The sequence below is a fragment of the Aquarana catesbeiana genome, linkage group LG04, assembly GCF_042186555.1.
Source record: "Aquarana catesbeiana isolate 2022-GZ linkage group LG04, ASM4218655v1, whole genome shotgun sequence".
In the NCBI taxonomy this organism is placed as follows: domain Eukaryota; kingdom Metazoa; phylum Chordata; class Amphibia; order Anura; family Ranidae; genus Aquarana; species Aquarana catesbeiana.
The window spans coordinates 675,956,237-676,244,594 of record NC_133327.1 but is presented as its reverse complement, the minus strand read 5'-3'; the positions used below and the strand labels follow the sequence as shown (position 1 = coordinate 676,244,594).

Here is a 288,358-nt window from a genome sequence, read left to right as displayed (position 1 = left end):
ATTTTCTGATTGTGTGCATTTATTTATTTATTTTATTTCAGGTACTTATATAGCGCTGTCAATTTGTGCAGAATTTTACACATACATTGTACATTCATATCAGTCCCTACCCTCAAGGAGCTTACAATCTAAGGTCTCTAACTCACATTCATACATACTAGGGACAATTTAGACAGGATCCAATTAACCTACCAGCATGTCTTTGGATTGTGGGAGGAAACCGGAGTACCCGGAGGAAACCCACGCAGGCACAGGGAGAACATGCAAACTCCAGGCAGGTAGTGTCGTGGTTGGGATTCGAACCAGCGACCCTTCTTACTGCTAGGCGAGAGTGCTACCCACTACACCACTGTGCACACAAGTCTGTCAGACAAAAGTCCAAAGTACAAACACGCATGCTCGGAAGCAGAAGCGGTCGGTCTTGTAAACTAGCGATCGTAATGGAGAATTAACATTCGTGACGCGGCAAATTATGAAATCTGGAAATGCAGGGCACAATTCTCTTCTTCTTTAATGGGATAATAATGAAGCTGCTTTGCTGGTGATACCGATGGAGTTATGGCAAATGGATTTTCAAAGGCTTTTTTTTTTTCTAGTGACATCAAGAATAATAATATTTATTTATTTATTTATTTTTTATTTGGGCAAGTTACCACAACACCATTATCCCGTAGTCTTTAAGATCAAAGATACAACTATGTTGGTGTCCCTTGTTAATTTTACATTGTATTTTATAAAATGTAACTGCCGACTCCCAAACCGTCATTTGAAGTAAAACACATAGCCAAGTATTATTCTACACAATTTTTTTTTATTGTGCATTAAAAAAAGAAAACAAATAAAATTAGACATGCTATCTGCCAATAGAACTTAAAGTGGAGGGCCACCCTAAAAAAAAAAAAAAAAAATTGCATCAAAAATCTTAAAAAAATGTAAAAAAAAAGTGAAAAAAAAAAAGTTTAACTTACCTGAAACCCTTGTTGCTAGGCAGTCTTCCTAATCTGCCTCTTCCTATTCCGTGGCGTGTCCTGCTCCTCGGTGAGCGGCCCCGTTGTCTTCTGGGAACTGTGTGTGTTCCCAGAAAACCACAGGGCCATTCACAGAGCGCCGCGCCGCTCGCGCGTGCGCAGTAGGAAACTGGCAGTGAAGCCGCAAGGCTCCACTGCCTGTTTCCCTTAGTTAGGATGGCAGCGCCGGCAGGGGGGGGGGGGGGGGGGGGGGGGCAACATCGCGGGCTCGCTGGACAGGTAAGTGTCCTTATTAAAAGTCAGCAGCTACAGTGTTTATAGCTGCTGACTTAAAAAAAAAAAAAAAAACGGCCGGACCTCCTCTTTAACCAAAAAGTGCATTCTATGCATCCAAAAATATAGAAAATATACCAAATCAAATCATTATTATTCAACCAAAAAAATAATGTCAAAGCAATAACTTCAAGGCCAATAATAAATAACACGTTATCTCCTCCGATTCCGCAACATGGCTGGTTGACAAACGGCCGTTCAGAAAGGAACTGAAAAGCGCGAAATGAAAAGCGCGAATCAACACTCACCAGACTTCTACTAACATGAAATTAGAAGAAGAAGCCCAAAGGGTGGCGCTAAAGAGCTGAAAAACCATGTAGTACGTCACTACAATTGTGATTGTTGGCCAACAATTGTGTGACCGTGTGTATGCAAGACAAGTTTGGGCCAACGCCCTTCGGACAAAAGTCCACGGTTTTGTTGGCCAAGTTATACCGCGACAGGTCGGCTTCCCTGGGCGAGCCGTTGTAGCTATACGCTGGCCCTTTAAGACGCTGTAGGAGGCACAGCGTGTCCCCGGAGCCGATGTGGGCGCGATGACCGCCGGGCTCCCGCGATCGCTCGTGACAGAGCAAGAACCGGGATCTGTGTGTGTAAACACACAAATCCCGGTTCTCTCAGGGGAGAGGAGACAAAAATCGTGTGTTCATACTATATATGAACACTGATCGGTCTCCTCCTCTAGTCAGTCCCCTCCCCCCTACAGTTAGAACACACACTGAGGGAACACCGTTAACCCCTTGATCGCCCCCTAGTGTTAACCCCTTCCCTGCCGGTGACATTTACACAGTAATCGGTGCATTTTCATAGCACTGATCGCTGTATAAATGTCACTGGTCCCAAAAATGTGTCAAAATTGTCTGATGTGTCCGCTGCAATATCGCAGTCCCGATACAAATCACAGATCGCCGCCATTACTAGTAAAAAAAAATAATAATAATAAAAATGCCATAAATCTATCCCCTATTTTGTAGACGCTATAACTTGTAGACGCTTATTGTGATTTTTTTTTTTTTTTACTAAAAATATGTAGAAGAATACATATCGGCCTAAACTGAGGAAGAAGATTTTGGGATATTTATTATAGCAAAAAGTAAAAGATATTGTTTTGTTTTTTTTTTTTCAAAATTGTCGGTCTTTTTTTGTTTATAGCACAAAAAACAAAAACCGCAGAGGTGATCAAATACCACCAAAAGAAATCTATTTGTGTGAATAAAAGGACGTCAGTTTTGTTTGGGTACAGTGTCGCACGACCGCGCGATTGTCAGTTAAAGCAACGCAGTGCCGTATCGCGAAAAAAAAATGGCCTGGTCACGAAGGGGGTAAATTCTTCCGGGGCTGAAGTGGTTAAAGTTCATGCGTGTGTGTGTATATGTACTGTACTCTGTATACCAACATCATATACTGTATGCTGTACTGTGCGTATGATATCATATATATATATATATATATATATATATATATATACTATACTCTGTGTATAACAACATTCTATATACTGTACTGTGTCTAATAACATTATATATATATATATATATATATATATATATATATATATATATATACTGTACCTGTATATAACGAGGCTCTGTATATAACAACATACAACACCCAGAACTGAATATAAAATGATATGTACTGTGTATAGCGACATCCCTATATATCAACACCCAGAAATGAATATACAACAATATATTATATACTGTACTGTGTATAACAACATAAAAATAGTACACTCAGAACTGAATATACCAATAAGAACACAGTAGACTGTATATAGCAACACCCAGAATATAAAACAATAGATGTATACTCTGTATAGCAACACTGTGCTCTGTATACTGTATAACAGACTGTATTTTCTATATACCAATCTACTGTATATAACAACACTTGTATATATCAACATTCTATATTACAGCAATGATAACCTGAAAATATGCAGATATACTCTGTATATAACAACACCCTATATACAAAAACATAGTACACTATATATACCAATATATACTGTATAAAACAACATAGTAATCTGTATATAACAACATTTTATATAACAAAACTCAAAACTGAATATATACAGTACCAGACACTGTATATACCAACATACTGTACACTCTGTACACCAACATTCTATTATATAAGAACATAGTATACACTCTATATACCATTATACTTTATATAAGAACATAGTGCCCTCCATATACTGTACCAATATTCTGTACACTCTGTATATAAAACTGTACTCTGTATATAATAACAGCGTTATATACATAGTTATTTATATAGTTAATACAAAAAAATATAATATAAGTCTATGGGTCCAGGCAGAATTTTAATTGAGATGTAGGGGGTTTAGATTTTATGCAGCTTATTTAGATTTATTAATATTATTTTATTCTGTATTTTTATTATTATTTAAATATATATATATATATATAGTTACATAGTTAGTCAGGTTGAAAAAAGACACAAGTCCATCCAGTCCAACCATAAAAAAAAAAAAAAAAACGTACAATCCAATATACCCAATACTATACCCACAGTTGATCCAGAGGAAGGCAAAAAACCCCAGCAGAGCATGCTCCAATTTGCTACAGCAGGGGAAAAAATTCCTTCCTGATCCCAGAGAGGCAATCGGATTTTCCCTGGATCAACTTTACCTATAAATGTCAGTACCCAGTTATATTATGTACATTTAGGAAAGTATCCAGGCCTTTCTTAAAGCAATCTACTGAGCTGGCCAGAACCACCTCTGGAGGGAGTCTATTCCACATTTTCACAGCTCTTACTGTGAAGAAACCTTTCCATATTTGGAGATGAAATCTCTTTTCCTCCAGTCGTAAAGAGTGCCCCCTTGTCCTCTGTGTTGACCGTAAAGTGAATAACTCAACACCAAGTTCACTATATGGACCCCTTATATATTTAAACATGTTGATCATATCCCCCCTTATTCTCCTCTTCTCAAGAGTGAACAAATTCAGTTCCTCTAATCTTTCCTCATAGCTGAGCTCTCCCATGCCTCTTATCAGTTTGGTTGCCCTTCTCTGCACTTTCTCCAGTTCCCCGATATCCTTTTTGAGAACTGGTGTCCAAAACTGAACTGCATATTCCAGATGAGGTTTTACTAATGATTTGAACAGGGGCAAAATGATATCTCTCTCTCTCTGGAGTCCATACCTCTCTTAATACAAGAAAGAACTTTGCTCGCTTTGGAAACCGCAGCTTGGCATTGCATGTTATTATTGAGCTTATGATCTACCAAAACCCCCAGATCCTTCTCCACTACAGATTCCCCCAGTTGTACTCCCCCTAGCATGTATGTATGATGCATATTCTTAGCCCCCAAGTGCATAACTTTACATTTCTCAACATTAAACCTCATCTGCCACATAGTCGCCCAATTAGACAGAGAATTGAGGTCAGCTTGTAAATTGGAGACATCCTGTAAGGACGTTATTCCACTGCATAGCTTGGTGTCATCTGCAAAGACAGAAATGTTACTTTTGATCCCAGATCCAATATCATTTATAAAGATATTAAAGAGTAAGGGTCCCACCACTGAACCTTGGGGTACACCACTGATAACCTTAGACCATTCAGAGTAAGAATCATTAACCACTACTCTCTGAATTCTGTCTTTTAGCCAGTTTTCTATCCATTTACAAACTGATATTTCCAAGCCTGTAGACTTTAACTTACACATGAGCCGTGTGTGCGGAACTGTATCAAACGCTTTTGCAAAATCCAAATAAACCACGTCCACAGCCACCCCTCTGTCCAAGGTTTTACTTACCTCTTCATAAAAAGAAATCAGGTTTGTCTGACAACTTCTGTCTTTCATGAACCCATGCTGTCTGTTGCTTAAAATGTTTTTTTCCAGCAAGAACTCGTCTATGTGGTCTTTTATTAAACGCTCCAGTATCTTCCCGACTATAGAAGTTAAACTAACAGGTCTATAGTTACTTGGTAAAGACTTTGATCCCTTTTTAAATATAGGCACCACGTTCGCCCTGCGCCAATCCAGCGGTACTATTCCCGTCATTAATGAGTCCCTAAAAATTAGATACAATGGCTTTGAAATTACAGAGCTCAATTCTTTTAGGATCCGTGGGTGGATGCCATCAGGTCCAGGTGCTTTATCCACCTATATATATATAAATATAAATATAAATATATATATATATTTATTTATTTAAATAATAATAAAAATACAGAATAAAATAAGATTAATAAATCTAAATAAGCTGCATAAAATCTAAACCCCCTACATCTCAATTAAAATTCTGACAACATGACAAAAAATTTGTTTCATTTCGATTTGTTAATCTAGGTATTTAGTTTTGTAAAATTTAGTTGAATTGTTCAATTCTTACTCAGAATTCGTATTTGGAATTCGTTTTATGTGTTTTTCACATTTTCTTCGAATTTACCATTTTTTTTTTTTTTTTTATTCAAAAAGTTGGAATTGATAATTTTTGATTTGGTCGAATCGAAAACTTTTTGAGGTTTTTTTTTTTTTTCGATTCCGATGCAGCAAAGTGAACACAAAAAAAGAAAAATCTTCATGGAATGATTACTATGACTCTTTAAATCACCTTTGGCTTAACAAAAACAGCAATTATTTCAAAATGTTCAGTTTCATGTTTTAGTCCCAATTTCTGAAATTAGATTTCGTTATTCGGAGCATTTGGTAAAATTTGTTAATATTGTAATTCGGATATATTTGAAACTCCGCATAATGAAAAATTTGTCCGAATATTAAATTGAAAAGGCACATGTCTAATATATAGTTATGTCGTTATATTTTATTATGTAGTTTTATCTGAATGTATTATTTTCTCTGATGTAAGGTGCAGCTAATGTGAAGAATTTAAACTGGCAAATGCTGCCATCTAGTGTCCAAAATGAAGTATGCAAGAGTATGTTTTGTAAATGGGAGGGAAGTTAGCTAGACTGAGGAAAAATTTGAGTTTTTTTTGTTTTCGTTTTATTTGTTTGTTTTTTTTTGTTTTCGTTTTTCGGATCATTTGTTATGATCAAAATTCGTTATTTCGAGTAAATTCAGAAAACTTGGAATTTGTTACATTCTGTTCGTTTAGATGCCGTATTCGTTATTTCTGTAATTTGTAAATTTGTAAAAATTCTAATTCGGTACATTCCATTATACGGTATTCATTATTTAGAAAATTCATGAATTTGGATAAATTCGTGTTTGTTACGCTCACTAACAGGCAGCCAAATTTGAAAGGAAACTCCTATACCTATAATTTTAATAATTTATAACTATTATTATAGTTTTTATTATTTATTAATAAATAATAATAATAATAATAATAATAATAAAAAAAATATAATAATGGTTAATATAATATATAATATAATAATGGTTGTTATGTTCACTAACAACCAAATTTGAAAGGAAATTCCAATACCTACAATTTTAATAGTTTATAACTATTATTATAGTTTTTTTAAATTATTATTATTTATTAATAAATAATAATAATAATAATAATGAAACTATAATAATGGTTAATAATTTGTTACATTCACTAACAGCAAAATTTTAAAGGAAATTACAATACCTAAAATGTAATAGTTTATAACTATTATTATAGTTTTTATTATTATTATTATGATTATTAAGTGTTCTTGCATAGCAAGACCACTTACTGTTATCTCACATATATATTATTAAGTGTTCTTGCATAGCAAGACCACTTACTGTTATCTCACATATATATTATTCTTATTATTATAGCCAAATTTACCACCCTAACTCCTCCCACAGTTTTTACACTACATAGACAAGTAATATACCGAAACGTGCGGATTGTTCCCGAATGGTGTGCTATTACTTTGTGGAACGTTTCGCCGAATGGTTCACGAAATATCGTCGTTTTTGCGGCGAAATTGGTCCCATAGGAATGAATGGGGAAACTAGAGTGGGAGATGACAAAAGCTGGAAAATCAGAACATGATTTCTAAACTGCCACCACTCCCTCATTTTCAAGCCCACCTACACAAATCTTATATCAAAACGTTCAGCTATCCCTGCTGCCACTAAACATGTCCACGGCTAAGCCATAGTCCTGATAGTTTCCACAATATGACCATTTGTTTGCAACTCACGCCGTCCATTGACATTCATTGAAACTACACTCTAGCCCCCTCCAAATTTGAAGGGCAATTTCTAAACTGCGACTGTGCCTTCATTTTTAATATTTCAGAGACATACTATACATCAAAATCTAGGTCTGGGTCTTGTGATTCTCACAATATAAAGATCTTCGCTGTAGGATGTATAGTTTTTAAAATACGGCCATTTGTTTAGAGGTCATTTCAGGAAATTTTAGCCATTAATCAGAGTGTACTGTTAGTGTTTGTTTTGTTGCCATGGTTACCAAAGCTTCTGTTATACACAGGGGGGGAGGTGGCTGGAGCATCTCAGCTGATTACAGAGCCCGGGGGAGGGGACAGACACACCATGTACTGATTTATAATAGAGGAATATGATGGGGCAGTTTTGATGGGGTAATTCTGATGGGGCAGTTTTGATGAAGTAGTATTTGGGAAGCATAAACAGGGCATGAGCGTTGCTAGGAAACAGTGGTTGTAAACACAAGATGCTGAGACACCCCAAATGCATGTGACTTCATCTGCTAGACTTGATAATGCTTGTAGACTCCTCCCACAGTTTTCACACTACAGAGACAAATAATATACCGAAACGAGCGGATTGTTCCCGATTGGTGTGTTATTACTTTGTGGAATGTTTTGCCGAATGGTCCACGAAATGACGTTTTTGCGGCGAAATTGGTCCCATAGGAATGAATGGCGAAATGTTCAAAACTAGAGTGGGAGGTGACAAAAGCTGACAACCCCATGATCAGCCAAAACATTATGACCACCCCATGATCAGCCAAAACATTATGACCGCCCCATGTAAAAAAAAAAATATTTTTGAAAAAAAAAAAATAATTTTTGAAAAAAATAAAAAAAATAATTTTTGAAAAAAAAAAATATTTTTGAAAAAAAAAATATTTTTGAAAAAAAAAAAATTATTTTTGAAAAAAAAAAATTATTTTTGAAAAAAAAAATTATTTTTGAAAAAAAAAAATTACTTTTAAAAAAAAAATTATTTTTGAAAAAAAAAATATATTTGAAAAAAAAAATTATTTTTGAAAAAAAAAATTATTTTTGAAAAAAAAATTACTTTAAAAAAAATAATAATTTCGAAAAAAAAATTATTTTTGAAATAAAAAAATTCATTTTTGAAAAAAAAATGACCTTTAAAAAAAAAATTACTTTTGAAAAAAAAATAATTTTTGAAGAAAAAAAAAATTCATTTTTGAAGAAAAAAAAAATTTTTTGAATAAAAAAAAATCATTTTTGAAAAAAAAATTACTTTTGAAAAAAATGTTCAGCTCTTTCAGCGAATGGAACTTTTTTACTACTATTTATACTTTTTAAAATATTAAGCTTTTTAACACTTTTCACACTTACTCAAGCCACTCTACCCCACCCAGTTACTCCGCCCACTCCAGTTGTAGAGGCAAGAACACTTTCACAATTTCCCCAGAAATTGTACCTTTTCTAGTTAAGTGTTCTTGCATAGCAAGACCACTTACTGTTATCTCACATATATATTATTCTTATTATTATAGCCAAATTTACCACCCTAACTCCTCCCACAGTTTTTACACTACATAGACAAGTAATATACCGAAACGTGCGGATTGTTCCCGAATGGTGTGCTATTACTTTGTGGAACGTTTCGCCGAATGGTTCACGAAATATCGTCGTTTTTGCGGCGAAATTGGTCCCATAGGAATGAATGGGGAACTAGAGTGGGAGATGACAAAAGCTGGAAAATCAGAACATGATTTCTAAACTGCCGCCACTCCCTCATTTTCAAGCCCACCTACACAAATCTTATATCAAAACGTTCAGCTATCCCTGCTGCCACTAAACATGTCCACGGCTAAGCCATAGTCCTGATAGTTTTCACAATATGACCATTTGTTTGCAACTCACGCCGTCCATTGACATTCATTGAAACTACACTCTAGCCCCCTCCAAATTTGAAGGGCAATTTCTAAACTGCGACGTGCCTTCATTTTTAATATTTCAGAGACATACTATACATCAAAATCTAGGTCTGGGTCTTGTGATTCTCATAATATAAAGATCTTCGCTGTAGGATGTATAGTTTTTAAAATACGGCCATTTGTTTAGAGGTCATTTCAGGAAATTTTAGCCATTAATCAGAGTGTACTGTTAGTGTTTGTTTTGTTGCCATGGTTACCAAAGCTTCTGTTATACACAGGGGGGAAGGTGGCTGGAGCATCTCAGCTGATTACAGAGCCCGGGGGAGGGGACAGACACACCATGTACTGATTTATAATAGAGGAATATGATGGGGCAGTTTTGATGGGGTAATTCTGATGGGGCAGTTTTGATGAAGTAGTATTTGGGAAGCATAAACAGGGCCTGAGCGTTGCTAGGAAACAGTGGTTGTAAACACAAGATGCTGAGACACTCCAAATGCATGTGACTTCATCTGCTAGACTTGATAATGCTTGTAGACTCCTCCCACAGTTTTCACACTACAGAGACAAATAATATACCGAAACGAGCGGATTGTTCCCGATTGGTGTGTTATTACTTTGTGGAATGTTTTGCCGAATGGTCCACGAAATGACGTTTTTGCGGCGAAATTGGTCCCATAGGAATGAATGGCTAAATGTTCAAAACTAGAGTGGGAAGTGACAAAAGCCGACAACCCCATGATCAGCCAAAACATTATGACCACCCCATGATCAGCCAAAACATTATGACCGCCCCATGTAAAAAAAAATATTTTTGAAAAAAAAAAATTATTTTTGAAAAAAGTAAAAAAATAATTTTTGAAAAAAAAAAAATCATTTTTGAAAAAAAAAAAATATATTTTTGAAAAAAAAAATATTTTTGAAAAAAAAAAAATTATTTTTGAAAAAAAAAACATTTTTGAAAAAAAAATTACTTTTAAAAAAAATATATATTTGAAAAAAAAAATATTTTTGAAAAAAAAAATTATTTTTGAAAAAAAAAAATTATTTTTGAAAAAAAAATTACTTTAAAAAAAATAATAATTTCGAAAAAAAAATTATTTTTGAAATAAAAAAATTCATTTTTGAAAAAAAAAATTACCTTTGAAAAAAAAAATTACTTTTGAAAAAAAAAATCATTTTTGAAGAAAAAAAAATCATTTTTGATTAAAAAAAATTCATTTTTGAAAAAAAAAATTACTTTTGAAAAAAATGTTCAGCTCTTTCAGCGAATGATGGAACTTTTTTACTACTATTTATACTTTTTAAAATATTAAGCTTTTTAACACTTTTCACAGTTACTCAAGCCACTCCACCCCACCCAGTTACTCCGCCCACTCCAGTTGTAGAGGCAAGAACACTTTCACAATTTCCCCAGAAATTGTACCTTTTCTAGTTATTATTATTATTATTATAGCCAAATTTACCACCCTAACTCCTCCCACAGTTTTTACACTACATAGACAAGTAATATACCGAAACGTGCGGATTGTTCCCGAATGGTGTGCTATTATTTTGTGGAACGTTTCGCCGAATGGTTCACGAAATATCGTCGTTTTAGCGGCGAAATTGGTCCCATAGGAATGAATGGGGAAACTAGAGTGGGAGGTGACAAAAGCTAAAAAATCAGAACATGATTTCTAAACTGCCGCCACTCCCTCATTTTCAAGCCCACCTACACAAATCTTATATCAAAACGTTCAGCTATCCCTGCTGCCACTAAACATGTCCACGGCTAAGCCATAGTCCTGATAGTTTTCACAATATGACCATTTGTTTGCAACTCACGCCGTCCATTGACATTCATTGAAACTACACTCTAGCCCCTTCAAATTTGAAAGGCAATTTCTAAACTGCGACTGTGCCTCCATTTTTAATATTTCAGAGACATACTATACATCAAAATCTAGGTCTGGGTCTTGTGATTCTCACAATATAAAGATCTTCGCTGTAGGGTTTATAGTTTTTGAGAAAAAGCTTTTTGTTTAGAGGTCATTTCAGGAAATTTTAGCCATTAATCAGAGTGTACTGTGTTTGTTTTGTTGCCATGGTTACCAAAGCTTCTGTTATACACAGGGGGGGAGGTGGCTGGAGCATCTCAGCTCTGATTACAGAGCCCGGGGGAGGGGACAGACACACCATGTACTGATTTATAATAGAGGGATATGATGGGGCAGTTTTGATAGGGCAATTCTGATGGGGCAGTTTTAATGGGGCAATTATGATGGGGCAGTTTTGATGGTGGCAATATCATGGGGCAGGTTTGATAGGGCAATTCTGATGGGGCAGTTTTGATGGTGGCAATATGATAGGGCAATTCTGATGGGGCAGTTTTGATGGTGGCAATTTGATGGGGCAGTTTTGATGGGGCAATTCTGATGGGGCAGTTTTGATGGGGCAATTCTGATGGGGCAGTTTTGATGGTGGCAATATGATGGGGCAGTTTTGATGGGACAATTCTGATGGGGCAGTTTTGATGGCAGTTTTTGAAAAAAAAAATTATTTTTGAAAAAAAAAATTTCGTTTAAAAAAAAAAAAAATCATTTTTGAAAAAAATAATTCATTTTTGAAAAAAAAAATCATTTTTGAAAAAAAAATATTTTTGAAAAAAAATCATTTTTGAAAAAAAAAAATTCATTTTTGAAAAAAAATAATTCATTTAAAAAAAAAAAAAAAAAATTTTGAAAAAAATGTTCAGCTCTTTCAGCTAATGATGGGACTTCAACTTTTTTACTACTATTTATACTTTTTAAAATATTAAGCTTTTTAACACTTTTCACAGTTACTCAAGCCACTCCATCCAGTTACTCCGCCCACTCCAGTTGTAGAGGCAAGAACACTTTCGCAATTTCCCCAGAAATTGTACCTTTTCTAGTTCTTATTATTATAGCCAAATTTACCACCCTAACTCCTCCCACAGTTTTTACACTACATAGACAAGTAATATACCGAAACGTGCGGATTGTTCCCGAATGGTGTGCTATTACTTTGTGGAACGTTTCGCCAAATGGTTCACAAAATATCGTCATTTTTGCGGCGAAATTGGTCCCATAGGAATGAATGGGGAAACTAGAGTGGGAGATGACAAAAGCTGAAAAATCAGAACATGATTTCTAAACTGCCGCCACTCCCTCATTTTCAAGCCCACCTACATAAATCTTATATCAAAACGTTCAGCTATCCCTGCTGCCACTAAACATGTCCACGGCTAAGCCATAGTCCTGATAGTTTTCACAATATGACCATTTGTTTGCAACTCACGTCGTCCATTGACATTCATTGAAACTACACTCTAGCCCCCTCCAAATTTGAAGGGCAATTTCTAAACTGCGACCGTGCCTTCAATTTTAATATTTCAGAGACATACTATACATCAAAATCTAGGTCTGGGTCTTGTGATTCTCACAATATAAAGATCTTCGCTGTAGGATGTATAGTTTTTAAAATACGGCCATTTGTTTAGAGGTCATTTCAGGAAATTTTAGCCATTAATCAGAGTGTACTGTTAGTGTTTGTTTTGTTGCCATGGTTACCAAAGCTTCTGTTATACACAGGGGGGGAGGTGGCTGGAGCATCTCAGCTGATTACAGAGCCCGGGGGAGGGGACAGACACACCATGTACTGATTTATAATAGAGGAATATGATGGGGCAGTTTTGATGGGGTAATTCTGATGGGGCAGTTTTGATGAAGTAGTATTTGGGAAGCATAAACAGGGCATGAGCGTTGCTAGGAAACAGTGGTTGTAAACACAAGATGCTGAGACACCCCAAATGCATGTGACTTCATCTGCTAGACTTGATAATGCTTGTAGACTCCTCCCACAGTTTTCACACTACAGAGACAAATAATATACCGAAACGAGCGGATTGTTCCCGATTGGTGTGTTATTACTTTGTGGAATGTTTTGCCGAATGGTCCACGAAATGACGTTTTTGCGGCGAAATTGGTCCCATAGGAATGAATGGCGAAATGTTCAAAACTAGAGTGGGAGGTGACAAAAGCTGACAACCCCATGATCAGCCAAAACATTATGACCACCCCATGATCAGCCAAAACATTATGACCGCCCCATGTAAAAAAAAAAATATTTTTGAAAAAAAAAAAATAATTTTTGAAAAAAATAAAAAAAATAATTTTTGAAAAAAAAAAATATTTTTGAAAAAAAAAAATATTTTTGAAAAAAAAAAAATTATTTTTGAAAAAAAAAAATTATTTTTGAAAAAAAAAATTATTTTTGAAAAAAAAAAATTACTTTTAAAAAAAAAATTATTTTTGAAAAAAAAAATATATTTGAAAAAAAAAATTATTTTTGAAAAAAAAAATTATTTTTGAAAAAAAAATTACTTTAAAAAAAATAATAATTTCGAAAAAAAAATTATTTTTGAAATAAAAAAATTCATTTTTGAAAAAAAAATGACCTTTAAAAAAAAAATTACTTTTGAAAAAAAAATAATTTTTGAAGAAAAAAAAAATTCATTTTTGAAGAAAAAAAAAATTTTTTGAATAAAAAAAAATCATTTTTGAAAAAAAAATTACTTTTGAAAAAAATGTTCAGCTCTTTCAGCGAATGGAACTTTTTTACTACTATTTATACTTTTTAAAATATTAAGCTTTTTAACACTTTTCACACTTACTCAAGCCACTCTACCCCACCCAGTTACTCCGCCCACTCCAGTTGTAGAGGCAAGAACACTTTCACAATTTCCCCAGAAATTGTACCTTTTCTAGTTAAGTGTTCTTGCATAGCAAGACCACTTACTGTTATCTCACATATATATTATTCTTATTATTATAGCCAAATTTACCACCCTAACTCCTCCCACAGTTTTTACACTACATAGACAAGTAATATACCGAAACGTGCGGATTGTTCCCGAATGGTGTGCTATTACTTTGTGGAACGTTTCGCCGAATGGTTCACGAAATATCGTCGTTTTTGCGGCGAAATTGGTCCCATAGGAATGAATGGGGAACTAGAGTGGGAGATGACAAAAGCTGGAAAATCAGAACATGATTTCTAAACTGCCGCCACTCCCTCATTTTCAAGCCCACCTACACAAATCTTATATCAAAACGTTCAGCTATCCCTGCTGCCACTAAACATGTCCACGGCTAAGCCATAGTCCTGATAGTTTTCACAATATGACCATTTGTTTGCAACTCACGCCGTCCATTGACATTCATTGAAACTACACTCTAGCCCCCTCCAAATTTGAAGGGCAATTTCTAAACTGCGACGTGCCTTCATTTTTAATATTTCAGAGACATACTATACATCAAAATCTAGGTCTGGGTCTTGTGATTCTCATAATATAAAGATCTTCGCTGTAGGATGTATAGTTTTTAAAATACGGCCATTTGTTTAGAGGTCATTTCAGGAAATTTTAGCCATTAATCAGAGTGTACTGTTAGTGTTTGTTTTGTTGCCATGGTTACCAAAGCTTCTGTTATACACAGGGGGGAAGGTGGCTGGAGCATCTCAGCTGATTACAGAGCCCGGGGGAGGGGACAGACACACCATGTACTGATTTATAATAGAGGAATATGATGGGGCAGTTTTGATGGGGTAATTCTGATGGGGCAGTTTTGATGAAGTAGTATTTGGGAAGCATAAACAGGGCCTGAGCGTTGCTAGGAAACAGTGGTTGTAAACACAAGATGCTGAGACACTCCAAATGCATGTGACTTCATCTGCTAGACTTGATAATGCTTGTAGACTCCTCCCACAGTTTTCACACTACAGAGACAAATAATATACCGAAGCGAGCGGATTGTTCCCGATTGGTGTGTTATTACTTTGTGGAATGTTTTGCCGAATGGTCCACGAAATGACGTTTTTGCGGCGAAATTGGTCCCATAGGAATGAATGGCGAAATGTTCAAAACTAGAGTGGGAAGTGACAAAAGCTGACAACCCCATGATCAGCCAAAACATTATGACCACCCCATGATCAGCCAAAACATTATGACCGCCCCATGTAAAAAAAAAAAAATTTTTGAAAAAAAAAAAAAATTTTTGAAAAAAAAAAAAATTTTTTGAAAAAAGTAAAAAAATAATTTTTGAAAAAAAAATCATTTTTGAAAAAAAAAAAATATTTTTGAAAAAAAAAAATTATTTTTGAAAAAAAAAAATATTTTTGAAAAAAAAATTTCTTTTAAAAAAAAAATTATTTTTGAAAAAAAAATATATTTGAAAAAAAAAAATATTTTTGAAAAAAAAAAATATTTTTGAAAAAAAAATTACTTTAAAAAAAATAATAATTTCGAAAAAAAAATTATTTTTGAAATAAAAAAATTCATTTTTGAAAAAAAAAATTACCTTTGAAAAAAAAAATTACTTTTGAAAAAAAAAATCATTTTTGAAGAAAAAAAAATCATTTTTGATTAAAAAAATTCATTTTTGAAAAAAAAAATTACTTTTGAAAAAAATGTTCAGCTCTTTCAGCGAATGATGGAACTTTTTTACTACTATTTATACTTTTTAAAATATTAAGCTTTTTAACACTTTTCACAGTTACTCAAGCCACTCCACCCCACCCAGTTACTCCGCCCACTCCAGTTGTAGAGGCAAGAACACTTTCACAATTTCCCCAGAAATTGTACCTTTTCTAGTTAAGTGTTCTTGCATAGCAAGACCACTTACTGTTATCTCACATATATATTATTCTTATTATTATAGCCAAATTTACCACCCTAACTCCTCCCACAGTTTTTACACTACATAGACAAGTAATATACCGAAACGTGCGGATTGTTCCCGAATGGTGTGCTATTACTTTGTGGAACGTTTCGCCGAATGGTTCACGAAATATCGTCATTTTTGCGGCGAAATTGGTCCCATAGGAATGAATGGGGAAACTAGAGTGGGAGATGACAAAAGCTGGAAAATCAGAACATGATTTCTAAACTGCCGCCACTCCCTCATTTTCAAGCCCACCTACACAAATCTTATATCAAAATGTTCAGCTATCCCTGCTGCCACTAAACATGTCCACGGCTAAGCCATAGTCCTGATAGTTTTCACAATATGACCATTTGTTTGCAACTCACGCCGTCCATTGACATTCATTGAAACTACACTCTAGCCCCCTCCAAATTTGAAGGGCAATTTCTAAACTGCGACTGTGCCTTCATTTTTAATATTTCAGAGACATACTATACATCAAAATCTAGGTCTGGGTCTTGTGATTCTCACAATATAAAGATCTTCGCTGTAGGATGTATAGTTTTTAAAATACGGCCATTTGTTTAGAGGTCATTTCAGGAAATTTTAGCCATTAATCAGAGTGTACTGTTAGTGTTTGTTTTGTTGCCATGGTTACCAAAGCTTCTGTTATACACAGGGGGGGAAGGTGGCTGGAGCATCTCAGCTGATTACAGAGCCCGGGGGAGGGGACAGACACACCATGTACTGATTTATAATAGAGGAATATGATGGGGCAGTTTTGATGGGGTAATTCTGATGGGGCAGTTTTGATGGGGTAATTCTGATGGGGCAGTTTTGATGAAGTAGTATTTGGGAAGCATAAACAGGGCCTGAGCGTTGCTAGGAAACAGTGGTTGTAAACACAAGATGCTGAGACACTCCAAATGCATGTGACTTCATCTGCTAGACTTGATAATGCTTGTAGACTCCTCCCACAGTTTTCACACTACAGAGACAAATAATATACCGAAACGAGCGGATTGTTCCCGATTGGTGTGTTATTACTTTGTGGAATGTTTTGCCGAATGGTCCACGAAATGACGTTTTTGCGGCGAAATTGGTCCCATAGGAATGAATGGCTAAATGTTCAAAACTAGAGTGGGAAATGACAAAAGCCGACAACCCCATGATCAGCCAAAACATTATGACCACCCCATGATCAGCCAAAACATTATGACCGCCCCATGTAAAAAAAAATATTTTTGAAAAAAAAAATTATTTTTGAAAAAAGTAAAAAAATAATTTTTGAAAAAAAAAAAATCATTTTTGAAAAAAAAAAAATATATTTTTGAAAAAAAAAATATTTTTGAAAAAAAAAAAATTATTTTTGAAAAAAAAAACATTTTTGAAAAAAAAATTACTTTTAAAAAAAATATATATTTGAAAAAAAAAATATTTTTGAAAAAAAAAATTATTTTTGAAAAAAAAAAATTATTTTTGAAAAAAAAATTACTTTAAAAAAAATAATAATTTCGAAAAAAAAATTATTTTTGAAATAAAAAAATTCATTTTTGAAAAAAAAAATTACCTTTGAAAAAAAAAATTACTTTTGAAAAAAAAAATCATTTTTGAAGAAAAAAAAATCATTTTTGATTAAAAAAAATTCATTTTTGAAAAAAAAAATTACTTTTGAAAAAAATGTTCAGCTCTTTCAGCGAATGATGGAACTTTTTTACTACTATTTATACTTTTTAAAATATTAAGCTTTTTAACACTTTTCACAGTTACTCAAGCCACTCCACCCCACCCAGTTACTCCGCCCACTCCAGTTGTAGAGGCAAGAACACTTTCACAATTTCCCCAGAAATTGTACCTTTTCTAGTTATTATTATTATTATTATAGCCAAATTTACCACCCTAACTCCTCCCACAGTTTTTACACTACATAGACAAGTAATATACCGAAACGTGCGGATTGTTCCCGAATGGTGTGCTATTATTTTGTGGAACGTTTCGCCGAATGGTTCACGAAATATCGTCGTTTTAGCGGCGAAATTGGTCCCATAGGAATGAATGGGGAAACTAGAGTGGGAGGTGACAAAAGCTAAAAAATCAGAACATGATTTCTAAACTGCCGCCACTCCCTCATTTTCAAGCCCACCTACACAAATCTTATATCAAAACGTTCAGCTATCCCTGCTGCCACTAAACATGTCCACGGCTAAGCCATAGTCCTGATAGTTTTCACAATATGACCATTTGTTTGCAACTCACGCCGTCCATTGACATTCATTGAAACTACACTCTAGCCCCTTCAAATTTGAAAGGCAATTTCTAAACTGCGACTGTGCCTCCATTTTTAATATTTCAGAGACATACTATACATCAAAATCTAGGTCTGGGTCTTGTGATTCTCACAATATAAAGATCTTCGCTGTAGGGTTTATAGTTTTTGAGAAAAAGCTTTTTGTTTAGAGGTCATTTCAGGAAATTTTAGCCATTAATCAGAGTGTACTGTGTTTGTTTTGTTGCCATGGTTACCAAAGCTTCTGTTATACACAGGGGGGGAGGTGGCTGGAGCATCTCAGCTCTGATTACAGAGCCCGGGGGAGGGGACAGACACACCATGTACTGATTTATAATAGAGGGATATGATGGGGCAGTTTTGATAGGGCAATTCTGATGGGGCAGTTTTAATGGGGCAATTATGATGGGGCAGTTTTGATGGTGGCAATATCATGGGGCAGGTTTGATAGGGCAATTCTGATGGGGCAGTTTTGATGGTGGCAATATGATAGGGCAATTCTGATGGGGCAGTTTTGATGGTGGCAATTTGATGGGGCAGTTTTGATGGGGCAATTCTGATGGGGCAGTTTTGATGGGGCAATTCTGATGGGGCAGTTTTGATGGTGGCAATATGATGGGGCAGTTTTGATGGGACAATTCTGATGGGGCAGTTTTGATGGCAGTTTTTGAAAAAAAAAATTATTTTTGAAAAAAAAAATTTCGTTTAAAAAAAAAAAAAATCATTTTTGAAAAAAATAATTCATTTTTGAAAAAAAAAATCATTTTTGAAAAAAAAATATTTTTGAAAAAAAATCATTTTTGAAAAAAAAAAATTCATTTTTGAAAAAAAATAATTCATTTAAAAAAAAAAAAAAAAAATTTTGAAAAAAATGTTCAGCTCTTTCAGCTAATGATGGGACTTCAACTTTTTTACTACTATTTATACTTTTTAAAATATTAAGCTTTTTAACACTTTTCACAGTTACTCAAGCCACTCCATCCAGTTACTCCGCCCACTCCAGTTGTAGAGGCAAGAACACTTTCGCAATTTCCCCAGAAATTGTACCTTTTCTAGTTCTTATTATTATAGCCAAATTTACCACCCTAACTCCTCCCACAGTTTTTACACTACATAGACAAGTAATATACCGAAACGTGCGGATTGTTCCCGAATGGTGTGCTATTACTTTGTGGAACGTTTCGCCGAATGGTTCACGAAATATCGTCGTTTTTGCGGCGAAATTGGTCCCATAGGAATGAATGGGGAAACTAGAGTGGGAGATGACAAAAGCTGGAAAATCAGAACATGATTTCTAAACTGCCACCACTCCCTCATTTTCAAGCCCACCTACACAAATCTTATATCAAAACGTTCAGCTATCCCTGCTGCCACTAAACATGTCCACGGCTAAGCCATAGTCCTGATAGTTTCCACAATATGACCATTTGTTTGCAACTCACGCCGTCCATTGACATTCATTGAAACTACACTCTAGCCCCCTCCAAATTTGAAGGGCAATTTCTAAACTGCGACTGTGCCTTCATTTTTAATATTTCAGAGACATACTATACATCAAAATCTAGGTCTGGGTCTTGTGATTCTCACAATATAAAGATCTTCGCTGTAGGATGTATAGTTTTTAAAATACGGCCATTTGTTTAGAGGTCATTTCAGGAAATTTTAGCCATTAATCAGAGTGTACTGTTAGTGTTTGTTTTGTTGCCATGGTTACCAAAGCTTCTGTTATACACAGGGGGGAAGGTGGCTGGAGCATCTCAGCTGATTACAGAGCCCGGGGGAGGGGACAGACACACCATGCACTGATTTATAATAGAGGAATATGATGGGGCAGTTTTGATGGGGTAATTCTGATGGGGCAGTTTTGATGAAGTAGTATTTGGGAAGCATAAACAGGGCATGAGCGTTGCTAGGAAACAGTGGTTGTAAACACAAGATGCTGAGACACCCCAAATGCATGTGACTTCATCTGCTAGACTTGATAATGCTTGTAGACTCCTCCCACAGTTTTCACACTACAGAGACAAATAATATACCGAAACGTGCGGATTGTTCCCGATTGGTGTGTTATTACTTTGTGGAATGTTTTGCCGAATGGTCCACGAAATGACGTTTTTGCGGCGAAATTGGTCCCATAGGAATGAATGGCGAAATGTTCAAAACTAGAGTGGGAAGTGACAAAAGCTGACCACCCCATGATCAGCCAAAACATTATGACCGTCCCATGTAAAAAAAAATATATTTTTGAAAAAAAAAGTAATTTTTGAAAAAAGTAAAAAAATAATTTTTGAAAAAAAAAAATCATTTTTGAAAAAAAAAAATATATATTTTTGAAAAAAAAAATATTTTTGAAAAAAAAAAAAATTATTTTTGAAAAAAAAAAATATTTTTGAAAAAAAAATTACTTTTAAAAAAAAAATTATTTTTGAAAAAAAAATATATTTGAAAAAAAAAATATTTTTGAAAAAAAAAATTATTTTTGAAAAAAAAATTACTTTAAAAAAAATAATAATTTCGAAAAAAAAATTATTTTTGAAATAAAAAAATTCATTTTTGAAAAAAAAAATTACCTTTGAAAAAAAAAATTACTTTTGAAAAAAAAAATCATTTTTGAAGGAAAAAAAATCATTTTTGATTAAAAAAAATTCATTTTTGAAAAAAAAAAATTACTTTTGAAAAAAATGTTCAGCTCTTTCAGCGAATGATGGAACTTTTTTACTACTATTTATACTTTTTAAAATATTAAGCTTTTTAACACTTTTCACAGTTACTCAAGCCACTCCACCCCACCCAGTTACTCCGCCCACTCCAGTTGTAGAGGCAAGAACACTTTCACAATTTCCCCAGAAATTGTACCTTTTCTAGTTATTATTATTATTATTATTAATAAATAATAATAATAAAAAACTATAATGATGGTTAAAAAAAGTAATAATTTAATCATAATAGAAATTATCGGAATGTTTTTTGTTCTTTCGAATTTTCAGATTTTCGTTCTTTCAAATTTTTGGATTTTCGTTCTAATTTTCCGATATTCATTCTTTCGAATTTTCGGATTTTCGCAGTTTGGATTTTCGTTCTTTCGAATTTCGGATTTTCGTGCTTTCAAATTTTCATTCTTTTCAAAAATGTGTTTTTGGGAAAAATTCTTCAAACGATTTTTCGTTAATTTCGGATGTTTCTGAATTAACGAATATGCAGAATTTTTACGAAAAACGAATTTGCACATGTCAGGCCTGTACATAATCGGACTGGGTGGTGCTGCAGCTGACGCTTAAGAAAGCATAAGGTGGATGCAGTGAAGTCATCGGGCATGGGGACATACTCTCGGAGGACCAGGAGAGAGGAGGTTTTGGGCTCATTAGTAGTGTTGGTGTCACGGACCTGTCTACCAAAGCCAAGGAGATCCTACCCCACGGCTGGGTTTACCAAGGAGCGGAGTGAGTATTTTCACACTGGGCACGGTTGAACTGAACCGTGCCTAAGCCCAATGTTCCCACCTCCCTGGTGGTCTTCACTGGGCTATAAGGAAGTGTTTCCAGGCACACTTATGCCGCGTACACACAAGCGGACTTTTCGACCGGACTGGTCCAATGGACTATCCGACGGACTTTCGGCGGACTTCCAATGGGCTTTCCCAACGAACGGACTTGCCTACACACGATCACACCAAAGTCCGACGGATTCGTACGTGATGATGTACACCGGACTAAAATAAGGAAGTTGATAGCCAGTAGCCAATAGCTGCCCTAGCATCAGTTTTCGTCCGTCGGACTAGCATACAGACGAGCGGATTTTTCGATAGGAACTGTGGTCCGGCGGAGTTCCAACGTAAATATTTGAAACATGTTCCAAATCTAAAGTCCATCAGATTTTCTACCGAAAAAGTCCGCTGCAGGTCCGATGAAGCCCACACGTGGTTGAATTGTCCGCCGGATTCGGTCCGTCGGACCAGTCCGGTCGAAAAGTCCGCTCGTGTGTACGCGGCATTACACCATCCCTTCTGCCAACCAGACCATAGTAATCCCTACTTCTGTGCTCAGTAGTCTATGGAGAGTTCTGTGCTCAGGCACAGTTTACACTCATACTGATGAGCAGTGGCGGCTGGTGGTATATTTTTGGGGGGGTGGCAAACAATGTCCCCAACCCGCCCCCCCCTCCGGTCAGTCGGATACGAGTCCCGCACACGAGTCCTGCACTTACCCCACAGGCAGCGCTTGCCTCTGGGCGAAGGGCAGCGGCTTCCACTGCGTCTCATCTTCCTCGCGGCATTAAGGTGGGCCATGCATGTCCTCCCTCCTCCTCCTGCTAGGCCAATGGGCTCGCTTCTCCTTTCGGTCAATCGGGAAACGGGTCTCAGGACATACTTCCTGATTGGCCAGGAGGAGAATTGACTTGACAATAGCGAATATTCATTCGCTATTGTCACATAACTGGGTGGGCTCAGGGCGCAGTGCTGTGCGCCCCAAGGCCACCCTTTTTTGGAGCCTATTAAAGCCTCGGGGTCTAATCACGTGCTTAAAAGAAAAAATAGGAGGACGGAAGCATAGATGGGGGGGGGGGGGGGGGGCGGCGCCCATGCGCCCTGCTGATGTGAACTGTACCAAACCACAAGTGAACTGTGCCACGGATCACCTCTTCCAAGTAGTCCCAGGCAAATTGTACTTAACCATAATGGAACACTCACATTATATAAATGAACCCGGACCAATGAGGTGAACCATGCCCAGGCGCAATTCAAATTTGAATCGCATCGAATTAGAAACCGAATTTTAAATCAAATTCGAAAACAAGAACAGAATTGAAAAGAATAGATTAGAATAAAACAGAACAGAATATGATAGAAAATAAAAGAACAGAATAAAATATAATAGAAAATAAAGGAATACAATATAAAAGATTAGAATAGACTAGAATAGAATAGAAAAGAATAGAATAGAAAATATAATATAATATATTAGAATTTAACCCTGGGTTGTCGGGGTCTGCGGGCAGGGAGACTATCGGAATCTGGAAACCCCTCCCCATGTGAATGAGTACCCCTACCAATTCACCAAAAAAAGCGACAAAAAGTAATAAACACAAGAGACAAGTTTTTGACAATGCCTTTATTAAAAAATTAAAAAAGTGTCCCTCGATGTAAATCCATCGTCAATCACGCCATCCGCCGACACAACAATCAATTTTTTATTTTTTTTAAATCAGTGGGTGATGTGATTGAAAATGGATTTACTTCGAGGGACACTATTTTTTATTTTTTTAATAAAGGATTTGTCAAAAACTTTTCTCTTATGTTTATTACTTTTTGACACTTTTTTAGTGAATGGGTAGGGGTACTATGTACCCAACACTCATACACATGGGGGGGGGGGGTCAGGATCTGGGGTCTTCCAGACTCCGATAAGCCCCCTGCCTGCAGACCCTGACAACCACAGGCCAAGGTTGTCGGGAAGAGGCCCTTTCCCCCATCAACATGGGGACAAGGTGCTTTAGGGCAGGGGGGGCAGAGCCCCCCCTGCCCCAAAGCACCTCCCCCATGTTGAGGACATGTGGCCTGGTATCATTCAGGAGGGCCGTGCTCATTCTCCCCTTCTTTCCTGACCTGCCCTGCCCTGCCAGGCTGCATGCCCAGATAAGGGTCTGGTATTGATTTTGGGGGAGACCCCATGTTGTTTTTTTAAAAGAAATTCTATTGCTAGCAATTTAAATATAATTTCATGCATTTTTTTTCTTTTGAAATGTAATTTTTGCCGCAGCATGTTCTGTACATCCTGGAGATGTGCCACTTTAAAGGCAGACTAAGGGGACCCCCAGGTACGATATTTAAAGGAATTTTTCATTTTTATTTTTTCACTTAAAGTGGGAACCAGGCTATTTAAAAAAAAAAGAAAGAAAAAAAAACACCAAATTAAAAAAAAAAAAAAACAGTGTGGGACACCCCCTCCACAATCCATACCAGACCCTTATCTAAGCATGCAGCCTGGCAGGTCAGGAGGGGCGGGGCACATGCCCTCAACAAATAACCAAAAATGTGTCCGAATTTATATTCAGACCAAAACGAATTGAACATGTCTATTAGTCCATAGGGTTCAATATTAGAGTTCAAGGCTATAGGGTTCAAGGCTGCCCACAAGGTTTAGGAGTGTGTCTATGGGAATGTTTGACCATTCTTCCAGAAGCACATTTGTGAGGTCAGGCACTGATGTTGGACGAAAAGGCCTGGCTCACAGTCTCTGTTCTATATCACCCCAAAGGTGTTCTATCAGGTTGAGGTCAGGACTCTGTGCAGGCCAGTGAAGTTCCTCCACTCCAAACTCACTCTTCCTTTGTCTTTATGGTGTATGGACCTTGCTTTGTGCACTGGTCCAAATCATTTGGTGGAGGGGGGATTATGGTGTGGGGTTGTTTTTTTAGGGGTAGGGCTTGGCACCTTAATTCCAGTGAAGGGAACACTTAAGGCGTCAGCATACCAAGACATTTTGGACAATTTCATGCTCCCAACTTTGTGGGAACAGTTTGGGGATGGCCCCTTCCTGTTCCAACATGACTGCGCACCAGTGCACAAAGCAAGGTCCATAAAGACATGGATGAGCGAGTTTGGGGTGGAGGAACTTGACTGGCCTGCACAGAGACCTGACCTCAACCTGATAGAACACATTTGGGATGAATTAGAGTGGAGACTGCGAGCCAGGCCTTCTCGTCCAACATCAGTGCCTGACCTCACAAACGCTCTTCTGGAAGAATGGTCAAACATTCCAATAGACACACTCCTAAACCTTGTGGACGGCCTTCCCAGAAGAGTTGAAGATATCTGCAAAGGGCGGGCCAACTCAACATTGAACCCTACGGACTAATGCTGGCCATACACTATACGAAAAATTGGCCGCAACCCATTTTCGAAAAACGAACGTTCGGTCATGACCGCAAATGATTGTGCCATCATGTAATGACCGATAAATCATTCAGTGGACATAAACAAATCATTTTTTTGTTAGTTTTTTTACATATACCTAGTGCAGACAGTTCGGGAGGGAAACACATTAACCTTTCAATTTATTGTTCGTTCGGCATAAAATTTCCAACTGTGTCCTTAGTTTTTTTCAGCTCAAAAACATCCCAACGATTATCGATTTTGTGCCCATTAACTGGCCGAAAAAATGAACGAACGGTCTAAATGACCGATTTTCGGCCGATTTTTCGTATAGTGTATGACCAGCAAAAGACTGGGATGCCATTAAAGTTCGTGTGTGTAAAGGCAGGCGTCCCAATACTTTTAACAACAAGGTGTAAATGACTTATTATGATATTGCATATTAAAGCAGAACTTCAGTCATTTTTTATCTTTCCATCTATTAAATCTTCTGCCCTTGTTGTTGTTGTTTTAACTTTGGATAGTAAAACATTTTTTTTCTGCCAGTTATACAGCCCACTTTCTGTTTCTTGTTCTGGTCATTAAGCCTAGGCTTATGACATCATGTACAGCTCTCTCTCTAACTCTCGTTGCCAAGAAGGGAGGGGGGGATGAGTCATAAGAGGGCCAATGAGAGCTGCAGAGCTGGAGGTGTGCCTCTGTGTGTCTGTGTAAATCCAGGAAGTGAACAGGCAGCAGCTTTGGCTGCCCACAGTTAAAATGGCTGCAGCCAGACTCAGTGGAGGGAGATTTCTGCATCATATTTGGCAAGTACAGAATCACAGTATATATAAAATAATATGCAAAGTGGTTGGAGGGAAGCTTCAGAATGGCAAAGATGTTTTTGTTACAAATTATGTGAGCAGACTGCAGGTCCTCTTTAATAACGTATTGTCCTTTTGTCCAGCAGGTGGCGCTCTGATCTCTTTTTCACTTGAGTCCTCAGATTTCCTAGAAGAAGATCATTGTGATTGACTTACCAAAGCAATTGAGACTGTTCACTTAATTAGTAAATTAACTGCGGCTCTTTTTTTTTTTTTTATAAGCGAGTGGGAAGAAAGAGGGTTGGGGGGGGGAGGCGGTTTGCTTACACATAACTAAATGATTTAAATGAACACAGTTTCACCCCATTAACTAACCTAAGAGAGCAGTCTCTTTTCCTTAAAGGGGAACTCCAGTCCTTTTTGTGTGAATTAAAAGTCAGCAGCTACAAAAAAGTGTATCTGCTGACCTTTAACCGCTTCAGCCCCGGAAGATTTTACCCCCTTCCTGACCAGAGCATTTTTTGCGATTCGGCACTGCGTCGCTTTAACTGACAATTGCGCGGTCGTGCGACGTTGCGCCCAAACAAAATTGACGTCCTTTTTTTCACCTAAATAGAGCTTTCTTTTGGTGATATTTGATCACCTCTGCATTTTTTTTCTCTGCGCTATAAACAAAAAAAAGGGGGACAATTTTGAAAAAAAAAAGCACTATTTTTTACTTTTTGCTATAATAAATATCCCCCAAAAATATATAAAAAAACATTTTTTTTTCTCAGTTTAGGCCGATACGTATTCTTCTACATATTTTTGGTAAAAAAAATCGCAATAAGCGTATATTGACTGGTTTGCGCAAAAGTTATAGCGTCTACAAAATGGGGGATAGTTTTATGGCATTTTTATTTATTTTTAAATTTTTTTATTAGTAATGGCGGCAATCTGCGATTTTTATCGTGACTGTGACATTATGGCGGACACATTGGACAATTTTGACACTATTTTGGGACCACTGTCATTTATACAGCGCTAAAAATGCACTGATTACTGTGTAAATGACACTGGCGGGGAAGGGGTTAAACACTAGGGGGCGATCAAGGGGTCAAGTGTGTCCTAGGGAGTGATTCTAACTGTGGGGGGGGATGGACTACCAATCACATGACAGCGATCACCGCTCACGATCACAGGGAGCAGTGATCTCTGTCATGTCACTAGGCAGAATGGGGAAATGCCTTGTTTAGATAGGCATCCCCCCGTTTTACCTCTCCACACCGCAATCACAGGCCGCCGGTGAACATCGAGTTCCCAAGACCCGCGAGCACGCTCCCGCGGCATGCAGCGGGCGTGCCCGAAAGGTGGGATATTTAAAGGGACGTATATAGAAGGCACATGTATAGAAGAAAAAATACACGAATTGGCAACTGAACCAAAGTTGTCCCATAATGGGGCACTGTGGGGGCAGGGGGGGGGGCCTGAGGACAGTAATGAGGTGCTGTGGGGGGGGGGGGGGGAGTTGAGGATAGCAATGGGGAGCTGGGGGGAGCTGTGAGGTCAGTAATGGGGTGCTGTGGGGGTGGGGGGGAGCTGAGGACAGTAATGTTGAGGAACCTGAGGACAGTAATGAGGCACTGTGAGGGGGGCTGAGGACAGTAATGGGTTGCTGTGAGGGGGGGGCTAGGGACAGTAATGGGGTGTTGTGGGGGGGAGTTGAGGATAGCAATGGGGAGCTGGGGGGAGCTGTGAGGTCAGTAATGGGGTGCTGTGGGGGTAGCTGAGGACAGTAATGTTGAGGAACCTGAGGACAGTAATGGGGCACTGTGAGGGGGGCTGAGGACAGTAATGGGTTGCTGTGAGGGGGGCTAGGGACAGTAATGAGGTGCTGTGAGGGGGCTGAGGAAAGTAAAAGTGGGGAACCTAAGGGCAGTAATGGGGTGCTGTGAGGGGGGTGGAGGACAGTAATGGGGCACTGTGAGGGAGGGAGGTGAGCATAGTAATGTGACACTGGGGGGGGGAGGAACCTGAGGGCAGTAATGGGGTGCTGTGAGTGGGGCTGAGAATAGCAATGGGGGTACTTGAGGACAGTAACGGGGTGCTATGAGGGGGGAGGCTGAGGAAAGTAATGGGGCGCTGTGAGGGGGGGCTGAGGACAGTAATGGGGTGCTGTGAGGGGGGGTGGAGGACAGTAATGGGGCACTGTGAGGGGGGGAGGTGATGATAGTAATGTGACGCTGGGGGGGGAAGAACCTGAGGTCAGTAATGGGGCGCTGTGAATGGGGCTGAGAACAAGGGGTGCTGTGAGGGGGGGCTGAGGAAAGTAATGGGGTTCTGCGAGGGGGCTGAGCACAATAAAAGGGGGGAACCCAAGGCCAGAACCTGAGGCGCTTTAAAAAAAAATTTTTGACAATTTCCCTTTACATTTTTTTTTTTATCACTTTTATTCCTATACAAGGAATGTAAACATCCCTTGTAATAGGAATAGGGCATGACAGGTCTTCTTTATGGAGAGATGTGGGGTCTATATGACCCCACATCTCTTCTCTAGACAGAAAAGACCGAGATTAAAAAAATGATCTCAGCCTTTCCAGCCGAGTAAACGGTGTGTGGGTAAATCCGCGCACAGGATACAAGTACAAAAAAATGGATTGAAGAGAGAACGGCTGCCTCTACATGTACAACACCACCTAAGTGGAGTGTACTAGAATGAATGTAAAAGATGATGTAGATGTGGCGCTGTTCTGATTAAAATAGAGAATGTATTGTAATAGAGCTGCTGTGTTGCACCCTCTGCAGTCTTCCAGACCCAGGTGTGGGTGGTAATAAAATAAATACAAAATAACAAAAGAATAGAAAAAATAATGGATTTTCAGTAGAAAGTATCTAATTCAGTGTATGTACACCCCCAGCAGGATTTAATACTTTAAAACCAATATGTAGTTGCGCTATCCTCTAATGGCAACGGAACGCTTCTGTTGACGTCTGATGACGAAATGCGTAGGACGGGGTTTACGACACCTCCAGTCAGCCGGAATTAGGTTTCTGACGGCATCTATTCATTCATGGTTTCATGCTCATATTATCCACACTAAATGTGAGTATATTTCTCATTAAATAAACATACAATTTTAAAACGGTTTTACGCTATGGGCATCCCTTCTCTTCCATATATGATGAACAACTAAAACCTCGCCAACAACACTAAAAGCACAGATCAGGGCTGCCAAGGATTGTTACACAGTGGCAGATACTGTGACCGCGCAGGTCCCCTGTGGGGGTGAGGCTATTTGGTGAGTGCATGCACATTAGGAGCACGAATAAGGAGCACCATCACTAGCTGGCACCTAAATAAGAAATCCTTCTAAAAACATCATTCCTCAGCAAGGACTGGACTTTTTCTAGAGTACAAGTCACTTTGTTAATTTGTACAGTTCATGAGATAGCACTGGACACTTTCTGAGCACTAGTCACTTTTTGTAAATTGCACTTATATTAAGTCATCTCCACTGTTAAAGCGGTAGTAAACCCGCTGACTTTTTTTTTTTTCCCCTACACCTGTAAGGGAAAAGGCATAATGAGCTAGTATGCACCGCATACTAGCTCATTATGAGATACTTACCTTAGAACGAGGCGCCGGCATCTCACCCTGTCCACGCCGAGGGAGCTGACATTTCCTCTCGGCCTGCCTTCCGGGTATCACGGCTCCGGCGCTGTGAGTGGCCGGAGCCGCGATGTCGTCACTCCCGCGTATGCGCGCGGGAGACTTTTTTTCCGGCAAAGTCCGGCGGCTGCCGGGGCTTTCAGCCAAGAATCCCCTGTGCGTATGCGCCGCTGCAGTCAGCGGCTCATTGCGATGGGGAATATCTCCTAAACCGTACAGGTTTAGGAGAGATTTTTTTTACCTACAGGTAAGCCTTATTATAGGCTTACCTGTAAGTAAAAGTTTAAAAAAAAGGTATACAACCGCTTTAAGTATATTTTTATATTTTATATTAATTTTTTGTAGAATGCATATCTATTATTCTTTGGTTAATTTACGATATTTTAATCACACAAGTGGTATTAGCACTAAATTAACTAGGACCCTCTCTTTGGTATTAGCACTTACTCCAGGGTATAGTGATTTACATTTCTTCAAGCACACCCTTTTCTCACTGGTTTGCCAATATCAATCTAGCACAGGGGCAGCCAGAGGGTATAACACGTCCCAAAAATATTTTTTCTATACCAGAACACAACCAGTTTATAACATTAGTAGTTTGTCGGGTTACCCTTCCTGTTTGCCGTTATCATATTCGAAAGGGGGTGCCAGAGGGTGTAACACACCCAGACACATTTTAACAAACTTTAAATATATACACCTTTTATTTCAAGGAGTGTCACATTTGCACAATAGTCTTTATTTTAAATACCAGCACCAGTCCTATACAGAGGATATAGCACCATCACAAAAAAGCCATCATTGGTGTTCCCTTTATGCATATGTATTCCTCTTTCTGAAACTCAGACGTGGACATTAGGGGGTTATATACCTGAATACTATTCACAAGATATCACAATTTGCGGAGGGTGCATGCACGTGGATGCTGATATCTATCCATGTACTCCCCCTTTCTGGTTTTGGATGTAGCCATTAGAGGATAGCATAACTACATATAGGTTTTAAAGTATTACCTCCTGCTGGGGGTGTACATACACTGACTCAGATACTTTCTACTGAAAATCCATTATTTATATATTCATTTAGTCTGGATAATATAAGCATGAAACCATGAATGAATAGATGCCGTCAGAAACCTAATTCCGGCTGACTGGAGGTGTCGTAAACCCCGTCCTACGCATTTCGTCATCAGACGTCAACAGAAGCGTTCCGTTGCCATTAGAGGATAGCGTAACTACATATTGGTTTTAAAGTATTACCTCCTGCTGGGGGTGTACATACACTGACTCAGATACTTTCTACTGAAAATCCATTATTTATATATTCTTTTGTTATTTTGTATTTATTTTATTACCACCCGCACCTGGGTCTGGAAGACTGCAGAGGGTGCAACACAGCAGCTCTATTACAATACATTCTCTGCAGGGCTGGACTGGGACAAAAATTTGGCCCTGGACTTCATCATGAGCGGCCCACTTTAATTGGGAATGTCCCCAACAGCACCCCCCTTACATCAGAGAGTCCCCATCAGAAACCCCCTTCACATCAGAGTCCCCATCAGAAGTCCCCTTCATATCAGAGTCCCCATCAGAAGTCCCCTTCATATCAGAGTCCCCATCAGAAGTCCCCTTCACATCAGAGTCCCCATCAGAAGTCCCCTTCACATCACAGTCCCCATCAGAAGTCCCCTTCACATCAGAGTCCCCGTCAGAAGTCCCCTTCATATCAGAGTCCCCATCAGAAGTCCCCTTCACATCAGAGTCCCCATCAGAAGTCCCCTTCACATCAGAGTCCCCATCAGAAGTCCCCTTCACATCAGAGTCCCCATCAGAAGTCCCTTCACATCAGAGTCCCCATCAGAAGTCCCCTTCACATCAGAGTCCCCATCAGAAGTCCCCTTCACATGAGAGTCCCCATCAGAAGTCCCCTTCACATGAGAGTCCCCATCAGAAGTCCCCCTCACATGAGAGTCCCCATCAGAAGTCCCCTTCACATCAGAGTCCCCATCAGCAGTCCCCTTCACATCAGAGTCCCCATCAGAAGTCCCCTTCACATCAGAGTCCCCACCAACAGTCCCCTTCACATCAGAGTCCCCACCAGCAGTCCCCTTCACATCAGAGAGTCCCCATCAGAAGTCCCTTCACATCAGAGTCCCCATCAGAAGTCCCCTTCACGTCAGAGAGTCCCCATCAGAAGTCCCCTTCACATCAGAGTCCCCATCAGAAGTCCCTTCACATCAGAGTCCCCATCAGAAGTCCCCTTCACGTCAGAGAGTCCCCATCAGAAGTCCCCTTCACATCAGAGTCCCCATCAGAAGTCCCTTCACATCAGAGTCCCCATCAGAAGTCCCCTTCACATCAGAGAGTCCCCATCAGAAGTCCCCTTCACATCAGAGTCCTCATCAGAAGTCCCCTTCACATCAGAGTCCCCATCAGAAGTCCCCTTCACATCAGAGAGTCCCCTTCACGTCAGAGTCCCCACCAGCAGTCCCCTCTACATCAGAGTATCCCCATCAGAAGTCCCCTTCACCTCTCCTCCCCCTCCCACATGTACTCATCGGTTTGAAGGCAGCTTCTAGTTCCTCTCTCCAGTCATGTGATAACAAGTGCTAAGGGGAGAAGGAAAGGAAAGTCTGCCGGCTGTCCATCTCCCCCTGCAGGCTGGAGGGAGCATAACGCCTAATGCTCTCTCCAGCAAGTGACGGAAGCAGCTCCTCCTGACAGGAGTGAAATCGCGATCACTCACTGTCAGAGAGGAGCGGCTCCAGGACAGCACCTGGCTGGCCCACTGAGCCATTGGCCCACCGGGAAACTCCCGGTAGTCCCAATGGCCAGTCCATGCCTGATTCTCTATTTTAATCAGAACAGTGCCACATCTACATCCTCTTTTACATTCTTTCCAGCTGAGTACTCAGCAATGTTAACTTCCACCAGGCCGGACGTGACATCATAGTGTCCGAAGGTCATAGAGAGTGCCGGGGACCATCTGTTCACCAGAAATCTCTATGGCAAACTTCCAGCACCGACGGATTCTTTCTCCGGCTCACTGATCGGCATGGGCGAGCTGGTAGATGCACAGGATTGTTTTTATGGTGCAGGGAATCGCCGGGAGAAAAGAATGATATCTGGATGATGTAGCTGCGGGCATCATTCAGATATCTCCACTCCATGGGCGTAGCATAAGGGGTTGCAGGGGTCATAATCGCAACCCCCACCCCTAGCTCCAGGGGGCCCCTGCAGCCTCCCTGCCATATTATCATACCCTCCACAAAATCCAGCTCTGATCTGCCCTAGGGCCCCACAGCCACGCTCCAGTATTGGGCTTCTACTTTGTCTTCCACTGTCCACACCCCTCTGTTCCCATTGGCTGGGGAGAAGCTGTGAGCCTTTTCCTGAATGGAGAGGAGCATGAGATGAAAACAGCCCACGATGGGGAAGTGTCTGTGCTGTGTGCTGGCAACATGGAATGGAAACAGAGCTCAGCGAGGCAAGAGGAGGAGAGTGCCGTCCTGTAGCCACGATGGGACCGATGTCAATGGTGAGGTCTGACACCGCTCAGTGTCTCCTAGTCAGCAGCTGGGATTCTCTGTACCGCCCCCCCCCCCCCGGGGATGTCTACTTACCCCTCTTCCCTGACAACTGGGGAAAAGACACACCTCCAGGAGGTGACCTTCCCCAACACTGACAGAAAAACCTTCAGAAATTGCTAAAACAAATCTCTTAACACCTCCTCAGAGGGCCCCTGAAGGGCTGCAGGCTCCAGATTTTGTGTCACATGGATTTGCCCTCCCAGATGTAAGTTGCCCCCCCCAAACCCCCTGACCACCCCCTCCACCCTGAATGCTATGCCCAGCTGCTGAGCTCCTTTCCCATTACAGCACTCTATAGTGTTCCTCCTCCGCAGGGCTGAAATCACATTCCTTTACAACACAACCAGTCATCCACGATCTGCACAGGGTGTATCTGCCTACTGCAACTACACTGCCATTCCGACCAGAGAATTTCACAGGTCAGAAGGGTAAAATAAAAGCCAGATACACCCTGTGAAGGCTGACAGACTGTGTGTAAAGGAATGTGATTTCAGCCCTGTGTAGTGTGTGTGTGTGTGTTGGGGGGGGGGGGGGGGGGCTGTATACAGTGCTGGGATGGGAAAGGAGTTCTGCCAAGTGACCTGCCAGGGGTCCCTGTCCTCTGATTCTCCAGCGGTGATCCCTGTCCTCTGATTCTCCAGGGCTGATCCCTGTCCTGTGATTCTCCAGCGGTGACCCCTGTCCTCTGATTCTCCAGCGGTGATCCCTGTCCTCTGATTCTCCAGGGCTGACCCCTGTCCTCTGATTCTCCAGCGGTGATCCCTGTCCTCTGATTCTCCAGGGCTGATCCCTGTCCTCTGATTCTCCAGCTGTGATCCCTGTCCTCTGATTCTCCAGGGCTGATCCCTGTCCTCTGATTCTCCAGCGGTGATCCCTGTCCTCTGATTCTCCAGCGGTGATCCCTGTCCTCTGATTCTCCAGCGGTGACCCCTGTCCTCTGATTCTCCAGCGGTGATCCCTGTCCTCTGATTCTCCAGGGCTGATCCCTGTCCTCTGATTCTCCAGCGGTGATCCCTGTCCTCTGATTCTCCTGGGCTGATCCCTGTCCTCTGATTCTCTAGCTGTGATCCCTGTCCTCTGATTCTCCAGGGCTGATCCCTGTCCTCTGATTCTCCAGCGGTGATCCCTGTCCTCTGATTCTCCAGCGGTGACCCCTGTCCTCTGATTCTCCAGCGGTGATCCCTGTCCTCTGATTCTCCAGCGGTGATCCCTGTCCTCTGATTCTCCAGCGGTGATCCCTGTCCTCTGATTCTCCAGCGGTGATCCCTGTCCTCTGATTCTCCAGCGGTGATTCCTGTCCTCTGATTCTCCAGCGGTGATCCCTGTCCTCTGATTCTCCAGCGGTGATCCCTGTCCTCTGATTCTCCAGCGGTGATCCCTGTCCTCTGATTCTCCAGCGGTGACCCCTGTCCTCTGATTCTCCAGCGGTGATCCCTGTCCTCTGATTCTCCAGCGGTGATCCCTGTCCTCTGATTCTCCAGCGGTGATCCCTGTCCTCTGATTCTCCAGCAGTGATCCCTGTCCTCTGATTCTCCAGCGGTGATCCCTGTCCTCTGATTCTCCAGCGGTGATCCCTGTCCTCTGATTCTCCAGCTGTGATCCCTGTCCTCTGATTCTCCAGCGGTGATCCCTGTCCTCTGATTCTCCAGCAGTGATCCCTGTCCTCTGATTCTCCAGCGGCGATCCCTGTCCTCTGATTCTCCAGCGGCGATCCCTGTCCTCTGATTCTCCAGCGGTGATCCCTGTCCTCTGTCAACTTTTGCATCGGGGCCCACAAGCTTCAAGCTACACCTCTGCTCCACTGAAACCCCAGGATGTCATATGACGTACCCTGGGCGGCAAGTGGTTAAAGCAGAGGCCCTAGAGAATAAATTGGTGGGTTATGGAATTTTTTCATTTCGCTTGGTACTTGCGCTGGGGGTTTTCAAACGCAATCACACTGGAAGAAATACACTCTTTCAAACCTTAATGCTAAAAAAACACAATACACAATATAAAAGATGATGCTACGCCTAGTAAATGGATATTAAACATGTCACGCTTGAAAAAATTGTAATTATTTATTTATTTTTATTTTTACACTGTCGCTTCTTTTTTTTTTTTTTTAATTACTTAACTGACACTCATACTAATTAAAAAAAAATAAAATATCTTGTCTAAAAAAAAAATACAGACCCTGACCTTTGACCTTGTACCCTGGCCTTGACCCAAACACTAACCCTGGCACTGACCTAAATCAAACCTTGATCTAGGTACTTTTTTTTATGTTTATTTTTTTAAAATATTATTTATTTATTTTCTTCACACACTTTTTTTTTCTTTCTATCTCTGCAAGGACAGAGAGCGATACAATGTATATCTCTTGTCCATTCACAGAGACAGAAAACACGAGGGCGGGCTTCACAGTGTCTGAACACTGTGATAGCCAATCAGAGGCTATCACAGGTGACCCGGAATCGGCTTTTCCAATTCCCAATCAATAGCCCGAGCAGCGTGCCCCCAGCACAAAGGGAGATACACTGAGAGTTCCTAGTCCTTAAGGGACTTTTGCATCCTTAATAATCAGAGGCTGTTAGCGGTCAGGAGTGAGATGAATCTGGAGTTGTACATAGGGAGGAAGTTGTCCCTGGTTTTGTTGATATCAAGTTGGGCATCCCATGATTCCCATTCCCCATCCAAGTTATTATCCCTAATAAAACAACAAAAGCCAAGTTCAAAGACGTGCAATTCGTTGAGTTCCGAATTCGTTTTTTTTACGAATTTCGACAAATTCGGAAATATCGAAAAACGGTTTAACAAATTTTTCTGAATATTCATAAATTTGAAAATACGAGAATTCGGAAATTTTGAAAATTCGAAAATTCGAAAATCCGAACATTCGAAAATTCAAAGGAAGAATGAAAATCCAAAAATTTGAAAATCTGAAATAATAACTAACTAATAATAACTTGACTATTACTAACTATTAAATTATAGGTATTGGAATTTCCTTTCAAATTTGGTTGTTAGTGAACATAACAAATACGAATCTATCCGAAGTAACAAATTATCTGAAATAATGAATGCCGTATTTAAACAAATGGAACATAACGAATTAATAATAATACCAATAATATTTTTAAAAATGTATTATTATTACTAATAATTATTAAATTGTTCGGTTCCATTTGTTTAGATGCGACATTTGTTATTTCAGATAATTTGTAACTTTAGATAAATTTGTATTCGTTAATTTCACTAACAGACAAATTTGAAAGGAAATTCCAATACCTATAATTAAATAGTTAGCTATTATTAGTTATGCCGCGTACACACAGTCTGACTTTTCGGCTACAAAAGTCTGACAGCCCGTCCGACAGACTTTCCAGCGGACTTTCTACGGACTTTTGGTGGACTTGCGGCGGTCTTTCTAACGAACGGACTTGCCTACACACGATCACACAAAAGTCCGACGGATTCGTACGTGATGACGTACACCGGACTAAAATAAGGAAGTTGATAGCCAGTAGCCAATAGCTGCCCTAGCGTGGGTTTTTGTCCGTCGGACTAGCATACAGACGAGCGGATTTCTGGGTCCGGCGGAGTTACGACGTAAAGATTTGAAGCATGTTCCAAATCTAAAGTCCGTCAGATTTGCGACTGGAAAAGTCCGCTGAAGGTCCGGTGAAGCCCACACACGATCGGATTGTCCGCCGGATTTGGTCCGTCGGCGTCCGTCGGACCAGTCCGGTCGAAAAGTCCGACCGTGTGTACGCGGCATTAGTTAGTTAATATTTTTGAATTTCCGGATTTCGGATCTTCGAATTTTGGAATTTCTGGATTTTCGAATTTACGAATTTTCAGATTTCGGATTTTTGAATTTACGAATTTCGGATTTTCAGATGTTCAAATTTACGAAGTTTGAATTTCCAAATTTTAGAATTTTCGAATTTCCAAATTTCGGATTTTAGAAATTACGAATTTACAGATTTCGGATTTTCGAATTTTCGAATTTACAAATTTCGATCATAACGAATGACCCAAAAAATGAAAAATAACAAAACAAATACGAAAACAAATGAATTTTTTCGACAGTGCACATGTCTAGTAGGGAATGACAGCACAGCCAGGGCGGCAAGTGCACACCACCTACCCGGAAATACCAACTCACGTACATGTATGTGATTTGGCACAGTGGGGTCACCCTGCCACAGTATAAGTGTGGTGGGCTGTCCTGAAGCGGTTAAACATTTTAATGTTTTACATTAAACCTGCAAAAGGGGCCTGATTGTAGCAAAGCAGAAACACCCATTTGCCATCTGAAAACAGTGTCCATCAGAGAAGGACAGTCTAGTGGTAGCCCACATGGCATGGCCAGTGGCAGGTCTGGGAGGTGTTTTTGCAGCTCTCATTCTGCAGACAGGACTCACTCCACAGATCTCAAAGATAGCCCATCTGCAATCTCCTGGCTGCAGGGAGTGGTGCAGGTGTAGGCTGGGCTTCCCTCCTCTCCTGCCAGCAGCTGCTGCGGGCGCACAGGGGGATGTTTCAGGATGGAGAGCGGGGGAAGGGGCCAGTAAATATGTCATTTACTGGTTCCTTCCATGCCTGAATGAACACAGTGAGTACCAGTCATTCCTGTGTCCATTTGTCACTGAAGCATAGTAAACAGTGTTTACTATGCTTCAGTTTGTGAATGAGCAGGTAGCCTCAGAGCGCTTCCTATTCATTCATCTGTGCAGCTGAGGCTACAGAGAAAGAGACTGAAAAATCTTTGTCCTCAGTCACTTTTCTGCCAGGGGAAGGGAGCCCTGTCAGGTAGGCTGTTATGGGGCCCCATGATTTCTAACAGCAGCCCTGGGTGCAGGTGTGGCTGCTGTGGGGGGTCTGCGAGGCAAGGCAATGCTTTTCAAGGGTATTACTCTTTATCGAGACTTGATTTTTATGGAGGGTGCTATGTGTATACTGTATGAGGGGGACCAGGGAAGGACACAGGAGCCCCGACACAGGAGGGAAGACATAGGAAGGTGGCGGGAGTGGCATGTAGAGGAGCCGATGCCCTTTATTTCCCTCCTGCAGCCACTGAATGTAGGGAGGGAGAGGAGGGTTCAGTGGCTGCATGGAAGGATCAGTTCCCCGACATGCCTCCACCCCTGTCGCCCTCCTATCCAGGCATACGGGGGGGGGGGGGGGGCAATGGCGACCCCATATATATATATATATATATATATATATATATATATATATATATATATATATATATATATATATATACATATATATATATATATACATTGCAGTTTGCAAGTGGTTTACTGGGATTATGGCTGAAGTTATCAGCCAAAACCCCGGTATTGTTATTTACAGCCAGGTTATTCCACCCCTCCCCCCCTCCTACCACTCGCCGGTGTTTCTCAGGCTTACCGTTTCCACCGGTTCACCCGAGAAATGATCCAAAGGTGCCGCCGGATGGCTATCAAAGAGTAGACCTGCTTTGATCCCCTCTATGGCCTTGGAGGACCATAGCGACGTCACTTCCGGTCCAGGCACTAGACCTCCTCTGTAACTCTAAACAGGTAACCTGTAAAGACATTTAAAATGTCGCCTATGGGGATTTTTAAGTACAGTAGTTTGCCACCCATCATTCCACGAGCGTGTGCAAGTTTAAAGCGTGACATGTTAGGTATCTATTTACTCGGCGTAACATCATCGTTCACATTTTACAAAAATGTGGCAGCGGATGGGGGAGACAAATGAGCGGAAGTTCCATTTTTTGGAGGGACTCCGCTTTAAAGTGTATTTTTTTCCCCAAAAACTGCATTTTCAAAACCGCACGTGACATAAAAAATTGCAATGACGGAATGTTTCCCCAATGCTCGGATTTATGCTGGAGATGTAGGGAGGACACTGGTTCTCTTCTCCACATCTTCTGGTCCTGCCGGGTTTTTGCAATCCTATTGAACAGAAGTCCACCGCATCATCCAAAAATTCGCTGACCGGGAGCTCCCAACAGATCCTGTGCTCTTCCTCTTGTATCACCACGATATACCCAGTAAAGCCTACAGGAGATCCATCTTGCCCCTCCTGATCACAGCCACGAAGGGTTGCATCCCGTGGTTTTGGAAGAAGATGCAGCCTCCGCCGATTGCCGCTTGTCTGAAAAGAGTAGCTGAAAAAAATGCGTTGGAAGATTTGGTAGCCACAGAGAAGGGCCTCCAGGAGAAACTTTCTAAAAATGGATTTATTGTCACAAGTTTGTCTATTCTGAGGAATATGCGGAACTAGTCCTGAAAATCGCTGAGAGCTGTGGACTAGATATCTGCAATTCGTTTAGTTCCGAATTTGTTTTTTAACGAATTTTGACAAATTCGTTAAATTCCGAATTTCTGAATTTTTCAATTTCCAAAATTCCCAATTTCCGAATCTGGAATTTCCGAATTTCCGAATTCTCACATTTCCGAATTTCCGAAATTCGTTTAGTTCCGAATTAGTTTTTTAACGAATTTTGAAAAATTCGTTAATTTTGGAATTTCGGAAATTCAAAAATTGGAAATTTTGGAAATTTCGGAAATTCAAAAATTGGAAATTTCAGAAAGTTTAAATTTGGAAATTTTGGAAATTGGAAAATTCTGAATTTTGTAAATTTGGAAATTTTGGAAATTCGAAATTTCGGAATATCAAAATTTCGGAAATTGTAAATTCCGAAATTTGAAATTTCGGAAATTCGAAATTTCGGAAATTCAAAATTCGGAAATTCAAAATTTCAGGAATTCGAAACTTCAGAAATCCGAAATTCGGAAATTCGAAATTGGAAAATTTCGGAAATTTGAAAATTCGGAAATTTGAAAATATGGAAATTCAGAAATTCGAAAATTTGAAAATTCCGAAATTCGGAATTCGAAGATTCAGAAAAGTTGAAAATCTGAATTTTTGGATTTTCTAATTTACGAATTTTCAAATTTATGAATTTACAAAAAAAGCAAAAAAAATGAATGAAACGAAAACAAACAAATTTGTTGTCAGTACACATGTCTTACCGGGGACTAAAAAAAAGTTGACTCCTCTGACCGGGAAGGAGCTTCTCCTTGGATCCTGAGGTTCACAGTCTGAACTTTAGTCTACATATGCAATGACCTGAGTGATGCTGAACTTTTATTCTTGGAATTGTTCCTTGGAATTCGCTACATGGTTGTGGTCTCTGTATTTACCGTGTGTTCTTTTGCAAAATAAAATATTGAAAAAAAAAAAAAAAAGAATTGCAATGATCAGCATTTTATTCCCTAGAGTCTTTGCTAAAAAAAAATATATATAATATTTTGGGGGGTTATAAGTATTTTTTAGCAAAAAGTACTGATTTAAACTTGTAAACAAAAAGTGCCAGAAAAAGCCCAGTCTTCAAGCGATTAACAAGTAATGAATGTGCTAGTGTGCAGTGAATACTAGCACATTATAGCATAAAGCTGCAGGGCCCTGAATAATTTTATTTTTTTGTGCAAAGTTTATTGCCGCTTTAGGTTAAGAATATACTGTGTATTTGAATAGAATTTTTTTTTCTTCACTGTCACTTTAAAGAGGCTATAAACCCTCCATGAATGTCCTTTAGGGAGAAAAATGCCGCCTATCTTGTGGAATTTGTGGAGGTAAGAAAGTTTCCATAATAAGGCTGCTAATATGCGCCCTGCAGCCTCTGTACAGCCTCCCCACCTGCACTGTTTATTCATAACAGGATGAAGGTGCGCTTTTAAAAGAACATATTTTATATTTTTTGCTGGATTTATTTTATTTTTCTTTTTTTTCACAGACTGTCGCTGATCCCACATACATTTCAATGCAACACGGCTATATGTGTACAGTATTTTCACAGGGCATATTTTATCATTTTTATTTATTTATTTATTTTTTTTATTGACTGCAATTTCAGAAACAGTGTAATATTCCCAGGCAATGTGCACAGAAGCTTATTTTTTTTTGCTTTTGGAAAATATACGACAGGATGATTTACACGCAGGGGATTGTGGGAAGCGGGGGGCAAAGCACACATGTCATTAATCCAACAATGCTTGAGTTCTTCGATTTTGCAATGCTGGGGTAGGTTGTCCCGGTTCACACTTGTGCAATTCGGGAAAAACCCTGCGATTCCTGTGCGGGTTTCCTGCATGGCACCTGAATCGCAGGCAGTTCACACTGACGTCTGCGAACCGCTGCGGGTGTCAATGTAAAATCAACCACTTGCCAACCAGCCACCGTCATTATACAGCGGCAGGTCGGCTCGTTCCCGCAAAATCACTATAGCCGTACGTCGGCCCTTTAAACAGCTATAGCAGCCGCGCGTGGGCCCGCTGCACGGCGAGGGGGTTTGATGCACGTGGGTCAGCGGCCGTGATGTCCGCCAGTCACCCTCGATCGCTCCACAGAGAGGCAGAACGGGGATCTGCATACCTCCCAACTTTTTTAAATGGAAATGAAGGACACCTATCGGCAAAAGCATGCAGGCATAGGACACACCCCTTGCCACGCCCCTTAAAGGAGAATTGTACAAAAAAAACAAGAATAGTTAAACCCACAAGAGCTTTTTTTACCACGACTCTTCCTTTATATTAGCTTTTGGAATTTACAAATGCAGCAATTTAGAAATCAGATGATCAGATAGATCAGTACAAAATGAGGGACAAATGAGGAGGAATGAGGGACAGAGGGACATTGCTCCAAATCAGGGACAGTCCCTCGAAATCATGGACAGTTGGGAGCTATGGATCTGTCAATGTAAATAAACAGATCCCTATTCTGTCAGGGGAGTAGAGAGTGATCGTCTGTTCCTAGCAATTAGGAACAGCGATCTCTCTCCTCCTCCAGTCAGTCCCATCCCCCCACGGTTAGAAACACCTCCCAGGGAACACATTTAACCCCTTGATCACTCCCTAGTGTTAACCCCCTTCCCTGCCAGTGCCATTTATACAGTAATCAGTGAATTTTTATAGCATTGATCGCTGTATAAATGTCTGACTTTTGAAAAAAAAAAAATTCGGCAGACTTCCGCTTTAAGCTTGAAGCTCCAAAATGCTGGAGGGGGAAAAAATCAATGATTTTCTATGGAGATGGTTCACATCTCCACTCCAAATTGCCGGAAGCCAAACGCCTGAAGCTCGAACAAGTTCTGGAGCTTTTTTTGTCACTCAAATCGGACAGATTTGGGCATTTTTGGCACGGGTTTTTGCGCGATTTTCTGCTCAAATGAAAAATTTGCCGCCCACAGCGGGACCTGCGGGCACGGTCAGGCTGTAAGCAGCGGGCGCGCGCGTGCCTACTAGCCCTGCCAATTAAAGGGGACGTACAGGTACGCCCATTTGCCCACCGCTGCCATTGTGCCGACGTATATCGGCGTGCAGCGGTCAGCAAGTGGTTAACAGAACTGAGGGAGAGAGGGTTAGGGCCAGGACACCCTCGAGTAGCTGCAATGATAATTGGCAGACTCTGAGACTTCTATAGGTAGACAGCTGTACAGGTGAAGGCCTCCAGTCAGATAACACTTCTGTATAGGTAGGACTGCTGTCTCCTATGGCAACTAATCTTGCAACAGTCAATGAAAGGTAGTTTTACATAACACTTGGTAACACAGAACAGTCCGTTTCTTATCTGAGTATCCCACTTGTAAATCTTCACTCACTGAGCTCCCAGTCTCTCACTAGACTTCCAGATCCCATTCATCACTTGTCAGAGAAGCTCCCGAAACATACTCAGTACCAGGCGCCCTGGGGTGCGACGGTGCGTGCGCGGGTGGGCGCGTGCCTGTGCGCGTCGGCGCGCGCGCACGGCATTTGGCGCCAATCGCCCTATTTAAACTGCTGGTGCACTTTGCTCGGTGCTGTCCGATCTGCAGCTCCCAGTACCCGTGCTTCCTGTTAACCTGTCTGAACGTTTGATCCCCTCGATACCCGGCTTGTCTATTGGATTACTCTCTGCTGTCTGCCTGCATCTGACCCCGGCCTGCCCTTGACCTTGAATCTGCCTGCTCCTTTGTACTACGCTGCCTGCCTGTTGCCAACCCTGTGTGTGACTGGACCTGCCTACCCTGCTCCTGCTCTGCATCTGCCGCCTGTGTTCCAGCTTACCAAGGATCTCCAGTCCACTTGCACCAGGATCCTGGGCCTTACTTCTGCAAGTCACCGCTCTCATACCAGTCTGTGCTCCCGTGCCTCCTGTTCATACTACCAGGGGCCAGGAACAAGATACGTAAGGGAGACCTTCCCCTGCTGTATCGGGCTCGTCGGTCAGGTACGTGGAAGTCTGACATCACTGGATCCCCTGAGCTCTTCTACAGCTATGCCACTGTATACTCCTCAAGCATCACCCCCCGCTATCCTGCTGGGTCCCTGGCTTGGCACTTGCTGAAGCTTTCCCACTTCTTCACCGTCCCCGGTTGGTGAGAAGACTGCTTTGGTACTTGCTCAAGCTCACAGTAGTCTCCGGTTGGAAAGTGGATGGTCCCTTAGTGGCGACAGCTTCCCTTCTACCTCCGAGCACAACTGGTTCCCCGTCCGGCTGAACCTTCTCAACTTGGTTGGACTCCAATCCTGCAGTCCCAACCCTACGCTGCTTCTCCTGCTCCTGAATAGGCCTGAGGCAGCCTAGCAGCCAGGTGTCCCTGGGATAGGCCTCAGGCTTCCAGCCTAACAACCCGGGGTGACATAACACATGTCCACCCAGACAGCCGTCCAGGTGGCACAGAACCCCGATCACCTGGCTCCACCCAAATAAATAGGCTCTCCCAGCAGGCCAAGGGACTAAAGAAACCCCTGACAATTGGCTGAGACACCCCATCCATTCATAATCTGACCTTGCGAAGCCCCTGGCTGTCATTTCAATGTCACCAGCTACAGTGCCACCTAGTGACAGAAGAGAAAAGGTGCAGCAATTCCAGAATTAGAGGGAAATCAATTGATCTTCTAACAATTAGCCAGGAAAACTACCACCTGGCAAACTAAATTTATTAGCAACCCTGCCTAAACACCAGGGTGCTACACGTACATGGAATGTTTTCTTTCCAAGCACTTTGTCTTCTTTGTATTAATAAATATGTGCATTTTAATAGTTGTTGATTCGTCGTTGTATTATTGGTACCTTGAAAGGGTCCAATGCAAAAAAAATAAAAATAAAGTAACAAATGCACATTTTTTTTATTCACCAATATGGGTACATTTATTGTTTTTCTTTTTTGGCAAAAGCTGGACTATTCTATTTTTGTGTTTTTTGTTGTGACTGTATCAAAATTTCAGCCAGTTTTGGAACATGTTCCCCTTTCCTGATGAAGGCTATGCTCCATCGCTAATAAATCACTAGCTCCCTTCGCTTTCCCACATTCCTGTCTGCACAATCATGCTCACACAGCTGCAGGAATAGTCTGCAGGAGCCAGAGCATTGCACTTGCCATCCACTGATCATGGTTGCAATGCATGACAGGCTCCAATGCAAACAAATAACGAAATGCACATTTTTTGCTTAGTCATTATGAATGCATTTATAATTTTTGGGCAGTGAGTCGACTAGCAATAATTCTAGCCCTAGCTCTCCTCTGTAACAGAAACTTCACCTATGGAGATTTTTACTGTAAGTGCAAAAGTTTGTTGCCATTCCTCGAGTGGAAATTTTGAAGCCTGACATGTTAGGTATCAATTTACTCGGCGTAACATGTTTTTTCACATCATAGAAAAATAATAGGGCTAGCTTTACGGTTCTCTTATTTTTTAAATAAAAAAAAGTGATTTTTTTTTCAAGAACACTGCGCAAATACGGTGTGACATAAAGTATTGCAACAATCTCCATTTTATTCTCTAGGGTGTCTGAAAAAAAATATATAATGTTTGGGGGTTCCAAGTAATTTTCTAGTAAAAAAAAAAGATTTTAACTTGTAAAAAACAGGTGTGGAAAATAGGCTCAGTCCTTAAGTGGTTAATGCAAGAGCAACATTACTCTATTTTAACCACTTGCCGACCTCTGCACGCACAATGGCAGCGGTGAGCAAATGGGCGTAACTGTACGTCCCCTTTAATTGGCGGGGCAAGTGGGCGCACGTGCCCACCGTGTACAGCGTGACCGTGCCCGTGGGTCCCGCGGACTCAATGTCCATCGGTGTCCCTTGATCGTGTCATGAAGAGGCAGAACGGGGAGATGCCTATGTAAACAAGGCATTTCCCTGTTCTGCCTAGTGACAGGACAAAGATCACTGCTCCCTGTCATCGGGAGCAGTGATCGCTCTCATGTCAGTGGTAGCCCACCCCCCCCACAGTTAGAATCACTCCCTAGGACACACTTAACCCCTTGATCGCCCCCTAGTATTTAACCCCTTCCCTGCCAGTGTCATTTACACAGTAATTAATGTATTTTTATAGCACTGATCGCTGTATAAATGACAATGGTCCCAAAATAGTGTCCAAAGTGTCCGATGTGTCCGCCATAATGTCGCAGTCACGATAAAAATCGCAGATCGCTGCCATTACTAATAAAAAACAAATAATAATAAAAATACCATAAAACTATCCCCTATTTTGTAGACGCTATATCTTTTGCGCAAACCAATATACGCTTATTGCGATTTTTTTTTTACCAAAAATATGTAGAAGAATACATATCGGCCTAAACTGAGGAAAAAATGTGTTTTTTTATATATTTTTGGGGGATATTTATTATAGCAAAAAGTAAAAAATATTGCTTTTTTTTTCAAACTTGTTGCTTTTTTTGTTTATAGCACAGAAAATAAAAACCGCAGAGGTGATAAAATACCCCCCAAAGAAAGCTCTATTTGTGGGAAAAAAAGGACGTCCATTTTGTTTAGGTGCAACGTCGCAGGACCGCGCAATTGTCAGTTAAAGCGACGCAGTGCTGAATCGCAAAAAGTGCTCTGGTCAGGAAGGGGGTAAAATCTTCCGGGGCTGAATTGGTTAAACATTGCAATTTTCTGCCTATATCCAATTGTCATCCGTTTTTGTGATATGTTTGATGGAGGTATGATTAATGCATGTTTTTTTCATCAATCGGTATGGGTGCATTTTTTTATTTTGCAAAAGGCGGACTAGCCCTTTAATACCAAGGTCAATATCACATACTTTGAAACATTGTATTTTTTGTGTCTATATCCAATTGTCAGACAGTTTTGGGTCATGTTCCCCTCTACTGATGAAGGCAATGCTCCAGCAATAATAAGTCACTAGCAGCTCCCCTGCCTTCCCCACATCCCTGTCTGCACAAGTGCGCCCCCCCCATGACCAAAGGAATAACCTACAAGAGCATTGCAATTGCCACCCACCGATCACAATTGCAATGGTTTGCAGGCTTCAATGCAAAAAAAAAGAATGAATGCACATTTTTTGGTCAATCAGTATGGCTGCATTTATTTTTTTGGCAAAAGGTGGACTATCCCTTTAATGCAAAGATAAATATCACACTATTTTTGAATTTGTGTATTTTTTTGTGGCTATATCTTATTGTTTGATAGTTTTGACCCATCTCTACTGATGAAGGTATCATGAATGCACATTTTTCATCAATCAATATGAGTGTATTTGTTTTGGCAAAAGGTGGACTATCACTTTAATGCAAAGATCAATATCACATCATTTTGAAACATTGTATTTTTTGTGCCCATATACAATTGTCGGACAGTTTTGGGTCATGTTACCCTCTACTGATGAAGGCTCCACCACTAATAGGTCACTAGCAGCTCCCCTCCCTTCCCCACATCCCTGCCTGCACAGGTATGCCCCCCCATGGCCAGAAGGAATAGTCTATACAGGTGCCAGAGCATTGCACTTGCCATCCACTGATCACAGTTGCAATGCTTTGCAGGCTCCAATGCAAGAAAATAATGAATGCACAATATGGGAACATGTATTTTTTTGGAAAAAGGCTGACTATCCCTTTAAGGCCCCTTTCACACGTGCGGACCGTATGTATATTTCATCCATCTGTTTTACGGACATATATGCATCCCTATGGCGATCAGCGATCCCCGCTGAGCAAGCGGATGTTCACGGGTCAGATCAACACGGATCCGCACGTGTGAAAGGGGCCTAATGCACAGGGCAATATTACACTATTTTGAAACATTGTATTTTCTTCTGCTTATATGCAATTGTCTAAAAGTTTTGAGACACGTCCACCTCTACTGATGAAGGTCTAATGAATGCACATTTTTCATCACTCAATATGGGTGCGTTGGTTTTTTTTTTTGGCAATAGGGGGACTATCCCTTTTATATGCCTCTATGGCTGGAGGAATAGTCTACAGGAGCCAGAGCATTGCACTTGCCATCCACCCACCACAGTTGCAATGCTACAAGAAAATAATGAATGCACATCTTTTTGATCTATCAATATGGGTGCATTTATTATTATTATTATTATTATTATTGGCAAAGGGCTGACTATCACTTTAATGCCAAGAGCAATATTACACTGTTTGAAACATTGGAACTTTTGTGCCTATATCCAATTGTTGGACAGTTTTGGGTCATGTTCCCCTCTACTGACGAACCATTACCATCTCCCTTCCCCACATCCCTGCTTGCACAGGTACGCCCCCTATGGCCGGAGGAATAGTCTACAGGAGCCCAGAGCATTGCACTTGCCATCCACCCATCACAGTTGCAATGCTTTGCATGCACCAATACAAGAAAATAACGAATGCACATTTTTTCATTGCCAATCAATATGGGTGCATTGAAAAAAAAATTTGGCCAAAGGTAGACTTTCCCTTTAATACAAAGATCAATATCACAATACTTTGAAATATTGTATTTTTTGTGCCTATATCCAATTGTCGGATAGTTTTGGGATATGTCCAGATCCATTAATGAGGGTATCATAAATGCACATTTTTTCATCAATCAATATTGGTGCAATGATTTTTTTTCGGGGTAAAGGTAAACTATCCCTTTAATGCAAAGATCACTTTGAAATATTGTATTCATTGTGCTTATATCCGATTGTCGGCCAGTTCTGGGTCATGTTCCCTTCTAATGAAGGCTATGCTCCATCACTAATAAGGCACTAGCAGTTCCCCTCCCTTCCCCACATCCCTGCCTGAAAAGATGTGCCTCCTTGGGTGGAAGAATAGTCTTCAGTAGCCAGAGAGTTGCACTTGCCATCCACTGATCACGGCTGCAATTCTTTGCAGGCTCCAATGCAAAAAATAAAATAAAAATCAATATGGGTGCAAAAAGTTAGCTAATTCTGTAATGCAAAGAGGGGGGGGGGCTATCCCTTTTATGCATAGATCAATATCACACTACTTTAAAACATTGTATCTTTTGTGCCTATATCCAATTGTGTTATGCTCCTGTCAGGAGAATAGAGCTTTCAGCCATCAAGATTGTGTTCCTGCGCTCATGCGCGGCGGAACGGCGCTCCAGTGCATGCGCATTCGCGGACCGGCAATCCGGCGCATGCGCAATAGCGCATGCCCCATGTGATACTTGGGCTGGCCTATAAAAGGGACTCTGACACACAGATCAATTGTTGGTTTGTCTTCAGTTTCCTGTGATATCTCTGCTTCCTGTTTTTGTGACCTGATTACCTGTTTTTGACCTGGATTGACCTCGACTACTCTGCTTGTCTCCTGACCCTCGGCTTGCTACTCGGACTTCCGCTCTTCTCCAGTGTTTGACCCTCTGCCTGTGACCCAGATTTGCCTACTTCTCCCTGCCCTTGAGCCTCTGCCTGTATCCTGGACTATCCTTGTGCCTTACTGCCTGATACCTCAGCTTGCTGTGATTATACTTACCCTGTGTGTGTTTGACCCTCAGCTTGGTTCTGGACTTTCTCTTATACCCGTTCCATCAGATCATCCATCTGCCAGTTGCTGCACAGTTACCTCCCTCTACCCAGGACTTCAAGTCAACCACCTCCTGCTTCCTGAGGTAGCCTGTGCCTCTTTGTGCATCCACTCCCCTGTCTCACCTCCAGGGGGCGGACTGCGCTTAGTCGCAAGGGTGAACCGCTCTCGGCATTTCGGCCTCGGTAAGTACTTTCCTGATAGCTCCATTACCTGCTCCCTTCCCTTTCCCACATCCCTGCTTGCACAGGTACGCCCCCTATGGCCGGAGGAATAGTCTACAGGAGCCAGAGCATTGCACTTGCCATAAACCCATCACAGTTGCAATGCTTTGCAGGCTCCAATACTAGAAAATAGCGAATGCACATTTTTTCATCAATCAATATGGGTGCATTGATCATTTTTTTTTGGCCAAAGGTAGACTATCCCTTTAATGCAAAGATCAATATCACACTACTTTGAAATATTGTATTTTTTGTGCCTATATCCAATTGTTGGATAGTTTTGGGATATGTCCAGATCCACTGATGAGGGTATAATAAATGCACATTTTTTCATAAATCAATATGGGTGCGATGTTTATTTTTTGGGATAAAGATAGATTATCCCTTTAATGCAAAGACCACTTTGAAATATTGTATTTATTGTGCTTATATCCAATTGTCGGCCAGTTTTGGGTCATGTTCCCCTCCACTGACGAACCATTACCAGCTCCCTTCCCCACATCCCTGCTTGCACAGGTACGCCCCCCCCATGGCTGGAGGAATAGTCTGCAGGAGCCAGAGCATTGCACTTGCCATCCACCCATCACAGTTACAATGCTTTGCAGGCTCCAATACAAGAAAAAAACAAATGCACATTTTTTCATCAATCAATATGGGTGTATTTATTATTTTTTGGCAAAGGGTTGACTATCACTTTAATGCAAAGAGCAATATTACACTATTTGAAACATTGTATCTTTTGTGCCTGTATCCAATTGTCGCCCAGTTTTGGGTCATGTTCCCCTCTACTGATGAACCATTACCAGCTCCCTTCCCCACATCCCTGCTTGCACAGATACGCCCCCTATGGCCGGAGGAATAGTCTGCTGGAGCCCAGAGCATTGCACTTGCCATCCACCCATCACAGTTGCAATGCTTTGCATGCACCAATACAAGAAAATAACAAATGCATATTTTTTGATCAATCAATATGGGTGCATTGATCATTTTTGGGGGGGCAAAGGTAGACTATCCCTTTAATGCAAAGATCAATATTACACTACTTTGTAATATTGTATTTTTGAGCCTATATCTAATTGTCGGATAGTTTTGGGATCTGTCCAGATCCATTGATGAGGGTATAATAAATGCACATTTTTTCATCAATCAATATGGGTGCAATGATTATTTTTTGGGGGGTAAAGGTAGACTATCCCTTTAATGCAAAGACCACTTTGAAACATTGTATTTCTTGTGCTTCTATCCAATTGTCGGGCAGTTTTGGGTCATGTTCCCCTCCACTGATGATGAATATGCTCCATCATTAATAAGTCCCTAGCAGCTCCCCCCCCCCCCCCCATCCCTTCCTCCAATCCCTGCCTCCACAGGCGCGCCCCCGCGCTCGGGCTGCGCGTCCCCGTGCAATCTCTTCCCCCGTTGTGGGATGGCCGTCGGTCGGGAGCGAGCAGCCTGGGCCGGCACATGCCCGGACCCCGGGGATCAGCGGGAAGATGGCGCAGAGAGCCGAGTGATCGGACGGGCTGGCGGCCGGCGGGATGTCACGGATTTCATGACGGCAGCGGGTACGTGTCCCGGCGGCAGCCGCATCCTCCCTCCACCGGGCTGGACCACAGCATCCTCCCCGCACCGCATCCCGGCCCCGCCGCTTCCATCCCATCCCCATTGTTCTCCTTCTGTGCACCCACCTTCTACACCGCTACCGTCTATGTCTGCCCCATCAGCATGATCCCATGTCATGTGATTTGTTATATCCTCCAAAGGTGAGCCCCTCTGCCCTGCAGCAATCCCCCCACTAACCATGTCTCCATCATATGGCACATTTCCCCCAATATCTGCATTTTACTACTTTTTTTCCACTACCGGTTGGTAATACTGCGCCTAAATCACCGCCGTTCATCTCAACTCTTATCCACCCCATGGGCAGTTGTCTTGTCTATGGCCATGGTGGATATTTCATTGAGAGAAGGCCTATCTAGACTGGACAGGCTCACCATAGGTCACCTTCTTCAGCCCTCTATATGTTGGACAGGTCAACCATAGGTCACCTTCTTCAGCCCTCTCTATACTGAACAGGTCAGCCATGGGTCACCTTGTTCAGCCCTCTCTATGTTGGACAGATCAATCATAGGTCACCTTCTATAGCCCTCTCTATACTGAACAGGTCAGCCATGGGTCACCTTGTTCAGCCCTCTCTATGTTAGACAGATCAATTATAGGTCACCTTCTTCAGCCCTCTCTACACTGAACAGGTCAGCCGTGGGTCACCTTGTTCAGTCCTCTCTATGTTGGACAGATCAATCATAGGTCACCTTCTTCAGCCCTCTCTATACTGAACAGGTCAGCCATGGGTCACCTTGTTCAGCCCTCTCTATGTTAGACAGATCAATTATAGGTCACCTTCTTCAGCCCTCTCTATACTGAACAGGTCAGCCGTGGGTCACCTTGTTCAGCCCTCTCTATGTTGGACGGGTCAACCATGGGTCACCTTCTTCAGCCCTCTATGTAGGACAGGTAAACCATAGGTCACCTTCTTCAGCCCTCTCTACACTGAACAGTCCAACCATGGGTCACCTTCTTCAGCCCTCTCTATGTTGGACAGATCAATCATAGGTCACCTTCTTCAGCCCTCTCTACACTTGGCAGTCCAATTGTGGGTCCCCTTCTTCAGCCCTCTCTATGTTGGACAGATCGACCATAGGTCACCTTCTTCAGCCCTCTCTACACTGGACAGACCAACCGTGGGTCACCTTCTTCAGCCCTCTCTACAATGAACAGGTCAGCTGTAGGTCACCTTGTTCAGCCCTCTCTATGTTGGACAGGTCAACCATGGGTCACCTTCTTCAGCCCTCTCTATGTAGGACAGGTCAACCATAGGTCACCTTCTTCAGATTTGTCTACACTGGATAGTCCAACCGTAGGTCACCTTCTTCAGCCCTTTCTAAACTGGACATGTCAGCCGTGGGTCACCTTGCTCAACCCTCTCTACACTGGACAGTCCCACTGTGGGTCACCTTGTTTAGCCCTCTCTATACTGGTTGGTGCCACTGTGGGTCACATTGTTTAGCCCTCTCTATACTGGTTGATATAAACTCTTATCTACCACATGGGCAATTGTCTTGTCTATGGCCATGGTGGATATTTAATGGAGTGTAGGCCTCTCTATACTGGACAGACTCACTATGAGTCACCTTGTTCAGCCTTCTCTATGCTAGACAGGTCAACCATGAGTTACCTTGTTAAACTCTCTCTACACTGGACAATCCCACCCTGAGTCACCTTTTTCAGCACTTTCTGTGCTGGACAGTTCAACCATGGGTCACCTTGTTCAACCCCCTCTACATTGGACAGTCTCACCTTGGGCCACCTTGTTCAGCCCTTTCTGTGCTGGACTGGTCAACCATAGGTCACTTTGTTCAACCCTCCCTACACTGGACAGTCCCACTGTAGGTCACCATGTTTAGCCCTCTCTATACTGGTTGATATAAACTCTTATCCACCACATGGGCAGTTGTCTTGTCTATGGCCACGATGGATATTTCATGTACAGTAGGTCTTTTTAGATTGGACTGTCCCATCATGAGTCACCTTATTTAGCCTTCCCTATGCTGGTTGATATGAACTCTTACCCAGCACATGGTCAACTGTTTTGTCTATGAACTTGGTGGATATTTTACAGAGAGTAGACTCCTCTATACTGGACTGGTCACCTTGTTCAACCCTCTCTATGCTGGACAGGTCAACCATGGGTCACCTTGTTCAACCCCCTCTGCACTGGACGGTCCCACCGTGTGTAATTGTGTTCAGCCTTCTCTATGCTGAACAGGTCAACCATGGGTCACCTTGTTCAGTCCTTTGTATACTAGATTGTCCCACTATGGGTCACCTTGTTTAGCACTCTCTCTACTGGTTGATATGAACTGTTATGCACCAAATTTGCAGTTGTCTAGTCTATGGCCATGGTGGATATATCATGTAGAGCAGGCCTTCCTCTACTGGATGGCCCCACTGTGGGTCACCTTTTACAGCCTTCCCTATACTAGCCAATCTCACCATGGGTCATCTCTTTTAGCCCTCACTATACTGAACGGTCCCAGCATTGGTTGATATGAACTCTTTTATATCACACAGACAAGTTCTATATATGGCCATGATGGATATTTCATAGAGAGCAGGCCCCTTTATACTGGTTAGACCCACTGTAGGTCAACTTGTTTAGCACTTTGTTTACTAGACAGTCCCACTATTGCCTAATACGAACTCTTATCCACCACAAGGGCCGTTGTCTTGTCTATGGCCATGAGGATACTTTTATGTATGTACAGCAGTCCTCCCTATACTAGGAGGTTCCATTATGGGTCACCTTGTTTGCCTCCCCATATACTGGGCAATCCTACCATGGGTTACCTTGTTGAACCCTCTATACTGGATGGTACCACTATGGCTCACCCTGTTCATCAATCCATTTACTGGACAGTCCCTGTGGCTCACCTTGTCCAGCCCGCTCTATACTGAATGGTCCCAACCCGGGTTACCTTGTTCAGCCCTCTGTATACTGGAAGGTCCCACCACACGTTACCTTGTTCAGCCCGCTTTATACTGGACAGTCTCACCATGGGTCACCTTGTTTGATTCTAAGCCATTCACAGGCCACCCAATTGGTCAGATTTTGGAAATTGAAAATGAAAAAAAAAGGCTTTTATGGGATATCTACAGGAAATTTATATGTTAAACTATTAAGGTTTTTATGAAACCCTACACTTCTGTGGCTCCATGCCCGAAAAAAGATACCAGAGTGACATTAGCCACTCAACTGAATGTCACTAGGGTTCACCATAGGGGGTTGCACACACATACTAACTAGTGCCAATTTAGGATACAATTATACTACAAGCATGTCTTTAGAGATTGGGAAGAAACCCACTGAAGCACAGGTAGGGCATACAAACTCCATGCAGATAGTGTCCTAACCAGGATCCAAGCCAAGGATCCCATTGCTGCAAGGCAGAGTTGCTAACCACCATGCCACCGGGTTGTCAAAAGTCATCCTATAAAGCAAAATACCAACAGGCCAGTTATCATTAGTTAACACAAACCATACAAAGCACCCTTGCCCAATGCATACGGACCTAGTAGAGACATCTTAAAGTGGTTTTGAAACCATATCTCCATGACATTTAGTTTGCTGTAGCACTTTGTATCATAACCAATTGCATTTTTTCCATAAAGTAATATCTTTTTATTTGTTATCTTTTTTTGTTGTTCTTGTATCTCATTGCATCTGATCCAGCCTCTTTCAGGCACTTCCTGTCTACATTCACTGACTACATTGTTGGCTGAACATCGTTGCTCTGGGCTGGCTGTCGGAAAGTGACAACAGTGGAACATGCCTCGTCCTGTGTTGTCACCCTGTTGCTTGTGCCCCTGATAGAGACAACAGGTGACTATGCAGACACATCTGGGACACCTATAGGGACTTGTGACCGGGTGACAATGCAGGACCACACAAGGGAGACAGTAGTCACCCCATAACAGGAAGTTTCTGAACAGGGTCCTTCATTACATGATCACCTGGTACTTTAATGACATTCGCAAAAGTAAAAAAGACTAAAAACAACTCCTGAAAAAATTACATTCATATGTTAAAGCTTAATGTATATGAAATTGTAGTGATTGAGTTTAGATCTGTTGTAAATGTTTCATTCATTTTACATCTTGCTATTTACAGATGGTACATTTAATCCCAAAATGGGAAAAGTCCCCCAAGGTGTTTTTAAGCAGCAAAGTAAGGTAGTTAAAGGAAAAAATGGGTTTAGAAAAATAGATTCTTTATTAGAAAAAATACTAATAAAGGTTAAAATATGAGCTCTGATGGGGGCATACCCATACCAAATACAAAAAGTTGCAAACACAAAAATTATACATAACATTACAAAATGTCTGATGTATAACAATGCCTGACACGTTTCGACCCATACATTTGGGGTACATTTAATCCCTTTTTTTTACAGCAGATGGTTGAAATTTTTAGATGAAATTGTAGTAATTGAGTTTGGATCAGTTGTAAATGTTTCATTCCTTTTACATCTTGCTATTTACAGATGGTACATTTGATCCCAAAATGGGAAAAGTCCCCCTAGGTGTTTTTAAGAAGCAAAGTAATGTAGTTAAAGGAAAAATGGGTTTAGAAAAATAGATTCTTTTTTAGAAAAATTACTGATAAAGGTTAAAATATGAGCTCTGATGGGGGCATACCCATACCAAATACAAAAAGTTGAAAACACAAAAATTATACATAACATTACAAAATGTCTGATGTATAACAATGCCTGACACGTTTCGACCCATACATTTGGGGTACATTTAATCCCTTTTTTTTTTACAGCAGATGGTTGCAATTTTTACTATTGTATAACAATTTCGGGCAGTACAAATGAAATGGACTGTTGCTGAAGGTTTTGCCCCCCCCCCCCCAAAACACAAAAACAAACTCAAAAACTCTACTTATAAGGCAATAAATTAACAGGGCCAGTTGTCAGCTAACTCAAACCTAGTTCAGGTCATTTGAACTTTATTATTAAATCTTAACAATGAATTCTCCTGTTACTCCTATTAACTAATCAACTTTCTGCTATGATGCTGTTTACTCCTGGTTACAAAATTTAACAGAGAAGCTGATTGGTTGCTTTGAGGGAGCTTTTCTTCAGGCACTTTCTATAAATGAGGCAAAATAGCCTCAATGTTGGTGCATTCTGCTTACAAAAGAAGAAACATTCTACTGGTATATTTAGCTGGGACTCACAATTTTTTTATTTTTTCATACTGGTAAATAACTGTGTCGTGTGGATTGGGGTGATCTGAGTTTCGTAAGATAGTAAAACCTTAGATTGCGGGGCATAATTCATTCCAGAAACATGCTTGTATACCAAAGCACTTGTATATCAAAGCAAATTTCCCCATAAGAAATAATGAAAACTCAAATTATTCGTTCCACAATCACTTATTCAAAGATCCATCAGTTTATAGTCCATATAAAAAGATTATAACAATGTGATAGGTTGTGTAACCATAAAATGTCCATCCACTAATGGAAGCCTCCACAAGGGGATTAGAAGCAAAATCCAGCAGGAGCTTCAGGGTATAAAAGAGAAAAGAGGCGCCTCTAAGTGTAGCAATATGTTGCTAAATGTTGTACCTTCATTAACCGCTTCAGCCCCGGAAGATTTTACCCGCTTCCTGACCAGAGCACTTTTTGCGAATCAGCACTGCATCGCTTTAACTGACAATTGCGCGGTCGTGCGACGTTGCACCCAAACAAAATTAATGTCCTTTTTTCTTCACAAATAGAGCTTTCTTTTGGTGGTATTTGATCACCTCTGCAGTTTTTATTTTTTGCGCTATAAACAAAAAAAGCGTCCATTTTGAAAAAAAACGCAATATTTTTAACTTTTTGCTATAATAAATATCCCCAAAAAATATATAAAAATTTTTTTTTTCTCATCAGTTTAGGCCGATATGTATTCTTCTACATATTTTTGGTAAAAAAAAATCACAATAAGCCTATATTGATTGGTTTGCGCAAAAGTTATGGCATCTACAAAATAGGGGATAGTTTTATGGCATTTTTATTATTATTTTTTGTTTTTTTTTACTAGTAATGGCGGCGATCTGCTATTTTTATCGGGACTGCGACTTTGGGCGGACACATCGGACACTTTTGACACTATTTTGGGACCATTGCCATTAATACAGCGATCAGTGCTATAAAAATGCACTGATTACTGTAAAAATGTCACTGGCAGGGAAGAAGTTAACACTAGGGGGCGATCAAGGGGTTAATTGCATTCCCTAGTGTGTGTTCTAACTGAAGGGGGCTGTGTAGGGGAGATGACAGATCGCTGTTCATACTCTGTATGAACAGACGATCAGTCTCTTCTCCCCTCAGAGAACCGGAAACTGTGTGTTTATACACATAGATCCAGGTTCTCTGTGTGTCAGCAGCGATCGCGGGAGTCTGGCGGTGATCATGACCGCCGGGCACTCGCATCAGCTCCGGGGGAGTGCAGCGCAGCGGGCCCGCCCCTAGTGGCCACAGGGCGCAGCAACGTAACATAACGTCGTTTCGCCCAGCCGTGCCATTCTGCCTGCAGTAAAACTGCGGCGGCTGGTCGGCAAGTGGTTAAATGTAACCTTATTGCTACACTTAGAGGCGCCTCTCTTCTCTTTTATACTTAGTTGTGACATGACGCTACTTGTATATCAAGAAATCGCTTGTATATCAAGTAAAAATTCATTAAACAATGTTGCTTCTCTTGCAAAACGCTCTCAAACCGAGTTACTCTCAAACCAAGGTTTTACTGTATTTTAATGCCAACTAATGGCATTGCTATTCTTTTGTTCTCTTGTTTGTAAAAAAAATAGTACACCTTGACCTGTGTTGCACATTGTTATAAAATATAGGAAGATGCATCTGCATTTTTTTACAGCAATTTAAAATTTTCATTTAAATATGTTCATCGGTAGCCAAGCTGCAGCTGTGGCCATGAGCTTGCTTTTAAAGTCCAGGATGTTTTAAAACGGCCTGAGGACATCAAGTGGTTAAAGGGTCAGTCTACCTAAACCTGATATTATAGATTTTTTGGTACACATTGGGCATTTAAAGAGTAACTGCACTTTTTGTTGAGAAAAAAAAACAAAACATTCCCCTCTGGGTGATCGATGTACATTGCAGGGATTGTAACAGGCTTTGTTGCAGATTCCTACTTTTTGTTATTCTGGAGAAAAAGCTGTTTGTTTGTCTGTGTCCATGTGCGAGTGAGTGTGTATGGGGGAGTGGTTTTATATTTATCAATCAGCTGCTGCACCTGCAGGGCTCTAGTGAGGAAAGTGGCAGGGTCTGCAATCCCTTTTGACGTGATTTGCTTTGGGAGTGTCTCACCAAAAAATAAAAGTTTTGTTGCAGGGGATGCAAAGAATCAAATTTGTATCTTAGTGAGGACTTCTGGGAAAATCAGTAAGTCAAATCAAGGCAGGAAATGACATACCTGGGGGGCGTCCTGTACAACATCTGTATACAGAACACCTCCAGATAGCCATATTGCATTCTACAGAGAATTACAGTGGTGCTGATTAAAAAAGAAAGGTAATTTTTAATAACTGTCAATGGCAATATGACTTGTATCGCACTTGTATACGCAATATTTTTTTATTTTATTTGCTCATTTTTTTTTCCACGAAAGTGGAGTTTCCCTTTAAACCATTATTATGTGTCTCAGAAGTTGAACTCAGCTAGTAAGACTACTATAGTTACATTTCCAGGTCTGTAAATGCCGTTTCAGTTACAGGTGGGGCCTATTTCATGTGCTCAAGGTGGCCAGATGCACGTAAAACCCCCAAATTAGGTGGGCAACCGGATCGGGAATTATTGGAGATATAAGAAGTGCGAGTGACCCACCAAGCTCCACCTGTGATTAAAATATCACAAACTGCATAGGGGGTTCTTTACTGTCAGAGCGGTAAGGATGTACAACTCCCTTCCATTAGAGGCACACGGGCGCCGCCCCCCCCCCCATCCATGCGTCCGGCCCCCTGATCTACATGCAGGGCGCCGAACGCATTAATTCCAATCGGGGTTTTTTTTTTTTTGAAGCACGTGATTAGAGCCTGAGGCTCTAATAGGCTTCAAAAAAGGGTGGGCTCGGGACACAGAGCGCTGCGCCTAAAGCCCACCCAGTTGTGTGACAATAGTGAATGAATATTCGCTATTGTCACACTGTTTCTCTTCCAATTAGGAAGCGGGTCGTGAGACCCATCACCCGATTGGCCAAAAGGAGATCTGATCGGATTGGCCACCAGGAGGAGGAGGGAGGAGAGGCAGTGGAAGCGAGGAAGCAGACAAAGAGAACAGCCCGGAGAGAAGCTGACACCGCCCGCCGCCTGGAGCACTGCCCACGAGATGGGGTAAGTGCGGGGCCCCGACTACTGACTGACCAACCCAGTAGGGGGTGCTGCCCATGACCCGGCCAACCGACTGACCTGGGTGGCGATGTGACTAGTGTCTGCCGTCCATGACCCGACCGACCGGGAGGGTGGGTGGCGGCGGGTGGATCATTTTCTGCCCGCACCCCAAAAACCCACCAGCTGCCCCTGCCCCCGACCAGCCCACCCTGTTATCTACTGTATTTAAACCTGTCTAACGTCTATTCTATAACTAAAACGTATTGGGGAATCAACCCAGGAGCTGGGCATTGAGGAGAGCCTAAACCTGATACTTTCACCCAGTGTTTCCCAAACAGGGTTCCTCCTGAGGTTGATAGGAGATCCTTTAGCAGTGAGCAATAGTAGGTTGATCTCCCACCCCACCAATGCAAGGGGCCAGTTTTCCACCTAGCACCAATGTAAGGGGTCACTTCTAAATGAACCACAAATGTTAGAGGACACCACAATTTTTACTGTCTGCCTTGAGCGGGGGGTGGGGGGGTGGGGTTCTAGTCCTGATGCTTTAACCCAGTGTTTCTCAGCCAGGGTTCCGTGCAAACCCAGAGTTCCTCCTGAGGCTGGTAGGGGTTTGGTGAGTAGTGAGCTATGGTGGATTGATCTCCTACTCACCCTGACTACCAATTCAATAGGGCAATTTTTCATTAAACACCAGTATAAGGAGTCACTTCTACACTGACCATAAATGTTAGAAGCTACCACAATTTTTACTGTCTACCATGGAGGAATTTAAATCTGAACTTTGCCCCAGTGTTTCTCAACCAGGGTTCCGTGAAAACCTAGGGTTCCTTCTGAGGTTGCTAGTGGTTTCTTGAAGCATGAGCAATGGTGGACTAATCTGCTACTAACGCTGACCACCAATGGAAGGGAGTAATTTTCTATTAAACACCAGTATAAGGAGTCATTTCTACACTGACCATAAATTTTAGGAGATACCACAATTTTTACTGTCTGCCATGGGGGAATCTAAATCTGAAAATTTAGCCCAGTGTTTCTCAACCAGGGTTCAGTGAAAATCTAGGGTTCCTCTTGAGATTTCTAGAGAGTTCTTGAGCAGTGAGCAATGGTGGATTGATCTCCTACCTGCGCTGACCACCAATGGAAGGGAGCAATTTTCTATTAAACACCAATGTATTCTACACTGAACACAAATGTTAGAGGACATCACCTTTTTTAACAACTGCTTGGGGGGGGGGGGGGGTCTAAATTTGATACTTTAGTCCAGTGTTTCTCAACCAGGGTTCCGTGAAAACCTAGGGTTCCTCCTGAAGTTACTAGTGGTTCCTTGTAGCATGAGCAATAGTGGATAGATCTCCTATCTATGCTGACCACCAATGGAGGGGAGCGATTTTCCACTAAGCACAAATATAAGGGGTCACTTCTACATTAACCACAAATGTTAGAGGACATCACAATTTTTGACTTAAATAACATTTTCTTCAGACAAATACCAGGTACAAACATATATAAGGACATAGATATAAAAGACTTTCCATACTAAGTCTTCCTGTTAATGAGGGCTATGGACATCACAATTTTAACTGTCTGCCCTTGGGAAGTCTAAATCTAATGCTTTAATCCAGTGTTTCTCAACCAGGGTTCCTCCTGAGGTTGCTAGGGGTTCCTTGAGCAGTGACCGATGGTGGATTGATCTCCTAACTACGCTGACCACCAATGGAAGGGACCAATTTTCCACTAAGCACAAATATAAGGGGTCTCTTCTACAATAACCACAAATGTTAGAGGACATCACAATTTTTACTGTCTGCTGTGGGGAAGTCTAAACCTGATGCTTTAACCTTGTGTTTCTCAACCAGGGTTCTGTGAAAACCTAGGGTTCCTCCTGAGATTGCTAGGGATTCCTTGAGCGGTGACTGATGGTGGATTGATCTCCTACCTACGCTGACCACCAATGGAAGGGACCAATTTTCCACTAAGCACAAATATAAGGGGTCACTTCTACAATAACCACAAATGTTAGAGGACATCACAATTTTTACTGTCTGCCGTGGGGGAGTCTAAACCTGATGCTTTAACACTGTGTTTCTCAACCAGGGTTCTGTGAAAACCTAGGTTTCCTCCTGAGGTTGCTAGGGGTTCCTTGAGCAGTGACCGATGGTGGATTGATCTACCTACACTGACCACCAATGCAAAGGGCCAATATTACATTAAACACTAATGTAAGGGGTCCCTTCCACACTGTCTACTTAGAGAATACCGCAGTTTTCAAGGGGGCTGGTAACAGATTTGTAGGGGATTGGTAATATCTCTCTGCTGGGAGTTAAAAAACACTAGGCACACTATTCTTTTGCTTAAAAATTTACTGTAAGCTGTAGGTATAATCTTTTTTTATTTTATTTTTTAGCAGAGGCTCCTCAAGAACCTGAACCCTTTTTTCAAGGATTTTTCAGGGGTGAAAAGTTTAGGAAATTCTGCTTTAGCCTAAATGGAAAAGAACAGGTTTGCTTTAAATGTATTGGTACTTTAATATTACATCAGAAAAATAATTTTGATTTTGTGACTCAACCAGACACTCAGATTTGGTTAAGTATGTTCAAATCACTGTTAGCTTCTGTAGGGTTGCTGTGGGTGACTACAGATCGCTGAAGTGAACAACTGAATTTAACAGTATATTATTGCACAAACGGTGCTTTTTCCATATCATTTCAAAACAGTACAGCTTAGCTGTGTAATTGCTTATCCATATGGCCGCCTTACTAAGTTTGTTGTGCTCCCACATGCTCATATGGATTGTAGGCATCTCTCTAGGCTGCTTTGGATGTGTCCCAGTTGTCTCTAATATCTCCCTTCTCGTTGACAGCTCACAGTTGACTTGTTTCCTTGGTGACTATTAATTTGAACAGATGGCTTCAGATTACTGGGGTCAGGCTCAACAAATCCTGTTTTTGTTCTATGGATCATTCCCTGACAAAAGCACTCTTTGGCATCACGACCTTTGTATTGACAATATATAATCTAGGAATGTGGAATTTCCTTTTTTTTTTCAAATTGCTTGCTGGTATGTTAACTTCACGTCGCCTTTGCATGTAACCTGTTGCTTGTGTTGTTGCTGTATGTGGTAGTCAGATGGCAGGATTCTCATATTAGAAATATGGTGTATATATAGTTACACATCTGTGATCTGTGGTGCCCTGTAGAAAGCATTGGTACATAACAATGGTTAAAATGGTTTGCCCTCAACACGACGTTTTGGGGTTGATTTACTAAAACTGGAGAATGCAAAATCTGATGCAGCTGTGCATGGTAGCCAATCGGCTTCTAACTTCAGCTTGTTCAGTTAGTCTATGATAATAAAACCTGGAAGCTGATTGGTTTCTATGCAGAGCTGCACCAGATTTTGCACTCTCCATATAGAACATAGGTCTTCAAACTTTTCAGTACAAGGGCCACATTGTGTATTTTACAAATATTTTGTGGGCCAAAAAAAATCAGTTTTTGTAAATTAGTGAATAATTTTATTTGGATCTTTTTTTTAAATCCGCATGATATGATTCAGATCAAAAGAGAAAGAACTTTGGCAATAGTTCCCTTAGATCAGGGTCCCCATCAGGGTTCTCCTTGTATGTGGGACCCCATCAGAGTCCACCATACATCAGAGCCCCCCCTTACAACATCAGGGTTCTCATCAGAGTCTCCCTTAGATCAGAGTCTTCCCTTACATCAGGGGTCTCCAAACTTTCTGAACAAAGGGCCAGTTTATTATCCTTCAGACTTTAGGGGGGCTGGACTGGGGACATTGAAAGTAGAAAATATCCTGGTATCAGTGGGAGTAAACAATGCTTTGGTGTCAGTGAGAGGAAATGTGCCCCATCATTGTTGTTATTGGGTGGGAAGAATCATGCCCCATCGTTGGTGTCACTAGAAGGAACTGTGCCCCATTGTTGGTGTCATTGGGAGGAATTGTGCACCAGTGGGGCAAATTATGCCACAATGTTGGTGCCAGAGGATGAAATATTGCTCCAAGGGCCGGATAAAAGCAAACAAAGGGCCGCATCCGGTCCCTGGGTCGCAGTTTGGAGACCACTACTTTACATCATTGTCCACATGAAAGTTTCCCCTTACATCACTATACCCATAGTTCCCCTTACCACTGTAAGGCTTACAGCATCGGTATAGCAGCAGGGCGGGACAAGCACGTCATTGGAACTATGGATGGGCATGGTGACAGGGCAGCAGAGGGGAAGGGGGGATCTGCACTGGGGATGGTTGGGTTGTAGAAGCAGAGACCACAAGCAGCCTCTGCTGACCTGACTACTCAGATCTGTGCACATAGAGGATACGCCACTGACCCTAACTGTGGGCCAGGTAAAATCTTGTAGTGGGATGCAGTTTGGCGATTCCTGATATAGAATGTGTAGGCCAAATGTGTAGGCCATTTGTCTTTAAATAGGGGTCCTCAAGTGGGTCGAACAGAATATTCATTGAGTGTAATACTACAGAAAGCTGTCAGAGATGGCAGACATGTAAGAGGAGATGGTCAAAGACTACCAGCATGCTACAGGAGATGGCTCCATACTGAAAGCATGCTATATAGGCACATCTCAAAATTATTATACTTCAAGCATTTCTTTCGTTTAATTTTGATGATTATGACTTACAGCTAGTGAAAACCCAAAATTCAGAATCTCGAATATTGTAGACTTATGGTGTCACACTCTAATCAGCTAATTCACTCAAAACACCTGTAAAGGGTTCCTGAGCCTTTAAATGGTCTCTCAGTCTGGTTCAGTAGGTTACACAACCATGTGACAGCTGTCCAGAAGACAGTCGTTGACACCCTCCACAAGGAGGGTAAGTCACAAAAGGTCATTGCTAAAGAAACTGGCTGTTCACAGAGTGCTGTATCCAAGCATTTTAATGGAAAATTGAGTGGAAGGAAAAAGTGTGGTGGAAAAAGGTGAACAAGCCACAGGGATAGCAGGCAGCCTTGAGAAGATTGAAAAGCAAAGGCCATTCAAGAATTTGGGGGGAGATTCACAAGGTGTAGACTACGGCTGGTGTCAGTGCTTCAAGAGCCACCACACACAGATGTATCCTGGACATGGGCTACAACTGTTGCATTCCTTTGGTTAAGCCACTCCTGAACCAGAGACAACGTCAGAAGTGTCTTACCTGGGCTAAGGAGAAAAAAGGACTGGACTGTTGCTTAGTGTTCCAAAGTCCTCTTTTCGGATGAAAGTAAATTTTTGAATTTAATTTGGAAATCAAGGTCCCAGAGTCTGGAGGAAGAGTGGAGAGACACATAATCCAAGTTGCATGAGGTCCATTGTGAAGTTTCCACAGTCAGTGATGATCTGGGGAGCCATGTCATCTGCTGGTGTTGGTCCACTGTATTTTATCAGGTCCAAAGTCAGCGCAGCGCTCTAGCAGGAAATTCTAGAGCACTTCATGCTTCCCTCTGCTGACCAGCTTTATGGAGATGCTGATTTCAAGCAGTAGTAAACCGCTGTAAAAAAAACAACAAAAAAACTGCAAGACAATAGCATAATGTGCTAGTATGCAAAAGCTCCCGCAGCGCGCCCAGGCACCGTTGAGGTGGCTGACATGTTCCCTCTGCATTTCTTCCGAGTTCACGGACGATGATGTCACTCTGTTCCTGCATGATCCACTAGACCTTCAGAGCGCATGCGCCACTGATGTCAGCAGCTGCATGCAGGGTGAATATCTCCTAAGCTGTTAAGGTTTAGGAGATATTAATTTTACCTACAAGCAAGCCTTATTATAGGCTTACCTGTAGGTAAAAATCACCAAGCAGGCAATTCAACCGCTTTAATTTTCCAACAGGGCTTGGCATCTGCCCACACTGCCAACAGTACCAATAGCTGATTTATCGATCATGGTATCACTGTGCTTGATTGGCCAGCAAACTCGCCTGACCTAAACCCCATAGAGAATCTGTAGAATCTTGTCAAGAGAAAGATGAGAGACATGAGACCCAAAAATGCAGATGAGCTGAAGGCTGCTATCAAAGCAACCTGGGCTTCCATAACACCTCAGCAGTGCCACAGGCTGATCACCTCCATGCCACGCCGCATTGATGCAGTAATTCATGCAGATGGAGCCCCCCCGACCAAGTATTGAGTGCATACTATACTGTCCATGGACATACTTTTCAGTAAGCCAATATTTCTGTATTAAAAATTCTTTTGTTATTGGTCTTATGTAATCATCTAGATTTCTGAGATACTGAATTTTGGGTTTTCACTAGCTGTGAGCCATAATCGTCAAAATTAAAAGAAAGAAATGCTTGAAATATATCACTCTGTGTGTAATAATTCTAATGTATATAATATAAGAGTTTCACTTTTTGAATTGAATTACTGAAATAAATGTAACTTTTTAATGATATTCTATTTTTTTGAGATGCACCTGTAATGCCCCGTACACACGATCGGATTTTCCGACGGAAAATGTGTGATAGGACCTTGTTGTTGGAAATTCCGACCCTGTGTAGGCTCCATCACACATTTTCCATCGGATTTTCCGACACACAAAGTTGGAGAGCAGGCTATAAAATTTTCCGACAACAAAATCCGTTGTCGGAAATTCCGATTGTGTGTGCACAAATCCGACGGACAAAGTGCCACGCATGCTCAGAATAAATAAATAGATGAAAGCTATTGGCCACTGCCCCGTTTATAGTCCCGACTTACGTGTTTTACGTCACCGCGTTTAGAACGATCGGATTTCCCGACAACTTTGTGTGACCGTGTGTATGCAAGACAAGTTTGAGCCAACATCCGTCAGAAAAAATCCTAGGATTTTGTTGTCGGAATGTCCGAACAAAGTCCGACCGTGTGTACGGGGCATAAGTGTTGCTGGAGACTTGGATATGCTTTAAGTGATATTACACGAGACTACTAGAGGTCACTGCTATTAAAGCCCCTGTACAAGTCATTGCTTCCACATTTGTGCTCCCTACAGCCAACTTCAAAATGGTTTGTGCCACATATGATATTAGTCTCAGCAAGATCCATTATAAATGAAGGGGGGGGGGGAACCCCCCCCCCATTAAAACAGACTGAATGGACAACTGCTAGAACCCAGTCTAAAGAATATATTTTCTTTGCTCTCCTAGGAACCTAGGTAATCAAAGCACATGCTGCAGTCTACAAGTCCCCCCATGTGGGCCACACAATGACTGCTGTAGGCCTGCAGTTTGGTAACCATAGATGTAAACCCTGTGAATTAACTGCCTTAGAGCAGTCAGGTTGAGTGTAAAGTTTGTCCTTAACAGTAGCTGTAAAATCAATGGTGTAAAACCGGACAGGCAACTTAATGTTTGAACGACTAGATGCCCAGCAATCCGTAGGCACTTATCTGCTCTGTGGTGAGACCAGCTATTGCCTTGCTGTTAGGCAAGGAGCTGACAAAAGGTAGTACACTTTATGATGCAGCCAACTTTATGCTCTGATGAAGGACTACAAGGTTGTAGGCTCAGCCATCTGAATTGCAAAGCTTTCTTCCGAAGGCCCATGTCTCGGGGGGCCAATGTGGCCATAATTATATGATTTTTGTGCACCTTTTTTATAAGTTCTGTTGGGCTTCAACTCCACCGAGGCAACCTGCTGCCAATGACAGGGAGAGATGTCTTATGACCCTAAAGATTAATATGGGTCTAATGTGGGTTCAGTTCCGGCCCTCTTTATATTGTGACTATTAACTACTTGCCTACTGAACCATTTTTGATACTTCTCTCATATACAGTGCCTTGAAAAAGTATTCAAATCCCTTGAAATTTTCCAAATTTTGTTATGTTACAACCAAAAACGTAAATGTATTTTAGGATTTTATGTGATAGACATACAGTGCCTTGCAAAAGTATTCACCCCCCTTGGCTTTTTACCTATTTTGTTACATTACAGCCTTTAGTTTAATGTTTTTTTAATCTGAATTATATGTGATAGATCAGAACACAATAGTCTAAGTTGGTGAAGTAAAATTAGAAAAACATATACATAAAACCATTTTTCAGAAATAAAAAAATGATAATTGGCATGTGCGTATGTATTCACCCCCTTTGTTATGAAGCCCATAAAAAGCTCTGGTGCAACCAATTACCTTCAGAAGTCACATAATTAGTGGAATAATGTCCACCTGTGTGCAATCTAAGTGTCACATGATCTGTCATTACATAGACACACCTTTTTGAAAGGCCCCAGAGGCTGCAACACCTAAGCAAGAGGCACCACTAACCAAACACTGCCATGAAGACCAAGGAACTCTCCAAACAAGTAAGGGACAATGTTGTTGAGAAGTACAAGTCAGGGTTAGGTTATAAAAAAATATCCAAATCTTTGATGATCCCTAGGAGCACCATCAAATCTATCATAACCAAATAGAAAGAACATGGCACAACAGCAAACCTGCCCAGAGACGGCCGCACACCAAAACTCACGGACCGGGCAAGGAGGGCATTAATCAGAGAGGCAGCACAGAGACCTAAGGTAACCCTGGAGGAGCTGCAGAGTTGGGCTTTATGGCAGAGTGGTCAGAAGAAAGCCATTACTTTCAGCAAAAAAAAGGCATGTGGGAGACTCCCAAAATGTATAGAGGAAGGTGCTCTGGTCTGATGAGACTAAATTTGAACTGTTTGGCCATCAAAGAAAACGCTATGTCTGGTGCAAACACATCACATCACCTAAAGAACACCATCCCTACTGTGAAACATGGTTGTGACAGCTTCATGCTGTGGGGATGTTTTTCAGCAGTCGGGACTGGGAAACTGGTCAGAGTTGAGGGAAAGATGGATGGTGCTAAATACAGAGATATTCTTGAGCAAAACCTGTAGCACTCTGTGTGTGATTTGAGGCTAGGACGGAGGTTCACCTTCCAGCAGGACAATGACCCCAAACACACTGCTAAAGCAACACTTTAGTGGTTTAAGAGGAAACATGTAAATGTGTTGGAATGGCCTAGTCAAAGCCCAGACCTCAATCCAATAGAAAATCTGTGGTCAGACTTAAAGATTGCTGTTCACAAGCGCAAACCATCCAAATTAAAGGAGCTGGAGCAGTTTTGCAAGGAGGAATGGGCAAAAATCCCTGTGGTAAGATGTGGCAAGCTCATAGAGACTTATCCAAAGCGACTTGGAGCTGTGATAGCCGCAAAAGGTGGCTCTACAAAGTATTGACTTTAGGGGGTGAATAGTTATGCACATTGACTTTTTCTGTTATTTTGTCCTATTTGTTGTTTGCTTCACAATAAAAAAAAAATCTTCAAAGTTGTGGGCATGTTCTGTAAATTAAATGATGAAAATCCTCAAACAATCCTTGTTAATTCCAGGTTGTGAGGCAACAAAACACGAAAAATGCCAAGGGGGGTTAATACTTTTGCAAGACACTGTAACACAAAGTAGCACATAATTGTGAAGTGGAAGGAAAATGATAAATGGTTTTCAACATTTTTTACAAATAAATATTTGAAAAGTGTGGTGTGCATTTGTATTCAGCCCCCTTTACTCTGATGCCCCTAACTAAAATCTAGTGGAACCAATTGCCTTCATAAGTGACCTAGTTAGTAAATAGAGTCCACCTGTGTGTAATTTAATCTCAGTATAAATACAGCTGTTCTGTGAAGCCCTCAGAGTTTTGTTAGAGAACCTTAGTGAACAAACAGCGTTAGGAAGGCCAAGGAACACACCAGACAGGTCAGGGTTAAAGTTGTGGAGAAGTTTACAGCAAGGTTGGGTTATAAAAAAAATATCCCAAGCTTTGAACATCTCACGGAGTTCTGTTTAATCCATCATCTGAAAATGCAAAGAGTATGGCACAACTGCAAATCTACCAAGACATGGCCGTCCACCTAAACTGACTGGCCGGGCAAGGAGAGCATTCATCAGAGAAGCAGCCAAGAGGTCCATGGTAACTCTGGAGGATCTGCAGAGATCCACAGCTCAGGTGGGAGAATCTGTCCAAAGGACAACTATTAGTCGTGCTCTCCACAAATCTGTCCTTTATGGAAGAGTGGCAAGAAGAAAGACATTGTTGAAAGAAAGACATAAAAAGTCCCGTTTGCAGTTTGTGAGAAGCCATGTGGGGGACACAGCAAACATGTGGAAGAAGGTGCTCTGGTCAGATGAGACCAAAATTGAACTTTTTGGCCTAAAAGCAAAACACTATTTGTGGCGGAAAACTAACACTACATCACCCTGAACACACCATCCCCACTGTGAAACATGGTGGCAGCATCATGTGGTGGGGATGCTTTTCCTTCAGCAGGGACAGGGAAGCTGGTCAGAGTTGATGGGAAGATGGATGGAGCCAAATACAGGACAATCTTAGAAGAAAACCTGTTAGAGTCTGCAAAAGACTTGAGACTGGGGCGGAGGTTCACCTTCCAGCAGGACAACGACCCGAAACATAAAGCCAGAGCTACAATGGAATGGTTTAGATCAAAGCATATTCATGTGTTAGAATGGTCCAGTCAAAGTCCAGACCTAAATTCAATTGAGAATTTGTGGCAAGACTTGAAAATTGCTGTTCACAGACGCTCTCCATCCAATCTGACAGAGCTTGAGTTATTTTGCAAAGAAGAATGTGCAAAAATGTCCCTCTCTAGATGTGCAAAGCTGGTAGAGACATCCCCAAAAAGACTTGCAGCTGTAATTGCAGAGAAAGGAGGTTCTACAAAGTATTGACTCCGGGGGCCCAATACAAATGTACCCCCCACACTCTTCACATATTTATTTGTAAAAAATGTTGAAAACCATTTATCATTTTCCTTCCACTTCACAATTATGAGCCACTTTGTGTTGGTCTATTACATAAAATCCCAATAAAATACATTTACGTTTTTGGTGGTAACATGACAAAATGTGGAAAATTTCAAGGGGTATGAATACATATTCAAGGCACAGTATGTAAAAATCAGTGTTTATTTGCTAGAAAATTACTTAGAACTCCCAAAGATTATATATACAGTGTGTATATATTTATATAGATCTATATATATATATATATATATATATATATATATATATATATATATATATATATATATATATATATATATATATATATATATATATATATATATGTTTAGCAGTGACCCTAGAGAAAAAAATGGCGATTATTGCAATTTTATATGCACACGGTATTTGTGCAGCAGTTTTTCAAACGCAATTTTTTTGGAAATAAATACATTTATGTGAATTAAAAAAAAAAAATAGAATATATAACCCAATTTTTTTATAAAATATGAAAGATAATGTTATGCCAAGTAAACAGATACCCAACATGTCATGCTTTAAAATTGTGCACGCCCGTGGAATGGCAGAAAACTTAAAACTCTCCATAGGTGATGCTTTAAAAATTCCTATAGGTTGCCAGTTTAGAGTTGCAGAGGTCTAGTGCTAGAATTTTTGCTCTCGCTCTGACGTTTGCGGTGATACCTCACATGTGCGGTTTGAACACGGTTTACAAATGTGGGCATAACCACTGCTTTTTGTTTTTTCTTACATTTTTATTTTTACACTTTCCCTTTACAACATTTTTTTTTTATCGCTTTTATTCCTATCACAAGGAATGTAAACATCCCTTGTAATTGAAATAAGCAGTGCCAGGTCCTTTTTATGGAGAGATGTGGGGTCCATAAGACCCCACATCTCTTCTCCACAATGTAAAGCATTAGATAACAAAACAAAACATTGATCTAGTGCAGTGATCTCAAAACTGCGGCCTGGGGGCCAGATGTGGCCCCTTCCTTGCTTTTATCTGGCCCTTGGGGTGCTATTTTATTCACTGACACCAATAAAGGAAAAACAATTCCTCCCAAAGACACCAATGATGGGGCACAATTCCTCCCAATGACATTAAACAACGGGACCCAATGACACCAACAATGTGGCCAAATGACAGCAATGATGGGGCACAATTCCTCCCAATGACACCAACAATGGGGCCCAATGACACCAATGATGGGGCACAATTCCTCCCAATGACACCAACAATGGGGGCCCAATGACACCAATGATGGGGCAGAATTCCTCCCAATGACACCAACAATGGGGGCCCAATGACACCAATGATGGGGCACAATTCCTCCCAATGACACCAACAATGGGGCCCAATGACACCATTGATGGGGCCCATTTCCTCCCAATGACAATAATGATGGAGGATTGTTTACTCCCACTGACAGTAGGACATTTTGTACTCCCGATGGCCACAGTCTGGCCCCCCTAACGTCTGAAGGACAGTAAACCGGCCCTTTGTTTAGAAAGTTTGGAGAACCCTGATCTAGTGCTTTAAAAAAAAAATGGCCTTGTTTACATTCTGCCATACGTAAGTGACATCATGACATGCGTCGGTACTCCTAGACCATAGAGATGAGCAGAGACCTCCGCTCATCTCTCCTCCTCCCGCCTCTTCTAAAAGTGATCCAGCCACGAATTTGCCGCTGGGACCACGTTTATTGGTTAGAGAATCAATAAAAGAACAATACCGGGGAGTTATGGTATATTGCAGCAGCCATAACCCTGGTATTCCACTGTCATTTGTCTATGGCCTGGTCGTCAAGTTGTTAAAGACGAAGTATGCAAGTTGAGCCAACTTGAAATACTTTAGTGCATCTGTTTAGAATTTTGATGATGAGTTGTTCCACGGTGCCTGTAGCTACAAAAGTCAACGAGGGCTTGTTTTAAAGCTAATTTACTGTTTGTCGGTAATATGCGCATAGTTGCATACTCGATTATCCATGGCCCGGTCACAAGCTTGCTTTAGGTCTTGAGATGCATATAGGGAACCTAGCCCACCTCCCCGGTGTTTCATTCAGCACAGCTGTACTATAAATGTCAGTTACTTTCCTTGTTCAGTTCATTTCCTAACTAACTACTCTGTAACTGCCCAGGCCTACCTGTAAAGGTGTGCGCCCATCACTGGTAGTGTCAGTAATTGGAAAATCCCTTGGGGTGGCAGAGGAAGGTTACATCCTTCCAAGTGACATGGACCCTCCGGCTCCCATGCAGTCCTGCTCAAACAGCCCTCGTAGCCTGGCCTTCCCCCTGTGTATATATATATATTACCCGGGAAGGAAGACAGGACAAAGAAATCCCGGGAAACCGGTGGTAAGAACTTAAAGGGTTACTAAACCCACAACAGTAAAATCAGTGTGTGTATGCAGTAGAGCTGCACGATTAATCGTTAAGAATCGTTATCGCGATTTTTTCCCCGTTGCGATCTTGACAAAAGTATTTCCAGATTCTTTCTATGCAAAGAATTCTCTCTGCTCTGCTAAAGCGGACAGCCCTCAAAAGAAAGGAAAAAAAACAAAAAAAACGGGCAGTCTGCTAAGAATCACAACATTCTTTAGCAGTGGAACTTAAGTATAAACATTGTAACAATTTGTCCTTTAGATCAAAGGAATAGACTTTGGTGTGTAAATGAGGGAAGTTTAACCACTTAAACACTAAACCTTTTTTCTGACGTTTGTTGGTTTCAAGTTAAAATCATTTTTTTTTTTGCTAGAAAATTACTTCGAACCCCCAAACATTATATATATATATATATATATATATATATATATATATATATATATATATATTATGTATGATATTTTGAAAACATAAAATAAAATAAAGATTATACAAAAAAAAAAAAAAAAAAAATATATATATATATATATATATATATATATATATATTTTTTAGTAGAGACCCTAGAGAATAAAATGGTGGTTATTGCAATATTTTATGTAACACTGTATTTGCGCCGCAGTCTTTCAAATGCAGTTTTTTGGGAAAAAAATTACACTTTAATGAATTAAAAAAAAAAAAATAATAACCAGTAAAGTTAGCCCAATTTTTTTGTATAATGTGAAAGATTTTACGCCGCAAGAATCATGAGAGAATCGTAATCTTTTTATTCTAAGCAAAAAAATCGTGATTCTCATTTTGGGCAGAATCGTGCAGCTCTAATATGCAGTAAGGCATGCTTGTTATACTTACTGTTGAACCTAAGTGGTTTATCTCCTACATTGTGTAAAAAGGCTGTTTGATCCTGTTTTCTCTGATCCTCCCCTTCTTTTACTGTCCCCAATCCATCTTCTGATAGTACAGAGTCTTGGAGGCATTCTGCAAGAGAGGGTTTTTTTTTTGTTTTTTTGGGAGGGTGTATGTGATCAGCACATGGCCAATCAGCACTGTCCAGACAGAGGGTCGGGGGTCTTGCAGCCTTATAGGGCACTCAGAGAAGAATGTAAACTCCTTCTACAAGCTTTAACCAATGCTCGGCCGGACAATGATAGAAGGCACAAGACTGCTATACTGTATACTGCTGATGAGAAAAGGTGTTTAGCAGTTTATGTTTACTAAAATAATTGTATTTCCATGTTCAGTGGGAGACCAGATATAGCGACTGCAAGCTCCTGGGTTTAGTAACACTTTAGGGTTGATTTACTAAAGGCAAATAGACTGTGCACTTTGCAAGTGTAGTTGCCCCAGAGCTTAGTAAATGAGGGGAAGCCATGCTGACTTCCATCATCAATCATGTGCAAGCAAAAATGCAGTTTTTTTTTTTCCTTGCATGCGACTGGGTATTCTGTGCAAAGTGAAGCTTTACCTCATTTACTAAGCTCCGGAGCAAATGCACTTGAAGAGTGCACAGTATATTTGCCTTTAGTAAATCAACCCCATCATTAGCTCTTCCCTAACCTATCCCTAATAGCATGCAATGAAAGGCTTGTGTTGCAGCCATTGCATCGATCTGTAGCGCGGTCAATGAGCAGTTGACTTTTTGTTATGTTTGGGGCTAGCTGCAGAGTTACCGGCTTCAATAGCTACTCATGTTATGCAATGACAAGCCTTGTACAGCAATTCTCTAGCAAGCTACAAATCCCCAGAGAAAAGTTTCAGAGAAGTCTAAAGCTGCTAAAAAAATCTCTTCCACAAAGTTGCTCGTGTTTTACGTGAAAATTTTCAGCATGTAAGGCTGCATTCACACCTGAGCGTAGCATCTTTGAGAGTTTTTCTGACATTTTTTTCCACGCTTTTTTATGCACGATTTTGGCGCGTTTTTATGACAGACTTGTGCGTTTTTTATACATATATATTTGAGCTTTGCCCTTTTTTTTTATTAGCCAATAGAGAAAACTATTATGTGTTGCATCATTTGTTGCTAGGTATTTCCAATTTTTTAGTTTTTCCATTAGATTATATTTCTTTTTTTTAATTATTGTTATTATTATTTATTTATTATTATTATTTTTCGTTACGGTAAGGGTTTAGAGTTAAGGTTAGTTTAGGGTTAGGATTAGGAGTTGGGGTTAGGGTTATTTATTATTATTTTTTTTTGTTAAGGTTAGAGTGTTAATACTGCTACTACTACTACTACTACTACTACATACATTGAATACATTTAAAATAAATATTTAAGCAAAAGCAATTCCCCTAGTGGACTTTAAAGGCACATGTGAAAGGACATATAGAAAAATATAAAGTATATAAATAATAATCTATTCATAACAAAAACATAAAAAAAAATCAATAACGTTATAACAGATAATGAAGGGAATGCGATTCATACAATTGTGCAGCTATAACTATTGATACCAATGTGCTTGCATCCGACGCGTTTCGGAGTTGTTTTAGCCTCCTTCTTCAGGGGTGGCTGTAAGCTTTAGCAAAGGTTTCTAGATTAGAAATATTGTATTTAACAGAGAAATGGTGAGTATGTATACATTTTCTCTGTTAAATACAATATTTATAATCTAGAAACCTTTGCTAAAGCTGACAACCACCCCTGAAGAAGGAGGCTAAAACAACTCTGAAATGTGTCGGGTGCAAGCACATTGGTATCAATAGTTATAGCTGCACAATTGTATGAATCGCATTCCCTTCATTATCTGTTATAACGTTATTGATGTTTTTATGATGTTTTTGTTATGAATAAATTATTATTTATATACTTTATATTTTTCTATATGTCCTTACACATGTGCCTTTAAAGTCCACTAGGGGAATTGCTTTTGCTTAAATTCTTAAATATAGGATGTGGCACAACCTGTAGATGAATAGCCGGTCAACAACCCTCGCTTACATTTAAAATAAATACACAAATAAATAAAAATCATAAATAAATATACACTTAGTAATAATAAATAAATAATTAACCCCTAACCTTTTCCATTAGATTTAGTTTCTATGTTTTATTATTGTTATTACTTTTATTTATTATTATTATTTTTCATTAGGGTAAGGGTTTAGAGTTAAGGTTAGGTTAGGAGTTGGGGTTAGAGTTAGGATTAGGGGTTAGGGTTATTTATTATTATTTTTTTTTTGTTAAGGTTAGGGTGTTAAAACTGCTTCTACTACTACTACTACTACCCACCCACTTGGGTGAAAAGGAATTGCTGCTCGCCCCAAACTTAGTAAATAAAACCCCAAAAGATGCTCCCAAGGGCTTTCAGGCAGCAGAAAATTCAGACTAGATCATGAAGGAATGTAAAAAAGATTTCTATTCAATGCAAAATGACATGGGATATCGATTTCGCTTTAAAAACATATGCTCTGATATGCATGACCTCCCTGATATTGTCTTATGATTTAGATGTCCTCATCCCCCTGAGGAAGATTGGAGCTTGTATTATTGAAACACGGGTTTTTTTTTGCTGAGCGCTCAACACTAAGTTGATACCTTTTACATGTTGTTTTTTGCCAGCACAAATAGGACATCTTTTTAGTTGTGTATATGGAGGTCATACATACCAGAGCATAGGTTTTTAAAACGATATTGATATTATTGATAAAAAAGAGGGTGGAGATCTGAAGGTATACTCTGCAGAGCTCAGTGAGGAGAGCTCTGAGAGCCGATTGGAGGGATGGGACGCCCCTCTTTACACAGCACACTGGAACAAAGCTGAGGCTGTCAATCTGCTGGAGATCCCTCCCCTGTCACTTTTTTATCTCTTGGTGTCAGGAAAACTTGTCAGAAGTGACTCATGCTAAAAGCAGAGGAAGGAGGCAGCAGACAGAAATGACACTTAGTGCTCTGGATTGAGACAAGTACACACTATAGAGGGATATGCTTTGTTCATATTGTATGTCTGGAGTTTTCAACCAATTTAACATCTCTGTTGCTGTCAACTTTTCAGTTGTAGATATAATAATAAAGAAAAGAATAAGGAATGTGGCGTACTTTGCATATTTGGCAAGTATGTCTCCTTACAATGATAGTCAGTGGAAGCCCTTACATTGGTGGTAAGTGGGTGGAGGGCTGCATTAGATTGGTGGTCAATAGATAGAATAGATTAGGGGTCTGTGAAAAAATGCTCCTTACATGATTGGTCAGTGACACTAATGCCTTTCTGTGAGAAGAAGGTCCTCTTACATTGGGGGTCAGTGGCAAGAATGCTCCTTACATTGGTGGTCTGTGAGAAGAATGTCCCCTTAAATTGGCTCTCTGTGAGAAGAAGGTCCTCTTACATTGTAGGTCAGTGGGATAATAATGCTCCATATGTTGATGGTCAGTAGAAAGAATGTCCTTTACATTGGTGGTATGTGGGAAAATTGTCTCATTACATTGGTGGCCTGTGAGAAGAAGGTCCTCTTACATTGGAGGTCAGTGGGAAGAAGGCTCTTTACGTTGGAGGCCAATGGGAAAAATGCCCCTTACACTGGTGGTCTGTGGGAAGAATGTGGCCTTACATTGGTGGTCAGTGAGAAGAATGTGGCCTTACATTGGTGGTCAGTTGGAAGAATGTCCTTTACATTGGTGGTTAGTGAGAAGAATGTTCCTTACATTGGTGATCAGTGGGAAGAATGTAGCCTTACATTGGTGATTTGTGGGAAGAATGCCCCTTACATTGGTGGTCTGGGGAAAAATGTCTCCTTACAAATATCTAAAAAGATCACTGGTATCACTGGTCACTTATCTCAGAGGCAGAATTTACTCCCTGTTCAAGGAACCTCTAACAACCTTTGAAGGATCCTCAGGGCTCCACAGAACCCTGGTTGACAAAGTCTGGTGTAAGAACTAGCCTGCTAGCTCCGAACTTGAAGATGTTAAAGTGATTGTAAACGATTACCTTGTAAAAAATGAAATGTAAAACATTTTTTTATTGATATAAAAAAAACCAAAACATTATAAATACCTTTTTCCCCCTTTTTTATAAATGATCACATTCCCAGCTGCATAAGAGCTGGGGGGAGGAGAAGCAGCAGCACAATGAGCTTCTCAGCGAATGGCTGTGCAGTCGGGGCGTCTCAGGACAAGTGTGATCATTGGGGGAAGCACACTGAGTTCCTAGTATAGCTAGAGAACTGACCATGATGTGCTCTCCTACTTAGGGTGGTCAGTTTTTAATAGGAAAGCAAGGGGACTGACAGGAACACCAGAGATTTCACATGAGGGAAGCAATACAAAGATAGCAGGAGACTTTCTCATACACGTACATGGTACAGCAGGCACATATCAGGAATATGAAGTGTTGGGGTAACTCCTTCCTCCTCTGATACTCTGTTTACATGCTCAACAGCAGTTCAGTACCAGATTTTTTCCTTGCGGGGAGTTGCCATGTAATGAATAGAATACACATATCTTGTTTTTCCTCCTTCTCTTATATATGCATGGAATCCTTCCACACTGTGGGCTCTTGCTGTAATACTGATGAGAGAGGAGGTGAGACATAACCGCCCACCCAGCACAGGAATATCTCCAGAACAAATGTTAACTTTCAAGTGACTCACTTGAGAAATAACTAATGTTAGGAACCCGAAAAAAAAAATAGCTCTGTGTGAAAAAAGCCATGTTTCGTTACAAGATGGAGGAGTCACCGTAAAGAATGTGGAATCAGTCTGGACAAATGGGGACACACCTGCATTCTGTCACTTCCTGACATGCAGGGTGTCACCTGGACAGGAAGTGAAGCAAATCTTTCTCAATTTTACTAAAACATGTTCTGATTGTTGTTTATACCTCTTTTGGAGAGATTTCCCCTCACATTCTGTCCTGTGGTAGGAGACTGTGACAAAATCTCTTTCCGATGTGGACTTAAGGTTAGATGTTTCAATTCTTCTTCTTCTTTATACAAAACTAAAACATTTTTTGCTGGAGTTAAGCTTGAACTTAGCACTGTTATATTATCATGGGACTCCACAGGTGCAATTTCCAATCTAACTATGATCCTGGGGGGGATGGTTAATCCTTTCATAACTTTTGGGTAGGGGAGGGACTGTCAAATAACTACAGAGCTTATTTCTTAAGGACAATAGAGGTTAGATCTCTGCATCAGAGTTTCCAGCTTTTCCCATCTTCAGTGATTGTTATAAGGAGGTCCCAGCCTTTTTGCCTCCAGTGAATATTACAAGGAGGTCTCAGTCTTGGTGCGGTCTAGTGATTGTTACACGTAGGCGCTCGTGTTGGTGCCTCTAGTGACTGTTACAAGGGGGTCCCAATTTTAGTGCCTCAAATCTTGGTTCCTCCAGTGATTGTTACAAGGAGGTCCCATTAATGGTGCCTCCAGTTATTGTTACAAGGTGGTCCTAGTCATGGTGCCTCCTGTGATTGTTGTAAGGAAGTTTAAGTCTTGGTGATTTTTGTGATTATTACAAGGAGGTCCCAATCTTGGTGCCTCCAGTGATTGTTATAAGATGGTCCCAGCGTTGGTGCCTTCAGTGATTGTTACAAGTAGGTGCCAGTCTTGGTGCCTCTAGTTACAATTACATGGGGGTTCCAGTCTTGATGCCTCCACTGATTGTTACAAAGGGATCCGAGGCTTGGTGCCACCAGTGATTGTTACAAAGAGGTGCCAATTTTGGTGCCTCCAGGCATTTTGGTCTCAAGTTTGGTGCCTCCAGTCTTGGTGCCTCCAATAATTGTTACAAGGAGGTTACAGTTTGGTGCCTCCAGTGACTGTTACAAGGGAGTCCCAGTCTTGGTGCCCCCAGTGATTGATATAAGGAGGTTTCAGTATTGGTGGATGCAGTGATCATTATTAGGAGGTCTTAGTCTTGCTTACTCCAGTGATTGTTACAAGGAGGTTCTAGTCTTGGCACCTTCAATAATTGTTATAAGAAGGTTTCAGTTTTGGTGCCTCCAGTGGTTGTTGCAAGGAGATTCTAGACTTGGTGCCTCCAGTGATTGTTACTAGGAGGTTTCAGTCTTGGTGTTTCCAGTTATTGTTATAAGACAGTTCCAGTCTTGGTGTTTCCAGTGATTGTTACAAGTAGGTCCCAGTTTTGTTGCCTGCAGTTATTTCTACAAAGAGGTCCTAGTCTTGGTGCCTCCAGTGATTGTTGCATAAAGGTCCCAGTATTGGTGCCTCCAGTGATTGTTACATAAAGGTCCCAGTCCTGGTGCCTCCAATGATTGTTGCATAGAGGTCTCAGCGTTGGTGCCTCCAATGATTGTTGCATAGAGGTCTCAGCGTTGGTGCCTCCAGTAATTCGTACAAGGAAGTCCTAGTTTTGGTGTCTCCAGTGATTGGTACAAAGAGGTCTAAGTCTTGGTGCCTCCAATGATTAGTACAAGGAAGTCCCCATCTTGGTGCCTCCGGTGACTGCTACAAGGAGATCTCAATCTTGGAGCCCCCAGTAATTGGTGCAAGGAGGTCTTATGCCGCGTACACACGGTCGGACTTTTCACCTGCAAAAGTCCGACGGACGCCGCCGGACCAAGTCCGGCGGACAATCCGACCGTGTGTGGTCTCCATCGGACTTCCGACGGACCGTTTCGGGCGGAAATCCGACGTACTTTAGATTTGAAGCCTGCTTCAAATCTTTACGTCGTACCTCCGCCGGACTCAGTTCCTGACGGAAAGCCCGTTCGTCTGTATGCTAGTCCGAAGGACCAGATACGACGGAGGAGCAGGTTACTGCATCTCGCGCTCGCTGCAATAGGAAAAACTAATTTTCCCATTGCGGCGAGCGCGGGGGGCATCCCAGGCCCTTAGGTCTGGTATGGAACTTTAAGGAGAACCCCCTACGCCGAAAAACCGGCGTGGGGGTCCCCCCAAAATCCATACCAGACCCCGATCCGAGCACGCAGCCCGGCCGGTCAGGAAAGGGAGTGGGGACGAACGAGCGCCCCCCCCCCCCCCTCCTGAACCGTACCAGGCCGCATGCCCTCAACATGGGGGGGTGCTTTGGGGGAGGGGGTGCCTTGCGGTGCCCCCCCCACCACAAAGCACCTTGTCCCCATGTTGATGAGGACAAGGGCCTCTTCCCGACAACCCTGGCCGTTGGTTGTCGGGGTCTGCGGGCGGGGGGCTTATCGGAATCCGGGAGCCCCCTATAATAAGAGGGCCCCCAGATCCCGGCCCCCCCACCCTATGTGAATGAGTATGGGGTACATGGTACCCCTACCCATTCACCTAGGTAAAAAGTGTCAATAATAAAACACAACACAGGTTTTTAAAATAATTTATTAAACAGCTCCGGGGGGGGTCTTCTTCCGTCTTCGGGGGTCCCTCTGGTTCATCTTCTCCCGGCGTCCGGTTGGTTCTTCTCCGCTCTCCGGCCTCTTCTCCCGGTGTCCCAGGTCTTCGGCCGGCCCCTCCGCTGTCTTCAGGTAGCTCTATTGCCAGCGGAGGTCCGGACTTCTTGGCTTCTTGTGTTCTCTTCTCTTCTCTTCCCCCAGATGTTGACACGACGCTCTCTCCGGCTGGACTGGTCTCTGAGGACTGCGTTGTGACTTATATAGGCGGAGACCCCGCCCCCATATGATGTCACAGTCCCTGGGCATGCTGGGACTGTGACGTTTTAGGGGGCGTGGTCGACCCCCATGTTGAGGGCATGCGGCCTGGTACGGTTCAGGAGGGGGGGGGGGGCGCTCGTTCGTCCCCACCCCCTTTCCTGACCGGCCGGGCTGCGTGCTCGGATCGGGGTCTGGTATGGATTTTGGGGGGACCCCCACGCCGGTTTTTCGGCGTAGGGGGTTCCCCTTAAAGTTCCATACCAGACCTAAGGGCCTGCGACGGGGCTCGCAAGGTTTCAATCTCGCCAAAAAAAGCGGCGAGATTGAATTCATTTTCTAGTCCCGTCGTATCCAAGTCACGTTCAAAATGAACGGACTTGTCCGTGTGTGGGAAAGTCCGTTCATTCTGAAAGTCCGGCGGAAGTCCGTCGGGAAGACCGGATTCCGGAAAGTCCGGCCGTGTGTAGGCAAGTCCGGCCGTTCAGAAAGTCCGGCGGTAGTCCGCCGGAAGTCTGGCGGCAAGTGCGTCGGACCTAGCTTTCTAGAAAGTCCGACCGTGTGTATGCGGCATTAGTCTTGGTGCTTGATTTTTTAAATGTATTTGATCCTAATTGGGAAAGAAAAAGGATAATCATAATTTCCTTAACTAGCTTTGCAGCTCTGTGAGTGCAGGGCTTTGGGACTCAAGCAGGCAGGTCTCAATGCTTCTATCCTCCAGAGGAAGATTGCCTTAGGCAAATAGTTCTAAGTATCCCTGAGGCATTGTGATAAACTAACAGCTATGTTGACGTGAAGAAATTAATTATCTCCAATAGAAAATGACACCCCACTAAAAATTGGAAATGAAGCCTTGAAGTGAATACAGGATGTACGAAATACCTGCACAGGCCTTCAAATTTTCCTCAAGCAGTGTGCTACTCTGTCTACTTTTCACTTACAGACAAATCAAGCACCATTTTTACACTCTCCCTGTTCTATGCTGTGCAACCTCCCTCTTTGGGAAGAACATCAACCTGCATGTATCACATAATGACACAATGGTGAATCATTCTTTATTAGTGATCAAGGGCATGTATACTGAAACTGTGGAAGGACTTTGATGTATTGAGTTGAGAATCCCTGGCCTGCAGAATCACACACACACAGGATTAGGTGTTCCTAAATATGGAGGACAGGCGTACATGGAAACTGGGAACAAGCTACATGTCTTAACTGAAAGTACTTAAACACGATCCAGCCAGGCAGGTGATATGTGAAGGAGAGTTGTGGGAAGGAGAACAAGGTGCCAGCCGGCATGACATCTGGTAATGTTTTAATACCAAACCATGCCTATAGTTGGGGAACTCGAATAGTGCAAAAATGCATTAAGGAGGGATTCCCCCCAAAAAAAGGTTGATAGGGTGACCGGTAATTAGGTTTAAGAAATCTACGTCTAACTACCACTCACGCTCTTTGGGTAGTCCTGGTGGGACCCAGAATGTATGTATAGGCCCTGGCCCCCCTATTTACCAAGTTGTTGAGTTCTGAGAGAGATCCCAAGAAGGCAGCTTCTAAACACACTACTGCGCTAGAAGGGGAGTGGATAAACCACCAGTGTACAGTAACCAAAATTGCTGCCTAGTAATAGACTTGAAAGTTAGTAAGGGCCAGGCTTCCCCTCCAGGGTGGGAGATGTAGAATTAACTTCGCCAGTTGAGGAAGGGCGCCATTCCATACGAAGAAGCTCACATAGTGGCCATTCTCCCCTAAAAAGGACCCCGGCACCCAAACAGAACAATTACAGAAGACATTATTACATTTTGGAAGGATCATCATCTTCAGTATATTACTCCCAGGGGAGTGAAATAATAGGATATAAATTGCGGGCAGGAAAGCTAGTTAAGTCCCTGGTCACCTGAATATCCAGATATTGAAATTCATCCACTCAGACCCTGGAGGGTCTACAGGGAACAAAATGGACTTTATTCTGTATACAAGAATAGACTCCAAAGTTATTAAACAGATGTAGAGCTGCTACAAGGCAGGGACCTGCATCATATAAATATAGAGGAGCATAGTCCGCGTAGAGGGACAATTTCTCCTAAAGACCCCGGACTAAGGTGGATTCCCTAATCAAACTTGCCAAAGACTCAAGGGCCAAGGCAAACAGACTGGGTGAAAGGGGGAGCCCTTGACAGGTCCCTCTCTGAAGTTGGAAGGGCTCGGACAGTCTGTTATAGGTATGGACCCTGGCCTGCGGAGCCTGGTAGAAGAGCCTCAGCCACAATAAAAAATTAGGCCCGAAAACCAAACCTCCATTGGACCTCCCAAAGATAGACTCCACTGTGTCAGATGCCTTTTTGGCATCTAGGGAGACAAGGACTCCAGTGCTTCCGTTAGTATGTTGTATTAAAAGATTAAAAAACAGGCGTCTAATGTTCATTTTGGTTCCCTTACCAGGCATAAACCCTGTTTGATCAACCGAAATCAGTGGGCTTCCCAACACGCGAGAAATGGCTGACCCTTTTGAGAAATTGCGCCACACTGAGACGCATATGCTTTGGTGTGTGCAAAAACACACGCATTTGCAGATGCGTGGGAGTGTCATTATGAATGATTGGCACCTATAATTGCCTGCTATACTTGAGGAAGTATAGCAGGCAATAGGTCAGTTGCGGCTCCAGGAAATGGAGAAAAAACCCTGGGGTGGATGGGCTACTTACTGATGCTCGGAACTGTACCCTCCGACGGTGTGTTGTACAGATACAAGTAAAATCCATCTGCATCACTGTGACAGTCTCCTATAGCATATTAGCAGGCTCTGACAGTCACTTGTAATGCATCGGGAATCTGGCAATCTCCCAGAGCTCGGGTAGTACTTAGTTGTGTCGTTCCTTTATCCATTTTGCAGGTGTATAAAAAAAAATTGAACATCTAAGAATGGTTACTGCTTATACATAATCCCGAATAAAGCTTAGCTCCTTTTAAGAAATCTAGGTTAAATTCTGGAGATTATTCTAAAAATGTAAAGGTAATCGGGGGTTACAAGGGTCAATTACAATTTTATGCAAAATATTAATACAGACTGCTCAGATAAATTACTTTAAAAAAAAAAATCTGATGTTTAATGAAGATATCAACATTTATAAAGGTGTTTGTGTTATGCCCTTCCCTTAAATGTGGTAGATATGGGACATGTCTCTTTTGGAACCTCTTCTATTAGCTTATTGGGTACTATAGTCCATGACCAACCCCTAGCAATTTGAAATGATTTCCAGTGGCTGTTGATCTGGCCATATAGTGCTATAAATATAAACTTTCAATATGTACACTTGACCTGATATTCTTTATAGGGAATGTATAGTGTTTTTGTATGTCTGTTTTTTTATCTCTTTTTTATTATTTAGCCACTTGCCGACCAGGCGCCGTCATTAAACAGCGGCAGGTCGGCTTGTACTGCACTATATTAAGTTTGCCTTATACCACCTTTTATCTCCTGCTGGTTGCAGATATGGAAGTAATGGCCCATCGCATCCCGCACTGAAATACAGCACCCCAACAACATATTTAGGGGTACCATTGAATTTCATTGTCCAAGACCTCAACATTGACTTTGCTGAGCTAGAAAATTGTATACTGCAGACAGCCTTGAGGCTCTGCCGTCTGAGGTAGTCTGCCTGTCAGTTGTCTACATCTAGACCAGCGGTAGGCAACCTTTTGAGCACAGTGTGCCGAAAAATGTTTTCAAAGAAATTGAGCGTGCCGATTTTATAACAAAAAAATGTCAAGTTCACACTTCACAAATCACGAAAAGGATTTTTTTATAAAAGTAAATGCTGTAAACTACTTTAGTAGTGAGAAATTAACATCCTGCACTCTCAGGCCTCAGATCAGCCCCAATTCCTGCAACTCCACACTTTGGATCACTGTACCCCCTGCAGATCTGTTTCACCACTGTACCCCCTGCTAATCTGCCCCACCACTGTATATCTGCCCCACCACTGTACCTCCATGCAAATCTGCTCCACCACTGAACCATCTTGTCATCTGTCCTAACACTGAACTTATCTGCTCATCTGCCCCACCACTGGAACCCTCTTTCTCATCCGCCCCAAGACTGTACCTCCTGCACATCTGTCCCACCTCTGTTCCCCCTGCTCATCTGCCCCACCAATACACCTCCTTTCACATCTGGCCCACTGCTCTACCCCCTGCTCTTCTGTCCCACTGCTGAACCCCCTTCTCATCTCTTCCACCGCTATACCCTCCTGCTCATCTATGATATGCGTAATATGCATAGTGGTGAGAAGAAGCAGAGATGAGACACATCTACCTGTCCTGGCTCACTCATCCTGCTGATCCACCTCTCACATCCAGCCCACATGCTTGTATAGAATGTATGTGATGTCTGTGATGTATGGGATGTATGTGATGTCTGTGATGTATGGGATGTATGTGATGTCACATACAAGCATCTGGAATGGATGTGCAATAATGAGCTCAGGTCAGGGGCATTTTCTGAAAGCAGTGGGCCTGTGTGCAGGATCATAATTTGGGCCCTCCGCAGCAGAGAAAAAGTGGTTGAGTGTGGTTTTCATTGCACTGAATACTGGCTGTGGCTTAAAGGGACACAGGAATAGGTGGAATGTTGATCAGGAGGCGAGATTCCTTTGGTGACCAAGTTCCCTGGGCTGACGAAGGTGTCAGGGACTCCTTGGCAGCCCTTTAGGCTGGCATCCATTGCTAGGATCTTCCATGACAGTGGGAGGAAGAATTTCTCCAATTCCTGGAGATGGTTTCCTGAGCTATCAGGGCAGAGATAACGTGTTTGGATTGTCTAGAGCCGCCTCTCTCAATTTTTTTAGACCAGAGTAACCCTTGAAATAATTTTTAGGTGTTGGGGAAACTCTTACTAAAATCAATTCATTGGTAGTCAGTGAAAAAAAATTGCCTTACATTGATGGTTAGTAAAAAGAATGCAACCCTTACAGTAGTGGTCAGAATTCAACCCCTATGGACTGCTAAAATGTACTTGGCTCAATGCAACGTGGTCTACCAAGTGGCGCTGACCCTGAGATTATGCAGGAACCATCAAATGAGAAGTCAATCAGCCAGAGCTGAAGGAACTCCTAGCACCCTCTGTAGGAACTCTAGGCTTCCACAAAACCCTGATTGAGAAAGACTGGTCTACAGAATGAACTAATTTGTCCCACAATGACAGAAAGTTGCATTTTAGGAGTATGGATTAGAACTGAGCAAGTGGCACTGCCACCAAGGAGGCAATTAAAGCCCAGAACCCTCACACAGAATTGTAGAGTTGGATGGCTCTGGGAGGAGGGTCATAAGTTTGTCTTTGGTAAGAAAAACTCTGGTTTGAGCTGTGTCAGGGATGAGACCCGGGAATTCCAAGCAATGTGTCAGTGAAATGACTTCAATATGTTAGTGTGGGTTGTGCCACCTTTTATCTCCTGCAGTGTGCAGATTTCAAGGTGGTACTAACAAAAGGCCCATTGCATCCCACCCCGGAATGCGGGACCTTGACCTATTTAGAGATGCTGTTGAATTGCATTGTCCTAATTGTCAGCATTGACTTTGCTGAACTAGAAAGTTTTATACAACAGATGGCCTTGAGGCCCCTTGTAGCGATGGATTTTCTAGCATTTTCTGCAGTGTGGCTACTGGTGATACCTAGTGTACATATTTCAACCTGGCACTTCTACTGACAGATTTTCTTTCAAATTCAGAGCATAGCCACCTTGGCCTGTGGCACCAATGACCTATATGGCCACTGCCTGCTGAAGCCTAGACCACGCAATCCAGGCCTGGTTATAATTCTTACAGCTGAAAGCTTTGCAGGTGCACAGAAATAGCTGCCCATTATCGCAAGAGGGGAACATGTGAATAAACATGTTTTGTAGCTCCGAGAATTTTCCTTGTGAATCTTCAGGGAGTTGGGCCTAACAGACGCAGGGGACATCCTATGGCAGCAACATATAAATAGACGGGAAGTATATAAATACATACAAAAGCGCTTTAAGTACTCGCTATCTGCCAGACTCTTCATTTCGTAGTTTCTATAACAGGGCTCCCGGATCCATTTCAGACTTTATCTCTTGGTACTTCAGAGCTTGTAAGTGTCAGCTTGTATTTTGGAGCGTACTTGAGAAGGCCTGGCCTAGATTAACCAGACAGTGGAAACGAGATTTGAAATTGAGCTATTTAAGACATAAAGAGATTTTTGCTGGGGAGATTTTCCTTTGTTATGTGTCACACTGATAAGTTATCTTCATACTAATTATTCACATACGTGTGGGTGTCAAATAAAGTGCATGGTGCTCATTCCTTATGCACATAGAGAGACTATGCCACAGATGCCGGGATCCAAAGGATTTATGAAGTTAAATGGCTGAGATATAGTCAGAGAGAAATGGTAGAGATATAGTCTGCGATAATGCGGGAGATAAAGACGGAGATAAATGGCAGAGATATAGTCGGAGATAATGGGGGAGATATAGTTGGAGAGAAATGGTAGAGATATAGTTGGAGATAACAAGGGAGATAATGTCAGAGATAAATGGCAGAGATATAGTCGGAGATAATGGGGGAGATAAAGTTGGAGAGAAATGGTAGAGATATAGTCGGAGATAATGGGGGAGATAAAGTTGGAGAGAAATGGTAGAGATATAGTCGGAGAGAAAAGATAGAGATATAGTCAGAGAGAAATGGTAGAGATATAGTCGGCGATAATGGGGGAGATAAAGACGTAGATAAATGGCAGAGATATAGTCTGAGATAATGGGGGAGATATAGTTGGAGAGAAATGGTAGAGATATAGTTGGAGATAACAAGGGAGATAATGTCGGAGATAAATGGCACAGATATAGTCGGAGATAATGGGGGAGATATAATTGGAGAGAAATGGTAGAGATATAGTCGGCGATAATGGGGGAGATATAGTTGGAGAGAAATGGTAGAGATATAGTCAGAGATAACGGGGGAGATAATGTCGGAGATAAATGGCAGAGATATAGTCGGAGATAAGCGGTGGAGATGTAGTCGGAGACAGGCCCAGATTGGGACAAAAAATAGGCCCAGGGATTTTAGACTGGGCAGCCTATTTTTTTTTTTTGTGTTTAAACCAAATTACAAACAATGACAACTATCAGTTTTCTCTATGTCTTTTAGTTTATATATATATATAGATATATATCTATAGATATATAGATATATATCTATAGATATATATCTATATATATATATACACACGGCTTTTTTTCAGGGGGGAACTTGGTGGAACTCAGTTCCACCACCTCTGGCTCAGACCCTTTGGTGTCTGCTCACCGCAATCACTTGTAAACTCAGAAGTACGGTTTCTGTGTTTACAAGTGACAGCTCTGCACTCTGTGTGTAACCCCCCTGAACCCTGCACTCTGTATGTAATGCAATCCTGGTATTTAATGCCCCTTTAAGACCCTCCTACTGTTTGTGAAATTTCACTGACCACACCCACTATTTGATGTGATTTGGAGGGTGTGTGTAGGGGGAGGGGTTTTGGGGGGGGTCGTGGTTGAGTTCCAGCACCTATTGTTTGAGGAAAAAAGCGCTGTATATACATACACTCACCGGCCACTTTATTAGATACACCTTGCTAGTACCGGGTTGGACCCCCTTTTGCCTTCAGAACTGCCTCCTTTCTTCATGGCATAGACTCAACAAGGCTTTGGAAACATTCCTCAGAAATTTTGCTCCATATTGACATGACAGCATCACGCAGTTGCTGCAGATTTGTCAGCTGCACATCCATGATGTGAATCTCCCGTTCCACCAAATCCCAAAGGTGTCTATTGGATTGAGATGTGGTGAGTGTGGAGGCCATTGGAGTACAGGGACCTCGTTGTCCAGTGGTGAGATGATTGGAGCTTTGTGACATGGTGCATTATCCTGCTGGAAGGAACCATCAGAAGATGGGGACACTGTAGTCATAAAGGGATGGACATGGTCAGCAATAATACTCAGGTAGGCCGTGGGGTATAAACGATGCTCAATTGGTTCTAAGGGGTCCAAAGTGTGCCAAGAAAATAACCCCCCCACACCATTACACCACCACCACCAGCCTGAACCGGTGATACAAGGCAGGATGGATCCATGCTTTTATGTTGTTTAGACCAAATTCTGACCCCACCATCTGAATGTTGCAGCTGAAATCGAGACTCATCAGACCAGACAACGTTTTTCTCCTTATGTCCAATTTTGGTGATCCTGTGTGAATTGTAGCTTCAGTTTCCTGTTCTTAGTTGACAGGAGTGACACCCGGTGTGGTCTTCTGCTGCTGTAGCCCAACTGCTTCAAGGTTTGATGTGTTGTGCGTTCAGAGATGGTATTCTGCATTGGATGTAACGAATGGTTATTTAAGTTACTGTTGTCTTTCTATCATCTCGAACCAGTCTGCCCATTCTCCTCTGACCTCTGACATCAACAAGGCATTTTCATCCACAGAACTGCCGCTCACTGAATGTTTTATCTTTTCTGAAACATTCTCTGTAAACCCGAGAGATGGTTGTGTGTGAAAATCCCAGTAGATCAGAACAGTTTTTGAAATACTCAGACCAGCCCGTCTGTCACCAACAACCATGCCACGTTCAAAGTCACTTAATAGCCAGTCCGTGCCTGGTCAGAGATGAATGGAAGAAATACAGTCTGACTCTGCAAATCATTGTGCTGGGTCATACACAGGCAGAATCAAGTTCACAAAATTGCCTCTTGAATTCCTGTTTTTTCTTCTTTTTTGGTTAAAACCCAATGGGGATTTTACTTTGAAATACTGTGCCACAACTGCATGTCAGGCCTCACCTGGCATTTAGCCCTGGTGCATGAGGCTCCAAATTTTAGCTGTGGCTGGAGGGCACAGGTGCGCCATCCAGCTCTGCTGACAGCTGCTGAGCCTGGATGGTGCACCCAGCGATACAAACGTTTAGGGCAGTATGTGTCCAGGGATGAACGCTTGGAACACAGACTGCTGGGTGCATACTGCCCTAAACGTTCAACCCCCTAAACGAGCCTCAGCACCTGTCATCCTCTCCTCATTAAACGTAGACATCAGAGCTAGGGCTGATCCTAGGGGTGCCATGATGGTTCCTGTTGCTCCTTCTGCACCCACTTCAAGAAGACACATATCTGACCGACTACACCAAGTGTGGGGAGGTGTAGCATGATGCGGTGGCAGTAAACACTCGGATACCAGATACAATAACAGAACTGTATTGCAGTAAAGTCCAAGTAAACACAACTGCCCGGTGGGGAGACAACCCCGAAGAGGAGCTCTCCAAAGATGTTGCAGGGAACAGGGTAGAGGCAGGTCTTGAATGTTCCAACAGCGTCTGTCTGAAGAGATAGAATGCGGTCTGGCCGGTCTGCGCCCAAATGGGGAAGGCTTCCATGAAGTATAGCATGTCCCTGTTCTTTCTCTACTTGTCAGGAACCTCTCCCTACTGCTATTACTGTCCCTGTCAGATGGGTGACCTGTCCCTACACTAGGCACACGAGGAATGCGCACCAAGCCTGGAAGCCAGGGCCTTGACTAGGCTCTGCCTGACCCAAGATGGCTGCCAGAGTCACATGGGGCAGCACCATCCAACTGGATAGCTTCCCCAGTGACCCAGGAAACCATAAAGGAACCATGTTCCTCTTGACTTACCCTCCAACTGCAATGTCGAGGGCCACCTACAGTGGAGAAAAAAGACTGCACCTGCCTACAGACAGACTGCTGGTAGCGGGGGTTGGATGGTGCCCCTGTGCCCTCCAGCAGAAGATAAATGCTGGAACCTTATGCTCCGTGTACACCAGGCCTTAAGAGTTTCGCACACATTTGTGGCGCAGCCCTATTGTCCTCAGTGGGCACTTTGGCAAGTTAAATGCCTCCCAAATGCGACACGCCAACTTAAATTTCATTGTGGCCAATGTGAATGGGTTTCAGTGTCTGCCATGTAAATTTGTAAGTAGGCAGTCCTTGCCACCCGTGTGGTCTAAAAAGTTAGCCTTTTTTTTTTGGAAAGAGTAATGGAGAGCTAAAATGTTATGCCTTTTTTTTAAATTTCAGTTTGTAATTCCATTGGGGAGAATTTCACTTGTATCCTGTCCCTGTGACACCAAGACCTGGCATCCGGGTGGAGTTGACATTTAGGACAAGAAAGGACATACAGCAATAAAAACATTGCTAGAAATTTTTACAATTGCTCTCTGTACTAAAAAATAGTTTTTTGTCTGTGTCCCCTTCGGAGATTGGTTTCTTTCCTCAAAAGGAAGTCCCTCCTCTTTCTGATGAGGCCTTTGTCAAGAAGTGGATTGCTTCCAAATGGGGAACCTAGGGATAACCTGCCGTAAAAGTGATTGCCAAACCTTACCTTTACTAAGTGAAGTGACTGGTCTCAGATGATACACAGAGATTAAACAAATCCTCCTACATAAGTACCTGTTTTTCTGCAGTATTCTTTTCTCTACATCTGTTCAAAGTACATAATTTATAAAGCTTGTCTGAGATTTTAGAAAAAAGGGGGCGGAGAGCTGAAATTACACTCTGCAAAGCAGAGCGCGGAGAGCTCAGAGAACTGATTGGAAGGGAAGGGATCCCCCCCCTTCACACAATAACACACAGGAACCGAGCTGAGGTTGTCAATCACCGGCTGTGTGCTGGAGGTCCCTCCACTGTCAGCTTTTTTTCTCTTGGTGTCAGGAAAACTTGTCTAAAGGAATTAGTGCTGATAGCAGAGGAATGAAACAACAGACAAAAATGACACTTAGTGATCTGGATTGAGACAAGTACACACTATAAAGGGATATGCTTTGTTCATTTTATGTCTGAGGTTTACAAACACTTTAAAAGGTTAGTTAATCTTTACCAAAAAACTGTCTATGCAGGTAAGGGGCGGCTGTAGATAGAAACACACTTTGCAGATTTGACTAAATTTGGATAATTTCCTTGCTATAGGTGTAGGCCATTTACATACCTCCCGAAGCCTGGCCCGAAAAACTCCTAGAGAGGGCATCATCCCATCCTGCCTTGTTGTTAGGATGTTGATACGTTTGCGGATGGGTATTTTATACACAGTTACATTGATCCAGCTTGGACTAATGTATTTATGTAAATACCATACCTGGCCAATGCCCCTGGAAGCTGAAAACCACTGAAGTAGACACCGCTACTGCACCACAACTGCAGTGATCTGCACTTGGTTTGGTCCGGCGCTGAGCAGCTGGCCTACTGCATTCTGAACACAGGAGATCGGCCACTTGGCATGGGTGCCATTCAGAGAATGCTTTGCATTTTCTGAATTACTGCAAAGCATGCCCTGATTGGATGAGACGGACAGCGTGACGTCACCACTCAGCCTCTCCACCTCATCGATCAGAGAACGTTTTGCATTCATTCAGAAATTGCGAAGAATTCTCCAAATGGCACAAATGTCAAGCGACCAACATCCTGAGTTCACAATGCTACAGGACTAATTGTGTCTATAGGTGTTCTTTTAGGAACCTGATATCTGAAGGGTGTGTTTCCAAGTAGTCATGGCTGAAAGGTGCTCAATATTCCATATGATTGTTTGATTGGGGGCTCTTTGAGGGGGTATGCCTATATATCAAGAATAATGTACAAGTGAATGTGAGAGATGACATCACTAAGGGAGCTAGGGAGGAGGTGGAATCCTTATGGGTAGAGCTCCAAAGGGATGAAGCTAAGGGGAAAATAATACTGGGAGTATGCTATAGGCCCCCTAACCTGAGGGAGGAGGGGGAGACAGATCAGCAGCAAGGATGGGAAGTGTTATCATAATGGGGGATTTTAATTATCCAGACATAGACTGGGCGGAGGGAACCAGGCATTCGTCTAAGGCTCGCCAGTTCCTAAATGTCTTGCAGGACAATTTCATGGTTCAGATGGTAGACGCACCAACTATAAATAGTGCTGGATCTACTGATTACCAACAATACAGACCTGATCACGGATGTGGAAATACGGGGGGAAATTTAGGAGACAGCGATCACAGGTCAATTGGCTTCAGTATAAATAACACAAATAGGAAACAAAGACACTGAATTTCACTGAATTTCAAAAGAGCCAACTTCCCTAAACTACGAACCTTGCTAGAAGGTATGAATTGGGATAAAATTTTAGGAACAAAGAACACAGAGGAGAGATGGGTTTGCTTTAAGAGCATATTAAATAAGGGCATTAGCCAATGCATCCCATTGGGTAATGGATTTAAAATAGCGAACAAAAGTCCTGGATGGCTTAACTCCAATGTAAAAATGTATATAAAAGCAAAGGAGAAGGCCTTCAAAAAATACAAGGTTGAGGGATCATCATCAGCATGCAGACTTTATAAAGAATGCAACAAGAAATGTAAGGGTGTAATTAGGGCGGCTAAGATAGAACACGAAAGACACATAGCAAAGGAGAGCAAAAAAAAATCCCAAGAAATTCTTTAACCACTTCCCGCCCGCCCTATAGCGGATTGACGTCCGGGAAGTGGTTGTGTTATCCTGACTGGACGTCATATGACGTCCAGCAGGATAACATGCCGCAGCGCGCCCCCGGGGGCGCGCATCGCGGCGATCGGTGGAGCGGTGTGTCAGTCTGACACACCGCTACACTGATCTTGGTAAAAAGCCTACGGCGGAGGCTCTTTACCACGTGATCAGCCGTGTCCAATCACGGCTGATCACGCTGTCAATAGGAAGAGCCGTTGATCGGCTCTTCCTCACTCGCGTCTGACAGACGCGAGTAGAGGAGAGTCGATCGGCGGTTCTCCTGGCAGGGGGGGTCTGCGCTGATTGTTTATCAGCGCAGCCCCCCCTCAGATCACCCCACTGGACTACCAGGGATGCCACTAGGACCACCAGGGAAGGGGCAACGTGGATGGCCAGGTATGTACCCCATGGCCATCCACATGTGCCCAATCTGTGCCAATCAGTGCCCACAAATGGGCACTGATTGGCACTATTATGTCCATGATATGCCCAGATCTGCCCAGCAATGCTCTATCAGTGCCACCTGTCATTGCCCATCTGTGCCACCTGTCATTGCCCATCTGTGCCACCTGTCATTGCCCATCAGTGCCACCTGTCAGTGCCCATCAGTGCCCACCTATCAGTGCCCATCAGTGCCACACATCAGTGCCACACATACGTACCCATCAGTACCACCCATATATACCAATCAATGCCACCTACGAGTGCCCATCAGTGCCGCCTATGTGTGCCCATCGGTGCCACCTATGAGTGCCCATCAGTGCCGCATACCAGTGCCACCTATCAGTGCCCATCAGTGCCACCTATCAGTGCCCATCAGTGCCGCCTATCAGTGCCCATCATCAGTGCCCGTTAGTGCCACCTCATCAGTGCCACCTCATTGGTGCCACCTCATCGGTGCCCATCAGTGCCGCCGTATCAGTGCCCATCTGTGCCGCCGTATCAGTGCCCATTATTGAAGGAGAAAGCGTACTTATTTACAAAAAAATTTAACAGAAACAAAGAAAAACTTGTTTTTTTCGAAATTTTCGGTCTTTTTTTATTTGTTGCGCAAAAAATAAAAACCGCAGAGGTGATCAAATACCACCAAAAGAAAGCTCTATTTGTGGGAACAAAATGATAAAAAATTTGTTTGGGTACAGTGTAGCATGACCGCGCAATTGTCAGTCAAATTGCAACAGCGCTGAAAGGTGAAAATTGGGCTGGGCGGGAAGGTGTCTAAGTGCCCGGTATTGAAGTGGTTAAGTATGTAAACAGTAAAAAAGGGAGGACAGACCATATTGGCCCCATAAAGAATTATGAAGGACATCTGGTTAAAAGGGATGGGGAGATGGCGAAGGTATTGAATTTATTCTTCTCCTAAGTCTTCAGAAGGGAATCGGGGGGCTTCAGTAACTAAAACTGCAGCGTTTATCCTTATGACACATCACAGGAAGCACCTCCATGGTTAACAGAGGACAGAATTAAAATTAGACTTGGGAAACTTAACATTAATAAATCACCGGGACCAGATGGCTTGCATCCAAGGGTACTTAGGGAACTTGGTCAAGTAATTGCCAGACCATTGTTCCTCATTTTTACTGACAGTCTACTGACTGGAATGGTACCAGCTTATTGGAGAATGGCTAATGTAGCACCAATATTTAAAAAGGGCCCAAAATACATCCCTGGGAATTACAGACAAGTTAGCCTAACATCAATAGTATGCAAGCTCTTGGAGGGGATGATAAGGGACTATATACAAGATTTTAGTAATGAGAACGGTATCATTAGCAGTAATCAGCATGGATTTATGAAGAATCGTTCTTGCTAAACCAATCTATTAACCTTCTATGAGGAGGTGAGTTGCCATCTAGATAAAGGAAGGCCCGTAGATGTGGTGTATCTGGATTTTGCAAAAGCATTAGATAAGCACCTGAACGACCACAACATGCAGGGATATACAATGTAATACTGACATATAGTCACACACATAGGTTGGGCTTGATGGACTTGTGTCTTTTTTCAACCTCACCTACTATGTAACTATGTAACCTGTTGAATATTGTTACAATGGTTTATACTGTATCTAAATGGGGGTAAAACAAAATTAAGTGAGCTTCCAGTAAAACTCAGTTGTCTAGTTTACAACTTCATTTTAATTGTGCTTATAGGTGTTCTATTAGGAACTGGATATACAGCATGAAGGGTGTGCGTTGAAGTAGACATGGCTGGAAGGTGTCTAATATTCATTTTGGTTGTTTGATTGGAAGCTCTTTGAAAAATATGTTGGATACTGTGATTTATATCCAAATTGGTAAACTTCTGATGAACCTCAGTTGTCTAGTTTACGTGTTCATATTAGTTGTGCCTATAGGTGTTCTATTAGGAGCTTGATAAGTGAAGGGTGTGTTTCTAAGTACACATGGCTGGAAAGTGGCTAACATTCCGTGTGGTAGTTTGTTTGGAACCTCAGTGAAAAACTTGTTGAATATTGTGGCAATTGTTTATATCCAAACCGGTAAAACAAAATTAGGTACACTTCTTGAGAACATCAGTTGTCTAGTTTACGTGTTCATTTTAATTGTGCCTATAGATGTTCTGTTAGGAATCTGATAAATGAAGGGTGTGTTTCTAAGTACACATGGCTGGAATATGTCCAACATTCCTCGTGGTTGTTTGTTTGGAACCTTTGTGAAAAACCTGTTGAATATTGTCACAATGGTTTATATCCAAACCTTTAAAACTAATTTAAGTAGACTTCTGGTGAACGTCAGTTGTCTAGTTTATGTCTTCATTTTAATTGTGCTTATGAGTGTTCTATTAGGATCCTGATATATGAAGGGTGTGTTTCCAAGTAGACATTACTGGAAGGTGTCCAATATTTCCCCATGGTTGTTTGTTTGGAAGCTCTTTGCAAAAAAACTGCTGAATATTGTAACAATGGTTTATATCAAAAATCGGTAAAACAAAATTAAGTAGACTTCCAATGAACTTCAGTTGTCTAGTTTACAGCTTCATTTTAAACTCCCTTTGTCCCGTTGGGGAGATTTACCTCACTTCCTCTCCCACAGCCAAAACAGGAAGTGAGAGGAAATCCCTGCAAATTAAGAGACCCCCTTAGCGACTCCTAGGATACCTTGTCCAAATCATTTGGTGGAGGGGAATTATGGTGTTTTTTTTAGGGGTTGGGCTTGGTCCCTTGTTCCAGTGAAGGGAACTCTTAAGGTGTCAGCATACCAAGACGTTATGGACGATTTCATGCTTCCAACTTTGTGGGAACAGTTTGGGATGGCCCCTTCCTGTTCCAATAAGGCTGCACACCAGTGCACAAAGCAAGGTCCTTAAAGACATGGATGAGCGAGTTTGGGGTGGAGGAACTTTACTGGCCTGCACAGGCTCCTGACCTCAGCTTGATAGAACACCTTTGGGATGAATTAGAGCAGAGGCCTTCTCGTCCACATCAGTGCCTGACCTCACAAATGCGCTTCTGGAAAAATAGTCAAACATTCCCAAAGACACACTCCTAAACCTTGTGGACGGCCTTCCCAGAAGAGTTGAAGCTGTTATAGCTGCAAAGGGTGGGCCAACTCAATATTGAACCCTATGGACTAAGACTGGGAGGCCATTAAAGTTCATGTGCGTGTAAAAGCAGGCGTCCCAATACTTTTGGTAATATTGTGTAGCTGGAAGGTGTCCAATACCCCCCACCCCCCGTGGTTGTTTGATTGGAAGCTCTTTGTGAACCTGCTGAATATTGTTAGAATGGTTCATGTCCAAATGGGGGTAAAACAAAATGAGGTGGGACTTCTGGTGAAACTCAGTTGTCTTGTTTACGACTAAATTTTAATTGTGCCTATAATTGCTCCATTAGGAACCTGATATATGAAGGGCATGTTTCCAAGTAGACATGGCTGGAAGGTGTCCAATATTCCCCTGTGGCTGTTTGATTGTAAGCTCTTTGAAAAATCTGCTGAATATTGTGACAATGGTTTATATCAAAAATCGGAAAAAACGACTTCTGATGAAACTCAGTTGTCTAGTTTATGCCTTCAGTTTAATTGTGCCCTATAGGGGTTCTGTTAGGAACCTGATATATTATGAAGGGTGTGTTTCCAAGTAGACATGGCTGGAAGGTGTCCAATATTCTCCCGTTTGGTTGTTTGATTGGAAGCTTTTTGAAAAAAACCTGCTGAACGTTGTTGCAATGCTTTATATCCAAATGGGGGAAAATGAAATTAAGTGGACTTCTGGTGAAACTCATTTGTCTAGTTTACGGCTTAATTTCAATTTGTGCTTAAAGGTGTTCTACTAGGAAATGCGTTTCCAAGAAGACATGGTTGGAAGGTGTCCAATATTCCCCCGTGGATGTTTGATTGGAATGCCGGTTATTTCTACACACTCCTGCGTGACAGGGGATGGGCTGCTTGATAACAGCACCACCGAAGCGTTGTCCCAGAGGCAGCTGACTGGGGATGGAATGTAACAATGATCCAGTTACAACTTCCAGTCATTTAATGGACAAGGCTTCTCGTCATTGACTCTGAATGGCTCTGCTGGCGTGTGCACTTTTACTGAAATCCACATAAGCTGGTAGCTGACTGTTCACTAAAACCCAACCAGGGGCCGACCGATGAGTTCAACCTTGCTTGGATCATCTGAGGGACCCCAGGCCATTGTTATCTATGTAGGGAAGGACTGTTTATAACACCGAGGCTTGACCAACACGATGATTCACCTGAATGGTAAGTGTTATTCCCATTAGTAAATGTTTTTCCATTTTTAAGTGATGTTCATTAAATCGGACTATCAATTGGGAGGAAAGGAACATTTGTAAGTTTGTAAAGTATATTTTCTAAATGTGAGTGCTTTTACTGCACTAATTGATTCAGTGGTATTACTGATATGAGATGCCAGCTGTAGGAGTTCCCGAAATAGCACATATCAAAAATAAATGAAGTACGTCTGATATAGAGATGGACGATGTGGAAACTGCACTAAGGATGCATTCATCCATGACAATGTTATATATATAATGTAGTAGGTGTGGCAGGTGATATTTAGCAAGTTGATGGAAATAGTTTCATGGTAGGTCCTTTGTAGACAGTTTAATAATCACAAGCATTACTTTAGATCAGGGGCCTCCAAACTGTGACCAGGGGGGGGGGGGGGGGGCGCTACAAGATTTTATCCTGCCCCCCCGCTAGGGTCAGTCTTATATCCTCAATGTGCACTGAATGAGGGTTAAGATCAGCAGAGGCTGCCTATGGTCTCTGCTTCTGATCAAAGGGGTGCTCTAATGGGGACTGTGATGTAAGGGGGACTCTGATGTAGAGGGCCACTCTGATGGTGACCATGTTGTAAGGGGGGACTCTGATGGGGAATTTGATGTAAGGAGGGACTCTAAATTAAATGGGCTCTCTGATGGGGACCCTGATGTAAGGGGGACTCTGTTCGAGAACCTGATGTAAGGAGGGACTCTGATAAGAAACCTGATGTAATAGGGCACTCTGATGGGGACCCTGATGTAAGGGGGGGGGGACTCTGATGGAAAACCTATTGTAAGAGGGGGACTCTGTTGAGGACTGTGATTTAAGGTTGACTCTGATTTAAAGGGCTCTTTGAATGAGACCCTTATGTAAGAGGGACTCTAATGGGGACTGTTATAAAGGGGAACTCTGATGTAAGGGGGTGCTTTAATGGGTCCCTGATGTAGGGGGGAACATGATGTAAGGTGGGACTCTTATGGGTAACCCAATGTAAGTGGGACTCTGATCAGGAGCCTTATTTTAGGGGGGACGCTGATAGGGAACCTGATATAATGGGGCACACTATTGGGAAACCTAATGTAAGGCGAGGGAGGGGGGCTCTGATCAGGAACCTGATGTAATGGGGGGCACTTTGATGGGGATCCTGATGTAAGGGGGATTCTGATGGGAAACCTAATGTAAGGGGGGCTCTGATGGAGTACCTGATGTAATGGGGTCACTCCAATGGGGATTCTGATGTAGGGGTGGGGGTCTCTTATGGGTAATCCAATGTAAGGGGTACCCTGATCAGGAACCTGATGTAATGGGGGTACTCTGATGGGGATGCTGATGTAAGGGGGGACTGTGATGGGAAACCTAATGTAAGAGGGGACTCTGATGAGGAACTTGATGTAAGGGGGGACTCTAATGGGGAGCCTGATGTAAGGGGGGCTCTAATTGGGACTGTTATAAAGGGGGGCTCTGATGTAAGGGGGTGCTCTGATGGGTCCCTGATGTAGGGGGGAAATCTGATGGGGAACCTGATGTAAGGGGGACTCTGATTTAGAACCTGATGTAATGGGGTCACTCTGATGGGGAACCTGATGTAAGGGGGGACTTTTATGGGTAACCCAATGTAAGGGGGACTCTGATCAGGAACCTGATGTAAGGGGGGACTCTGATGGGAAACCTAATGTAAGGGGGGCTCTGATCAGGAACCTGATGTAATGGGGGGCACTCTGATGGGAAACCTAATGTAAGAGGGGACACTGATGGGGAACTTGATGTAAGGGGGGGGGGGGGAATATAATGGGGGCTGCTATGTATGGGGGACTCTGATGTAAGGGGGCAATCTGATGGAGGGGCTCTGATCAGGAACTTGATCTAATGGGAGGGTCTGATGGGGACTATTGAATATGAATACTTGTAAATATATAATGTGACTCTCATACTTTAAAGTTTGGATTAAAAGAGAAGTAACCCCTTACTGAATGACTTTAAGTTTGTTACAATAGTGCACTCTGGGGATAAGTTCATGTTTGACCCAAAACCAACCTCTTAAAGAGGGAGTCCACCTAAACCGCCAAAAAAAAAAAAAAAATATTAAAAGCCAGCAGCTACAAATACTGCAGCTGCTGACTTTTAATACATGGCCACTTACCTGTCCCAGGGTCCAGCGATGTCGGCAGGGGACGCCGAGAACCCGCTTGGTTCTCGGCAGCTGCCGCCGCCATCCTAGGTGAGGGAATCAGGAAGTGAAGCGTTGCGGCTTCACTTCCCGGTTCCCTACTGCGCATGCGCGAGTCGCGCTGCGCATCGTAACTGGTCCCTGCTATCTCCTGGGAGCTGTGTGTTTCCCAGGAGACAGCGCAGAGGGACAGGAAGAGGCATAGACTCCCATGGGAGTCTATGCCGGAAGTGGGTGCAAATACCTGTCTTAGACAGGTATCTGCACCCCCTCCCCCTGAAAGGTGCCAAATGTGACACCGGAGGGGTGGAGGGTTCCGAAAAGCGGAAGTTCCATTTTTGTGTGGAACTCCGCTTTAACAGTTTGGTGAACGGGCAAACAAACTTGCCACATTGGCCAGTGGCCATGTTGGCCAATTCACTCACCCCAACCCTAGGCTGATGTTAGCACTTCTGCTGCTAAATTGCATCACAGATCCCTGGCCCTATTCTGTTTGTCTTCAGGAGGCGGGGCTCCAGGGTGATGTCATTGACCAAATATGGTCATGGGCATTGATGGCTATCTCAGGAAGTTGGAGGTGTTCTTTATTGAACTTGGAGGTTTTCTAACTTTTCAGAAACCCTGCTCTTAAAGGGGATTTACAAACATTTACATTTTTTAAAATCTGTATAGGCTTAAAAGAGGTAAGTTAGAACAGTCCTAAAATTTTCAACTCGCATTTTGAGAGTGGAAAATGAGGGCTGGCGAGCACGGGCTGCCTCGGAGCTGGGGGGACGAGCACCGCCGGCAGGCGGGGTTGAATAGGAGCCGTTCTTCCAGCGATCGCCGAGGGGAAGAGAAAGGAGAGCAGGCAGCCAGATCATAAGAGCGCGAGGAACATCGCTGTAACAGCTTTCATTAGAATTGCCGAGTTTCCCTGCACTCGCTGTCACATACAGCCCCACCTGGCCCGGGTACTTTGATAGACAGGGATCAGGTTCCTGTTCAATGCCAGGATGTGTGACGTGTATCAAAGTACCCGGGCCAGGAGGCAGGGCTGTATGTGATGGGGAGGGGTGGGAACACTCGGCAATTAAAATGAAAGCTGTTACAGCGATGTTCCTCGGAGCCGGTGTCTTGTCGATTAGTGCCTCCCGTCGAATAATGCATCCACTACGTCACACCAGCTGATTCCCCTATCAGCTGGCATGACGTAAGACTGCACATGCGCAGTTCGTCGGATGCATTTTCCGACGGGAGTCACAGAACACAGTGGAGAGGCACAGTGCAGGAGAGGCTAGAGGAGATACTTTGAGCTCCGATTCCCGGGGACCCACTTGGTGAAAACCCACCAAACTTGGCACACTTTTAGGGAACACCGCTGGCTGTATGTGGTAGAAATTTTGGGTCCAGGGAACCGAACGGCAGCCGGTACCGACTCCCGAAAGTGAGCCGCTTGCTTCATTTTTCCGCTGGCAGAAAGAAAACAGTGTAGGAGTGTAGGAGAGGCTCGGGAGATATTTTGAGCTCCTGTATCCGGGGACCCGCTCCATGAAAACCCACCAAACTTGGCACACTTATAGGGAAGACCCATGTCTGCAGGTGGAAAAAATTTCGGGTCCAGGAAACTAAAGGGCAGCCGGTACCCAATCCCCAAAGTGGGCCACTCGCTTCATTTTTCCGCCTGGGGGAAAAAATGGGCGAATTTGAGCTCCGGTTTCTGGGGACCCACTGGGTCAAATCCCACCAAATTTGGCACACTTATAGTGGAGAGCCATGACTAAAAAATTCCAGCTCCAGGCAACCAAAGGAAAGCCAGTACCGACTCCCCAAAGTAGGCCCCTCACTTAACATGGGAGTCTATGGGGAAACCAGGCAAAATTGTGACGGATTTCACTTATCGCTCAACCATTCGACGACCGAATGGCCTAGCGACACCAAACTTGCACCCCTTTTTCACAAATATCACAGCTATACCTCATAAAAATGTGGAGGTTCGGGGACCTTTTACCGGGGATTTACCGGGGCAACAATGTTGACCGTCTACCCCCACACCAAACTGGGGCCCGGTACCCCAACCGGAACCCTCCAGTTACCGGAAAATGCCACTTTGAAACGGTGTAGCTCGGACCCGGTTCACCGTGGAAGGCTCCGGTAGGTCTCATTTGAATATTTCAGGCCTTTTCTACAGAATGGCATCCACTTTCGAGGACCACTGGACCCCTCACAAAACACCGGCAAAGACGTGCATGGCGCTCTCTGGTTCTATGGGTCTTAAAAATACACAGACACCGGGAGGCTGTGGGGATGCTTTTTAGGTACTCACTGGCCAAGTTTGGGGTCCAGGGAACGTTTGGCGGGCCGGTGGCACCCCAAAAGGTCGACCGGTAGAAACCGCACATTTTACATTGTAGTCTATGGGAAACTCAGTCAACTTGGGGGGCTTATATTTCCTCGGCTGTTGGGGTTAGGAACACCAAACTTGGCACACTTGTAGGGGAGACGATGCACTACATGTGGTCCACATTGGGGTTCCTAGACCCTACGGTTGGCCCGTAACCATCTCCCAAAGACGGCACCCCTAGGGCGGTAAAACCAGTTCTGCTACTCAGAAAATTCAGATTTAGGTTCTGGCGTCTATCGGTCGGATGACTTTGAGGGCTCATATCTCCAGAACCCAAAATTTGGTGTGCTGGCTCATGGGATCTAGATCTACAACATATCCAAAAATTGGACTCCTAGCTCAAACGGTTCAGAAGATGACTTTCCTGCAGCCCAAAAAATGCTTGAGTTTGAAAGTTAGGTCGACACAAAGCATGCATGGTGGTTTTCAGAAAAGTCATTTCGGGCACCTTTCGTTCCAGAGATCTCAAATTTGGCCTGCAGCTAGGGGGCCTCTATGAACCCCCAACTACCAAGTTTGAAGTTCCTGTGACCTACGGTTCCGGAGATATGGACCTGTAAAGCGAAAAGTTCAGACTGGCCATGGGGCACCAAGGGATCGGTTCCGATCTCGCTGCCTCCTCGGCCTTGGTGGGCACCATGGGTCGGTCCCCTTTGGAAGACCATATCGACCTGCCAAATTTGGGGTCTCTAGCTCAAAGTATGGGGGAGATATGGACTTCCAAAGGGGACCGACCCATGGTGCCACCAAGGCCGAGGGGGCAGCGAGATCGGAAACGGTCCCTTGGTGCCCCATGGCCGGTCTGAACTTTTCGCTTTACCGGCCCATATCTCTGGAACCGTAGGTCACAGGAACTTCAAACTTTGTAGTTGGGGGTTCATAGAGGCCCCCTAGCTGCAGGCCAAATTTGAGGTTTCTGGAACAAAAGGTGCCCGAAATGACTTTTCTGAAAACCACCATGCATGCTTGGTGTCGACCTAACTTTCAAACTCAAGCATTTTTTGGGCTCCAGGAAAGTCATCTTCCTAACCGTTTGAGCTAGGAGTCCAATTTTTGGATATGTTGCAGATCTAGATCCCATGAGTCGGCACACCAAATTTGGGGTTCCGGAGATAGGAGTCCTCAAAGTCATCAGACCGCTAGAGGCCATAACCTAACTCCGAATTTTCTGGGTAGCAGAACCGGTTTTGCCGCCTTAGGGGTGCCAACTTTGGGAGACGGTTACGGGCCAACCATAGGGTCTAGGAACCCCAAATTTGGATCACATATAGTGCATCGTCTCCCCTAGAAGTGTGCCAAGATTAGTGTTCCTAACCCCAACATCTGAGGAAATAGCCCCCCAGGTTGACCGAGTTTCCCATAGACTCAAATGTTAAATGTGCGGTTTCTACCGGTTGACCCTTTGGGGTGCCAACGGCCCGCCAAACATTCCCTGGACCCCAAACTTGGCCAGTGAGTACCCGAAGAGCAGCCTCCCAGTGTCGGTGTATTTTTAAGACCCATAGAACCAGAGAGCGGCACGCACGTCTTTGCCGGTGTTGTGTGAGGGGGCCACCAGTCCTCTAAAGTCGTGAGGGGTGCCATACCGTGGAAAAGGCTTGAAATATTATAATGAGACCCCCCTGAGCTTTCTAGGGTTAACCGGATCCGAGCTTAACCGTTTCAAATTACCATTTTCCAGTTACTGTAAGGTTCCGGTTGGGGTACTGGGCCCCGGGTTGGTGTGGGGGTACCCTTTAGAATGCTTCTACATCACCCCTAAGTTTTGTAATTTTGTGACCCATGATCAGGGAGCACCGGTACTGTGAATATGGTCAACATTTTGGCCCCGGTAAATCCCCGGTAAAAGGTCCCCGAACCTCAAAATTTTTATGAGGTGCAGCTGTGCTATCTGGGAAGAAGGGGTGCAAGTTTAGTGTCACTAGCCCATTCGGTCCTCGAATGGTTGAGCGATAAGTGACATTCGCCACAATTTGGCCTGATTTTCCCATAGATTCCCATGTTAAGCGAGGGGCCTAATTTGGGGAGTCGGTACCGGCCTGCCTTTGGTTCCCTGTACCCGAAATTTCTTCCACGTGTAGCCATGGCTCCCCCCTACAAGTGTGCCAAGTTTGGTGTGATTTGACTTGGTGAGTCCCCGGAAACTGGAGCTCAAAGTCACCCCAATATCGGCAGTTTTTCCCCTAGGAGGCAAAGTGAAGCGAGGGGTGCCGTCTTTGGGAGATGGTTACGGGCCAACCGTAGCGTCTAGGAACCCCAAATTTGGATCACATGTAGAGCATTGTCTCCCCTACACGTGTGTTAAGTTCTTAACCCCAACACCTGAGGAAATATTAGCCCCCCAATTTGACTGAGTTTCCCATAGACTCCAATGTTAAACGTGCGTTTTCTACCAGTTGACCTTTTGGGGTGTCACCGGCCCGCCAAACGTTCCCTGGACCCCAAACTTGGCCAGTGAGTACCTGAAGAGCATCCCCACAGACTCCTGGTGTCGTTGTATTTTTACGACCCATAGAACCAGAGGGCGCTGCGCACGTGTTTGCCGGTGTTTTGTGAGGGGTCCACTGGTCCCCTAAAGTGGAAGGGGGTGCCATTTCGTAGAAAAGGCCTGAAATATTCAAATGAGACCTACCGGAGCCTTTCCTGGTGAACCGGGTCCAAGCTACACCATTTCAAAGTGCCATTTTCCGGTTACTGGAAGGTTCTGGTTGGGGTACCGGGCCCCGTTTGGGTGTGGGGGTACCCATAGAGTGTCTCTACTTCACCCCCAAGCTTTGTGATTTTGTGACCCATGGTCAGGGAGCACCGGTACCGTGAAGATGGTCAACATTGTGGCCCCGGTAAATCCCCGGTAAAAGGTCCCCGAACCTCAACATTTTTATGAGGTGCAGCTGCGCTATCTGGGAAGAAGGGGTGCAAGTTTAGTGTCGCTAGGCCATTCGGTCATCGAATGGTTCAGCGATAAGTCAAATCCGCCACAATTTGGCCTGGTTTTCCCATAGACTCCCATGTTAAGTGAGGGGCCTATTTTGGGGAGTCGGTAGCGGCCTTCCTTCGTTTCCCTGTACCCGAAATTGCTTGCACTTGTAGTCATGGCTCTCTCCTACAAGTGTGCCAAGTTTAGTGTGATTTGACTCAGTGGGTCCTCGGAAACCGGAGCTCAAAGTTGCCCCAATATCGGCAGTTTTTCCCCTAGGCTGCAAAGTGAAGCGAGGTGTGCTGTCTTTGGGAGATGGTTACGGGCCAACTGTAGGATCTAGGAACCCCAAATTTGAATCACAAATAGTGCATCGTCTTCCCTACAAGTGTGCCAAGATTGGTGTTCCTAACCCCAACAGTCAAGGAAATATTAGCCCCCCAATTTGACTGAGTTTCCCATAGACTCCAATGTTAAATGTGCGTTTTCTACCGGTTGACCTTTTGGGGTGTCAGCAGCCCGCCAAATGTTCCCTGGACCCCAAACTTGGCCAGTAAGTACCTGAAGAGCATCCCCACAGACTCCTGGTGTCGCTGTATTTTTACGACCCATAGAACCAGAGAGCGCCACGCACGTTTTTGCCGGTGTTTTGTGAGGGGTCCACTGGTCCCCTAAAGTGGAAGGGGGTGCCATTCCGTAGAAAAGGCCTGAAATATTTAAATGAGACCTACCGGAGCCTTTCCCGGTGAACCGGGTCCAAGCTACACCATTTCAAAGTGCCATTTTCCGGTTACCGGAAGGTTCTGGTTGGGGTACCGGGCCCCGTTTGGGTGTGGGGGTACCCATAGAGTGTCTCTACTTCACCCCCAAGCTTTGTGATTTTGTGACCCATGGTCAGGGAGCACCGGTACCGTGAAGATGGTCAACATTGTGGCCCCGGTAAATCCCCGGTAAAAGGTCCCCGAACCTCAACATTTTTATGAGGTGCAGCTGCGCTATCTGGGAAGAAGGGGTGCAAGTTTAGTGTCACTAGGCCATTCGGTCATCGAATGGTTCAGCGATAAGTCAAATCCGCCACAATTTGGCCTGGTTTTCCCATAGACTCCCATGTTAAGTGAGGGGCCTATTTTGGGGAGTCGGTAGCGGCCTTCCTTCGTTTCCCTGTACCCGAAATTGCTTGCACTTGTAGTCATGGCTCTCTCCTACAAGTGTGCCAAGTTTAGTGTGATTTGACTCAGTGGGTCCTCGGAAACCGGAGCTCAAAGTTGCCCCAATATCGGCAGTTTTTCCCCTAGGCTGCAAAGTGAAGCGAGGTGTGCTGTCTTTGGGAGACGGTTACGGGCCAACTGTAGGATCTAGGAACCCCAAATTTGAATCACAAATAGTGCATCGTCTTCCCTACAAGTGTGTCAAGATTGGTGTTCCTAACCCCAACACCTAAGGAAATATTAGCCCCCCAATTTGACTGAGTTTCCCATAGACTCCAATGTTAAATGTGCGTTTTCTACCGGTTGACCTTTTGGGGTGTCAGCGGCCCGCCAAACGTTCCCTGGACCCCAAACTTGGCCAGGAGGTACCTGAAGAGCATCCCCACAGACTCCTGGTGTCGCTGTATTTTTACGACCCATAGAACCAGAGAGCGCCGCGCACGTTTTTGCCGGTGTTTTGTGAGGGGTCCACTGGTCCCCTAAAGTGGAAGGGGGTGCCATTCCGTAGAAAAGGCCTGAAATATTCAAATGAGACCTACCGGAGCCTTTCCCGGTGAACCGGGTCCAAGCTACACCATTTCAAAGTGCCATTTGCCGGTTACCGGAAGGTTCCTGTTGGGGTACTGGATCCCGGTTCGGTGTGGGGGTACCCATAGAGTGTCTCTACTTCACCCCCAAGCTTTGTGATTTTGTGACCCATGGTCAGGGAGCACCGGTACCGTGAAAACGGTCAACATTGTGGCCCCGGTAAAAGGTCCCCGAACCTCAAAATTTTTATGAGGTGCAGCTGCGCTATCTGGGAAGAAGGGGTGCAAGTTTAGTGTCGCTAGCCCATTCGGTCATCGAATGGTTGAGCGATAAGTGAAATTCACACAACACAGGCAAAGACAAAGACAGGCCCCCTCACACAACACAGGCAAAGACGTGCGCTGCGCTCTCCGTTTCTATGGGTCTTAAAAATACACTGACACCGGGAGGCTGTGGTGATACTCTTCAGGTACTCACTGGCCAAGTTTGGGGTCCAGGGAACGTTTGGCGGGCCGCTGACACCCCAAAAGGTCAACCGGTAGAAAACGCACATTTTACATTGGAGTCTATGGGAAACTCAGTCAAATTGGGGGGCTAATATTTCCTTGACTGTTGGGGTTAGGAACACCAATCTTGGCAGACTTGTAGGGAAGACGATGCACTATTTGTGATTCAAATTTGGGGTTCCTAGATCCTATAGTTGGCCCGTAACCATCTCCCAAAGACAGCACACCTCGCTTCACTTTGCAGCCTAGGGGAAAAACTGCCGATATTGGGGCAACTTTGAGCTCCGGTTTCCGAGGACCCACTGAGTCAAATCACACTAAACTTGGCACACTTGTAGGAGAGAGCCATGACTACAAGTGCAAGCAATTTCGGGTACAGGGAAATGAAGGAAGGCCGCTACTGACTCCCCAAATTAGGCCCCTCACTTAACATGGGAGTCTATGGGAAAACCAGGCCAAATTGTGGCGGATTTGACTCATCGCTGAACCATTCGATGACCGAATGGCCTAGCAACACTAAACTTGCACCCCTTCTTCCCAGATAGCGCAGCTGCACCTCATAAAAATGTTGAGGTTCGGGGACCTTTTACCGGGGATTTACCGGGGCCACAATGTTGACCATCTTCACGGTACCGGTGCTCCTTGACCATGGGTCACAAAATCACAAAGCTTGGGGGTGAAGTAGAGACACTCTATGGGTACCCCCACACCCAAACAGGGCCCGGTACCCCAACCAGAACCTTCCGGTAACCGGAAAATGGCACTTTGAAATGGTGTAGCTTGGACCCGGTTCACCGGGAAAGGCTCCGGTAGGTCTCATTTGAATATTTCAGGCCTTTTCTATGGAATGGCACCCCCTTCCACTTTAGGGGACCAGTGGACCCCTCACAAAACACCGGCAAAAACGTGCGCGGCGCTCTCTGGTTATATGGGTCGTAAAAATACAGCGACACCAGGAGTCTGTGGGGATGCTCTTCAGGTACTCACTGGCCAAGTTTGGGGTCCAGGGAATGTTTGGCGGGCCGCTGACACCCCAAAAGGTCAACCGGTAGAAAACGCACATTTTACATTGGAGTCTATGGGAAACTCAGTCAAATTGGGGGGCTAATATTTCCTTGACTGTTGGGGTTAGGAACACCAATCTTGGCACACTTGTAGGGAAGACGATGCACTATTTGTGATTCAAATTTGGGGTTCCTAGATCCTACAGTTGGCCCGTAACCATCTCCCAAAGACAGCACACCTCGCTTCACTTTGCAGCCTAGGGGAAAAACTGCCGATATTGGGGCAACTTTGAGCTCAGGTTTCCGAGGACCCACTGAGTCAAATCACACTAAACTTGGCACACTTGTAGGAGAGAGCCATGACTACAAGTGCAAGCAATTTCGGGTACAGGGAAACGAAGAAAGACCGCTACCGACTCCCCAAAATAGGCCCCTCACTTAACATGGGAGTCTATGGGAAAACCAGGCCAAATTGTGGCGGATTTGACTTATCGCTGAACCATTCGATGACCGAATGGCCTAGCGACACTAAACTTGCACCCCTTCTTCCCAGATAGCGCAGCTGCACCTCATAAAAATGTTGAGGTTCGGGGACCTTTTACTGGGGATTTACCGGGGCCACAATATTGACCATCTTCACGGTACCGGTGCTCCCTGACCATGGGTCACAAAATCACAAAGCTTGGGGGTGAAGTAGAGACACTCTATGGGTACCCCCACACCCAAACGGGGCCCGGTACCCCAAACAGAACCTTCCGGTAACCGGAAAATGGCACTTTGAAATGATGTAGCTTGGACCCGGTTCACCGGGAAAGGCTCTGGTAGGTCTCATTTGAATATTTCAGGCCTTTTCTACGAAATGGCACCCCCTTCCACTTTAGGGGACCAGTGGACCCCTCACAAAACACCGGCAAACACGTGCGCGGCGCTCTCTGGTTCTATGGGTCGTAAAAATACAGTGACACCAGGAGTCTGTGGGGATGCTCTTCAGGTACTCACTGGCCAAGTTTGGGGTCCAGGGAACGTTTGGCGGGCCGGTGACACCCCAAAAGGTCAACCGGTAGAAAACGCACGTTTAACATTGAAGTCTATGGAAACTCAGTCAAATTGGGGGGCTAATATTTCCTCAGGTGTTGGGGTTAAGAACTTAACACACGTGTAGGGGAGACAATGCTCTACATGTGATCCAAATTTGGGGTTCCTAGACGCTACGGTTGGCCCGTAACCATCTCCCAAAGACGGCACCCCTCGCTTCACTTTGCCTCCTAGGGGAAAAACTGCCGATATTGGGGTGACTTTGAGCTCCGGTTTCCGGGGACTCACCAAGTCAAATCACACCAAACTTGGCCCACTTGTAGGGGGGAGCCATGGCTACACGTGGAAGAAATTTCGGGTACAGGGAACCAAAGGCAGGCCGGTACCGACTCCCCAAATTAGGCCCCTCGCTTAACATGGGAATCTATGGGAAAATCAGGCCAAATTGTGGCGAATGTCACTTATCGCTCAACCATTCGAGGACCGAATGGGCTAGTGACACTAAACTTGCACCCCTTCTTCCCAGATAGCACAGCTGCACCTCATAAAAATTTTGAGGTTCGGGGACCTTTTACCGGGGATTTACCGGGGCCAAAATGTTGACCATATTCACAGTACAGGTGCTCCCTGACCATGGGTCACAAAATTACAAAACTTAGGGGTGATGTAGAAGCATTCTAAAGGGTACCCCCACACCAACCCGGGGCCCAGTACCCCAACCGGAACCTTACAGTAACTGGAAAATGGTAATTTGAAACGGTTAAGCTCGGATCCGGTTAACCCCAGAAAGCTCAGGGGGGTCTCATTATAATATTTCAAGCCTTTTCCACGGTATGGCACCCCTCACGACTTTAGAGGACTGGTGGCCCCCTCACACAACACCGGCAAAGACGTGCGTGCCGCTCTCTGGTTCTATGGGTCTTAAAAATACACCGACACTGGGAGGCTGCTCTTCGGGTACTCACTGGCCAAGTTTGGGGTCCAGGGAATGTTTGGCTTGCCGTTGGCACCCCAAAGGGTCAACCGGTAGAAACCGCACGTTTAACATTGGAGTCTATGGGAAACTCGGTCAACATGGGGGGCTATTTCCTCAGATGTTGGGGTTAGGAACACTAATCTTGGCACACTTCTAGGGGAGACGATGCACTATATGTGATCCAAATTTGGGGTTCCTAGACCCTACGGTTGGCCCGTAACCGTCTCCCGAAGTTGGCACCCCTAGGGCGGTAAAACCGGTTCTGCTACCCAGAAAATTCGGAGTTAGGTTATGGCCTCTAGCGGTCTGATGACTTTGAGGACTCCTATCTCCGGAACCCCAAATTTGGTGTGCCGACTCATGGGATCTAGATCTACAACATATCCAAAAATTGGACTCCTAGCTCAAACGGTTAGGAAGATGACTTTCCTGGAGCCCAAAAAATGCTTGAGTTTGAAAGTTAGGTCGACACCAAGCATGCATGGTGGTTTTCAGAAAAGTCATTTCGGGCACCTTTTGTTCCAGAAACCTCAAATTTGGCCTGCAGCTAGGGGGCCTCTATGAACCCCCAACTACAAAGTTTGAAGTTCCTGTGACCTACGGTTCCAGAGATATGGGCCGGTAAAGCGAAAAGTTCAGACCGGCCATGGGGCACCAAGGGACCGTTTCCGATCTCGCTGCCCCCTCGGCCTTGGTGGCACCATGGGTCGGTCCCCTTTGGAAGTCCATATCTCCCCCATACTTTGAGCTAGAGACCCCAAATTTGGCAGGTCGATATGGTCTTCCAAAGGGGACCGACCCATGGTGCCCACCAAGGCCGAGGGGGCAGTGAGATCGGAACCGATCCCTTGGTGCCCCATGGCCAGTCTGAACTTTTCGCTTTACAGGTCCATATCTCCGGAACCGTAGGTCACAGGAACTTCAAACTTGGTAGTTGGGGGTTCATAGAGGCTCCCTAGCTGCAGACCAAATTTGAGGTCTCTGGAACGAAAGGTGCCCGAAATGACTTTTCTGAAAACCACCATGCATGCTTTGTGTCGACCTAACTTTCAAACTCAAGCATTTTTTGGGCTGCAGGAAAGTCATCTTCTGAACCGTTTGAGCTAGGAGTCCAATTTTTGGATATGTTGTAGATCTAGATCCCATGAGCCAGCACACCAAATTTTGGGTTCTGGAGATATGAGCCCTCAAAGTCATCCGACCGATAGACGCCAGAACCTAAATCTGAATTTTCTGAGTAGCAGAACTGGTTTTACCGCCCTAGGGGTGCCGTCTTTGGGAGATGGTTACGGGCCAACCGTAGGGTCTAGGAACCCCAATGTGGACCACATGTAGTGCATCGTCTCCCCTACAAGTGTGCCAAGTTTGGTGTTCCTAACCCCAACAGCCGAGGAAATATAAGCCCCCCAAGTTGACTGAGTTTCCCATAGACTACAATGTAAAATGTGCGGTTTCTACCGGTTGACCTTTTGGGGTGCCACCGGCCCGCCAAACGTTCCCTGGACCCCAAACTTGGCCAGTGAGTACCTAAAAAGCATCCCCACAGCCTCCCGGTGTCTGTGTATTTTTAAGACCCATAGAACCGGAGAGCGCCATGCACGTCTTTGCCGGTGTTTTGTGAGGGGTCCACTGGTCCTCAAAAGTGGATGCCATTCTGTAGAAAAGGCCTGAAATATTCAAATGAGACCTACCGGCGCCTTCCACGGTGAGCTACACTGTTTCAAAGTGGCATTTTCCGGTAACTGGAGGGTTCCGGTTGGGGTACCGGACCCCGGTTTGGTGTGGGGGTAGACGGTCAACAATAAATCCCCGGTAAAAGGTCCCCGAACCTCCACATTTTTATGAGGTATAGCTGTGATATTTGTGAAAAAGGGGTGCAAGTTTGGTGTCGCTAGGCCATTCGGTCGTCGAATGGTTGAGCGATAAGTGAAATCCGTCACAATTTTGCCTGGTTTCCCCATAGACTCCCATGTTAAGTGAGGGGCCTACTTTGGGGAGTCGGTACTGGCTTTCCTTTGGTTCCCTGGAGCTGAAATTTTTTGGACGTATAGCTCTCCACTATAAGTGTGCCAAATTTGGTGGGATTTGACCCAGTGGGTCCCCAGAAACCGGAGCTCAAAGTCGCCCATTTTTTTCCCCCAGGCGGAAAAATGAAGCGAGTGGCCCACTTTGGGGATTCGGTACTGGCTGCCCTTTAGTTTCCTGGACCCAAAATTTTTTCCACCTGCAGACATGGGTCTTCCCTATAAGTGTGCCAAGTTTGGTGGGTTTTCATGGAGCGGGTCCCCGGATACAGGAGCTCAAAATATCTCCCGAGCCTCTCCTACACTCCTACACTGTTTTCTCTTTCTGCCAGCGGAAAAATGAAGCAAGCGGCTCACTTTCGGGAGTCGGTACCGGCTGCCGTTCGGTTCCCTGGACCCAAAATTTCTACCACATACAGCCAGCGGTGTTCCCTAAAAGTGTGCCAAGTTTGGTGGGTTTTCATTAAGGGGGTCCCCGGGAATCAGAGCTCAAAGTATCTCCTCTAGCCTCTCCTACACTGCCTCTCCACTGTGTTCTGTGACTCCCGTCGGAAAATGCATCCGACGAACTGCGCATGTGCAGTCTTACATCATGCCAGCTGATAGGGGAATCAGCTGGTGTGACGTAGTGGATGCATTATTCGACGGGAGGCACTAATCGACAAGACACCGGCAATCCTCTTCCTCTCCCCTCTTCACCTGCACAGGTAGGCTGCATTGATGAGCACAGGTTGGCTGCATTGTTGGGCACAGGTAGGCTGTGTTGTTAGGCACAGGTAGGCTGCATTGATGGGCACAGGTAGGCTGCATTGATGGACATAGGTAGGCTGCATTGTTAGGCACAGGTAGGCTGCATTGATGAGCACTGGTTGGCTGCATTGTTGGGCACAGGTAGGCTGCATTGATGGACACGGGTAGGCTGCGTTGTTAGGCACATGTAGGCTGCATTGTTAGGCACAGGTAGGCTGCATTGATGAACAATGGTAGGCTGCATTGATGGACACAGGTAGGCTGCATTGTTGGGCACAGGTAGGCTGTATTGATGGACAGGGGTAGGCTGCATTGATGGACACAGGTAGGCTGCATTGTTGGGCACAGGTAGGCGGCATTGATGGACACAGGTAGGCTGCGTTGTTAGGCACAGGTAGGCTGCATTGATGGACACAGGTAGGCTGCGTTGTTAGGCACATGTAGGCTGCATTGTTAGGCACAGGTAGGCTGCATTGATGAGCACAGGTTGGCTGCATTGTTGGGCACAGGTAGGCTGTGTTGTTAGGCACATGTAGGCTGCATTGTTAGGCACAGGTAGGCTGCATTGATGAGCACAGGTTGGCTGCATTGTTGGGCACAGGTAGGCTGCATTGATGAACACAGGTGGGCTGCATTGATGGGCACAGGTAGGCTGCATTGTTGGGCACAGGTAGGCTGCATTGTTGGGCACAGGTAGGCTGCATTGATGGACACGGGTAGGCTGCCTTGTTAGGCACATGTAGGCTGCATTGATGAACAATGGTAGGCTGCATTGATGGACACAGGTAGGCTGCATTGTTGGGCACAGGTAGGCTGCATTGATGGACACAGGTAGGCTGCATTGATGGACACAGGTAGGCTGCATTGTTAGGCACAGGTAGGCTGCATTGATGAGCACAGGTTGGCTGCATTGTTGGGCACAGGTAGGCTGTGTTGTTAGGCACATGTAGGCTGCATTTTTAGGCACAGGTAGGCTGCATTGTTGGGCACAGGTAGGCTGCGCTGTTAGGCACATGTAGGCTGCATTGTTGGGCACAGGTAGGCTGCGTTGATAAACACAGGTAGGCTGCATTGTTGGGCACAGGTTGGCTGCATTGTTGGGCACAGGTTGGCTGCATTGTTGGGCACAGGTTGGCTGCATTGATGGACACAGGTAGGCTGTATTGATGGGCACAGGTAGGCTGCATTGATGGGCACAGGTAGGCTGCATTGATGGGCACAGGTAGGCTGCATTGATGGGCACAGGTAGGCTGCATTGATGGACACAGGTAGGCTGCATTGATGAGCACAGGTAGGCTTCATTGTTAGGCACATGTAGGCTGCATTGTTAGGCACAGCTAGGCTGCTTTGATGAGCAAGGTATGCTGCATTGATGGACACAGGTAGGCTGCATTGATGGACACAGGTAGGCTGCATTGATGAACACAGGTAGGCTGCATTGTTAGGCATATGTAGGCTGCATTGTTAGGCACAGGTAGGCTGCATTGTTGGGCACAGGTAGGCTGCATTGATGGACACGGGTAGGCTGCGTTGTTAGGCACATGTAGGCTGCATTGTTAGGCACAGGTAGGCTGCATTGATGAACAATGGTAGGCTGCATTGATGGACACAGGTAGGCTGCATTGTTGGGCACAGGTAGGCTGCATTGATGGACACAGGTAGGCTGCATTGATGGACACAGGTAGGCTGCATTGTTGGGCACAGGTAGGCTGCATTGATGGACACAGGTAGGCTGCATTGTTAGGCACAGGTAGGCTGCATTGATGAGCACAGGTTGGCTGCATTGTTGGGCACAGGTAGGCTGTGTTGTTAGGCACATGTAGGCTGCATTTTTAGGCACAGGTAGGCTGCATTGTTGGGCACAGGTAGGCTGCGTTGTTAGGCACATGTAGGCTGCATTGTTGGGCACAGGTAGGCTGCGTTGATAAACACAGGTAGGCTGCATTGTTGGGCACAGGTTGGCTGCATTGTTGGGCACAGGTTGGCTGCATTGATGGACACAGGTAGGCTGTATTGATGGGCACAGGTAGGCTGCATTGATGGGCACAGGTAGGCTGCATTGATGGGCACAGGTAGGCTGCATTGATGGGCACAGGTAGGCTGCATTGATGGACACAGGTAGGCTGCATTGATGAGCACAGGTAGGCTTCATTGTTAGGCACATGTAGGCTGCATTGTTAGGCACAGCTAGGCTGCTTTGATGAGCAAGGTATGCTGCATTGATGGACACAGGTAGGCTGCATTGATGGACACAGGTAGGCTGCATTGATGAACACAGGTAGGCTGCATTGTTAGGCACATGTAGGCTGCATTGTTAGACACAGGTAGGCTGCATTGTTGGGCACAGGTAGGCTGCATTGTTGGGCACAGGTAGGCTGCATTGATGGGCACAGGTAGGCTGCATTGATGGGCACAGTTAGGCTGCATTGATGGGCACAGGTAGGCTGCATTGATGGACACAGGTAGGCTGCATTGATGAGCACAGGTAGGCTTCATTTTTAGGCACATGTAGGCTGCATTGTTAGGCACAGCTAGGCTGCTTTGATGAGCAAGGTATACTGCATTGATGGACACAGGTAGGTTGCATTGATAGGCACAGGTAGGCTGCATTGATGGGCACAGGTAGGCTGCATTGATGGACACAGCTAGGCTGCATTGATGAGCACAGGTAGGCTTCATTGTTAGGTACAGCTAGGCTGCTTTGATGAGCAAGGTATACTGCATTGATGGACACAGGTAGGCTGCATTGATGAGCACAGGTTGGCTGCATTGTTGGGCACAGGTAGGCTGCATTGATGGACACAGGTAGGCTGCATTGATGAACACAGGTAGGCTGCATTGATGAACACAGGCAGGCTGCATTGTTAGGCACATGTAGGCTGCATTGTTAGGCACAGGTAGGCTGCATTGATGAACACAGGTAGGCTGCATTGTTGGGCACAGGTAGGCTGCATTGATGAGCACAGGTAGGCTGCATTGTTGGGCACAGGTAGGCCGCATTGATGGACACAGGTAGGCTGCATTGATGAACATAGGAAGGCTGCATTGATGAACATAGGAAGGCTGCATTGATAGGCACATGTAGGCTGCATTGTTGGGCACAGGTAGGCTGCGTTGATGAACACAGGTAGGCTGCATTGATGGACACAGGTATGCTGCATTGATTAACACAGGTATGCTGCATTGATGAACACAGGTAGGCTGCATTGATGGGCACAGGTGAGGCTGCATTGATGGGCACAGGTAGGCTGCCCTGATGGGCACTGATAAAGTTGTTGTTGTTAATGTTTATTTTTGTAACTTAATGCTGCATAAAACATTAAGTGTCATTTCATGAGATAAATTATGAGGGCGTGTTTAGGGGCGGGGCAGGGTAGGGGTTGGGTGGAGCAACTGGTGGTGAGTAACCCTTAAGGCCTGGCTAGTAGCTCAGGACTTGAAATTTTGAGCCCTGAGCTAGAACATAAAATATTACTTGCTTGTATTTATTAGTTTGCTATAGATTGTAATTTTATAAGAATACCATCCTTTATAATTAGACCAAAGCTTCACCAAGGATTTGTCCGAATTAGGGTTGCACCGATACCCTTTTTTTATCGGCAAGTATGATGACTTTCAGTCAAGTACTCACCAATACCAATACTTTACAATGCGAAATGAATGAGCTGCAAGGAATCGCATGCGAATTGAACAGGAATGCAGTGCGATTCCTGTCTGAATCGCATGCGTTTCCCGCACTGCTCCTGCTTGAACCCAGGCTTGTCATAGTGATTTCAGCCTGGGTTCGCACAGGAGAGGTGCTGGAAGCCGCATGCCATTCGGACAGGAATCGCACCGCATTCCTGTTCAAATTTCATCCAATTCTTTGCAGTGCGATTTGAGCCCATTCATTTTGTATGGGTGCAAATTGCACCTCAAAGTATCGGTTTTCAGGTATCGGAGCATTTTCACGAGTACTCGTGAAAATACTCAGTATCGGCATCCATGTATCCCTAGACCGAATGACTTATTAAAGTGATATTAAACCTACACCCAAAAATGGAACATATTACAGCTTACCAATCATTAGATGTGGCGGCTGCTTTAGTTTTCTTTTCTTTTGGCTTTTTTCCCTCTGTTTTCACCTGGTGATCTGGCCAGTAACACACCTCCTGTATTAGTGAGACACAACTCTGGATTAGGGATGAGCCCGACATCGGGTGTTCGCCTGTTTGCCGAATAGCGAACAATTTGGGGTTTTCGCGGCATATTCGAAAACAGCGGAACACCCTTTAAAAGTCTATGGGAGAAATCAAAAGTGCTAATTTTAAAGGCTTATATGCATGGTATTGTCATAAAAAGTGTTTGGGGACCCGGGTCCTGCCCCAGGGGACATGGATCAATGCAAAAAGAAGCTTTAAAAATGGCAGTTTTTTCGGGAGCAGTGATTTTAATAATGCTTAAAGTGAAACAATAAAAGTAAAATATTCCTTTAAATTTCGTACCTGGGGGTGACTATAGTATGCCTGTAGTGTGGCGCATTTTTCCCCTGTTTAGAACAGTCCGAGAGCAAAATGACGTTTCTAAAGGAAAAAAAGTCATTTAAAACTACTCGCGTCTATAATGAATTGTCGGTCCCGGCAATACACATAAAAGTTCATTAATAAAAACGGCATGTGAATTCCCCACAGGGGAACCCTGAACCATAATTAAAAAAAAAAAAAATGCGTGGGGGTCCCCTCAGATTCCATACCAGGCCCTTCAGGTCTGGTATGGATATTAAGGGGAACCCCGCGCCAAAATTTAAAAAAAATGGCATTGTGTGGCCCCGCCCTCAGTTATAAAAGAGCTGTCACCTGAGAGGCCGGTCATTACGGTGGGTGCCTCCCATGGAGGCAGATCGTAGGCGGCGTGCGCCTTTTTTTTTTTTTTCGGTCCGTCGGAGCGAGAGAAGAAGACGACTTCGTGGGACAGCTTTATTTTTTTAATAAAGGACTTGTCCTAAGCCGTGTCTTGTGTTTTTTTTTACCATTTTCACACTTTTTTGTGAAATTGTAGGGGTACCCCGTTACCATTTTACACGGGGGGGCGGGATTTGGGGGTCCCCTTGTTAAAGGGGGCTTCCAGATTCCGATAAGCCCCCTGCCCGCAGAACCCCACAACCACCGGGCAAGGGTTGTGGGGATGAGGCCCTTGTCCCCATCAACATGGGAACAAGGTGCTTTGGGGGGCTACCCCAAAGCACCTTCCCAATGTTGAGGGCATGTGGCCTGGTATGGTTCAGGAGGGGGGGGGCGCTCTCTTTTCCTGTGGCCTGCCAGGTTGCGTGCTCGGATAAGGGTCTGGTATGGATTTTTGGGGGGACCCCACGCCATTTTTTTTTTAAATTTTGGCGCGGGGTTCCCCTTAAAATCCATACCAGACCTGAAGGGCCTGGTATGGAATTTGGGGGGACCCCCATGCATTTTTACATAGTTACATAGTATATTGCAATTACATAGTTAGTAAGGTTGAATAAAGACACCAGTCCATCCTGAGTGAGCACCCACAATTGTCCCCATCCCCGCACATTGCGTCCCATCAAGATGCCCATCCACTATATTATTATTTTTTATATATTTAAGGTACCCATGTAGTGCCATCAATCTACGCAGCGCTCCACACACCACACCCACACCGGTCCCCACCCCCAAGGGGTCTGCAATCCAAAGGTCCCCAACTCACACCCATACACCAAGAGCCAATTTTTTTTTGGCAGAAGACAATAAACCAAAGAGGATGTCTTTGGAGTGTGGGAGGAAACCGGAGTAGCCAGATGAAACCCACGCAGGCACAGGGAGAACATGCAAACTCCAGGATTCGAACCAGCGACACTATTGCTGCGAGGCGAGAGTGCTAACCACTACACCAATGTGCTGCCCGTATGCAACATTCGTTATTTCGGATAATTCTTAACTTCAGATAAATTTTTGTTCGTTCCGTTCAGTAACAGCCAAATTTGAAAGGAAATTCCAATACCTATAATTTAATAGTTTACAACTATTATTATAATTTTATCATTATTATTATTTATTTTTATTAATTAATAATAATAATAAAAAAACTATAATAATGGTTAATAAATGTAATATTTTAATTATAAAATAAATTATCCAAATGTTTTTTGTTCTTTCGGATTTTTAAATTTTTAGATTTACATTTCTTATTTTCGGATTTTCATTCTTTATGATTTTTGGAACTTTTGGATTTTCATTTTCGGATTTTCAAATTCTGGATTTTTGTTCTTTCTAGTTTTCGGATATTTGAATTTCAGATTTTTTTCTTTCGAATTATTACGAATTATCGAAATAACGAATGCCGCATCTAAACGGATGGAATGTAAAAAAAATTGGATTTATCTGAAGTTCCTAATTTATTCGAAATAACGAATTTTGATCATAATGAATGATCTGAAAAAGGGAAACGAAAAAAAATGAATATAACGAAAACAAAAAGAGAACAAATTTTTCGGCAGTGCACATCTCTATCTATCTATCTATCTATCTATCTATCTATCTATCTATCTATCTATCTATCTATCTATCTATCTATCTATCTATCTATCTATCTATCTATCTATCTATCTATCTATCTATCTATCTATCTATCTATCGTATCTACTCGAGTATAAGTCGAGTTTTTCAGCACATTTATACTTGAGTCAAGCACTTTTCTGTAGCAAAAAAATTTCATTTTCCGAACCGACTTTGGGGCCCCGTATCTCAGGGCCACTTGGTGCTAGGAACCCCAAATTTGGTATGAAAACCCCGTGGAAATGGTCCCACAACATATCCAAAGCTGGGGTTCCTAGCACCAAGTGGCCCCGAGATACGGGGCCCCAATGCCGGTTCAGAAAATGTCATTCTCTGCTGCAGAAAAGTGCTTGACATTTTCTAAACCGATTTTTGGGGCCCCCTATCTCGGGGTCACTTGGTAATAGAAACCCCAGCTTTGGATATTTTATGGTGCTAGTTCCACTGGGTTTGCACACCAAATTTGGGGCTCCTATCACTAAGTGGCCCCGAGATACGGGGCCCCAAATTTGGTCAACTGTGTCCATCTGCAGCAATGTCATTTCGGGACCCTTTGGGTTCAGAGACCCCAAATTTTGGCTGCAGCTAGGGGGCATCTAGAAAACCTTAACTACCAAGTTTGAAGTGGGCACAGTGAGGCTGCAAAGGGGCATTGTTGACCCTCTTTTCCACTTACAGAAGCTGCGCATTTCTCACCCTCGTCTTATACTCGGGATAATAAGTTTTTCCCATTTTTTTGTGGTAAATTAGGGCCTCGACTTATACTCGAGTATATACGGTATCTATCTATCTATCTATCTATCTATCTATCTATCTATCTATCTATCTATCTATCTATCTATCTATCTATTTCATAATAAAAATAAATAAATGGAAGCTGATTATTTTAATCACCCCTGTCAGTGTTAAATGATTTGTCTCATTCATTAAAACTGATACATTCTGCTGGAGAGCTTCAGCTTTTGAAAAACAACTAACTTGCTGTCTGGATCACCAGATTAAAATAGAACAAAGAAAGCCTAAAAAGGAAACTAATGCAGCCATCACATCTAAGAATTTTTAAGCTGCAATATAATAAATGTTTGCTTGTGGGATTAATACGGCTTTAAGTAAAGAGGACGTCTCACTGTTTGGCCTTTTAGGTGTCGGAACCTACAGAGGAAAAGGCTGGAAATGGAGAAAAGCACTTAAAGGTTCACCATAGCGATGTGATGTTTAATGGCTGCCTGGGTTTGCGTGTTTACTAAAGCCTGACGTATTAAATATACATGAATGATATATGAAAATAAATATTTCATTTTGGTGAGAACAATGTAACTTCCAAAGAGTAATTGGAAATTTTACAGGGTTGACTTCACATTTTTTCACGGTGAATAACTTTACATGTATATAACGCAGATGTGATGGCTATATGTTAAATAAATGATTTATTGCCACATATTCCATCGGGATACATGCAAAGTTCCACAATGTAAGAATCACTCATTTAAAAAAAAAAAAAAAACTTGTGCTCTAATTTTGCTTTAAATAAGTTTTTGAAAGTTCATGAACATGTTTTATCCTTGTCACTTTTGAAATGGGAAAATGTATGATAATTATTTTATAGGTCAACCACTTAAGGATCAAGCCTGTTTCTGAGATTTGTTGTTTACAAGTTAAAATCAGTATTTTTTGCTAGAAAATGACTTAGGACCCCCCAAACAATATATATATATATATATATATATTTTTTTTTAGCAAAGACTCTGGAGAATAAAATGGTGGTTGTTGCAATATTTTATGTCACGCGCTATTTGCCGCCTTTCAGATGCAATTTTTTCAAAAAAAATGCAGAGTAAATAGATAACATGTTACGCTTTATCCACTTCAGCCCCGGAAGGATTTCCTGACCAAAGCACTTTATGCGATATGGCACTGCGTCACTTTAACTGACAATTGCGCGGTCGTGCGACGTTGCACCCAAACAAAAATGACATCCTTTTTTCCCCACAAATAGAGCTTTCTTTTGGTGGTATTTGATCACCTCTGCGTTTTTATTTTTTGCGCTATAAACAAAAAAAGAGCGACAATTTTGACAAAAAAAGCAATATTTTTTACTTTTTGCTATAATAAATATCCCCCCAAAAAATATAAAAAAAAACAAATGTCTTCCTCAGTTTAGGTCGATATGTATTGTTCTACATATTTTTGGTAAAAAAAATCGCAATAAGTGTATATTGATTGGTTTGCGCAAAAGTTAAAGGCGTCTAAAAAATAGGAAATAGATTTATGGCATTTTTATTATTATTTTTTTTTTTTTTAATTAGCAATTGCGGCGATCTGCGATTTTTATTGTGACTGCGACATTGCGGTGGACAGTTTGGACACTTTTGACACTATTTTGGGACCATTGTCATTTATACAGCCATCAGTGCTATAAAAATCCACTGATTACTGTATAAATGTCGCTGGCAGGGAAGGAGTTAAACACTAGGGGGCGATCAAGGGGTTAAATGTGTTCCCTATGTGTGTTCTAACTGTAGGGAGGCATAAGCATCTCTCCGTTCTGCCGCTCCGCGTCACGATCGTGGGACACCGGCGAAAAATCGAGTCCGAGGGACCCGTGAGCACGCCCACTAGCCCGCGATTTAAAGGGTACGTACAGGTACACCCATTTGCGCAGCCGTGCCATTGTGCCGACGTACTTAGTCGTGCGCTGGTCAGCAAGCATTTAAAATTGTGCACTCGTGGAATGGCGACAAACTACGGTACTTAATAATCTCGAAGTTTGGGGTAGAACACCTTTGGGATGAATGTTGGAACAGGAAGGGGTCATCCCCAAACTGTTCCCACAAAGTTGGGAGCGTGAAATTGTCCAAAATGTCTTGGTGTGCTGACGCCTTAATAGTTCCCTTCACTGGAACTAAGGGGCCAAGCCCAACCCCTGAAAAACAACCCCTACATCCTAATCCCCCCCCCCTCCACCAAATGATTTGGACCAGTGCACAAAGCAAGGTCCATAAAGACTTGAGCAAGTTTGGAGTGGAGGAACTTGACTGGCCTGCACAGAGTCCTGACCTCAACCTGATAGAACACCTTTGGGATGAATTAGAGCAGAGACTGTGAGCCAGGCCTTCTCGTCCAACATCAGTGCCTGACCTCACAAATGCGCTTCTGGAAGAATGGTCAAACATTACCATAGACACACTCCTAAACCTTGTGGACAGCCTTCCCAGAAGAGTTGAAGCTGTTATAGCTGCAAAGGGTGGGCAAACTCAGTATTGAACCCTACGGACTAAAACTGGGATGCCATTAAAGTTCATGTGTGTGTAAAGGCAGGCGTCCCAATACTTAAGACAATATAGTGTATGTGCTTGCAGGGACTTTCATTCAAAGGGGTGTGTCAGAGATTGTTCTTGGGGTTGAGACATGGAGCTGAAAATCTTAAATGATCAAGTGGCTTTTTGGGGAAGACACGATTGTATAGACTGTTGATTGATTCAGAAGAGAAAAACACACTCTTAAAGAGGAAGTAAACTTTCTCACTCTGATGCTTCTTTTCATTTAGTCCATTATAATAACTAATTATCAAACTATAGCCACTGTAATCCAGCCCAAATCGCAAATTACTTACTGTTTAAAGAAACTTTAAAAAACTTGTTTCCAGGACAGCGCCATCTTAAGTATTGTTTTCAGAATCCAAAGTAGGGTGTATTTCCGCCATTACATTGAGCACTTCCTGTACTGTTAACCAAGCCTCCTTCTCAATCCAGTGTTTCTATGGCAACCCTGCTTTACTGCTCATAGCTGACTTGTTTTATTTCATAGTATTTACTTGTGCCGATTATCTAGTGTTTGCCTATGTCAGCCTTATCAGCTTCAGCTGATAAGACTGCAGTAATGCTGTCCGATGCCTTTTTTTCCACTCCATGTGCTGTCACATGGTCACATGGGGAGTAGTAGGAAGCTCTGAGTTTTTATGCAGTCTCGTGGGTTTTCAGTGTTGTGCCGTAGGAAGTCCTGATAATAGACAGACAAGCACACAGAGTGTGCCGTAAATCAGGGGAGATATGGACATGCTCAGTGACGTCATTCTAAAGAACAAAAAGGATTACAACAATACTATGCAAGTAAGGAGATATCTACAAGCAGTGTTCATTAGGGTTTTTAATGCTGATTCACATGGGACAAAGCTGTGGGGGAGTTTTTACAACCACTTTAAGCCTCGTACACACGATCGGATTGTTGGCCAACAAAACCGTGGACTTTTGTCTGAAGGGAGTTGGCCCAAAATTGTCTTGCATACAATTGTTGGCCAACAAATACGGACGAAGTGACGTACTACGTTGTTTTTCAGCTCTTTAGCGCCACCCTTTGGGCTCCTTCTGCTAATTTGGTGTTAGTAGAAGTTTGGTGAGTGTTGATTTGCGATTTTCATTTTGCACTTTTCATCTTGTGCTTTGCAGTTCGTTTCTGAACGGCCGTTCGTCAACCAGACATGTTGCGGAATCGGAGGAGATAATGTGTTATTTATTATTGGCCTTGGAGTTATTGCTTTGACCCAAGTCCAGTCCAGGAACAGGAGGAATAGGATTTCTTGGACCAAAAATTGGTTGCTTTATTAATTGTGACCAATTATGTCATATGCCTTTGCTGCTGGAGCTCCAGGAGAATAATCCGGATGATTTTCGGAATTATCTCCGGATGACGGGCCCCTGCTTTCACCAACTCTTGGCATTGTTGACCCCCTATAATAAAAAGCAGGAAACATGCATGAGGCTTTTTTTAAATTTTTTGGTAGAATAATGATTTGATTTGGTATATTTTCTATATTTTTGGATGTATAGAATGCACTTTTTGGTTAAGTTCTATTGGCAGATAGCATGTCTAATTTTATTTGTTTTCTTTTTTTTAATGCACAATAAAAAAAATAGGTAGAATAATACTTGACTATGTGTTTTACTTCAAATGACAGTTTGAGAGTCGGCAGTTACAATAAAAAAAATACAAAGTAAAATTAACAAGGGACACCAACATAGTTGTATCTTTGATCTTAAAAACTACGGGATAATGGTGTTGTGGTAACTTGCACAAATAAAATAAAAAAAAAAAAAAAGCATAATAATATTATTCTTGATATCACTAGAAAAAAAAGCCTTTGAAAAATCTTTTGCAATAACTCCATCAGTATCACCAGCAAAGCAGCTTCATTATTATCCCATTAAAGAAGAGAATTGTGCGCTGCGTTTCCAGATTTCATAATTTTCCACGTCACGAATATTAATTCTCCATTACGAACGCTAGTTTACAAGACCGACCGCTTCTGGCTCGTCCTTGCTCCTGTGTTTGTACTTTGGACTTTTGTCAGACGGACTTGTGTACACACGCTCGGAAAATCCGACAACACACATTTGTCCGCAGAAAATTTTAAAACCTGCTATCCAACATTTGTCCACGGAAAGTCCGACAACAATTGTCCGATGGAGCGTACAAACGGTCGGATTTACCGGCAACAGCCTGTCATCGAACATTTCCCATCGGACAAGGCTTTACGCTCTCCTGGTAAGGCCCTCCAGCTTTCTTTTACACAGGCTGCCAACAAGAAGTCGGCGCTGTGCTTTCTCATTGGAACGTTTAGAATGCATTGTAGAGCATCATGGGTACTCCCAGGAGAGGATTGACCCATCAGCATATCTGATGAGGAAATCCACACACACACAGAAAGAACATGCATTGCTGCCCATTAGATCACCAGGAGAGCCAGGCTTTTAGAATAGGATAAGTCAGCAAATAGCAGCTCGCTTATTTATTTTAGCATAGGTAGGCAAAAGTGGTGAAACTAACAAAAAAAACATTGTTTGGATCTCCCCCCCTATAAGAGTAGGCCCTATGTTCACAAGTAGGCCCTGTGTTCACAAGTAAGGATGAGCCGAACACCGCTCGGTTCGGTTCGCACCAGAACTTGCGAACAGACCAAAACTTTGCAAGAACGTTAGAACCCCATTGAAGTCTATGGGACTCGAACGTTCGAAATCAAAAGTGCTAATTTTAAAGGCTAATTTGCATGGTATTGTCCTAAAAATGGTTTGGGGACCTGGGTCCTGCCCTAGGGGACATGGATCAATGCAAAAAAAAGTTTTAAAAACTGACGTTTTTTCGGGAGCAGTGATTTTAATAATGCTTAAAGTCAAACAATAAAAGTGTAATATTCCTTTAAATTTCGTACCTGGGGGGTGTCTATAGTATGCCTGTAAAGGGGCACATGTTTCCCGTGTTTAGAACAGTCTGACAGCAAAATGACATTTCAAAGGAAAAAAGTCATTTAAAACTACTCGCGGCTATTAATGAATTGCCGGTCCGACAATACACATAGAAGTTCATTGATAAGAACAGCATGGGAATTCCCCACAGGGGAACCCGGAACCAAAATTAAAAAAAAAAAATGACGTGGGGGGTCCCCCTAAATTCAATATCAGGCCCTTCAGGTCTGGTATGGACTTTAAGGGGAACCCCGCGCCAAAATTTAAAAAAAAATTGGTGTGGGGTCTCCCCAAAAATCCATACCAGACCATTATCCGAGCACGCAACCTGGAAGGCCGCAGGAAAAGAGGGGGGACGAGAGAGCGCCCCCTCCTAAACCGTACCAGGCCACATGCCCTCAACATTGGGAGGGTGCTTTGGGGTCCCCCCTAAAGCACCTTGTCCCCATGTTGATGAGGAAGAGGGCCTCATCCCCACCACCCTTGGCCGGTGGTTGTGGGGGTCTGCGGGCGGGGGGCTTATCAGAATCTGGAAGCCCCCTTTAACAAGGGGACCCCCAGATCCCGGCCCTCCCCCTGTGTGAAATGGTAAGGAGGTACTTTTTTAGTACCCCTACCATTTCACAAAAAAAGTGTCAAAAATGTTAAAAATGACAAGAGACAGTTTTTGACAATTCCTTAATTTAAATGCTTCTTCTTTCTTCTAACTTCTTTCTTCCTTCATCCTTCAGTTCCTTCCTCCATCTTCTTCTTCTTCTGGTTCTTCCTCCGGTGTTCTCGTCCAGCATCTTCCTCCACGGCGTCTCCTTCTCTTTATCTTTATCTTCCTCCATCTTCTTCTTCTTCTTCTGGTTCTTCTGGTTCTTCCTCCGGTGTTCTCTTCCGGCATCTTCCTCAGCGGTGCCTTCTTCACTTCATCTTCTTTTCTCGGGCCGCTCCGCATCCACGATTGGATGGGAGGCTCCCGCTGTGTGACGCTTCTCCTCTTCTGACGGTTCTTAAATAACGGAGGGCGGGTGGCCCCGCCCCCCTCTGACGTCACGGGGAATGCCACAGGGAAGTCCCCGTGCGTCAGAGGGGGGCGGGGTCACTGGGTGGCCCTGCCCTTCATTATTTAAGAACCATCAGAAGAGGAGAAGCGTCACACAGCGGGAGCCTCCCTCCATGCCATCATGGATGCAGAGCGGCCCGGAGAAGAAGATGAAGAAAAGAAGATAAAGAGAAGGAGACGCCGCGGAGGAAGATGCTGGACGAGAACACCGGAGGAAGAACCAGAAGAACCAGAAGAAGAAGATGGAGGAAGAAACCGAAGGATGAAGGAAGAAAGAAGATGGAAAGAAGAAGCAAAGTGAACCTTTGTCGCATTTACTACTACTAAAGCAACTGCACATTGCAAGGTGCACAGTCTATTTGCCTTTAGTCAGGGCTTTTTTTCTCAGAGAATAAGTGCAGGAACTCAACCATGCCCGACATACACACATACCTGGCAAATGGCATCAAATAGTGCATACAACCCCTCCCTCCACTGCCCTCATCTTCTCCCCCCTCCTTAAAAGCTCCACCATCTGTCATATTTCTTACCTTTGTTGCAATGTTAAGCTGAAGCACCTATCAGGCTGTAGTACCTCCCAGCATACTATACCTCCTATACTACTATACCTCCCATACTACTATACCTCCCATACTGCTATACTATACTACAGTAACTTGCAAGGGAGATCATGCAGTAGGAGCATCAACAACAGGTCACCAGGGAAAAAATGGAGACCACAGAGGGTGCAGCCTACCACGCACCCTCTCCTGCCCATGATTGAACTGAACCCTGGGCACCTGTTCTGTATCTCCCTTGTGCCTGTCCGGCACTCAGTGGGATCTGCGCAGGAGATCTGACCTGTGGGAGCTACTGGCAGATAAACTATCACTTGTAAACGCAGAAGCTGGACTTCAGTGTTACCAAGTGATAGTGGTGAGCAGGGAGCAGAAGACCTGAGCCAGAGGTGGTAGAACTGAGTTCCCCCTAGTTCCTGCTGAAAAAAAGCCCTGCCTTTAGTAAATCAACCCCTAAAGTGGACTTCATTTGTCTCTATATATAAGCCATCAACAACCACTGATGTAAGTTATTACATGTAACTTGTATCTGAACATTCAAAGAAAATGAAGTGTGTATTTCTCATGGGTAGTAGTAAGGAATATGTTCTTCATGATAAATAAATTATATTTGCCATCAGAGTCCAAGCCCTTGTTTTTACCAGTTTTAAGTGTAAAAGAAAGAGCGGAAAGCAAAAAAGTTGGTAGCGGGTAGTAAATATAGAGGAGGGGCGACAGAATGAAAGGAAAATATGTAGGTGGAAGGAGAAGAAGCAGAGGGAAGGGGAACGAAGCAGTTACGTTTATGGTATGCTTATGCTATGGTCTTAAATTCTGAAGAATCCATGAATACCAACTATGGCGTCCATCTATTCATGATCATTCATGCCAAGGTCTTAAAGTTTGGAGAATCAATGCATACTTACCATGGTGTCTAGCTATTTATGAACACTCATGCCAGGGTCTTAAGGTCTGGAGAATTTATGATGAATACCAGCTATGGTGTCCATCTATTCATGAACATTCTTGCCAGGGTCTTAAAGTCTGGAGTATCCTATAATACCAGCCATAGTGTTCATCTATTTGTGAATATTCATGCCAAGGTCTTAAAGTCTGGAGAATCAATGAATACCAACTATGGCGTCCATCTATTCATGATCATTCATGCCAAGGTCTTAACGTTTGGAGAATCCATGAATACCAACCATGGTGTTTAGCTATTCATGAACACTAATGCCAGTGTCTTAAAGTCTGGAGAATCCATGAATACCAACCAATAGTGTCTATTTATGCATAAACATTCAGGCCAGGGTCTTAAGGTCTGGAGAATTAATGAATACCAGTCATGGTGTCTATCTATCCATGAACATTCATGCCAGGGTCTTACATTTTGGAGAATTCATTAATACCAATGATAGAGTTTTATCTTTTCAGAAACATTCATGCTAGGGTGTTAAAATCTGGAGAATCCAAGAATACCAACCATGGTGTCTATCTATTCATTAACATTCATGCCAGGGTCTTAAAGTCTGTAAAATCCACAAATACCAAGTATGGTGTCCATCTATACATGAAAGAATCATAAATGTCATGATACTGGGCTATTAACTGTTCCATTCTTATAGCATAGCTCCGCCATCCAAAGAAACGCAAGACCCGTTCTGGGTCAATTTGAGTGTAGAAAGTCAAATATGGGTGTAAATCTCAACACGAGTTTCAGTGCATAGGGTTGTATACAAAATACCTTCTCACAAAATGCATACCTAGAATGCACCCAAAACACATTGTGATGCATGGAAGAGGCATTTAAAAATGTATGAAAAAGTTTTTTTTTTTTTTCCCAAGCATGTATTTTGAACATTTTCTATATATTCTCCGAATGCAGCTAACTATTTTCCAAAGTTGGCCTTGCCTTTGCTCAAAAAGTGACAGACATCTGACTTCTAACAAAGAAACGTCCCATACCAACTACAATTTAATGCTGGAACAATATTTTATCTGGTTCCCTTTAACCCAAACAGTTACAACTGTTTACATTTCCTTTATTGACCAATACGATTTTTGGAGGGTGCATCTCTTTACTAATAACTGTGTGTGCTTCCATCTCAGATGTCAGTAGAACATGAACTGCCCAAGTGAACATTAGCTTGTGATCAGTTGTCTTCCTTCAGAAAAATTAAGCGGTGTTTATTTGTAGTACCTTGGTAAAAAATAAACCTCCTATTTTTTCTTTAGGTTTAACCGGATTGCCCAAAATGTTTGGGAAAAAGAAGAAAAAAATTGAAATATCAGGGCCTTCTAACTTTGAACACAGGGTTCACACGGGATTCGATCACAAGGAGCAAAAGTTCATAGGCCTTCCTCAACAATGGCAAAGTTTGCTGGCAGACACAGCCAATAGGCCTAAGCCTATGGTGGATCCATCATGTATCACACCGATACAACTTGCGCCCATGAAGGTAAGAAAATCCATTTCCATAGTGATCCTCATGTATATGTCTAACATTTTTTTTTTTTTTCATTTTGTGTTAATTATTATATCTAAGATATTTCAGGAGTAAAGCCGCGTACACACGAGCGGAATGTCCTACAGAAAAAAGTCCGATGGAAGCTTTTCATCGTATATACCGATCGTGTGTAGGCCTCATCTGACTTTTTTTTTCGAAAATTCTGACGAACCTAGAAATGGAACATGTTCTAAATATTTCCGACGGACCCAATTCCTATCGGGAAAACTGATCGTCTGTATGCTGGTCCGACGGACCAAAAAAGACGCATGCAAGTACGAGACAGAAGCTATTGGCTACTGGCTATTGAACTTCCTTTTTCTAGTCCCGTCGTAAGTGTTGTAGGTCACTGCGTTCTGGACGGTCGGACTTTGGTCGGACTTTGAGTTGACCGTGTGTAGGCAAGACCGCTTGAATGGGATTACGTCGGAGTTCCGTCGGAGAAACCGTCGGAGTTTATTACGACGGCAAAACCGGTCATGTGTATGCGGCATAATTCCTTTTTGAGTTGGGTGGGGCAGATGTTTACTGTTGTCCAAGACCTACCTTCACTACCTGGAGCAGACTGGCCAAATTTGGCTGTACTGCTGTTTTCACTAGCTTGTATTTCTATGAAGAAACCAGCACAGAGCACAGGGACAACACATAGTACCAACTAGCTACAAATCCATCCACCATCTGACCCTTATCGGGACACAGGCAGGGAGTGCATGGTTGATGGTGATACCGTATTAAAGCTCAAAATAAGAAGGCGCCAACACTCAACCAAAAAAAAAAAAAAAAAAATCATGCTTTTAATGAGGCCATATCCCAGTTGTGATAACAAAAAAGCAAAGGAAAGCAAAGAAAAGGCATAGTACTTTTTATTATCACTGCTGCAATATAACCACATTAAAACCATAACTTTTATTGGTTGAGTGCTGGCTTTTTCATCTTTTTTAAGCATATAGTAACAGACACCCTAGTCCTTACAGACAGCATTTTTAAAGCATTGCCTGTTTTTTTTTTCTGATGTCTACAACCCCAGCAAAGAGATTTCCACCCGCCATGGCTGTGATAGTAATTCTGGCTTTGCACATGCCAATTGTCAGGCAAGTTCAGCCACTTTGTACCAACTGGATCAAGGTTACTCACCACCAATGGTTTCAGCTGTATCAACCATGAGGTTTATTGGTTGAATGTTGGCGTTTGCTTGGTTTGAGCATCGAGTACCATACACCTTAATGTCGTCCATTATACAAAGCATTTTTCAGACAATGGCTGTTTTTTTTTTTTATGTCTGCAGCACCAACAAAGAAATTTCCACCGGTTATGTCTGAGGTAGTAATTTTAGTCATGCACATGCCCAATTTTCAGCCACGTTCAGACACTTTTTTCCAGCTTGATACCAAAGATCAAGGTTACCTACAACTGATGGTTCATTTGTTTCAACCATGAGGTTTATTGGTTGAGTGCCGACTTTTTCTTTATTTGAGCATGTAGTACCAGACATCCTAATGCCATACTTTACATGCAGAATTTTTCAGACACTGGCTGTTTTTTTCTGATGTCTGCAATCCCAGAAGAAATAAATCAACAGGTTATGGCTGTGATGGTAACTTTGGCCATGCACGTGCTAATGTTCATCCACTTTGAACCAGCTTGATATCAAAGATTATCAGATCCAGGTTACCCACCACCAATGGTTTCAACATTGAGTCTTGATTTGGGCATTTAGTAACAGACATCCTAATGTTTTTATGCTACACATAGAACTTTTCAAGCCTTGGTTGTTATTTTTATTGTCTGCAACCCCAGCAGAGAGATATCTACTAGTCATGGCTGTGATAGTAGTTCTGGCCATGCACATGACAACTTTCAGGCAGGTTCAGACACTTTTTAAACTAGCTTAATACCAAAGACTACAGCTGGCCATACACCATTAGAATATTATTCAAAAGTTTTTGTTCTCTGAAAGATCATGCAATTCTTATATGGGGTAGTGATCAAACCGATGTTCGTTTTTGACCGTAGTGACAAGAAAATTCAAAGGAGCTGGATGGAAACAATTTCTCAAACAATGAGACCTGTTTACTATGTCTGGAATTCCATTCAAATAGCAGATCTAGGCAGAATGTTAAGGGATTTAGAATAAAATTACCGTATTTATTGGCGTATAACACGCACCCTAATTTTAAGAGGGAAGTTTTTAGGAAAAAAACTTTGCACAGCACACGGCCCCCTGCACAGCACATGGACCCCTTGCACAGCACACGGAACCCCCTGCACAGCACACGGAACCCCTGCACAGCACACGGACCCCCTGCACAGCACACGGACCCCTTGCACACCACACGGACCCCCTGCACAGCACACGGCTCCCTGCACAGCACACGGACCTCCTGCACAGCACACGGCCCCCTGCACAGCACATGGACCCCCTGCACAGCACACGGAACCCCCTGCACAGCACACGGACCCCCTGCACAGCACACGGACCCCCTGCACAGCACACGGACCCCTTGCACACCACACGGACCCCTTGCACAGCACACGGACCCCCTGCACAGCACACGGACCCCCTGCACAGCACACGGCTCCCTGCACAGCACACGGACCTCCTGCACAGCACACGGCCCCCTTCACAGCACATGGACCCCTTGCACAGCACACGGAACCCCCTGCACAGCACACGGACCTCCTGCACAGCACACGGCTCCCTGCACAGCACACGGAACCCCCTGCACAGCACACGGGCTCTCTGCACAGCACACGGACTCCCTGCACAGCACACGGACCCCCTGCACATTACGCAGCCCCCTTTCCCTGCACAGTACAGTGACTTCTTTCATTATAAAGCCCCCCTGCACTCCCAGGAGACCCCCAGTCTCCTGGCAGAGCGCTGCCAGCATACTTTAAAGTTGAGAAAACATCACTGCCAGCCCCTTCTCATACACCGCTCCTCCTATGTGACCCTCATTGTAAATCATTGCTTACAGCCCTTTCTCATACAACGTTCCCCCTGTGTCACTCTCAATGTAAACGGAAGCCTGTAATACCTCAATTAACGCCGCTTTCTCCTGGACCTGGTCATGTGACTCTCCTCTGCAATTTAACTGATGGTCACGTGGCCGCTCTCCTCCTCCAATCAAAAGCTATAATCAAGGAAGAGGCAGAGCGGGAGGAGGAGAGCGGCCAGAACGAGCGGCGTAACTTGAGGTATTACAGGCTTCCATTTACATTGAGAGTGACACAGGAGGAACGTTGTATGAGAAAGGGCCTTCAGTAATGTTTTCTTAACTCTGTAAGTATGGCAGCTTTAAAGTAGGCCCCCATGTTAAAATAATAAAAAAAATATCAGCGTATAACACGCAGGCAGGGTTTAAGCTCTGTTTTCAGGGGAAAAAAGTGTGTGTTATACACCGATAAATACAGTATTTGACTTAATGATGGGAATAATTCGTTATTTTTCTTCAAACATTCACACAGAAATCTAACCATGTATAGCCAGCTTATTAGTTTAATCAAAGTTACATACCACCAATGGTTTCAGCTGTACCAAGGTTTCAGCCGAGGCTGGTTTTCTCCAACAATTCTGTCACATCCATAACCAGTAAAGATCTCCTAGCCCGAGTCATGGGCATCATGACAATTTTTTCTACAAAGGTATGAAGAAAAATCTAACCATGGATGGCCAGCTTATTAGTTGGATCAAGGTTGCCTACCGCCAATGTTTTTAGCTGTATCAAGTTTTCAGTGGAGGTTAGCTTTCTCCAATATTACTGTCACATCCATAACCAGTAAAGATCTTCTAGCTGGAATCACGGACGTCATGACAATTTGCCTAGGAACATATAAACAAAAATCTAAGCATGTATGGCCAGCTTATTAGTTGGATCAAGGTTGCCTACCACCAATGGTTTTAGCTGTTTCAAGGTTTCAGCTGAGATTCGTTTTCTCCAATATTACTGTCACATCCATAACCAGTAAAGATCTCCCGGCTGGGGTCACTGACATCATGACATCAAAGTGACGTCTCAGTTTTGTTATGTATATACGTACCAAAATTAAGACACACCTTTAAAAAAATGTACTGTAGATTGTGAAAATGACATTTCAAAGGTGCTGATGTGGTGGCATTAGCGGATACATTTGTTAACGTTATTCCGAAGTATTCATTCTGGACAATTTCCATTATGGGCCATTGGGCCACATTCTTGTTGCTGAGTGTTGCTGCATGTTTGCTTGTCCTGTCCTTCCCATTCCTGTATTTTCTGCTGTCAGTGCATCTCAGTGATGAACTGTAGAACCTTCATTTCAAACCATATTTGTGCCGGTGTTAATTTAGAACCTCCATATATATGCAATGCGAGAGATTCACTAAGGACTATATCGTAGAGCCAACAAGTACATGGTCTCTTATACAGCATAGCCAGTGCACTGTGATTTTGAGATACTGTATTGACTTGAACGCAGTGGATTGATAGCATCAAGACAAAACTGGTAAAATTAAAGTATTTTTTAGAGATCATTCATGTAGAACTGTTATTGTAATAATAACGTGAAAGTATTTTTTTATGTCATATTTTTTACTTTTAATTCACTGTATTAAAGTGCCGTATTTACATGGTACCTTACTTTACAGCGCCTGAAACCTGACACAGGACATTTGGCCGTGGGGCTTTCAGCGCCGAGAACAAATGTGAATTTTACTGTAAGCACTCACGTCCCCATAACTGTCTCATATCCCTAATGCTGGCTGTACACTTATAGAATTTCGGCCGTTTGCAGACTGAACGATTATTCGTTGGTCGAAAGTGAATTGTCCACTAACTGATAGAATCAACTTGTTTACATGATCGTTTCCATGATGGTAGTGATCGTTCGATAACAATAAAAACATATATAAATTATACAAGACAGAATATTCTTTTTGTTTCGATTATAACATACATGTATACACTTTAGTTGAAACGGTAAAAGTTTTTGCTTCGGATCCATCGACATCAGCTGGGCCCACGATCAGAATCGTCGGTAAAGTTGGGTCCACTAACGGCACGAATGTAGATAGATTTTTCTGACAACTACCAGTGTTGGCCGAAATTCTATACGTGTATGACCAGCTTTACATCTACTGTTACCTTATCTCTTTACCTTTGCCGTAACATTTACCCATCTCCTAAAATGAACTCCTACCCTGTTCCCTAACACCAATGTATATTTACCCAAAACTTTTCTTTTTAGTTTTAGAATGAATGGGGAAAGACTAGAACAAGGTAGCCAACAAGTTTGGGGGCCAAACAATGCCTTCATCAGGGTTGAAATGACCATGGCACTGCGTGATTCTTTAACAGATGGTTTTAGAATGAATGGGGAAAGGCTTGGACCCCTGTCAGGTTTTACAGCTATCTGGGGCTCTGTTAGAGAGATTTCCCTTCACTTCCTGTTCTGGGTGCAATGTTTTAGTTTAAATCTGCTACAGCAGTGGTTCTCAACCTGGGGGTCGGGACCCCCTTGGGGGTCAAATGAAGATTTGCCAGGGGTCACCGAATCCTGGGCTGTTCCTGTAGCCCACACCGCTCTCCCAGCGTTTTTACGGTCACCCAACAGGGCTGTCCCTGGAGACCGCAGCCACCCACTCAGCCTCTTCGCAGCTGCCCATTCAGTTCATGGCATGGCTGGGGGACAGAGACTAGAGGTCAGCTGACTGGTGAGGAATGTGAAGTGGGAGGAGCTGGAGGAGACCCAGCTCCTGATTTCGGCATAGGTGTCACTGCTACGAGACACCACAAAGTTCAGAGACACAGTAAGTAACACTACCTGTGATTATAGTTGCCATTAAAAGTCCCCACTACAGTTCTCAGATCAGCAGATGACCTTGATCAAGAGCACCTAAGTTGGCTGATCAGAACTCCCCCCAGCACTTGCCACTGATCCCACCCCCCACCAGTGCTGCCACTCATCCCAACTCCCCGTCAGCACTGCCACTCATCCCATTCCCCCCACCAAGGAGTAAGAGAAGAAATAAAAATAGAGAATACATGGAAGGGAGCGAAAAAAGAAGGGGAGGAACAAAGAAAAAAGGAGAGAAAGGATAAGAGAAAAAGAAAAATGGCTAGAGAGAGGGATGGGGGGGGGGGGGGGGACAAGAAATTAGGAAAGAGAGAGATAAAAGGGAAAGGAAAAAGAACAAAGAGAAAGAGTGGTACATCCTAAAATGTACCATAAGGGGTTTTAATACTGTACGAGTGGAAGGAACTCAGGGAGAGCTAAATGTCTGTGGGTTAGGGGTGCAAATTAATTGTCTTGCCTTGGGTGCTGACACTCCACGCTACGAAAATAATTTTAATGTTGAGGGTCCCCACAACTTGGGAAATTTTATCAAGGGGTCACGGCACTAGGAAGGTTGAGAACCACTGTGCTACAGGGAAACAGACAACATCAAAAAGCACAAGAGGAAGTAGGTATTAGGCCTGGACTCAAAACTTAATTATGTCCATCAAGGAGCAATGCTTGGGCTGAGAAAGTAGGTGTTATGCTTGGACTCAAAACTTCATTATGTCTATCAATGAGCAATGCTTGGGCTAACAAGTAGATGTGAGGCTTGGATTCAAAACTTCATTGCATTCATCAAGGAGCAATGCTTGGGATAAAGAAGTAGGTATTAGGCTTGGACTCAGAACTTCATTCCATCCATCAAGGGGCAATGCTTGGGATAAGGAAGTATGTATTAGGCTTTGACTCAAAACGTAATTCCATCTATCAAGGATCAGTGTTTGGGCTAATGAAGTAGGTATTAGGCACTGGACTCAAAACTTAATTCCGTCCATGAAGGAGCAATGCTTGGGCTGAGAAAGTAGGTGTGAGGCTTGGATTACAAACGTCATTATGTCTATCAACGAGCAATGTATGGGCTGAGGAAGTAGGTGTGAGGCTTGGATTCCAAACTTCATTCCATCCACCAAGGAGCAATGCTTTGGATAAAGAAGTAGGTATTGGGCTTGGATTCAAAACTTCATTCCATCCATCAAGGATTAGTGCTTGGGATAAAGAAGTAAGGTATAAGGCTTGGACTGAAAACTACATTCCATCCATCAAGGGGCAATGCTTGGAATAAAGAAGTAGGTATTAGGCTTGGACTCAAAACTTCATTCTGTCCATCAAGGGGCAATGCTCGGGCTTGATGGCCAGACCTCAGCAGCTCTAACACAAAGCGGGATGATGGCCATCACTGAGAATTTCAGGTGAAATTGTCCAAAAAAAAAAAAGAGGGCCAGACATTCATGGTAACATTCCATATTAATTGCTGAAAAAATTGAGATGCAACCAATGCATTTCAGTGGCCAAACAATACCTTCATCTGGGGTTAAATGACCATGGCACTGCATGATTCTTTCACAGATATTTTAAAAATATATAAGCAAAAGCTGGAATCCCTGTGAGGTTTTATAGCTATCTGGGGCTCCGTTAGAGAGATTTCCCCTCATGTCCTGCTCTGGGGGCAATGTTTTAGGGAAAATCTGTAACAGGGAAACAGGCAGCAATAAAAAGCTCAAGAGGAAGTGGGTATGAGGTGCTGGAATCAAAACTTTATAGTGTCTGTCAGGGAATAGTGCTTGGGCTTGATGACCAGACCACGGCAGCTCTAACACAACGTGGAGTAATGACCTCCACTGAGAAATCCAGGTGAAATTAACAAAAAAAAAAAAAAAAGGTCATCTTAGGAGTCCATAATCATTTATTGCTGACAAAATTGAGAGATATTCAACTCGTTTCAGTGGGCCAAACAATCTCCCTTTATCTGACTTTTTTGTTCTGATTGATGCCATCTCTAAACATAGGACTTTTTAGCTGGGGTTCTTCAACCAACCTTGTCATTGCTCATTTCAGCCCTGCTGAAGGGGAAAATGCCCCCAAAATGCATTGGATACTATTTCTCTTTCATTCGTGTCAACTTTGTCGGCAATAATTGAATATGGGCTCTTAAGAGAACCATCCAGTGCTCCTTTTTTCAGATTTCAGATTTGTTCTACTTGGGAACAATCTTTTTTTCACCAGGCCGGAAGTAAAGGAATTTCTACATTGGAGCCTCCAACAACAGGAAGATTTCCCCTTTATTCCTGTTCTGTTCTGGTGACAAATCAAACTTTGGGATTTTCTTTCACTTCCACTAATGGTGATAATGGTCACCAGGTGAATCCCCCATACCGGGGACACTGGCAGCAGTAAAAACCTGATCGGTCTTTCAATTCCTTCTCCACTCTATCCAAAACTACAAAAAAAAAAAAAAAAAGATTTGGCTATAGATAAATTTTAACCTGACCCTGAAAACTACTGAATAAAAGTCAACTAACCTTGAACCCCTGAAATAAAACCCCCGCATCAATACTAATGCTAAAAATTAACCTTCAACAGTTAACCGAACCCTAACTTGAACCCTCCCCATCCTTAACCTGTAAACATAACTCCTAACTCTAACTAAATGGATCTTGTTAACCTCAAAACCCTTAAACTATCTGTACGATTAGCTATAGTGCTAAAATTGTAATCGTTTTCTGATGTTTTAGGCTATTTTCTGCTGTAGGGGGTCGGTTTCATACATTTACTTTTTTTTTTTACACATGATTCATACTTTACACATTTTTCCAACAGGATTCCAGTGGAAAATATGTGAATTCTGAGTGAAATTTGTGTGAACTGTGAGTGAAAACATATATAACTAGACTCCTTTTAGTGTAGACATTAAAGCATCTACATCAGTGGCGCCTGATGGTGTTTTCCTTTGAGGGGGTGGCAAACAAGGGCAAACAAGCACCCCTTTCTCCCCTGGGCGGTACTGGCAGTACACCCCCCCGTACACCCCCCCCGGCCCAAAGCTTGGGATTGAAAGACATCCAGCCCAGCACTCCCCGCCCGGCCTGCGGAGCGAGACTGACAGACATTGCCCCCACCCCGCCTACGCAGTCTAGGGCTGGGGCATCCTCTCCTCCTCTGTGGGCAGCGGCTCTGGTGTACGCTCCTCCCACGGCCTCTTTCGTCTCCTCTCTGTTCCTCCAAGGCTAGGCATCCAATAGGATTGCCTGACGCTTTGGCCAATCGGGAAACGGGTCTTTAAGGCCTGCCTACTGATTGGCGGAGAGGAACTTTAGTGTGAAAATAGCGAAAAATTCATTCCCTATTGTCACACAATTGGGTGGGATCGGGGCGCATTCTCATAAAAGTTCCTTCCATAAAAGTCCTTTGCCATTAATAAATTGCCCTATCATAGTAAATGGCTAACTTCAGGCCTCTTTTACATCATATTGAATAAAGGTTGATCACAGCTGGTATAGCATTTCTGCGCTTAAAGAAGAACTCTCACTTCAATTTTTTCCATTGTTCAGTTTCCCAGAGGACAAAATACAAAGCACTTTGTCCCATGTTCCTATGTGCTTTGTAAGCCTGGCTACGAAAAGGTGCCCCCCTTTAGCTGTACGCCCAACATAGCTAGCAAGGAGATGGCTGCTTGATAACCAGCGCTTCTCTCAGCTCAGCTTCTGGATTGTTCACTTTGTTGCCAGTCAAGCCCTGATGAAGTGGGCACTTAGACCCCCGAAACGCGTTGGATACCTTTTTTGAATCGTACCTCTGACCTTTAATGGGATAAAGTTGTATCTGGACCTCCTAGCAGTGGTGTGGCGCTTCAATTTCAACCCTTTTTACAACAGCAGGTAGTTTGACGGGCTGCTGAAGAAAGACAGCTGTTTTCACATAGGTCGCAATGGCCTTTATCTGAATAAAGTAATCTGAATATTTAATTACTGTATGAAGGCAAACAAAAGAAGACACTTTTTTTTGTATATGTGCTGCGCACACAATTTCACTTGGGCTTTAAAGAAACAAATTCCCAGACTGCATTGAGGCTACACCTGCAATGTCGGGGTTACTTGCTTGTGTATTATAGGGTAGAGAAAAAGCACTTTTACTTATCTGATCCTCCGATCCCTTGGCAGACAGTGCTCCCCTATGCTCCAGCAGTGGACTGTCCCTCTGCATCTTCATGTCCAATTTGAGTCTTGATGAGGCCAGGACCTTGAACTGCGAGAGCAGGGGTCTCCAAACGTTCTAAACAAAGGGCCGGTTTATTGTCCTTCAGACTTTAGGAGGACCGGACTGTGGCCAGCTGGAGCGGAAATTTTCACGGCATCACTGGGAGTATACATTGCCACATTTGGTACTAGGGGGAGGAATAGTGGTTTGTATCATAGGGAGGAGTAGTGCCCCATTATTGGTATCAGTGGAAAAAATTGTGCCCCATTGTTGGTGTCAGATGGCAGAATAGTGCCCCAATTCAGTGGGTGGAATAGTGCCCCAAGGGCTGGATAAAGGCAAGCAAAGGGCCACATCCAGCCCCTGGGCCACAGTTAGGAGACCACTGTGCAAGAGCATGATGAAGAAGACGCTGTGAGGACCAACCTAGCAGCATGGAGGAGCAGAGGATCTGGTAAATAAATCTACTTTTCCATGCCCCCTGGGATAGCAGGCGTGTGCGCACGTGCCCGCTGCACTCCGGGGGTGCCAATGCTCGTGGCTGATGGTCGCGATGACCGCCGGCCACGAGCAATCGTGACCAGGAGACACAGAACAGGGACGAGTTCTGACAGGAGTGACAGATCGTGTGTTCCTATTAGCTAGGAACCACGATCCGTCACTTCCTCTAGTCAGTCCCCTCCCCCTACAGTTAGAATCACCTCCCAGGGAACACAGTTAACCCCTTGATCGCCCCCTAGTGTTAACCCCTTCCCTGCCAGTGACATTTTTACAGTAATCAGTGCATTTTTATAGCACTGATCGCTGTATAAATGCCAATGGTCCCAAAAATGTGTCAAAATTGTCTGATGTGTCCGCCATAATGTCGCAGTCATGCTAAAAATCACAGATCGCCGCCATTACTAGTAAAAAAAAATAATAAAAATGCTATAAATCTATCCCCTGTTTTGTAGACGCTATAACTTTTGCGCAAACCAATCAATGTACGCTTATTGCGATTTTTTTTTTTTTACCAAAAATATGTAGAAGAATACATATCGGCCTAAACTGAGAAAAAATTTTCTTTTTAAAAAAAAAAATGGGGATATTTATTATAGCAAAAAGTACAAAATATCGGGGTTGATTTACTAAGGGCAAATCCACTTCGCACTACAAGTGCACTTGGAAGTGCAGTCGCCGTAGTTCTGAGGGGAAGATCTGAAATGGGGTGGAAGCCCTGCTGGTTTTATCATCCAATCATGTACAAGCTAAAATGCTGTTTTTTATTTTCCTTGCATGTCCCCCTCAGATCTACAGCGACTGCACTTCCAAGTGCACTTTCAGTGCAAAGTGGATTTGCCTTTAGTAAATAACCCCCATTGTGTTTTTTTATTTTTTACAAAATTGTCGCAATTTTTTTGTTTATAGCGCAAAAAATAAAAACTGCAGAGGCGATCAAATACCACCAAAAGAAAGCTCTATTTGTGGGGAAAAAAAGATGTCATTTTTCGTTTGGGTGCAACGACCGCGCAATTGTCAGTTAAAGCGACGCAGTGCCGAATCGCAAAAAGCGCTCTGGTCAGGAAGGGGGTAAATTCTTCCGGGGCTGAAGTGGTTAAGATGTACATTTTATTGGCTCGTTTTTACTCAGCCCAACATGTTGAATGGAGGACAGACTGGTGTAAATGACCATTGCAAATTGCAAACCTTGGTTATGCTTCTGTTGAATATTTGTGCACAGACAACCGAAAAAAAAAAAAGGGGTAGAAAGGTGCTTACTATTTTTTTTTTTAAATATATTACTGCTTAGCGAATCTCTCCAGATACATGTCTCCATGTACCCAGTAATGTATTTCTACCGTTCTGCAGTGGCGTTGCTAGGGGGTGGCTTTTGAGGCTATAGCCCCGAATCTGGGCCCCATAGCCCCGAGTCTCTGCAGGGGTCCCCAAGGGGGGGGGCTCCCTGGAGACCCTGATGTAAGTGGGGGGATCTCTGGGGACCCTGATGCAAGGGGAGGCTCTCTGGGACTCTGATTTTAAGGGGGAGGCTCTCTGGGGACCCTGATGCAAGGGGAGGCTCTCTGGGACTCTGATTTTAAGGGGGAGGCTCTCTGGGCACCCTAATGTAAGTGGGGGTCTCTCTTGGGACCCTGATGTAAGGTGGTCTCTCTGGGGACCCTGATGTAAGGGGGGCTCTCTGGGGACCCTGATGTAAGGGGGGGCTCTCTGGGGACCCTGATGTAAGGGGGGGGCTCTCTGGGGACCCTGATGTAAGGGGGGGCTCTCTGGGGACCCTGATGTAAGGGGGGGCTCTCTGGGGACCCTGATGTAAGGAGGGGCTCTCTGGGGACCCTGATGTAAGGGGGGGCTCTCTGGGGACCCTGATGTAAAGGGGGGCTCTCTGGGGAACCTGATGTAAGGGGGGGCTCTCTGGGGACCCTGATGTAAGGAGGGGCTCTCTGGGGAACCTGATGTAAGGGGGGTCTCTCTGGGGACCCTGATGTAAGGAGGGGCTCTCTGGGGACCCTGATGTAAAGGGGGGCTCTCTGGGGAACCTGATGTAAGGGGGGGCTCTCTGGGGAACCTGATGTAAGGGGGGGCTCTCTGGGGACCCTGATGTAAGGAGGGGCTCTCTGGGGACCCTGATGTAAGGAGGGGCTCTCTGGGGACCCTGATGTAAGGAGGGGCTCTCTGGGGACCCTGATGTAAAGGGGGGCTCTCTGGGGACCCTGATGTAAGGGGGGGCTCTCTGGGGGTATATACACACATGTATATTACTGTATATACATGTGTATGCCCACCCAAGCGTATGACTTTCTTTACTACTCTGCTATGGGCTCTAGCCCCAGATCTTTTGTAGACCTAGCAACGCCCCTGCCGTTCTGTATCAAACATTTTACACTCCGTATTTCTAGAGGTGCTGCATTCTTCAAATCATTTTCTGCAAGTAAAGATACGCTATTTATGTAGATAATCCATGTAGAGTATGAACTCGGATAATGACTCTCCATTCACTATCGTAATTTGTTAGGACAGTGTTCCGTCCCCCCCTTTCAGTTTTCTTATTTCTTCTCGAATCGTTTGTGGGGATGCAGTCTTTAACATCTTTTGATCATCTAAACATGAACATAGTAAGAACATCATATATACACATTTTCTTCACCGTCCATGCTGATGTGTGTATAATCTTTTCACCTTCAGAGCCCCATTAAACTGGAACGAGAAGCTTCAGCCAAGGTAGGCAACACATCTGTGTCATATGAGACAAAAATGTGTAATATTAAAAAAGGGGAGGTATCTTTTTAATTTTTTTTTTTTCAAGATTTTTTTGGGAGCGTACCAGTGTCCTGGTTATGTCTATCAAAATTAATATGAAAAGTTTTATTCCACTGAAAGCTGAAATGTCTGTAGCTGAAGGGATTTGGTGAATTGCAGCACATAAGTGGTTTTAGAGAAGACTCCTCATCAGCCACAGTCAGATAAGAGCCGACCTCTGCATCTTAATTTTCTCCGTTGTTAAAGAGGGGGGTTTCAACTAAAATGTGGTGTGAAAGGCGGTGGCTGCATTAAAGAAGATCTATCAATACGCTTTTTTATTTTACTGTTCTGTCCCCTATGGGGCAAAGTACATGTAGTGCTGTGTCCCGTGTTTCATGAACGAGACGCTTTTCCAAGACAAGCAACAGCAAGAGGAATGGAGAGGCTGACAAGTCCCCTCTCCCTCTGCATTCATTTTTTCCATTGATTGTCTTGGGAAAGCAAGGGAGAGGGGACATGTCAGGTTCTGCATTCCTCTTGCCATTGCATCTATTGAGAAAGCAGAGGGAGAGGGGATGTGTCACATTCCTGAGATAAGCAATGCCAAGAGAAATGCAGAGCTGGACAAGTCCCCTCTCCCTCTGCATCCATCTTGCCGGGAAAGCAAGGGATATGTCAGGTTCTGCATTCCTCTTGCCGTTGCATCTCTTGGTAATGCAGAGGGAGAGGGGACGTGTCACATTCCTGAGACAAACAATGGCAAGGGAAATGCAGAGCTTGACAAGTCCCATCTCCCTTTGCATTCCTATTGCCCTTGCTTGTCTTGGGAAAGCAAAGGAGAGGGGACATGTCAGGTTCTGCATTTCTCCTGCTGTTGCATCTTTTGAGAATGCAGAGGGAGAGGGGATGTGTCACATTCCTGAGATAAGCAATGCCAAGAGAAATGCAGAGGATGACAAGTCCCCCCTGCCTCTGCATCCATCTTGCTGTTGTTTGTCTTGAGAAAGCAAGGCAGGGGGGACATGTCAGGTTATACATTCCTCTTGCCGTTGCAGCTCTTGGGTATGCAGAGGGAGAAGGGATGTGTCACATTCCTGAGACAAGCATTGGCAAGGGAAATGCAGAGGCTAACAAGTCCCCTCTGCCTCTGCATCCATCTTGCTGGGAAAGCAAGGGACATGTCAGGTTCTGCATTCCTCTTGCCGTTGCATCTCTTGGGAATGCAGAGGGAGAGGGGACGTGTCACATTCCTGAGATAAGCAATTGCAAGAGAAATTCAGAGGCTGACAAGTCCCCTCTCCCTCTGCATTCATCCTGCCATTGCTTGTCTTGGGAAAGCAAGGGAGAGGGGACATGTCAGGTTCTACATTCCTCTTGCCGTTTCATCTCTCTGGAAAGCAGAGGGAGAAGGAATGTGTCATATTCCTGAGATATGCAACGGCAAGAGAGATGCAGAGCCTGACAAGTCCCCTCTCCCTATGCATTCCTCTTGCCATTGCTTGTCTCAGGATAGCAGAGCAGAGGGAACATGTTAGGCTCTGCATTTCTTTTGCTGTTACTTGTCTCAGGAAAGCAAGGGGATGTGTCAAGCAATGGCAAAGAAGATTGCAAAGCCTGACACGTCACCTCTAAAGATCCATAGAAAGTACAGGCCGGCAACTCGACAGCTTCTCCACAGAAAATATTTATTTGAGCATTACAGCAATAACATCATCCAAAAATGTTGACGCGTTTCAGCCTTAGGCCCTCATCATACTTTTGATGAAGCCTAAAGCTGAAACACGTCAGGATTTTTGGATGATGTTATTGCTGTAATGCTCAAATAAATATTTTCTATGGAGAAGCTGTCGAGTTGCCGGCCTGTACTTTCTATGGATCTTTTGTGAGCTTAATTAGCCAGAGCACCGACTACTCTACACACCAACTATACTATATAGCGGTAGAGCTTGGGTGAGTTTTTCTCTTGACACGTCCCCTCTCCTTCTGCTTTCCTGAGACAAGCAATGGCAAGAGGAATGCAGAAGAGACAAGCTAAAGCTATGAATCAGCCATCACCTTTATAGCTGTTGTCAGATCGATTACGACAAATGGGGAGGGGGGCAGATCGGATTTAATAACTACGGTTAAAAAGCACAAAGAAACGTAAGACAAAGTAATACATGTACTTTGTACCATAGGAGACTGATAATATAATTATAAGGATAGATCTTCGATCACTTGTGAGGGCAGAAGATGTCTCCTCTTCAACCACAGGGGTTAATAAATTAAAATCTTATCTGATTATTAATAGGGTTAGCTGAATTACATAGCTCTAAATGCATTATATGGACAACAGTCTGTAGACACTTGACCTTTTGTGGACATTTGGCACTTTATCATACCAAAATCGCATTCATTAAAATAGAGTTGTCCTCCACAATGGGGCTACAGTAGCCCCCACTATTTTAGGAATGAGTTCTGCATGATATTGGAACATATTTTGGGAATTTGTGCCCTTTTAGCCAAAAGAGTGTTTGTGAGGTCAGGTTAGATAAGAAAACCTGACTCTTACGTCTGATATTATATTAAGAACTAGACACACACTTTCAGTCTCCTGAGGAAGCAGCAATATATTCTTACCAAACTTTGAAAAATACTGAATTTTTATTAATCTGAAAGCTGACATTATGGAATAAATGACAGGATGTGGTAATTGTGGAATGGACATTGTTGCTATGAGATTTGGATGTATATGTCGACCTTATACGTTTTAAGAGTAACCTTTTAATCACATATTCAATATATTGATTTTATAATAAAACATTTGTATTGGTACATGTACATGGAAAAAGTACAGTGTTTGTGTATTTTCTTTGAGTTCTGACTCTCAATCATCGTTCCAAATTCATCACATAGGAGGTTCAGTAGGGTTGAGCTCAGGGCTCTGTGTAGGCCACTCCAGTCCCACCTCCCAGAGGCCACTCCTCAAATGTCTTTATGTATCTGAGTTTGATCACGCGAATGTAAAATTTGGAGAAGTGTCCACGTACTTTTGGTCATATAGTGCATATCTGTGTCTACAATTAAATACGTTTTCTAATTTTCTTTCTTTTCACTTTCTGCTTGATGTTTTTTTATGTTGCAAAAGATTTCTTTGGCTTACAGGACCATAAGCAACACACTGTAAGCAGCAAACTAGGGTTTTTCATTATTTCGCTTGTGAATTACAGTGAAGGATGACAGGGTGTGGTGAGACATGCAAACCTAAAAAAAAAGTTTTAGTGAATGATATATTACTGAAGCCAAAGGATCATTTTAGCAACCAGGCATTTACAACATAGAAGAAAATCAGCATTGTCTGTCTATATATTTCTAATTTTTCAGGTTTCCTTTAAATTCTACGAAGAACAGCTTAGCCATTTAAAGGATTTAGGGAACGTAATGCTTCTATGGAGAATTTTTTAATTATTATTTTATTTATGAAACAGGAAACAGCATATCAAAAACAAGACAAACTTATAATGGTATCTGCCATGAGCACATAGGGACCAAAGTACAAGAAATACAGTACATCTTTGTTCGTAGGTTATAAACAAAGCGCCAATAAAGCAAGCTACAGTATCCAGTATGTGGTGCCGCCATAAGTTAGATGTCATTATGTTTGGTCCAAGATATCCCGGGGAGTCAAGAAGGGTATGTCTACTCTGGGTTGTTTTCTCTTTTGGAAGGTGTAAAGGGAAATGGGGTAAAGGTGGGAATTCAGGTAAGAAATGGTGGGTGGGAATAGAAGACATGGGCAGAAGGGGAAGAGGGAGTAAAAGAGGATGGGGAGAGATGAGGAAGAATCAGACCAGAGGAGGAAAGGGGGATAGCATGAGCGGAGCTCTCAGGTGAACACCAAGGGGTATCCAAGTGGACATGGGTCTCTATGCAAAAGAATCTTGCCCTTCTCTCAAAATGTAAACTCAATTAAGGAGAACCAAGTATTTCTGTAGGTTTTATGTTAATTTTTGGGCCATCTTGCATGCCACTATATTCGGTAATGATTTTTTTCTTTTACCTTGTGTTTTCATATTTTTGTCAAACCCCTGTAAATATCATTATGTTTGGTTCAAGATATCCCTGGACGTCAAGAAGGGCACGTCTATTCTGGGTTGTTTTCTCTGTTGGAGGGCATAATGGGAAATGGGGTAAATGTGTGAATTCAGGTAAGAAAGGGTAGGTGGGAAAAGAAGACATGGGCAGAAGGGGAAGAAGGAGTAAAGAATGGTGGGAAGAGGGAAGGAAGGATGAGACCAGTGGAGGAAAGGAGGTTTACATGGGGGTAGCTCTCAGATGAACACCAAGGGGTATCCAAGTGGTCATGGGTTTCCATGCAGAAAAACCTTAACCTCCTCTGAAAACATAAACTCAGTCCAGTAGAACCAAGTGTTTTGGTAGGTTTCATTTTTTTCATTTTTATTGTGGGAAGAAAAGATAAGATATTCTATCAGCTTATCATTTACTCAATGGAGCCACATGGTTATTGTAGGAGGGAAGGGGGCTCTCCATTTTAGAGAAATGCAAGACTTGGCTACATTCAGGAGGTGCCAGAGTATGGATTTTTTTATGTTTTTACCAGAAAGGAAGAAAGGTGTAATAGGAATGCTGGGATATCCAGGGATGGTGAAGCCTGTAAATTTGAGATTTTTTTCTGACTCAGAATTAGCTCAGTTTTGGACAAGACCAGAAGACGTAGAAATTGAGTCTATGTCAGATTTGCAATGCCAACATAGGTCAGTTACCTTGGGGTAGAATTTATGGAGAATTGATGGAGTTCTGTAAATTCTGGATAAGACTTTAAAATTAGGTTCTTGGAAGTTGATGGTATGTAGAGAACTTCAGTGAGAAGCGTAAAATCCTTTGATGCTTAGGTGGTGTGAAAGTCAATTGCAGGTCTTCTCCCCACTGCTTTATGGTCAGCCTTTGGTTGCAAGAGATACTGTATGTATAGGATAGAGAGGGAGCGTCTTAGGGGCCTGTATCCATGCCAAATGCTTTAAAGCCTGTAAGGAGATGTGAAACCACCCTAGAAAGTGGTAAAGACAAAAGGAAATGCCTAACTCGCAGCACTTGCCAAAGAGTCAAATGGAAGGGATCTGCAGAGGATGTAAGGGCTACAACAGAGGACGATTGTCCCGAAAAGGTGAAAAAAAAAATGATGTTGTTTAAAAGTAAAGTGCAGGAAGGACATTTATTGTACCCGGACTACCGTGAATCAGAAATAAAGGGGAATGGGGTGGGGAAAGGCCAAAAGTCAGGAAAGCTTGGGCACAAATCTGAAAGGTGGGTCCTATAGTAGAATTAGACTTTACTTGTGGGAATTTAGTTGGAAGTTAGAAAAGGACTGTTCAAGAGAGATACTTTGCTTGATGTCCTCATGTCTCAAAATATTCATAATTTCCCTTTGGGTAATAATTTGTTTTTGGGATTAACAAAATATTCTGAATCTGTTTATTGATCCACATGAACTCTGAAAAAATAGTGTTAACCCTACATAAGTAAGAGAGAGGAAGGAGGATGGGTAAAGTTGGGAATAAGTAGAGAAATTTCGGTAGCATGACCATCTTGAGGATGTTACATCAGCCAAACCATGAAAATATCCCATTTCTGAAGCAGTAAATAGACTCTGAGGAGGAGAGGTGGGATGTTCCAAGAAATGATCTCCTTTGAGTTTGCCAGAATTTGGATACCCAGGTATTTGTTTTAGCTGAAGTGGCCCACCTGGATTGAAGGGTATCTTTCAGAGTGTAGACTCGACGGAGGTAATGCCCATCACCTTAGACTTTTAGAAATGTTCAGGTCAGACAGCTTCCCATATTCAAACTATTTTAAAGTTGGGGGGGAGGGGGGGTAGTGAGAAAACAAGGTCATCAGCCTTACACTCTTTGGGAATGACTGGAGTGTGGGCCCTCAAGGAACCTTGGGTGAATTTAGAATTTAGTAAAATATCCTGAAACTTTAATGTGAAGAAAGAGACTACCATGTGGCTGAAGGCTTTGATGTGAAGAAGGAGACTACCATATGGTTGGAGACTTAATGTCAATTAACAGAATATATGTGGTTGGAGACTTTAATATGAAGAGAGTACCATGTGACTGGAGGCTTTAATGTGAAGAAAGAGACTACCGTGTGGATGGAGACTAATGTGACGAAAGACTACCATGTGGTTGGAGACTTTTATTGGAAGGAAGAGAATACCCTGTGGTTGGAGACTAATGTAAAGAAAGAGACTACCATGTGGCTGGAGACTTTGATGTGAAGAAGGAGACTACCATGTGGTTGGAGAATTTAATGTGAAGAAAGAGAGTAACATGTGGTTGAAGACTTTAGTATGAAGAGAGTACCATGTGGTTGGAGACTTTAAAATGAAGAAAGACTACCATGTGGTGGGAGACTTTAATGTAAAGAAAGAAACTACCATGTGGTTGGAGATGAATGTGAAGAAAGACTACCATGTGGTTGGAAACTTTAAAGTGAAGAAAGAGACTACCATGTGGCTGAAGGCTTTGATGTGAAGAAGGAGACTACCATATGGTTGGAGACTTTAATGTGAATTAACAGAATACCATGTGGTTGGAGACTTTAATATGAAGAGAGTACCATGCGGCTAGAGACTTTTTTGTGAAGAAAGAGAGTACCATGTGGCTGGAGACTTTTATGTGAAGAAAGATACTACTATGTGGCTGGAGGCTTTAATGTGAAGAAAGAGACTACCGTATGGATAGAGACTAATGTGAAGAAAGACTACCTTGTGGTTGGAGACTTTAATGTGAAGGAAGAGAATACCATGTGGTTGGAGACTAATGTGAAGAAAAAGACTACCATGTGGCTGGAGGCTTTATTATGAAGAACGAGAGTACCATATGGTTGGAGACTAGTGTGAAGAAAGAGAGTACCATGGAGTTTGGAGACTTTAGTATGAAGAAAGAGAGTACCATGTGGTTTGAGACTTTAATGTGAAGAAAGGGAATACCATGTGGCTGGAGGCTTTAGTGTGAAGAAAGAGACTACAATGTGGTTGGAGACTTTAATGTGAAGGAGACTACCATGTGGTTGGAGACTTTAATGTAAAGAGAGTACCATGTGGCTGGAGGTTTTAATATGAAGAAAGAGACTACCATGTGGATGGAGGCTTTAATGTGAAGTGCGTGCACTCTCAGCACAGAGCCCATGGACCTATGTGTGGGTGTTAAAGCCCACCTTTCATGCCTGCTAACATATGCGTTATATGGGAGGCAACAGTTTAAAAACCTTCAGAAGTCCTATTTAGAGAACTTCAGGGATCTGTAAGCCTGCAATTCCTTTTCGTTTCCACTAAGTGTTAGTCTTATGAAAGCCTCCTCCAATACCGCTCATCCACTCCACTGCCCTCTGCCTGGTGCCTGATAAACAGGTGAGAAACCAGGATCACAAGTTTGAGACAATATGATACTCCCATTGTAATGATTGTGTTTGGTTTGATATATTGAGGGATTCATTAAACAGCAAGGCCAACCCAACAGCTGACTTTTTATTACTTTTATACAGAGAAGGGTTTCTCAACCTTATAAAGACCAGGGCTGGTAAATTATTCTAAATCCTTCCATGCCCCAACAGTGAAGGAATCAAGTTTATACTCAGAAATAAAAGTGGGATTTAGGACACTGTTGGATGTTGGGGGTACTACGGAGAGCTGGAGGCTCTGCAGCAGGCTGGGGGGCACTATGGGAGGCCGGGGGGGGGGGGGGGCACTGTGGAACACTGTTGGAGTTTAGGAGCACTATGGTGTGCTAGAGTCTCTGCAGCAGGTTAGGAGACACTATGGGAGACCGCTGGGTGGGCACTGTGGGACACTGTTGGATGTTGGGGGCTCTGTGGAGGGCTGGAGGTTCTGCAGCAGGCTGGAGGGCACTGTGGTAGGTTGAGGGGGCGCTGTGGGACACTGTTGGAGTTTGGGGGCACTATGGAGGGCTGGGGACTCTGCAGCGGGCTGGAGAGCACTATAGGAGGCTGGGAGGCACTGTGGAGGCTGGTGGCTGAGGACACCTGGGGGCACTGTGGGTCACTATGGGAGGTTGGAGGGCACTCTTGGAGCCTGGAGGCATTTTCGGAAGTTGTACTTTATTAAAGTATTTATTTTTTTGTCTATTTTTCTTGATTTGTTGTGTTAAAAAAAAAGTGGTTTGTTTATATGTTTTTATAAGGTAATAGAATATCGCTTATGCAATATTTCATGTCTATTAATTTCAGCCAGCAGGTGGCAGGCTCTAATCAAGAGCACCAGTTCTGGAGGCTCAAAAAACAGCCTTTTGTTGTTAAATAGACCTAAATTGCAGGGAGATCAGATTACACGCACTGGACAAAAACTACAGCTGGCCATACACTGCTCAGATTTTGTCCGATTCCTGCGAAATCAGCTAATTGTAAAGACCCTGTCAGCACCCCACCCCCTCCCAACAAAAGTCAATTGGGTTCTAACAAAGGAACTGGTCTGAAAATTCTTGGCCAAACAGCACTTGTATCCAATCAGAGGCAAGCATTGTTCAGGTATTCAGCAGCTGATGAATACAATTGCCCACAACTGACATTCCTCTATCCATACTCTATAGCAGGGATCCTCAAACTACAGCCCTCCAGCTGTTGCAGAACTACACATCCCATGAGGCATTGTAAAACTCTGACATTCACAGACATGACTAGGCATGATGGGAATTGTAGTTCCTGAACAGCTGGAGGGCCGCAGTTTGAAGACCCCTGCTCTATAGCATGGATTGGGGAAGTGATGGCTTTCTCTTATTCAGTCAAGGCGTGCATGACTAGCTTTACAGAAGAGGGACATGCGCCATCTCCTGGCCTCTCCTGACATACATTGTTTGCATTACATGTAGCCATTGATTTAATAAAGAATGAGTATAGCCATTTGCCCCATATTCTGTGCAAATGGGGCAAAAAAAAGTATATAAATAGGCTATATCCTGTGCTGTTCAAATGTGAATCATTGATTTAAAACAAAAAAGTGCAGGTGCAAAAAAAACAAATGTAAAAAAAATATTTCCTGTGCTGTTCAAACATAAAGCATTGATTTAAAATGGAAAATTCCCAATTCGTCCACAAGATGGAGCTAAGCAGCAGAGGAATTTCCTATTACACCTTCACTCCATCTAGTGGCCAAATGTGGTATTTTCCATTTTAAATCGATTCACATTAGAACTGTACAGGATATAACCTATTTCCATTTCTTTTTTTGACCCCCCAGAACGAATGTACATGCACTTTCACTGGGTGAATCGCTATGCAAATTCTTTAAACAACACGTTAAAGTAGTAAATAAAAAAACTATTATGCATGAAAAAAGAATAAAATTTCTTTACAATAAATGCAAAGCATTCACAGATGTTTTATAAATGGAGGAAATGCAAAGTGAACGATCTGCTATCATTTGTGTACTATACCATATTTGGCTATTAGATGGAGTTATGTATTATAGGGCACTTCTCTGAAACTCAGCGCCATCTAATGGCCAAATGTTGTATTTTCCATATACACTTTTATGATTTATATTCGAAAGCACAGGATATAGCCTATTTAGACTTTTTTTTGTAGTCACATTCACACAGAAAAAATGCATGTGCACTTTCACTGGGCAATTTCTTTATAAATCAACTTCTTAAAGCGCCAAATAAAAAAAACTATGATGCATGCAAAATTTAAAAAGACGTATTTTCAATTAATGAAGAGAGTTCTTTGAATGAAGGAGGTGCGAAAGAACGCCACATACTCCCCTCCTTTAATCTCAGATGTTTTATAAATGGAGGAGGTGCTGAGTGAACAATTTATTATTTGTGTACTATACCACATTTGGCCACTAGATGGAGGTATTATAGGACACTCCTGATAATTGCTCTATCTAGTGGCCAAATTGGGTATTTTTCCATTTTTTGATGAATGATTTAAATTCAAAAAGCACAGGATATATTTTTTATTTTTTTATACCACATTTGCACAAAATGAATGTACATACACTTTCATTGAGCAAATTCTTTATAAATCAACCCCTTAAAGTAGGAAATAAAAAATAAATAAAAAACCTATGATGCATGCAAAATAAATAAAACTTATGAATGCAAAGTATTCTTGGAATGGAGGAGGTGCGGATGAATGTCATAATCTCCCCTCCTCCAATCCCAGATGTTTTATAAATGGAGGAGGTGCCAAGTGAATGATCTGCTATCATTTGTGTACTATACCACATTTGGCCACTAGATGGAAGTATTATAGGACACTCCTCTGATAATTGCTCCATCTAGTGGCCAAATCGGGTATTTCCCATTTTTTAAATTAATGGTTTAAATAAGAAAAGCACAGGCTATAGCCTATTTAAATTTTTTTAGCCACATTCGCAAAGAACGAATGTACATGCACTTTCACTGAGTAGATTCTTTATAAATCATCCCCTTAACGTAGCAAATGAAAAAAACAAAACAAAAACTATGATGCATGCAAAATAAATAAAACTTATGAATGCAAAGTATTCTTTGAATAGAGGAGGTGCGGATGAATGTCATAATCTCCCCGCCGCCAATCCCAGATGTTTGATAAATGGAGGAGGTGCAGCGTGAACGATCTATTATTTGTGTACTATACCACATTTGGCCACTAGATGGAGGTAAGTATTATAATACACTCCTCTGATACCTAGCTCCACCTAGTGGCTTCATCTATTGGTCAAATTGGGTATTTTCCATTTTAAATCAATGCTTACAATAGGACACTCCTCTTATACTTAACTCCATCTTGTGGCCAAATTGGGTATTTTCCATTTTTTTAATTAATGTGTGTACTATACCAAATTTGGCCACTAGATGGAGTTAAGTATTATAGAACACTCCTCTGATACTTAACTCCCATCTACTGGCCAAATTTGGTATTTTCCATTTTTTAATTAACAATTACAATTCAAACAGCACAGGATATAGCATATTTACATTTATTTTTTTAGCCACATTCGCACAGAACAAATGTACGTACACTTTCGCTGAGCAAATTCTCCATCCCCTTAAAGTAGCAAATAATTAAAAAAAAAACTATGATGCATGCAAAATAAATAAAACTTATGAATGCAAAGTATTCTTTGAATGGAGGAGGTGCGGATGAACGTCACAATCTCCTCTCCTCCAATCACATATGTTTTATAAATGGAGGCGGTGCAAACAATCTACTATCATCTGTGTACCATACCACATTTGGCCACTAGATGAAGGTAAGTATTATAGTACACTCCTCTGATACCTAGCTCCACCTAGTGGCCAAATTAGGTATTTTCCATTTTAAATCAATGCTTCTTGTAGAACACGCCTCTGATAATTGCTCCACCTAGTGGCCAAATTAGGTATTTTCCATTTTAAATCAATGCTTCTTGTAGAACACGCCTCTGATAATTGCTCCACCTAGTGGCCAAATTGGGTATTTTCAATTTTAAATCAATGCTTATTCTACAACACGCCTCGGATAATTGCGCCACCTAGTGGCCAAATTGGGTATTCATTTTTCAGCTTTTTAACTGATGATTTAAATTCGAACAGCACAGGATATAGCCTATTTACATTTGTATTTCTAGCCACATTCGCACAGAACAAATGTACATGCACTTTCACTGGGCACATTCTTTATAAATCAACCCCTTAAAGTAGCAAATTAAAAAAAAAAAAACTATGATGCATGCAAAATAAATAAAACTTATGAGTATTTTTTGAATAGAGGAGGTGCGGATGAATAACACAACCCCCGCCCCCTCCAAGATGTTATATAAATGGAGAAGGTGCAGAGTGAACGATCGCCTACCGTGTTTCCCCGAAAATAAGACCTACCCTGAAAATAAGACCTACTGGGATATTTGGGGAGGGCTGCAAAATAAGCCCTACCACGAAAATAAGCCCTAGTTTAAAATCCGCTCTATGTATCCTCTAATATAAAAGGTGTTTCTATAATCTAATTTAGTCAGATTCCTTCTTATAGCGCCGCTCGGCGCTCAGCTGACCTCCGCTGCTCTCCCCTTCTCTTCTCCTGGCTGTCAGCGGGGGATCTCGGCCCCCCTCCCTCTGCATTGCTCGGAGCGGGGAAGACAGCCCAGGCAAGTCATGAAAGTGCCGAGTGGCGCTATAAGAAGGTACGTGAATCAATTTGATTACAGAAACGTACTCCTTTTACATACAGCTAGCATTTTACAACCACTTTTACTATTATTCACACTGGGGATTCCTGACAGGCAGGGAGGGAGAGGGGGAGAGAAGATAGCACATTAAATGGGAAGCCCTACCCCGAAAATAAGCCCTACCGTGTTTTTGGTGGCCAAAATTAATATAAGACCCGGGCTTATTTTTGGGGAAACGCAGTATCATCTGTGTACTATGCCATATTTGGCCACTAGATGGAGGTAAGTATTATAGTATTATAGTGCACTCCTTTAAAACTTAAAGAACTGCAGTCTGCTCACATGATTTGTAATAAAAACATCTTTGCCATTCTGAAGCTTCCCTCCAACCACTTTGCATATTATTTTATATATACTGAGATTCTATACTTGCCAAATATGCTGCAGAAATCCCTCTCCGCTAAGTCTGGCTGCAGCCATTTTAACTGTGGGCAGCTGAAGCTGCTGCCTGTTCACTTCCTGGATTTACACAGAGGCACACCTCCAGCTCTGCAGCTCTTATTGGCCCTCTTATGACTCTTCCCCCCCTCCCTTCCTGGCAAACTCTCACGAGAGTGAGAGAGAGAGAGAGCTGTGCATGATGTCATAAACCTAGGCTAATGACCAGACAAGAAACCGGAAGTGGGCTGTATAAGGGATTTACTGGCAGAAAAAAATATTTACTATCCAAAGTTAAAATAACAACAACAAGGGCAGAAGATTTAATAGATGGAAAGTTGAAAAAAATGACTGAACGTCCGCTTTAACTCCATATAGTGGCCAAATACAGGCCTTTGATACTTAAAGCGATAGTAAACCAAGTAAAAAAAAAAACCCTGCAAGACAAAAGCATAATGTGCTAGTATGCATTGCATACTAGCACATTATGAAATAACTCACCTTAGAACGAAGCCCTCTCAGCAGCACCCCGCTCATCGCTGAGAGGGCTGACATCTTCACCTGCCCCTTCTTTCCGGGATCATGGGCTCCGGTGCTGTGAGTGGCAGAAGCCACGATGACGTCTCTCCTGTGCATGCACGCGGGAACCCTTGGTTCTGACAAGAAGCTCTGAAGTTCCGGCACGGTAAGCCGGACCTTCAGAGTGCATGTGCCGTTGACATCAGCGGCTGCATGCAGCCGTGAAGGTTTAGGAGATATTCATTTTATCTATAGGTAAGCCTCATTGTATATATATATATATATATATACCCAATTTGGCCACTAGATGGAGCAATTATTAAAGGAGTGTCCTATAATAAGCATTGATTTCAAATGGAAAATACCTAATTTGGTCACTAGATGAAATGAAAGCGATTTGTGATGTTATTTATTTATTTATTTATTTATATATATAGATATATATATATATATCTATATATATACATTTAAAAATAGTTATTTAATTTCATCTAGTGACCAAATTGGGTATATTCCATTTGAAATCAATGCTTATTATAGGACACTCATTTGATAATTGCTCCATCTAGTGGCCAACTTGGGTATTTTTCCATGTTTTAATTAATGATTTAATGTCGAACAGCACAGGCTATAGCCTATTTATTTTTTTAGCCACATTCACACAGAACGAATGTACGTGCACTTTCACAGGACAAATTCTTTTATAAATCAACCCCTTTTAAAGTTGCAAATAAAAATAAAAAAAAACTATGATGCATGCAAAATAAATAAGACTTATGAATGCAAAGTATTCTTTGAATGGAGGAGGTGCAGATGAATGTCATAATCTCCCCTCCGCCAATTCACAGATGTTTTATAAATGGAGGAGGTGCAGAGTGAATGGCCTGCTGTCACCTGTATACTATACAATATTTGGCCACTAGATGGCGGTCCGTATTATAGTACACTCCTCTGATACTTAGCTCCATCTAATGGTCAGATTGGATATTTTTCCCCATTTTAAATCAATGCTTTACAATTGAACAGCACATCAAATTGCTTCTTTGAATTCGTTTTTTTTTTTTTTTTTTTTCACATGGAATTTTCTGTAATTTAGGACATTCCTCTGTTACTTAGCTCCATCTAGTAGCCAAATGCTGCAATTTCCATTTTAAATCAATGATTTACGTTCAAGCACGGGATATATTTTTGCACAGGACAACTGTACATGCACTTTCATGGAATGTAAATTCTTTATAAATCAATGACTTTTTTTTTTTTAAAAGAAAAAAAGGTGTTCTGTGAACACAGGAGGCGCTGACAAGCATCACAATCTCCCCTTCTCCAATCACAGATATTTTATAAATGGAGGAGGAGCCGAGTGAACGATCTCCCATCATCTATGTATATTACCACATTTGGCCACTAGATGGAGCGAAGTATTATAGGACACACCTCTTATACTTGACCCCATCCAGTGGCTAAATTTGGTATTTTCTGGCTTAAATCAATGATTTACATTCAAACAGCACAGGATATAGCCTATTTACATTCGTTTTTGCCCCGTTTGCACAGAACAAATGTTCATGCACTTTCATGAGACAAATGGCTGTGCAAATTCTTTATAAATCAATGACTTCTTTTTTGGAAATAAAAGGCATTCTGTGAACACAGGAGGCGCAGACGAGCATCGCAATCTCCCCTTCTCCTTTCACAGATATTTTATTAAAGGATATCTAAAGGTTTGTTTCTAAAAAAAAACAAACGTCATATGTACCTCCTCTGTGCAGTTGGTTTTGCACAGAGTGGCCCCGATCCATCTCTTCGGGGGTCCCTCAGCGGCGCTCCCGGCTCCTACTTTTCTCGAGTGCCCCGTCAGAGACCCGCTCTCCCTCGGGGGAACTCATGCGGGCGTGCTCCTGTGTCCTGCTGCTGCATCTATTGACACAGACAGCAGGACTTGGCCCCGCCCCCGGCTCCCGCGGGAGCCAATGGCTGCACTGCTACCATTCTATCCAATGAGGATCCGAGAGACCGGCTGGAGCTGGTGTGCTCGTTCCCGTCACTGTAAAGACTGGGTTTAGGTAAGTAAAAGGGGGGCTCTGGGGGGGGGGGGGGCAGCTACATCACAGGAGGCTTTTCACCCTAATGCATAGAATGTATTAAGGTGAAAAACCTCGAGGGTTTACAACCCCTTTAATGGGGGAGGTGCAGCTAGAACGATCTGCTGCCATCTGTGTACTATACCACATTTCGCCACCAGATGGAGCTAAGTATTATAAGACATTCCTCTGCTACTGAGCCCCATCTAGTGGCCACATGTGGTATTATCAATTTTAAATGAATGATGTACATTTGAACATAACAGGATATAGCTCATTTATATTTGTGTTTTTTTTGCCCCGCTCGCACCAAACAAATGTACATGCATTTTCATTGGATGAATGATGGCTATGCAAATTCTTTATTAATCAGCCCCTTTTTTTTGCCTTCTAGAACTATAGAGAAAAAAAAGTTTCTTTAAGCCATTAAGCAGTTTTTAAACTCCTTTTACTTTCCTTAGTGAATACATCAAAAGCAGACTTTCAAGAATGCTTCCCCTTCAATCCTTCCCTTATGATACGCAGCGACAAGTACGCCTGTCAGAATCATGTATTTAATTCTAAATCTGACATCCAGCTTGTCTGCTCTTAGTGGGGATACAGAGCTTGGGAGAGACGCCTGGAACGATGGGAGGAGGAGGAGGCTTCATTCTCTGGATCAGGAGCACAGAAGATACATTAGCCACATTTTATTAGCAATACAAGGATGGGGGCCAATGGAGAGAGCTTGGATCCAGTTCAAAATAGGAAAAAAACGTTTTGTTTTTTTCACTGAGCATGTTTGATGGAACGTATAGGGTGACTACAATGCCTGTATTGGGACAGTAAACCACAGAAAAAAGTAGAATAAAGACTAAGGGGTTGATTTATAAAGAATTTGCAAAGCCATTTGCCCAATGAAAGCTCAGGTACATTTGTTCCGTGCAAATGAGGCAAAAAAAATGAATGTAAAAAGGTTGTATGTTGTGCTGTTCGAATGTAAATTATTGATTTATAACAGAAAATACCTACTGTGGCCACTAGATGGATCTAAGTATCAGAGGAATGGCCTATAATACTTAGCTCCATCTAGTGGCCAAATGCAGTATTTTCTGTTTTAAATCAATGATTTACAATGCAACAGCACAGGATATAGCCTATTTACTGTTTTTTTTTGCCCAATTCACACAGAATGAAGGTTCATGCACTTTCAACCAATCCCCCCCCCCCCCCCCCCCGTGGCAAGAAAAAAAAAAAAATGAAGCATGCAAAATAAAACTTATTTTCAATGAATGCAAGATGTTCCATTAGTGGAGAAGTGCGGATAAATGTCACAATCTACCCCCCCTTCAGAGAAAGCTTTGCATTAGTTCTAAGGATGTTTTATAGATTTTGCATTTTTCTCATGTGCCACGTTAGAGGGTTGGTTTATAAGGAATTTGCATAACCAGCTGTGCAGTAAAAAGTGCACGTACATTTGTTCTGTGCAAATGTGGCTAAAACAAATGTAAACGAGGCTATACACTGTGCTGTTTGAATGTAAATCATTTAAAATGGAAAATTCTGCATTTGTTTAGTGAGAATGGGGCAAAAAGCAAATATAAATGAGCTATATCCTGTTATGTTCAAATGTACATCATTCATTTAAAATTGATAATACCACATGTGGCCACTAGATGGAGCTCAGTATCAGAGGAGTGTCCTATAATACTATAATGCTCCATCTAGTGGCCAAATGTGGTATATTACACAGATGATAGCAGATGGTTCACTCTGCATCGCCTCCATTTTTTTTTCCATTTTAAATCAATGATTTACGATTGAAAAGCACACATTTAAAATTTTTTGCCGAATTTGCACAGAACAAATGTACATGAACTTTCACTGGGCAAATCCTTTATAAATTAACCCCTTAATGTGGCAAAAAAAAAAACTCAATAAAATTTCTTTTTAAAAACAAAAGGCCTTCTGTGAACACAGGAGGTGCAGAAGAACATCCCAATCTCTCCTCCAATCACAGGAGTTTTATAAATAGGAGGAGAAGGAGTTGCAGAGTGAACGATCTCCTATCGTCTGTGTACTATACCACATTTGGCCACTAGATGGAGCGAAGTATTATAGGACACACCTCTGATACTTAGCCCCATCTAGTGGCTAAATTTGGTATTTGCTGGTTTAAATAAATGATTTACATTGGAGCAGCACAGGATATAGCCTATTTACATTCTTTCTTTCCCTTAATTTTTCTATATGGGGGAGGTGTATTGCAAACTAGACTTGTGCAATTCGTTTCGCTCCGAATTAGTTTTTTTTAACGAATTTCGACAAATTCATTCCGAAATATCTGAATTAACGAAAACCCGTTTAACCACTTCCATACAGGGCATTTTCACCCCCTTCCTGCTCAGGCCAATTTTCAGTTTTCAGCGCTGTCGCACTTTGAATAACAATTGCGCGGTCATACAACACTGTACCCAAATAAAATTTTTATCACTTTTTCCCCACAAATAGAGCTTTCTTTTGGTGGTATTTGATCACCTCTGCGGTTTTTATTCCTTACGCTATAAACAAAACAAGAGTGACAAGTTTGAAAAAAACACAATATTTTTTACTTTTTGCTATAATAAATATCCAATTTTTTTTTTCAAACAAATTTTTTCCTCAGTTTAGGCCGATATGTATTCTTCTACATATTTTTGGTAAAAAAATATCGCAATAAGCGTATATTTATTGGTTTGCGCAAAAGTTATAGTGTCTACAAAGTAAGGGGATAGGTTTATAGCATTTTTATTGTCATTTTTTTTTACTAGTAATGGCGGCGTTCTGCGATTTTTATCGTGACTGCGATATTGCAGCGGACACATCGGACAATTTTGACACATTTTTGGGACCATTCACATTTATACAGCGATCCGTGCTATACAAATGCATTGATTACTGTGTAAATGTGACTAGCAATGAAGGGGTTAACCAGGAGGGGGCGCTCTAGGTGTTAATTATGTTTCTAGGGAGTGATTCTAACTGTGGGGGGAGGGGACTCACAAGGGGAGGAGACCGATCAGTGTTTCTCTGTACAAGGAACACATCATCGGTCTCCTCCCATCTGACAGGACGTGGATCTGTGTGTTTACACACACAGATCCACGGTCCTGCTCGGTTACCGGGCAATCGCGGGTGCCCGGCGGACATCGCGGCCGCCGGGCACGCGCACCGGGACCCGAGTGACGCGGTGCGCCCCCTGGAGGTCCTGGAAGGCCGTGCCGTCATATGACGGCGGCCCAGGATAACAGCTGCACCATCCCGCCGTCATATGACGGTGGGCGGGCAGCAAGTGGTTAATGAATTTATTCGAATGTTTGAACTCGAAAATTCGTAAATTCCAAATTTGAAAATCCGAAAATTCAAAAACAATTACATACTAATAATAACTTAACTATTACTAGTTATTAAATTATAGGTATTGGAATTTCCTTTTAAATTTGTCTGTTAGCGAATGTAACGAATATGACTTTATCCAAAGTTACGAATTTTCCGAAATAACGAATGCCGTATCTGAACGAATGGAACATAACTAGTTAATAATAATAAATAACAATAATAATGAGCTAATTAATAATAAATAATAGTGATTAAACGTTTTTGTCATTATTATTGTTATTTATTAGTTCCATTCCATTTGTTTAGATGGGACATTCGTTATTTCGGATAAATTCGTATTTCTTACGATCACTAACAGCCAAATTTGAATGGAAATTCCAATACCTATAATTTAATAGTTAGTTATTATTACTTAGTTATTCTTTCAAATTTTTGGATTTTTTGAACTAACTATTAAATTATAGGTATTGGAATTTCCTTTCAAATTTGGCTGTTAGTGAACATAATGAATACGAATTTATCCGAAGTTACGAATTATCCAAAATAACGAATGCCGCATCATAACAAATGAAGCGGAAGGAAATAATAATAAATAATAATAATAAAAAGTTTTTATTACTATTGTTATTTATTATCATTAATTCGTTACGTTCCATTCGTTTAGATACGGCATTCGTTATTTCGGATAATTTGTAACTTCGGATAAATTCATATTCCTTACGATCACTAACAGCCAAATTTGAAAGGAAATTCCAATACCTATAATTTAATAGTTAGTAATAGTTAAGTTATATTATTAGTTAGTTATTATTTCAGATTTTTTAATTTTTGGGATTTCGTATTTTCAGAAAAATTCGTTAAACGGGTTTTTCGTTAATTCGGATATTTCCGAATGAACGAATTTGTTGAAATTCGTTAAACTATTTCGGAACTGATTGCTTCTGCGTTTTTTATTTTTTGAGCTATAAACAAAAAATCTGATAATTTTGAAAAAAAAAAAATGTAATTTCTTTATCAGTTTAGGCCAATATGTATTTCTGCTACATATTTTTGGTAAAAAAAAAATCCAAAAAAGCGTATATTGATTGGTTTGCGCAAAAGTTATAGCGTCTACAAACTATGGGATATTTTTATGGAATTTTTCTTTTATTCTTTTTTTTTTTTTTTTTACTAGTAATGGCGGTGATCAGCGACTTATAGTGGGACGGCGAAATTGCGGCGGACAAATCTGACCCTAAGTGACACTTTTTGGGAACCAGTGACACCAATACAGTGATCAGTGCTAAAAAAAATGCACTGTCACTGTATAAATGACACCGGCAGGGAAGGGGTTAACATCAGGGGCAATCAAAGGATCAAAGGGTTAACTGTGTTCCCTGGGTATGCTTTCTTACTGTGCGGGGGATGGACTGACTCGAGGAAGAGAGACATCTGTGTTCCTGATTAGCAGGAATCTCAGATCTCTCTCTTTCTCCCTCACTGACAGAACGATGGTCTGCCTTGTTTACATAGGAAGACCGCCTTTCTGTCATTCCCCCGAATGATCGCGGGTGGCCGGCGGCCATCGTGCCTGCCGGACCCACTGATTGGCTCCCAAACTCTCTTCTGCTGTATTTTCATAATTCTTCCAATCACTAAACGTCTTGAATTTATAAAAAAATAAAAAAAATAAAATTACAAGGTATTCTATGAATGGCAGAATAAACACACTGCCTAAATAAAAATGATTCAAAATAGAATTCATGACCCCAGAAGAGAGTTCAATAGCACAGCTTTATAAAACCACATTTTGGTGATATACATTATCTCACAAAAGTAAGTACACCCCTCACATTTTTGTAAATATTTTATTCTATCTTTTCATGTGACAACACTGAAAAAATGACACTTTGCTACAATGTAAAGTAGTGAGTGTACAGCTTGTATAACAGTGTAAATTTGCTGTCCCCTCAAAATAACTGAACACACAGCCATTAATGTCTAAACCGCTGGCAAAAAAAGTGAGTACACCCCTAAGTGAAAATGTCCAAATTGGGCCCAAAGTGTCAATATTTTGTGTGCCCACCATTATTTTCCAGCACTGCCTTAACCCTCTTGGCCATGGAGATCACCAGAGCTTTATAGGTTGTCTCTGGAGTCCTCTTCCCCTCCTCCATGATGACATCACAGAGCTGGTGGATGTTAGAGACTTTGCGTTCCTCCACCTTCTGTTTGAGGATTTCCCACAGAAGCTCAATAGGGTTTAGGTCTGGAGACATGCTTGGCCAGTCCATCACCTTTACCCTCAGCTTCTTTAGCAAGGCAGTGGTCATCTTGGAGGTGTGTTTGGGGTGGTTATCATGTTGGAATACTGCCCTGCGGCCCAGTCTCTGAAGGGAGGGGATCATGCTCTGCTTCAGTATGTCACAGTACATGTTGGCATTCATGGTTCCCTCAATGATCTGTATCTCTCCAGTGCCGGCAGCACTCATGCAGCCCCAGAAAATGACATTCCCACCACCATGTATGACTGTAGGCAAAAAACACTTGTCTTTGTACTCCTCACCTGGTTGCCACCACACACGCTTGACACCATCTGAACCAAATAAGTTTATCTTGGTCTCATCAGACCACAGGACATGGTTCCAGTAATCCATGTCCTTAGTCTGCTTGTCTTCAGCAAACTGTTTGCAGACTTTCTTGTGCATCATCTTTAGAAGAGGCTTCCTTCTGGGACGACAGCCATACAGACCAATTTGATGCAGTGTGCGGCGTATGGTCTGAGCACTGACAGGCTGACCCCCCACCCCTACAACCTCTGCAGCAATGCTGGCAGCACTCATACGTCTATTTCCCAAAGACAACCTCTGGATATGACGCTGAGCACGTGACCTCAACTTCTTTGGTCGACCATGGCGAGGCCTGTTCTGAGTGGAACCTGTCCTGTTATACCGCTGTATGGTCTTGGTCACCGTGCTGCGGCTCAGATTCAGGGACTTGGCAATCTTCTTATAGCCTAGGCCATCTTTATGTAGAGCAATAATTATTTTTTTCAGATCCCCAGGGAGGTCTTTGCCATGAGGTGCCATGTTGAACTTCCAGTGACCAGTATGAGAGAGTGATAACATCAAATTTAACACACCTGCTCCCCATTCACACCTGAGACCTTGTAACACTAACGAGTCACATGACACCGGGGAGGGAAAATGACTAATTGGGCCCAATTTGGACATTTTCACTTAGGGGTGTACTCACTTTTGTTGCCAGCGGTTTAGACATTAATGGCTGTGTGTTGAGTTATTTTGAGGGGACAGCAAATTTACACTGTTATACAAGCTGTACACTCACTACTTTACATTGTAGCAAAGTGTCATTTCTTCAGTGTTGTCACATGAAAAGATAGAAGAAAATATTTACAAAAATGTGAGGGGTGTACTTACTTTTGTGATTTACTGTGTATGTTTTTACAAATTGGTTGACTCCCTCATTTTTTTTTTGCTTGTTTCCAATAATCAGGATGTAATTAACTTTGGCTAACATTAATTTTGGCATAAAAATAAATGAAAGGCTATTCTTTGGGCCAGTTCTTAAAACATTTTATAAGAACCCTTTCACACCGAGCCGCCCCGGAGGTCAGCAGTAAAACAGGGCTATTTTTAGTGCCGTTTTAGCGGCGCTATTCGGCCGCTGGCGGAGCGGTTTTAACCCCCCCCCCCCGCTAGCGGCCCAAAAGGGGTTAAATCCACCCGCAAATCGCCGCCGGTATCGCAGCGCTGCCCCATTGATTTCAATGGGGAGCAGCGGTGGAGGAGTGATGAGTTCACCGCTTTAAAGAAGCTGCTGGCAGGACTTTTTGTGATGCCCTGCCAGCGCACCGGAGTGAATAGAGCCCCTTTTTTCAGGCGCTATGCAGGTGCTAATTTTAGAGCTGTAGCGCCTGAAAAATGCCCACAGTGTGAAAGCGGTCTAAATGCTACTTGTTGACAAAATGTATCTGTGACTTCCCTTAATTACTCTGCACAAGCCGACCAAAAGTAGGAGGTAATGCAGCATGAGACAGTCAGGATCTACAACATTGCTTACTGCACAGCTAAAAAATTGATTTAACCAGATTTATGATAATTATTTAGGAATAGAAGTATTGGTGCTGGTAATATAAAGCATTCTAAAAAGTATACTTGTTAATCCAGCTTGTAACTGTAAATTTATATTTGAACACTAGATGGCAGCAGAAGCATTTGTAGATTTCAGCTGGTTGCACGGCTTGTCATTCTAGTAGCAGAAGGTGGCTGTAGGGAATGACAGCAGAGGTACCGCAGTGTTCTTATTTTATTTTATTTTTTTTGTTTGGGATGAAGATGTTCTGAAATGCATTATCATCTATATACAATGTAAAATAATTAATACATTAGGCAATGACATGCATGCATGCTACAGGAGAATGTGAGAGACTGCAGACATGTTACAGGAGATGGTCTGAGGTGAGGGTTCAGTAGGGGCACACAGGCAGCATTTCCCTGGACAGATGCAGCACTCAGATTGTGTACGGTACTTTAGGGCCACATGTGGAGGAGGGCATGGATTTTAAGGGGAAACCCCATGCCAACAAAAATGGCCCCCCAAAATCCATACCGGACCCTTATCCGAGCATGCAGCCTGGCAGGTCAGGAAAAGGGAGAAGACGAGCGAGCGCCCCCCCCCCCCCCTCCAATCTGGACCATACCAGGCCACATGCTCTCAACATGGGGGGGTGGGTGCTTTGGAACAGGGGGGGCCCTGCACCCTATTAAGGCAGCTCCGGCGTGTCTTCCTATTTCTTCTCCCCTCTCCGGCTCTTCTGCCTCCTCCGCTGATGTCTTTTGCCTATGCCGGTTCTTCTCCGCTCTCCTCTGATGTCTTCTAGTCCTCTCCGGTTCTTCTCCCACTGACCGCTGTCTTCTTTCTCTGCCGGGTCTCCTCTCTGTTCTGTCTTCTCCCTCTGTTCTTCCTCCAATGTTGACTCGACGCTCTCTCCCTCTCTAATGCTAGGTGCGCGGTGTGACACTACTTATATTGACATGGGGCGGGGCCATCCAGTGATGTCACATGGAGGCTCCACCCCCTTATGACATTACCACCCGGGGCATGATGGGTGGTGACGTCACAAGGGACAGGGCCTCCTGATGACATCACCGGATTTCCCCACCCCATGCCAATATAAAGAGACCCGACAGAGGCAGAAGACAGTGGACAGAGGGAGAAGAACCGGAGAGGGCTAGAAGACATCAGCGGAGAGCGGAGAAGAACCGTAGAGAGGGGAGAAGAACCGGCAGAGGCAGAAGACATCAGCGGAGGAGACAGAAGAGCCGGAGAGGGGAGAAGAAATCGGAAGAGACGCCGGAGCTGCCTTAATAAATTACTTTAAATAACTGTGTACTGTGTTTTATTTTTGACACTTTTTTTAGGTGAATGGGTAGGAGTACAATGTACCCCATACTCATTCACATAGGGTGGGGGGCCGGGATCTGGGTTCCCCTTAAAATCCTGTAAAGGCGGCTTCCAGATTCAGATAAGCACCCTGCCCACAGACCTCGACAACCAATGGCCAGGGTTGTCAGCAGGGGCGTTGCTAGGTGGGAAAAAAGACCAGGGGCTTCAGCCCAAATTCCGGGCCTGGGGGGGGGTGGGGTAAGCTCACTTGCTGGTTGCTGCCTGGCTTACCGGTGCCCATCAATGCTGACCACTAAAAACTGACCTACCTGACCCACACTGACCTACCTGACACACACTGATCCATACTGACCTACCTGACACACACTGATCCACACTGACCTACCTGACACACACTGATCCATACTGACCTACCTGACACACACTGACCTACCTGACACACACTGATCCATACTGACCTACCTGACACACACTGATCCACACTGACCTACCTGACACACACTGATCCATACTGACCTACCTGACACACACTGACCTACCTGACACACACTGATCCATACTGACCTACCTGACACACACTGATCCACACTGACCTACCTGACACACTCTGACCCACACTGACCTGCCTGATCCACGCTGACCTACCTGACCATTACACTGACCTACCTGACCATTACACTGACCATTACGCTGACATACCTGACCCACACTGATCATTAAACTGACCTACCTAATCATTACACTGACCTACCTGACCCACACTGACCTACCTTACCCACACTGACCTACCTGACCCACACTGACCTACCTGACACACACTGACCATTACACTGACCTACCTGACACACACTGACATGCACTGATCTACCTGACCATTACACGTCAGACTTCAGGTGACCTGGACCTCCTCCTGCAGCTCAGCCATAGTGTGCAGCATGCCCATCCCAGTAGACAGCAGGCAGGCAGGGACAAGAGAAGATAGTAGAGGAGAGCTGCCCACCCGAGCACTGATCTCATAGTGCTTGACGCAGCCACATTGTAATTCCCGCTTTCTGGAGCCTGCAGCGCCTATGATGGACGTCACACGTCCCGCGGTCCTGGCCTTGGACCAGTGGGACATCCATCATAGGTGCTGCAGGCTCCAGACCTGCTATGTCACTTGGCTGCGCTGTGAGTCAGATCGGTCCCCACTCGGGGCTAATAATAGATTTGTCAATGCCCGAGACCAAGGGCATTTTGGTGGCCCACTCGGAGCTCCAGCCCCCCTTAGCCCCCCTCCCGATGCCACTGGTTGTCAGGAAGAGGCCCTTGTTCCCATCAATATGGGGGCTAGGTGCTTTGGGGTGGGGGGACCAGGGCCCCCCCACCCCCATGTTGAGGGCATGTGGCCTGGTATGGTTCAGGAGGGGGGTGCTCGCTAGTCCCCACCCCCTTTCCTGACCTGCCAGGCTGGAAAAAAACTGCGTGGGGGTTCCCCTTAAAATCCATACCAGACCGAAGGGCCTGGTATGCTCTTGGAGGGGGAACCCCACGCCTTTTTTTTTTTTTATTTGACGTGGGGTTCCCCTTCAAGATCTTCAGAGCACTTAAGCAGTTAAGATCCGACTTCAGTGATATTCAATGGGCTGAAGGATCAAAGTCGGATTCTTCTTCTTCTTCGGGAGAATGTACAGTTACAATACAATTCAATACATGAGCATTAGGAGAGCCTTGCTCGTAAGAACTTACAATCTTATAGGGATGAGGCGAGTGATACAAGAGGTAATAACTGAGGGATGAGCTAAAGGAGAAAGTGGAGGTTTAGTTGTTAAGTAGAGGTTGGGGGTAGACTTCCCTAAGGAGATGAGTTTTCTTGGATCACCTAAAAGTAGACAGAATAGGAAATAGTTGGACAGGCTGTGGTAGGGAGTTCCTGAGGAAGGGAGAAGCTCTGGAGAAGTCCTGGAGGCGAGCATGGGATGAGGTGTTGAAGGAGCTAGAGAGCAGAATGCCTTGGGGCGGAGCGGAAAGGACGGTTAGGGTGATATTTTGATACAAGACTGGTGATGTAGTACGGGGCATGTTTAATTACATACGTTGGACGAGCGAACGTCAGGGGAAGGGGTTGGCAGAGAGGAGTGGTGGACACTAAGTGGTTGGTAAGGTGGATGAGCTTAGCAGCAGATAGACTGAAGGGAGGATAGCCTTTGTAGAAGTAATCCAACAAGGAGGGAGTTGCAATAGTGGAGGCTGGAGATAACAAGGGAGCAAATCAGTAGTTTGGTGGTGTTGTTGGTTAGGAAGGGGCGTATTTTGGAAATTTTACGGATGTGAAGGTGGCAAGATTTGGCAGTGATTGGATGTGGGGCTGAAAGGAGAAGTCACAGTCCAGGATTGTGCCCAACAGCCTGGCATGATGGGAGGGAATGATAGTTGTGTTATCAGGGCGGCCATCAGTAATTTTGGAGCCTTAGGCCTTGGCACCCCCCCCCCCCCCCCCAGGACCTGACCACCAGAGCGAGCTCGCCCACTGGCCATCCCACCACATCCACCTATTGGCCATCCCACCGAGTCCTTCAGTGCACAGACATTTAATTTAACACTCTTACAACTTAATATATTAATATATCTTTTCGACCCCAGATCTCTTTATAAGAAGGACTTGTCATCCTTATTTCTATTAGGGATGTTTACATTCCTTGTAATAGGAATAAAAGTGATATATATAAAAAAAAAATTTGAAGGTGCAGTGTAAAAATAAAAAGTAAAATAAATACGAATATTTTTTTAAAGCGCCCCCATCCCTCCATGTTTGTGCGCAGAAGCGAACGCATACTTAAGTTGCGCACGCATGTGTAAATGGTATTCACACCACCCATGTGAGGTATCGCCGCGAACGTTAGAGAAAGAGCAATAATTCTAGCGCTAGACCTCCTCTGTAACTCTAAACAGGTAACCCGTAAAAGCATTTAAAGCATTGCCTTAGGAGATTTTTAAGTACCTTAGTTTGTCGCCATTCCACAAGCGTGTGCAGTTTTAAAGCGTGACATGTTAGGTATCTGTTTACTCGGTGTAACAACATCTTTCATCATTTTACAAAAAAAAAATGGGGTTTATATTGTTTTTTTATTTCATTAAAGTTTATTTTTACCCAAAAAATTATGTTTGCAAAACCGCTGTACATATACCGAGTGACATAAAAAAATTGCAACGATCACCATTTTATTCCATAGGGTCTCTGTTAAAAAAAAAAAAAAAAGTGTAATGTTTGGGGGTTATAAGTAATTTTCCAGCAAAAAATACTGATTTCAACTTGTAAACAAAAAGTGCCAGAAAAATCCGGGTCTAGAAAGTTGATAAATAACAGACTTACTGGCCAGATCCCCAGGTGAAAATAAAGGATAAAAAGCCCAATAAAAAAACGAATGCAGCCACCACATCTAAAAATTGTCAAGCTACAACATTATGTTTTTTGCTTTTGGGTTTAGTACCGCTTTACCTATTTACTGTTACTCGAGTCTCCTCTTTGTGCTACTCATACACTATATTACCAAAAGTATTGGGACGCCTGTCTGTACACACACATGAACTTTAATGACATCCCAGTCTTAGTCTGTAGGGTTCAATATTGAGTTGGCCCACCCTTTGCAGCTATAACAGCTTCAACTCTTCTGGGAAGGCTGTCCACAAGGTTTAGGAGTGTGTCTATGGGAGTGTTTGACCATTCTTCCTGAAGCGCATTTGTGAAGTCAGGCACTGATGATGGACGAGAAGGCCTGGCTCGCAGTCTCTGCTCTTATTCATCCCAAAGGTATTCTATAGGGTTTAGGTCAGGACTCTGTGCAGGCCAATCAAGTTTCTCCACTTCAAACTCGCTCATCCATGTCTTCATGGACCTTGCTTTGTGCACTGGTCCAAATCATTTGGTAGACGGGGGTTATGGTGTGTGGTTAAATAAAAATCAATATATGGTGTCGCTCTAGTGAAAAAATTAGTACCATAAATAAAGTGCTAAATTAGTTAAGGTGCTATAAAATGCTATATAAAGTGACATCACATGTGCAGAAAAAAGCATATATAGCATAGAAACACATAAAATTGCTACATAATCGCATAACCTTCAAATTGCAAAGAATAAAAAGGTGCTAATGCTGGCAAAATATGAGGTAGAGTCCAACAGTGCACATGAATAGAGAAAGTTAAAAAATAAAATAAAAACGCATAAAATTGCTACATAATCGCATATGGTGTGGGATTGTTTTTCAGGGGTTGGGTTTGGCCCCTTAGTTCCAGTGAAGAGAACTCTTAAGGCGTCAGCATACCAAGACATTTTGTACAATTTCATGCTCCCAACTGTGTGGGAACAGTTTGGGGATGGCCTCTGCCTGTTCCAACATGACTGCCCACCAGTGCACAAAGCAAGGTCCATAAAGACATGGATGAGCAAGTTTGGGGTGTTCTATCGGGTTGAGGTCAGGACTCTATGCAGGCCAGGCAAGCTCCTCCACCCCAAACTCGCTCATCCATGTCTTTATGGACCTTGCTTTGTGCACTGGTCCAAATCATTTGGTGGGGGGGGGGGGGATTGTAGTGGGGGATTCTTTTTAAGGGGTTGGGCTTGGCCCCTTAGTTCCAGTGAAGGGAACTCTTAAGGCGTCAGCATACCAAGACATTTTGGACAATTTCATGCTTCCAACTTTGTGGGAACAGTTTGGGGATGGCCCCTCTCTGTTCATGACTGCGTGGACCTTGCTTTGTGCACTGGTGCGCAGTCATGTTGGAACAGGAAGGGGCCATCCCCAAACTGTTCCCACAAAGTTGGGAGCATGAAATTGTACAAAATGTCTTGGTATGATGACCCTTTAAGAGTTCCCTTCACTGGAACTAGGAGACCAAGCCTAACCCATGAAAAACAACCCCAAACCATAATCTCCCCTACACCAAATGAATTGGACCAGTGCCCAAAGCAAGGTCCATAAAGACATGGATGAGCGAGTTTGGGGTGGAGGAACTTGACTGGCCTGACCTCAACCCGATAGAACACCTTTAAGATAAATTAGAGTGGAGACTGCGAGCCAGGCCTTCTCGTCCGACATCAGTGCCTGACCTCACAAATGCTCTTCTGGAAGAATGGTCAAACATTCCCATAGACACACTCCTAAACCTTGTGGACGGCCTTCCCAGAAGCTGTTATAGCTGCAAAGGGTGGGCCAACTCAATATTGAACCCTATGGACTAATGCCCCGTACACACGGTCGGATTTTCCGACGGAAAATGTGTGATAGGACCTTGTTGTCGGAAATTCCGACCGTGTGTGGGCTCCATCACACATTTTCCATCGGATTTTCGGACACTCAAAGTTTGAGAGCAGGATATAAAATTTTCCAATAACAAAATCCGTTGTCGGAAATTCCGATCGTGTGTACACAAATCCGACGGACAAAGTGCCACGCATGCTCAGAATAAATAAAGAGATGAAAGCTATTGGCCACTGCCCCGTTTATAGTCCCGACGTACGTGTTTTACGTCACCGCGTTCAGAACGATCGGATTTTCCGACAACTTTGTGTGACCGTGTGTATGCAAGACAAGTTTGAGCCAACATCCGTCGGAAAAAATCCTAGGATTTTGTTGTCGGAATGTCCGATCAATGTCCGACCGTGTGTACGGGGCATTAGAGCAGAGACTGCGAGCCAGGCCTTCTCGTCCAACCTCAGTGCCTGACCTCACAAATGCTCTTCTGGAAGAATGGTCAAACATCCCCATAGACACACTCCTAAACCTTGTGGACGGCCTTCCCAGAAGAGTTGAAGCTGTTATAGCTGCAAAGGGTGGGCCAAGTCAATATTGAACCCTACGGACTAAGACTGGGATGCCATTAAAGTTCATGTGCGTGTAAAGGCAGGTGTCCCAATACTTTTGGCAATATAGTGTGTGTGTTACTGGTATGTTAGTCACACTTGGAAAAGCACATTCCTGGAGAGCTGTAAATGGCAGTTCAGTTCAGAGGGACAGATAGAGATTAATGTCCAAAAAAAAAAAAACAAGACTTTCTCATCAGAAAATGGTGGAGGAAGAATCAGCGGTGCTTTTTATCTGTGTCCTCCCACTAGCAGGAATCCCAGCATTAGAAGACAGGATTAGAGGCGTGTTCCCGGGCCGGATTGTAGAGATTTCATCTCTCCCTCGGTGAGGGGCAGGAGACGTGCCGCATACAGATAAATACATTATTAATAGAGATATGTGACTCACTGCACCGACGGGCGACTTACTCTCTGTGTGGGATTCAATGAATATTTGCTGCATGAAAAAATTTTCATGTCTCTTATCGAGAAATCGGAGCGTGTGCAGTCCTGGAATTCACCAACACGGAGCATGAACATGTGTAGGAGTGGATCTGCATGCGTCATGCCGCCTAGAGACTTCAATGGAATGTGGGCCTCTGTGTGCCACCGTGGCATCCCAGTGTTGGCACGATTGTTCCCATTCCCCGACTTCAAAGGGTCACAGCTTACTATGAGCGAGCGCAAGGTTTGCTATGATAGGATCTTGGCCTGGCAGGGACCGGCAAGGTTTGGAATGAATGGAAATGTAGATTGAGTTTTTTCCTATTAAATACATAAGACAAACTTTAAAGCCCCCACTCCGGGGATAATCTTCTTACCCCAACCCACCCCTTCCACCCCCTTCTGTCTGATTGCTAAAGAGCAAATAAATACATTTCTAAATTCCCTTTTTTACTTACTTTAAAGTGGAAATTTAGGGGGAAAAAATGCAATTAGGCAAGGTATTCGGTGCAGAAGAGACATACTATATACTAGTACCTCCTCTAATAAATGGCAGTTCAGTTCAATAAATGGCAGTTCAGTTTAGATGGATAAATAGAGCTTAGAGTCCAAAAACCATACTATGTCACTTCTTCATTAAATGGCAGTTCAGTTTATTAAATAGCAGTTCAATTCAGATAGATAAATAGAGTTACCGCCCAAAAACATACTGTCTCTTCTGCATTAAATGGCAGTTCAGTTCAGTAAATGGCAGTTCAGTTCTGATGGATAAATAGAGTTTACCGTCCAAAAACCATACAATGTCACTTGTTCATTAAATGGCAGTTAAGTTCAGTAAATGGCAGTTCAGTTTAGATGGATAAGTAGAGCTTACCATCCAAAAACCATGCTATGTCACTACTGCATTAAATGTAATTTCAGTCCAGGTAAATGGCAGTTCAATTCAGATAGATAAATAGAGCTTATAGTCCAAAAACCATACTATGTCATTAAATGGCAGTTCAGTTCATTAAATAGCAGTTCAATTTGGATGTATAAGTAGAGTTACCATCCAAAAACATACTGTCTCTTCTGCATTAAATTGCAATTCAGTTCAGTAAATGGCAGTTCAGTTGAGATGGATAAATAGAGTTTACCATCCAAAAACCATACTATGTCACTACTGCATTAAATGCAAGTTCAGTTCAGGTAAATGGCAGTTCAATTCAGATAGATAAATAGAGTTACCGTCCAAAAACATACCGTCTCTTCTGCATTAAATGGCAGTTCAGTTCAGTAAATGGCAGTTCAGTTCAGATGGATAAATAGAGCTTACTGTCCAAAAACCATACTATGTCATTAAATGGCAGTTCAGTTCATTAAATAGCAGTTCAATTCGGATGGATAAATAGAGTTACCATCCAAAAACATACTGTCTCTTCTGTATTAAATGGCAGTTCAGTTCAGTAAATGGCAGTTCAGTTCAGATGGATAAATTGAGATTACAGTCCAAAAACCATACTATGTCACTTCTTCATTAAATGGCAGTTAAGTTCAGTAAATGGCAGTTCAGTTTAGATGGATAAATAGAGCTTACCATCCAAAAACCATGCTATTTCACTACTGCATTAAATGTAAGTTCAGTTCAGGTAAATGGCAGTTCAATTCAGATGGATAAATAGAGCTTACAGTCCAAAAACCATACTATGTCATTAAATGGCAGTTCAGTTCATTAAATAGCAGTTCAATTTGGATGGATAAATAGAGTTACCGTCCAAAAACATACTGTCTCTTCTGCATTAAATGGCAGTTCAGTAAACGGCAGTTCAGTTTAGATGGATAAATAGAGCTTACCATCCAAAAAAACATACTATGTCACTACTGCATTAAATGTAAGTTCAGTTCAGGTAAATGGCAGTTCAATTCAGATGGATAAATAGAGCTTGCCATCCAAAAACCATACTATGTCACTTCTGAATTAAATGGCAGTTACGTTCAGCAAATGGCAGTTCAGTTTAGATGGACAAATGGAGCTTACTGTCCGAAAATGTATTATTTCACTTCTGCATTAAATGGCAGTTCAGTAAATGGCAGTTCCGTTTAGATGGATAAATAGTATGTTTTTGGATGGTAAACTCTATTTATACATCTAACTGAAATTCCATTTACTGAACTGAACTGCCATTTAATGCAGAAGAGACATAGTATGTCTTTGGATGGTAAGCTCTAGTCTCTTCTGTATTAAACGGCAGTTAAAGTGGATGTAAACCCGATTCATGAAATTTGAGCTGGGCACATATATCTGCAGTGTTTTGTTATCTCTCTTCAAAGCACTATGTCCCGTAGCTTTCTCCTGCTCCGTTCCTCTGTTATCAGCCTGATAACTCTTGACAAGTTCTAAGTCACATATGATAAAAAGCAGCCGGAGTTTTGTGTTGGGGAGGATGCTATAAATTAAATTAGCACTGAGCTGAACGATTCAACGATCAGAGCTGAAAGTCTATACCTATGAGGAGAGGGGGGGGGGGGTGTGCCTTTCCTCCAATCAGCTGTCTTGGCTGTATGCCCAGGCTTCACTGCAGTGTTAACCAGTAAGAGAAAATCTCCTAACAGGATGTGCACTTTCTAAACAGTATATGAAGACAGGAGATCTACAGTGATCCCCTGCTGATTTTGTTCGTTTGCCCACTGACAAAGAAATGATCAGTCTATAATTTAATTGGTCAGTTTTTAACAGTGAGAGACAATAACAACAAAAATACAAAAATATCCAGAAAAACGCATTTCAAAAAAGTTATGTTGATTTGCATTTTAATGAGTGATCCCCTATCAATCAAGATTTCTGGCTCTTAGGTGTTATCTATACAGGCAACGAGCTCAGATTAGGAGCACTCTCTTAAAGGGAGTGCTCCTAATCTCAGCTTGTTACCTGTATAAAAGACACCTGTCCACAGAAGCAATCAATCAGACTCCAATCTCTCCACCATGGCCAAGACCAAAGAGCTGTCCAAGGATGTCAGGGACAAGATTGTAGACCTACACAAGGCTGGAATGGGCTACAAGACCATCGCCAAGCAGCTTGGTGAGAGGGTGACAACAGTTGAGGCGATTATTGGCAAATGGAAGAAACACAAAATAACTGTCAATCTCCCTCGGTCTGGGGCTCCATGCAAGATCTCACCTCATGGAGTTTTAATGATCATGAGAACGGTGAGGAATCAGCCCAGAACTAAACGGCAGAATCTTGTCAATGATCTCAAAGCAGCTGGGACCATAGTCACCAAGAAAACAATTGGTAACACACTACGCCGTGAAGGACTGAAATCCTGCAGCGCCCGCAAGGTCCTCCTGCTCAAGAAGACACATGTACAGGCCCGTCTGAAGTTTACTAATGAACATCTGAATGATTCAGAGGAGAACTGGGTGGAAGTGTTGTGGTCAGATGAGACCAAAATAGAGCTCTTTGGCATCAACTCAACTCGCCGTGTTTGGAGGAGGAGGAATGCTGCCTATGAACTCAAGAAGCAAGAACACCATCCCCACCGTCAAACATGGAGGTGGAAACATTATGCTTTGGGGGTGTTTTTCTGCTAAGGGGACAGGACAACTTCACCGCATCAAAGGGACGATGGACAGGGCCATGTACCATCAAATCTTGGGTGAGAACCTCCTTCCCTCAGCCAGGGCATTGAAAATGGGTCGTGGATGGGTCTTCCAGCATGTCAATGACCAAAAACACACGGCCAAGGCAACAAAGGAGCGGCTCAAGAAGAAGCACATTAAGGTCCTGGAGTGGCCTAGCCAGTCTCCAGAACTTTAATCCCATAGAAATAATGTGGAGGGAGCTGAAGGTTTGCGTTACCAAACGTCAGCCTTAAAACCTTAATGACTTGGAGAGGATCTGCAAAGAGGAGTTGGACAAAATCCCTCCTGAGATGTGTGCAAACCTGGTGGCCAACGACAAACCCCTGACCTCTGTGATTCTCAACAAGGGTTTTGCCACCAAGTACTACCCTGTTTCCCCTTGTAGGTCTTATTTTCAGGCTAGGGCTTATTTTTGGGGAAACAGGGTAGGGCTTATTTGGGGGGTAGGGCTTATATTGCAGCCATCACCGACAATCACGCTAGGTCTTATTTTCGGGGAACAGGGTAAGTCATGTTTTGCGAAAGGGTCAAATACTTATTTTACTCATCAAAAAGCAAATCAATTTATAACTTTTTCGAAATGCGTTTTTCTGGATATTTTTGTTGTTGTTCTGTCTCTAACTGCTAAAATAAACCTACCATTAAAATTATAGACTGATCATTTCTTTGTAATCGGGCAAATATACAAAATCAGCAGGGGATCAAATACTTTTTTCCCTCACTGTACATGTAAAACTTATGTAGGGAGATTTGTTTCATCCCTGTATATCATCTGAGGCCAGTTACTTCACTGGGTATATGTGAGGGTGTACATCCACTTTAAGTTCAGGAAATGGCAGTTCAGTTTAGATAGATAAATAGATCTTATCTTCCCAAAACATACTATGTCACTTCTGAATTAAATGGCAGTTAAGTTCAGCAAATGGCAGTTTAGTTTAGATGGAAAAATAGAGCTTTACCGTCCAAAAACATACTATCTCACTTCTTCATTAAGACGGCTTTCACACCGAGCCGGGCGCGCGCGGGGGGGTCTGGGGTCGTCGTTGGAGGTAAAGCGGCGCTATTTTTAGCACCGCTTTAACATCATTTTAGTGGCGCTATTGGCCTAAAAGGGGTTAAATCCGCCCCCCCGTACCGGCAGTATCGCAGCGGTGGAGGAGGAGCGGTGAGTTCACCGCTCCAAAGAACCTGCTGGCAGGACTTTCTGTGACGTCCTGCCAGCGCACTGCTCCAGTGTGAAAGCCCTCGGGCTTTCACACTGGAGTGAATGGAGCGGCTTTTTGCAGGCGCTATACAGGCGCTATTTTTAGCACTGTAGCAAAAAACGCTGGCAGTATGAAAGGGGTCTTAATGACAGATAAGTTCAGTAAATGGCAGTTCAGTTTAGATGGACAAATAGAGCTTTACCATTCAAAAACATACTTTTCCACTTCTGCATTAAATGGCAGTTCAGTTTAGATGGAGAAATAGTATGTTTTCGGATGGTAAGCTCTATTCATCCATCTAAACTGAAATGCCATTTGATGCAGAAGAGACATTGGGGTTTATTTACTAAAGGCATATCCACTTTGCACTTGGAAGTTCAGTCGCTATAGATCTGAGGGGGACATGCAAGGAAAAAAAAAAAACAGCATTTTTGCTTATACATGATTGGATGATAAAATCAGCAGAGCTTCCCCTCATTTCAGATCTTCCTCTGGGGTCTAAAGCGACTGCATTTCCAAGTGCACTTGTAGTGCAGAGTGGATTAGCCTTTAGTAAGGCCCCTTTCACACTGGGGCGGCGTCAGCGGTAAAGCTTTACCGTCGGTATTCGGCCGCTAGCGGGGCGGTTTTACCCCCCGTTAGCGGCCGAGAAAGGGTTAAAAACCACCGCAAAGAGCCGCTGCTCTTTGCCGGCGGTATAGCCGCGCTGTCCCATTGATTTCAATGGGAAGGAGCGTTGTATACCCGCTCCTTCACCGATCCGAAGATGCTGCTGGCAGGACTTTTTTTCCTGTCCTGCTAGCGCACCGTTCCAGTGTGAAAGCCCTTGGGGCTTTCACACTGGAGAGACCGCAGCGACTGTTTCGGGTCGGTTTGCAGGCGCTATTATTAGCGCAATAGCGCCTGCAAACCGCCCCAGTGTGAAAGGGGCCTTACTGTGTGACTTCTGCATTAAATGGCAGTTCAGGAAATAGCAGTTGAGGTTCAGATAGATAAGCCCTCAGTCTCGTTCTCTGCAGCCTAAGCTGCACGGAATAATTGGACAGGAATAGCTCTGTACAGAGCTTCCCGTTCATTCACAAATTCAAGCATGTGTTTACTATGCATCAGTTATGAATGGACCGAGTCAGTGATTGGTACTGATCACTGACTCTGTCCATTCAGAAGAGGAAGGGGTTGGTAAATGCCTTTCTTCCTGGCCCCTTCCCTGCCCTTCTCCCTGACACATTACTTGCAGCAGCTGTGGGAGCTGTCATCACTGCGGGGGGACAAGGGGCGGGCCAGAGGAGCACACAGGAGGTCCTAGGGGCAGCAGAAAGAAGAGAAAGCTGGATAGGAGTGGTGGCAGGGGGGGCAGGACTTTCTTGAACCGATCCCCTCCATTTTCCTCCTGCAGCCACTGAATGCCTGCAGGAGGGAGAAAAGGAGAAGCGGCCTTTCAGCAGCTGCAGGAGGAAAATGGAGGGATCAGTTCCTCTATATGCCACCCCCACCACCCCTCCTATCCAGGTGTACACGGGAGGCACAAAGTCCCCATGCAGCATAGGGCCAGGTCGCAATTTGTGACCCCTGTAGTTACGTCCCCTGAGATTCCGGGTTTTCTTGTCAAGGCTTAATTGAACAAGCTGAAGTTAGAGGCTGATTGGCTGCCAGATTTTGAAATCTCAAGCTTTAGTAAAGCAACCTCATTATCTCTCTCTCTTGCATTAAATGGCAGTTTTAGTTCAGTAAATGGCAGTTCAGTTTAGATGGACAAATAGAGCTTACTGTCCAAAAACATGTTATGTCTCTTCTGCACTAAAGTGACATTTTGGCCAAAATTAAAGATGAGATATACAGTATGATGTAGTCCGTCAGCAGCATTAGCACAGCAGTCCCCCCCTGTAATATAGTTTTTTTACCTGGTGATCCTAAAAAAATAAAAGGTGAAACTTTGCACACCTTTTTTGTTTTGATGCATCTGGAACAGCCTTTCTAATCTTTTTTAACCCAAAGGAACCCTTGGAATAGTTTTCAGGTCTGAGGGAAACCCTACGAAAGGTAGTTTATTGGGGGTCAGTGAGAAGACTCCCCCCTTAAAGTAATGGTGGGAATGTCACCCTTACAGACTGCTTCAAAGGTCTTTGGTGTCATGCCACTGGCTTTTCTAAGTGGTGTTGCACCCGTAACCATGCAGACACCATCAGATAGAAAGTAAATTAGCTGCAGCTTAAGGAACCCTTAGCGATTACTTGGATTCCAAGATAATCAATATCAGGGGCTTGTGAAGCCTGATCTATTATTCCATTTACAGTCCAGATTTAGAGGTGAGGTGAAGGATCTCCAACAACAGGCTATGGGGACCGCTGACTAGTTGGACCTACTGCAAACATACATACAGTTGTGCTCAAAAGTTTGCATACCCTGGCAAAAATTGTGAGATTTTGCCATTTATATTGAAAATATGACTGATCGTGCCAAAAAAAAAACCTGTCTTTTATTCAAGGATAGTGATCACATGAAGCCATTTATTATCACATAGTTTGCTGGCTCCTTTTAAACTCATAATAGTAACAGAAATCACCCAAATTGGCCCTGATGAAAAGTTTCCATCCCCTGGAGTGTTTGGCCTTGGTACAGACATAGAAGGTGACTTTTTAAATGGCAATTAGTGTCTGTGTATAAATAGTCAATGAGTTTGTTAGCTCTCACTTGGATGCCCTAAGCAGGCTAGATACTAAGCTATGGGGAGCAGAAAAGAACAGTCAAAAGACCTGCGTAACAAAGTAATGGAACTTTACAAAGATGGAAAAGAATATAAAAAGATACCCAAAGCCTTGAATATGCCAGTCAGTACTGTTTAATCCCTTATTAAGAAGTGGAAAATTTGGGGCTCTTTTGATACCAAGCCAAGGTCAGTCTCCTTTTAAAATCATAATGGTAACAGAAATCACCCAAATGGCCCCGACAAAAAGTTTCCGTTTCCTGGAATGTTTGGCCTTGGTACAGACACAGAAGGTGGCACACACAGGTTGAAATGGCAATTAAAGAGTAATTTCTCACATTTGTGGCTTTTTAAATCACAATTAGGGTCTCTGTATAAATAGTCAATGAGTTTGTTAGCTCTCACATGGATGCACTAAGCAGGCTACATACTAAGCCACAGGGAGCAGAAAAGAATAGTCAAAAGACCTGCGTAACAAGGTAATGGAACTTTACAAAGATGGAAAAGGATATAAAATGATATCCAAAGCCTTGAATATGCCAGTCAGTACTGTTCAATCATTTAATAAGAAGTGGAAAATTTGGGGATCTTTTGATACCAAAGCTAAGGTCAGGTAGATCAAGAAAGATTTCAGCCACAACTGCCACAGGAATTGTTTGGGATACAAAGAAAAACCCACAGGTAACCTCAGGAGAAATACAGGCTGTTCTGGAAAAAGATGGTGTGGTTGTTTTTAAAGTGGGGTTCCACCCAAAAAAACAAATATACATAAAAAATCCTAAAAAACAAAAACAAAAAAACATTTGGATATTTTTTTTTTTTTTACTTACCTCTAAATGCCTGTTGCTAGGTGGTCCCTCGTAGTCCGCCCCTTCCTTTGCCTGGGCTGGTGACATCACTTCCCCCTCGGCACAGGAAGGGCTCCGCTCTGCTCCCTCCCTCCTGCCAATCATCTGGGACCCATTACAGGTCCCAGGTGACTGAGCAGCCAATGCGCAGTGGGTGCCAGGCTGTGAAGCCACAGCCCGGCGCCCACAATTGCAATGCCGGCGCCGCTGAATGGAGGGGGAGACGAGCGGGGCTTCGATCCCCCGCTTCGCTGGACTCCAGGACAGGTAAGTGTCCAATTAAAAGTCAGCAGCTGCAGTATTTGTAGCTGCTGACTTTTAATTTTTTTTTTTTTTTAATGCCCCCCTTGGGTGGAACTCCTCTTTAAAGAGCACAATACGATGATGCTTGAACAAAAAAGAGCTGCAGGGTCAAGTTGCCAGAAAGAAGCCTTTACTTTACAAGTTCCACTAAAAAGCCTGGTTACAATATGCCCAACGACACCTTGGCATGCCTCATTGGCTTTTTTTGTGGCATTGGCGCAGTAAAGGCTTCCTTCTGGCAGCTCAACCATTCAGGTCTTTTTTGCTCAATTATCGTTGAATTGTGCTCCTTAAAAACAACCACACCATCTTTTTGGAGATCAGCCTGTATTTCTGCTGAGCTTACCTGAGGGTTTTTCTTTGTATCCTGGGCAATTCTTCTGCCAGTTGTGGCTGCAATCTTTCTTGGTCTACCTGACCTTGGCTTGGTATCAAAAGAGCCCCGAATTTTCCACTTCTTAATAAGGGATTAAACAGTACTGACTGGCATATTCAAGGCTTTGGGTGCCTTTTTATATCCTTTTCCATCTTTATAAAGTTCCATTGCCTTGTTACGCAGGTCTTTTGACTGTTCTTGTCTACCTCCTCGTACCTCAATGTCTAGCCTGTTTAGGGCATCCAAGTGAGAGCTAACAAACTCATTGACTATTTATACACAGACACTAATTGTGATTTAAAAAGCCACAAATGTGAGAAATTAACCTTTAATTGCCATTTTAACCTGTGTGTGCCACCTTCTGTGTCTGTACCAAGGCCAAACATTCCAGGGTATGTAAACTTTTGATCAGGGCCATTTGGGTGATTCCTGTTATTATTATGATTTTAAAAGGAGCCAAAAAACGATGTGATAATAAATGGCTTCATGTGATCACTATCCTTGAATAAAAGATGGCATGATTAGTATTTTCAATGTAAATGCCAAAATTTTTCAATTTCTGCCAGGGTATGCAAACTTTTAAGCACAACTGTACATTCGTTCCAGATCAGACATTCACAACTAGGTTTCCTCCAGATTTTGCTCGAGGTTCCTTTACTTGCAGCTGATTGACTTTATAAGTGATGGTGCCTACATGGTTCTTGGGTGCAACTCCACTTGGCAAAGCCAGCAGCATGACACCAAAGATCTTTTAATAACTTATTCATTTTAGCAGGGGCTCCCTGAGACCTAAAAATTATTTCAAGGGCTTCTTTGGGGGTAAATGGGCAAGAAAGCATTCTATAGGGCTCCAGGGAACCCTAATTAAAATGGCTAATCTGAAATGAATTTAGCTGATTCAAATAGGGGACAGGCTTATCTACCCAAACAGATCAGCCGTTCACAACTAGGTTTCCTCCAGGGGTTGCTAGAGGTTCCTTGATTTGCAGCTGACGGACTTCATATCTAATGGTGCCTACATGGTTCTGGGAGCAACCCCACTTGCCAAAGCCAGCGGCATATCACCAAAGATCTTTTAATATTTTTAAAATTTTGGCAGGGGTACCCTGAGACCTAAAATCTATTTCAAGGGTTCCTTTGGGGTAAAAAGGTTGAGAAAGGTTCCAGGGCTTATTTACCCAGGCTGTGACTACTTTCTAAAGGTAATGCAAGGTAAAACTTTGCATACCTTTTCTTTTGATACATCTTAAACATCCTTTTTCAACCCTTTTACCCCAAAGGAACCCTTGAAATAATTGTTTAGATCTCAAGGAACCCCTGCTAAAATTAATTTAATAAAAGAGCTTTGTTGTCATGTCGCTGACTTTGCCAAGTGGTGCTTTAACCAAAACCATTGTCAAGACCTGGGTCTGAACCTCTGCTGTGTCTGGCGATGTCTGTTCTTGCTGAGCAAACTGAGATGCTGGACAGCACCCTATCTGATCCAATGGACAATCCTCCCTTGTGTCTTGTTTCTGCTGAACCTTGAACCCTTTGCTCCTCTCATGAACTTCCTATTTAACCCATGTCTCTGCACTCCCTTTTTGCCAGATTAATGTGCTCTCTCCAGACAATATCTCGCTCTTGTCACTCCTGCTGCCGCTTGTATCTCTGCTACCAACTGTTACTGACTTTTGCCTTGTTCCTCGACCACGCTACTGATGTAGGCGACATTGCCTCGTAATGCAGGGAGATCATTCTTTCTCTCGGATTCTGGAGATTTGTCCCAACCATGAGTGCGTGCAGGGATCTGTTAGTTCCAGGAGCTGATTAAAGCAAAGCTGTCTCTTGTAAACACAGAAGGCTTCTGTGTTTACAAGTGACAGAGGGGAATGGCAGTGGAGGGTGAGAGTCGGAGATGGTGGAATAGAGTTCCGCCACTTTCTAACTGCAAAACTGGGTGCAAGGGCCACATGACAAGGCCCACCAGCCTTGTGTTTGGCATATGTGATTTAAGCCATGGCTCGGCACCTTCTTTTTGCCAGAATATCATGCTCTTATGTTTCTGCTGCCGCTCCTATCTTCACAGCCATTTGTTACCTACCTTTGGCTTGTTCTTTGACTATACTTCCACTTGATTCCAACCTGTGACCACTTGTTACCGACCTTTGGCTTGTTTACTGACTACACTTCTGCTTGATCCCTACCTGCTATATCTACTATTGAAACCCATCTCCACCATCAGGAGCTCTGGTGAACACCGGTTAATGCTTAGACTCTGAACCTCAGATGAGTCCACTTCATCTGCCATGGTGACCTGCTTCTGCACTTATCTAGCTGGTCAGTGGGAGCCTCTCTACTGCTATAGCTACTGGCCTCCGAGCGTGACCTTGACAAACATGTAGTCACCATAAAATATAAAGGCAATCACCTGCAAGTCAAAGAAGCTCTATTAACTTCTGGAGAAAACTTTGTGAATGGCTGACCTGGAATGTATTTGGCCAATTTAAACTAAGGGTTCAATTGGACTTTAGGTCTTTAATTTTGTAGTAGGTCCAGCTAATCAGGAGCTCCCATAGCTTATTAGAGATCAGCGATCTCTATGGGATCCTTCACCTCACCTGTAAATCTGGACTATAAATGGAATAATAGATCAGGCTACACAAGCCCCTGATAGTGATTTTCTTGGAATCCAAATAGTTTATTTTGTAAAGCATCAATCTCTTGGTGATCTGACAGACCCTTTTGATCCATCCCCTGCACGTTGCCAGTATAGATGGAACAATGACAATTGGAATGACTTCCCTGCCTTTGTCGCATATTCTCCTTATGTTCTATTTTTATTAATGTCTGATGCATTGTAGATAGACATGATCGTAATTACATGTTTCTAGTGTTGTTATGGTAACACAAAATTGAAAAACTGCCGTAGAGTGGTAAATTACATACCGCATGTAGGAATGGCATCTTTGTTTATCTTTTCAGCTGATAATCTTCATTTTGTCCTGTGATATAAATGAGGATGCTCTTTTCTGTATACCATTACATGTCTATTGATCAGCCTTAAAATAGTGATTAAGAAAGTGACTTGGGGAGTACTCATTTGGCTACACCGGAGTCATCCTGGTCAGCATTTGGTGCAAATATTACAATTTGCAAGTGTACACATAGATGGTCTGATTTAATGGTTAGGTAAGAAGTAGCCATACCAGTTCAGACATGATGAGGTGTCACTGCATACCTTCCTTTTTTTTCTCTTCCTTAGAAGTCTTCTGAACTGTGCAAATACCCTCATTAAAGTGATTGTATACTCTTAAATATACCCAGTGAAGTGACTGGCCTCAGGGGATACACACAGATGAAACAAATCCTTCTTAATAAGTTTACCTGTTTATCTACACCCCACTCTCCTCTACAGCCTTCTAAAGCGCATACAGTATTTTACACAGTATCTCTGAGCTTCAGAAGGCGGGGCTGGGATCTGACATCACACACTGTACAGCAGGGGTCCTCAAACTTTTTAAACAGGGGCCAGTTCACTGTCCCTCAGACTGTTGGAGGGGCCGGACTATAGTTTGAACAAAATATGAACAAATTCCTATGCACACTGCACATATCTTATTATGCAGAACACAGGGTTCAGCAGTGCAATAAACTCAGAACGCAGGGTTCAAGAGTGCGTTGTGTTCAGAACGCAGGGTTCAGGAGTGCGTTGTGTTCAGAACGCAGGGTTCAGGAGTGCGTTGTGTTCAGAATGCAGGGTTCAGGAGTGCGTTGCGCTCAGAATGCAGGGTTCAGAAGTGGATAATGCTCAGAATGCAGGGATCAGGAGTGCGTTGTGTTCAGAACGCAGGGTTCAGGAGTGCATAACGCTCAGAATGCAGGGTTCAGGAGTGCATAACGCTCAGAATGCAGGGTTCAGGAGTGCGTTGCGCTCAGAATGCAGGGTTCAGGAGTGCGTTGCGCTCAGAATGCATGGTTCAGGAGTGCGTTGCGCTCAGAATGCAGGGTTCAGGAGTGCGTTGCGCTCAGAACGCAGAGTTCAGAAGTGCATAATGCTCAGAATGCAGGGATCAGGAGTGCGTTGCACTCACAACTGTGCAAGTTTAGAAGATATTCACAGTACATAGTTACATAATTACATAGTAAGGTTGAATAAAGACACCAGTCCATCCTACAGATATGCTTTACTATAGGCTTGCCTGTAGGTACAACTGGTAAAGCAGAGTTTACGACCACTTTAGGGAACTGAATACTGTAAATCTATGTATATACTTGTTTCACTTCAAAGGTGTTCATTTATAATGGAGAATAGATATCGCTACCCACACTCCACTATAAACCGTTAGGTTACTGTACACTGCGCCTTGCATTTAGGACCCATTAATAAAATGCAGGCCAGGGTATGGAGCCTGTGGGACCTCACAGAGTTTCTTCCATGCAGAGGGAACTTTGTGATTTAAGTAGAGACCATGTAGTTAATTCCTTTTGCACACAACACTATAATCGATCATGTGAATAAAAGGATGATGGTCACATAAAAAATAAACATTTTGGGATCACGCAGACATTTTCTCAGGCATGTGTGGAGAAGAGACCAGTCACATGACTTTAACAAGCCACGTGACCCGTAACTGTACTTTTTTTTGTGTCCATCCCTTCGTCCCAAATCAAGCAGAAAATAAGACACATTTGTAATGCACATCATTACAGGGCCTCCACAATGGTATACCTCTGTTCGGTCACCACAATGGTACACCTCTACTGGGTCACAACAATAGCACACCACTGCTGGTCCAACACAATGGTACACCTCTGTTTAGCCATCACAATAGTACACCTCTGTTGGGCCACCACAATGGTACACCACTGTTGGGCCACCACAAGGGTGCACTTCTGTTGGGCCACCACAATGGTGCACCTCTATTGGGCCACCAAAATGGTACGCAACAATGGTGGACCACTGTTGGGCCACCACAATGGTGCACCTCTATTGGGTCACCACAATGATATACCCCTGTTGGGCCACCACAATGGTGCACCCCTGTTGGGCCACCACAATGGTGTACCTCTGTTGGGTCACAACAGTAGTACACCACTGCTAGGCCACCACAATGGTGCACCTCTGTTGGGCCACCACAACAGTATACCCCTGTTGGGCCACCACAATAGTACACCTCTGTTGGGCCACCACAATAGTACACCACTGTTGGGCCACCACAATGGTACACCACTGTTGGGCCACCACAATGGTACACCTCTGTGGGCCACCACAATGGTATACCCCTGTTGGGCCACCACAAGAGTACATCTCTGTTGGCCCACCACAATGGTACATCACTCTTGGGCCACCACAATGGTGCACCACTGTTGGGCCACCACAATGATACACCTCTGTTGGGCCATCACAATGGAACATCACTGTTGGGCCATACCACTGCCTTATACATGAACCCCTATGACAAATTTCTGCCATGGAGAGATTGACTAATATTCATACAAATAAAGCACCTTTTATGCTTGCTGTCACGGTTCGGGGTCAGGCTCGGAGACTAGTAGCTATAGCAGTAGAGGGGTTCACACTGACCAGCAGGATAAGTACACAAGCAAGTCACCCTAGCGGATCGACATGCGCTCACCCAAGGTCTAAGCAAAAACTGGTCTTCACCAGAACTCTTGATGGTGGAGATGGGTTTTTCTACATGCTGATACCAGGTCATGGTCCACAGGATCACCTCAACAAGAGGGGAGCAAGCTGGGTTCCGAGGGGGCAGATGGAGAGATGGAGCAGGTAGGGATCAAGCAGAAGCATAGTCAGTAAACAAGCCAATGGTTGGTAACAAGTGGTTGCAGGTTGGGATCAGGAGTAGGCATAGTCAAAAATCCTCTACTCCACGGCATCACGGCAGATTCTGCCGTGCCGAATATTCATTCGCTATTGTCACACTACTGGGTGGGCTTCAGGTGCAGTGCTCTGCGACCCCGAGCCCACCCTTTTTTGAAGCCTATTAGTGCCTCAGGCTCTAATCACGTGCTTCAAAAAAAAAAAAACCCTGATTGGAATCCATGTATTTGGCGCACTGCATGTAGATTAGGGGGCCGGAAGCATGGATGGAGGGGGGCGGCGCCCGTACACCCTGCATTACGGGCCGCCACTGCTTAAAGCGGAGTTCCACTCAAAAATGGAACTTCCACTTTAAGGGAAGTTGACCCCCTGACATGCCAAATTTGGCATGTCATTTTTTTTTGGGGGGGGGGGGGGAGCGGAAACCCTCTTTTTAGAGGGTTCCAGCTCCCACTTTCCCCCGGCGCACTGCGGCGCCGGAAGCAAGTTAACCTCTCCCCCCTCCCTCTCGGCAATCATCTGGGAAACGTCACAGGTCCCAGATGATTGACCGGCCAGTCACGGCGCGCCGTGCGGCTCGCGTATGTGCAGCGCGTGCCCGGCTGTGAAGCCACAGCTGGGCGGGGCACCCATAGTGACAATCCTGGCGCCGGAGAGAAGAGTGGGGCTTCGTTCCCCCGCATCGCTGGATCCTGGGACAGGTAAGTGTCCGATTATTAAAAGTCAGCAGCTGCAGTATTTGTAGCTGCTGACTTTTAATTTTTTTTTTTTTTAAGCAGAACTCCACTTTAAATCATGAAGTTCATGGGGGGATCAAGGTTCACCAGAAACAAGACACGAAGCAAGGTTGTCCAAGAAATCAGGCAGGGAGCTATTCAGCATCTCAGGTGGCACAGTGAGAGGAATCACAGCCACACACCCACAGCGGTTCCAGGTTTACATCCAGATCCTCACACTTGTACTTTATTATTTTCAGTCTTGTTTCCAGGTATTGATTTGGACAAAGCATTATAGGAGTCTTAAAGGGGTTGTAAAGGTTTGTGTTTTTTTCACCTTAATGCATCCTATGCATTAAGGTGAAAAAACACCTGGCAGTGACCGGCCCCCCAGCCCCCCCGTTTTACTTACCTGAGCCCTGGAACTTGACGCGGCCAGAGTTCTCGGCTCTTGATTGGATAGATTGATAGCAGCGCAGCCATTGGCTCCCGCTGCTGTCAATCAAATCCAATGGCGTCGGGGGGTAGGGCCAAGTCATACATTCGGCGGCTATGGACTACTGCAAGGTAACCTTCTCGGGAGAACGCTTCTCCTAGGGGGTTATCTGATATGAGGAGGAGTCGCAAGAGCCGCTGGGGGACCCCAGAAGACGAGGTTCGGGGCCACTCTGTGCAAAACGAGCTGCACAGTGGAGGTAAGTAAGATATGTTTGTTATTTAAAAAAAAAAATACCCTTACAATCACTTTAAATACCCTGTTTCCCCGAAAATAAGACCTAGCGTGATTGTCGGTGATGGCTGCAATATAAGCCCTACCCCCCAAATAAGGCCTAGTTAAAGTCCTTGTAGGTCTTATTTTAAGGGTAGGGCTTATTTTCGGGGAAACAGGGTAACTGTTCTTGCCAGGCTTTTCTGTTACTGGGTATAACTATGTCGGTCGGTGATTAGTAAGTATGGCAGCTCACTCTTGGCATATTTGGCAAGTCATTTCAAAAATCAATGCAAAATGACAAAAGTCACCACGGAATGTGAATCTCAGCCGGGGGAGAGCTCGGAGCAAGAAGACCGCGCTGTAAAGAAGAAGGCTGCCCTACCATCCACTTGACATTGATAGAGGTCAGCTTCCAGCGCAGTAAATCTTCCTTAAAAGCCAAGCCTCCCGCTATGGCTGATATTAGGAGACTTGGGTTTTAAAAAAAGGTTTATGGATGTTGACAAGCGATCTGCCCGCCCCTCAAATGGAAGCTAGGAAAATAACAGAGCAATAATACTTTATACAGCAAACAATAGAGATATACACTCACTGGCCACTTTATTAGGTACACCTATTCAGTTGCTTGGTAGCACAAATTGCTAATCAGCCAATCACATGGCAAGGACTCAATGCATTTAGGCATCTAGACGTGGTGAAGATGACTTGCTGAAGTTCAAACCGAGCATCAGAATGGGGAAGAAAGGGGATTTAAGTGACTTTGAACGTGGCATGGTTGTTGGTGACAGGCGGGCTGGTCTGAGTATTTAAAAAACTGCTGATCTACTGGGATTTCCACGCACAACCATCTCTCAGGTTTACAGAAAATGGTGGGGAAAAGAGAAAATATCCAGTGAGCGGCAGTTGTGTGGAGGAAAATGCCTTGATGTCAGAGGTCAGAGGAGAATGGGCAGACTGGTTCAAGATGATAGAAAGGCAACAGTAACTCAAATAACCACTTGTTACACCCAAGGTATGCAGGATGCCATCTCTGAACGCACAACACATCAAACCTTGAAGCAGATGAGCTACAGCAGCAGCAGACCACACCGGGTGCCACTCCTGTCAGCTAAGAATAGGAAACTGAGGCTACAATTCACACAGGATCACCAAAATTGGACAATAGAAGATTGGAAAAACGCTGCCTGTTCTAATGAGTCTGGATTTCAGCGGAGACATTCAGATGGTCGGGTCAGAATTTGGCGTAAACAACACAAAAGCATGGATCCATCCTGCCTTGTATCACCGGTTCAGGCTGGTGGTGTAATGGTGTGGGGGGATATTTTCTTGGCACACTTTGGGCCCCTTAGTACTAATTGAGCCATGGGCGTCCGCATAGGGGGGCAAGGGGGGGCAAGTGCCTCCCCTGGAGCTCAGGGCCGATCCTGGGCGGGTGCCCAAGGTTCACTGCGCCCAGGAGCCGCAAGCTGCCACAAAGGGGGTAACAACTTAAGCTGTGGCAGTCACTTACTGTTACATTCAGCAGCCCTGACTCCCTCGACTCTCTTATTGCTCTGGCCGCTGCACTGATTGCTAGACTCACCTGCCGCCTGGCATCTAACAACCAGTGACGTCACATCATGAGGCCTAGGCGAGGCCCCAACAATCAGAGAGGAGGAGCAACTTCTTCCTTCTTCGCGCCTGGTCAATTTTGGCTCCACCCACCTCCTCCGTCTTTTCCAGGTTGCACGGCTCAAAGCCTGAGAGAAGGAAGGGAGCACACTTGAAGAGCTGAGTGTGAGCTGTCCACCTGCACCAGCACCTGCCTGAGGTGAGGCAGCCTGTGTCCATGTTCTAGAGCTCATCTAACAGCACTACTTGTATAATTGCGGTCAAGGTGTTAAATTAATTATTTCATGATATAGATATGTGGGAGATATCATGGCTAACCTTCTAAAAATGCTCTTTACCTGGCTGCAGTGCTGACCCATTGGTCTGAAAGCTTTCTAAGCCAGAGCCTGTATGTACATCAGAAAAGTTTAAGGAAAGTTAAAAATTCTTATCTGCATACCTCCTCCAGTTTAACGAATATAAATATTGGAACAACAGAGCCATAGTGCTGGCATTTTTTGTATCAGGTTTCTCAAACCTTTGCATGCCTGTGCTTTAAGTGATAATGACTAAGCCTATCCCCTGCATGACATTGTCTAAAAGGGGTGGAGCATGGGTGACCTTAAAAAGATGACCCCCCCTGAAAAAAGTTCTGTTGACGCCCATGAATTGAGCATCATTTAAACACCACGGCCTATCTTGGTTGCTGACCATGTCCTTCTCTTTATGACTACAGTGTCCTCATCTTCTGATGGCTCCTTCCAGCAGGATAATGCACCATGTCACAAAGCTCCAATCATCTCACCAATGGACAATGAGGTCACTCTACTCCAGGCATGTACTGGTCATCGGGACTACGGGGAGTTTTCCAGTGGGCCGATGGCTCAGTGGGCCGGTTTCAGTGACAACCAGTGGCGTGGCTAGGGGGTGGCTTTTGGGGCTATAGCCCTGAATCTGAGGCCCATAGCCCAGAGTCCCAGGGGTCCCCCACCACAGGGCCGCAGCCCACTACTGGGCCGTGGCCTCTCTGCAGCTGTGCGGTGGGCAGCAGGGGAGAGCCAGAGAGCGGGCAGGCACCACAGGAGAGCCGGGCGGGCGAGAGAGCAGCAGAGAGATTACATCATCTCTCACTGCCCGCCCTCTCTCTGGGGACTCTGAGGTAAGGAGGGGCTCTCTGGGGACCCTGATGTAAGGGGGGCTCTCTGATGTAAGGTGGAGGCTCTCTGGGGACCCCGATGTAAGGGGGAGGCTCTCTGGGAACCCTGATGTAAGGGGGCTCTCTGGGGACCCTGATGTAAGGGGGAGGCTCTCTGGGGACCCTGATGTGTGGGGGGGCTCTCTGGGGACCCTGATGTAAGACTGAGGCTCTCTGGGGACTCTGATGTAAGGGGGGGCTCTCTGGGGACCCTGATGCAAAACTGAGGCTCTCTGGGGACTCTGATGTAAGGGGGGGCTCTCTGGGGACCCTGATGCAAAACTGAGGCTCTCTGGGGACTCTGATGTAAGGGGGGGCTCTCTGGGGACCCTGATGCAAAACTGAGGCTCTCTGGGGACCCTGATGTAAGACTGAGGCTCTCTGGGGACTCTGATGTAAGGGGGGGCTCTCTGGGGACCCTGATGCAAAACTGAGGCTCTGTGGGGACTCTGATGTAAGGGGAGGCTCTCTGGGGACCCTGATGTAAGGAGGAGCTTTCTGGGGACCCTGATGTGTGGGGGGGGGGGCTCTCTGGGGACCCTGATGCAAGACTGAGGCTCTCTGGGGACTCTGATGTAAGGGGGGGCTCTCTGGGGACCCTGATGTAAGGGGGAGGCTTTTTTTACGCAATTGCATATAGTTTATATACTGTTTTTGTGCTTGTTTGTAAAATTAAAGTGGGCCGGTCTGGATGAAGTCCAGGGCTAAATTTTTGTCCCAGTCCAGCCCTGCTGTACTCCAATGGCCTCCACACTCACCACATCTCATCCAATAGAGCACCTTTGGGATGTGGTGGAACGTGAGATTGACATAATGGATGTGCAGCCGACGAATCTGCAGCAACTGCGGGAATCTATCATGTCACTATGGAGCAAAATCTCTGAGGAATGTTTCCAACACCTTGTTGAATCTATGCCACGAAGAATGAAGGCAAAAGGGGGTCCAACCCGGTACTACCGTGTTTCCCCAGAAATAAGACCGGGTCTTATATTAATTTTGGCTACAAAAAACACACTAGGGCTTATTTTCAGGGGATGTCTTATCTATTTATGGTATGTACAATGACGGTCTTAGGTTGTAACCCTAAAAAAAAAAAATATATATATATATATATATACTGATCCTTTAAAGCATGCTAGATAGCACAGTGCTTGTGGTGTGTCATTGACCCCTCTCTATGTTCTAAAAAAACCTGCAATAAAACAATAAAGTGTTTTTAAAAAAGTTCCTGTGTCCCCCGTCTTCTCTCCCCCTGTCAGCTCAGCAGTCAGCATTATGACATTCTGTAATCCCAAAAGTAAACCTTGCTTAACCACTTACCGACCGGAAGATATTCCGACAGACTTTCGACAGACTTTCAACTGACTTTTGGCGGACTTTCAACAGACTTTCTAACGACTTTCTAACGACCGGACTTGCCTACACACGATCACACAAAAGTCCGATGGATTCATACGTGATGACGTACACCGGACTAAAATAAGGAAGTTGATAGCCAGTAGCCAATAGCTGCCCTAGTGTCGGTATTTGCCCGTCAGTCTAGCACACAGACGAACGGATTTCTGGGTCTGGCGGAATTACGACGTAAAGATTTGAAGCATGTTCCAAATCTAAAGTCCGTCAGATTTGCGGCTGGAAAAGTCCGCTGAAGGTCCGGGGAAGCCCACACACGATCGGATTGTCCGCCGGACTTGGTCCGTCGGCGTCTGTCTGACTTTTGTAGCTGAAAAGTCCGACCGTGTGTACGCGGCATAAGAATTTTTCTAGCAAAAAATACTTGTAAAAAAAGTTCCAGAAAAGGAACTGTTAAGCAAGTGGATTATGTATTGGACATTTTGACAAGTGGTCCTGGATAACAGTAGCAGTTCTCCGATTGTATTTATTATTATTATTATTATTATTATTATTTTATTATGATTATTATTATACAGGATTTATATAGCGCCAATTTATTGCCCGCATTGTGAAATAACATTCATAATTCTTGCAGTTTCACACAAAACCTTTATGTACCTGGAGTCATAGATTTATTTTTACATTCCTATAACATGTGCAGACCCCCCCCCCCCCCCCCAAAAAAAAAAAAAATTGCACGTTATCGAATGTAAACGATCCAATGACAAAAGATAACAGATGTTGTTATTTAACCTGAAAATGTATACGGTTGTGATGAGAATCGTTACATGGAAGGTATTCTAAGGGCAAAGCGGTAATTAGCTACTTCATAATTGTCAGAATGAATTGGGTGTGCGGGAAGGGACGCCGTTTTTCATCCTCATTGTGGCGCTGGAGAGGACAGCTGTGTTCCCGGCCAGATCCATTATATCTTATCACCAGAGGACAGACCTGCACAAGGCAGTTCATGAAATATGGCTTCTGTCATGGCTGCTATGAACCAATCCCGGGATACGCGGGGCGACGCGGCAAAACCCGGGCAACAAACAGGCTGAAACACAAAGCAATTTTTGTAGATGTTTATCTTTTACGAAAAGTCATAAATGGATATTATTGCCCAAGAAGAACATTGATATTATTGTATGGTCTATGCGGTGTAAATTAACATTTTATATTGTACCTAGCCGCATGTTGTTCTTATTATTTTTATAGATGCGCTTTTATGTTGAGTGTGGTCATATATCACTATCGATGTTGATTCTGTTTATATTTCTGTATTGTACTTGTTCATTGAGTGTGAATCTATTATCTATTCATTTGCAAGTGAACCTGTAGGGAAAGTAGAAATAGAAAATGAATGGTGGGATTCGGGTACAGTAGCCATCAGCAACTACCTTTTACCTTCGCATTTGCCTGTCTAGAGCGGCCTTTCTCACTTTTTTAACACGAAGGAACCCTCAAAATAACTTTCCAGATTCAGGTAACTTGTGATGTAAGGGGGGGGGGGCTTTGATGTGAAGGGGGGGATTGAGGACACTGATGTGAAGCAGGGACTGTGATGTTAGGGGGACTGTGATGTTAGGGGGTCTGTGATGTTAGGGGGTCTGTGATGTTAGGGGGTCTGTGATGTTGGGGGTCTGTGATGTTAGGGGGTCTGTGATGTTGGGGGTCTGTGATGTTAGGGGGTCTGTGATGTTAGGGGGTCTGTGATGTTAGGGGGTCTGTGATGTTAGGGGGACTGTGATGTTAGGGGGTCTGTGATGTTAGGGGGTCTGTGATGTTAGGGGGACTGTGATGTTAGGGGGTCTGTGATGTTAGGGGGACTGTGACTTTAGGGGGTCTGTGATGTTAGGGGGACTGTGATGTTAGGGGGTCTGTGATGTTAGGGGGTCTGTGATGTTAGGGGGACTGTGATGTTAGGGGGTCTGTGATGTTAGGGGGACTGTGATGTTAGGGGGTCTGTGATGTAATGGGGAGTCTTTGATGTAAGGTAGGAAACTGTGAAGTCAATGGGGGCAGAGGAAACTGATGTAAAGTGGGGGGGGGGGTGATGTGAAGGAAGGACTGTGATGTTAATGGGGGGCTGTGATGTAGAGAGAAAGACTGATGTAAAGGGGGACTGTTATGGTAAAGGGGGACTTTTATGGTAAAAGGGGACTGTGATGTAGAGAGGAGGACTGTTATGTGAAGGGGGGACTGTGATGTAAAGGAGACTGTTATGTAAAGGGGACCGTGACTATGATGTAATAAGGGGGACTCTAATGTAAAGGGTGGATTATGATGTAAAGAGGGGTCAGTGATGTAAAGGGGACTGTGATGTTAAAAGGGGACTGTTATGTTAAGGGGGCAGTGATGTAAAGAGGAGGACTTTGATGTGAAGGGAAGACTGTGATGTAAGGGGGAGGCTGTGATGTAAAGGGGACTCTGATGTGATGTAAAGGGGGACTCTGATGTGAAGGGGGGGAGACTCTGATGTGAAGGGGGGGGAGACTCTGATGTGAAGGGATACTGTGATGTAAAGGGGGGAACTGTGATGTGAAGGGGGGACTGAGAACCCTGAAGTAAAGGGGGCACTGCGATGTAAAGGGGGCACTGTGATGGGAATGGTGACTGCGTTGGCATTCACACACCTCAAGGAATTCTGTGCCTTCTTCATATAACAGTGAAATCATTTCCAGTCTGTCTCTCCTTCCCTCCCTTTGCACATTTATTTGTATAAACGTTTCCAGAGACTTTTGGGGTCGATTTGGAAAAATATTTCACAAACATGAACCCAGACCTCTTACAAATTCTGATCATATTTTACTTAGTCCAGGTATTTCCTGTGATCATCAGCTCCATCTAGTGGCTATAATGTGGTATTTTTCCTGGTTGAGACACTTTAGGAAAATTACCACATTACGGCCACTAGATGGGGCAGATGAAAATCACTGTATTACGCAACCTACAGTCAGAATTCATGCGAGTTGAGTGAATGCTTTTGACATTTTTTTCAATAGTTTTTTTTTTTTTTTTTTTAATAAATAGACCCCTTTGTGAAAAACATGCGCTGTTTATCAACAAAAGCTGAGGCTGCTAACTTTTAATCTGATGTGAACCAAAAGATGTAGCTTAGTATTAGGTGCAAACATAACATTTTATTTTTATATTTATTGTAGAATTTATTATTTAAAGTGATGCTTTTAAAACAAAGAAACAAAGGCATCTCTGAAAAAAGTTAAAGTGTAACTAAAGGCAAAACTTTTTTTTTTTTTTAGTTTTGGATAGGGTGCAGATGGAATAGAACCCCTGTCAGTTTTTATTGCTGTCTGTGCCCCCATTAGGGAGATTCACCCTCTCTATGTGTCCTGTTTACTGTTATCATAGAAACAAACTGAAAGAAAATCCTAAATGTTGGGTTGCCCCCAGAACAGTAATAGGGGAGAAATCTTCCAATGGGGACACTAGTTCTGGGGTTTCCTCACTTTTGAGGGATTTCCTTTTACTTTTCATCCCCGACAGGGGTTCTAACGCTGTCTACCCTATCCAAAATTTAAAAATAAAGAATTTTTCTAAGGGCTCAAACATGCTTTGGTCTTTGAAAAGTCTCCCGTGTTTGGACCACTCTTCAGAGAGCATTTGACAGGCGATAAGGTTATTATATATGAATAGGGGGACCGCCACTCTCCTGGCCAGCCTGTGTAACCAAAAGGTGAGGAGCAACCTCAGCCTACATGTCTCCACCAAACCACGTCCGCTGACGTGTTTCCCCCAGCCCACCAGGGATTAGTCATAGTCCCTATGACTAAGCCCCCAGTGGGTGGGGTGAAGCCCACTCTCTCTCTCCCACCCGCCTCTCTCTCTCTCTCTCTCAACTCCCCATCTCTCCCCCTCCCCCCCCCCCCACTTCCATTTCTCTCCTTTTCCATTTCCCCCATCTCTCTTTCCTTCCTATACCTATCTTTTCTCCTACCGGGGGATGGGGGGAGCACTGTGGCAGGCTAGTGAAGGGGGTGGGGGGAGCACTGTGGCAGGCTAGTGAGAGGGGTGGGGGGAGCACTGTGGCAGGCTAGTGAGGGGGGTGGGGGGAGCACTGTGGCAGGCTAGTGAGGGGGGTGGGGGGAGCACTGTGGCAGGCTAGTGAGGGGGGTGGGGGGAGCACTGTGGCAGGCTAGTGAGAGGGGTGGGGGGAGCACTGTGGCAGGCTAGTGAGGGGGGTGGGGGGAGCACTGTGGCAGGCTAGTGAGAGGGGTGGGGGGAGCACTGTGGCAGGCTAGTGAGGGGGGTGGGGGGAGCACTGTGACAGGCTAGGGAGGGGCTACTTACTACTCCACAGTCCACCAGAGACACTGCATAGGCTCTAGAGACCCCACATAGCCACCAAAGACCCTGAATAGCCACTTGAAAAGGAAAGGGTGGGACAAAATTAGATGGGGGGGGGGCCCGATTTAATCTTGCCTAGGGCAGCACAAAACCAAAATACACCACTGCCCATGGCTATTGCCTCTGCAGCTAATGGGGATAGCAGCTGACAGATGGTAAAGATGCGGCTTAACCACTGGGTTTTTTTTTTCCCGCCCCTCAACCGCACATGTTAAAGAGCCCTTGGTTCTACTTTAATATTTATCACTACCGATGCCCATGATGCCGATCTCTGTCGTCTTCAAAAGCTATTCTGGCAGGAGTTTCAGATGATTGACCCCCCTCTTCGTGCTGTGGTTCCTTTTTCTGACTCCTACATCACTACGGGACACAGTAGGGGCCAGAGGAAGGAACCATAGAGTACATACATTCAGCTCATTTGTACAGAAATCTCACCACTCTACATCTCAACTCCGGCACTGTAGCATGATGACGTCATCCGAGTCATGTGCCAATGATGCCATCACGCTACAGTGCCAGAGTTGAGATGTAGAGCAGTAGGATATCTGTACATGTGAGCTGATTGTATGCATTGGAGGACATTCTGATTGTATGCATTGGAGGACATTCTAATTGTATGCATTGGAGGACCAAACTTTCAACCAATATCCTGAAAGCTTGCTGACGGTTGAAGATGTTTCAACAAGCTTATGAAGACAGAAAAGATTGGTTGCATGGGGGTAAATCATAAGGTTTTTTTTTTTTTGTAGGGATGCCTTTGATTCTCATTTTTAAAAAGGAACAGCCTATTTGTGGTGCCTGTTAAAACATTTCAAAAAGTTGACACCAACTGTATTAAACAGCCACCAAGAAATACTTTATATGAATTCTGGTGGTCATTGAAATGCCTTTTATGGAAGAATATTTTGATCAGGAGCAATAATTGTTCTTTTTGTGATTATTTCATCCTCCAGACTATCGTCAGGGGCAGTAAACCTCCACTAGATGCTTCCATCAATGGCTTGCTTGAAGACTTCGACAACATTTCCGTAACACGTTCCAACTCCCTAAGAAAAGAAAGTCCTCCCACCCCACGCCAAGGACATTCCAACCATTCAAAGAGTTACCCGGAAGAAAATGGCTTCTTTACCTTCTCCCACTACAGCCTTGAACCGGAGATCTCCAGAAGCAACATCTCTGAGAGGTACAAGGAACGGAGTCTGAGTGCTGAGGAGGCGGAGGGCTACTACAGGGCGAACAAGCCGGCCAGGCACAATGGGCATCCGGTTAAAATGAGGTCCTACGAAGCCTACTTTCCTGAAGTGAAAAATGTGAACATGTTGAGTTACACCTCGGAGTACCACCCACAGCTGGAGACAAAAAGCAAATCTGTTGACCAGTGTGGAGCACCATGGGACTACAACAGGGTCGCCGGTACATCTCTTCAGGACTACAGGGACTATTTTCCACCTTCTATTACAGGGACCGTCATGCTGAGCGAGGGCTCGAAAGAAAGACTTGAGTACAGTGAATGGGCAGATGGTCTTTCTAAGGATGATTATGATAAGAGACCCAAGTCATCCTATGTAACACAAACCAGTCCTCAACCAGCCATAAGACAAAGGTCAAGGTCAGGATCAGGCCTTCAAGAACCAGTCATACCTTATGGTGCACTGAAAACCAACCAGCAAGGGCATTCTTTTGCTTCGTACACCTACCCGCGTTTGTCAGAAACCGCAGCGTGCATTCCAAAGGTAATATGTCAGTATTTTATATTGTTATTTTTATGTTAAAGCACACCTATCAACAGGGCCTCCATCGGGGGGGGACAGCCCATACGCATCCTGAGGGCAGGGGCTTCCCGTGGCTGTGCTGGCTTTCTATATAGGTGAAAAACAGAAGAGGAGTCGGCAGCTGCTGCTGCTGCTCTGTGTTATTGAGCTCCTATCGGGCGCATTACTGCCACCTCTCGCCTCTTCCTGCATTGTGCACTCCTTGTGTGTATGGTGCCTGGACTGTATTCTGGACTTTGCTCAGCTCCAGCTCCTCTCTGTCTCTCAGCGACATGTGTCAGCTTTGTGCAAACAAGAGCTGGGACTAGGAAGACCTCCTTTACAAGTAGGGGCCTGTATGTACAAAGTAAAGAGAGGGGGCTGTTTGTGTGTTTTACAGATGTGTGTCTGTGGGGGTGGGGGGAGCTGACATATATACAGATGTGAAAGGGGGGGGTCTGAGTGCGTACAGGTGTGAGTGGGAGCTAAGTGCGTACAGGTGTGGGGAGGGGGGGGTGGCTGAGTGCGTACAGGTGTGAGTGGGAGCTAAGTGCATACAGGTGTGGGGAGGGGGGGTGGCTGAGTGTGTACAGGTGTTAGTGGGAGCTGAGTGTGTACAGGTGTGGGGGGCTGAGTGCATAAGGAGTGAGGGGGGCTGAGTGCATACAGGAGTGAGTGGGCTGAGTGCGTACAGATGTGAGAGGGGGCAGAGTGCATACAGGTGTGAGGGGGGCTGAGCGCATACAGGTGTGAGGGGGGTCTGAATGGGGGGGTGGCTGAGTGCGTACAGGTGTTAGCGGGAGCTGAGTGCGCACAGGTGTGAGGGGGGGTCTGAGTGCATACAGGTGTGAGGGGGGGCTGAGTGCGTACAGGTGTGAGGGGGGCTTAGTGCATACAGGAGTGAAAGGGGGCTAAGTGCGTACAGGTGTGAGGGGGTCTGAGTGCATACAGGAGTGAGGGGGGGCTGAGTGCGTACAGGTGTGAGGGGGGCTGAGTGCATACAGGAGTGAGGGGGGCTAAGTGCGTACAAGTGTGAGGGGGGCTGAGTCCGTACAGGTGTGGGGGGGCTAAGTGCGTACAGGTGTGGGGGGGGGGGGACTGAGTGCCTACAGGTGTGGGGGGCTAAGTGCGTACACATGTAGGGGGGCTGAGTGCGTACAGGTGTGAGGGGGGCTGAGTGCGTACAGGTGTGTGGGGGGACTGAGTGCATACGGGTGTGAGGGGGGACTGAGTGTGTATAGGTGTGAGGGGGGCTGAGTGTGTACAGGTGTGGGGGGCTGGGTGCGTACAGGTGTGAGGGGGGCTTAGTGTGTACGGGTGTGAGGGGGCTGAGTGCGTAAAAGGTGTGGGGGAGCTGAGTGCGTATAGATGTGAGAGGGGGCTTAGTGCGTAGAGGAGTGAGGGGGCTGAGTGTGTACAGTTTTGAGGGGGGACTAAGTGCTTACAAGTGTGGGGGTGCTCAGTGTGCTACAGGTGCTGGATTGGGTTGTCTCTTTGCTGGATTGGGATGTCTCTTTGCTGAAAATATGGGGATGTCTCTTTGCTGGATTGGGGTGGCTCTTTGCTGAATGTATTTGTTTTTTTAATGTTTTTATTTTCTTAGATCTGTTAGGGGAGGCTAGATGGGGGGGGGGGGGGCATTGAAAAGGTAGTTCAGTTGGTGTAGGTCCTGCTCAAAAGAGCCTACCTTCTTGTTGTGGGAGACTTCATATTTTTTGGCCAAAATATAATTTCTTACTGTTAAATCTTAAAAACAATGATGACTTGGAATCTGTGGCAGCCGGTCCACAAGGGGCGCAGGGGTGCCGTCCCCCAGCCCGCACCATTTCACCATTTGTGTGGCCGTGCACTGTGTGGGGCACCTGACCAACAGGTTTCTATCAGGTCTGTCACTCCCTCACAGGCACATGACCACATCCCGAGGTCCCAATTGGGCAGTTTTATATTGTCCTCAGGGCGCGGAGCACTGCCCTCCCACCCTGTGATCCCAGCGATTACCAGCGGCTTCCGGCTTCCCGGGCCAAGCAGGATAGGAAGACCTAGAACCCGGAAAGAAGACTGGGTGAAGACAGAAGCTGTGGCGTCGGACAGTCCAGGGGACCAGTGAGAGCTGGAGGGCCCTGCCATAGGGTGAGTACGGACCTGGAGGGGCCCTCCCCCCCCGCCCTCCCCCCCCAATATCCTCCAGCACCAACTGCCACTGATTGGAATACACTTTTTCTTTTCATATATTAGGTTGTAAGAGTGTTAAAATAGAATTGGGTGCACTGAAGGACTCGGTGGAATGGCCAGTCGGTGGATTCGGTGGGACAGCCAGTGGACGGGCCCTAAAGAATGTTGGCCGTTAGGCCCAGGCCTAAAGCTTCGTAAGAAGCCCCAAATAAAAGTGACATCTAATTAAGTTAAGAGCCAGCCAAGGAAATACATTCATCTTTGTAACACAATATGTAACAATTCTAAGGAGCGTTAGAGGAAATTAGCAAAGAAATGTATCCAATGGTCTAAGTTTAAGCAATAGTGGTGGCTGTATTCTTACAGACTCTCTAGACCCAGATCAATGTCCAGCTTCACGGTGTCAGAACCTTTATGCCAACCCAGTAACACTGTAAGCACGTTCCCAAATTTTAGTATGTCCTCAAAGTGAGTTACCAGTTCCTTCTGAGAGACCAGGCTTCTTCCTGGCCCTCTCCAGCAAGGGGTCTCCTCCTTGGCACAGCTTCCTCCAGAAGGGTGGACAGCTTCAGGACCACTTCAGTACACGTTGAGCCCCAGAAATGGCTACTGGGCCTAACAACAGAGCTCCATCCAGCAGCACCTCCCTAGGCCTCAGCCAAGGGAAAGAGAGAGAGCACATGTCCTTTCCCAAATATTTATGCGCTCCCCCAGCATGCACCAGAGGCATAAACCTCCTACTGGATTGGCCGAAAGAGATATAAATATTCATAACTCAGTCTTGTTTATGAAATCTCATACTATAACCGGTGGCATCAATGACATCTACTGAAGCTTAGGGAAAAACCAGGCGAAGAACTACGCATTTAGTTTTGGCTACCACCCAGCCAAAAACTAAATTTAGGCAAGTAGCCCCTGTTTAGTAAGGGTGTCACAGTAACTATGCAAAAAAAATATATATATAGAAAAGGAAAAGCACCATCTAGTGGGCAGTTTATTAAAAATGTTATAACTCACAGTACATATCTGGCCAAATGCAAAGTCTGCATAGGTGTCCGGGACCCGCCAATGATAGCAAATCTGGAGCTGGAGGTGCTCACAGGGCTAGAGGACAGGTTCCGGGGCCCCCGTGGGTATAGGGCGGAACTGATGTCAGCTCGGGGGTGGGCCACCTATACAATTCCTCCAGCCTTGTCAGCACCCCCAGCGGCCGTGATTTGCTATCATCAGCGGGTCCGGGACACCTATGCAGACTTTGCATTTGGCCAGATGTGTACTGTGAGTTCTAACATTTTTTAATAAACTGCCCACTAGATGGCGCTTTTCCCTTTCTATACACACACAGGAGCGGTGGGGAAACCGCATGTGAAAAGCGATCCAGCACAGAACGCTTTTCAGAGGGGCGGCAAGGGCAGCCACATGTATGAACAAGCCCTATAACTCACATGTCCCATTGACACAAACATATTACACATCTGTATCAGACATTCATGATTCCTTTTATGATTTTTGAATAAAAACTGAATAGATGGAACTATAAATAAATATGTCACTAATGTTCCCCCATCAGCATTCTTCAATAATTATATGAATCTGTGTTCTTATTGAAAACATGGGTGTTGGGTTTATCATGGCATGGCGATGTATGCTCAGCAATCTATAAATACTATCATTGTTCTGCTTTTATATTCATTATCAAAGTTGTTTGTGGCACATTATCATTAGGAATACAATACAAATAAGTGCAGGACTAGATATATGTCTGTGAGGGAAGTTTTTTAGCCCCGTAATTTAACCCATTATTTTTTTAAATCATAGAATTAATTACTGCTAGGAACTAAACTTCACGGAAATAATATAATATGCCTTTGTGATGATGGTGGTTAGTCGTTTTGCTTTCTGCACCACATTGACGGGGATATAGTTATATCTTTATAACTCATTAAAGCAGTACTCAACTCCCCCCCATATTTCCCCCATCCCCTTACCTGTGTTCCTGGGTTTTCTTTAAAACACAGACTCACCTGCACAATAAATCCAACATTGTCCCACTGCAATACGCTGTTTGGGTGCCTTGGTTCTCTTGGTTCTTGATGGTTCTCTTCCACCTTGGTTCTCTACATCTGGGTGTTATTTCCAGGTGCGGGCAGCCAGCTCTGACATTGCCCCTCTGGCCTACCAGCTAGCTACTTTGTGCTCAGGGGCACTCTCCAAACACCTAGTGTACCATGCAAGTAGCCGCAGAGCACTTTACAGGTCTGGGGCCATGGTACACCCACTGTTGGAACCCTGTCTTCCTAGTGACAACGCCCACTGGATGGGTAGAAGTCTGTCTGGATGGGGCTTGTTTCCTGGGTTCTACTTTGGAACTCTCCAGCTCTGATTGTGTTTTGGTGGCTCCGGAGTGCCTTCCAGACTACTAGTGTGGTTATTCATAGTGCTTTACCCTTCTGGAGCCTGGAAATGTAGTGGTTGTGCTTAGTGTACGAATCTCTCCACTAATATGGACACAGGTCTGTAGAACTATTGTTCGTGGACATTATCCATTCTATCGTATGGATGTGAACCATCTCCAATGGCTTCATTTGCAGCTCTTGGAATTCAGTTCCATAAGTTCTCAGCGACGCAAAGGAAGTGGATGCTGGAAGACTTCTCTCTGCTGGTCCTGCACTTATTGAGATCCAAATGGTATTAATAATGGAGAATTTTCAAAACTAACCTATGTTGCCCATGTGCAATTATAAAATGACTGGCAATTATTGTCTATAGCCATTATCTGTTCCAGATTTTGGTCCATCTTCTACGACTTCCTTTGCAGCTCTTTGAATTCAGTTGCATAAGATCTCTGTGCTACAAAGGAAGTGAATGCTGAAAGGCCCCCCTCTGCTGATCATGCGATTATTGAGGTTTAAATGGGAGAGTATGTCAACTCAGGGCCACCAAACCAACATATATTATCAGTATTTGAAGAAAGAGTATTATTCTTGGAGAGTGGAGGATTATGTCTATGCAGGGCCACCAGGCCAACATATATAATTTTTACGATGACTGACAACTATTGTTTATAGCCATCATCTGTTCTACCTCTGTTGTGCAACCAAATTCAAAGAGCTGCAGAGGAAGTCAAGTTCTCCATTTCAACAAAGGAAGTGTAAGCTGGAAGACTTCCCTCTGCTGGTATTGAATTTATTGAGGCCTAAATGGGAAAGTATGTCAACTCTGGGCCACCAAGCCAACATATATTATCAGTATTTGAAGAAAGAGTTTTATTCCTGGAGAGTATTTTAAACTGGTCCGTGTTTCCCATATACAATTATACGGTGACTGGCAATTATTGTCTATAGCCATCATCTGTTCCACCTGTTGCTCCATCTTCTCTGACTTCCTTTGCAGCTCTTTGAACTCAGTTGCATAAGTTCTCCATGCCACAAAGGAAGTGAATGCTAGAAGACTTACGGTACTTCTGCTGGTTCTGCACCTATTGAGGTAAAAATGGGGGAGTATGTCCACTCAGGGCTACCAGAACAATGACTTGCAATTAATTATTTAGCCATTATCCATTACACTGTTTGGGCCATCTCCATTGACTTCCTTTTTCAGCTCTTTGAATTCAATTGCATAAGTTCTCCATGACACAAAGCAAGTGAATGCTGAAGGACTTCCCTCTGCTGGTATTGCACTTATTGAGGTCTAAATGGGGGATTATGTCCATTCAAGGCAACTAGGCCAAAATACTTTATATTATTTATACAATGATTGGCAATTATTGTCTTTAGCTAGCCATCATCTGTTCCACCTTTTGGTAAATCTCTTTTAACTTCCTTTGCAGTTCTTTAAATTTGGTCACATAAGTTCTCCATGCCATATGAAAAGGGTATGCTGGAAGACTTCCCTCTGCTGGTATTTGTACTTATTGAGGTATAAATGGGGTAGTATGTCAACTCAGTGGCACCAGGCCTACATATATTATCTGTACTGGAAAAAAATATATTATTCCTAGAGATTTTTTAAAACTGGTCCGTGTTTCCCATTCACAATTATACAGTGACTGGTAATTATGGTCTATAGCTATCATCTGTTCCACCTTTTGGTCCATCTCCTTTGACTTCCTTTGCAGATCTTAGCCATCATCTGTTCCACATTTTATTCCATCTCCATTGACTTACTTTGCAGCTCTTTGAACTGATTTGCACAAGTTCTCCATGCTGCAAAGGAAGTGGATGCTGGAAGACTTCCCTCTGCTAGTTCTGCATTTATTGAGGTCTAAATAGGGTAGTATGTCCTGTCATGGCTACCAGGCTGACGTATATTATTTGTACTGGAAAAATTGTATTATTAATGGAGAATTTTCAAAACTAACCCATGTGGCCCATGTGCAAATATTCAATGACTGGCAATTATTCTCTATAGCCATCACCTGTTTCTCCTTTGGTGCAACCTCCTTTGACTTCCGTTGCAGATCTTATAACTTGGTTGTATAAATTCTCCATGCTTCAAAGGAAGTGGATGCTGGAAGACTTCCCTCTGCCAGCCCTGCACTTATTGAGATCTAATGGGCAATTATGTCCACTAGAACAACATATCTTATTTATACAACGACTGGCAATTAATGTCTTTAGCCATCATCTGTTACACCTTTTAATCCATCTTCATTGAACTCATTTGCATAAGTTCTCAGTGCTGCAAAGGAAGTGGATGCTGGAAGACTTCCCTCTGCTAGTCCTGCACTTATTGAGGTATAAATGGGGGACTAGGCGAAAATATATTATTTAAAATGACTGGCAATTATAAGTCATTATTATAATGACTTTAGCCATCACCTGTTCCACCTTTTGGTCTATCTCTGTTGACTTCCTTTGCAGCTCTTTGAACTCATTTGCATAAGTTATCAATGCTGCAAAAAGAAGTGTATGCTGGAAGACTTCCCTCTGCTGGTCCTGCACTTATTGAGGTCTAAATTGGGTAGTATGTCCACTCAGGGCCACCAGGCCAACATATATTATTTGTACTGGAAAAAATGGTATTATTCCTGGAGCATTTTCAAAACATGTTGCCCATATGCAAATATTCTCTTTAGCCATCATCTGTTTCACCTTTTGGTCCATCTCCTTTGACTTCCTATGCAGCTCTTATAACTTGTTTGCATAAGTTCTCCATGCTGCAATATAAGTGAATGCTGAAGACCTCCCTCTGCTGGTCCTGCTCTTACTGAGGTATAAATGGAGGAGTATGTCCACTCAGGGCTACTGGGCAAATAATATTATTTATACAATGACTGGCAATTATTGTCTTTAGCCATCATCTTTTCCACTTTTTGGTCCATCTCTGTTGACTTCCTTTGAAGCTCTTTGAACTCGTTTGTATAAGTTCTCCATGCTGCAAAGGAAGTGAATGCTGGAAGACCTCCCTCTGCTGACCCTGCACTTATTGAGGTCCAAATGGGGGAGTATGTCCACTCAGGGCCACCAGGCCAACATATACTATTTCTACTAGGGATGCACCGACATTTCGGCCGCCGAAACATATCGGCCAAAAATGGCCCTTTCGGCAAAAAGCCGAAAGAGAATTTTTGCCGATACCGAATGGGGCAGGGCTCCGCCCCTGCCCCCGCCCCTGGTGCCGCCTACAGGGGGGCTTCCTATATCGTAGAGGAGAGCCGCCGCCTGTTTGATTACAGCACAAAGAACATCACAGCTTTCATTTCAATAGATGTGCGTTCCCCGCTGCGCGCCGTCACATATAGCCCCTCCCCCTTGTCCGGACACTTTGACAATCCTGGGACGGGTGATCTGTCTATCAAAGTGTCCGGACAAGGGGGAGGGGCTGTATGTGACAGCGCGCAGCGGGGAACACACAGCTATTGAAATACAAGCTGTGATGTTCCCGGCGCTGTAATCAAACAGGCGACGGCGGCTCTCCTCTCCCTTCACTGGCTGCAATGGGGACACAGGCTGCACTACTGGGGACACTGGCTGCAATGGGGACACTGGCTGCACTACTGGGGACATTGGCTGCAATGGGGACACAGGCTGCAATGGGGACACTGGCTGCACTACTGGGGACACTGGCTGCACTACTGGGGACACAGGCTGCAATGGGGACACAGGCTGCAATGGGGACACTGGCTGCACTACTGGGGACACTGGCTGCACTACTGGGGACACTGGCTGCAATGGGGACACAGGCTGCAATGGGGACACAGGCTGCACTACTGGGGACATTGGCTGTAATGGGAACACAGGCTGCAATGGGGACACTGGCTGCAATGGGGACACTGGCTGCAATGGGGACACTGGCTGCAATGGGGACACTGGCTGCAATGGGGACACTGGCTGCACTACTGGGGACATTGGCTGCAATGGGGACAAAAGCTGCAATGGGGACACTGGCTGCACTACTGGGGACACTGGCTGCAATGGGGACACTGGCTGCACTACTGGGGACACTGGCTGCAATGGAGACACTGGCTGCAATTGGGACACAGGCTGCAATGGGGACACAGGCTGCACTACTGGGGACATTGGCTGTAATGGGGACACAGGCTGCAATGGGGACACAGGCTGCACTACTGGGGACATTGGCTGCAATGGGGACACTGGCTGCAATGGGGACACAGGCTGCACTACTGGGGACACTGGCTGCACTACTGGGGACACAGGCTGCACTACTGGGGACACAGGCTGCACTACTGGGGACACTGGCTGCAATACTGGGGACACTGGCTGCAATACTGGGGACACAGGCTGCTCTACTGGGGACATTGGCTGCAATGGGGACACAGGCTGCAATGGGGACACTGGCTGCACTACTGGGGACACTGGCTGCACTACCGGAGACACTGGCTGGCTGCATCTGACGGGCACTGGTGAAGCTGCATTGATCTCTTATATCATGTCCACAGTCTCTGACTCTCTGACCATGTCCCCAGTCTCTGACCATCTCCTGTACCATGTCCCCAATCTCTGACCATTTCCTGTACCATGTCCCCAGTCTCTGACCATCTCCTGTACCATGTCTGCAGTCTGACCATCTCCTGTACCATGTCTACAGTCTCTGACCATCTCCTGTATCATGTCTGCAGTCTCTGACCATCTCCTGTACCATGTCCCCAGTTTCTGACCATCTCCTGTACCATATCTGCAGTCTGACCATCTCCTGTACCATGTCTACAGTCTCTGACCATCTCCTGTATCATGTCTGCAGTCTCTGACCATCTCCTGTACCATGTCCCCAGTTTCTGACCATCTCCTGTACCATGTTCCCAGTCTCTGACCATCTCCTGTACCATGTCTGCAGTCTGACCACCTCCTGTACCATGTCTACAGTCTCTGACCATCTCCTGTATCATGTCTGCAGTCTCTGACCATCTCCTGTACCATGTCCCCAGTCTCTGACCATCTCCTGTACCATGTCTGCAGTCTCTGACCATCTCCTGTACCATGTCCTCAATCTCTGACATTTCCTGTACTATCTCCACAGTCTCTGATCATCTCCTGTACCATCTCTGCAGTCTCTGACCATCTCCTGTACCATGTCTCCAGTCTCTGACCATCTCCTGTATAAAAATATTTTTAAAAACAGTCACTTTCGGTATCGGTGTTGTTTCGGTATCGGTTTCGGTTTTCGGGATCAAGGAAGATTTATTTTCGGTATCGGTTTCGGCACCAAAAAACCCATTCGGTGCATCCCTAATTTCTATAATGACTGTCAATTAATGTCTTTAGCCATCACCTGTTCCACATTTTGGTCCATCTCTGTTGACTTCCTTTTGTTGACTTCCTTTGCAGCTCTTTGAAATGGGGGAGTATGTCCACTCAGGGCCACCAGAACAACATATATTTGATACCCTACACATGAGACGTTTCGATTATCTAAATGTAGACATGTTCCTTTTAAGGTTCAAAAATCATGACTGTCCTACTTAAGACATAGTTGGGAATTATAATATAAGGTTTATAGAACAGAAAATATCATGAGCATAATAACGAAGGAAAATGTAGTATGACGTGCAAAGGATTTAACCCTGACAAGTATTTTGTAGAGTGTAATTAGCAGTTGACATGGCGGCGACTCTTGCATGTTGCTTTGGCTCAGCTCTAGTAATGAGCAATAATTTAGTTCTGTGATCAGCTCAGAATTGGAATTGTCAGGAGCGGGCCCTTCAGCTGGCATAGCTTAGTTCAAAGCAAATCTTCACTGCTTAAATCTTAATGACTAGCTGGAATATATATATATATATTTTAACCAGACTGCAAGTGCCAGACAAGCCATATATTATACTGAATGTTTGAAATTATGCTCATGAATTTTTCATGCTTAATCTGTATCTTTAACTGACTTCAGCCACACTGTAAAGAGCTTAGAACATAAATCCAAAAACCCACAAATTTCTGTAATATAATATATGTAGCCGGGTAGATCGAATGGTTTCCTATTTGGTTTATTTTTTAAAGGTGTTTTTAACCTTATCTTAGATTCCCGATAATTAAACTAAGAGTGCCTTGTCCTACTAGAGCAGCGGTCTCCAAACTGCGACCCAGGGGCCTTTGCTTGCTTTTATCTGGCCCTTGGGGCATTAATGCATCCACCGATGCCAACAACGGACCATAATTACGCCCCAATTGGCACAAATCCCACAACGCGAATTTCAGGTGCCATCCAGATCAGTGGCACCTGAGAACGAGGTGACGTTCCTCCGCATTTGTCACACAATAAATCACGCAGCAAACCGCACCACGTGGAGCCTGTTGCCCAAAAGAAGCTCCTGCCCCTTTTTGGGCGAGAAGCTTTGCTACTATCGCAGTGCGACTTATCGCATAACAATAGCGGCAGAACCGAACCGCGTTTTTGGCACCTGTAATTCGCGTCGTGCGATTTGTCATTTAGCAGAGTGTTTTTAAATCGCGGGCAGAATCACGGCGATTCTGCCCGTGATTCAAACCGCCCAGGTGTGAATAGAGCCTTAGCGTCTGTGGCAAAAGTATAACCCAGTCACATTCAGCAGGCAGTACCGCTATTGAACATGACCCATTAAAGTAGAACTATGGGCAAAACTTTTTTTTTTATGCAAAGAAAAAGAAATTAAGGATATTTATTGAGGACAATAAAAAAGCCACTCACATGGGTAAGTTAAAAGCAGGCTCTACAATGCGGTAACCATCTCAGGGTCCTGACGGGGCATTCATCTGGAGCACAGTGCAGCCGCACACCCAGGAGGTGCAAAAGCGCCGGCCGATCTCCTCCAGATTTCAGGCGGCCCGGGCATCTGTGGATAGCAGGGAGGAACGCCAATGGCTTGATGAGGTCACCAAACGGGGCAGGCGCAACGCGTTTCGATGCTGTCTCCGCTCCTTTTTCAAGCAACTTTCTTTTTTTATGCAAAGAAAAAGAAATTAAGGATATTTATTGAGGACAATAAAAAAGCCACTCACATGGGTAAGTTAAAAGCAGGCTCTACAATGCGGTAACCATCTCAGGGTCCCGACGGGGCATTCATCTGGAGCACAGCGCAGCCGCACACCCAGGAGGTGCAAAAGCGCCGGCCGATCTCCTCCAGATTTCGGGCGGCCCGGGCATCTGTGGATAGCAGGGAGGAACGCCAATGGCTTGATGAAGTCACCAAACGGGGCAGGCGCAACGCGTTTCGATGCTGTCTCCGCTCCTTTTTCAAGCAACTTTCTTTTTTTTAATTTTGGATAGAGCAAGCGTGGGCTATAACCCCTATCAGATTATTTTTTTCGCCATCTGTGACCCATTGCGGAGATTTCCCTTCACTTCCTGTCCCATAGCCAAACAGGAAGTGAGAGGAAATCCTTGCAAATTAGGGGAATTTCTTGGGGACCCCCAGGCCAGTAAATCTTCCGGTGAGAAAGTGGTTAACTCACTACTAATTCTGTCCTGGAGACATTGGGGATCAGGGCAATTAGAGAAAGCAAATCTATCTAATGGAGACACCGACAGCGATAAAAAGTGTCGGAAAGACATCACCTTGGCCAGTTAGAACAAGTTTAAACAAAATAAAAACATACCCCCAAATTGAGGTCTCACCCCTCCCCCACCTTAACCCGTAATATATTTTGTAATCTTTTGACTGAGGGCTCCCCCATCTTCCTCTACCTCTTAAAGCGGGGGTCCACCTATCTATCGTTTTTTTTTTTTTGAGTTCATTCACAAACTTTTCTTCTCAGCATTACATACTCACATATTGTTTGTAATATGTCCGCCTGTGTCAGATTTCGTCGGAAAGAATAACTTATATTATTCACTGCAGGCGGTTTCCATCTTCATTGTGGGCATTTGAAGCCCACAAGCATTTATTTCCTGGATGTGGTGAATGCTGTGCTCCCAGCATTCACCGCTCGTTCCCGCACATGCTCAGTGGCATCCTGGCAAGCCTGAGACTAGCTCCCAGGAGTCTGGGAGAGGCTAGAAACACGCCTACTCCCACGGGAGGAGAACCAGGAAGTGCAAAGAAGAATAGAAAAATAAAAGGTAATTACGGCGATTTAAATTTTTTTAAACAGCATGTCAGCATCTAGGCAAGGAAGAGAATACATACAGATATTGTTCAAAATTTGGGTGGAACCCCGCTTTAACTACTGGACTGCCCAGTGATGGCTGGTGCTCCATTTAGGGGGGACAGCAAACAAACCACCTGCCACCCCGGTCGGAGCCACATCCCCTCGTCCCGTTGCTCACTCGTCCGTCCGCCCACCAGCTTCGCACTTACCCTATCTAGGTTGCGGGCAGCTTTGATTCTTTCCTGCGTCTCCTCCTCCTCAGTGGCTTCCCGGCGGCTTCCCCTGCGTCTCCTCCTCCTCGGCGGCTTCCTCCTCGGCGGCCAATATGGTTGCTTCTCCTCTCCGCCAATCGGGTCTCAGGACTCGCTTCCTGATTGGCCAGGAGGGGAATCAGGAAGACAATAGCGAATATTAATTAGCTATTGTCTCACAAGTGGGTGGGCTTGGGGGGCCAGTGCTCTGCGCCCCCCCGAGCCCACCCTTTTTTGAAGCCAATTAGAGCCTCTGGCTCTAATCATGTGCTTCGAAAAAAAAAAAACCCCATTGGAATCCATGCGTCCGGCACCCTGCATGTAGGTGGCCGGTGCCCCATGCGCCCCGTATGGACGGGCTGCCACTGGGACTGACCGTCATTCATCCCAGTGCTTCTTACCGTTCACCACCAGATCCAGCGCCACTCGTTCTTCCCCAAGCTGTACCAACAAAATGTACATTGTCATTATTATCTTGTTTTATTGGCCAAATGTGGCGGCCGCTCTTATTGTCGATTGCATTCTCACATTAAAAATATTACACATATATACAGTCTAATGAGAGCACCAAACAACATCAACATCAAAGAGTCCCACGTTTTTAACAATAAATTTGGTATATAGTAGAAAAATATCCAACATGTTTTAGGGGCCAGACTCATCCTTCATCAGGGCTCAGGAATATGATACTAAACACACACTGTTTAATTCACATTGTCCCTCCTTTTTGTGTTTATGGATGACGGCACTGTAATTATTTTAATAATAAAAAAAACAAACATCTAAGTACCTTTTTCCTAATCGATATACAGCTATCACATGACCCGGCTCTCTCCCAGCCTGTCTGCAGGGAAACATCAGCAGGAGGAGCTTCTAGTCCTTTGCTGCTGGTCACATGTTAAAAAAAAAAAAAACAGCCTTTATAAAATAAATAATTGCTGCGGGCAACTTGCTCCAGCCGATTGTTCGCTGAAGAGGCAGAACGGAGGTCTGCCTATGTAAACAAGGCAGACCGCCGTTCTGTCAGAGAGGAAGAGAGAGATCTTGTGTTCCTGCTAATCAGGAACACAGATCTCTCTCTTCCTCCAGTTAAGCCATCCCCCCCACACAGTTAGAAAGCACCCCCTAGGAGCACACTTAACCCTTTAATCACCCCTGATGTTAACCCCTTCCCTGCCAGTGTCATTTATACAGTGACAGTGCATTTTCTTTTAGCACTGATCACTGTATTGGTGTCACTGGGCCCCAAAAAGTGTCACTTGGGGTCCGATTTGTCCGCCGCAGTGTCGCCGTCCCGCTAAAAAAATTCGCTGATTGACGCTTTTAGTAGTAAAAATAAAAATGCCATAAAAATATCCCTTAGTTTGTAGACGCTATAACTTTTGCGCAAACCAACCAATATACGCTTATTGGTACCAAAAATATGTAGCTGAATACATATTGGCGTAAATTTACGAAGAAATTAGATTTTTTACATTTTTTTTATTGGATATGTTTTATAGCAAAAAAAGTAAAAAATATTTTTTTTTTCCCAAAATTGTCAGTCTTTTTTTGTTGGTAGCGCAAAAAAAAAAAAAACAAATACCACCAAAAGAAAGCTTTATTTGTGGGCAAAAAAGAACGCACGACGGCTCAATTGTCAATTAAAGTAGCGCAGTGCTGTATCGTAAAAAAATGGGGGGTACATCCTTTCCGGGGCTGAATTGGAATAATGATGATTCCTGAGCTTATAGGGGACATACAGTGGGGATGGAAAGTATTCAGACCCCCTTAAATTTTTCACTCTTTGTTATATTGCAGCCATTTGCTAAAATCATTTAAGCTCATTTTTTTCCTCATTAATGTACACACAGCACCCCATATTGACAGAAAAACACAGAATTGTTGACATTTTTGCAGATTTATCAAAAGAGAAAAACTGAAATATCACATGATCCTAAGTATTCAGACCCTTTGCTGTGACACTCATATATATAACTCAGGTGCTGTCCATTTCTTCTGATCATCCTTGAGATGGTTCTACACCTTCATTTGAGTCCAGCTGTGTTTGATTATACTGATTGGACTTGATTAGGAAAGTCACACACCTGTCTATATAAGACCTTACAGCTCACAGTGCATGTCAGAGCAAATGAGAATCCGTGAGGTCAAAGGAACTGCCTGAAGAGTACAGAGACAGAATTGTGGCAAGGCACAGATCTGGCCACGGTTACAAAAAAATTTCTGCTGCACTTATGGTTCCTAAGAGCACAGTGGCCTCCATAATCCTTAAATGGAAGACGTTTGGGACGACCAGAACCCTTCCTAGAGCTGGCCGTCCGGCCAAACTGAGCTATCGGGGGAGAAGAGCCTTGGTAAGAGAGGTAAAGAAGAACCCAAAGATCACTGTGGCTGAGCTCCAGAGATGCAGAGATGGCCTGAAGGAAGCCTCTCCTCAGTGCAAGACACATGAAAGCCCGCATGGAGTTTGCTAAAAAACACCTGAAGGACTCCAAGATGGTGAGAAATACGATTCTTTGGTCTGATGAGACCAAGATAGAACTTTTTGGCCTTAATTCTAAGCGATATGTGTGGAGAAAACCAGGCACTGCTCATCACCTGTCCAATACAGTCCCAACAGTGAAGCATGGTGGTGGCAGCATCATGCTGTGGGGGTGTTTTTCAGCTGCAGGGACAGGACGACTGGTTGCAATTGAGGGAAAGATGAATGCGGCCAAGTACAGAGATATCCTGGACGAAAACCTTCTCCAGAGTGCTCAGGACCTCAGACTGGGCCGAAGGTTTACTTTCCAACAAGACAATGACCCTAAGCACACAGCTAAAATAACGAAGGAGTGGCTTCACAATAACTCAGTGACTGTTCTTGAATGGCCCAGCCAGAGCCCTGACTTAAACCCAATTGAGTATCTCTGGAGAGACCTAAAAATGGCCGTCCACCAACGTTTACCATCCAACCTGACAGAACTGGAGAGGATCTGCAAGGAGGAATGGCAGAGGATCCCCAAATCCAGGTGTGAAAAACTTGTTGTATCTTTCCCAAAAAGACTCATGGCTGTATTAGATCAAAAGGGGCTTCTACTAAATACTGAGCAAAGGGTCTGAATACTTAGGACCATGTGATATTTCAGTTTTTCTTTTTTAATAAATCTGCAAAAATGCCAACAATTCTGTGTTTTTCTGTCAATATGGGGTGCTGTGTGTACATTAATGAGGAAAAAAATGAACTTAAATGATATTAGCAAATGGCTGCAATATAACAAAGAGTGAAAAATGTAAGCGGGTCTGAATACTTTCCGTCCCCAGTGTAGATAAGACATCCCCTAAAAATAAGCCCTAGTGTGTTTTTGTAGTCAAAAATGAATATAAGACCTGGTCTTATTTTTCGGGAAACGCGGTAGTATTGTTGGCCCGGGACTAGCATGCAACCCTGGTGATGGATAGGGGCTGCTTTCAGAGGAGGTCATTAGCCGCGGCTCCGGCTGGTAAGTAGGCGCTTTGCCGAGTTCTGTAGGATTAGAGAGCTGCCTTATCATGCAGGCAGATTTCTGTAAAGCTCGTTTATTGACATAGCATTACAAATCTATGGACGGTGATCATCTCTATGTTCTCATCAGAGGCCTCAACAACCATCATAATAGCAACGCGGCCGTAATATTAATACAGAGGGGGATCTCAGCAGAGCCGGAGACATGGGCAATGAAGCGTGGCAGATACACCGCAACTGAGCATCTCAAGCTGTTCCTGTATTCTGCGCTATGATACCGCTCCGCCTCTTTGTGCTTCCCATACATAATATTACATCAGGCTGAACAGAAATGATTCCCCCCCATTTCTAATCACTGGACTTTTATTATTTAGCGAGAGTAATAAAACAGAACTCCCAGGCACACATAAAAAAAATACCACCACCGATCCAGTTATAATAGATTGTAGTTTGTGTATTCAACTGGCAAAAGTTGGTTTTCTTGATATCAGTCTCCTGCAATCCCTTCTGTAACAGCACACAGACTGGGAGGGAGAGACGGCATTTTGGAAAGACACTCTCAACCTTGTTCGTTCAGCTGTGTAAAGGCACCAACCCAGACCCACTTATACATTACCAGCAATCCCCTGTCCCATCGTACCCTGCACCCCCAGCCATCCCAGACCCACCTATATGTTAGCAGCAATCCCACGTGTCTCCTACCTCCATCGTACCCTGCACCCCCAGCCAACTCACACCCATCTATAACTTACCAGCAATCCCCTGTCTCTGCTACCCCTATCTATTCCTGCACCCCCAGCCAACCCAGACCTACTTATACCTTACCAGCTATCTCCCATTTTTCCTATCCCTATCTAACCCTGCACCCCCAGCCAACCCAGACCTTCTGATACCTTACCATCAATCTCCCATCTCTCCTACCCCCATCGTACCCTGCACCCCCAGCCAACCCAGACCTTATACCTTACCAGCAATCCCCCCGCCTCTCCTATCCCCATCATACCCTGCACCCCAAACCAACTTAGACCCACCTTTACCTTACCAGCAATCCCCTTCCTCTCCAACCCCCATTGTACCTTGCACCCCCAGCCAACCTAGACCCTTTTCTACCTTACCAGCAATCCCCCGCCTCTCCTACCTCCATTGTACCCCGCCCCCAACCAACCCAGACCCACCTATACCTTACCAGCCAACCCAGACCCACTTATACCTTACCAGCCAACCCAGACCCCTTATACCTTACCAGCCTCTCCTACCCCTTTCATACCCTGCACCCCCAACCAACCCAGACCCACTTATATCTTACCAGCAATCCCCCGCCTCTCCTACCCCTTTCATACCCTGCACCCCAACCAACCCAGACCCACTTATATCTTACCAGCAATCCCCCGCCTCTCCTACCCCCATCACACCTTGCACCCCCAACCAACCCAGACCCACTTATACCTTACCAGCAATCCCCCGCCTCTCCTACCTCCATTGTACCCCGCCCCCAACCAACCCAGACCCACCTATACCTTACCAGCCAACCCAGACCCACTTATACCTTACCAGCCAACCCAGACCCCTTATACCTTACCAGCCTCTCCTACCCCTTTCATACCCTGCACCCCCAACCAACCCAGACCCACTTATATCTTACCAGCAATCCCCCGCCTCTCCTACCCCTTTCATACCCTGCACCCCCAACCAACCCAGACCCACTTATATCTTACCAGCAATCCCCCGCCTCTCCTACCCCCATCACACCTTGCACCCCCAACCAACCCAGACCCACTTATACCTTACCAGCAATACCCCGCCTCTCCTACCTCTATTGTACCCCGCCCCCAACCAACCCAGACCCACCTATACCTTACCAGCCAACACAGACCCACTTATACCTTACCAGCCAACCCAGACCCCTTATACCTTACCAGCCTCTCCTACTCCTATTGTATCCTGCACCCCCAGACCTACTTATACCTTGCCAGCGATCCCTTGCCTCTCCTACCCCCATCGTACCCTGCAGCCCCAGCCAACCCAGACCCACGTATAGCTTACCAGAAATCTTCTGCCTCTCCTACCCCTACCATACCCTGCACCACCAGCCAACTCAGACCCACTTTTACCTTACCAGCAATCCCTTGCCTCTCCTAACAACATCATACATGCACCCCCTGCCAACCCAAACCCACTTATACCTTGCCAGCAACCCCTTGCCTCTCCTACTCCCATCGTACCCTGCTCCCCCAGCAAACCCAGACCCGCTTATACCTTACCAGCCTCTCCTACTACCATCATACCCTGCACCCCCAGCCAACCCAGACCAACTTATACCTTACCAGCAATACCCCACATCTCCTACCCCCATGGTATCCTACACACCCTGCCAACCCAGACCCACTTACTGTATACCTTACCAGCGATCCCCACCTCTCCTTCCCCCATCTAACCCTGCATCCCCAGCCAACCCAGACCTACTTATACCATACCAGCAATCCCCCACCTCTCCTTCCCCCTGCACCCCAGCCAACCCAGACCTACTTATACCATACCAACAATTCCTCACCTCTCCTTCCCCCATTGTACCCTGCACCCTAGCCAACCCAGACCTACTTATACCATACCAGCAATCCCCCACCTCTCCTTCCCCCTGCACCCCAGCCAACCCAGACCTACTTATACCATACCAACAATTCCTCACCTCTCCTTCCCCCATTGTACCCTGCACCCTAGCCAACCCAGACCTACTTATACCATACCAGAAACCCCCTGCCTCTCCTACCCCCATCATACCCTCTAAGTACCAGCTAGTTTTGGATGCTATGGACAGCAATGTCATCACTGCTAGACCTGATTGCTGTCACATGGAAGAAGGTTGTTTGCTCCACCATACCTGGAAGCATCTGGTCATTTTGCCCACTGAGGCATACTCGCGTATACCTTACCAGTGATCCCCCACCTCTACTACACCCATCGCATACTGCACCTCTATAGTGTCGACTGGTGCTTGATGCTACGGGGTGCAGTGACCTCACTATACCTGTCACATTGTAGGTGGTTGCACACTCCTTCACATACCGGGAATCACCTGGTCATTTTGGCTGCTGAAGCAGCAGGGTTAGTAGGGAGCTCTGGCAAGGTGAACATCAACTGTGCTCCAATATTGTCCAATTTCAGGCTCCTATACCAACTGTTGCTCAGGTATGCGGCAATAGTACCTGAATCAGAAGACTTAACAAGCAAAAAATTACAAATCCTATGGTAGGTAAAAAAAGTTTATATAAGTCTGTGCAATGGTCTCCCTCACCCACCCTGGTGCGCCACATTGCCAACGATCCCTTGCCTCTCCTTCCTCCATTAAACCCTGTGCAAGGATTCCTGGTATTGGTTGGTGTGGGGCACCAAGAGGAGCAGAGACATCACTATCTTCCCTGAGTCAAACCATCCCCCACACAGTTAGCCAGCACCCCCCTAGGACAGTGGTCATCAACTCCTGTCCTCAGGACCCACTAACAGGCCAGGTTTGCAAGATAACTGAGATACATGACAGGTGATATTATTTGCTGCTCAGTGATTGCACTGTAGTCTGCATCTCCCCAAGGTAATACTTAAAATCTGTCCTGTTAGTGGGTCCTGAGGACAGGAGTTGAGCACCACTGCCCTAGGAGCACATTTGACCCATTGATCGCCCCTGATGTTAACCCCCTTCCCTGCCAGTGTCATTTATACAGTGACAGTGCATATTTTTAGCGCTGGTCATTGTATTGGTGTCACTGGTCCCCAAAAAGTGTCACTTAGTGTCAGATTTGTCCGCCGCAATGTCGCAGTCCCGCTAAAAATTCGCTGATCGCCGCCATTACTAGCAAAAAATATTAAAAAAATAAAAAGTCCCCAAAGCTATCCCATAGTTTGTAGACGCTATAACTTTTGCGCAACCCAATCAATGTACGCTTATTGGGAATTTTTTTTACCAAAAATATGTAGCAGAATACATATTGGCCTAAATTGATGAAGAAATTTGATTTTTTACATTTTTCTATTGGATGTATATTAGAGCAGAAAGTAAAAAAATATTGTTTTTTTTTTTTTTGTTCAAAATTGTCGCTCTTTTTTTGTTTATAGCGCAACAAATCAAAAACGCAGAGGTGATCAAATACCACCAAAAGAAAGCTCTGTTTGTGGGGAAATAAGGACATCAATTGAATTTATGTACAGCTTCGCAATACCGCGCAATTGTCAGTTAAAGTAACACGGTGCCGTATCACAAAAAATGGCCTGCTCATGAATAGAGTTGCCACCTCATTGTTATTGTAATCAATATTAATATGTGTTCGGGTTCAAAGGGATGAGATGGCAACTCTAGTCATGAAGGGGATAAAACCCTCTGGAGGTGAAGTGGTTAATAGCCTTTTTTCAGCCTTCCTACAGTATGTGACATGTCAAATCCCAGCCTATTGCCGACGATGGCACTGTCCCACTCTTCCTGCACTACTTTTGGTGACTTTGAGGGGGGTTTCAATAGACATCTGTGCATGAACTTGCACGGATGTGTTTCAAATCGCCCCCCCCCCCGAATTCACACCGAAATGCGGGTCTGAAATCATGCGAGACACTGAGACCGCAGCTGCATACAGTGAGGGAAAAAAGTATTTGATCCCCTGCTGATTTTTTATGTTTGCCCACTGACAAAGAAATGATCAGTCTATTATTTTAATAGTTGGTTTATTTTACCAGGAAGAGACAGAATAACAACAAAGATATCCAGAAAAACGCATTTCAAAAAAGTTATACATTGATTTGCATTTTAATGAGTGAAATAAGTTTTTTATCCCCTATCAATCAGCAAGATTTCTGGCTCCCAGGTGTCTTCTATACAGGTAACCAGCTGAGATTAGGAGCACTCCCTTAAAGGGAGTGCTCCTAATCTCAGCTGGTTACCTGTATAAAATACACTTGTTCACAGAAGCAATCAGTCAATCAGATTCCAATCTCTCCACCATGGCCAAGACCAAAGAGCTGTCCAAGAATATCATGGACAAGATTGTAGACCTACACAAGGCTGGAATGGGCTACAAGACCATCGCCAAGCAGCTTGGTGAGAGGGTGACAACAGTTGGTGAGATTATTCGCAAATGGAAGAAATGCAAAATAATTGTCAATCTCCCTCGGTCTGGGGCTCCAGGCAAGATCTCACCTCGTGGAGTTTCAATGATCCTGAGAACGGTGAGGAATGAGCCCAGAACTACACGGGACAATCTTGTCAAGGATCTCAAGGTAGCTGGGACCATAGTCACCAAGAAAACAATTGGTAACACTGAAATCCTGCAGCGCCTGCAAGGTCCCCCTGCTCAAAAAATCACATGTACAGGCCCGTCTGAAGTTTGCTAATGAACATCTGAATGATTCAGAGGAGAACTGAGTGAAAGTGTTGTGGTCAGATGAGTCCAAAATGAAGCTCTTTGGCATCAACTCAACTCGCTGTGTTTGGAGGAGGAGGAATGCTGCCTATGACCCCAAGAACACTATATCCTCCAAACATGGAGGTGTAAACATCGTACTTTGGGTTTTTTTTTCTACTAAGGGGACAGGACAACTTCAACGCATCAAAGGGACGATGGACGGGGCCATGTACCGTCAAATCTTGGGTGAGAATCTCCTTCCCTCAGCCTGGACATCAAAAACGGGCCGTGGATGGGTATTCCAGCATGGCAATGACCCAAAACACATGGCCACGGCAACAAAGGAGTGGCTGCTCAAGAAGAAGCACATTAAGGTCCCGGAGTGGCCCAGCCAGTCTCCAGACCTTAACCCCATAGAAAATATGTGGAGGGAGCTGAAGGTTCGAGTTTCAGCCTCAAAACCTTAATGACCTGGAGAAGATCTGCAAAGAGGAGTGGGACAAAATCCCTCCTGAGATGTGTGCAAACCTGGTGGCCAACTACAAGAAACGTCTGACCTCTGTGATTGCCAACAAGGGTTTTGCCACTATGTGTACTAAGTCGTGTTTTACAAAGGGGTCAAATACTTTTTTCCCCTCGCTGTATGTGTGAACGCGGCCTTAGCAGATTCCACCTCCTTCTACCTCTATTGTCTCTAAGTTATTCTTTGTCCTGTGGATGATTCTGCCTCCATTGACGGTATAGAATTTCAGGGAGTACTTTGTCTCCAGAGTCCCGAGCTTTCCAAGTAATGATATTAGCACGCTCGGTTATCCATTTGTACTGCGAATCGTTGACCCGGCGCGCAGACAAGAGCCACGATTGCATTTCGGCGCGGCACAGTGATGGATTTCATGTCAGAGCACAATCCGCTCGGCTGATCTGATCTCCAACAGTTTCTGCAGTCTCCTCCCACCCTACTGTTCATTTCCTAAGGGAACCTAATTGAATACTGCAGAGAAAAAAAAAAATATATCAGATTCCGTGTGCATTGTATACACCAGAATCCGCTCCTCTCCCCCCTTCCCCTCCATTGCAGACTATTTGGAAATAAAAGCCTCGTGTTTGTTCTATTAACCCGATTATATCCCTTTTGCTGGTTGCAGCGTTCGGTTTATTTTCCGTCTTTTTCGGGGTATAATGGGTTAAGGCAAACAGCGCCACACACGGTGCTAATTACCGCTCAGCTATGAAATAGAATGAGGATCATTAATTTTGCTCAGCTGCAGTGTTAAGCGACTATTTGCATGAAAATTGCAAGGATCGCTCTGCTATTGCAGCCAAAATTCTTTTTTTTTTCTAAACTTTAGCACTCCACTTCTATCCTGATCAAGTGCCATCTTACCAGACAACCAACCCTTACCCCCCCCCCCAACCACTTTATATATTTATAGCACACTATCATTATATTCCTTGGAAAAGTTGACAACAATTAAAGCCGAACAGCTAAATACAACATTGAAATACAAGGGACTTTTTTTTGCAGAGATTTGCATAGGCTTGCCAGGCCGGTGACTTTCCCCAGGTTCACAGCTTTACGGTTGCAGTGGTTGCGGTGCATTTTGCGGTTGCGTTTTGCGTTTTTCTTCTCTTTAACAAACTGTGTATGGCTGGTTGTTCTGGTTGTTTAGGAGCAGGCCAGGAAGCCGGCTGCCGCGTCCTTACCAATCGATGCGTCATCAGCTGTCAGCGGGTTTCTAAGCTGAAAGTAAAAACAAGAATTGCCGGCAAAAAAATAAAAAATTGAGGAAAAAAAACGGCACCCCCCCCCCCCAATACATACCAGGCCCTTCACATCAGGTATGGATTTTGAGGTTAACGCCATGTCAAATTTAAAAAATAAAAATGGCATGGGGTCCCCCCCCCAAAATCAATACCAGACCTTTATCCAAGCTTGCAGCCCGGCAGGTCAGGAAAGGGAGGGAACGAGCGAGCGAGCGACCCCCCCCCTCTTGAACCATACCAGGCCACATGCAGCTCTCCCCCCCCCAAAGCATCTTGTCAATTGCCTCTTCCCCACAACCTTGGCCAATGCTTGTGGGGGTCTGCGGGTGGGGACGCTTATCAGAATCTGGAAGCCCCCCAGATCCCGGCCCCTCCCCCATGTGAATGAGTAGGGGAACATAGTACCCCTACTCATTCACCCAAAAAAGGAGTAGTGTAAAAAATGACAGTAGGCAAGTCCTCTATTTTAAAAAAAACAAAAATAAAAAACAATTTCCCCCCGATGTAGATCCATCGTCAATTGGGACGCACGTCTCTACCGCCAACCCCGAGCTGTCTGTTCAACAGTATCAGTGTCTGTGTAACAGTTCTTAAATAACTAAAGGGCTGGGTTACTAGTTGACATCGCTGTGTGTCCCCGCCCCCTTGTGACATCATTGGTCAGGTGCATGCTGGGCCGACATCACAAGGGAGCGGGGCCACCTGGTAAAATCAGCCGGTGATGCCGCATTAGATATCGCTTTGAAATCAGAAGCCCTCTTTTACATCAGAAGCCCCCCCCAATCACATTGGAAGCACCACTATCACATAAGAGTTCCCCATCACATCAGAACCCCCTCTTCCATCAGAGTCCCCCTTGTACATCAGTTCTCTCTCTTTCACATCAGATGTCCCCCATTTCACATCGGAGGTCACCCCCATGACATCAGAGTCCCCCTATCATATCAGAAGCCCCACCTTCACTTCAGAGTCCCCCCATCACATGAGAAGACCCATTTTAGAACAGAAGCTTCCTCATCACATCAGAGACCCCTCTTGCATCAGGGTCCCCCTTGCACATCTGATCTCTCCCTTTCACATCAGAAGTCACCCCTTTAACATCAGAGGTCCCCCCATGACATCAGAGTCCCCCTATCATATCAGAAGCCCCATCTTCACTTCAGAGTCCCCCCATCACATGAGGAAACCAATTTCAGAACAGAAGTTTCCTCATCACATCAGAGACCCCTCTTCTATCAGAGTCCCTCTTGCACATCAGATCTCTCTCTTTCACACTACAGTCCCCCCTTTCACATAAGAGGTGCTCCTATCACTTCAGAAGCTATCTCTTCACATTAGAGTCCCCTTTTCGCATCAGAGTCCACCCATCACATCAGAAGCCCCACCTTCACATCAGAGTCCCTCCATCACATCAGAAGCCCCACCTTCACATCAGAGTCCCCCATCACATAAAAACCCCCCTTTCAGAAAGAAGCTTCCTCATAACATCAGCAACCTTTCTTCCATCAGAGCCCCCCTTGCACATCAGATCTCATTTCAAATCAAAAGCCCCTTTTACTTGAAAAGTCACCCCCTTCACATCAGAAGCTCCCCATCACATCAAAAGCTACCCCTTCACATCAGAGTCCCCCTTTAACATCAGAGCCCCATTTCAGAGCAGAAGTTCCCTCCTCACATCGGATCCCCCTCTTCCAACAGAGTCCCCCATGCACATCAGACCCCCCTCTTTTATACTACAGTCCCCCCTTTCACATCAGAGGTCCCCCTTTTCACTTCAGAAGCTATCTTTTCACATCAGAGTCCCCTTTTCACTAGGGTGACCACATTTCCAAACTGCCATTCAGGGACACACCCCCCCCCCCCCCCCCCCCGCTTCCCGAAAAAAATATTTTTTTTATATTTTTTGCCAATTTTGAAGGCTTATTGTAACGGAACGTCCCACACTCCACTTGAGTGCTTCTGCCATATACCGCTTCCTCCAGTCTGAATATAGATATTAGATATTATAGCCGCATATTACAACCAAGAACTAGGCAGGCCTTGTTTGGCTGCAAAGCTGGAACTCTTTTTTTCTATTTTATACACTTGAGAAGGACATCCCCCCCTCCTGATCATATTACCCTAACAATACAAACTGTCACCAGAAACATAAATTAACATGAACTAGTCATTTAACCAGCCTAGGTGACTCAGAGCTCTGACCTTTCAGGTCAGACTTACCGTCTTCTAGCTCAGAAGACACAATACACATTATCATAAGTATAAACACAGAACACCTTCACACAATAGCAGGAGCCCCCAGTAGCAGACAGACCGGCTCCTACATTGAAGACCATAAAATCCATATCTAAGCAGATTGCAGGTGGCATGGCAACAGTCTACAAAACTCTTACAATGTTCCATCATTTTCTTAGTCACCCTGTGCCCCTAATAGACACGGGGTGTCTTAGGAGGTGCATGGGGAGCTGAAACTAAGGTTTCACAACCTCTCCAAGGTATTCTGGGTGCCATGGGCCACCCCGCCCCAAAGTGACTCCCATCACACTTATATGCAAGTAATTGTCCATAAAAGGAATATGGGGGTCCAGGTACTGCCTTGGGGGACATGTATCAATGCAAATTTTTTTAAAAACTTGTTTTTTCATGAGAAGTGATTTTATTGATGCTTAAAGTGCAACAATAAAGATGAAAAAACCTTTAACTACTTAAAGACCGCCTACCGCAGATATACTGCTGCAGGGGCAGCTCTATTGCCCAAAACAATGTACCTGTACGTCATTTCGTGCAATAGATAGCGGGGCCGCGCGTGCTAAGCAGGAACACCGATCTCTGTGTTCCCTCAGTCAGTCCATCCCCCACACAGTTAGCAAGCACCTCCTGGGGACACACTTTGATCGCTCCTGGTGTTAACTCCTTTCCCGCCAGTGTCAGTACAGTAACAGTGTATATTTTTAGCACTGATCGCTGTAAAAATGTCACTGGTCCCAAAAACGTGTCAGTTAGGTGTCCGATTTGTCGGCCCCAATTTTGCAGTTCTACTAAAAATCGCTGATCGTCGCCATTACTAGTAAAAAAAAGAAAGAAATAGATAAAAATGCCATAAAACTATCCCCTATTTTGTAGACGCTATAACTTTTGCGCAAACCAATCAATATACGCTTATTTGGATTTTTTTTTACCAAAAAAAAAAAAAATTAGCAGAATACATATTGGCTAAATTGATGAAGAAATTAGATCAAATACCACCAATGGAAAGCTCTATTTGTGGGAAAACAAGGACATCAACTTTATTTGGGTACCATGTCGCACGACCGCGCAATTGTCAGTTAAATGAACGCAGTGCCATATTGCAAAAAATGGCCTGGTCGTGAAGGGGGGTAAAACCTTCCGGGCTGAAGTGGTTGAATACAGTGGCAGAGGGGTCTCCTTAATCTGCCTGTAAAGTGGTGCATCTGTAGCATGTATAGAACATGCTGCAGAAAAAATTTGATTTCGAAAGAAAAAAAAAAAACGAGTCAAATCACATTTAAATGGACTTGTGGTTGCAATTGCTGGCATCCGGCTATTGAAAAAAAATATAAAAAAAAAAAAAGGGCGTGGGGCCCCCCCAGTCCATATTGTCAAAAACTGTCCCTGTGTTTTTATTATTTTTTGACACTTTTTTCGTGAATGGGTAGGGGTACTATTCACATAGGGATGGGGCAGGATCTGGGGGCCCCCCTTGTTAAAGGGGGCTTCCAGATTCCGATAAGCCCCCCCGCCCGCATACCCCCACAACCACCAGCCAGGGTTGTAGGTGATGAGGTCCTTGTCCCTATCAACATGGGGACAAGGTGCTTTGGGTGCGGAGGTGCATCCGCCCCCCCCCCCCCCCCCCATGTTGAGGGCATGTGGCCTGGTATGGTTCGGAGGGGGCTCTCCCCCCTTTCCTGACCTGCCATGCTGCATGCTTGGATAAGAGTCTGGTATGGATGCATTGCAGGGTGTTGGGCGGGGCCTACACCTACTGAACACCCTGGGCTGGGAAACAGACAGATTCCATCGTTGGCTCGTCAGGTGGCTGTGTCAGTTTCATTCCAGGACACTGTATTGTCCCCGAATGAAGGTGCCATGCGGGACTGTCCCGGGCAATCCAGGACACGTGGTCACCCTACTTTTTACAGAGTCCCCCCCATCATATCAGAAGCCCCACCTTCCCATCAGAGTTCCCCCATCACATCAGAAGCCCCACCTTTCACATCATAGTCCCCCATCACATCAGAAGCCCCACCTTCACATCATAGTCCCCCCATCACATCAGAAGCCCCACCTTTCACATCATAGTCCCCCCATCACATCAGAAGCCCCACCTTTCACATCATAGTCCCCCATCACATCAGAAGCCCCACCTTCACATCAGAGTCCCCCCATCACATCAGAAGCCCCACCTTCACATCAGAGTCCCCCATCACATCAGAAGCCCCACCTTCCCATCAGAGTCCCCCCATCACATCAGAAGCCCCACCTTCCCATCAGAGTCCCCCCATCACATCAGAAGCCCCACCTTCACATCAGAGTCCCCCATCACATCAGAAGCCCCACCTTCCCATCAGAGTCCCCCCATCACATCAGAAGCCCCACCTTCACATCAGAGTCCCCCCATCACATCAGAAGCCCCACCCTTCACATCATAGTCCCCCCATCACATCAGGAGCCCCACCCTTCACATCATAGTCCCCCCATCACATCAGGAGCCCCACCCTTCACATCAGAGTCCCCCCATCACATCAGAAGCCCCACCTTCACATCAGAGTCCCCCATCACATCAGAAGCCCCACCTTCCCATCAGAGTCCCCCCATCACATCAGAAGCCCCACCTTCACATCAGAGTCCCCCATCACATCAGAAGCCCCACCTTCCCATCAGAGTCCCCCCATCACATCAGAAGCCCCACCTTCACATCATAGTCCCCCATCACATCAGAAGCCCCACCCTTCACATCATAGTCCCCCATCACATCAGAAGCCCCACCTTCCCATCAGAGTCCCCCCATCACATCAGAAGCCCCACCTTCACATCATAGTCCCCCATCACATCAGAAGCCCCACCCTTCACATCATAGTCCCCCATCACATCAGAAGCCCCACCTTCACATCAGAGTCCCCCATCACATCAGAAGCCCCACCTTCCCATCAGAGTCCCCCCATCACATCAGAAGCCCCACCTTCACATCATAGTCCCCCATCACATCAGAAGCCCCACCCTTCACATCATAGTCCCCCATCACATCAGAAGCCCCACCTTCCCATCAGAGTCCCCCCATCACATCAGAAGCCCTCCATCACATCAGAGTCCCCCCATCACATCAGAACCTCCCTTTCAGAACATAATCTCCCTCATCACATCAGAGCCCCATCTTCCATCAGAGTCCCCCCCCCCCCCCCGCACATCAGATCAGGTAGGATGTCATTATTCTTAATGGCACCCCAAACGCAACGTGATTCTGCCACGATTATCAGGTGACAGAATCACAACAGAACGCACAGATAAAAATCGTGCTGAGCTTGTCATCCAAAAAGGAGCAGGAGCTTCTTATGGGTGACAGACAGGCATATGGACTGCCCACGGGCTGCCCTATGTGCGACGCTCGTTTCCACGAGTAAATCACACTTTAAAAATCGCGAGCGGGAACGCTCATTCTTGCTACGTGAGGTTTGGACCGGGCCTAAATGTAACTCCTGGAAAGGCAAGGGACCGACGTGAATGGTTTTACTATGCTGGCACTATATAAACGCAGGAAAATAATATATTCGCCTCCCCATGCTGAATGTTTAATAGACCGATACCTTTCAAGCTGTTTTATTTTTATTTCTTTCCCTCCTATTGGTTGCCTTTTATAGAAAAATCTCCTTGCATTGTGTGTTCGGCGACAAAGTGATTCTGCAGTAGTATTTTTTTTTTATTTTTTTTTTTGCAGCCTTAGCATAAATCGGTCATATGATGTTCCACTGCAGAATTCAATTTCACAGTTCAGTTAGGTCCTTGATTATGCTGCCAAATTCAGATTAATGTTCGCTTAACGAACATGAATCAGGGGACTCCTGGCTGACAGCCAGCGGTGATGCCGGGGGGGTTTGATGGTAGTGTCGAGTTTATGCCCCGGACATCTCCGAGCCCTGCTACTGATATTGACTGATTAAATGAATTCAGCGCCATAATTATTTGTAATAGTAATGCATTATAGACGCGCGTTAGACGAGCCGAGCTCGTAGTGTTGAGCGTACGTCGCTGAAGGGATCGCATTGTAAAGATATCATTTACAATGTATTGAGGAGAAGGAAGATGTTTTGTAACAGTTGTGATGAGATAAGTGGGAAGGAGTCCCCTAAATCTACCATTGTTGGGCCGCATTCACCTCCAGCATCTCCTGCATGCATGCATTTTTTTTTTTTTTTGCATGTTTTCTTGCTTTTCCGTGCTACACGCAAATACACAACGGGCCGCCCTACAAGCATTTATCACAATGGGCTGCCTACACGCATTTATTACAATGGGCTGCCCTACACGCGGGAAAGCGCCCAAGAAGCTTCTCTACCCGCATTTTTTTACTCCCCATTTTGATGTGCTGCGTTTGGGATGCCATTAATAATGAATTGCGCTGTAAGCGCGACACGTGTTTTTCAGGTGTGTATTGAGCCTTAGCATTAAAGTGATATTAAACCCAAAAAACAAACATTTAATATATTGTAACTTGCTTAACCACTTGTCTGTTTTTTGCTATTCGGCACTGCATTACTTTAACTGGTAAGCGGCCGTGCAACGCTGTACCCAAATGAAATTTTAGATACATTTTTTGACACTATTTTCTGATAGGATGCCATTATTCTTTTTTTTCCAGGTTGGGTGCCATTCTTTTTTTCCCGATAGGGTGCCATTATTCTTTTTTTTTCAAGGTAGGGTGCCATTCTTTTTTTTCCAGATTGGGTGCCATTATTCTTTTTTTCCCCCCAATAGGATGCCATTATTCTTTTCTTTTTTTTACCGATAGGGTGCCATTATTCTTTTTTTTTCCAGGTAGGATGCAATATTCTTTTTGTTTTTTTTTTCCAGATAGGGTGCCATTAATTTTATTTTTTTCCGGAAGGGTAACATTATTCTTTTTTTATTCCAGGTAGGGTGCCATTATTCTTTTTTTTTCAGGTAGGGTGCCATTCTTTTTTTTCCAGATTGGGTGCCATTATTCTTTTTTTCCCCCCAATAGGATGCCATTATTCTTTTCTTTTTTTTACCGATAGGGTGCCATTATTCTTTTTTTTTTTTTACCGATAGGGTGCCATTATTCTTTTTTTTTCCAGGTAGGATGCAATATTCTTTTTGTTTTTTTTTTCCAGATAGGGTGCCATTAATTTTATTTTTTTCCGGAAGGGTAACATTATTCTTTTTTTATTCCAGGTAGGGTGCCATTATTCTTTTTTTTCAGGTAGGGTGCCATTCTTTTTTTTCCAGATAGGATACTATTTTTCTTTTCTTTCTTTTTTCCCAGGTAGGGTGCCATTATTCTTTTCTTTTTTTTACCGATAGGGTGCCATTATTCTTTTTTTTTTCCAGGTAGGGTGCAATATTCTTTTTTTTTTTTTTCCGATAGGGTGCCATTATTCTTTTTTTTCCCAGGTAGGGTGCCAATATTCTTTTTTTTTTTCCGGGCAGGGTGCCATTATTCTTTTTTTTTTCCCCGATAGGGTGCTATTATTATTTTTTTCCCAGATAGGTTACCATTATTCTTTTTTTTCCAGGTTGGGTTCCATTCTTTTTTTCCAGATAGGGTGCTATTATTCTTTTTTTTTTTTTTTTCCCAATAGGGTGCCGTTATTCTTTTTTTTTTCCAGGTAGGGTGCCATTATTCTTTTTCTTTTTCCCAATAGGGTTGACTTCTAAATCTACCAAAAAATGAAGCTCCTCTTCCTGTGTTTTTTAACTCCCCATTTTTTGATGTGTCTTCTTGCTGCGTTTGGGGTGTCATTAGCAATGAATGTCACAGTAAGTGCGCCACATTTTTTGCCGCACAAAGCACTCAGGTGTGAATGGAGCCTTAGCATTAAAGCAATAATAAGCCCAAAACCAAAAATTTAATATATTGTAACACTCTTAACCACTTGATCTCCGGGCGGTTTTACCCCCCTTCATGACCAGGCCATTTTTTGCTATGCAGCACTGCGCTACTTTAACTGGTAATTGCACGGTCATGCAACATTGTAACCAAATGAAATTTATATTCATTTTTTCACACAGATAGAGATTTCTTTTGGCAGTATTTGATAACCTCTGCAGTTTTTATTTTTTGCAATATAAATAGACCAAAAAGAAAAAAAAAAAAACATATTTTTTTACTTTTTGCTATAAAACATATTCAACAGAATAAAATCAAACTGCTTCATAAATTTTGGCCAAAATGTATTCTGCTACATGTCTTTGGTAAAACAAAAAAAATCCCAATAAGTGTATATTGATTGGTTTGCATGGAAGTTATAGCGTCTACAAAATATTTTTTTTTACACTACTAATGGGGGTGATCAGTGACCTATAATGGGGCATCGGTAGTGCAGAGGGCAATCTGACGCTGGGGGAGGGGGGAGCTGACAAACTGCCACTGACATCACCAGTCACACTAATACAGTGATCAGTGATAATACTATACACTGTCACTGTACTAAAGACACTGCCTGTGAAGGGGTTAACATCTAGGGGCAATCAAAGGGTTAACTGTGTAAACAATATGTAATGTGTGTACAGTGTCATTGCTTTTACTAAGAGATCTCTTTGTTTCTGTTCCCTGCTTTGCAGGGATGAGTATAATGATATCCTGTATAATAATAATAATAATAATATAATTTAAAAAATCACATACCTGTTTTTTGCACTAAAGGCCCACCCTGCCACAGTAAATGTAGGTGGGGCGGTCCTTAAGCTGTTAAAAAAAAAAAAATGTTTTTATAAGTAAATTCTTTTTTTTTTTTTTCAAAAGTCCATGTTCTTAAAGGATATGTAAACCCTAACAATGAACTCGGTATTCGTAAATCTCAAGACTAGTATGTTTTTTTCATATTTATATGCTGGGGGGGGGGGAATAAGATGTTCTTTTTGATAATAAGGGTGCAGGTCCTCTTTAACCACTTCAGCCCCGGAAGATTTGGCTGCTGAATGACCAGGCCATTTTTTGCGATTCGGCACTGCGTCGCTTTAACTGACAATTACGCGGTCGTGCGACGTTGCACCCAAACAAAATTGATGTCCTTTTTTTCCCACAGATAGAGCTTTCTTTTGGTGGTATTTGATCACCTCTGCGGTTTTTATATTTTGCGCTATAAACAAAAAAAGAGCGATGATTTTGAAAAAAACGCAATATTTTGTACTTTTTGCTATAATAAATATCCCCATTTTTTTAAAAAAAAAACGATTTTTTTCCTCAGTTTAGGCCGATATGTATTCTTCTATATATTTTTAGTAATAAAAAACGCAATAAGCGTATATTGATCGGTTTTTGCAAAAGTTATAGCGTCTACAAAATAGGGAATAGTTTTATGGCATTTTTATTATTAATTTTTTTATTAGTAATGGCGGCGATCTGCGATTTTTATTGGGACTGCGACATTATGGCGGACACATCGGACACTTTTGACACATTTTTGAGACCATTGGCAATTATACTGCGATCAGTGCACTAAAAATGCATTGATTACTGTAAAAATGTCACTGGCAGTGAAGGGGTTAACACTAGGGGGCAATCAAGGGGTTGATTGTGTTCCCTCTCTGTGTTCTAACTGAAGGGGGGATGGGACTGTCTAAGGGAGATGACAGATCGTTGTTCATACTTTGTATGAACAGATGATCTGTCTCTTCTCCCCTCAGAGAACCAGAAACTGTGTGCTTACACCAGCGATCACGGGAGCCCGGCGGTGATCGCGACCACCGGGCACTCGCATCAGCTCCGGGGGCGAGCAGCGGGCGCGCGCTTCCCTAGTGGCCATAGGGCGAATCGACGTTACATAACGTCGTTTCGCCCAGCCATGCCATTCTGCCGCAGTAAAAGTGCGGCGGCTGGTCAGCAAGTGGTTAAAATTCTTACCCTAGCGCTTGCAGTTTACTACTTTTTAGTGCTCCTGCTCTCCGGCTCATTGAGCTCCACCTTGGTTTGGTAGATACAAACAAAAACAAAATTGTTTATCCATGATTCAGCAATTTCTGCAACTTGTCACCCAACGCGTTTCGTCATTGTGACTTCATCAGGAGAGGTCACAATGCGCTAATAGACCCACTTATTGTAGTATGGGGTCATGGAAAGTTGGTGAGTGCGGCTCAAGGGGGGGGCATGTGTGAGCATGAGACCCCCATATATATAGGGAAGGGTGGGCTCCCTCCAGGCATACCTGCTCGTAATCTATCCATTATTATATATGCCCTCCAACTCAGGACGCACTCAGAATTATAGTTAGAACTGCGGCACACTGGGGTGCTGTGACGTGGCCTCTGCAGTAGACATGTGCGGTTCGTTTCATTACGAATTTAAAATTCGGACAAATTTTTAGTTATTTGTAAATTTGGATCTGAATTTCCAAATTACAATAATAACAATTTTAAACAAATCCGAAATAACAAATTGAAATTCAGGATGAAATTTGAATCCAAAAAGTTTTCGAATTGAATTTGAATTGTTTTTGAATCAAATTCAAATAGTTTTTGATTCAAATTCGAATCGAATTCGAATTTCCAAAGAGAATAAAATAAAATAGAAAATAAAGCAATAGAAAAGAATAGAATAGAAAACAAAAGAATATAATAGAGTAAAACAGAACAGAATAGAAAATAAAAGAATAGAAAAAAATGAAATAAAATATTTTAATAGAAAAAAGGAATAAAATAGAGGAACAGAATAGAAAATAAACAAAATAGAATATAATAGAATAAAACAGAACAGAATAGAAAATAAAAGAACAGAATAAAATAGAATAGAAAATAAAGGAATAGAATAGAATTGAATATAACCATCTTCTGAAATTCGAATTTCAAATAGAAAAAATTTAAATTCGAATAGAATAGAAAAGAATATAACCAATTCCCAAAATTTAAACAAAATACATTCTAATTCAAATAGAATAGAAAATAATTGAAAAGAATTGACTAGAATAGAAAAGAATATAAAAGCGTAAAACAGAATAGAAAATAAAAGAATAGAAAAAAATAGAATTAAAAAAAATAGAATAGAAAAAAAGGATAAAATAGAGGAACAGAATAGAAAATAAAAGAATAGAAAAAAAAAGAAATAAAAAAAAAATATTTTAATAGAAAAAAAAGGGATAAAATAGAGGAACAGAATAGAAAATAAAAAAAGTAGAATATAATAGATTAAAACAGAACAGAATAGAAAATAAAGGAATAGAATAAAAAATAGAATAGAATAAAACTGAATATACCCATCTTCTGAAATTTGAATTTCAAATAGAATAAATCTAAATTCGAATAGAATAGAAAAGAATATAACCAATTCCCAGAATTTGAATAAAATACATTCTAATTCGAGTAGAATAGAAAATAATAGAATAGAAAATAATTGAAAAGAATTGACGAATAAAAAAGAAAAGAATATAATATAATGGTGTAAAACAGAAAAGAATAGAAAAAAATAGAATAAAAAAATAGAATATAAAAAAAGGATAAAATAGAGGAACAGAATAGAAAAAAAAACAAAATAGAATATAATAAAGTAAAACAGAATAGAAAATAAAAGAACAGAATAAAATAGAAAATAAAACAAAGGAATAGAACAGAATAGTATAAAATTGAATATAACCATCTTCTGAAATTCTAATTTCAAATAGAATAAATTTAAATTCGAATAGAATAGAAATGAATATAACCAATTCCCAAAATTTGCATAAAATAAATTCTAATTCGAAAAGAATAGAAAATAATAAAATAGAATAGAAAATAATTGAAAAGAATTGACTAGAATAGAAAAGAATATAATAGAAAAAAACAATAGAATAGAATAAATAGAATATAACCATCTTCCGAAATTCAAATTTCTAAAAGAATAGAAAACAATAGAATAGAAAACAATAGAATAAACAATAGAAAAGAATAAAACAGAATATAACAATATAACCGTTTTCCAAAATTCGAATTTCGAATAGAAAAAATTTGAATTCGGATAGAATAGAAAATAATAGAATATAATAGAAAAGGATAGAATAAAAATAAATAATAGAATGGAATAGAAAGAATATAACCATCTTCCAAAATTCAAATTTCAAATAGAATTTGATTCAAATGCACTTCAAATAACATTTAAAAAATTTGGATTTGAATAAACAAATTCCGAAAATGAATTAAACAAATTTATGCAAATAACGAATCGAAACTAAACAAAAATGATTTTTCCGCTCTGCACATGTCTTCTCTGCAGCCTCCGCCTATATTTGCAAATATGTGCAAACTAAACCCCTTGTATTAATGTGAACTGTTAGACAGGACAATTGGGGTTGTTGCAGGCTGGCTGGTAAGTGAACTCGGAATTTTCTTTGTTTTTTTTGTCAACTGTCCTCTAGCAAAGAACAATAACACAAATCTGTATATTCTGTACACAGCACATATACAACATTTGATTTCTCATTTGTTTTTACAGGCAGACTACGACCGAGCACAGGTATCCATGAGCCCTCCGCTCACCGGATCTGATACATATCCTCGAGGTCCTACAAAGCTACCTCAATCCCAAACCAAGCCCAATTACCCCTCAAGTAGTTACCAGTATCCATCAGTTTACCATAAGCCATCTCCCTACCACCAACCCCAACTTCATGGGAGCCCCCATTTCATGTCCACAAGTTCGTACCCCAGTTCTCCCAGTACAACGTCCAGTGTCTACCCCCCTCCCAGTTGGGGCTCAGCCTCCGATCAGCAGCCATCTAGAGTCTCTCACGAACAGTTTAGGGCAGCTCTGCAGCTGGTGGTCAGTCCTGGAGACCCCCGAGAGTATTTGGATGACTTTATTAAAATCGGGGAGGGCTCCACGGGAATCGTTTGTATCGCCACCGAGAAACACACGGGGAAGCAAGTCGCTGTGAAAAAAATGGATCTCAGGAAACAGCAGAGAAGGGAACTGCTCTTCAATGAGGTACGTGGTTTACTTCTACTTTATGACCTACAGTAGAAGGTTTCATTTCAAGGCTTTTGGCCCATTGATACGATTGTGTTATTGGAAAAAAAAAAAGTTTAATGAATATTTACAAAAAGATGGTCAGGATTCAATATAATTTGGAGTTGCTGAATTCTGTATCGATCAGAACGATCTTATGGCAGCACAATGGGTCAGCGGGTGAAAAATAGTTTTATTTGTATTGCCAGGTTTAGAGTCGGGCCGAACATTCCTTGGTTTTCGGTGCCCGCCCGAACTCTCAAACATTGCAAAAGTTCAGACCCGAACCGCGAACCCTATTAACCACTTGTTTACTGGGCACCTGAACCCCCTTCCTGCCCAGACCAATTTTCAGCTTTTAGCGCTGTCACTCTTTGAATGACAATTACGCGGTCATACAACACTGTACCCAAATGACATTTTTATCATTTTTTTTCCCACAAATAGAGCTTTCTTTTCGTGGTATTTGATCACCTCTGGGTTTTTTATTTTTTGTTAAAATTCTTTAAAAAGACCGATATGTAAAAAAAAAAAAATAAAAATCCAAAACCGTTTTATATTTTGTTAATACATTTTGCAAACAGGTAATTTTTCTCCTTCATTGATGTACGCTGATGAGGCTGCACTGGTGGGCACTGATGAGTTGGCACTGGTGGGCACTGATAAGGCAGCACTGATGGGCACTAATAGGCTGCACTGGTGGGCACTGATGAGGTGGCACTGGTGGGCACTGATAGGTGGCATTGGTGGGCACTGATGGGCGGTACTAATAGGTGGCACTGATAGCTGGCACTGATGGGTGGCACTGATGGGCACTGGTAGGTGACACTGATAGGCAGCACTGCTAGGTGGCACTGATAGCTGGCACTGATGGGTGGCACTGATGGGCACTGGTAGGTGACACTGATAGGCAGCACTGCTAGGTGGCACTGATAGCTGGCACTGATGGGTGGCACTGATGGGCACTGGTAGGTGACACTGATAGGCAGCACTGCTAGGTGGCACTGATGAGGCATTGATAGGTGGCACTCGTGTGCATTGATAGGTGCCACTGATTGCTTGCACTGTTATGTACTGGTGGGCACTGATTGGTGGGCACTGGCAGGTGGCGCTGGCAGGCGGTACTGGTGGGCACAGATGAGGCAGCTTCGCCTCTTCCTCTTCAACAGAAGCCGGTGATCGCCTTTTTTTTTCTCCTCACGCTGTCAGTTAGGGTTTGACAGTTCTTAAATAGGTAAGGGGTGAGGCCACCTGGTCACATCACCTGGTGACACAACCCCTCTTGTGACATCACCGGCCGAACATCCTGCTGAGCGCCCCGCAAATTCGGGTGTTCGACGAATGGGGGAAGCAGACAATGTTGGGGCTGCGCGGCTCGAACTGTTCGCCCAACTCTTTTGCCAAGGTTCTGCTTTGAAATCTTTACATGCTTAGAGTCTATTACTAAGGCCCCTTTCACACTGAGGCAGTTTTCAGGCGTTTAGCGCTTGAAATAGCGCCTGTAAAGCAGCTAAAAACTGCCTCCCATTCATTGCAATTGGCGCTTTCACACTGGGGCGGTGCACTGGCGAGACTTTTAGAAACAGTCCTGCAAGCAGCATCTTTGGGGCAGGTTTGGGAGCGATGTATACAGCGATCTCAAAACGCCCTCGCCCATTGCAATGAATGGGCAGCGCTTCGGAAGCGCCTGAAAATCGCTTCGGAAGCGACGCAAAACTGGAGTTTCTAACCCATTTTTTTTTAGGGGTTAAAAGCTCCCCGCTAGCTGGCAAAAAGCGTCGCTTAAACAGCGGCAAAGAGCCGCTAAAACGAGCGGCGCTTTACTGCGGGCGGCCCCAGTGTGAAAGGGGTCTAAATTAAAAGTACAAGTTACGCACATGAAAAAATAGCTCACTCCACTTCGCACACATGCTTGTGCCAGATTCATAAACGTTTTCGCGTGTACCATGAACATTATATGCTAGAAAATTACTTAGAACCCTCAAACATTATATATTTTTTTAAGCAGAAGCCCTAGAGAATAAAATGTTGGGTGTTGCAATTTTTTATGTCACACGATATTTGTACAGTGGTTTTTCAAATGTAAGGGGTTTTTTTTTTAGAAAAAAAAATGTCCTTCTACCCGTAGGACGTGATATGACGTCCTGGACCTCGAGTGGTGATGCTGGGATGATGGCTGCAGCTACAGACATGGTCCCGGTATCTTTCTTTTTGGACGGGCGATGCTCTGTAATGCAAAAGCAATCCTAGGAAGTGTCCCTGCAGTGCGTATGATATGCATAATATACATGCACTATTTAACCCCTTGGCGCCGATGTAAGACAAATATGCGGCCCCACTGGACGGGGCTTTTCTCCGCGCGTGCGGGGGGAGGGGGGGGCGCATATTTGCGTATCTCTTTGTGCTGGGAGCTCGCCGCACGGTGTGCTCCCAGCGCAGAGACCGGGGTCTCACCGAGAGCCCCGGCCTCCGTTCTAATGATCGGAACCCGGAACTTCTGATTCTAGGTCACCTGATCCCTGTGGTAGCCTCTGATTGGCTATGCCAGTGATCAGTCACTCTGAAGCCCGCCCCTGTGTTTTCTCTCTATGAATGGAGGAGAGAGATACATTGTATCTTTCTCTGTCCTTGCAGGGAGAGAAAAAAAAATGTGTACAGTTTAAGGAAAAAAAAATAATAATAATAATAAAAAAAAAAATACTTAGATCAAGGTTTGATCTAGGTCAGTGCCAGGGTTAGTGTTTGGGTTAAGGTTATGGTCTAAGGTTAGGGCCAGTGTTTTTTTGGAAAATGCGCACTATTGTTTTTGGGCTGTACTACAGGTGCAAACAACAAATAACACACACATGTGGTAGCGCTGCGATCATCGGGAGCAGGAGAATTTATTTTGTGTTGTTCTTCGGTAGTAAGGTTATAGTAGTAGCAAGAAATATACAGCTACATTTTTAACCGCTTGCCAACCGCCGCACACAGATATACGTCGGCAGAATGGCACAGGCAGGCAAATGGACGTACCTGTATGTCCCCTTTAAATTGCCGCCTATCGGGCGCGCGCGCGCCTGCCGCGGGAGCGTGCCCGTGGATCCCGGGAACTCAATGTTCACCAGCGGCCCGCGATTGTGGTGTGGAGCGGAAGAACGGGGCGATGCCTATGTAAACAAGGCATTTCCCCGTTCTGCCTAGTGACATGACATAGATCACTGCCCCCTGTCATCGGAAGCAGTGATCACTGTCATGTCAGTGGAAGCCCATCCCCCCCCCCCACAGTTAGAAACACTCCCTAGGACACACTTAATCCCTTGATCGCCCCCCTAGTGTTTAACCCCTTCCCTGCCAGTGTCATTTACATAGTAATCAGTGCATAATCATTTTTATAGCACTGATCGCTGTATAAAAGACAATGGTCCAAAAATAGTGTCCGATGTGTCCGCCATAATGTCGCAGCCACGATAAAAATCGCAGATCGCCGCCATTACTAATAAAAAAAAAAAAAATGAATAATAAAAATGCCACAAATCTATCCCCTATTTTGTAGATGCTATAACTTTTGCGCAAACCAATTAATATACGCTTATTGCGATTTTTTTTTTTTACCAAAATATGTAGAAGAATACATATCGGCCTAAACTGAGAAAAAAATTTGTTTTTTTATATATTTTTGGGGGATATTTATATATAAGTACAAAATATTGCTTCTTTTTAAAAATTATCGCTCTTTTTTTGTTTATCGCTCAAAAAATAGAAAAAGCAGAGGTGATTAAATACCACCGAAAGAAATCTCTATTTGTGGGGAAAAAAAGGACGTCAGTTTTATTTGGGTACAGCGCCGCACAACCGCGCAATTGCCAGTTAAAGCGACGCAGTGCCGAATCGCAAAAAATGCTCTGGTCAGGAAGGGGGTAAATTCTTCTTCTTCTTTTTTTTTACATTTTAGGACAATTTTCTTTTGATAATAAAAAAAAAAAAATCAAGAGATAACCATTACCATTTACCACCAAATGAAAGCTCAATTTGTCCTGAAAAAAAAAATGCGGTATAATCCACCTGGATGCACAAAGTAGCTGTGATGATATGTACGGCTTTACTAATACATGTCAACGTTGCAAAGTTGGGTTGAGGCATTAAGATTTGTGTTCCCCTTAGGCGCAAAGGGGTTAAATAAAGAAAATATATAATGGTTCAAGAGTTCAAACAAATGAATTTTTGTTGTTGTATCCACAGGTAGTAATCATGAGGGACTATCACCATGAGAATGTTGTGGATATGTATAACAGTTATCTGGTTGGAGATGAACTGTGGGTGGTCATGGAATTCTTGGAAGGCGGAGCCCTGACAGACATCGTCACCCACACGAGGTATGCCATGTGATATTTTCTAAGAATTCAGTAAGGTATGGGAATCGCCATATGACTTAATGTAGGTGCAGATAGCATAGTGAAAAAAAAATTCTTTACATTTCTAATTTTCTCAATTGGGGAACCCCCATTGTCACCGGGACAGAACGTAATTGGATTTTCCAATTCTTCCAATTTTTGCCAGAACAGGACTAGAGGGGAAGTCATCAGTGGAGTCACCTGTTTCAGTAGTAATGGTCTGAGAATAGATTTCTCCTCACCTCGGATGGAGGTTTTTCTCTCACTTCCTGTTGTGTCTCTGGGATAGGAAGTGAAGGAAAGTCTCCCCAGTGGAATGCAGACAACAAAGAAAAAAAAAAAGAGGAAACCTGACAGGTTTAACCCATTCCATAACCTATCAAAAAAAAAGAAAGAAAATGAAGGGAAATCTCTCCAAAGGGATGTAGATGGCAAAATAAACCAGACAAGGGTTCTAACCATTCCATACTCCACCATTTTTCAAGCTTTTTTCAGTTCCGTCACCGTTTAAAAATATGCAAAATTTGGAGGCATCCCCAATCTTAAATGAAGATAATAATAAAAAAGTAAATTTTACTTATCAGTGGCAAACCTGAGTCTGGAATGATGCACACAATCACCTTGATGAAATTAACCACATCAGAGGTCCCCATCACATAAGAGGCCCCCTTCAATTCAAAGGCCCCCATTACATCAGAGAACCCCCACATCACATCAGTGTCCGTCCTGTACATCAACGACCTTCCTAGAAATGAGAGCCCCCCGTCATGTCTGAGTCTCCCCGTCACTTTAGGGTCTCAACATCACATTAGAGTCACCCATCACTGCACAGTTCCCTCATCACAGAACCCTGAATCACACTGTCCCCCCATCATAGACCACCCCCAATCACACAGCTCCCCAATCATAAAGTCCTCCCATCACAGAGCTCCCCAATCACAAGGTCCCCCCATCACAGAGCTCCCCAGTCACACAGTCCCCCCATCACAGAGTTCCCCAATAACACAGTCCCTCCATCACAGAGCTCCCCAATCACACGGACTCCCCATCACAGAGCCCCCTAATCACATAGTCCCCATCACAGAGCCCCCCAATCACGCTGTCTCCCCATTACAGAGCCCCTCAATCACACAGTCCCCCATCACAGAGCTCCCCAAATCACACATTCTCCCATCACAGAGCTCCCCGATAACACAGACCCCCCATCACAGAGCCCCCCCCCAATCACACAGTCCCCCATCACAGAGCCCCCAAATCAAACATTCCCCCATCACAGAGCTCCCCGATAACACAGTCCCCCCCATCACAGAGCCCCCCCCCCAATCACACAGTTCCCCCATGACAGAGCTGCAAAATCACACTGTCCCTCCCATCACAGAGCCCGCCAATAACACAGTCCCTCCATCACAGAGTTCCCCAATAACACAGAGCCCCCCAATCACACAGACCCCATCACAGAGCCCCCCAATCACACAGTTCCCATCACAGAGCCCCCCAATCACACAGTTCCCATCACAGAGCCCCCCCAATCACGCTGTCTTCCCATCACAGAGCCCCTCAATCACACAGTCCCCCCATCACAGAGCCCTCCAATCACAGAGTTCCCCCATCACAGAGCCCCCCATCACACAGTTCCCCATCACAAAGCCACGAAATCACACTTCCCCCCCATCACAGAGCCCCCCCAGTCACACAGTTCCTTCATCACAGAGGCCCCCAAATCACACAGTCCCCCAATCACAAAGCCCCCCAATAACACAGTTCCCCCCATCACACAGCCCCCCCAAATCACAATCACAAAGCCCCCCCATCTCAAAGTCCCCCAATCACACAGATCCCTCATCACACAGCCCCCCCCCCCCCATCACACAGCCACTCCCCCCATCCTAGAGCCCCCTTAATTGAATCCAGAGCAAATTGGGTCCCATTGCTCACGGCACTCCAGGGAAACCCAAATGGCACCCCAGTTAAAAAACTCTATCTAAAATAATTGCAAAGTATTGGGTTTAAATATACTTTTTGTACCATGAGTGTTTCCATTTCAATTTGTCAAAATTAAAGGTTTGGCCGTCTAACGGGAATTAAATGTATTTAGTGTATCAAAACAGTTAGGCTATATTTTAAATAAGGATACTATCTTGAAGACGGCTATGGACTGGGACAGATATTGTAAACTCTATACCCCCCAAAAACAAATCTGCAAAGAAAATATTTGCGTTGTTAATATATGTTGGCCATAAATTTTCTTTGAAGAATTCGAGTTTTTCTGTTATGTTATACAATTTAAAGTATGTATTTAGGTCCGTATCAGTCTTCAAAGACTGGTTATGTACATGGATTTTGTATTTACTCTAATCGGTAGACTCCAGAACATGTGTGGAAGAGCTTGGAGACTATGGCTTGTGTATTTAATTCCAAACAATTAGTAAAAAAAAAGAATTAATTGCAGGGTTGGTTGATGTTGCAGACCCGTCTCCCGGATTAATGCTCAGTGAAGGCTATAAAACATAAATTAAAATGTAAAAAAAAAAATGGTTTACCTTCCTGAAGGTGGTGATGACATTATTGGACCTTCTTATGGGATCCTGCAAAATTTAAGGATGCAGAATATTTTGAGAAGGTTCTCCAGCGCTGCTTGGATTTTGGATTCTTGTCTATCTATGGAAAAAGCCTATAACCCTCACCTAACCGAGTTTGCTGAGATGTTAGTATGTTGTAAATATATTTTTTTCAAATGTTTTATTAGTCATTTCTTCAGTGACAACACTGAAGAAATGACACTTTGCTACAATGTAAAGTAGTGAGTGTACAGCTTGTATAACAGTGTAAATTTGCTGTCCCCTCAAAATAACTCAACACACAGCCATTAATGTCTAAACCGCTGGCAACAAAAGTGAGTACACCCCTAAGAGAAAATGTCCAAATTAGGCCCAAAGTGTCAATATTTTGTGTGGCCACCATTATTTTCCAGCACTGCCTTAACCCTCTTGGGCATGGAGTTCACCAGAGCTTCACAGGTTGCCACTGGAGTCCTCTTCCACTCCTCCATGACGACATCACGGAGCTGGTGGATGTTAGAGACCTTGCGCTCCTCCACCTTCCGTTTGAGGATGCCCCACAGATGCTCAATAGGGTTTAGGTCTGGAGACATGCTTGGCCAGGCCATCACCTTTACCCTCAGCTTCTTTAACAAGGCAATGGTTGTCTTGGAGGTGTTTGGGGTCGTTATCATGTTGGAATACTGCCCTGCGGCCCAGTCTCTGAAGGGAGGGGATCATGCTCTGCTTCAGTATGTCACAGTACATGTTGGCATTCATGGTTCCCTCAATGAACTGTAGCTTTGCAGTGCTGGCAGCACTCATGCAGCCCCAGACCATGACACTCCCACCACCATGCTTGACTATAGGCAAGACACACTTGTCTTTGTACTCTTCACCTTGTTGCCGCCACACACGCTAGACACCATCTGAACCAAATAAGTTTATCTTGGTCTCATCATACCACAAGACATGGTTCCAGTAATTTATGTATTTAGTCTGCTTGTCTTCAGCAAACTGTTTGCGGGCTTTCTTGTGCATCATCTTTAGAAGAGGCTTCCTTCTGGGACGACAGCCATGCAGACCAATTTTATGCAGTGTGCGGCGTATGGTCTGAGCACTGACAGGCTGACTCCACCCCCCACCCCTTCAACCTCTGCAGCAATGCTGGCAGCACTCATACGTCTATTTCCCAAAGACAACCTCTGGATATGACGCTGAGCACGTGCACTCAACTTCTTTGGTGGACCATGGTGAGGCCTGTTCTGAGTGGAACCTGTCCTGTTATACCGCTGTATGGTCTTGGCCACCATGCTGCAGCTCAGTTTCAGGGTCTTGCCAATCTTCTTATAGCCTAGGTCATCTTTATGTAGAGCAACAATTTTTTTTTTCAGATCCTCAGAGAGTTCTTTGCCATGAGGTGCCATGTTGAACTTCCAGTGACCAGCATGAGAGAGTGAGAGCGATAATACCAAATTTAACACACCTGCTCCCCATTCACACCTGAGACTTTATAACACTAATGAGTCACATGACACCAGGGAGGGAAAATGGCTAATTGGGCCCAATTTGGACATTTTCACTTAGGGGTGTACTCACTTTTGTTGCCAGCGGTTTAGACATTAATGGCTGTGTGTTGAGTTATTTTGAGGGGACAGCAAATTTACACTGTTATACAAGCTGTACACTCACTACTTTACATTGTAGCAAAGTGTCATTTCTTCAGTGTTGTCACATGAAAAGATAGAAGAAAATATTTACAAAAATGTGAGGGGTGTACATACTTTTGTGAGATACTGTATAAATATATATATATATATATATATATATATATATATATATATATATATTTATATGCATATATATATATATATATATATATATATATATATATATATATATATATATATACATATATACATATATTATAATATATATAATATATAATGAAAGTGAATCTTGCAGCTTCATGCGAGGTCTGCTTGTATTCCCTCTAGACAAGAAGGGTTTTTTTTTTAAAGACTTTAATGATTAAACTCACTCGGGAAGGTTAAGTCACCATCACACACACCTTTAAGCATCTTTTTTAGAATCTGAAGTTCTGGACAAAATGTAAATTATTTTCCACGTTCCCTTGGCATTGATGAATTACACTGATCTTGCAGAATCTTGATAGCAAAGTTCTGAAGGTAAAATATTCCAGATTAAAAAATGACTTTCTTTACTTTCTTACTGTGTAAACCTGGATACACACAGACACATTTCTTTTCAGTTGACAAGCGAATTGAACTAAACAAAACTCCCGTTACCCCCCCCCCCCCCCCCCCCCCCGGCAGAATACACAGATCAGGGCTTGCAGTCATTGGCTGCAAGCGCTGAATGAATACTGCTTTTCCAGCATGACCATTGGACAGAAGCCGGTCGTTATACAGTGGTACACACATACAGAAATTTGGTCTGTTCCTGTTCCACGTTCTTACCAACCACTGACATCATCTAACCCAGGGCTATGCAATTAGCGGACCTCCAGCTGTTGCAAAACTACAAGTCCCATCATGCCTCTGCCTCTGGGTGTCATGCTTGTGGCTGTCAGAGTCTTGCTATGCCTCATGGGACTTGTAGTTCTGCAACAGCTGGAGGTCCGCTAATTGCATAACCCTGTCATAGAGGTTCCAGAGCAATAGCTACATCATACAGATTCCAGAGGAACTGCTTTATCAGAGAGGTTCCAGAATGGCTAATTATAGAGATTTTAGTGGAATGCGCTATATCATAGAGGTTGTAGAAGAAGGGCTTTATCATAGAGGTTCTAGAAGAAGGGCTTTATCATAGAGGTTCTAGAAGAAGGGCTTTATCATAGAGGTTCTAGAAGAAGGGCTATATCATAGAGGTTCTAGAGGAACGTGCTATATCATATAGGTTCTAGAAGAAGGGCTATATCATAGAGGTTCTAGAGGAACGTGCTATATCATATAGGTTCTAGAAGAAGGGCTATATCATAGAGGTTCTAGAAGAACAACTATCAGAGAGGTTCCAGAGGAACGCCTACATCAGGGATATGCAATTAGCGGACCTCCAGCTGTTGCAAAACTACAAGTCCCATCATGCCTCTGCCTCTGGGTGTCATGCTTGTGGCTGTCAGAGTCTTGCTATGCCTCATGGGACTTGTAGCTCTGCAATAGCTGGAGGTCCGCTAATTGCATACCTCCAAATTCTAACCCGATCCCTGGCCACAAAAACAAATGAATGGGGTTTAAAGGGGTTACATCATTGCCTAAATATGGCCCACAATGGGGATCACCACTATTCCCACCCTTTCCGTATATAGCTGATAAAAGCTTGGGGAGCCGACATTCGGCTAGTGGTACCATTTTGATTGATTGTGTGCGCTGGGTCGTCTTTTTTTTGTTTAGTCAGTGGGCGGGGATTGATGATGGATGTACAGCGAGGACTTTTGACACATTAGACTCTCATTGATTTGTGTGGGGCTTGTGCTTGAACTGAACCCAGGGCAGTTCATTTTTAACCACTTCCCATCTGGCCGGGCAGGGGTTCTGTAATCCTGACTCATATGATGTCTTTCGGGATAACAGCCGCAGGTGCGTGCAGCGCGGCGATCGGTGGTGCGATCTCCGCGCTGCACGCGATCTCCGTAAAGAGTCTTTGACAGAGACTCTTTACCACGTGATCAGCCGTGTCCAATCACAGGTGATCACGATGTAAACAGGAAGAGCCGTGTATCGGCTTTACCGCACTCGCGTTTGACGCAAGTAGAGGAGAGACGATCGGCTGCTCTCCAGGTGGGGGGGAGGTCTGTGCTGATTGATTATCAGCGCAGCCCCCCCTCCCCGAGGATGCCCACCCAGGACCACCAGATATGCCACCAGGACCACCAAGGATGCCCACCACTGATGACAACCAGGGATGTCAATCAGCACCCATATGTGATGCCAATCAGTGCCCATATATGATGCCAATCAGTGCCCATATATGATGCCAATCAGTGCCCATCAGTAATGTGTGCCAGTGCCTCCTTATCAGTGATGCCTATCAGTGCCATCTATCAGTGTCCATCAGTCCCACCTTTAAGTGCCCATCAGTGCTGCCTATGTGTGCCCATCAGTGCCGTCTATCAGTGCCCATCAGTACTGCATATTAGTGCCCATCATCAGTGCCCATCAGTGCCAACTCATTGGTGCCACCTCATTAGTGCTGCCTTATCAGTGCCCATCAGTGCAGCCTCATCGTTGCTCATCAGTGAAGGAGAAAACTTACTTGTTTACAAAATTTTATAATGGAAACAAAGAAACTTTTTTTTTCAAAATTTTTCGGTCTTATTTTATTTGTTTAGCAAAAAATTAAAATCGCAGAGGTGATCAAATATCACCAAAAGAAAACTATTTGTGGGAACAAAATGATAAAAATTTGGTTTGGGTACAGCATTGCATGGCCGCGCAATTGTCATTCAAAGTGTGACAGCGCTGAAAGCTGAAAATTGGCCTGGGCAGGAAGGGGGTGAAAGTGCCTGGCATTGAAGTGGTTAATTGTAGTGTAGCGCTACCCCCACAGGAGCCACTGATTAATGGGCTCCCCCCCCCCAAACAGTGAATATTGGACAGTCTAAGGCCTCACAGCTGGGGACCATGAGGCAAGTCTCTTTGGCATCTGGTTACCATGCAGCACTAGACAGCTATTGGTACTCTCAGGAACACCGAACAGGGGGACACTCTTCTCCAAACTCACAGTCCAGGACACTGAGGATATGGAATGGCCAGCATCTAAGGCCATATGAGAGCAGTCTCAGTCCAAGCAACCTCTGGCACTTTTATCCCAAAAGCACACAATCATCTGGAATCAATTCAGGGTCATTACTCCCCAGGACAGCTGCCCATTCTCCAGGGCTTCCAACTATCAGCTTCCCCAGCCACCATTTGGGCACACCTCCCCAGGGATTGGCTAGGCCAATACTCAGGCTGATTATTTGAATTCCCCCTCCCTAAGCTCAAGAAACTTCTTCTAGAGGAAGGGGAAAGCAATCAAACTCCCAGCCTGTGAAACCCTGAACAGACCAGACCAAACAATCACTGCTCCCTTGGCCTTATTTCTAAGCCCTGGTAGGCGGGGCGAAATGCATCAGGGTGTGTGGTTTGGTGGAGACGTGTTGGCTGAGGCCACTCCTTATCATTCATTAGACGTGTACACTGCCGAAAAATGTGTTCGTTTTTGTTTTATTCGGGGGGGGGGGGGTTCCCCCCGTTTTCTGGGTCATTCGTTATGATCGCAATTTGTAATTTCGGAAATTCGAAAATCCAAAAATAAGAAAGAAAATTCGAAAGAATAACTGACTAATAATAACTAACTATTAAATTATAGGTATTGGAATTTCCTTTCACATTTGGCTGTTAGTGAACGTAACAAATACAAATTTTTCCGAAGTCACGAATTATCCGAAATAACGAATGCCGTATATAAACGAATGGAACGGAACTAATTAATAATAAATAATAATAAAAGTTATTATTATTGTTATTTATTATTATTAATTTGTTTCGTTCCATTCGTTTAGATACGGCATTCGCTATTTCGGATAATTCGTGACTTCGGATACATTCGTATTCGTTACGTTCACTAGAAGACAAACTTGAAAGGAAATTCCAATACTTATAATTTAATAGTTGGTAATAGTTAAGTTATTATTAGTTAGTTATTTTTTCAGATTTTCGAATTTAGGAATTTACGAATCTTTGAATATTTGTTAAATGGGTTTCCGTTCATTCAGGAATTTCCGAAATAACTAATTTTGTCGAAATTGGTTAAACGAATTTGGAACGAAACAAATTGCACATGCGTGTCGTTTATTCACCAGGGGTGGTCAGGAGTCCTCTTTACATTTACTAGCTGTCTGGATTGGTATCAGGACAAGCCTGCACCCCGTGCTCTGGGACACAGGGATTTACTTTGACCTCCACTCTGAGCGGCACCAAAAATAATATAACTACCGTATATACTCGAGTATAAGCCGAGTTTTTCAGCACATTTTTTTGTCCTGAAAGTGCCCCCCTCGGCTTATACTCAAGTCAAGCACTTTTCTGGTGCAAAGAATGACATTTTCCGAACTGACTTTGGGGCCCCGTATCTTGGTGCCACTTGGTGCTAGGAACAAATTTGGTGTGCAAACCTAGTGGAACTAGCACTACAACATATCAAACGCTGGGCTTTCTAGCACCAAGTGGCCCCAAGATATGGGGCCCCAAAGTTGGTTCGGAAAAGGTCATTCTCTGCTGCAGAAAAGTGCTTGACATTTTCGAACCGAATTTGGTTCTAGTATCTTGGTGCTAGGAACCCCAGCTTTGGATATGTTGTAGTGCCTGTTCCACTGGGTTTGCACACCAAATTTGAGACTCCTAGCACCAAGTGGCCCCGAGATACGGGGCCCCAAATTCGGTCAACTGTGTCCATCTGCAGCAATGTCATTTCGGGACCCTTTGGGTCCAGAGACCCCAAATTTTGGCTGCAGCTAGGGGGCATCAACCCTTAACTACGGAGTTTGAAGTTCGGGGGACCTATGGCTACAAATGGGCACAGTGAGGCTGCAAATGGGCACAGTGAGGCTGCAAATGGGCATTGTTGACCCTCTTTTCCACTTACAGTAGCTGTGCATTTCTCACCCTCGGCCTATACTCGAGTCAATACGTTTTTCCAGTTTTTTGTGGTAAAATTAGGTGCCTCGGCTTATATTCAGGTTGGCTTATACTCGAGTATATACGGTAGTTGGGGCTGGTTATTTGAGTTCTCCCTCCCTAAGCGCCAGAAACTTCTTCTAGAGGCAGGGGGAAGCAATCAAACTTCCAGCCTGTGAAACCCCGAACAGACCAGACCAAAAAATCACTGCTCCCTTGATTGTAGAAAACTAACTTTACCTAACTAGGAGGGTGTTATGTCTGCATAAAAATGATGATGATGATTGTAATTTGTTGCAATATGCAATTTTTCAGGTGTTTCTAAACAATGTATCAATATGTAATCTTATTTTACAGGATGAATGAGGAGCAAATAGCCACTGTGTGTTTCTCGGTTCTGAAAGCATTGTCATATCTGCATAATCAGGGAGTCATTCACAGGGATATAAAAAGTGACTCTATCCTGCTGACCAGCGATGGAAGGGTAAGTGTTTTCATGCACCGATCTCAAGCAGATTGTTGTATTTTACCCTTTTGTTTAAGGCCTCTTTCACATGGACGATCTGTATGTCCGTTTTTCATCCTTCCGTTTTCGGATGAAAAACGGACATACATTCATCCCTATGGAGCGTCGGATGTCAGCGGTGACATGTCCGCTGACATCCGACCCGCTCCGATCCGAAAAGTGTAACGGAGGAAAAACCTACTTTTCCATCCGTTATCGGATCGGGTGACGACGGACACTACGGTCCGTCATCATCCGATCCCCCCATAGGGGAGAGCGGCGATCTGACAGGTCCGCCGCTGCACAGCGTGCAGCGATGGACCTGTCATCTTCCTGCTCAGCGGGGATCGGCGGAGCGATCCCCGCTGAGCAAGCGGTTGTTCACGGGGCGGATCATCACTGATCTGCCCCGTGTGAAAGAGGCCTAAGGCTCAACCTATTCAGAAGGATTTATTTTACCTTCCTCTGGATCAACTGTGAGTATAGGATTCTGTATATAGAGCTTTCCTGTTTTAATTAGTTTATTTATTTTTCTCTATTGGTTGAACTAAATCAGTGGTCTCCAAATTGAAGCCCTGGGGCTGGATGTGGCCCTTTACTTGCCTTGATCCGGCTCTTTCTCCCACTGAAACCAATGATGGGGCACTATTCCTCCCACTGACACCAATGATGGGGCACTATTCCTCCCACTGACACCAATGATGGGGCACTATTCCTCCCACTGACACCAATGATGGGGCACTATTCCTCCCACTGACACCAATGATGGGGCACTATTCCTCCCACTGACACCAATGATGGGGCACTATCCCTCCCACTGACACCAATGATCGGGCACTATTTCTCCCATTGGTACAATGATGGGGCACTATTCCTCCCACTGACACCAATGACGGGACACTATTCCTCCCACTGACACCAATGATGGGGCACTATTCCTCCCACTGACACCAATGATGGGGCACTATTCCTCCCACTGACACCAATGACGGGACACTATTCCTCCCACTGACACCAATGACGGGACACTATTCCTCCCACTGACACCAATGACGGGATACTATTCCTCCCACTGACACCAATGCTGGGGCACTATTCCTGCCACTGATATCAGTAGGGGTGCAACGGAGCGTTGCCGATCCGTGATCCGTACGGATCACCCTCCGCAGATCGGCACACCCGCGATTCGCGGAGCACTTTTCGGCCTCAGCCATAGGAAAGGCTGCGGCTTCGGCCTAGCTCCGGAGTGGCGGCCATCTTAGTACACCCGGAAGCAGCCGCTGTCTCGACAGGAAGTGACGTTTCGTCGCCGCCATCTTGCTACACCCCACACTCCTGCACAGTACAATAATGATAGAGTGAGAAGGGGGCAAGCGGACATCTTGTTACACCCACTGGTGTTTTAGATTTAAAAGCCATTTTCAACACAAAACTGAGCTTATATGCACAAATACTGTATTTATGCATATAAGCTCGGTTTTATGTTGAAAATAGCTTTTAAATCTAAAACTCCAGTGGGTGTAACAAGATTTGTGTGGGGTTTTTTTTGTTTTGTTTTTTTTTTTTTTGTTTTTTTTTACTGATCCGAAAATGATCCGATCCGTGACTCTGATCCGAGGATCGATCCGTGAGATTTTTGATCCGTTGCACCCCTAGATATCAGTGATGGGGCACTATTCCTTCCACTAATGCCAGCGGTGGGGCACTATTCCTACCACTAATACCAGCGGTGGGGCATTATTCCTGCCACTGACACCAATGATGGGGCACTATTCCTACCACTAATACCAGCGGTGGGGCATTATTCCTGCCACTGACACCAATGATGGGGCACTATTCCTTCCACTAATACTAGCGATGGGGCACTATTCCTGCCAATAACATCAATGATGGGGCACTATTTTTGCCACTGACACCAATGATGGGGCACTATTCCTTCCATTGACAACAAAAATGGGGCACTATTCCTTCCATTGACAACAAAAATGGGGCACTATTCCTTCCATTGACAACAAAAATGGGGCACTATTCCTTCCATTGAACAAACATGGGGCACTATTCTTCCCATTGACACCAACTGTTTCTCCCCCTAATACCAAAGGTCGGGCATTGTTTGCTCCCACTGGGCACAGTCCGGCTCCCATAATGTCTGAAGGACAATAAACTGACCCTTTGTTTAGAAAGTTTTGGAGACCCCTGTACAAGATGAACTTGTGTCTTTTTTCAACCTATGTAACTATATGTACCCAGATAGCAAGGATAACTAGTGTTGAATTGTAAGTCTGTTAACTTGCTGCACATTTTATCTGGTAAGTTGAACACTTGCAGAGCACTTGAAGCACAAGTTCTAGTTGACACTTTTATTTGTAGCAAATTTGCGTGGCAAGTCTGACAAGAGCAAAGTTGCAGTGGTGAGTCTACAGCAAGAGCTCTGCAAGTCTACAGCATGAAAATTCAGCCACAGTGACCCCCTGTGGTGGGATGACTATTGCACAACATAACTGAACCAGAACTTGCAGCAGACTTGCAGAATGTTTGCAAAGAAAGTTGATCTGGAGTCACGCAATGCGGACTTTGCTGCAATTGTGAAGCCTGGCAAGTCTAGCAATAGCTTAGCAAGTCATTTTCAAACTTGCAGCTCAATTTCTTGCTCTCTGGGTAACTACTGTATGTAATTCCAGCCGAAATATTTTTAGACACCGTTGGAAAAAAACTTCAGCCAAGTTTTGATTGATGTTTTTTTTTACTCCCTTGGGGAGATTTGGTGCTTATATGACTCCTGGACAAAGCCTGAGAACTGGTGTCATCAAAACTAGCAACGAAAAAAAAAGCAGTGCAAAAAACTTGAATTTTCCCATCTCTACTAAAAAAGTGTTTTTTGTTGCTCTCTATGTGCCCATTGGTAAAAATTCCTATTGATTATTGTCTCTCTAATCTCCTGTTAGTGTGAAATTTCCCCAATACAGGCACAGACAACAATACATACACTATATTACCAAAAGTATTAGGACGCCTGCCTTTACACACACATGAACTTTAATGACATCCCAGTCTTAGTCCGTAGGGTTCAATATTGAGTTGGCCCACCCTTTGCAGCTATAACAGCTTCAACTCTTCTGGGAAGGCCGTCCACAAGGTTTAGGAGGGTGTCTATGGGAATGTTTGACCATTCCTCCAGAAGTGTATTTGTGAGTTCAGGCACTGATGTTGGATGAGAAGGCCTGGCTCACAGTCTCCAGTCTAATTTATCCCAAAGGTGTTCTATCGGGTTGAGGTCAGGACTCTGTGCAGGCCAGTCAAGTTCCTCCACCCCAAACTCGCTCATCCATGTCTTTATGGACCTTGTTTCTGCACTATCATTGTATATACTAAATAAAATGTAGGCGTGTGATTATTCCCAGAATTATTTTGAATACCAAATAGGATGGATTTACTAAAACTGGAGAGTGCCAAAGCTGGTGCAGCTCTGCATGGAAGCCAATCAGCTTTTAACTTCAGTTTGTTCTATTAGGCCCCTTTCACACAGGCGGGCCATTTGTTTTATCAGCTCAGCCATTTTTTTTTTCAAAGACACAATGGATTCAGATTACATCGTTTTTTTGTTAATGTCCACTACCAATAAAAAAACGGATACAAAAACAGACCGTTTTGTCCATTTACATCGGTTTTTTCGTCTGTTCTGTTTTGTTTTTTTTAACAGGAGAAAAATGGGCTTTGATCCATTTAAAAAAAAAAAGGATGTTGACGAGAGTGGATGTAAATGGATGTAAATGGATGATCATCCGTTTACATCCATTTTTCCATAGAGATGCATTGATATCTGTTTTTCATTCACCAACGGATGGATGAAAAACGGACAAACAGAAATCCCCTGTGAAAGGGGCCTTAAGCTTTGACAATAAAACCTGGAAGCGGATTGGTTTATATGCACCAGATTCTGCACTCCCCGGTTTTAGTAAATCACCCCCCAATGTTTTTGTGCATCATTTCTTATGCCTGACAATATCAGATCTTTCCCTGACTGTTTTTTTCTTTTATATTTCTAGATAAAGCTCTCTGATTTCGGATTCTGTGCACAAGTTTCTAAAGAGGTTCCTAAAAGAAAATCCCTTGTTGGGACTCCCTATTGGATGGCTCCAGAGGTCATCTCCAGACTGCCATATGGAACAGAGGTCAGCCTAAAAAATACTTGGTAACGGTATGACAGGGAACCAGTTATGTGATGAGATATAATAGTAATGCAAAAATGTCATTACTGTATTATTATATATATATATATATACACTCACCGGTCTCTTTATTAGGTACACCTGTTCACCTGTTCAGTTGCTTGGTAACAACAAATTGCTAATTAGCCAATCAAATGGCAGCAACTTAATGCATTTAGGCATCTAGACATGGTGAAGACGACTTGCGGAAGTTCAAACCGAGCTTCAGAATGGGGAAGAAAGGGGGATTTAAAGCGCAGTTCCACCCATTTAAAAGTCAGCAGCTACACAAAGTGTAAGTTTAATAATCGGACACTCACCTGTCCTACGGTCCAGCGATGCGGGCGTACGAAGCCTCGCTCCTCTGCTCCTCCTCTCCGTGGTGCTGGCATTGTTACTGTGGGTGCCTAGCTGTGGCTTCACAGCCGGGCGCGCACTGCGTGTGTGTGAGCCACGCTGTGACATGTCCCAGAAGAATGCAGGGAGGGAGAGGGGAGAGGTGATCTTCCTTCAGGTGCCGCGGCGCCTGGGAGGAAGTGGGAGCTGGGTGCCCATAAAAACAGGGTACCCGCTCCTCCCCCAAAAAAATGACATGCCAAATGTGGCACGTTAGGGGGTCACCTACTCTTAAAGTGGAAGTTCCATTTTTGGGTGGAACTCCGCCTTAAGTGACTTTGAAGGTGGCATGGTTGTTGGTGCCAGACGGGCTGGTCTGAGTATTTCAAAAACTGCTGATCTACTGGGATTTTCACACACAACCAGGTTTACAGAGAATGGTGGGGAAAAAGAGAAAATATCCAGTGAGCGGCAGTTGTGTGGAGGAAAATGCCTTGTTGATGTCAGAGGTCAGAGGAGGAATGGGCAGACTGGTTCCAGATGATAGAAAGACAACAGTAACTCAAATAACCGTTACACCCAGAATACAATGCAGAATACCATCTCTGAACACACAACACAAACCTTGAAGTGGATGGGCTACAGCAGAAGAAGACCACACCGGGTGCCACTCCTGTCAGCCAAGAACAGGAAACTGAGGCTACAATTCGCACAGGATCACCAAAATTGGACAATAGAAGAAAAACGTTGCCTGGTCTGATGAGTCTCTATTTCAGCTCCTACATTCAGATGGTGGGATCAGAATTTGGTGTAAACAACATGAAAGCATTGCATCCATCCTGTCTTGTATCACCGGTTCAGGCTGGTGGTGGGGGTGTAATGGTGGGGGGGGGGGATATTTTCTTGGCACACTTTGGACCCCTTAGTACCAATTGAGCATCATTTAAACCCCACGGCCTACCTGAGTATTGTTGCTGACCATGTCCATCCCTTTATGACTACAGTGTCCCCATCTTCTGATGGCTCCTTCCAGCAGGATAATGCACCATGTCACAAAGCTCCAATCATCTCACCACTGGACAATGAGGTCCCTGTACTCCAATGTCCTCCACACTCACCACATCTCATCCAATAGAGCACCTTTGGGATGTGGTGAAATGGGCGATTCTCATCATGGATGTGCAGCCGACAAATCTGTAGCCACTGTGTGATTCTATCGTGTCACTATGGAGCAAAATCTCTGAGGAATGTTTCCAACACCTTGTTGTATCTATGCCACGAAGAATGAAGGCAAAAGGGGGTCCAACCCGGGACTAGCAAGGTGTACCTAATAAAGTGGCCGGTGAGTGTATATAAACATAATAATATAATAAAAGATGTAAAGCAGCATTAGAAGCATTGGGTAGATGCCCTTTTAAGCATATCAGAAGACTTATTGATACTTGCAAGTAACATATATTGCTATTATTTTACAACTTTTATGTTATAATCATATTCAAGCTTTCAGTCTCAAGCTGTTGTTGTAACACACTTTAGAGATCCCTTATGAAAGACATGGTGATTGGTGATAAATAAGGACAAGAATTCTAATCACCAGGTTTTTTTTTTCTTTTTTTTTTTTTTTTTATGGTTGAATTAGATGGACTTGTGTCTTTTTTTAACCTGACTAACTATGTAAACTATGCAACCAGGTCTCTCTATTTACAACATTGGCTTTATAAAATGGAACAATATGCCAAGAGTTATGCCCCGTACACACGATCGGATTTTCCAACAACAAATGTTGGATGTGAGCCTGTTGGCGGAAAGTCCGACCGTGTGTCTACGCTCCATCGAACATTTGTTGGCGGACTTTCCGCCAACAAATGTTGGCAGGCAGGTTCTCAAATTTTGTTGTCGGACTTTCCGATCGCGTGTACACAAGTCTAACAGACAAAAGTCCAGGCATGCTCGAAATCAAGTATGAGCCAGAGATATAACTAGCGTTCGTAATGGAGATATCACGTACATCTTGTACGTCACGAGCTTCGTAATTGTTGGCCAACATTTGTGTGACCGTGTGTATGCAAGACAAGTTGGAGCCAACATCCTTTGAACAAAAATCCACGGTTTTGTTGTCGGAAAGTCCGATCGTGTGTATGGGGCATTTCAGTAATTGGGGGGGTGATGCAGAAAGTTTAATGCCCTGAGCCGTATTTTCCTTCACATCTAGCAATTTGTTAATGACCCCGGAGAAGCATCGTCTGATAGACTCCCTATGGCTTGGTGCTCTCAGCGATGAAAACCTGATAGCGATTCTAAAGTCCACCACTCTTTCCAAAAAAAGTTTTGAGTAGAGAGCCACCTAAAATGTACTTTCAGTGCTGGTTTCTTCTTTTAGGTCAGATGTAATCTAACTGCCATGGAAATGTCTTGTTACCAGTCTACTGTAAATCACTCAAACTTAGTACATCACCAGGCTGACTCCCAGGGGCACACTTGTTCATCTCAGGATCCGTATCCTTCTATTAGAGGCACTTCTTGCTAGATGGGATATACTATATGCCGCTAGCATTTTTGAATTTCAAGGGCACTGTTCCCGTATGGACCCTAGACATTTGAGTGCTACTTTGTCCATTTCCATTATTTGATATGAGATGCACACCTGCCCCTGTCGTAGGAACATTTACTTACTGACTATTTGTTGGGAATTTTCCACATCTTTGGTAACCCTCCAGCCACTGGAGATTTGTACACGAGGCCTAGTCCACCTTAAGATAGTGAGATTCGTTCTCCTCCCCTTTTCTTTCTGTGTTATATTTGTGAACCCTCATCGTCCTGAAGAAGCCTCACGGCGAAACGCGTAGACGCACAAGGGCTCATTGTACAAATTGCATCGTTTTCATATGATTTTTAATCTTTTTGAATGCTGTTATTATACCATGCACTTTTTTTCAATAAACATTTATTTTTGTTACTTCTTGATTGTTTCCGTGCCTTTAAAAGTCCGACCTTTGGTTACTTTTTCTAGTACCCCTTTTTTCCCCCAAACTTAGGAGGCCTCTAGGCAGGTTACTTCATTAAAGCTGCTTCTTTTGTTATCTCCAGGTGGATATTTGGTCTCTTGGAATCATGGTGATAGAAATGATTGACGGAGAACCTCCATATTTTAATGAACCGCCATTGCAGGCAATGCGTCGGATACGAGATAATTTACCACCACGAGTCAAAGATGTTCATCAGGTAAAGCCATTAACAGAGAGTCCTCTTCGTTTTCACCAAACCAAGCCTGTATTTTTTATGGTGTAACCCCTTTAGTGGACTTATAATGAAGAGTTTATTTTACAGTCTTGCTGAGATGGAAACATTTTAGAGCAATGGCATGGTCATCTGGTCATGTGATTTCTGATGCAAGGAAGAAATTCAATTGGGTAAATCTTCCCTTCAGCAAGGATCACGTAACCAAAGGACCAAGGATTTTGACCATGACAAATACTAAAAGGAACATTTTTTTTCTAAACGTTTCCTAATTTTTCTTTTTTCATACCAGCAACACCATTTAAACGTCTTGATTTTTTAATCTTATCTATAGCCAAACCTCTTAGTTTTGGATTAAGGGTGGAAGGACTCAGGTTCTAACCTCTTGTCATTCAGAAGATTTACCTCCCTTCATGGCCAGGCCACGTTTTGTGATATGGCACTGCATTATTTTAACTGACAATTGCGCAGTCATGTGACGCTGTGCCCAAATAAAATTGATGTCATTTTCATGAATGACCTCCTCGTATATTTGTTTTATGTCCATGCTATGATAGTTTGATTGGCCCTAGATTCCCACATCCAATAGCATCCCAAGCATCATATATTTATCACACACACAGTATCTCACAAAAGTGAGTACACCCCTCACTTTTTTGTAAATATTTTATTCTATCTTTTCATGTGACAACACTGAAGAAATGACACTTTGCTACAATGTAAAGTAGTGAGTGTACAGCTTGTATAACAGTGTAAATTTGCTGTCCCCTCAAAATAACTCAACACACAGCCATTAATGTCTAAACCGCTGGCAACAAAAGTGAGTACACCCCTAAGTGAAAATGTCCGAATTGGGACCAATTTGCCATTTTCCCTCCCCGGTGTCATGTGACTCGTTAGTGTTACAAGGTCTCAGGTGTGAATGGGGAGCAGGTGTGTTAAATTTGGTGTTATCGCTCTCACTCTCTCGCTCTGGGCACTGGAAGTTCAACATGGCACCTCATGGCAAAGAACTCTCTGGGGATCTGGAAAAAAAAGAATTGTTGCTCTAGATAAGGATGGCCTAGGCTATAAGAAGATTGCCAAGACCCTGAAACTCAGCTGCAGCATGGTGGCCAAGACCATACAGCAGTTTAACAGGACAGGTTCCACTCAGAACAGACCTCGCCATGGTCTACCAAAGAAGTTGTGTGCATGTGCTCAGCGTCATATCCAGAGGTTGTCTTTGGGAAATAGACATATAAGTGCTGCCAGCATTGCTGCAGAGGTTGAAGGGGTGGGGGGGTCAGCCTGTCAGTGCTCAGACCATACGCCGCACACTGCATCAAATTGGTCTGCATGGCTGTCATCCCAGAAGGAAGGCCATTCTAAAGATGATGCACAAGAAAGCCCGGAAACAGTTTGCTGAAGACAAGCAGACTAAGGACATGGATTACTGGAACCATGTCCTGTGGTCTGATGAGACCAAGATAAACTTATTTGGTTCAGATGGTGTCAAGCGTGTGTGGTGTCAACCAGGTGAGGAGTACAAAGACAAGTGTGTCTTGCCTACAGTCAAGCATGGTGGTGGGAATGTCATGGTCTGGGGCTACATGAGTGCTGCCGGCACTGGGGAGCTACAGTTCATTGAGGGAATCATGAATGCCAACATGTACTGTGACATACTGAAGCAGAGCATGATCCCCTCCCTTCAGAGACTGGGCCGCAGGGCAGTATTCCAACATGATAACGACCCCAAACACACCTCCAAGACGACCACTGCCTTGTTAAAGAAGCTGAGGGTAAAGGTGATGGACTGGCCAAGCATGTCTCCAGACCTAAACCCTATTGAGCATCTGTGGGTCATCCCCAAACAGAAGGTGAAGGAGCGCAAGGTCTCTAACATCCACCAGCTCTGTGATGTCTTCATGGAGGAGGAGAAGAGGACTCCAGTGACAACCTGTGAAGCTCTGGTGAACTCCATGCCCAAGAGGGTTAAGGCAGTGCTGGAAAATAATGGCGGCCACACAAAATATTGACACTTTGGGCCCAATTCGGCCTTTTTTTTTCACTTAGGGGTGTACTCACTTTTGTTGCCAGCGGTTTAGACATTAATGGCTGTGTGTTGAGTTATTTTGAGGGGACAGCAAATTTACACTGTTATACAAGCTGTACACTCACTACTTTACATTGTAGCAAAGTGTCATTTCTTCAGTGTTGTCACATGAAAAGATAGAAGAAAATATTTACAAAAATGTGAGGGGTGTACTCACTTTTGTGAGATACTGTATATCCTAAGTAAGGCGTTATTACATAAATTCCAGGATATTCGCTGCATCACAGGTATCTTACCCAAAAGCAGTATTGACCATGTCAATTTCCACACGTCTGCTCCAACCACTAATGTTAAATTTAGCAGATATAGAGTTCCTTATTCCCGTGGTGGATGGTCCTCAATGCAGAGAATGGTGCCACGTAGTGACCTGGGTACTATTCAAACACCATTCACCTGTGAACCTAGGGCAGCTTGAGAACACACCTCCATGACGCATGTTGATCATGCCAAGCTTGTTGGTTATGTCAATTCCCATAGGTCTGCTCCAACTACTAATGTTCAATATAGTAGGAAAAGAAAAAAAGGTGCATGCTCTTTAGTTCATCATGTCTATTCCCTTCCCGCTAGAACCCAAAATTCAGTTGCCTCTCAAAATTTGTCTTCTCAGGTTTCTTCAGTGTTGCGTGGATTCCTAGACTTGATGCTGGTGAGGGAGCCATCCCAAAGAGCAACAGCACAAGACCTATTGAGACATCCATTCATGAACCTCTCAGGACCCCAGTCATGTATCATCCCGCTAATGAGGCAATACCGGCACCACTGAGCTTTATCAAAGCCTACGTGGACAAGACGGAGGAACGAAGCTAATCAAGATAAGGGGGGGGGGATCAGCCACAAACAACTTCAGACAACACAAGAAATGCAAAAATTAAAAGCAGCTACTTCTCAAAACTGCCTATATTTCTGTACAATGACTACAAGATGAAACGCTGGGGTGTGCTGGAATGGAAACCTCACTTTTCACTCTGCTTTTTTCCTTTTTTGTTTGTTTCTTTTTTTTTATTATTATTATTTTTAATTGATCAAAAAAAAAAAAAATGCAGATTTTTACAAAGGTTCTTTTGAAGTGAAATTTGGATTTTGGTCCAGACATATCTCCAACTCTTATTTGAAAGAAAGGGAAATTTAATGGCATTTATTTAAAAAAAAAAAAAAAAAAATGTAATATCCTTCTTTGAGGTAAAATGCACTTTTTTTCAGAGGTAGGAGCATACCGTATTTTGAAATGACTTTGTAATTTTCTGTATAATACTTTTGATAATTTGCAGTTTTTTGATGTTATGTAAACATTGTGCCAGTTCAGAAACCAGGTGTAATTTACCAAACATTTTCCAAAAAAAAAATAAAAAAAAAATTCCTACTTTTATAATCCTTTTGGAGACACCCACATCTCTGCATCAGTGTTAACTGTCTATTTTGCGTACATCCTAATCATGGAAACTTTGAAAACTAGAGTGGTTTGCAGACTTTTTCTAAGGCCCTCTCATCACCATTCGTAAGTGTTACCAAAAAATAAAAATAAATAATAATAATTATTATTTTAATTAATATTAATTCCAGTGAGAGAAAAAAATATTTGATCCATCTGCTGATTTTGTACGCTTGCCCACTGACAAAGAAATGATCAGTCTATAATTTTAATGGTCGGTTTATTTTTACAGTGAGAGACAGAATAACGACAAAAATATCCAGAAAAACGCATTTAAAAAAAGTTCTAAATTGATTTGCATTTTAATGAGTGAAATAAGTATTTGACCCCTTCGCAAAACATGACTTAGTACTTGGTGGCAAAACCCTTGTTGGCAATCACAGAGATCAGACGTTTCTTGTAGTTGGCCACCAGGTTTGCAGACATCTCAGGAGGGATTTTGTCCTCTTTGCAGATCCTCTCCAAGTCATTAAGGTGTCGAGGCTGATATTTGGTAACTCAAAACCTTCAGCACCCTCCACATATTTTCAATGGGATTAAGGTCTGGAGACTGGCTAGGCCACTCCAGGACCTTAATGTGCTTCTTCTTGAGCCGCTCCTTTGTTGCCTTGGCCGTGTGTTTTGGGTCATTGTCATGCTGGAAGACCCATCCATGACCCATTTTTAATGCTCTGGCAGAGGGAAGGAGGTCCTCACCCAAGATTTGATGGTACATGGCCCCTTCCATCGTCCTTTGATGCGGTGAAGTTGCCCTGTCCCCTTAGCAGAAAAACACCCCAAAGCATAATGTTTCCACCTCCATGTTTGACGGTAGGGATGGTGTTCTTGGGGTCATAGGCAGCATTCCTCCTCCTCCAAACACAGCGAGTTGAGTTGATGCCAAAAGAGCTCGATTTTGATCTAATCTGACCACAACACTTTCACCCAGTTCTCCTCTGAATCATTCAGATGTTCATTAGCAACCTTCAGACCGGTCTGTACATGTGCTTTCTTGAGCAGGGGGACCTTGGAGGCGCTGCAGGATTTCAGTCCTTCACAGTGTAGTGTGTTACCAATTGTTTTCTTGGTGACTATGGTCCCAGCTGCCTTGAGATCATTGACAAGATTCTCCCGCGTGGTTCTGGGCTGATTCCTCACCGCATTAATGATCATTGAAACTCCACGAGGTGAGATTTTGCATGAAGCCCCAGACCGAGGGAGATTGACAGTTAATTTTGTGTTTCTTCCATTTGCGAATAATCGCACCAACCGTTGTCACCCTCTCACCAACCTGCTTGGCGATGGTCTTGTAGCCCATTCCAGCCTTATGTAGGTCTACAATCTTATCTCTGACATCCTTGGACAGCTCTTTGGTCTTGGCCATGGTGGAGAGATTGGAATCTGATTGATTGCTTTTGTGGACAGGTGTCTTTTATACAGGTAACAATTTGAGATTAGGAGCACTCCCTTTGAGAGAGTGCTCCTAATCTCAGCTCGTTACCTGTATAGAAGACACCTGGGAGCCAGAAATCTTGCTGATTGATAGGGGATCAAATACTTATTTCACACATTAAAATGCAAATCAATGTATAACTTTTTTGAAATGCGTTTTTCTGGATATTTTTGTTGTTATTCTGTCTCTCACTGTTAAAATAAACCGACCATTAAAATTATAGACTGATCATTTCTTTGTCAGTGGGCAAACATACAAAATCAGCAGGGGGTCAAATACTTTTTGTCCCTCACTGTAATAATAATTATAATAACTAATGAAACATATAACAAGAAGAGAATTAAACACAACTTCTAGTACAAATTAGTTACTACAACATCAAAATTTTCTTAATAAAAATGGCCCACAATATTTAAGACGCAGTATTTAATTATGTACAATATTCATTGCTGTATGTATTTATAGGTCCCACATGTAATAGACTTTCAGAATAATATTGGGGTGAAGTTGTTTAGCCATTTAAAACTTTATATTTTACATTCTTGCTGTTGTTTATATTTTAATTGTTTTTTTACTTTTTTTTTTTTGAGTTGTGATTTTTTTTTTACCACGTTTGTGAATTGACCTTTAATTTTTTTTGTGGGTTTCATGCATTCTTTTTTTAATTTATTTTTAAATTAATATATTTATTTTGCTATTTATGTTTCCATTTTAAATCCCTGTGATTTAATATCCCAGAAGACTGCAGCTGTCAACCTTCTACGCGGGTATTTTTCTAAATTCTCATCATATTTTCATTGTGATGATGTCGTAGAGTGTGTTTGAATCAATACACTTGTGCTGCTGTCTATATTTTTTTATGTCAAAAAAAAAAAAAAAAATAATGGATGACTACAAATTTGTGTTGCTTGTTGAATGAAATTTGCATGTCAACGCTAGGCCTAAATAGATTTGTGTTTTGCAGCCACTTGATTCATATTTATTTAAAATGCAAAAAATAAACTTTATTTATTAAAGAACTTGTTGGATTTTTATTGGGAATGTATTCATCAAATGGAGAACCAAATAGTCCAACGTAAATTACTTTTTACGTAGAAACTCGGAAACATAATGAGATTTTAACTACTCTAAAATTGGTTATTTGGCAGAAAAATAGGAGAAATAGGAAAAAAAAAACAAAAACCTTAAGCCACTCCTAATATTTTTGTTTTTTTCCTATTTATCCTATTTTTTTTCCCCCAAACTGCAAGAGTTAAGCTGACCATACACCAGTAGATTTTCGAACGAATGTTTGAAAACTCATACGAAAAGATGACTTGATGAATTTAATTTAAAAGTACTTAAAAATTAAATTTGCTTTAAACATTTAATTTATAGTAATAATTTAATAATAGTTATTATTTCGAATTTTACTGATTTTCTTTCTTTTTTTCCGAATTTTTGAATTTCCGAATTTTCTAATTCCGAAAATTCGGAAATTCAAAAACTCAAAATTCGAAAATTCAGAAATCCAAAATTCAAAAATCCGAAATTCGTAATTTCGGAAATTGAAAAATTCGGAAATTTCGGAATTAACGAATTTGTCAAAATTCCTTAAAAAACTAATTTGGAACTAAACGAATTGCACATGTCTAGTGCTAATTACCATTGCCACTAGGCAAGATGGAAGGGGTAAATAACAATGCCAATGGCCACTAAAGAAGCTTTGTACAAATAAATGATCCCCCTTGGGGGGAGTGAGGGGGTCATAATCAACATTTCCAGTAGCCAGTAATGCAAAGGGGTTAATAAACACTGCCACTGGCCACTAATACTGCAATAACCAGTGGCAGTGTTAATTAACCCCTTTTCATTACTGATGGTCATGTTAACCACTTCGATACTGGAACACTTTTACCCCCTTCATGCCCAGGCCAATTTTCAGCTTTCAGCGCTCTCACATTTTAAATGGCAATTGCGCGGTCATGCAACGCTGTACCCAAATGACATTTTTATCCTTTTTGTTTGTTCTCTTTGTTTCTGTTATACATTTTTGCGAATAAATAATCTTTCTTCACAAATTGAGGTCAAAATGTATTCTGCTACATTTCTTTGGTGAAAATAACCCAAATCCGAGTTTATTATTTAGTCTGTAGGAAAGTTATAGAGTCCACAAACTATGGGATACATAGAGTGCCGTGAAAAAGTATTCATACCATGTTACAACCAAAAAACGTAAATGTACTTTATTGGGATTTTATGTGATAAACCAACACAAAGTGGCACATAATTGTGAAGTGGAAGGAAAATTATCAATGGATTTAATTTTTTTTTTTTTACAAATAAATACAGTATCTCACAAAAGTGAGTACACCCCTCACATTTTTGTAAATATTTTATTATATCTTTTCATGTGACAACACTGAAGAAATGACACATTGCTACAATGTAAAGTAGTGAGTGTACAGCTTGTATAATGGTGTAAATTTGCTGTCCCCTCAAAATAACTCAACACACAGCCCTTAATGTCTAAACCGCTGGCAACAAAAGTGAGTACACCCCTAAGTGAAAATGTCCAAATTGGGCCCAAAGTGTCAATATTTTGTGTGGCCACCATTATTTTCCAGCACTGCCTTAACCCTCTTGGGCATGGAGTTCACCAGAGCTTCACAGGTTGTCACTGGAGTCCTCTTCCCCTCCTCCATGATGACATCACAGAGCTGGTGGATTTTAGAGACCTTGCGCTCCTCCACCTTCCGTTTGAGGATGCCCCACAGATGCTCAATAGGGTTTAGGTCTGGAGACATGCTTGGCCAGTCCAACTTTACCCTCAGCTTCTTTAGCAAGGCAGCCTCTGACTCCAAACACGTGCTTACAAAAAAAATGTAGAATCCATGCATCCAGTGCCCCGCAGATTAGAAGTAGATTAGGGGGCCGGACGCATGGATAGGGGGGCAGCGTCCCTGCGCCCTGCATTTCTTACCGCCACTGCTGGTGACAGATCGTGCCACTGCGCAGCCCCGTTGCCATGTGAGTGGCTCGTTCTGGGAGGATGTCATATGATGGTGTCCACTCAGGAGGAAGATAAGGCCCTCCAAGCCAGCAATCTGCTAAAGGCCCGGGGTGGGAAGGTGTTAATTAACCCCATCACTTCCCTCAAGGGGTTAATTGTTTCTTTGTACAAAGCCGATGCTTTTTTCCAGCTTCTGCACACTTGTGTTTACCTCCATCCCGCTCGGCGCCCCTTGCTTCCCGGACTGAAAATTACATCATGTCAGAGCAGCAGTGGGCGGGACTAACTTCCCCTGTCAGGTGGAAATGACCCGGTCTGACAGTAGAGCTATTTGCTCGTGCCGAGTACTGGAACAGAGAGAGCGCTCTGCAGGTGCGGTGCTGCTAAAGTCTGCCTTAATGATGTATTGGGCAATATCAGGGCAGACTTTAGCAGCAGTTTACATTGCGCCCATCCCTTCCCATTCAACTGCGGCACCAGGGGCTCCTGTTCCCTTGCCCCCCCCCCCCCTTATGCAGGCCCTGTATGCACATCATGCACCAAAGGGCCATTGCCGCAGGTTGGGCAGCGGGTACATAGACTGTGTGAAGTGACAAAAGATAACAGAAGAAAGAGGGGGGGGCAGAAATCACACTAAGTGCTTTGGATTGAGGCAAGTACACACTATAGAAGGATATGCTTTGTTCATTTTCATTTCAGAGGTTAAACCACTTTAACCTCCCTGGTGGTATGATTATTTCGGATTTTAGGTGCTGAAAGCGGTACAATTATTTTGCATGGAAATTTGGCGTTTTATATTGTAGGTCTGTAAATCTTAACAATAACACACTTAAATCTGTCCAAACCAGAGTCTAGTAGATATCCCGGGTATGATAAAGTTTGAAACACAAAAACATAAATTATAATATAATAAATAAAAATAAATAATAAAAAAAAATAGTAATAAAATAAATTTCCCCACAATTCACTATCGCTCAATTCTGCAAGTGTTCTAATTTACTATCGCTGTTTTCTAGCTGGTCTAAAGCCACTTTTGACGTAAAGGGACACTTTTTGGTTGCTATGGACAATCTCCAGTTTCCAGGCAGAAAGAACAGTGTATATCATGTAAAACTGCATGCAGGGCATGGGCCAAAGCACTGGGGAAAAAAGGGATGTGAAATCATTTCATACAGTCCTGTAATCTGTAAGATTACAGGACTGTATGTGTTTTGATTTTTACTTTTTTTTTAATTTGCCGCCAGGCTCCGCCCCCGTGCGTCACGCCGCTCGCAGGGAACAGAGCCTGGCACGGAGAGGCTTCGGAGGAGGACGGAGCCCTCGGACACTGCGGGGGACATAGCAGGATCCCGGGGACAAGGTAAGTAACGCCGCCCCAGGATCCTGCAATGCGATCCCGAGTGTGGCTCGGGGTTACCGCTAATGGGACTGAATTTTAACCCCGAGCCACACTCGGGAAAACCGCCAGGGAGGCTACGAAGCCCCCCCATTACATCAGAAGCCCCCCATCACATCAGAAGCCCCCCATCACATCAGAAACCCCTCTCATTACATCAGGAGCCCCCTATCGCATCAGAAGCCCCCATCACATCAGAAGCCCCCATCACATCAGAAGCCCCCATCACATCAGAAGCCCCCCCATTACATGAGAAGCCCCACATCACATCAGAAACCCCTCTCATTACACCAGAAGCCCCCCATTACATCAGAAGCTCCCCATCACATCAGAAGCCCCTATCACATCAGAACCCCCCCATTACATCAGAAGCCCCCCATTACATGAGAAGCCCCCCCATTACATGAGAAGCCCCCCATCACATCAGAAGCCCCCATTACATTAGAAGCCCCCCATCACATCAGAAGCCCCATCACATCAAAAGCCCCCCTATTACATGAGAAGCCCCCCCATCACATCAGAAGCCCCATCACATCAGAAGCCCCCCATCACATCAGAAGCCCCCATCACATCAGAAGCCCCCATCACATCAGAAGCCCCCCCATTACATGAGAAGCCCCCCATTACATCAGAGGTAGAACCACTTTAAGGCTGCATCCTATACATATGGATCATAAGGAAGCAGCAATATTCTGAAAGTGGCCTATGTAGAGTGCAGCGTTTAGCTGGGCTTGGCGATCAATTCAAGGGCAGGCACGTTTCATAGTCGCCTCTAAGGTCTGTTCCTACACAGTGCACTTTAGTGTTTCCGATTTTTATTAATAGTGACACAGAGATGTAATTAAATCTTCTGCTGCGGTAAATAGATTTTTTTTTTTTCGCACTCCAAACCCCATGGGGACCTGTAGGAGCAGATGTTCCCTTACAGACTCAGTCAATAGATTGTTCCATTACACTTATATTTGCCAGCGACAAATTATCCTGAAATATGTTCTTTGGAAGTTTTGCGAGCGGTGAAGGGATGATTGGGGGAATTCATAGATAATCTGCGGAGTAGCGCTAATCTATTAGTTCTGAATCCAGCCGTACAAAAGCTATGTGATTAGATGAATAGATGAAATGACCCCATTATGCGGGTATTATTTTCGGCTGGCGTTGTTTATTTTTAGCGGGGCCCGTCTTAACTCCGCTCAGTTTTCCTGCCTCCACTTGTCCAGCCACCCGAAAATTTTAATACCGCTGTATGTCAGATGCTTCCTGGGTGCGGATATTCACAATGGCATTCCAAAATAAATCAGAATCTTTTACAGTCTGATTGTTCTCAGCTTTTAGTCAGTTTGCTAGAATAATGAGAATTTTAGAATTTTAAAGTGATACTAAACAGAGAAGATAAAAGAAATATAGTGTTTCGCAGGTGAATTGGCGCTGCCAAGTGTTAATGATGTGACAAAAATCTTAATTAAAAAAATGTGAAAATATATATGGTGTACTGTTTCTTTAAAACATCATCACATAAATGTCAGAGACCATGAAATCAGACCGAGACAGAAGTACAGTTAAATCACACTTGTTTAATAATAAAAGTAAAAAGAACAAACGTATTCAAAACATAGCCAAAGTTCAGTAACCGGAATGGATAGTCAGCCAAGCCAGAAGTCAGGGATCAATGTAGTGGAACAGCAAACAGGATCTGGAGCCAGAAGGGATGTCAGCAAAGCTAGTCTTTAAACAGGAACGCAGGAGATAGTTCCTTGTGATGTTGACCAAGGTGAAGACAGAGCTTCTCTGCACTAGGCGGCTTAAGTAGGCAGGACTGACGAGCAGGATCATCAACAGCTGAGTAACTGTGGAGAGAGATGGGAGCTGGCAATTAGCCGACAGCTGAGCGGCCAGCTCAGAGAAGGAAGGGCTGAGCCCAGCCCTGACAATAAAGTGCAAATGTCTTGTATGTGCAAACACAAAAATATAAGGTTTTCAAGTGCTGATCAATATGTGTCCACAGTTTGTCCAGATTCTTCAGAATCTCCAAAGTGCATAGATCAGCAAAAAATCAGAACCAACATATCAACAAAAAAAATCCAATTTTTATAAAGTGAAAGAAATTCGTCTGGGACCCCTTGCGTTCCACAGACCAGACAAGAAAATCCAAACCGGAAGTGACGTAGTGAGGCTAAAAGCTCCTCCCTATGTGTTTTTCGTCATGCAGCAACATCAGGAGCTCCTTGTCAGGGCTGGGCTCGGCCTTTCTTCTCTGAGCTGGCCGCTCAGCTGTCGGCTAGTTGCCAGCTCCTATCTCTCCATGGTCACTCAGCTGTTGATGATATCCTGCTCGTCAGTCCTGCCTACTTAAAGGGGTTGTAAAGGTAAAAATTTTTTTTTAAAAAAATAACAAACATGTTATACTTACCTTCACTGTGCAGCTCGTTCTGCACAGAGTGGCCCCGAACCTGGTCTTCTGGGGTCCCTCGGCGGCTGTTTCAGCTCCTCCCCGCAAGCATTAACCACCTTAATGCGAGCTCCCTCGCATGGTGGTTAGTGCTTGCGGGCGCGCTCCCGTGATACAGCCGGTGGCTATAGCCGCTCACTGTATCACTCGGCCCCGCCCTCCAGCGCGCCGCATCATTGGATGTGATTGACAGCAGCGCGAGCCAATGGCTGCGTTGCTTCCAATCCATCCACTGTAGCCAATCAGCGGCCAGGGTGAGCGGAGGAATAGATGTTGGGAACGCGAAGCTGACTTTCGAGGCGTCAGGTAAGCAAAACGGGGGGGGGGCTGGGGGCGGCGGTATTATCAGAAGTTTTTTCACCTTAATGCATAGAATGCATTAAGGTGAAAAAATTTTTACCTTTACAACCCCTTTAAGCCATCCAGTCCAGAGGATCTCTGCCTTCGGCTTGGTCAACATCACAGAAACTATCTCCTGCAATCCTGTTCAGGACTTGCTTTGCTGACATCCCTTCTGGCTCCAGATTCTGCTTGCTGCTCCACTACATTGATCCCTGACTTCTGACCTGGTTACTGAACTTTGGCTATGTTTTGACTACGTTTCTTCTTTTTACTTTTATTATTAAACAAGTGTGATTTTTCTGTACTTCTGTCTTGGCCTGATTTCATGGTTTCTGACACTCCTGATGACGTCTGCATGATGAAACGCGTAGGGAGAAGCTTTTAGCATCACTACATCACTTCCGGTTTTTGAGTTTCTGGTCTTGGAACGCAAGGCGTACCAGATAAATTTGTTATACGGTCGTGTATTGTTTTTATAGCACTAATGACAGTGCTTTTTATTAAAACTTTTACCAAATAAACTTCATTTTACGGATTTACACAATGGGATCCCCTTTTTTCTTATCCATCTATATGACCGAATGACCGTGGAGATCGAGGAGGCAATACAGGACAAAGAGCTGACTCCATTGTGAGGCCTTTTACCCCTGCAGGGGTGCATCCATTTGGATGAGTGAGGACCTGAGGGGGGGGGGGAGCACGTGGGGAGATTCATCAATTTAGTCGATTATAAATTTTTTCACTTCACAACTTTTTAAAAATTGGAATTTTCTTGTTAATATGTTGGTTCTAAATTTTTGGTGATATACTGTATGCACTTTGGAATTTCTGAAGAAATGGACACATATTTGTTGATCAGCACTTGAACACCTTATATTATTCTTATATTATTGTGTTTGCAGATACAACACATTTGCACTTTATGTGATGATGTTTTAAAGAGACAGTGCACGTATATATTTTCAAACTTTTTAATAATATTTTTGTCATATCATTAACACTTTTGTGCTGCAGCTCCCCCCTTTTTCTTGCCTGAACCCGATCGCTCCAGCGTTGAGGACGAGCAAAGCAGCTCCAGCCGCTGTCTCGGGTCCTCATTGGATAGATTGATAGCAGCAGGAGACAATTGGACTGCTGCCAATCAAATCCAGTGATATGGGGAGTCCTGCTTTCTGTGTCAATGGACGCAGCAGCAGGACTCAGGAGCGCGCCCGCTCGGGTGCCCCTAGGGAGAGCGGGTCTCCGTGGGGGGCACTCAATGAAGAGTAGGGGCCAGGAGCGCCGCCAGGGGACCCCCAGAAATAGAGGATTGGGCCGCTCTGTGCAAAACCCTTGCATAGAGCAGGTAAGTATGACATGTTTGTTATTTTAAGAAGTAAAAAAACTAACCTTTACAATCACTTTAAGTCACCATATTCCTAGGTAAATTTATTTGTAAGGGTGCGATTGACATGAAATGTTCACCACATGTCGTAACATCCCAGTGCAATCCATACATACAAAGACACCAAAACAAATAAGTTCAGAAATTAAGTTAGGTGTAATAAAATGGAATGACACGGGGGAAACGTATTGAACACATAAAAAAAGGGAGGCACAAAAAGGCATGGAAAGCCAAGACACCAGCTGATATCTATCAGTAATTAGAAAGCAATCCTGCCCCTTGTCAGTGCAAATTAATATCAGCTGGTTCGTTACCAAGGTGTCACACAAGAAACATCTCATGATGGGTAAAAGCAAAGAGCTCTCTCAAGACCTTCGCAACCTTATTGTTGCAAAACATACTGATGGCATTGGTTACGGAAGGATTTTTAAACTTCTGAATGTTCCAGTGAGCACTGTTGGGGCCATAATCTCAAAGTGGAAAGAACATCATTTCACCATAAACCGGCCACAACCAGGTGCTCCTCTGAAAATTTCTGAGAGGAGTGAAAAGAATTATCAGAAGAATTGTCCAAGAGCCAAGGACCACTTGTGGAGAGCTTCAGAAAGACCTGGATTTAGCAGGTACACAATAAGCAATGCACTCACCCGTCATGGCCTGTATGCACGCTCACCACGCCAGACTCCATTGGTGAAGAAAAAGCATGTTAAAGTTCGCTTAACCACTTGCTTACTGGGCACTTAAACCCCCCTCCTATCCAGACCAATTTTCAGCTTTCAGCGCTAATGCACTTTGAATAACAATTGCGCGGATATACAACACTGTACCCAAATGAAATTTTTATCATTGTTTTCCCACAAATAGAGCTTTCTTTTGGTAGTATTTGATCACCTCTGAGGTTTTTATTTTTTGTTAAAAAAATGTAAAAAGACAGAATTAAAATTTTTTTTTTTAATATATATTTTGTTATAAAATTTTAAAAAAGGTAATTTTTCTCCTTCATTGATGTACACTGATGAGGCGGAACTGATGGGCACTGCTAGGTGGCAGTGATGGGCACTGATGGGTGGCAATAATGGGCACTGATCCGGTACACTGATAGGCAACACTGCTAGGTGGCACTGATTGGCACCACTGGTGGGCATTGATAGGTGGCACTTGTGGGCATTGATAGGTGGCACTTGTAGGCATTGATAGGTGGCACTCATGGGCATTGATAAGTGGCACTGGTGGGCACTGTCAGATGGCAATGACAGGTGGCACTGGTGGCACGTATGAGGCATTATTGCCTCCTCCTCTTCGGGACCGATATTCCTTGCTGATGAGCCGGTGATCGGCTTTTTTTTCTTTTCGCACTGTCAGCGCAAGGAGAAAAAAAAAAACGATCACAGAGCTTTTGTTTTGATCATGTGATCAGCTGTCATTGGCTGACAGCTGATCACATGGTAAGGGGCCGGGACCGGCCCCTTACTTGGATCGGTAACACGGTGATCACAGCGCACTCCACGCGCGCCCTGTAGGGCGCGTGCACAGGGGAGGCCGTCAGATGACGGCCTCCCGGAAATTCAGGTCTGAGCTGTAGCCGTCATTCGGCTATAGCGCGGATGTCAACTGGTTAAAGTTTGCTGCACAACATTTAGACAAGCCTGTAAAATACGGGAAAATATAGTCCGGTCAGATGAGACCAAAAGTGAACTCTTTGGATGCCATAATACACACCATGTTTGGAGGTCACATGGCACATCACCCCAAAACCCCCCCCCCCCCCCCCCCCCCATACCATCAGTGAGATTTGGAGGTGGGAAAATCATGGTGTGAGGCTGTTTTTCAGCATACGGTACTGGCAAACTTCATATCATTGAAGGAAGGATGAATGGAAAAATGTACCAAGACATTCTTGATAAAAATCTGCTGTCATCTACTAGGATGATGAAGATGAAATGAGGGAGGACATTTCAGGAAGACAATCATCCCAAACACAAAGCCAAGGAAACTCTAATTTGGTTTCAAAGAGAAAAAATAAAGCTGCTAGAATGGCCCAGCCAATCACCTGACTTGAATCCAATAGAAAATCTATGGAAAGAACTAAAGAGTTCATAGAAGAGGCCCACTGGACCTTCAAGATTTGAAGACTGTTTATGTGGAAGAATGGGCCAAAATCACACCTGAGCAACGCATGCGACTAGTTTCTCTATACAGGAGGCGTCTTGAAGCCGTCATTACCAACAAAGGATTTTGTAATAAATACATTTCAGTTATCATGTTAAATACTTTTTCCCTGTGTCATTCTATTGTATTACACAGAACTTCATTTCCGAACTTATTTGTTTTGGTTTCTTTGTATGTATGGATTGCATGGGTAGCTTATATTTACCTAGAAAAATGGTGACGTATTCAATACTTATTTTACCCGCTGTATATCATGCCAGTGTATCTCTTTTCTTTTTTTTTTTATCCTCTAAGACCCCTTTCACACTCTGCCGTCAGCGGTAAAGCGGCGCTATTTTTAGCACCGCTTTACAATCATTTTAGCGGTGCTATTCGGCCGCTAGCGAGGCGGTTTTAAACCCCGCTAGCGGCCTAAAAAGGGGTTAAATCCGCCCGCAAAACGCTGCCGGAGCTGCGTTTTGCCAGCGGTATCGCAGTGCTGCCCCATTGATGGTGGTGGAGGAGCGGTGAGTTCACCGCTCCAAAGAAGCTGCTGGCAGAACTTTTTCTGACGCCCTGCCAGCGCACCGCTCCAGTGTGAAAGCCCGAGGGAGCACGGAGCAGCTGTTTTAGGGCGTTTTGCAGGCCCTATTTTTAACGCTATAGCGCCTGCAAAACACTCCAGTGTGAAAGGGGTCTAAGTACCTTATTCATGCAGCGCTATTGTGTCACATGATCTCTCCCTGTTCTTTGACATCTGCACTGAAAGATCCTCTACTGATGTTAAAAATAAATAGGTGTGATGTGAAGTGGTGGCTCTGATGTGGGGGGGGGGGGGGGGGGGCATCTGGAATGAAAGGGGGACTCTGATGTTAAAATAGGATGTGATGTGATGGATGGGGGCTTCTGATGTGAATGGAGCTTGTATGTGAAGGGGGGACTCTGATATAATGGGAGGGCTCTGATGTTAAAGGGGGACTGTAATTTAAATGGGGGGTTTAATGTGTTAGGGGGCTTTGATGTGATGGGGAGGGGGGGGCTTCTGTAATGAAAGGGAGACCCTGATGTGGAAGGGGGCTCTGTTGTTAAAAGGGGATCTGATTTGATGAGTGGCTTCTCATGTGAATGGGGGAATCTGATGTGAAGTGGGGACTCTGATATCAAAGGTTTGTTCTGATGTGAAAAGTTTGATGTAAATGGAGGGTTTTAATGTCTAAGGTGGATCTGATGTGATGGGGGCTTCTGATGGGAATGGGGGACTTGTATGTGAAGGGGGGCTCTGATATGAAGGGAAGGCTCTGATGTTAAAAGGGGATCTGATATATAAGGAAGACTCTGATGTGAAAGGAGGCTCTGATGTTAAAAAGGGATCTGATGTGATGGGGGGCTTCTGATGTAATGGGGAGCTTCTGATGTGATGGGGGGCTTCTGATGTGATGGGGGGGCTTCTGGTGTAATGGGGGCTTCTGATGTAATGGGGGGCTTCTGATGTAATGGGGGGCTTCTGATGTAATGGGGGGCTTCTGATGTGATGGGGGGCTTCTGATGTGATAGGGGGCTTCTGATGTGATAGGGGGCTTCTGATGTAATGGGGGGGCTTCTGATGTGATGGGGGGGCTTCTGATGTGATGGGGGGCTTCTGATGTAATGGGGGGCTTCTGATGTGATGGGGGGCTGCTGATGTAATGAGGGGGCTTCTGATGTAATGGGGAGCTTCTGATGTGATGGGGGGCTTCTGATGTGATGGGGGGCTTCTGATGTGATGGGGGCTTCTGATGTAATGGGGGGCTTCTGATGTGATGGGGGGCTTCTGATGTGATGGGGGGGCTTCTGATGTGATGGGGGGCTTCTGATGTGATGGGGGGCTTCTGATGTGATGGGGGTCTTCTGATGTAATGGGGGGCTTCTGATGTAATGGGGGGCTTCTGATGTGAAAAGTTACAGCATGCGAGAACAAAGCGCACATGTCATTCGGATCCATGAACATTGTGTCTTTCTGCACGGGAAGGGCTGACACAGAAGACGGGATTGTGATTATTGGTACATTAGGCGGACATTGGAGGAATCGCTGACATCAGCAGATCTTGTGTTCTCCGCTATATGTGTGCAGCGGGTTGTATCCATCACATGACAGGTGGCTGATTAGGAAAACCCCGCACACTTCTCTCCTGAAAGAAACAATTACATTTTCTTCTGTCCTGGGAATGCGCTCATTTATTTGTAAGATCTCAGCACCACCATATTGCTGAATTTAACAAATCTTTTAAATTGCAATTATTTCAGGTTTTCAGTCTTCTTCTCCTCAAATCCGGAGATCATCAAGTCTCAAACTCACATACATTTTCTTTTAAAGGAACAGTAAAAATAATGTCAGTTGAAACATAATAGAGTAACAGGAGGAGAAAAAAAAGGGGTGGTCCAAATGATCCACTTCTTTTTTTTATTTTATTTGTAATTTTTTAGTTTGCTATTTCTTTTTTTTTTCAAAGTATAGATTATATACAGATTTTTGTATATCCCAAAGCATGTTTAAATTTGCTTACTCTTCTTTCTGTTAAAAAAAATAAATAAAAATTTGCTTACTCTTGTCTGACTCGCTACCTCTTCTACCTTTTTAGTAAAAAAAACACTTTCTAATATGTGAGCCGTTGGCTCCCGCTGCTGTCAATCAAATCCAGGGACATGGAAGCCAGGGGGGAGGGGGGCAGGGGCCAAGTCCTGCTGTCTGTGTCAATGGACGCAGCAGCAGGACTCGGGAGCGCGCCCCCCGCACGAGTGCCACCTTGGAAAGCGGCACTCTGAGGGGGCGCTTGAGAAGAGGAGGAGCCAGGAGCATCGTGGGGGGGACCCCAGAAAAGGTGGATCGGGGGCCACTCTGTGCAAAACCAACTGCGCATAGGAGGTAAGTATGACATGTTTATTATTTAAAATAATAATTAAAAAAAAACAAAAAACAAACCTTTACAATCACTTTAGAAATATTATTTTGTATTATTAAAAGAGATGTATGTTTTTTTTTAGATTCATACTTACCTGGGTGGATGCTGCATCTGTTCCCCGGTGCCTCTAACACTGAGAACCGTCCAATGAAACACCACCGAGGGCTCGTTTCTCACAGCTCCGTGAGCAGAGAGCTGGTGACTGTCAGTCTTCAGCTCTCTGCTCTGCCCCCTCCCTCCCGTGCTCTCTGGAGTGCTGGGCTGTGGAGGGGGAGGCAGCGGCCAGCTCAGGCTCTCAGTGGCTTGCTGAGAGGGTGAGCCAGGTGCTAGTCCAGGCATGTGGGTGGATCCCGACTCCATTGTTGCGATCTTGCCTGAGCCTGGACATCAGCCGACAGCAGGTCACAGGAGTGCAGAACGAACTGCGCTCCTGTGATCCACAGGAGAAGTAGGAGAAGAAAATGGCTTTGGCTGTACTTCTCCTTGAATAAGCTATACAGTGGAACCTTGGATTACGAGCATAATCCGTTCCAGGAGAATTCTTGTAATCAAAGCAGGGTTTCCCCATAGAAGTCAATGGAAACGAAGATAATTTGTTCGGCATTGACTTCTATTACATGCAATACCGCATGTGGCCAGAGGCGGGAGGGGGGCGCCGGAGAGCCCCGGAAATACTCAGGGACAGCTTGGCTGAACTCGGAAAGCCTCGGAAAGGCTCGGAAACACTCAGGAACAGAGTATTTACGAGTATTTCCGAGTGGTTCCGAGTAGTTCCTAACGGCTCCGAACCATTTCCGAGTGTCCCCGGCGCCCCCCACACCTCTGGCCAAATGCGGTACTGCACACCCCATTAGCTTGAATTCTGTTCGTTTTGCAAGACAACACTCACAAACCGAGTCAGAATTTAAAAGAAAAAAAAAAAAAGTTGCTCGTCTTTCAAAACGCTCATTAACCGCGTTACTCGTAAACCAAGGTTCCACTGTATGTTGCTACTGACTGTTGAATGATGCCCCAGCACTCTACAATAGATGTGTAGCTCCAAATGCTCTTTATGCTTCAATAATTTTGCATTAACGATCAGTGGTGATTAATAGCTTTGCTGCTCCTTTTATTAGGTTGCAGTAAATTTCACCGTGAATGCAACCACTTGGAACAAAATGAGCTGAAAAACAAAAGAGCACAGAACCAAACACAAAGATGTCTATGCTCTGTTCATTCAGGGGGTCAGTTGTACCTCCAGAGCGCCATCTTCCATTTCCAGGAGGTCTGATAATGTGTTTTGGAAACAACATTCAAGAAAAGTAACATATCAGCACAGTATTTGTGCTACTGTGAATAACCATATTTTAAGTATATCAAAGGCCCACTTGTAGGGTAAGTGCCACCTCTGCCCTTGCCAGTGGTGAAGAGGATGATGCCTCAAAATGGAACCAATGTGTAGTCAGCAGAGGCACCAATTAAATAAAAAGTTGCTTCCAAGTGGATTCTTTAAGAAGGTCGATATTTATTGATCATAAAACAGGTAAATCACCATCAACACACTTCATGGCTTTTTAGTGGCCACTTCATCAGGAAAAGGTGTACAGCAGGGGCAGGCAACCTTTCAGGGGTTGAGATCCACCTGGACAACATGGATGAAATCAGAAAACCCAGGGGGTGTAGGGTGGGTTTGTGTTGGGTTGGGTTGTGCATCGTTGTCGCCTTTTAAAAAATAAAGCCTCCAAAAAATAGGGTCTTCTGCCCTGCATCAAACCACTTCCCCTCCCCACAGTAGTATCCTCTGCCTCCCCCCCCCCCAGCAGTGTCCTCTGCCCCCTTTCACATCATCCACCTCAGTAATATACTATGCTCCCCACTGTAGTGTGCTCTGCCCCCCACCCACACACATGATAGTGTCCTATGACCCTCCAGACACAATAGTGTCCTCTAACCCCCCAAAGTAGTGTCCTGCACCCCCCAAAAGCAGTATCCTCTGCCCCCCCCCCCACTGTAGTGCCCTCTGACCCCCCCATAGGAGTGTCCTCTGCCACCCCCCCCCCACTGTAGTGTTCTCTGCCCCCCCCCATAAAACTGTCCTTTGCATCCCCCCACACACACAGTAGTGTCCTCTGCCTCCCCCAGTGTAGTACCTTCTGTCAGGCAATAGCAGTATCCTCTGCCATCCCCCCCACAGTAGTGTCCTCTGCTCACCATAGCAGTGTTCTCTGCAGCCCCCCTCCCCCCACAGTAGTGTCCTCTGCCCACCATAGCAGTGTCCTCTGCAGCCCCCCTCCCCCCACAGTAGTGTCCTCTGCCCACCATAGCAGTGTCCTCTGCAGCCCCCCTCCCCCCACAGTAGTGTCCTCTGCCCCCCTCTGTAGTGCCCTCTGCCCCCTCCATAGCAGTGTCATCTGCACCCCCCTACAGTAGTGTCCTCTGCCCCCCCCCCTCTGTAGTGCCCTCTGCCCCCTCCATAGCAGTGTCCTCTGCACCCCCCTACAGTAGTGTCCTTTGCCCCCCATAGCAGTGTCCTCTGCACCTCCCCCCTACAGTAGTGTCCTTTCCCCCCCATGTAGTGCCCCCTGCCCCCTCCATAGTAGTGTCCTCTGCACCCCCCTACAGTAGTGTCCTTTGCCCCCCATAGCAAATGTCCTCTGCACCCCCCTACAGTAGTGTCCTTTGCCCCCCCCATAGCAGTGTCCTCTGCACCCCCCTACAGTAGTGTTCTTTGCCCCCCATAGCAATGTCCTCTGTACCCCCCTACAGTAGTGTCCTTTGCCCCCCCATAGGAGTGTCCTCTGCACCTCCTACAATAGTGTCCTTTACCCCCCCCCCCATGGCAGTGTCCTCTGCACCCCCCAAATAGTGTCCTTTGCCCCCCCATAGCAGTGTCCTTTGCACCCCCCCTACAGTAGTGTCCTCTGCCCTCTATAGCGGTTTCATCTGTCGCCCCCAAAGAAGTGTTGACAACACACAGCTGTAGGTGGCTGTACTTTGCAGAGGAGTGAGAGGCAGCCCAGTGCTGGATGGAGGGTGGGACCAGGAGCTGTAGTTGACTTTTCATGTTAACAAGCTGGTGATTGGTTGCTAGGACCGCCTAGCAACCAATGACCTGCTGGATAACTAAAGCAGCTGCCATGCTCCCGCCCTCCATCCGGCACCGTTTTGCCTCTCACTCTGCTAGGGAAAGGAGAGCAGTGCCAGCGGAGACTGGGGGAGCATTGGCACAGCCCTGATTGTGATCCACTGGTCGGCTTCCAGCAATCGACAGGTAGATCACGATTGATAGGTTGCCAACCCAGGGTGTACAATCTACTTTAATGGGTGGGATATGTGTGCATTCCTTCAGTCCAGAGTATACTGTATAAAGTAATGCTACTAATGTTACTCCTACCTATCTCCCTAACCAGCCGGGACTCTGCCCCTATCTTACTTCAATGCCACATGTACGCTGATACTAAATCTTCTATTTAAGGGAATTCTGTGTCAAAATGGCCACCAAAACCTCGTGGGATTTTGGCATCCAATAAGACAGTGGTCTCCAAACTGCGGCCACATGCTTGTTTTTATCTGGCCCTTGGGGCACTGTTCTATCCACTGATACCAACAATTGGACATAATTCCCCCCCACCCACCCCCCTCCACTGACACGAATGAAGGGGCACAATTCCTCCCACTGACACCAACGTTGGGGCACTACTCCTCCCACTGACACCAACAATGGGGCACTATTCCTCCTACTGACACCATCGATGGGGCACAATTCCTCCCACTGACACCAACAATGGGGCACTATTCCTCCCATTGACACGAATCATGAGGCACGATTCTTCCTACTGACATAATCGATGGGGCATGATTCCTTCAACTGACACCATCATTGTGGCACAATTCGTCCCACTGACCCCAACGATGGGACACTATTCCTCCAATTGACACCCACGATGGGGCACAATTTCTCCTACTGATACTAACGATGGGGCATTGTTTTTTCCCCCCTTTTCTACTCCCAAAGGCCACAGTTCGGCCCCCCCTAAAGTCTGAAGGACAGTAAACTGGCCCTTTGCTTAAAAAGTTTGGAGACCCCTGCAATAAGACATGCTGTCCTCCCAAAGATGGCTGCCTGGAGCCCATAGCAGAGGACAAATTAGTCTTCCCAATGGTCTCCTGCCAGCCTGAAGAAATGGCACAGTGCCACCTTCAGGTCAGTGGATATGCTACAGCCCAACACCTGCCTACAAAAAGAGTCATTACTTGTAATTATTATACATGTATTTTAACAAGCTCTCTTCATTTGCTTATTTTGTTGGAGGTGGTGCAGTGTGGCACCTTCGCCCCCCTGGACACTGAATGACTTTGTCCCGGCCCTGTATGAAGAATCCATTAAAGCAATATATCCCATCTGGCTTCCTCCTCCCTTTAAAAGCCCGGATATTCCTATTATTCACCCGAGAGAAGATTCCCGGATCTTCCAAGGACCACGGAGCTCACTACACTTGCAAAGTAGCGTCTCTGGATACATTAATGAGGAAGTCTGAAGATGCATTTGTTTATCAAGCTTTTGGGAATCATTAGCCATTTACCTTTATAAAATGGAAAAGTTCTAATTAAGTTTTAATTGAATTTTATCAAAAAGCAATTTAACAATTACATGAGAGTTGTAAAAACTGTGCCCTGGCATTCACATGAAAATGACAAAACCACCAATCAAGATGAAAATACATTTATATGAAATTTTAAGTAAAATTGCATTTTGTTGCCAAAGAATAATCTTCCACATAGAACTCCTACGCGTTTCGACCCTTCTAATTGTGGTCTTCTTCAAGGGGACATTTTATTCTATTCAGAAAGGAAGGAATTGTTTTACATTTTAGTAATCATTTAATTTAGTTTTCCATGTATTTGATCACACTAAAAATTTATATTTACCAATCAAGACGGTGGAAGAGGAATAGACATGTCCCATAGCCAGAGATCTCTTTTAAAAGCAGCTCATTGCAGCAATCCCATTCACAGCCATTTACCTTTACAATATATTTTTGCACTCATTCATGTTTTGTAGAATACTAATTGTCCTTAGAGAGGAAACAAGTACAACAGTAATATAATGCTTCTGATAATCAGGATGAATATTATTTTTGTCACGTATTATAATAATGATATAATGCCGAAGAATTAAAAGTTGTACTTTATAGCAACATTGGTAATGTTATGTTGCTAAATCGCTGGTAGTAATCATTTAAAGCTGAATTCCAGGTATGACAAGTGTTACACATATAGACATGTGCAGAACGAAAACATTTGATTAATTTTGGATTGATCCGTTAAAGTGTTACTAAACCCACAACAGTAAAATCAGTAAAGCATGCTTGTTATACTCACTGGGGAACCTAAGGGGTTAATCCTCTGCATTGTATAAAAAGGTTGTTTGATCCTGTCATCTCTGATCCTTCCCTTCTTCCACTGTCCCCAAACCATCCCTAGATAGTACAGAGCCTTGGAGTCACTCTGCACATGCTCAGTTTGGTGTGTATTGCTAGAGAGTTTTCTTTTTTTTTGGGGGGGGGGGGTACATGTGATCAGCACAGGGCCAATCATCACTGTCCAGGCAGAGGGTCAGGGGTCCTGCAGCCTCATAGGACAGTTTGGGGAGAATGAAAATTTTTCCTACAAGCTTTAACCAGACACTGATAGAAGAAATATTCTGCTGATGAGAAATGGTATTTAGCGTTTATATTTACTAAAATAATTACATTTCCATGTTCTGTGTACTGTGGGGGACCAGATATAGTAAATGCAGGCTCCTGGGGTTTAGTGACATTTTAAGTTACTAATTTTGTTTTATTGCATTCGTAATGAAATTCGTATAGTTTATTACTACTATTATTATTATACACGATTTATATAGCGCCAACAGTTTACGCAGCGCTTTACAATGCTTACATCTCAGGGTGCCTGGTTACGTAATCTTCTGATTCCAATTCCGGCTTCTGTGGTTGTTGGCAGCTGATGTTGGAACGCACGCCAGTAACCACGTGCCGAGCGGAGCTCTCAGCCTCCTATGAGCGGTTCAGCCTCAGTGCCGGGAGAAGGCACCCTGAGATGTAAGCAGCCATTTGGCTTTTTGTTTTTAACTGTTTTTTATCAATAAATGGGATTACACTATTGTAGTCTTTTCTGTATCCTTATGCATATATCCTGATGCCATACCGAGGGAGAGGCAAAGGCTACACAGCACAACTTATCCATATCATTACAGCAAGCCATTTCTTGCTAAAAGCCCGTTTGATCTTTTTTTAACTAAAAAGGTCAACAGTGGGGACGGAAAGTATTCAGATCCCCTTAAATTTTTCACTCTTTTTTATATTGCAGCCATTTGCTAAAATCATTTAAGTTCATTTTTTTTCCTCATTAATGTACACACAGCACCCCATACTGACAGAAAAACACAGAATTGTTGACATTTTTGACAATGTTGACAATTGTTTGCATTTTTATCACATGGTCCTAAGTATTCAGACCCTTTGCTGTGACACTCATATATTTAACTCAGGTGCTGTCCATTTCTTCTGATCATCCTTGAGATGGTTCTACACCTTCATTTGAGTCCAGCTGTGTTTGATTATACTGATTGGACTTGATTAGGAAAGCCACATATCCGTCTATATAAGACCTTACAGCTCACAGTGCATGTCAGAGCAAATGAGAATCATGAGGTCAAAGGAACTGCCTGAAGAGCTCAGAGACAGAATTGTGGCAAAGCACAGATCTGGCCAAGGTTACAAAAACATTTCTGCTGCACTTAATGTTCCTAAGAGCACAGTGGCCTCCATAATCCTTAAATGGAAGACATTTGGGACGACCAGAACCCTTCCTAGAGCTGACCTTCCGGCCAAACTGAGCTGTCGGGGGAGAAGAGCCTCGGTGAGAGGTAAAGAAGAACCCAAAGATCACTGTGGCTGAGCTCCAGAGATGCAGTCAGGAGATGGGAGAAAGTTGTAGAAAGTCAACCATCACCTTTTGAAGCCCTTTTATGGAAACCGATTATAGAACTTCTTCGTCCTGAACATCAACTAGCAGCACATATTTTCACTGCAACGAAATTGACCATAGCAAGGGCCTGGTAAACTCCGAACCTTAGTTTTGAAGCAGTTAAAAACACTGTGAATGATATTATGATAAACGAGAAACTTACGGCCATATTGTTGGACACACTTGACAAGTTCCTCAGGATATGGCAACCCTGTGTGACTTATAATCGCCCATCAAGATTTGACCTAACGCTCCTTTCCCTATAATGAGCCTCCGTTCCCCCCACCCCAGGGTCCTTCCCTCCCTTCCTCCCTTCCTTCCCTTCTTTCTATCCCCTTCTTTTTCTACTTTCATTTTCTTTCTCCTTCTCTTCATTCAAGCCCTCAGGCTTAATTCTGCAGAGAGTGGATATTTAATATAATATACGAATTGTCATATGCAGAGGTATGTTCTCCTCATTGAAGTTATTCAATTTAAGCTGACTTTATTTTTGGTTCTTTTAGTTCCTTTTTTTTTTTTTTTTTTGCATGAAATGCTACATATTGCAACAATATCTTGCTATGTATATATCTTTTTTTTTTTTTTTAGTTATTCATGTGCGTTTGCAAAGATACTACTTTGTGCTGGTCCTATATAGTTATGCCAGTAAACGCGAGTTGAGGATGTGCCTTGGCATGTCGCCTGGCCTCGGCTTAGAGTAGCCTGAGACCAGGCTTAAATTTTTGATCATTAGCTCTAATGGCCGGTTACCGGCAGTCATGTACCTGTTCATTTATGATGTATCCATCACTGTTTTGTACTTTTCTGTTGATATATTTTTCAATAAAAACCTTTGTACAAGAAAGTCAATCATCACTGCAGCCCTCCACCAGTCGGGGCCTTATGGCAGAGTGGCCCAACGGAAGCCTCTCCTCAGTGCAAGACACATGAAAGCCCGCATGGAGTTTGCTAAAAAACACCTGAAGGACTCCAAGATGGTGAGAAACAAGATTCTCTGGTCTGTGTGGAGAAAACCAGGGACTGCTCATCACCTGTCCAATACAGGCCCAACTGTGAAGCATGGTGTGGGCAGCATCATGCTGTGGGGGTGTTTTTCAGCTGCAGGGACAGGACGACTGGTTACAATCGAGGGAAAGAAGAATGCGGCCAAGTACAGGGATATCCTGGACGAAAACCTTCTCCAGAGTGCTCAGGACCTCAGACTGGGCCGAAGGTTTACCTTCCAACAAGACAATGACCCTAAGCACACAGCTAAAATAACGAAGGAGTGGCTTCACAATAACTCAGTGACTGTTCTTGAATGGCCCAGCCAGAGCTCTGACTTAAACCCAATTGAGCATCTCTGGAGAGACCTAAAAATGGCTGTCCACCAACGTTTACCATCCAACCTGACAGAACTGGAGAGGATCTGCAAGGAGGAATGGCAGAGGATCCCCAAATCCAGGTGTGAAAAACTTGTTGCATCTTTCCCAAAAAGACTCACGGCTGTATTAGATCAAAAGGGTGCTTCTACTAAATACTGAGCAAAGGGTCTGAATACTTAGGACCATGTGATATTTCAGTTTTTTCTTTTTTAATAAATCTGCAAAAATGTCAGCAATTCTGTGTTTTTCTGTCAATATGGGGTGCTGTGTGGACATTAATGAGGAAAAAAAAATGAACTTAAATGATTTTAGCAAATGGCTGCAATATAACAAAGAGTGAAAAATTTAAGGGGGTCTGAATACTTTCCGTCCCCACTGTATATATATATATATATATATATATATATATATATATATATATATATATATATATATATATATATATACATAAAAAAAATTTATTTTTTTTGCATATCTGTCACATTTAACCTTTTTCTGACACTTGTTGTTTAAATTTGTATTTTTTTGCTAGAAAATTACTTAGAACCCCCAAACATTTTATATATATATATATATATATAATGTTTGGGGGTTCTAAGTAATTTTCTAGCAAAAAAATACAAATTTAAACAACAAGTGTCAGAAAAAGGTTAAATGTGACAGATATGCAAAAAAAATGTAAAAATTTAAAATCAATAAGGGGGAAAATACTTTTTCACTGTACTGTATATATTGGGGGGTTTAATCAATCTTCTGACCTTAACTGATTCTTTTAAATATGTGTGCAAAAAAAAATAAAAAACACAAAAACTTAGCAAAAATGGCTCTCATAGTAAAAGGGCTAAAGGTAACGAGTGTCAATTCGAGTTCTTCTTCAAAATTCAACTCACACAATCATATCTGGAGTCACATATTTACAAAAGAAGAGAACTACGTAATTATCAAAGCTTTGTATTTCATACAGTGCAATTATAACAGGAATACAACAAGCAGCATGCCCCGGGGTTACTGGCTAAAAGAATCATCATAACAACAAAGTTTCAACTGGCTTTTAATGTCAGCGTTCAATAATATATCGTAGAAAAGCACATTGTGTGACAATTTTGGTGTTTAGAATTGTCCTTAGAAAATAGAGTCTAAAGCTTTATCTTATTTAACAATATTTATAGTTTTTTTCTTTATAGAGTTAAAGACTATTTCCACATTTGCAGTCATATTTCAGAACCCCCCCCCCCCCCCCTCTCTCCATACATGTGTTTTGTGTACCCCTTTACACAGTAAAACTTAAAAAAAAATGTAAAAAATATTTTCTAATTTTTAAGATGTTTCTAAGGAGAAGTTGTCATGGCTTTCTGGACAGGCGTAGGGCTCTTTTACATAGGCAGGTGGTGGTAAAAACAGGTGACTGAGCCACAGTTTTACCCCCCCGCGCAACCTGACCAAATGCTAACTTTACAGCTTGAGGGGGCTGTGGCACCTCCCGTCGTACTAACTCATTGAGGTCAATGGGGCCATACTGCAGCCACAAGCCAAACGTTTGGTTCGCAAGTTGCTGCGAGGTGCTTACATTATAATATTGCCATTCAGCTATTTAAAAAAAAAAAAAAAAAAAACGATCAGGAGGCAGCAGTAACACCTCCTGACCATTCAGATGTAAAAAAAAAACGAAGAAAAAAAAATCAGGTGTCAGGAGGTGGGAGTAGGGCTGCCAGAACACTTATGCCTCGTACACACCAGCGGTCTTCTCGTCGGACTGAACTCCGGAGGACTTTTCGACGGAGTTCTGACGGAGTTCCGCTGAAACGGACTTGCCTGCACACGATCACACCAAAGTCCGATCCTTTCGAACGTGATGAAGAACGACCGGACTAGAAAAGGAAGTTCAATAGCCAGTAGCCAATAGCTGCCCTTGCGTCGTTTTCGGTCCGTCGGACTAGCACACAGACGAACGTTTTTTTTTTTCCGATAGGAATCAAGTTCGTCGGAAAGATTTGAAACATGTTCTATTTCTAGGTCCGTCGGAAATTTTCGACAGAAAAGGTCCGGTGAAGGTCCGATGAAGCCCACACAGGATCAGGAATGTCCCCTGGAATCGTTCCGTCAGACCTTTGCTGCCGGAAAGTCC

The 288,358-nt window shown here is 43.6% G+C and overlaps 1 protein-coding gene across 3 annotated transcripts; it reads left to right on the top strand.

Annotated features, from left to right (window-relative positions):
- Positions 1–50,640: 50,640 nt before the first annotated feature.
- Positions 50,641–263,024, top strand: PAK5 (p21 (RAC1) activated kinase 5). 3 transcript variants are annotated; one of them, XM_073628635.1, is made up of 11 exons: positions 50,641–50,848; positions 130,292–130,515; positions 135,188–135,256; positions 143,752–143,787; positions 199,836–200,615; positions 236,867–237,358; positions 241,601–241,734; positions 251,327–251,453; positions 255,521–255,646; positions 259,106–259,240; positions 261,958–263,024. In XM_073628635.1, the coding sequence occupies exons 1-11, from the start codon at positions 50,710–50,712 to the stop codon at positions 262,111–262,113; spliced, it is 2,418 nt and encodes an 805-aa protein (XP_073484736.1). In that variant the 5' UTR covers positions 50,641–50,709; the 3' UTR covers positions 262,114–263,024. The 3 variants fall into 3 exon arrangements, with proteins under 3 accessions (XP_073484736.1, XP_073484737.1, XP_073484738.1); XM_073628636.1 differs by lacking the exon at positions 135,188–135,256; XM_073628637.1 differs by lacking the exons at positions 135,188–135,256; positions 143,752–143,787.
- Positions 263,025–288,358: the final 25,334 nt, after the last annotated feature.

Coding starts and splice junctions, on each gene's coding strand:
- PAK5 (XM_073628635.1), top strand. CDS start 50,710: ATGGCCGTCGGTCGGGAGCGAGCAGCCTGGGCCGGCACATGCCCGGAC. Junction 135,257..143,751: donor GAACAAATGTGAATTTTACT/GTAAGCACTCAC, acceptor TTTCACCTTCAG/AGCCCCATTAAACTGGAACG. Junction 237,359..241,600: donor GGGAACTGCTCTTCAATGAG/GTACGTGGTTTA, acceptor TTGTATCCACAG/GTAGTAATCATGAGGGACTA.